The following is a 208439-nucleotide window of genomic DNA, read 5'->3' on the forward strand; positions in this document are numbered from 1 at the left end:
AAGTCCAATCATTGCGTCTGAACCTGGTGTGTTATCCCAAGGTAACTGCTCACTTTTAACACGATTTAAGACGTTAATTCACGTTTTAAGTAATACAGTGTACCCTTCAAACATGTTAAAGGAGAGATTCGGAAATAACATTCAAACCTATGCGCGAGTAAATACCATCCTAACTACTAACATCCAAAAAAAAAAGAAAAAAGAAAAAAAATAACAATTATATATATATATATATATATATATATATATATATATATATATATATATATATATATATATATATATATATATATATATAATTGCATTCCCCGCTAGCTACGATATGGACTCTTTCCATCCACCTCCGGTTACTTCTTTCCGGAGGTGCATGCAATATATATATATATATATTTGCAAGCCCCGGTAGCTAAAAGCTTAGTTACGGCTCTGGGCAAAACCAAAGCCCTTGGCCAGTATACAATATTTTTCTCTATGCATTCTTTTCTGTTGAGCACTCCTGACACCGTTGAAACGGTGAGTCTCAGGTCGCCTGCGGATACATAAATCCAATCATTGCGTCTGAACCTGGTGTGTAATCCCAAGGTAACTGCTCACTTTTAACACGATTTAAGACGTTAATTCACGTTTTAAGTTATACAGTGTCCCCTTCAAACATGTTAAAGGAGAGATTCGAAAATAACATTCAAACCTATGCGCGAGTAAATACCATCCTAACTCCTAACATCCAGAAAAAAAAGAAAAAAGAAAAAAAATAACAATTATATATATATATATATATATATATATATATATATATATATATATATATATATATATATATATAATTGCATGCCCCGGTAGCTCAGATATGGAGTCTTGCATGCCCCGCTAACTACGATATGGAGTCTTTCCATCCACCTCCGGTTGCTTCATTCCGGAGGTGCATGCAATATATATATATATATATATATATATATATATATATATATATATATATATATATATATATATATATATATATATATATATATATATATATATATATATATATATTTGCATGCCCCGGTAGCTAAAAGCTTAGTTACGGCTCTGGGCAAAACCAAAGCCCTTGGCCAGTATACAATATTTTTCTCTATGCATTTTTTTCTGTTGAGCACTCCTGACACCGTTGAAACGGTGAGTCTCAGGTCGCCTGCGGATACATAAGTCCAATCATTGCGTCTGAACCTGGTGTGTAATCCCAAGGTAACTGCTCACTTTTAACACGATTTAAGACGTTAATTCACGTTTTAAGTAATACAGTGTCCCCTTCAAACATGTTAAAGGAGAGATTCGAAAATAACATTCAAACCTATGCGCGAGTAAATACCATCCTAACTCCTAACATCCAGAAAAAAAAGAAAAAAGAAAAAAAATAACAATTATATATATATATATATATATATATATATATATATATATATAATTGCATGCCCCGGTAGCTCAGATATGGAGTCTTGCATGCCCCGCTAACTACGATATGGAGTCTTTCCATCCACCTCCGGTTGCTTCATTCCGGAGGTGCATGCAATATATATATATATATATATATATATATATATATATATATATATATATATATATATTTGCATTCCCCGGTAGCTAACAGCTTAGTTACGGCTCTGGGCAAAACCAAAGCCCTTGGCCAGTATACAATATTTTTCTCTATGCATTCTTTTCTGTTGAGCACTCCTGACACCGTTGAAACGGTGAGTCTCAGGTCGCCTGCGGATACATAAATCCAATCATTGCGTCTGAACCTGGTGTGTAATCCCAAGGTAACTGCTCACTTTTAACACGATTTAAGACGTTAATTCACGTTTTAAGTAATACAGTGTACCCTTCAAACATGTTAAAGGAGAGATTCGGAAATAACATTCAAACCTATGCGCGAGTAAATACCATCCGAACTCCTAACATCAAAAAAAAAAGAAAAAAGAAAAAAAATAACAATAATATATATATATATATATATATATATATATATATATATATATATATATATATATATATATATATATATAATTGCATGCCCCGGTAGCTCCGATATGGAGTCTTGCATGCCCCGCTAGCTACGATATGGAGTCTTTCCATCCACCTCCGGTTACTTCATTCCGGAGGTGCATGCAATATATATATATATATATATATATATATATATATATATATATATATATATATATATATATATATATATATATATATATATTTGCATGCCCCTGTAGCTAAAAGCTTAGTTACGGCTCTGGGCAAAACCAAAGCCCTTGGCCAGTATACAATATTTTTCTCTATGCATTCTTTTCTGTTGACCACTCCTGAAATCGTTGAAACGGTGAGTCTCAGGTCGCCTGCGGATACATAAGTCCAATCATTGCGTCTGAACCTGGTGTGTAATCCCAAGGTAACTGCTCACTTTTAACACGATTTAAGACGTTAAATCACGTTTAAAGTAATACAGTGTCCCCTTCAAACATGTTAAAGGAGAGATTTGGAAATAACATTCAAACCTATGCGCGAGTAAATACCATCCTAACTCCTAACATCCAGAAAAAAAAGAAAAAAGAAAAAAATATCAATAATATATATATATATATATATATATATATATATATATATATATATATATATATATATATATATATATAATTGCATGCCCCGGTAGCTCAGATATGGAGTCTTGCATGCCCCGCTAACTACGATATGGAGTCTTTCCATCCACCTCCGGTTGCTTCATTCCGGAGGTGCATGCTATATATATATATATATATATATATATATATATATATATATATATATATATATAATTGCATGCCCCGGTAGCTCCGATATGGAGTCTTGCATTCCCCGCTAGCTACGATATGGAGTTTTTCCATCCACCTCCGGTTACTTCATTCCGGAGGTGCATGCAATATATATATATATATATATATATATATATATATATATATATATATATATATATATATATATATATATATATATATTTTTTTTTTTTGCATTCCCCCGTAGCTAAAAGCTTAGTTACGGCTCTGGGCAAAACCAAAGCCCTTGGCCAGTATACAATATTTTTCTCTATGCATTCTTTTCTGTTGAGCACTCCAGACACCGTTGAAACGGTGAGTCTCAGGTCGCCTGCGGATACATAAGTCCAATCATTGCGTCTGAACCTGGTGTGTAATCCCAAGGTAACTGCTCACTTTTAACACGATTTAAGACGTTAATTCACGTTTTAAGTAATACAGTGTACCCTTCAAACATGTTAAAGGAGAGATTCGGAAATAACATCCAAACCTATGCGCGAGTAAATACCATCCTAACTCCTAACATCCAAAAAAAAAAGAAAAAAGAAAAAAATAACAATAATATATATATATATATATATATATATATATATATATATATATATATATATATATATATATATATATATATATATATAATTGCATGCCCCGGTAGCTCCGATATGGAGTCTTGCATGCCCCGCTAGCTACGATATGGAGTCTTTCCATCCACCTCCGGTTACTTCATTCCGTCTCAGGTCGCCTGCGGATACATAAGTCCAATAATTGCGTCTGAACCTGGTGTGTAATCCCAAGGTAACTGCTCACTTTTAACACGATTTAAGACGTTAATTCACGTTTTAAGTAATACAGTGCCCCCTTCAAACATGTTAAAGGAGAGATTCGGAAATAACATTCAAACCTATGCGCGAGTAAATACCATTCTAACTCCTAACATCCAAAAAAAAGAAAAAAGAAAAAAAAATAACAATAATATATATATATATATATATATATATATATATATATATATATATATATATATATATATATATATATATATATAATTGCATGCCCCGGTAGCTCCGATATGGAGTCTTGCATGCATATATATATATAATTGCATGCCTACGATAGCTACGATATAGAGTCTTTCCATCCACCTCCGGTTGCTTCATTCCGGAGGTGCATGCAATATATATATATATATATATATATATATATATATATATATATATATATATATATATATATTTGCATGCCCCGGCAGCTAAAAGCTTAGTTACCGCTCTGGGCAAAACCAACGCCCTTCGCCAGTATACATTATATAGTTATGAATGTTATTTCCGAATCTCTCCTTTAACATTTCTGAAGGGGACACTGTATTACTTAAAACGTGAATTAACGTCTTAAAACGTGTTAACACTGAGCAGTTAGCTTTGGATTACACATAATCCAAAACTAACTATATATATATTATTGTTATTTTATTTCTTTTTTTTTTTTTTGGATGTTAGGAGTTAGGATGGTATTTACTCGCGCATAGGTTTGAATGTTATTTCCGAATCTCTCCTTTAACATGTTTGAAGGGTACACTGTATTACTTAAAACGTGAATTAACGTCTTAAATCGTGTTAAAAGTGAGCAGTTACCTTGGGATTACACACCAGGTTCAGACGCATTGATTGGACTAATGTATCCGCAGGCGACCTAAGACTCACCGTTTCAACGGTGTCAGTAGTGCTCAACAGAAAAGAATGCATACAGAAAAATATTGTATACTGGCCATGGGCTTTGGTTTTGCTCAGAGCCGTAACTAAGCATTTAGCTACCGGGGCATGCAATATATAATTGCATGCCCCAGTCTCTACGATATGGAGTCTTGCATGCCCCGGTAGCTGCGATATGGAGTCGTTCCATCCACCTCATCTTGCTTCAACCGGAGGTGCATGCAAATATATATATATATATATATATATATATATATATATATATATATATATATATATATATATATATATAATTATTATTATTATTGTTATTTTTTATTTATTTATTTATTTATTTTGGATGTTAGGAGTTAGGATGGTATTTACTCGCGCATACACTCTAAAAAGTAAAGGTTCTAGTAAGAACCTTTTAGGGTTCCTGGGGTTGATACTGTGGAGGAACCTTTTAAGGTGCTTCGAAGAACCTTTTTACTAGGGTTCCATGAGGAACCTTACAAATAAGGATCTTTTAAGAACCTCAAGGTTCTACTTGGAACCTTTTATGTTTATTTACAAACTTACATGCATAATATTATATATATATATATATATATATATATATATATATATATATATATATATATATATATATATATATATATATAATATGCGTGTCTGCATAATTTGTCTGGTTAAATAATATGCTAGGAATTACTGGTTTGCAATATCAATAAAAACAAAGAAATACTTTTTATAGAAACCCTTTATTACAGGTAGAGCAATAAAATAAATAAATACAGTATAGGAGTTATACTTTTAATTATAACACATAAATAAATGCATACAAATAAAACAGTCTGTATATGTTTCGTTACTCTTAGAATAACAAATACGCAAATAAGTGAAAGGCTGACAACATTTCTTGACAGGTAGATATATAAATATATTAATTATAACTAATCATAATATATTATCCATAATGTAATTAATTTAATTACAAACAAAACAAGCAAAAACCTAACTTTAGTCACAAGTATTTTATAAAACAAGTATTATAAAAAATATTAACACATTTATTTTATTTATTTATTTATTGCATTTATATAGCGCTTTTTATACAAAAGTATTGCAAAGCACTGTATAGTACATAGGAGGAAAAAAAACACACTCCGTTTGTATAGCAGGTCACACATATAACTGCTACACTCAGCCCATTTAAATACAGATTTAAACAGTATACACAATACAAAAGCACCAATTTTAAAGTTACATTAAAACCCACTAAGATAAGCGAGCCATTTTATAAAAGTGTGTTTTTAGTCTTGACTTGAAAACTGTAGACCCAGATTTCCTGATAAACGAAGGCTGAGCATTCCAGAAAAAAGCCCTGCCTCCCGTGTTGTTTTGTTGACCCTAGGAATAACCAGCAGCCCCACATCTTGTGATTTCAGAGTGTGGTTTGGAAGATACGGTGTCAGTAACTCATGTAAATAATGAGGTGCTAATCCATTCAGAGCCTTATAAGTTAACAGCAAAATCACCATTTAAAAAAGTACATTACAATAATCAATTCTAGATGAAACAAAGACATGTATTATTCTCTCTGCATAAGATACAGAAATAATTAGAACATAAGAAAGTTGTTTGTTTGCTTGTTAGTAGCTTATTGATCCCAGAATCTCATCAAGCAGCTTCTTGAAGGATCCCAGGGTGTCAGCTTCAACAACATTACTGGGGAGTTGGTCTAAGTTTGGCTATATTTCTCAAATGGTAAAAATATACTTTAGTAACTTCCCTAGTATGAGTCTAAAATGATAGATCAGACTCAAAGATTACCCTCAAACTCTTAATTTCGAGTTTAAATTTTGATGAGAGACTGCAAGGGTCGTGCTCATGTAATCCTACATTTCCTTTTAGTTGGTTCTGTGAGCCCACTAGCATAACCTCTGTTTTATCTCAATTCAACATTAGGAGATTCTGTGACATCCAATGCTTGATGTCTGTAAGGCAAGTAGCTAATAACACCCAGGCAGAAGAATGTCCTTGCTTTAGGGACAGATAATAGCTGGTTATCATCAGCATAGCTGTATACAACTGTAAGTTGCCCTGGGTAAGGGTGTCTGCTAAAAAAAAAATAAAAAAATAAAAAAATAGTAATCCCTGGGCCTGTGGTTATTATAGCACAACCAACACCCTTATTGCTTTCCCGACCTGGCGCCTGACAAAAGAAAGTTTACTATTCCCACTATACTAGGTGGAGTTTTCTGATCTTTTTGAGTACCCAAAATACATTTCTCAATATAATATTAGGCTGTTTTTTCTCTGTGGGTATTTGATATTGTACACAAAATACAAGGAAAAAAGAAGCCCAAATCTCTGGGTGAGGGCCTCAGGTTATTATTATTTGTTTATTTAGCAGACACCTTTATCCAAGGCTTACAGAGACTAGGGAGTGTGAACTATGCATCAGCTGCAGAGTCACTTACAATTATGTCTCACCCGAAAGACGGAGCACAAGGAGGTTAAGTGGCTTGCTCAAGGTCACACAATGAGTCAGTTTGCTGAGGTGGGATTTGAACCGTGGACTTCCTGGTTACGAACCCTTTTCTTTAACCACTGGACCACACAGCCTCCTCAGCAAGTAGATGTTGTCCATTCATTCTCAGACCAATTTCTGTATCAAGATGGAAGGGGTTTCCCCGGATAATGACAGGTGTGGGAGTTGTAGGGTCCTTAAAAAAAAACCCCAAAAAACAGAAAAATAAATCACTTACACTGTACTTTAAAAATAAAATGCTGACGCAGCGTCTTACGTTATATTGTGATCATCTTTATTTGCATATTCCCATTCCCTTAATTCTTCAATTTCAACACCATCCCTCTCCCCTGATGTAATAATTCATAGCTGTTAGTTTTTAATACTTTTCATGTATTGTATTTGATGCCATGGGCTAGAAGAATTGGAGGTAATTCTATTTATAAATTCACTGTTTGGCAACAGCAGTTTAAAATGTATATATATATATATATATATATATATATATATATATATATATATATATATATATATTTCCGAATGTTTTCGTTAGAGACAAAAATCCAAAGTTTTTAATACAGGTGATTGATTGATTGATTGATTGATTGATTTATTTATTTATTTATTTATTAATCATTTTCAGCATCTTTAAACAGCTTGTTCAGTGGTAACCACGCACTGGATACTGAAGTAAACTGCAGCTACGTTCCAGCATGAATGAGACACGGACAGTGCGCCACGTTCAACCTTGACCTCTGTACACCAGAAGCAGTTTAAAGTAGATTTATGTACATTTAAAGCAACATTGTCTTTCTTCATGATTATATATGATAAGTGTATTAGTTTGGTTCTCAAACAAACAAACAAAAAAATCCTTGCATGTTTTTTGCCCCGCCCCAAGTGTAAAACCAAATATTCTCTGACAGCATATAGACAGTATGTATTTTCCGCAGCAAACAGATTCTTACGGTCTCTGTTCATGATGAGAAAGAGTTTAACTGAGTGCATTGTTTCGATATGTTTGATTGGTCTCACAGCAGTATGGGTAAAAATAGACTGAATGGCCTTGCCCTGCTAATATGTCCGGACATGTCCCAGGAGGAAGTGTTACAACGTTTCGATAGATCAGGCCATAGGAGGATTAGCAAACCCTGATTTAAAGTAAAGTCTTCTAAATCAGTTTTTAATTGTGGCATCATACAGTCTCAGCAGTCCGATCAGTCTTAGCATTAGTATCAGCAATCTTACCAGTCCCAGCAGTGTCAGCACCGGTCTTACCAGTTTCAGCACCAGTCTTACCAGTCCCAGCAGTAGCAGCACCAGTCCCAGCAGTGGCAGCACCAGTCTTACCAGTCCCAGCAGTGGCAGCACCAGTCTTACCAATTCCAGCAGTAGAAGCACCACTCTTACCAGTCCCAGCAGTAGCAGCACCAGTCTTACCAGTCCCAGCAGCACCAGTCTTACCAGTTTCAGCAGTAGCAGCACCAGTCTTACCAGTCCCAGCAGTAGCAGAACCACTTACCAGTCCCAGCAGCACCAGTCTTACCAGTACCAGCAGTAGCAGCACCAGTCTTACCAGTTCCAGCAGTAGCAGCACCAGTCTTACCAGCTCCAGCAGTAGCAGCACCAGTCTTACCAGCTCCAGCAGTGTCAGCATCAGTTCCAGAAGTAGCAGCACGAGTCTTACCAGTTCCAGTTGTAGCATCAGTGTCAGCATTAACTTCAATAGCAGTGAACCAAACGCATGTCTCTCAATGAAGGTATAAACCCATCTACGTGTTCATATCTATAACTTCTATTCTTCTTGTCCTTTTAATATCACATATTTCTAACAGTGTGAATAGGGTAATTTTAGGAATTTGTTGTATCGCTTTGCAGTTTGCAATAATAGTCTCCAGGCTTTAAAATATGATCAATTTCACCTTCGTAACATGAACAGGATATGCACAGGGTTTTGTTTTTTTTTTAGACAAAAATTTGATTTTTGCCTCAGTAAAAATCTATTCCTAGCTAAGCCCCTGGTAACATTAAACTGGTAAGATGGACCATGTCTAGGCAAAATGATCACATGCTTGACATGATAAAACAAGCCCCACCTTGCCCAGACTTAGAGCCAAAGGATTGTATGAACATGTGCCCATACTCACCTTGCCCAGTCAAGCAAAAGGATCAGCTGTTTAATATCATACAGCATAATGCATCTTGACCAAACAACATGGTCAATAAAGTCTGCTATGTGAGCCAATTAATATATATATATATATATATATATATATATATATATATATATATATATATATATATATATATGTTTCTCTACAGCAGTTGAATTGACAGTAGAAAGTTATGTAAAATAGTTTTTGAAAGAAAACCTTTTTTTCATGAAAGAATATTTGTCTGTTAGGTAAAAGGACGGCTTGAAATTGTGTTTAGTTTTTCCTGAAGCTTACAGTACTCCCGAAAACATTTGTGGATCACTCACTTTTTTCCTTTGCACTTTAAGATATATGCTGTTTGTTGGCAACTGAAACTGCCCCTCCTCTAAAGTGATCAGATTGATTAGAGGTACAGTACTTGTGTCTCCCAATACCAATGCATCAAATTAACTTCATATGCAGAATTACATTGATTTTTTCTATCATGTAATTGAAAAACCCTGTTAGAAATAATATGTAGTGCCTCTTTTTCTTATTAAATCTGTTTGTGTGTTTACGTCTTTGTCTACATGCCTGGTGACATACGAACAGAAAAATAGCTAAGCTTTTCTCGGCAGGCAAATGTTTATGTTTATAATGTTGTGTGCGAGCAGGAAGGCGTGGCCACTGGACTGTGTGTGTGTGTGTGTGTGCGCTTTGTGATTTGTGATTTGGTGTTTAATGTTATGTTAATGTTCTGTTGTTAGGCACACTGGACCTGCAAGGCGGTGTAGCCTACATCCTAGCCCGCGAAAGAACGCTTACACAACTGTTCAAGTGATGCGCACCATTTCAGACGCTGTCATAGATTGACACCGTAAACTACAATACTTAATGCTTTGTCACACAAATACAAGGAATTATTATTCAGTACTGTATTTTAACGTTGTTTTTTTTTTTGTACAGTAGTACTAAAATAAAATTGTTTTCAGTTTGCATGAGTGACAAATTATATTAAACACCATGGTTTTAAAAGAACGTCGTTAAAAAAAGTCTCATTTATTCAAGAGAAAAAGATACAGTAATTTGTGTTTTATTATTTTCGTACCAGAACCGCCCGAGAAATCGTAGCAGTGAAGCAAATCTTATATTTACCTCATACTTAATACTCATGTATCCTAGAAATCGTCATTAAACAATAGACTTAATGAAACATTATACGTCAGAAAGTTCCCAGAAGTATCATAAGTATTACCTTTTTTCCTCTCTCAGTTCAGGCCAATTGATTATCGTCATCAGGTTTAGTAAAAAAAAAAATAAATAAATAAAAATTACCTCAGAAATTCTATCATTGGCTGTCTGTACGTCTTTAGTTTATATTTTTTCATTCATTCACACAAATAAAGATAATTAGCGTTATTAAAAGGTTTTACTCACCTCTCAGTGAAGAAAGCTCTCCCGCCTGTGAAGAAACGTTGAACACCTGCCTCGCGCTGTGGGTTGCGGTGGCAGCTGATTGGTTGAGACGGCAACCGCTGTTGCTGGGGCATTTCTTCGTGGACGGCGCTTTTTCTACATTTAGTAGTTAAAACATTTCAAACAGCCTTTTGCCAGCGATAGCATAATGTATTTATTTATTTATTTATGTATTTATTTATTTATGTTGTATTGTGTTGTGCAGGGGCATATTGCCCTGGGGTTTTATTATTGTGTTGAACGTCGTATGGGTTTCTCCTACATATTTATCCAATTAAAGGTTCTGTTCAAGATGGATACAAATGGAAATAAACTACAATACACATGTTATACATACATATACTATTATAAATTCTAGTTAAATATTTGGCAAAATATTATCTGTTCTTTGATTTCCTCTCAATACCGTGTACAAAATTATAACCATTTATGGTGTTTACCTTTTTATGACAGACTTTTTCTCTCATCATGTATTGTGTATTAAAAATTGCGATTTGCACATCAATATTGTAGAGAACAATTTACAATGTATTGATATAAAGAGTTCTAAGATGAACCCTTTGCAATATTATATTAGACAGAGCAACCAGAGGTTCCCAAACGAACCCTTACTGAGAAAAAAAACTTGCAATAGAACCCTAAGGTTCCCTGAGGAACCCTCAAAGAGCCCTTACTTTTTAGAGTAAGGGCTCTTTGAGGGTTTGCATGCCCCGGTAGCTAAATGCTTAGTTACGGCTCTGGGCTTTGGTTTTGCCCAGAGCCGTAACTAAGCATTTAGCTACCGGGGCATGCAAATATATATATATATATATATATATATATATATATATATATATATATATATATATATATATATATATATATAAATTGCATGCACCTCCGGAATGAAGCAACCGGAGGTGGATGGAAAGACTCCATATCGTTGCTACCGGGGCATGCAAGGCTCCATATCGTAGATACCGGGGCATGCAATTATCTATCTATCTATATATATATATATATATATATATATATATATATATATATATATATATATATATATATATATATATATATATATAAATTATTGTTATTTTTTATTTATTTATTTATTTTTGGATAACAGCATGATCTACTCTCCCTTCCTGGCTAAACCAGTATCACTCAATACTGTCCTGGGAAAGGTATTGTAATCTTTTCCCAGGCCTGTCTACAGAGAGAGAACTGAAATGTTACAATACAATATGCTTTGTATGTTAAAAAAAAACAACCAAACAAAAAAAAAAAAAAAAAAAAAACATAATTGTCTGGTTTCACAGACCCCCGATTAGCACTAATTTTAATTAAGGTATAGTAGTCCAAGATTAGCGCTGATTGTTGGACAACACCTAAGAACCCTTAATTGTAATTATTATTGCTGTATTTCTATTTACACTAAACACATTGACATTTGTATGCATTTATGTATGGATTTATTAACAGCAGTTAATTAGTTACTTAGAGTTCAGTGTTTTAGTGGATATTATGTACCACAGAGGAATTATGGATTGCAGCATAATGTTCAAAAGAAAGTGGACGTGAGTTAATTAATTAATTATATGGAAAATTAGAAGACATTTGTCACTTTGTGGTGAGTTTCCTAGAAAACAGGTTTGCAACATGCTAGCAGGGCCAGTTTTATGTAGATTCTTAAAGTTTGAAGGAAAGTACTGTTTAAAAGTTTTCTGCAAGAAATATACCAATGACAAAATAAACATGTGCTTTGTAATGTGTTTGTTTGAAATAAAAAATGCATTAAAGTTGGAAACACTACATTAACTTTCTTGTTTTGTAATTCATATAGAATGTGATGCATCACCAAAACTAACAATAGCAAGATAATGATAATAATACACATTTCCTTGAATTTTTCTGTGGTTCTTCTTAATATAAAATAGAGCATTTCAAAGCATCTCGTGACGACCGACAAACTAATGTACAAAAATTGTTTTGTTTTCAAACTTGAACTGCCTTCATGTACAAAAGTTAACATTTCCATTTAATTAAACAAGAATAAAAAACTTAAATGCCCGCACACTAAATAAGCTCCAAAATAAATAATTTTATTTATCAAAACACCATGCCAACAGGTCAAAATTACTTTAAAAACTATTTTATTAACCAGACATTAATTTCTACCTGTATAAAACTATTTCTCATTGTAGATCTTACAGGACTAGCAAACTGAAGGATATAATATGCATGGTACCACAGCACCTGATATAAAATTGCTGCATGCTGTTACGATTGTCATACATGCCCAGGTTGTGCCATATAATTGCATTTATTACAATAATAATGGAACATCAGGGCTGACTTGTCACTAAGTACAGTAAAACTGCTTTGTAAACCACTATTTCTGTCATTCAGCAGTACTGTCGGTTCACAGCAGTTCACACAATGCTATGATTCTCCAGCAGCACTTAAGTTCTATGCTGGATGAGTAGAGCTCCCACTTTGGTTGCTTTATATGTAGCTAATGCTGCCTTATCTCAAACTATATTTGTATACATTGTTTGTCTCATGTTGCAGCTTCTTTCCCATTAGGAACTTTAATTATTAGTTGATTTTCAGTGTTCTGCTCCTCTATCCAAGCCCATACAAAAAACAAAAAAAGGATCATGCTTTGATCACACAAGATATGCAAGACCATAAAGTTTACAGCAGGTTATTGGAAAAGAAAGGATTTCATGCATGCACAAACACAAATCCAGGGTTATGCTTTGAAGATGCAATGCATGTACTGAGAAACTTGTAGCCCATTTTCAGAACACCTCAACTTTTTTATTTTAATGGCTCACGATCTTAGCAGTGAAATGGGGTCCATTTGTAAAAACGTGTTCATGGTTTCATTGTTATTTGACAAACTGTGGCAGGCCAATTAAAGAAGACATGAAATCCTGTGTCGCTCAATTATTCAAACTATTATAACTGATATTGGTTTATTCAATGCATGTTGTGTATATCGTCGCCCTCTTATCTTTTTCCCTATTGTACCGACAGTCAATATTACGTATTTACAAAGAATTGTGGACCTTGTAGTCCATTTTCATGACTGTGGCGCATAATTGCAAGGTTTAAAACTTCAACTACTATAAAACCTTGCTCAGGAACCGGTGTGATGGCGTCACTGCTGAATCCTACCAATCCTAATGCGCGTGATTACGCGCGTCGGCCAGGTTGACCTCAACTGGAGACCAACATTTTTTTTTCTGAAGCTGTAGGAGAAGGCGGCGCCATATTGAAAGATATACATTCTTTGAATAAAACTCTAAAAACATCAATTTGGTCAACATGCTGTACCTAGAAGACTACTTGGAGAGTGAGCATTACGTTTAGACATTTAATAGTGGCAAGTAGTGTGGGTTAGGCGGGGTATATTCGCCGTTTAGCTGTGCTTGTTGTTGACGGACTGACTATGTATTCTCTTTGTTTTTTTCTCTGTTTTGGCAGTGATCGAACAGCTTCCCATGGATCTGCGCGACAGGTTTACGGAAATGAGAGAAATGGACCTGCAAGTTCAGAGTACGCATTGCTGCAACGTGACCCTTTAAAAACATAGCCGTGGTTTATAATAATAATAATAATAATAATAATAATAATAATAATAATATTATGTTGCATTTCATTTTTTTACACTATCCATGCCTTAAAATGACAAATTACAAAATGACAAAGCCAATGTTTGAAAACAAGCCTTAGATAAAAGATGCAAACTTCTGGTAGGAAGTTTGTTAGTGTTACAAAATGTACAAAAATATTACAGCTCGAGTTGGCGAAAACACAAAATGCATTACCCAAGTGATGTCACTGATTTATTAGAATGATTGTTCTTGAGTGTTTACTACATTTAGAGAACATAGCAAAGAAAGGGATGACATTAAAAAGCATGTTATTGTGTGTCTCACATTACAGAACCAGCTCAAGGTGTTACTGTGTTCTCATTGTACCATTTTAAGGCATTTACATATTTAAGAAAAGTCATAACCCCAGACCCACTTATCCTTGGTTATAACACAAAGTGCTGTAACAGAATTATACTGTTTTCAATTTATATATATATATATATATATATATATATATATATATATATATATATATATATATATATATATAATGTCATCAAATAAGGGTAAAACTAGGGTGCTCATTTTGACTTGAACCCACAATGTCCAATACAAATGTAAACACTACAATATGATGAATGTGGTGTTATTTCATAATTTTATGTACACTCCCATTCCATTAGAAACAGTAGTTGTTGACTTTCAGGTTTTTTCCCCAAATGAAATATTTACAATATAGATTTAAGATTACATCTGTCTTAAAGTTACTTGTCACCCTCTGAAATATATACATACAGGAATGTCATATTCGGAGTGCTTATTAAAAAGGTTTGGCATGGTAAACAACTCATTTATGAAGTAGTAAGATCATGTTTCTGTTTGTTCTGCAGATGCCATGGATCAACTAGAACACAGAGTGAATGAATTTTTTATTAATGCAAAGAAGAACAAGCCTGAATGGAAAGAGGAGCAAATGGAAACAATTAAAAAGGTAACGTCTTTGTTCCCAAAACAGTTGTTTGGTAGGATTAAGCCTACCTGTTTTAACATTTTCAACATTATTATCTGTACAGAAAGATAAACATCAGTAATCTTGGTGACTCGTACTGAACAATACAATATGCCCGCCTATACGTCTGCACTGTTCAGTTTTAAAGATAAATTAGATTTTCCCCGATGAGCTGTCCACCTGCAGCATCCACTTTTAAATTTGAAGACCTGGCTACACAGACATGGCATCCCCTTGACTTCTATTGTAATTATTCAAAATTAAACAAAGATGGACATATATGTAACTGATAAAGCTGAAATCAGTAGTTATTCAATCAAAACTTGCCATATATATATATATATATATATATATATATATATATATATATATATATATATATATATATATATATATATATATTAGTGCCTTGCAAGAGTATTCAGACCCCTGACCAATTCTCTCATATTACTGAATTACAAATGGTACATTGACATTTCGTTCTGTTTGATATTTTATTTTAAAACACTGAAACTCAAAATCAATTATTGTAAGGTAACATTGGTTTTATGTTGGGAAATATTTTTAAGAAAAATAAAAAACTGAAATATCTTGCTTGCATAAATATTCAACCCCCATACATTAATATTTGGTAGAGCCACCTTTCGCTGCAATAACAGCTTTAAGTCTTTTGGGGTAAGTGTGTACCAGCTTTGCACACAGTGTCGTAGTGATTTTGGCCCATTCTTCTTGGCAGATTTGCTCCAGGTTATTCAGGTTGGTTGGACGACGCTTGTGGACCGTAATTTTCAAATAGTGCATCAGATTCTCAATGGGATTGAGATCAGGACTTTGACTGGGCCACTGTTGGACATTCACCTTTTTGTTCTTGAGCCACTCCAATGTTGCTTTGGCCTTGTGCTTGGGATCATTGTCCTGCTGAAAGGTGAATTTCCTCCCAAGCTTCAGTTTTTGAGCGGACTAAAGCAGGTTCTCTTGCAGTATTTCCCATTCTTCCTTCGATTTTAACAAGATGCCCAGTCCCTGCTGATGAGAAGCATCCCCACAGCATGATGCTGCCACCACCATACTTCACTGTAGGGATGGTGTGTCTTGAGGCATGGGCAGTGTTAGGTTTGCACCACACATAGCGCTTTGAGTTTTGGCCAAAAAGCTCTATCTTGGTCTCATCTGACCACAAAACCTTTTCCCACATCGCAGCTGGGTCACTCATGCTTTCTGGCAAATTTCAGACGTGCTTTCAGATGGTACTTTTTGAGTAACGGCTTCTTTCTTGCCACCCTCCCATACAGGCCAGTGTTATGCAGAGCTCTTGATATGGTTGACTGGTGCACCTTTACTCCACTCCCAGCCACTGAACTCTAGCTCCTACAAAGTGATTGTTGGCCTCTCTGTGGCTTCTCTCACAAGTCTCCTTGTTTGAGCGCTGAGTTTTGAGGGACGGCCTTTTCTTGGCAGTGCCTGGGTGGTGTGATGCAGCTTCCACTTCCTGATTATTGATCCAACTGTGCTCACTGGGATATCCAAACACTTGGATATTATTTTGTACCCTTTCCCTAATCTATGCATTTGTATTACTTTAACTTCTGTAGAATGCTCTTTGGTCTTCATTTTCCTTCAGATTCACAGCCTGACCAATGATCCTTCAACAGTGGGGTTTTTATCCAGAAAATGTGACAGCAACTTTAATGCTTCACAGGTGGAGGCCAATGGTAAGGTAATTGTGTCCTCGTTAGGGCAATTTCTTTCATCGGTGTAAACTGGGAGCTTCCACAGCACAGAGGTTGAATACTTATGCAAGCAAGATATTTCAGTTTTTTATTTTTCTTAAAAATATTTCCCAATATAAAACCAATGTCACCTTACAATAATTGATTTTGAGTTTCAGTGTTTTAAAATAAAATATCAAACAGAACGAAATTTCAATGTACCATTTGTAATTCAGTAATATGAGAGAATTGGTCAGGGGTCTGAATACTTTTGCAAGGCACTATATATATATATATATATATATATATATATATATATATATATATATATATATATATATATATATGAGAAACACGGCTAGGAAAAATAACAACCTCTGATTGGTTAAACAGCGTATTTGGGGATGAAACTCCACATACCTGGTACAACACCAACTTTCTGAGTGAAGACAGCAGTCCATCTGAAAAAAATACAAATAAAATAAGTGCACCAGCAAGAGTTGACACATAACAGTAGATGAGGAACAGCTAAATGAAATAGAAGAAAACAAAGATTGAAAAAAACACACACAAAAAATACAGCATGGGCTGGTTAATGTAATTAAAGAAAAAAATATGGACATTCATTTTATGGAAATAAGTCCAAAAATCTCAACAACATAAGGGAATTTTATGCCAGTGCAAGAAGTTCAACTGAGGACCAGTATTCAGTCTCCAGTTCCATAACACTGAGCTGGACTAAATACATATTTTAACAGTAGAAGTTTTAACATCTCTGCTGACAGTGAGTTTAAAACCAGCAATAATGTACTCCTGTCAGTCAGGAAAACTCTTAGAAAAGCAGGTAATGACAAGGCCAGACACCACCCACTGAATTACCGGCCTGGATTTTAAGCGTCTGCAGGAAACTGAGGTACTGTCCTCTGACACCGCGGTTGGATCGGTGCGTAAAGTCTGGTTCGATTGTCAACTTAATCTGACATGACTTAGACGCAAGGGTGACGACAACTAACAAAAACATATTTTGTGATCCAAAAGGATGAAAACGTACAGGAATATGTGTGAGTCGCATATAACGAGTTCACAAACTCGCTTCAAGATCTGGCTTCAGTCTCCATCGCAGCTACTCTCCTTACTTCCTTAGTGTCATTTGAAACTCTACCCATCATCACAGCTTGTATTCAGTCCACCAGTTTCTTGTGAGATGGTACTTTACAATAAACTGTAATTTATTTTTTAATAAGCAAACAATGAATTAAATTAAATTTGGGACTATATTACACTGCGGATGTCTACACAATAAAAGTTTCTGGTTTTGTCTTAATTTAAGTGTGTTTTAATTATTTTAATTATTTTTCTTCCCACAAATGACAGGTAGCTGTGTTATAAGCGGTATAAACCACTTCGGGCCGTACGGTTCCGATGATATATACCACTTCTGGGGTGGTTAAAGGCACCACCAATGATATACACCACCCCAGGCGTGGTATATATCATGGGAACTGCACGGCCCATCGTGGTTTATACCTTTTTATATATAGATAGATAGATAGATATTATAATATAATATATATTTTTTTAAATTTTAATATATATTTTTTTCATGTGACAAGTATCATATTTAGTTTTTTTTCAATATGACCAAATTATTTCATTGTTTCTTTTGAAGGATTATTATAAAGCTTTGGAAGATGCAGATGAAAAAGTTCAGTTAGCAAATCAGATATATGACTTGGTAAGTATTTACTTAAATAATCTTTAAATGTAGATTTGACATTTATTTTACCAAAACATATAATAGATTGAAAAACTGCAGTGTACAGATAGTACCACTAGATGTCAATCTAAAGCTCTGTTTTAATCTACCTAAATGATCCCAAGTCGTCAGAATAAAGTTTAAATGGAAAAAAAAAAAAAAATACGAATGCGTGCATTTCAGATCTGGAGAATACTATTAAACTCACTGTGTATAATTAGGTTTCATGCACGTCAGGGATCATTTTTTGGTGTGTTATTAGGTGATTCTTTTATAATGTTATCAAAACAGGTTGACCGACATCTAAGAAAGCTGGACCAAGAACTTGCAAAGTTCAAAATGGAACTGGAAGCAGATAATGCTGGAATTACAGAAATATTAGAAAGACGTGAGTTTATTATTCTTCATATAAACAGTATTCATAGTAACCTAATATTGTGGGGACTTAAAGTGTTTACAATTTGCATGCTGTAATACAAACCATAAACATTCTAGTATTTCTATAGAACACCTCAAACACTTACAGAAACATATTGAACTTGTTGTGTTATCCTTTCACCCTTCTCAAATGTGATACCACAGACCAAAGACATTAGCATTGTATACAATAGGGCAGGGGTAATCAATTATTTTAGTGAAGGTCCAAAATTCTCGATTACAGCACATTTTCAAACAAACACAGAGCTACAAAACTGTCCCATTTTTACTAGTCTGCCTACTTTACTGACTTGTTACTGCAAGAGTTATTTCTCTGCCATAACCATAGATGTGTATAACTACTGTATTCTCATGTGTCTGTGTTAGCAGAGCCAAACGTGTTTCACCATTGCAAAAACAAAGCAAATTGTAGCAACCAAAACTGAAAAGAAGAAAGAAAATGAACTGAAAAATTACTCTGCTTTCTCTTTCAAGTGAATTAATAAAAACACCTTACAAATAAGAAGTACAGTAATTTTACATTCAGTACATTTATAATCGGCTAATACTCGCAGCAAGTGGGAGAAGTAGCAGGTTCTTAAGGGCCTTGAGTTACAGGTGAGCTCAGCAAGAGCTATAGAGACATGCAAAGATTTGCATCAGTCAGAGTAGAACGCTGATGTTAATATTAATAATGTTCGTCTTGGAGAACGAATATCCGCACACACAGTGTGATCTGCAGATACTTAAGACAAGAGACATTTTAACTGCATGTGTTGTAAGACTTGGATCGCAGAATTGGGCAATTTTAATCGCCAATAAAAACAGCATACTCATTGCTAAGCTTTGCACACATAGCAAATTTTAGTGGATCATGGAATGATGCGATCTGTCATGGCCGGGGTTTTGTCCATTGCGCTACTATTGCTTGCAAAGTGACGTTTTGTAGACCCGAGTAGTACAGTACGGTAACATATTGTGTGCTTTCCCCGAGTCAGGAGTACCATCTGTAACACAAATACAAGTTGACTTTAAAACGAGCATTATATTGTATGTTTTACTGGTACCGGTAATATTTTTTAATCGGCTTGGAAAAGCTACTTAACAAAAATGGGCTTTGTAGCACCAGTACTTGTCATTATTTTCTTGGTCTCTGTGAAGTGTGATTTTCTGAGCTTGTATCATAAGGTATGAAAATTGTATCTTAATTGTGTATTTAAAAAAAAAAAAAAAAAATACTAATGACGGTTGTTTTTTTAGCCATGGAGAAGGGATATGTTTACGCTTATAAAACAGACCACAGCAGCCAGCGCACTGAGTTTCACTGCATTTGAGCTGCATACTGTTGACTTGTACATTTTGTTTCATTAATAGCTCGCACTGAGTATCTGCTTCTTACTGTGTAGGAGACTATGTGGTCCAGTGGTTAAAGAAAGGGGCTTGTAACCAGGAGGTCCCCGGTTCAAATCCCACCTCAGCCACTGACTCATTGTGTGACCCTGAGCAAGTCACTTAACCTCCTTGTGCTCTGTCTTTCGGGTGAGATGTAATTGTAAGTAACTTTGCAGCTGATGCATAGTTCACACACCCTAGTCTCTGTAAGTCGCCTTGGATAAAGGCATCTGCTAAATAAACAAATAATAATAATAATAATACTATCACAGCGACACATACTGTACCCTTGCGTACCACACTCTCATAAGAATTATGTTGTATGAAAAATTCACAGCATTTCCAATGTGAATGCAAGTAAAAACAGATTGGCATATGACTTGCGGTCCGGATTCGGACCAGAGTCCGTCTGCAATTGTATATAATTCAAAGATCAGTTAAGCCAAACTATTGTATAGCAGGTTACAGTCAAGGTCACTCAACAGTTCACCATTGGTAATTGTTATAAATTCCAAGTTTGAGTGATACTTAATCAGTTTCCCCACACCCTTTCAATCCCTCCAAGTCTCCTGTTTTTTCTTCTTCTTCTTCATGTTCTGTGTATTGTTACTGTGTAGGTTTGATATGCCTGAGCTGTTTTAAAAACTGGTGTACTTTATGAACTACAGTGCCTTGCGAAAGTATTCGGCCCCCTTGAACTTTGCGACCTTTTGCCACATTTCAGGCTTCAAACATAAAGATATGAAACTGTAATTTTTTGTGAAGAATCAGCAACAAGTGGGACACAATCATGAAGTGGAACGAAATTTATTGGATATTTCAAACTTTTTTAACAAATAAAAAACTGAAAAATTGGGTGTGCAAAATTATTCAGCCCCCTTAAGTTAATACTTTGTAGCGCCACCTTTTGCTGCGATTACAGGTGTAAGTCGCTTGGGGTATGTCTCTATCAGTTTTGCACATCGAGAGACTGAAATTTTTGCCCATTCCTCCTTGCAAAACAGCTCGAGCTCAGTGAGGTTGGATGGAGAGCATTTGTGAACAGCAGTTTTCAGTTCTTTCCACAGATTCTCTATTGGATTCAGGTCTGGACTTTGACTTGGCCATTCTAACACCTGGATATGTTTATTTGTGAACCATTCCATTGTAGATTTTGCTTTATGTTTTGGATCATTGTCTTGTTGGAAGACAAATCTCCGTCCCAGTCTCAGGTCTTTTGCAGACTCCATCAGGTTTTCTTCCAGAATGGTCCTGTATTTGGCTCCATCCATCTTCCCATCAATTTTAACCATCTTCCCTGTCCCTGCTGAAGAAAAGCAGGCCCAAACCATGATGCTGCCACCACCATGTTTGACAGTGGGGATGGTGTGTTCAGGGTGATGAGCTGTGTTGCTTTTACGCCAAACATAACGTTTTGCATTGTTGCCAAAAAGTTCGCTTTTGGTTTCATCTGACCAGAGCACCTTCTTCCACATGTTTGGTGTGTCTCCCAGGTGGCTTGTGGCAAACTGTAAACAACACTTTTTATGGATATCTTTAAGAAATGGCTTTCTTCTTGCCACTCTTCCATAAAGGCCAGATTTGTGCAGTATACGACTGATTGTTGTCCTATGGACAGAGTCTCCCACCTCAGCTGTAGATCTCTGCAGTTCATCCAGAGTGATCATGGGCCTCTTGGCTGCATCTCTGATCAGTCTTCTCCTTGTATGAGCTGATACTCCTTCCATTTCAATATTATCGCTTGCACAGTGCTCCTTGGGATGTTTAAAGCTTGGGAAATCTTTTTGTATCCAAATCCGGCTTTAAAATTCTCCACAACAGTATCTCGGACCTGCCTGGTGTGTTCCTTGTTCTTCGTGATGCTCTCTGCGCTTTAAACGGACCTCTGAGACTATCACAGTGCAGGTGCATTTATACGGAGACTTGATTACACACAGGTGGATTCTATTTATCATCATTAGTCATTTAGGTCAACATTGGATCATTCAGAGATCCTCACTGAACTTCTGGAGAGAGTTTGCTGCACTGAAAGTAAAGGGGCTGAATAATTTTGCACGCCCAATTTTTCAGTTTTTTATTTGTTAAAAAAGTTTGAAATATCCAATAAATTTCGTTCCACTTCATGATTGTGTCCCACTTGTTGATTCTTCACAAAAAATTACAGTTTCATATCTTTATGTTTGAAGCCTGAAATGTGGCAAAAGGTCGCAAAGTTCAAGGGGGCCGAATACTTTCGCAAGGCACTGTATATATCAGACATTATTTAAAGTATTTAATGCCAGTTATATTTCAAGTGAAGTTACTCTGGTGCAACCAGTCACGTTTTTAAACTTAAAACAAGTTCATTTACAGCAGTATTTAAGTTTTATTGTAAAAGTGAATTTTCCAACACACTCTGAGATTCTTCTCTTTCAAACAAACATTTTTTAAACTGACACAAGGTCTGTTACACAAGTTATTGACTTGATTAAAGAAGTGAATGATTGGCATTTTTGGACCTTTCATTATGGCTATGATGTACGTCAATCCCTGTGGCAAAGAGAGCTGTTAATGAAATTTATGTGGAGAACTTGGTAATGGTCATCACAGTATGCTTCTTCAGCTTTTCTTGCATGTCTTCTTAATGGCATTCTGTCACGCCATGGGGTCTAAACCTAAATGATCTAAAATTTAGTGCATCTTAATACTGTACTTTATCTTTAAAATGTATAAACTTAATGTTTTGTGGAGTCCATTCTGCTGTATTTATGTCTTTACTAATGTTAATAAGTGGGCCAATCAGTTACACCTTGGGGAATACCCGGTGGTATTTCGATCTGTCACTGTTCAGATCATAGACTGCTTCATAGTGTATTTCTTCCCTAATACATGTTTTTCACAAGAAATATAATAGCAACATTTCAGCTATGTGTATATCTTTGTTTTCTCACAGGCTCTCTAGAACTGGATAGTCCATCACAGCCGGTGAACAACCACCATGCCCACTCGCACACTTCTGTAGAAAGTAAGCAATTATTTCAGCTCACTACTGTTTTTTGAAAACTTGTAGTATGTTTGTTTCAGTGGTATTCTAAATGCAACTTTTTTGTTGGCAGAAAGAAAATATACTACTCCTACCCATCATACCACAGAGCATATTCCTGAAAAGAAATTTAAATCCGAAGCTCTTCTGTCTACACTCACTTCAGATGCTTCAAAAGAAAATACGCCGGGTAGTAGAGCTTTTTCTTTTCCTTATGATAACACCACAGAACATTTTATGTATTCAAATTGTTTCCTTACACAATAGAAGTATATTTTATGCAACCTTGATTATCTTAAAAATGTAATAAATCCTGTGTTGCTCACTTGGTAAAGCACAGCAGCATGGTGTGCAGGGTGAGTCATACAGCTAAGGTTTGCGTCCTGGCTGTGTGGAGTCGCTGGTCTTCCCTCATGAATCCCCAGAGAATGTCACTTTGGCTCTGGCGGTCCCATGGGTTTAATAGGCAAAACTGGCAGGGACTGCTTCTCCTCATTACGCTATAGTGAACCCTGTTGGCCAGGTGCCCTGTGAGCTCAGAGTGGGCACCTGCAGGGCTGGCCTTTGTCCTCAAGAGGCTGGTAGCTTGCTGACATCTGCTCTCGAGTTCCTGGATGTAAAAGAGGAAGCTGGCTTGGTCGTGGGATCGGAGGACGCCCACTGAACCTTCAGGTCTCCAGAGTTGTGTGGGGGAATTGCTGCAGTGAGGAGAAAAAATATTTGGAGAATTGGGGAGAAATTTGACGGTAAAATAATTGGCCACACTAAATAAATAATGAATGTGTTGTCATATCTTGCATTTTTTATATGTTATTAATGGGCCATAGAGTACACTTTCTTGTTTTAACAGTTTTTCTTCTTTTATAGGTTGTCGCATCAGTAGTTTATCATCCTCTTCAAACAACGTTTATAGTGTTAACTCATCTCAGCCCCTTACATCTTACAATCTCAGCTCATTACCTTCAGGAGCTGGAGCTGGTGCTGGTGCCATCACCATGGCAGCTGCCCAGGCAGTACAAGCAACAGCACAGGTAACAATACAATGTTTACTGTGCTCCTGTGGTGAGACTACATAACTGGCTTTATTACTGCTGTTGAAAGACAACATGGTATTCTAGGAGGGTGTGCGTGGTTTTGCTGAGTGAAATATAAATCTCTAATGCAAATTTTTTAGATGCAGTACCTCTTTACAATACTGTCCATTGGTTCAGTCAATGTAAATTGTCAAATTTGTTCTTTTTAGGTGTTGCATTTTTTTTCTTAGTCATGTTCAAACATAAGTTAGCCAAGTTAATTAGGTTGCCCATTGCATCACGATTAGCACTAGTCTTCAAAAATCCCACTTAACTATGTGTACTAATTTATTATTATTATTTCTTTCTTAGCAGACGCCCTTATCTAGGGCGACTTACAATTGTTACAAGATATCACATTATTTTTACATACAATTACATTATTTTTTAGACCATAGACCATTAGAGGTGAGAGCATAGATCAGTGTCCTCAGAACCCCGAGATGGAAACACATATCTTGTTTTACAGATTAAGCGTCTATTCCTTTAGTATATTACTTTACCGAGCTTCAGCATTTTATATAAGATTCTTATATCTTTCTCTGTAGGGACTCTTATCTACTGGGTAATAATTTTCAAAAAATAAAGTTTTAATCTAAACCACTGACGCATGTAGGAGTAAAACATTCTTGAAATATTGGAATAAAAATAAATTTGTGTTAAAATATAACATCCATGTATTTTTCAGATGAAGGAAGGCAGAAGAACATCTAGTTTAAAGGCTAGTTATGAAGCTATTAAAAATAATGACTTCCAACTTACAAGGGAGTTTTCTTTATCAAGAGAATCCACCGGGTATTCATCGTCGGCTTTGGCATCTACCCTGACTCAAACATTGACTTCATCCTCTTCTGACTCACGGAGTGGTCGTAAAACCAAGTAAGTTACTTTTCTTAGTTTATATATTTATTTTTATAACTTTTTGGTAAAAAGTAATATTGTGACTTTTTTGTTTGGGGATACATTTAAAGCAAAACAAAACATTTGTGCTTTGACTAATTAAAAATGATTGTTTTAATTCACAATAGTTATGCATCTTTGATTGTAATTGTGATAGTTTACACACCCATGTAAAAACAAGTGGTTTTACATTGTTTTACAGAAGCAATACCAAGTCTTCAAACCATCAGTCTTCATCCTCCTCTTCATCGTCATCCCTGTCTTCCTGTTCATCGTCATCGGCTCTGGCACAGGAACTTTCTCAGCAAGCCTCTGTACTTCCAGAATCAGACTCAAACAATCAGGTTGACTGGGCATATGATCCGAATGAGCCACGCTATTGTATTTGCAATCAGGTAGGTTTTGTGGTTTGTGTGGCTAAAACATCTACTGGAATTCTTCATTTTATTCTCTTGTGTAGATATGAATTAGAATATCACCATCTTATTAATCAGTCTGTTTCGCAAGCCCTCCATGGATCCCATTGAATAAACTAAATGCATTATGTTAGATAGTTAGGATTGGAGGGTTGGATTAAAAAGTAATGCATAAGATAAGTTATTTGGCTCTAAAGCTATCTGTATTTAACAGGCTGTACACCGATGGATGTGATAATCATTATTTTTTAAATACTGTTTGATTTAAATTGTATTTTTATGTATCCAGGTGTCTTATGGAGAAATGGTCGGCTGTGATAATCAAGATGTAAGTATATTATATTGTATTTACTCAACCCAATAATACACATTGTCAAGATTGTATTTGTGATAAACGTTATATCTCCATTTCTGAAACTCATATGTGTGGTGCATTACAAAGACTTCCATAGCTACAGGCCTACAATTTGGAACTTAATTTAATCCATTGTCTTTTTAAGGATATTGTTTCTCAGCTCTGTGTACAGTACCTTGCGGTGGATTACCTTGAAATTAAACACATTTTGTTACTGTAGACTGGATATCAAAACTTTGTTTTACTGGATGATAAAAAAATGTAACGATGCCTCTCACAGTAATTCAAGAACAGTGTAATTTATTGCATCGTAACTCTGAAGGCATCTGCTTGTTATATTATTCTTATTTAACCTACAGATTAATTAATAACAACACTACACATATGTTTTAATGGAGAAATATATTTGTTGCAGTGTCCCATAGAGTGGTTCCATTATGGATGTGTTGGATTAACAGAAGCTCCAAAAGGAAAGTGGTACTGCCCCCAGTGCACGGCTGCTATGAAAAGGAGAGGAAGCCGTCATAAATAGATCATGTTGGTCAGGTGACTGAGGAAGAAGAATCTTTGAAAAAAATACTTAACAAATGTAATTTCTCACTTTTTGTACATGCAACATTTCTTTAAAATGACTAGATGTAGATGTAATCAGTAATGTTCTAAAGTAAATATTTTCACTGCTGCAGATGTTTATTGTCCTCAAATGACATGCAACACATTCCATTTTAAGTTGTTCAACATAGTTCTATCAGTAAGACAAACACTTGGCAGCATGAAATGCTTGTTATAGTTATTATGCAAAGCTAAAAGTTCATTCTAAAGTGATTCAGAAATGTCTTGCAGGAAGTAAACTCCAACTGCAGTAATTTGTTGGTTGTGTTTTTTGTACTTTTGGAAGAATATTTATGGGGAATGCTGAAAAACATCCAAAATACATTCAGAGGATGCTTTTCTTGCAGAGAGCAAGTGCACACATCAGCAGGCTGAAGCAAAAAAACTTTCTCCAAAGGCTACCACTGTACAGTATATGAATACAGTTTACTGTTCTGTGGTATGTACATCAGTTAGTGCCACTAGTCTGTCGTTTTGCGCCAAATATGGTGCATGATGCTTGAGAAATGTAAAAAAAAAAAAAAATGATCAATCTTTTGATACTATCAAGTTTATTATATATGATGCTGTTTAACCAGTCAGGTTGTTATTTTTCCAAGCTGTGTTTATTTATATATATATATATATATATATATATATATATATATATATATATATATATATATATGAAAGCTCTCAGAATTTCTTGTTATTCCACCACTAAATTGTGAAACAGACACTCAAAAAGCAGATTGTTGGTGTGGCCACCTGTAATACTATTTGCTTGATTATGTATCACTGTATCACAGACAACCTAAATATTGTACAAGTGTAGTCTGTTATTAATGTCCCTGCATAAACAATTAATAACCATGACATGATCCACATTTCTTGTATGCTTTTACTATATTCAAATGCACTGTTTACGACGCAACTTACACATATTTAATAAATTAAAGTTGAAACTGAATTAGTTTATGGAGGATTTTTAAATTAAAAATAATAATAATAATTATAATTACAAAAAATGCTTACCTGTAGGGGGCATATGAGTATAAAAAAAATAAATAAAAAAAAACATATGCAACCAAATTCAAAGCCTACCAGAGTAAAGTATGTGTTTGTGTTAGTTTGGTATCTTATTCTTCATATTAAACACTAAAATATAACTAATATTATTTAATGCATATTGCTATGAATGCATATATTAAATATCAGTCCACTGGGAGAATATCTGGAGCATTATGCGTAAGTCACTCAAATGTTCAGACCTCCCAAACCCACTGTGGGTGTATTCCACCATATCACATACATCATCACAGAAGCCATTTGCATTGAATGGCAGACATACATTTCCTAATATTTAGTGGGACCTCTGGTTCTGTTTAGTCCCTTTTTTTCATAGGCTTCATGTTATGGAGGCCACATCTAGTTCAGCCTTCTGTACATTTCAGCCATCTGGTTACCCCTGTCACCCCAGTTGTTTCACATAGAGTTTACTGCATACCCATGCATCTCTTACTTCCTTCACAACCTGTTCTGGGTTCATCACCATGACACATTGTGATTGGGCAGATCTCTATGGAAACTTACTATGGTCCTTCCAGTAAGCCTACTATAGGCCTGCTTTGGAGTTATTGTGTATAAGCTATTCAGCATCAAGTCTGAAAAGACAAAGTCTGGTGTAGGCTAGTACTTACATCATATGCGTATTACCTATATAGTACCCAGTCGTGGCATTAATACACTTAAAAGTTAGAAAGGAGAGGATCAATGCTCACCAAGCTGCTACAATTATTAACTAATTATTCCATAATTGCATCCATTGAAGGAAGTGAATCAGCAACAACAACATGACTTGGCCATTCATTCTCCACTCATTTCATTTCATTTTCACCACTGTGTGAACAGTATCAATTTGTCCTAATTCTGTCCCCACTCTGGTCCTGATATTTGTGCTACGTTTGATATAATGTCTGGGGTCCCTCAACCTGTGCTTATTACTTTCAGAATATGGTACTCTGGCCTATTATTTCTGTATGGATGCACATACCAAATTCTTTTTTACCCTCACCCTCACCCTCACACTGACCTTAACCCTAACACTAAACCTGTCAGTATCTCTTATTTGTCCCATTATTTTTCTGCTGTTATTTTTCTACTGTCACATTTCCTATTTATATTCGATTAATTCAGTGCACCACACTCTGTTTGGGAAATTGTAATGTTAAACTTGGAAAATTAAACCCAAAAGTCAATTTGGCAGATTTTTTAAAAACATTTTTAGCCAATATAACAATAACATTGCACAAGCGAGTATAAAATAATGTGTGTTATGTTTTTTTTTTTTTTGTAATAATAATAATAATAATAACTTTCTCTACAGGATCATGTAGGCTAGTATATGTAAGTATTGACAGTATTTATAAAAAAGACATACATGACATACACGAACATGCATATAATTAAGACCAGTAATAATTGCGGCAGTGTTTCACAATTAGATTGTAGTTTACATTAAAATATAATCTCTTGTTCTATGTGTACACACCTTATCCAAAAATAGTTTCCTCTTGCCTGCCCATACATGTCACTCTGATATGCAAATGGCTATGTTCTTGATGCAATAGGTTATGCGTGGCATCAAGCCCTGTTCTCGCACAGACAGCAAGAAAAGTTTTTCTTAAACAAATACATTTTATAGAGAACACCTACAGAGCTGGTGATATCTTTAACAAGATCAAACCTATATATAACGTTGCCTTTCTAGAGCTGCACATATTATATCCACGAGTCAAAACTAAAACTACAGTTTAATAATTACACAGGATAAAAAAAGAACAACAGTAATTAACAATGTGCTATTTTTTTTTTTAAATACCAGCTATAAATCATTTTCTTAGTTGTGTTTTCTATAGTTAAAAAAAGACGTAGTTTTTAGAATTTCGAATCTCTGTGTGCTCAAACTATAGGTTCCCTTTCAATTCGAAGACAACCACTAACGACATTATGTATAAGACGGTATGGTAAGACCTCTGTTGAGCTGAGCATGTTGATAGAAAATAACTTCTCGAGTCGAATCGAGTCGATTGTATTTCCCTTACATTCGTGCTGAAAACTGGCTCACCGACTGACCGAGCCTTTCGCCTTTCTGTCTCAGCGGCCTCCTTGCTTGCGTGGTAGGCCGCTCTTTGTTATCTGTCTGTCATGTGTGAGCGACTGCCTGTGCAGTCTATTTCTTTCTTGAGAGTACACAGTTCCTCCACGGGGCTAGGCCTTGCCGCATCCTCGCTGTTGAGTGACTCTTCCAGCCGTGCTGTCCTCCACAGGGCTAGGCCTTGCCGCTTCCCCACTGTCGAGTAGACACACGGTGCTTGGTGCCCACTGCTACAGAGCTAGTGCAAGAGCGCACGGTGCTGCACGGTACTCGGTGCACGTAATGGTGCTCGGTGCACACAGTGATCGGCCGATTGCGACAGCGTCAGTGCACGAGCTCACGGAGCTGCACGGTACACGGTGCTGCACGGTACATGGTGCACATAGTGCTTACGGTAACTGGTGTGCACAGTGCTCGGTACGCACGGAACACACAGTGCTAGGTGCTGACCGCTACACTAGTGTACGGGCATACGGTGCTGCATGGTATGCGGTGCGCATGGTGCTCGGTGCGCACAGTATTCGGTGCCCTCCGCTACAGTGCTAGTGAATGAACGCACGGCGCCACACTATTACTCAGTGCTTGAGCACCGTTACAACCAGTGCAATCGGTGTTCGTTGCACAGTCGATGCAGAACACCAAACTCATGCCAGGCAAGTCGGGGTTCCACTCCTGCATGGCCTGCAATACAAATATCCCGCAGGAGGATAAGCATACCCTCTGTGCGCGGTGCTTGGGCATCCAACATGCCTTTGTTGGATGCCCCAGGTGAAGGAAAATAGGTTGGAGAGGGCCACAAAGGCGAGTTCTGCGTCCTCAGTGGCCGGACCGTCGGCGGCTCTTGGATCCCCAAAGCCCCTCCTCTGTGACCTGTCCCAGGATACCCTGCTGGACATCCCCGATGTGCAGGCCCCCCATAGTCGCTCCCCATCTCCGCAGGCGAGAAGGGTGAAGCGTTCGAGGCAGGCGAGGGACATTATGGACCACAAAGCCCAGATGGCCCAGGTCCTGGAGCTCTTGGCCAAACAGGCACCTGTGGCCCCGGCTGCAGTCCCAGCTCCGTTGCAGACCCAATTGCCATACCCCCCTCTTCCAGGGGAGATCAGGGTGGATGGGAAGAGGCATCCCAGCTGGGGCAAGAGGACGCGCTTTCTATAGCTCCTCTGACATGCAGGTAGGAGGGGAGCTCGAACCCCCTGCTGAGTAAGAACCTGGCTTCGAGGTTATCCTCGGAAGCCAGTGCTCCCCTGTTGTCTAGCTCAGTTTCGGCACTGATGGGACGCACTGCAGCTTTCCTGAAGGTCCCCTGGACACCAGCGGCAGAACCACACCAGTCCGTCTTCCGGACGCAGGTGATAGCTGCACGCCCTCAAAAGTTCCAGGCCTTCCCGGACTTCATGCTGCAAATCTCCGGTGTCCAAGCGCAAGCTCTTTGCCGGTGTTGATTGTGGCTCATAGGAAGCTGTGGCTGTCACAAGCCAGAGTTCCTGACATGGATAAGGCCATGCTGTTAGCCGCGCCTATATTCCTGGGACATACTTTGGGCCAGCCGTGGAGGAGATCTTGCAGAGATCCCACCGGGAACGCGAGGCATTCCAGCAGATGGCCGCGTTGCTCTCTCCCCTCACTCCCGCATGGGGCGGACTGTCATCAAGACACAGCGCCACTGGGTGACCTAAGGCATCGCCTACAGGGCACACCAGCAGCAAACAACCAGGCCCACCCAGTAGGCAGAGGGAATGCAGGACGTGGCCAGCCCACACACCAGCTTCCCAGGAGGCGTTTCCAGGGCCAATGCCCCAGACAGCCACCCCATACATTATCCTATACATAATATTGTTGATGGTCATCTTCGAATTGAAAGGGAACGTTAGGTTACTTACCGTAACCCTGGTTCCCTGAAAGAGAAGACGACCACCAACCGCGAGGTCGCATCGGTCGCCCTCTTGGGTTTGATGGAAAAAGAGAAATGGCTTCCTGAGGATGACGTTTTAATCCCTCGGTGGGCGGAACTGAGTGCATCATCCCAGGAAGTGGACTATCGGCAGCTCTGGGCAGGCATATCCCATACATAATGTCGTTGGTGGTCGTCTTCTCTTTCAGGGAACCCAGCAAACTTCTTAAGTGCATGTACTGCCAGTTTAGCAACATATACCGTAGAATCACTTTCTTGGAGCACAACAGCAGCGTTTTCCTCCTCATCAGACTCTGACTGTCACAGCACTGAGAGGAAGTAGCTGTTTACATTATAGGGATTAATTCAAACCAGGTGGATCGGCGGGTTTTGCACATTTAGAGTCTACACATTTGGATTTCACAAGACAGAGGGACACATTCATCGCCATCTATGAATAAAAAACTAAATATAAGCATATTATTCTGATAAAAGATACGTTTTTTTCTACTTTGTTGGACACTTAAAAGTAATGGATCCACGCAAACTGTTCCTGTCAAATCCACGTTGGGAAGGCGTGTGGTTAGCCGGAGTTATGAGGCAGGGTTGCTCAGGGTGGTTTTAATCAGCAACCCATCAGAGTCTCGTTACTCTGAAGTCGAAAAAAAAAAAAAAAAAAAAAAACTTTTTTTCCTGCTCAGCCAGGTTACAGACTGGTATGGTATAATTACTATTGTAATAAACTGTGTCGCAGATGGATACAACTGATTTCGCCAGTGGATTTATTTTGGCAAGCTGAACAGAGTTGAACAGAGTTATATATATATATATATATATATATATATATATATATATATATATATATATATATATATATATATATATATATATATATGATTTCTTAAAACAAAGAAATAAACCACGATCATATACGCTTGTACTACAAGGCGTATATTCAGAATTAAAATATTACAGTATGTCTGGCTACAAAAATACAACTGGTGTTTTGGCAGCTTAAGGTATTTCGTCTCTTCAAAGTTTATTTTCAAAATGCCAGTTCACAGAAAATAATAATGACTCCCTTTTGAATATTGGGTCTATACTGTATATTTTTAATTGGATACAGAAGTGGATGAATGTGTGTGTGTGTGTCTTATTTCCTGCTTCTGGAGTTTTGAAAGCGGTGGAAATGTTTTTTCTTCGGCTCCTGGTGTGTCGCCGTCGCTGTTCACGTCCCGTGCTACTTTTAGTGGTAGCAATCTGTCTTTATCAAACAAGGGGACGGTTTAAATCGACCACTGGTAACAGTAACGGGTCAGCGGAGACACCAGAGGGCCGATTGAACGAAATACTCCCAAGAAACCAACAGAGTCTATTTGCTTTGCTGGATGCTTTACAGAACGCAACAGACGTGAGTATGCAATGTCTGCCAATTTATACATATAGTATATATACTGGAACTTATTCTAGTGACTGCAGAGAAACGTATTCTAGTGACTACAGGCTACTTGACCACATCATAAGTTGAGCATTTTAAGGAATACAAAGTATAACCGTTTGTATTTTATTTAATTTCAAGCCCACACTATTTGGTCACATAGTTGTTTTGGAATGTGGTGAGGTGAGGGCATGAGAGAAATTAATTTGAACACAGTTGTTATTCCACAAATGCTGCAAAACGTTAATTAGCAAGATCCTGATTTTGCTGATTAATATGAACTTGAGCCAAATCACACAACTCATTACTTGACGTATGTTAAATGGTGCATGCTTTCAGAATACAGCTCCAGGGCTATTTCTGCACTAATACGCTTTAAAATAGGTTTATAAAACACATATTGCTTTGATGTTATCAGCTATGTTTTGAAACAACGAGTCACAGAAATGGTCAGACAGAGTTAAAAAAAAAAAAACAACGTGTTCAGGAAACGAGCATCAGTGTCTAATTAAGTGCCATTTATTGAGGAAGAAGTTAACCCTGGGCAATGCTACACCACTACTGTGCAAAATGTAATTGCTAGTCACTGGGTTCAAGAAACCATGTGCACTAAGTTACTTATTGTAACATCAACTGTTCTCACAGGTGATAATGGCTTTAAAAAAAGTGTTGTCAAGGTGCTGTCATACCACACAATGTCAATGTACCTGGCTGTACAGTTGGTTTGTAACAAACTTGAATGTGATGTGCAAGTGGGTGCCACTTGTCAATTAATGTGGAACTCATTACTTTGAGAATTAAGAAACGTTGGGACACTTGCCCTTTGAGGTCAAAATTTAAATTCATCAAGGTCAAGGTATTTATTTCATGTAACAAACCTAATATGATGACAGTATCCAAAAGTATGCTGTCCCTATCACAAGGAAACCTAAAAGGTAATTTTACTTCAATATGGCAGTCGTAGTGAGAGGTTAATGTCTAAGTTACTGATACATACATCCTGCAGTGTTTATTTATAACTATGCAAGTATATGAAATCGGTACCTCAGTGCCTATGAGGTTTCCCAGTGCTGGGGCTACAGCTTTGTAAAAATACTGCCATAAAAGAGTCCATTTTATTTGGACAATGATGCCCATAACCACACTTGACTGCACTACATCTGGAAACCAAAAAAGCTACACAACCGCAATATGGTCTCTCTGTTAGGTTACAGGTACTGCTTCATTTTGTCAGTGTCCATAACACTGAAAATATAAGTTGGTTTATGAAATGTGAACGGTTAAATACACAAAGGAAAGCATAAACTCATCTTTGATACGTAATAAAACATTCATGTCAAGTTTTAAGGATCGTGGTGAAGGTTATGAGGTTAAGCTCACAACAGCTATTTTACATGCATGGTACCAGCTGTTCACAGTATGGTCCAGGTATTCCCAATGGTCAGCAGTGACAGGAAAATCCTCAGAATTAATTTTTCATAGCACTGCTTGTACAGTGAATCCTTATAAAAGATATATATGCAGTCCATCGCTTTAAAAGCTTTGCTCTTCTTTTAATCCATCTGTTAATAAGGTTTACTGCAGCTGTCACTGACAAGTATATTCAGGAGGTTTCCCTAAAAAGTAGCATGTTTGAGGGCCATGCAGTAATCAGAGATTGCACTTCAGACAGGAATACATATCTGCTCACTGATGTTTTTTCCAAGATAAATTAGTGATAACAATGTTTTGAGTTGCAACCATCTGTGTGTTTTAGGGCATGATCACATTTATTCTCATAGCCATAGTGCAAGCACTATACTCTCTAAACTTTCTTTTATGCATATTGATTTTATTTTGGAATTTGAGGTTTAATTTGACCATACAATGTCATCATATGTTACCTACCGTACCCAGATTGCACCACTGGATGGCTATTTAATTCGGTAAGGTTTAAAGCTAGACAGTGCTGACATTACTAGCTCTTAAAGAGATAACCTAGTATAAAGTCAAATAACCCATAAAAATAATTACAAATGATTGGATTGTAACCATGTTCCCTAATTTATCTTAATATGTCACATTCCAAGCGCCTGCTTTTTTTTTCTCCACACAGTATAACATTATCCAGATTATTTATTGACTGTATGAAATGAACATTTCTTATATCATGAATTTGAAGTGATTCCCCCGGCTCACTACAATACAATAAAACATTTTGACCCCCGAGGGTTCCACAACCTGCCACTGTATCACTCTTTGTCAGTTCCTGCTCTTGCTATTTACTATCATAAATTTAAAGGGAATATTTATAACTCTTGTAAATTAATAAAAAAGAAGTTTACCATCAGTGCGTGATACATTACTCTGATGCATTGCACTGCTTTTTGGAAACAGTTTGAACATTAAAACAATAATACATTACAAAGGAAACATATTTCAGCCTCAGAACTTGGAAGACTGGGCAGGACCAACACAAATCAGCTCTGATGTATTACCCACACCATAGAGTTCAACATAAAACTAGTTGTAAGTAGTTGTACTACTAGTTGTAGTCTCTATAGCCTACATATTAAAAAGAAGTATAGTCTTATGAGTTTTTATATTCTTTAATACATTAAAATGCTTCCCGACCAAGTCAAAACTGCCGAGATGTGGCACTAAAACAATGTGAAACTTCTTGTAAACTATAGCACACTCAGTCTCTATAGTCTATATGATTTATCTGTATGATTTTCAATACTGCAAATAGTAATTTATTTTAAAAGAAAATATTCATAGAGTAAACCACTTGAAGAAACACGATATATAAGGTCCTAGACCACAATGTAGTTTACAAATAAATTGAGGAACAAAAAACGCTATAACCTAATATAATAAAAATAAAATCTACTTGCATGTCTAGCTAATAATCTGCATAATAATGACCTTAAAATGACACAATATATCAAATAAAAATTACTACATCAAAATTCAATTACAAATAAAAACTATTATATTACTGCTTGTATTTTTTTTATCAAACTGGATGTGTTCTTGCAGAGCTCTGCATGTCACTCTGGTCTGGACGAAACATGCTTTGCTCTGAGAAGAACAGCTTTTCAAGGGACCTTTTTTTGTGGACCAGGAAATTACATCAGAAGAAAAACTGCAGTTTACTGCAGTTTGTTATGCATGGTAAAGAAAACTAGGTTGTCTGTATGCAAGGGAGATATATAATGATTTTCATGTGCAAACGGCAAGCAAAAGACTAAGCATTACTTGCAAGAAAAGGTGAAACGTGCACAAAACATAGATAAGCACAACAAAAGTAAACTTTCATACCTATCAATATTAACTTTAATGTAAAATACTGAAAATTGCACAGCCCCCTAGGTCATTTTTATGTGCAGTATAGTTTGTGTAAAATATGTATCAATGACATTACTTTAATTTAAACATTTAAGTATTATTAAATAAGAATCTTCAAAGAGAGCACACAGTTCTACATTCTTTCTTCATGCTAGAAAACTAGTTAGGCTTCATCGATTTAGTGTGCTATACCTTTCTTCGTCAGTATTGTATAATAACATTAAGGTAATATTTAGTTACATTTTCTGCAACTACAGTTTATTTATTTAGCAGATGCCTTTATCCAAGGCGACTTACAGAGACTAGGATGTGTGAACTATGCATCAGCTGCAGAGTCACTTACAATTACGTCTCACCCGAAAGACAGAGCACAAGGAGGTTAAGTGACTTGCTCAGGGTCACACAATGAGTCAGTGGCTGAGGTGGGATTTGAACCGGGGACCTCCTGGTTACAAGCCCCTTTCTTAAACCACTGGACTACACAGTAAGTAGCAGATACTCAGTGCGAGCTATTAATGAAACAAAATGTACAAGTCAACAGTATGCAGCTCAATATGCAGCTCAAATGGCTGCTGTGGTCTGTTTTGTAAGCGTAAACATATCCCTTCTCCATGGCTAAAAAAACAACCATCATTAGTATTTTTTTTTTTAAATACACAATTAAGATACAATTTTCATACCTTATGATACGAGCTCAGAAAATCACACTTCACAGAGACCAAGAAAATAATGACAAGTACTGGTGCTACAAAGCCCATTTTTGTTAAGTAGCTTTTCCAAGCCGATTAAAAAATATTACCGGTACCAGTAAAACATACAATATAATGCTCTTTTTAAAGTCAACTTGTATTTGTGTTACAGATGGTACTCCTGACTCGGGGAAAGCACACAATATGTTACCGTACTGTACTACTCGGGTCTACAAAACTTCACTTTGCAAGCAATAGTAGCGCAATGGACAAAACCCTGGCAGTGAACTATGCATCAGCTGCAGAGTCACCTACAATTACGTCTCACCCGAAAGACGGAGCACAAGGAGGTTAAGTGACTTGCTCAGGGTCACACAATGAGTCAGTGGCTGAGGTGGGATTTGAACCAGGGACCTCCTGATTACAAGCCCTTTTCTTTAACCACTGGACCACACAGCCTCCTAAGTACAGTACAATCGATTCTTTGTCAGCTTATCTGTCCTTTGGCTTTCATGGATATTATCCCATAAAGTCACATGATAGAAGAGGAAATTATGTTTGCTCAGTCACAAATTCGACACTGTTTTCATTAAAAAAGTATTTACACAGCAGCTTTACTGCTTTTCTTTTCTGTGGGTTACAATTTAGAAAACAATCCTATATTGCATGTGCCACAAAAGCTAGACATGAGAGATATGTGTGCAAAATCTGCCTTCTTTATTGCCTTTTGGTTATTTCTGAAAATATATAAAACATCAGTGTGTTTTGCCAGTTTTATAGTATTAAGATGTTTTTTTGTCCCCCATTGCAGAAAAATCGGGAGCAATCTACGACGTGAACATACTTGTTTTTAGAAATGATTAAAGATTTTAAATTTAACAGTAACGTTTAGCAGAATTAGTATATTTAAAAATGATTAAGTCTTGATCCTTCTACAACCTTGGCTACAGTCAGGGCCGGATTAAAGGACATGGGGGCCCTACGCTAACTCATATTTTGGGAGCCTTATGCATTATTATGGTGAATGGTGTTATTGGCATATTGGTTAATCTGGTCCTGAGTTGGGGAAAGAGAGTGTGAGCGAGCCAATTGTATATAGAGCGGGGGAGCGGAATGGGGTAGTTGCTGGACCGGAGCGTGGAGCAGACATTTCCAGCCCACTCTTTCACAGCACAATTGTATTTTTCTTAAATACATTTTCGGCCATGGAGTTTGCACAAAAAATCAAAAAAAGAGGGGGACAAATACAGATACAGTCGCTGTACTGTATTTTCCGTCATGCATGTGCACGCACCATTCATTTTCCAGTTTCAAAACTAAATTAGGCACTTATATGTTTTGCAGACTTGAGAATTGCATTTTTTAAAAAAGGTTTTATATTCAATGTGATTGGAGTTGCACTTTATAATTCATTATGGAGGGAAAAATATATATTCTCCCCATTGTGGAGCTGCCATATAAAAATGTGAGAAACGTCATCAGTGTGGCCATCTGTCTGTGGTTTTTACATAGCCTGTATTGTTTTTATACAGTTCTACAGTTATGCACCAATACAGCACTGTGAAAACAGTTTATATTTTCTGCACTCTTAAGGATAGTTCATACACTACAGGGTGGTCCGTCAGCCCCGTTGAGACTCACTGATATGTGTTTGTGGGTTGCTTTGAGCTCCCTATGAGGTACTTGTATTTCAGAGTAAAAATACTTGTATTTGTTTGTGAACGTCTGTCTGAAAGGAAAAATACCAAAACAAGTGAACACCCTTATAAAAGGTTCCCATAGTAAAAGCATGGCAACAACATAAAGCAAATTGAAAGCCCAGAGCAGGGGTGCAGATTTGATTTTAAATTATTTATATATTTTTTTATTCCTTAGCAACCATAGATGATAGTTTCTCATTGTGTCTAGACTAGTCACATGACCCACCTACACATATACATACACAGGAGATAAGGTTTGTATCGTGTGGGATTGTGAGGTGGGCTTGATTAGGACAGGTTTGATCATTTAGCATCAGTAGGCTCTCTGGTGCTAAACTTTCAAAAGAGTTTAGCACCAATTTTCAAAACAAGTTGCACCCCTGTCAGAGAGGTATGGTAAAGCATATAAAAAAAACATGGCAACCCATTATAAATTATGTATGGTAAATGCATAGTATTGCCATGGGAAAAGTAGTTGTAATTGTTCCTGTTGTACCATTAAATGGTAGTGACATGCAAGAGCACTCTATGTGAAAATAAGATTTTCTCTCACAGGGAAATTCTGAACACATATTCGTTGTAGACTATAATAGGGATGTCCAGCACAGTTTTTGTCAAAGTTTGACTCCCAGTCCATTGAATTAAGTGTAAATAAAACAAAACTGTAAACAGCTATGCGAGTGTTAGAAATACTAGGAGGACAAGAAGAGTGTACTATAAGGTTATGTAACGTAATCCCTTTTGTTCAGATTGGATTGAGATTTATTCCTGTTGTATGATCCAGTTGAACACATTCCAGGATCTAACTCAGATAAGACCACAAGAAGCATATAGGAAACAGACTTTTTAAGTTTTTTTGACAGCCTAAGTTTGCAAAGTTTGTTCATTTTAACACTAGATACATTGTGATATTAATCAGGATTTACATATAACAACATTGCATACGAGAAGTTTCACAGAAGTCTATAATAATATATTCATATCTTGTACATGCAAGTCATTTTATTCTTGGATACAGCTTTAACAGAAAGCCACAACCTGTGACAGAGGAGGAAACTTCTGTGCATACTGCTGAGTTTAATTTGTCTCTGTCTTTCTACAACAACATTAAGAAAAATGTGCAGTGTGTTATTTTTAGAAAACATCGTCAGATCTCAATCCGTTAGGATGTATTTTGCAGGACTGAAATGCGAAACAGATTACCCCACACCCATGCCATGGATATAGTCCAGAAGTAAACAGTGCATATTAAGAGATAAATGACTGAGACAAAGTGTGTGCTACATTTAAAAAAAGTTTAGCTTTTTTGACAAGGTAAAGGAGAACAGGAAGATGAGCAGTAAAAAAATGTTATGCATAATAAAATCTGTTTTCCTTTGTTTAAAAAACTGCACAGGCTAAGAGCTTGTTTAAATACACTTCCTGTGGCAGGATGCATAGTGCAAGGAGAGACAGAGAGAAGAGATGTCTTTGAGATTGGAGGTTTATTTATAGCATACTAAATGGCTGAGAATTCGAGCCTCTTCAGGATTTAATAACATTTAATTGCCCAGATCATGTTAAGAGAATAACTATGCATAATTGCAATAGACTAATAGCACAAATGGACAAATATTTAATAAACTTTCTACTTTAAAATATGTATGCAGTAAAATAGCTCATTATTACGTGTTACACTTCAGTATGACCACAAATAAATAAATAAATAAATAAATACTATTACCACACGATACTGTGAAACACCCACACAGCACTAATTACTCCAAGTGCCACACTCTACTGAAGGTTGCTTGTTTATCAAATTGTTTTTCTTATTAATACTCTATTAGCAACCCTTACTTCTGAGCTACAAGTGAAATGAATACAATGAACACAGTGTGCAGGCCCAAAGGCAATAAACAAATATAAACAAATATCAACACATACCAAACTAATGTAAAGTAACAAATGTACACATAAAGCTTACTTTCAACTGACTGGACAGTCTTATTATAGAAATTCATAGCCTAAGCTCAAGTGCAATTTCCTTAGACACAATGTTTTTTTTTTCTTTCTATTAATTACCAAATCAGCTGCAAATTACCAATTGCAAAAGTTATCTAAACATATATTTAAATAAAACCACCACATTTACTGTATCACACCTCAGATCACAGATGCATACTTTATATTTGCAGGGTTATACCATCTAAACAAACACCTTGGGTGACTTTTCCCAATGATCTTGGTCATGACCTTCAATCTAAAATGGCTGTCATATTGGTCATGTGTTTGTTTAGATTTTTTGAAGATGGCTTAACATTTGGTACATGACTGTATCATATGATTCTCTCAGTCAAGTTACCATTATCACGACAGAATCCGCAGAGGCAGCCAAATCCCTGTGTAACAATAAATGTGTTCTTGTTCTTTTTTTTTTTTTTATACTAGAGAACATTTTACAGTGATTTGAAAAAAAAAAGCTTAAATAGTTAGCTTTATTAATATGTCCCTACATGGGCAGAAAAAAACAGTTGTATGTTCAACTTCAATCAATATACCCTCTTCAGTCTGAGTTATCCCAGCATTTATATTGAAAATGGTCCAAATTTGCCTTCTGTTTGGTGTAGTGAAAATTCCCCCATTCCTTCTGCAGTTTAATTGCACCTACATTACTTGCACCAAAGTTGTTTTCTTATTAGTTGTTTAACTTTTAGAACTTTTAATTCCTTTCTAAAAACAATTGATGGAAATGGGGCCCAAAAACATACAGCAGTCTCTTTATTGATCTTCATCCTGTCACCCTAAAACCAGCTCGATCTCACACCTCTTTTCATTGGGTTTTTATTGTTTCAAGTTATGTTTATAAAGCAATCAATGAATAATACCTGGTGTAAAACACCAAGATAAATTGAGTTACAGTAAATATGCTTGCTAATTACATATTCCATTTCCATGCAATCCTGTTTTTGTTTGGTAGAACTACCAGTGGGACTAGATTGCATTCCGCTTTTATTTTTTATAGAGATATCTTAGAATGTTTTTTTTTCTATTTACATATCATTATCACTGTAAGTAACATTATATAACCATGGCTGGTATTTATTTTTGATACAGTGCATTTTTCTTTCCGAGTCTCGAGTCTGAGAGCTGGAGCCAGAAGGAATTGTTGTTTTGGGATTTTGATGTGGTGTGTTACACACATGGCAACATTTATTTATACTTAGAAAATTGTACCAAGTCATACCAAGTACTGCAGTCATGCACAAACATGTGTTTTAGTTTTAATAAAGAAAATACAACAGTAGCAGGGAATATTATTAAAACAAGCAAAAAGTAAATGCAATTTTAAAGCAGAAAATGTCTTGTTTACTGCATTTCTTAAATGATTAACTTGTTACTAAAGTACTTCCTTTCAGGAAAACTGGCTTGGGCTTAATATACTGATACATTAGCAAGAATGCAGACTATAAAGTGCAGTAGTCTGTATGTTTTTATGGATCATGCTTGTGTTTTAGCTTTTGTATTGGCTTTAAATATCATTAAGTGAGAATAGAAAACATTTGGCTTAGATCAAACTTTGTTTCATACTTCTTCAAAGGAATTAACAGAAAGCCGTGTGCAAAGTTTGTGGGCGATGAAATAGAAATTAGGCCTAATGAAATTATGTTGAATGCTGATTTTTATTTAAGAACTGACTTTTCCTCGTCATTGGAATAATAATTGAAATGTTGTCTGTATGAAATTATTCCATATTGTGTTTGTTACCACTAAAATATAGTTTCAACAGCATTAGTCCTGTAGGGTGTTTTCTACAAGCTAAGCATATTTTGCTCACCAAAGTTATTGTCAATCCTGCCATTGGAGAGGTGAACTAGAATGTGATAATCACTGTTGCAGCAGTATTCCGTCAGCAGAAGATTCTCTGAACTGTGTCAGTATGCTCACTGAACTGCCAGGCTGGAGGGGTCATGACATGTTTTGTAAGCATCCGGATTTAGGAATGTCATAGTAGTAGTCACGGATATAGAAATATCTTAACTAACGCATTGTCTAAATTGCTGTTCTATAAATGTGAGCCATTGAAATATATAAATAACATAAAGTGTAAACAAATTAGCTGCCTTCACATGCCACAAGTACACAGGAATGATCACACAGCGCACGCATAGTTCAGGATGATATAGACTCTGTTATTCAAAAGAGTGAGATTACATAGAGGGTTGTGATTCCATTACTGTTCTGACATACTTAATATGCTTTCAATGTAATCTGGTTGCTTGCCTTTCTTTATATAAATTACTATCTAGAAAGTGTCAAGAATCATGAAATGAAATCCAGAATTTACTTATTGAGTACATTTGGAGTATTATATTTCAGCATATTGGTTATGTTACACATATCAATATTTAGAGTCTGGTTGGAATATACCATGAATGTGCACTGAGTGACAGAATCCAATAAAATGAAGTGTGCCATCCGTACACAGAGAAGAATGTTACATTAGTTCCTGAATTGCAACTTTTGTCGGCCGTTGATACGATATACTGCAGTACTTGAATGGTTCACTCACATAAAGTTTGCAATAGATGTACTCTGTTATCAACCCTCCTTCTTCCGCACAACCTCCCACAAGAAGGGGTTGTGCTGTAATGTTTGTTTAACCTTCAGAAACGGATCCAGAGAGAAATCAGCAATAAATGTTTCCAATTCCAGTTTGCTTTTTCAATGCTCCTGCCAGTGTGGATAGCAACAGACATCATGACCCCGTAAAACTTGTACAGGGAACATGAAAGGAAATTATTCTATGGTGGGAACAAGATATTGAGTTGCAAGTGGTTCATCTGAGGAAAGGGCAAATCACCTACCCCTTAAACAGCCAATGTGATGGCGTTTCAAGCAGACCAAATAGTATGACCTATTTAGTCATTCATATATCTCTGGCCATTGACTTTCATTGAGATTTCAACTTCTGTTATGCTGCAATAACGTATAGTTTTGATGAACAAACTTCACAGTGGGTCAGTCTATTGACAGCATAGCAACAGCAGCCTGTTGCCAAGCCAATTTGGTTGAAGTCAGTCTCAGAGTGGAAGCAGAACATAGCTGACTGTTTCTTTTAATACAATCCAGGACCTTTGACAAGGAAAGACAGCTAAGACGTGGATTATAAAAACATCCGACTTCCTAGATTCCATCCACTTAGAACACTCTCTTAACAATCTTGGTTTTTTTCTCCTCTACCAGGTTGAATATTTTCACAGTACGCAGGCTGGAGTCCTGAAGAAAGCAGTTCTGTTACCTGGGCAGCACTCGGCGAGTGAAACAGAGATCCAGCTCTATCGGCGTGTCTTTGCACAGCACGGGTATTTGGTCAGTGTGTCAAGATTTGCTGAGAAGGGCCACATCTTCAAACAAGAAACCAATGAGCAAAGTAAGAAAATAAAGGTTTTACTGGGTGTGGATTATAACTAGAATGGTATATCTTTGTATTGCAAATTAATATGAAAAAAACAAGCAAGCAGTCAACATACTTCCATTAAAATGAAAAGGAGACTGTTTATAAGGCTCTTTGCATTAATAAGAAAATCATAGTGTGTAAAGAATCTTCGAAATGGCTTGGTTTTCTGAATGGATTCCTATAATATAATGTACACTGACTGAAATCGATTTTCTATGGCAATCCACCACCACCACCACCACCACTGTACTAATAGAACAATACTGTTGTTATTGGGTATTTGATGCTCAGAACAGTAACTTAATACGAGTTCTAACTACTGATGTTAACTGGACCTTACCTCTGCTTGCCTAAAGCTATGTTGGTATAAATATATGTATGGCCTGTGACGTGAAACATCAGAGTTCACTGGATTTCTTGTATTGGAGAAATGTAACCTCTTTGCCACAAGTCACAATCTAAAAATGTAATAAAAGCATTTGCAATGTAACTTTTCAGATTCCAAAGTGATATGTGCTGCTGTATAGCATGTGTCTACACATACATAATTAGCACTGTGTTATGTTCACACATATGTTGATTTTTAGAAGGGGAATCAGCTTATTTTCAAACATGAGTTTAGAATTTAACAGACAGCTTGTGTTCTCGTCGTACAGGTAGTGATGTCATAGGCTCTGCCCTTCAGTTTTTCATAAATTAGCGTTCTTCTAATATCTGGCAGTGCCTAATATAATCAACTTTGCCAGAAGAGGATTTTCTAACAACACAAAGATTTATTTATTTATTTTATACCAATCTATGATTTTAGATCAAGAGAGACCTGAGAGTCCTGGTTAGGTTGTGAACGTTATATTTTTCTCATCAGGTACTGAACTCAAGAAAATGCATACTGTATATCTGATTCCTCCATGAATAGTAATTGAAATATTTGGTTCTCCAGCTGTGCTTCAATCAGTTACAATATACAATATTACTATTGCTGTTTACCAGGCCATATTTAGAAACAATTCCAGCGTCTTCAGAAATGATTTGTTCTCAGCTTTACCCACTTAGGCCAGACATTTATTCTCCAGATGTATTACCTTCTGACTATGGTTTATTATTTCGGCTCCTTGTTTGTCTTAATTAGCAGCATAGTTCTTGTAAGTCATGTTTACAGCTCTATAGAGAGAATTGCCCATTTATTTTATGGTTCATGTAAATTAACCAATTAGTGAAGTTGCAGATCTAGAAAAAATATATAACATTATCCTTCCTGAATTGTAACTATCTTAATAAAAAGTTAGTTCTACGTATTCATTTTCTTGACTAAATAGAATGATTAGTGTAATTTCTGGAAAGTAATCATTCACCAGTTTTGTAGGTTGGTATTGTGTACAGCAGTTCTTTTCCTGAAAAGCTACATGTTAAAAGGATGGCCTGGTAAACACGATGTCGCCAGACTTACTAGTGGCAGTCATATAAAAGTTGCATCTGTTAAATGGAATGGATAAGTATACCTGTCAAAGACTGTCCAATTAGTTTTGTAACCATATATCTGAGGCCCCTAACGAGTTTATCACTGACATGTGAATAAAAAATGTCTGACAATGCATTTTGTTTTATATTGCCAGCAGTATGTCTTTGTAAGCCCCTTTCAAACTCCCCCTTTCAATTTGCCTTTGAAAGGTATATTATCATATACCCTCCCTGAGGGAAAAGAAATATTTAAAAGTGTGCAACACATGTCCTTGTTTCAAAGGTATTCCATTCCCAGTATAAACAAAGCCCCCCACTTTAAGTTGGATGTGAATAGCCACATCATTTACTGTTGCAGTTATAGCCACAGTCATTTACCAGAATTGCGTGTTGTTTGTGTGTATTATTATTATTTATTTCTTAGCAGACACCCTTATCCAGGGCAACTTACAATTGTTACAAGATATCACATTATTGTTACATACAATTACATTATTTTTTACACATTATTGTTACATACAATTACCCATTTATACAGCTGAGTTTTTATTGGAGTAATCTAGGTAAAGTACCTTGCTCAAGGGTACAGCAGCAGTGTCCCCCACCTGGGATTGAACCCACAACCCTCTGGTCAAGAGTCCAGAGCTCTAACCACTACTCCACACTGCTGCCCTATTCCACCATTATGTCAGGTGACTCCATACTGATCTTTGTTTTATATCTTGGCAGTGCTAAAATCTTACACAAAAGTGGTTAATCTCAGAACTTCATAAGCACTGACAGCACAATATTTCAACAATGTTGTGTGGTACTCTGTTCATTAATGTATAGTATTTCTGAGGATTTTACATTATTTACAAACTGCATAAACCCCTCAAAGCATGGATAATTGCATTATTTTGCATTTCCTAGAGCAGCTGATTTATGTGCGCTTTATGCTTGAGTAATACAGCTTATATTAATTGGCACCATTGGGCTGCTGTCTAGTTCACATTTACTTCAAGAGCAATGGAAATGTTTGCATTGCTAGCAATGAGATGGATCTCAGTTCACTTTACCCTGCTTTTCTAATATGCCTAATAAGCAAATAACACTCACTGGTGAACCTTACATTCATTACACAACTGCACAAGAAGCCCAATGTCTGGTTTCTGTTCCAAAGAAACTAAAGTGTTTCCTTTGGTGGCTCTAGCAGAATAGCAACCAGATGTTTCATACAATTGGCTCACTGCCTTTGAGTGTAAGACTTACGGGATGAATGTAATCTTTCTTTTTCCAGGACCAGTTTTTAAAATGAAGAAATACATTTGGTGGTCCACTATGAAAGGTGCTATATAAAAATAAAGATATTATTATTGAAAGATCAGCATTTAATATATGTATTATTATAATAAATCCCTGCAATTGTGTATCTTTCTCCAAAATATTCAGAATTATCTTACAGTTTCTGAGAAAAAAATATAGATTTCCATGATTCTTAAGCTATGGAGAAAGCAATAATTATGTTTAATTTAGTCTGTTTCATTTGTATCTATTCTTGCTGCTTACTGAAAGATAGGAATGTGGGCTGGTAAAATATTTATCTCCAGCTCTCTCCAAGTTACGGCCATTGCGAAGGCAGTTTTCCATGGTCATTTTAGGAGTTCTTAGACAAGAATGGTTAAAGCAAAGCAAAACATGTTGAATGCATTGTATAAGCACAGTAAACAGGAACATTTACATTTAATAGAACTTAGTGGGCATTTAGGCATTTCAGCCATTCGAACCTGGATGAGAGAGATAGCCCTCAAACACTCTATCATGAAGCAGTCTTTTTTACGAAGATACACACAGACTTTTATTGTTATGTTTGCTGTATTTATTTACATTTTGAAAAATTGTAACATATCCTTAAATATGATCTTATCTCAGAGAGGAACTGGCAATATGACTTAATGTTATAAATAGTTTATTATATGTTTTATAGAACTTTATTAAGACTCATAAGCATTTGTTTGAATAAAAAATGTGTCATGCTGTATGTTTTAAATGTATGCTGACTCATTTTCATTTCTTTCCTCCTATAGATAACGTTATTACCTGGGATATCCTGATTTGTTTACAAAGTTCTGAAACAAACTGTCCTAAAAGTGAAGACTTTGACAAACTAAAACCTCATCAGAAGGTAAGAAAATGTATTCTAGAGCATTGGCATACACTAATCTCCCACAAACATAAATTCAGAATTTCAAATGCAATTTTTTGTACGGCAATATGACGACTATAATATGCCTCACACAAAGGTCTTATTTTATCTTAATATAAAGCACATTTTAGCTTAACATGAAGCACAAAAATATATATTTTTAAAAGTATAATTGTATTTTTATTCTTGAAAATCCTGCAATAAATCACCTTGTCACCTCCCAGTCCCTCTGAATTCAAACAGCTGTTTTTATTACACTGCCTTACAGAACATAACAAACCCTTCAGTGACGGAGATGATGAGATATTTGAGCAGTTGAACAGTGGTTGGATTTAAGCCCCATGTCACATTATTCTTAGTGACTTGAATATTGAGACACATGAATTGTTTGTGACCATTAAGATAGCTTTCTGCATTTCATTAATGACACCTTTCCTTTATATTAATTTTGAAAGGTCTTTATATGCAGAAATGCCCAGTTTTATGTCTTGGTGGATTGCAAATTGAAAACTACAGTGACATTTTAAATGTTGAATCTGTTAAACATAGATTCACAGCCATACATAAAAGAATAAAGCTTGACACAAACAAAACATGCATGTCTGTAAAGGACAGAACACAATGCTAATTGACACAAGAAACCTTAAATAGAATTGTGCCTGTAGCATTGGATTAGCACTGCAAGAAGTTCTATGTCTCTGACAGTGACATCCTCTGACACTTTTTCTGACCTCCAGTCACAAAGCGTTAGTTTTTTAAGAATATGCAGAATTGACTGATTTAAAAAAAAAAAGGTTTTTATTATTTGTATTGAATACACAGATTATTTCTCAAGGTTGTTCCATGCTTTCAGGTAAACCAATTCTGCTGGTTCATGAGGTGATTGCTAACTGACTTCTAAACATGGACATTTTGTTTTATACCTGATTTGTTTTTTTTTTTCTTTTACTAGCAGCATTTAAACCCAAACGCCCAAAATACTTCAAAAATATGTTATAGGCACAAGACACACATAAGGAACACACAAATGTGCATTCTGTTTTGTTAAATATGTATGACATGAGAGCCATGGCATGCTAAATAGGGGCATTTTTTAATCAGGCCAACAGATGGCCTCAGAGTAAATTAAACAGTAAAACAGCCTCAGCCCCCTGGTGTTCAGTCACTATAAAAACATCAAAGACACACATGCTAGATGGAAGCATGTTTGAAGCATCAGTACTACAGACTGGGATAAACTGCTGGGCGAAATATGTGAAAACAAAGAGCAGCTCATGACAGAGACCAGCTGTAGGCAGGGCGTTTTATCTTTCTGTTTTGAAATAAAATTCCTGACTATAACAGTGTTGTGCAATGTTTCTAATGTATTAAAGCTGCAGTACAATATCTGAGAACAAAATGACACAAATCATAAGATATATATATATACGATCTATCACTAGATCTGTGCAGTATAAAGTTATTTATTCAGTACATTTTGATATTTTAATTTCTTTAGAAATGAAAATAGGAACATTTCGTACCATGTTGCCGTATTAAATAAAACCTCTGGAATAATAAGCAGTGCACAGTATGATGTTGACTAAAAGGATATTCTCTTCATAGCAGGGGTGTGATATATATTTCTTTACTTTTTCCCATTTGTGCTGCGTGTTTTCTCTAGGTAAACACCATTCCTTGGATTAAACAAACATTCTTTGGTAATGATGGAGTATGTCACCTTCTTGACAGATTGGCAGGTAATTATGAACACTTCAAATATTGTACTGTAAATAGATGGTTCATAAATGGTGTTACTTTCTTACTTACTTAATTTGGTAACTAAAGGCAAACCTGCTTAACAACTTTATACAAATGTGTGTTAAATGTCTGATGTCTTTTCATATTTGACCTCAGTTTCTATGTGTAATGATCAGTGTTGTGTGACACACTGCCGGTACGCATTCTGTCCCCTGTGGGTGAGATGAGATGAGGTTAAAAGCTCTAAAACCATGAATGCAGATGAGCTCTTTTTTGCATTGTGGTTAAGGCACTCACTTGCAGTGCATAAGGACGCCAGGTCGCGCCCAGCCTCCACCCTGTTTCATATGCCAAGTGTTTTTTCATGCTATTTTAAAGTTCAAAAGGTTACATTATGCTGTCACTCATTTATTTGATAAGTTTCTTTTCAAAAACCTTGTAGGAGAGACAGCAACAGGAAAGCAGCACCCAGTACAAGAAAGGTTTTAAAGAAGGCTAGATTGAGATGAGATTGAAACTGGGAAGGTATAACAACCCCCAAAGGAAGATTTGTAGTGTGATCTTGACTTTGACCTATGCAATATGGCTGTTTGGAAAACATCTAGACGGTTTGCACAAAAAGAGCTGAATACATTTCGTTCAAATTATATTGAGCGATCACCCTTCTTATAAATGTGTACCGATTAGATTTTGGAGCTAAAAGGGGACTAACCTTACAGTAGGTAATAAAATGAAAGTAATGTAGTCTTGTCCATGAATGCACTGTAAATTAAAGTGAACATTTTTTTCAGAGATTTTAAGCTAAAGGAAGTTGAGTTTTCCTGATCCTCACTTAATTCTCTGGGATTTCGTGCTTGTACTGTTCATTTTGGATCTTATCCCCCAAAAATGTTTATTTTCACCTTCAATCCTGAACCCTTGGCTGAAAATCCAGTATTACATCCTGCTCCACCCATGCAGAACCTCTATTGTTTCTGAGTTCAAGTTAGACCCAGTTTTATTCTTAGAAGAAAAAAAAAACTGTTCTGTTTCAAAGTTAGATATTTTTGTTTTAGTTATTATTTTAACAGAGATATTAATTTAAAGCCCATGTAACTTAATGATTTTTTCTACATTATATTTACCTATATGATGCCAGTTTTAACAGAAATGCCCATCTCGTCTAGTTTCACACAGCTCAATAATTCACCTCTTCCGCTGCCTAAGCTCTCCCTAGGCGAGCTGCAGGAACTCACTTGTTCTATACAGCTCAGTAATCACATCCCCAGGCACCTCCCTGTCATGCTCAGAGCACTGCACACTGCAAGGGGCACATGCCATACAGGCAGTGCACTCAGCGTCAATATTCAGATTGCTCCCACCACAGGGAAGTGCTTTACAGTGGCTAACTGACTGACAAATTCTAAAATGTAAACAACCAGACATGCCAAACAAACATCCCTATTGCTGTTTGTAGAAATACAAAAAGTTTGCTGACAGCCCAAAATGCCTTTAATTAATTTAAATATACATGATTTAGAGTTCACCTTTGTTTGATAATTCATTTACTGTACAATTTTTTACATTTATGGTGTTTTTTTTGTGTGTTTGATGCATACTTCCTGTGGTGGTATAATCACTTTATTAATTAAACTAGTGCCTTTAATAATCTGGTTTACACTTATAATATAATAATATATAATAATAATCTCTATTTTATAAAGCGCCTAAATGCACGTATCTCAAAGTGCTTTACAAATACAAAAAAACACAGAGAACCATATATACATTCAGCATATTAAGAGTATATGTAATATAAAAAGAAATTACACAAATCAAAAACGAAATCATGATAAAACTGCCTGAACAAAAAAGTGTGTCTTTAACTGTTTTTTTAAAAACATCAACGGTCTTAGCATCCCTGATAGATTGAGGAAGGTCGTTCCAAAGTTAAAAATCAATTAAAGTTAAAAATCAATCCTGCTTTCAACCGGCAACCAGTGCAGAGAAGCAAGAACAGGTATAATATGAGCACCCAGTTTAATGCCAGCAGGGGAGTTCTGAATATAGTGTAGCCTGCTGATAGCAGCCTTGGAGACACCTGCAAACAACGCGTTGCAATAAAGGAGCAGGGAAGAAACAAAGGCATGAACTAGCCTTTCTGCAGGATACCTTGGTGACACTGTGGATATGTGACTCAAAAGTAAGACTAGGGTGAAAGACCATACCAAGATTCCTAACTACAGAGCTAGATTTAACTTATGTTTTACAGAAAAAATAAAACTCTGGGAGAGCACTAGAAAGCTTTACAGTACAGTTTTAATTATACCATTCTTGTGGGTTCAAGAATAAAAAAAAAGACCGGCATGGTTTACCTAACATTTTATATGCTATGAAGGCCTAGAAGGAGATGCCAAAGCCTGCTCAATGTTAAATGATAATTTCAGTATACAAGAATCTGTAATGCAAATTGAAAGCGCTGTGAATGTCATTTATTATTACTATGGCATTCTGAATGCATAATAAACTACAATGACAGTCAGTGGGCAAAAGCAGTTTACTTTGGTACTGTATTGCTTCGAAGTAAATCTAGGGTATGATGCTTTATCTTAGTTGGTGTGCTGGCAATGAGGAACCTCATGTGTGATGTGGTGCATCCAGGAAAATGGGGGACCTCCATTTTTTGCGTGACAAATATTGATTTATTTAGCATTCTGTTTCAGAGCTACAGATTCCAGTTGCTTCCTCTGCTTGTGGGGATCACAGAGTTCAGCCAACGGATACCAGCCGGACTGCCAAGGCTGGGAGGTCAGTGTTTACTAATGGCAGCAGCCTTTATTTTAAGGATCAACAATGAAATCGCCTCAGGCGTGCTCGGCTAAGAGAAAAAGAAATCCTATTATATCTGTTTACTACCACCTCAGTGGATTCACTTGTTTATGTAATGTAAACAAACACCATCAAAAGCCTGTATTAGCCTTAGACTACCGTAAAAATGTAATATGTTCATTCCTGTACAACTCCCCGCTGGGAATGTTGTCAAAATGTTTCCATATTTGGATATATCATAAGACAGTTTGTAATGAACTCTGGGTCGAAGACAATTACAGTACATACTTTAATTCTACTTCCTTTAATGGTTTACCCTTAAAACTGCATATTAGATGTATGAGTGTGTCACACAGATTGTAATGTTTAGAGGCAAAAATCTCCTTATCATACAGCACTTTTTACCTACATGTCATATCATATAACAAAACACACTATATCTGTACATTGGCAACACATTTCTATTTTGTCATAACCGTATAACCTTTCAACCTCACCTCTCACAAAGGAGACAGTTGGAACAGAGTGAGACCCCTAGGAGCTCCTAAAACCTCCCCTTCACACACCAGACATTACCCCATGCCCAGGAGTATACTAAATCTCCCTACCAAGTACCATATCTTTGTTGTTTTGATATATTGCTGTAACTGCGATGCAGGGTTTGTACTGATGTGTTACGCAAGGTTCATGAAAGCAGCTTGATTCAGAAATCATATTTTCTGGCCCAATGAAACACAACATGTTTTCTGTTCCACCAATAAAGTTATTTCATACTAGCAGTGGATAATGAGGGAAAGTTAAGCTGTCCCCATTTCACCTCCCAGCCCATGGTATGCTCCCCCATATATATATATATATATATATATATATATATATATATATATATATATATATATATATATATATATATATATATGGTGTTATATATATATATCTTAATACCATTGTACTGAAATATACTAACTTGCTCTTGCTCATATAACTCACAGACAAAACCCAGCTATTTTGTAAGTAAGCTAGAATTTTGTATTTCTTTGTTACTGGGTAGAATGTCAGCTTCTGTTCCAAGTGGCTTTGTCATTAATTGGGGTACCGCTATTGCAAAGTGTGCACAAAGGTTACATCTGTTATCCTTTTATAAGGTATTTAATGGCAGTGCTTTCATGATTCTGTATTTAATTAAGAACTCAGTTCTGCTCCCTCCTGGCACTTCACATACTTGTCACCATTTCATATGTTTTGAATTTGTCACTGCAGCCATTCATAATTTGTTTTGTATCTCACCATCCCAGGTTCCAGACAAATGCTCCTCAGAGACCTATAATGGGACACGGTGTTTTTGCCATTGTCAAAGTGTATGTGCTTGTTACATCTGTAACACCTCTGACAGCGTTCTTTCATTCAACTGGACTGGTTAAGAGTGGCCTTGTTAAAAACAGCTATGCAACAAAGGTAAATTAGCCTCATTAGCCAAGTCCTAACAAAAAGCAGATGGCGAGTAATATTTAACATATTTTAATACTTACAGCGTGTTTACTGTACCAATAGAATCCTATTGATAGATAGATAGATAGATAGATAGATAGATAGATAGATAGATATGTTCATTATTGTATCATTCCGCTGTTACTGTGTTTTATCTGAAATAGTTTTACTCAAGGTTACTGCCCCAACAGAACACTTTTCAGAGGCCTGAAGGGATCATGAACACTGCAGTGTTTATACATTTTATAAACACATTTTTATGATTGGAAAAAAAAAATACAATCAGGGTTCTGTTGAAAAATATATTGCTGTGACACATACAATTGAGTGTGTATTATTGCCCTGCTAATGTGGTGCTGCGGTGCAACATTATCAACAGAGCAAAAGCTCAGTAAGCGTGTACCAAGTTTGTTATCATTGCTAATGCATTGATTTTTTTCCATATACAGTATACCCTTGCACTTAATTTAGAGTGTAAAACTGTTCTCAAGTTCTACAAATCAGGTGTGTTGACCTCACAGGGATCAATAAACTGGTAGCATTTGGATGTCTGCATTTATGAACAAAAACTTATGTCAGATTTTTTTTTTTTTTTTACTCATTCATTATGGAGGTTAAAAGCAAAACAAAATGCAATGATTAACAAAAATGCATTGCAAAACATAATGACCAGTGTAGTGTACTTCCATTATAGCAGTCAGATAAAATGTCCATGCCAGGAGTTTGGTAGGTTAAATAAAACTATGTAATAATAAACAAAATAACTGGAATCCCTGACTGAAAGTTAGCGATATCCCTGAGTGTCATTTCAAAACCGTTAACTGGAGAATTGCTTTCAAGTCCAAGTGGCTGAGGTCACAAAGCCCCCTTGTGGCCTTCTTGAATAGTGCAGTACAGCACCTTGTTAATGTAGTGTTATCAACCAATAATGTGATGAGAGTTAACATAATTTCCTTTATATTAAGAACGGTCTTTATTTTGGTGTGTTAATCTCTGAGACTAACTGATAGGTTTCAAGTGAAGTAACTTTATTTCTGAAACTAACAAGGTGTGAAATCTGTAACAGCTGGATATGTTTTTTGAGAAATACCTTGGAACAGAAGCCTCACTGCAGGCTTTGGAAAACGTGAAGGAGAACTTAGGCAAGCTGTTAATGGCAGCAGATTTATCGAGTGAAACGTCAACCATGGGACCAAAGACATTGAAGAGGTTAGTGCTGGGACTTTGTTAGCATCAATCTTATTTACATAGGCAATGACATCCTTAACCGTCAGGTTATTGGAAACTCAGTTGGCAGCACGACTGCCTATGGGTCATCAGGTCAAAGGTTAATACCCTGCCTTTGTAAGCATATTTCATCTACTGGCATTGATTGTCTATAGCTGACAGAGGTGCTGTCTTTCAAAGTTGTATGTGGTCTTAGAACTGCTGCTGTAAACTATTGTTGTCAACTGTCAAGGATATCCTCCTAGCTGATTAGTAGTGTACACTGGAAAAGTTCCAAGAGGTATTCAACTCAAAATTAAGCAACACATTCCTGGGTTGTACTGCCTGGTAATCAGTTTAGCATTTACACTTGAGTTAACAGAAGTGCATGACATATGAGGATTTAGATTGGAAATTGTGGATAATTATGTTTGTAATAATATATTGTTTTGTAACTTTCTTTCCAGATGTAGATTATGTTTTCAGCTGCTGATCTTTACCCTTGGGTTTAATTATTCCTTAGTCCCCACATTTCTTAAGGTAAGTCTTTATAACTTTGTACATGTTTAACTCTGCCTCTATGATTATTTAATTGCTCAAATATTGAATGTTTGCTGTAATGTAATATTCCGATTTGACTTTTTACTCAGACTTTTTCTTTCAATTAAAGTTACAACATATGACCACAAGGTGGCAGGAGTTCTATTTTAGAGCCCTAAACAAACTCTTTAGTCCGGAGTAGAGAGAAAAAAAGGCAAAGCAATTGTTATTTTACAACAAAATGCATTTTGGGTGTGCTAAATTAATTCCCATTAAAATTAAAGAAAATATTTTAATTGTGAGGGAAACTAAGCCATATTAATAATATTGTAACAGACATTGTTGTACAATAGATACAGATTCTGTCCTATTCCCTGTTGGTGAGATGAGATGAGGTTAAAAGCTCTAAAACCACCAATGCAGACACGCCTGCCCAGCCTCCGCCCTGTTACAGTATTTGCAATTTATTATTATTATTTATTGAACACTCCAAAAGAAGGACTCCACGATCTAGTGAGAGAAGGTCACTGGGAGGTGGAAAGATGTTCTCTCCATAAGTTGATCAGAGGAATGTTTATGTTTCCTACTGTCTCTGTTATTACAGTATATCACATTTTGCTTGTCTAAATAAAATACCCATGGTAACCCCTACCTCTCTCTTGTTGGGATCCAGGGAGAGGTCATTTAGGAGGGGCATGCTTGTTATCAAGGTGAACATTAGCTATCATTTTAAACAATCATACACACTTCTAAACAATAAATTACTGTACAACACAGAACCCTTACCAAATCTAATATCTAGCAGATGGATTATAATGTAAGCATTTGTAAGACATTTGACCGGATCCCTCCCTAACATTCCTGACATATTTTTGATTGGTTACAGTGCTGGTCATTGCTTTGTTCTTTTTTACAAGTTTGCTCTTTCTGTGCTTTTATTGACAGGATTATTTTAAACTGGATATCATGGATATGGAGCACATTTATTATGTTTTTGTGCCACATATGTCTTCAGTATTTTTAAATGTACACAGATCTGATTAAACCTAGATTATTAATGTAGGGCTCATATTATCTTATTTTTCTATCAGAAAAAAAGGTATTGCAGACTTTGCACTGCAGAAACATCTCAGTAAACCTAGCTTCATATGTTGAAACAACTGACATCTACATGCTTTATTATTAAGAATGTATTACAGGCTATTTTAAGGAATGTGAGAAAACCCTTTATTAATGTCTATAATAACTGTGGATATGGTATATTCTCTATAGAAGATTGATAGTGCCCAGATCTTTTACTGAGATATGTGTCAGTGATAGCCCACAGTGCAGTTCTTTATAGTTGACCATTCAGAATGCCAGTATTAAACTGGTCTGGGCTTAGAACTTTCATGACTTTTTTTTTTTAGTATTGTCAGCTGATAGATGTAAAAGATTTGAAAAAATAGATTACATTGGTAATTCAATTTTTTTAGTGTGTGGTCAAAGGCAATTGCATAAGCTAATATAAATATGATGCTAACAAAACCAGTAGTTTTGATCTGTATCACCAGACACTAAAGAGAGTGGAATATGCAGTCAATTAGTAATTATATTATTTATATTAACATTTACATATTTTAGAGCCCCCCCCCCCCCCCCCCCGACTCATTAATTCTATTGCACTCAGTTAATGCAGATACCATATCTAACCACAGCATTTTTATTTATTTATTTATTTATTGCAAAAATGTTGTAAGATCATATATATTTTTGGAAAACTGAAGGCTGCCTAAGCTGTTTTTTGTAATTGTATACAGTATTTGAGATTATCCATGAAACATTGGTACCATATATATAAAGCATGTTCAAATTGCTGCACTTATAAAGTCATTTACCTTTTTCCTATGGTGCCAGTCATTAAAAAATATATTTTGTAACAAAACAAATATCTATTAAAAAACAGTCATTTGCATTACCGTTTTAAGTGTATTTATTGAAACATTCTAGAACAACAAAAAAATATATATATATTACAAAATATCATTAGTTTCATTACCACTAGAGGGCATCATATCATCACCTACCCTCTAGCATAGATTGATGGGAAGATGTAGTGTGGAATGATAGAATTAGAAAGGTATTACAGGTATACCTTTAGACATGGTATTGTTACTTTAAAGCTTTATCTTTTCAGGTACAGGATGAATTGGACTTTGAAGATCTAGAAGACCCAGGTTTTGATGGTCAAATCACAAAAGAATGTATCCTTGAAGATACATTAAACTTTGTATTACCCAGCTACAGTGAAATTGACAGACTACATGAAGCCTTCCAAAAGAGGAGCACAGAATTAGGGGGGAAGGTAAAGGCTTTTTGATTACACATGTTACTACCTCTATCTGCTTTTCACACCCTCCCTGGTTTAGTATGTACAGAATGCTGTAGTGTCCATTCATGTTCACTTTTATAGAAAAATATCTTTCCACCACTCCAATGAACCAATGAAGAAAATGGCATTTCCCTTTTTTAAATGGTGTTTTTGTTACAATGATTACATTTACTGAAAATGCCTATGGAGCAACTCGGGCGGTGATGAGAAATACCCCCAACCAATGTGTTCTTTGTGTTGATTAGAATCACTTTGCGTATCATTTTCTGTTTCAGTCATCCACACCCTGTTGAATTTTAAATCTCAGATCTCTTAAGAGCTCTCAAACGTGTCTTCTCTCTTAGTACAGCCAGTAAACTTGATTATAACAATTAATCTGCCCACCTGCAACTCTCTGCTCCCACTGGAAGCAAGAAATACCAGATGTGTTCCCTTTTAAAAGCTGGCCACAGTAAAAGCAAAGACAACTGTAATAAAGCATAGTGATGACATGGTAGATCCCACAGATGTATGGTAAAGCATATCAATAAATAAAAACATGGCAAACCTCTACATCTTATAACCATGGGAAAACTACAAAATGAACCTGCAAATTTACCATGGTAATCTTTTCTAAGGGGTTGTACATAGTATGTTAATTATATGTACAATTTAATGGTCATTTTTTCATCCAGTTGGGGCAGTGTTACAGGGGGACAGGTTAATGGTTACACTCTGGTATACCAGTTTGTACTTATACAGAAGACATGTATTAGGATTCTTTAAGTTTTATAAAGTCTCCAAGATGTGATGATTAAAACAGAAAATGATATACAATCAAATACTTGCAGTTTAGTTGCTCCTTAAGGGGGTCATATAGAGTAGACTATCTTTTAATAATTGCCTTTAAACTTCTGTAAATGGCCTGAATTTAGTTTCTGAATCCAGTTTAGAGACATTTGATATCCAGTCTAATACTGGCATATGAAGAATGTGGGCACACACATCCAAGTAGTTTGAAGTATTCTATAGTGTGCTGTGAAGCATCACTGACAGTGCTGTAACTCTAGTAGAAGTCTGGGTTCTTCAATCACCTTGTTGAAATGTACAACATGCAAGCTTTCCCAAAGTCATTCAGCTCTAGCCATTGCTTTTGTGTGAGGAAACAGCGCAATGAAATAAAATGATGTCTTGGAGAGCTGTTGTGCATGATATCAAAAAGCAAATGTGTCTTTTAAAACGAAATTCACATTGGATTTTTAAAATGCCTTTAATTCTTTTTTTTTCTTTTTTTTTTTTTTTTTTTAAAGGATGATGGATGCATCCAAATTCAAGGCCTGTGTCTTACTTCTGAGGACTTTGAGTTAATTATTCAGTATTTAAGGAAACTGAAAACCCCAGGAGCTTTTGAATTGGTATATGGTTTTTTTTTTTCATTTTTCTTTATAATAATTGCACGTTCATAATAATGTACTTCATATGCTACATAGCAGATACTGCATGGTTCAGTATGTGATAGCAACTTTTATCACACAAGTGTAAATGACCTACTAGTAATAATACCACACAAGTGGTAATAAACTGTAAGTTAAATACGAGACATTTTGTATATATTAGTTATAAGTGTGGTCATTCAGGTCAATTCAAATTGTGAACCGTTTAAACAAAACACAGAACAGTTTAAGATAGTCATCCTTACAAATGTACAAACTACATATACAATAGTTTAGACATATGGACATAGAAAACATAAATATGTTCATTATATCAGAAAAAAAAACAAATATCACAGCAATTATAGTTACACTTACATTAACTGGTTGCATTTTAGCACTGTTGTTTTTATTAATGTATTACCAATAAGTAAGTTATTTTCAAAAGGAACAATCCTTTAAGGTTGTCAGGGGTTTCTCCGTGCTCTTCTTTGTGTTAGATGTGTGTCAATTACAGCTGGCTGTAGGATAAAAATGCTGTTTATTATACATTATGTTTAGTACAATATTTCATATTGAATTTCAACATCTGCGTTTTTTATATCTGTGTTTTAACCATTCTTTATACAGACATGCTCAAATTTGTTGGTACCCCTCCACAAAAAATGAAGAATGCACAATTTTCTCTGAAATAACTTGAAACTAACAAAAGTAATTGGCATCCACCATTGTTTATTCCATATTTAATAGAAATCAGACTTTGCTTTTGATTTTTTATTCAACATAATATTGTAAATAAGAAAACAAATGAAAATGGCATGGACAAAAATGATGGGACCGCTAACCTAATATTTTGTTGTACAACCTTTAGAGGCAATCACTGCAATCAAACGTTTTCTGTAGCTCTCAATGAGACTTCTGCACCTGTTAACAGGTAGTATGACCCACTCTTCCTGAGCAAACTGCTCCATCTGTCTCAGGTTTGATGGGTGCCTTCTCCAGACTGCAAGTTTCAGCTCTTTCCATAGATGTTCGATAGGATTCAGATCAGGACTCATAGAAGGCCACTTCAGAATAGTCCAATGTTTTGTTCTTATCCATTCTTGGGTGCTTTTAGCTGTGTGTTTTGGGTCATTATCCTGTTGGAGGACCCATGACCTGCAACTGGGACAGAGCTTTCTGACACTGGGCAGTACGTTTCGCTCCAGAATGCCTTGATAGTCTTGAGATTTCATTGTGCCCTGCACAGATTCAAGGCACCCTGTGCCAGGCGCAGCAAAGCAGCCCCAAAACATAACCGAGCCTCCTCCATGTTTCACTGTAGGTATGGTGTTCTTTTCTTTGAAAGCTTTATTTTTTCGTCTGTGAACATAGAGCTGATGTGACTTGCCAAAAAGCTCCAGTTTTGACTCATCTGTCCAAAGGACATTCTCCCAGAAGGATTGTGGCTTGTCAATATGCATTTTAGCAAATTCCAGTCTGGCTTTTTTATGTTTTTCTGTCAAAAGTGGAGTCCTCCTGGGTCTTTTTCCATGGAGCCCACTTTCGCTCAAAAAGCGACGGATGGTGCAATCAGAAACTGACGTACATTCACCTTGGAGTTCAGCTTGTATCTCTTTGGCAGTTATCCTTGGTTCTTTTTCTACCATTCACACTATCCTTCTGTTCAATCTGGGGTCGATTTTCCTTTTGTGGCCGCGCCCAGGGAGGTTGGCTACAGTTCCATGGACCTTAAACTTCTTAATAATATTTGCAACTGTTATCATAGGAACATCAAGCTGTTTGGTGATGGTCTTGTAGCCTTTACCTTTACCATGCTTGTCTATTTTTGTCTTTCTGATCTCCTCAGACAACTCTCTCCTTTGCTTTCTCTGGTCCATGTTCAGTGTGGTGCACACAATGATACCAAACAGCACAGTGACTACTTTTCTCCATTTAAATAGGCTGAATGACTGATTACAAGTTTGGAGACATGTGTTTTACTAATTAAAGAAACTAATTAGTTTGAAATATCACTATAATCCAATTATTTATTATATTTTCTAAGGGGTACCAACAAATGTGTCTAGGCCATTTTAGAATATCTTTGTAGAATAAGCAATAATTCATCTCTTTTCACAGCTTCTTTGCTTTATTCTATGACATACCAAAGGCATGCAAGTATACATGATAAAATAGCTTTTAATTTCATCACTTTTCAGGAGGAATGAAGCATTATTTCAATGAGCTGTAAGGGTACCAACAAATTTGAGCATGTCTGTATATAGGAGTTCCTTAGCCTTTATGAAAAGAATGTTACACTATATTTTACTACTGGTTTTATGTAACAGTTTAGAATTTGTGCATATCGAATGTAGAATGTGGAGATATAAAGTATCCACTTTGTAATGCTGCTGTGAAAAATGAAACTTGGTAGGTTACCACAGTATTATCATGAGTGTATTGACAGTACTACTGCCTATTGGATTGATTGCCCAATATGTCACCATTTGTCTTAAAGAGGGGTTCTTAATGCAGCATTTTCACTGGAACACACAACTCCTTTTCATGCATGGTATCTTTCCAATCGGTAAAAATGTTTCCACAGCAGTGCTGTAAAGTGGCCAACTGACTTCATAATCACCTAGTAAAAGCAGTGCAGGGCAAGCCATGTAAATGCGGTTCCCTGCTTGTGGCAAGTTGACAATCCTGGCTGACAACCAACATGGAGCTCTGCTTTAGTCTTTACACTCCTGCAGGGTTAGGTAGGAACATCCGATGAGGCTAGGACCCCGTTAACACTACTGGCTGGCTTGCCTTAACTTGTTATTATTATTATTATTATTTATTTCTTAGCAGACGCCCTTATCCAGGGCAACTTACAATCGCAAGCAAATACAAATACATTCAAGTGTTACAATATAAGTCATACAATAAGAACAAGAAATACAATAATTCTCAAGTGTGACAAACCACAATTCAATAATACAGCAGATAATAGTGAAAGTTACATCCGGATATGATTAAATAGTGATAGTTACATCAGGATATGATTAAGTACAAAATACTACAGATTAAACACTTGGCAGATTACAATATTCTGAGGTACAGGATTAAATGCAGTAAAATAGGGGGCAGATAAGAGCAAAATAAAGCATATTTAAATGAAGGGTGATAGTGTCCCAGGATACAACAGAGGAGTTCTACAGGTGCTGTTTGAAGAGGTGAGTCTTAAGGAGGCGCCGGAATGTGGTCAGGGACTGGGCAGTCCTGACATCTGTAGGAAGGTCGTTCCACCACTGCGGAGCAAGGGTGGAGAAGGAGCGGGCTCGGGAGGCAGAGGAGCGTAGCGGAGGTAGAGCTAGTCTTCTAGTGCAGGCGGAGCGGAGAGGTCGAGTGGGGGTGTAGGGAGAGATGAGGGTCTGGAGGTAGCTGGGTGCAGTCTGGTCAAGGCATCTGTAGGCTAGTACAAGAGTCTTGAACTGGATGCGAGCGGTGATCGGGAGCCAGTGGAGCGAGCGGAGTAGTGGAGTAGCGTGGGCGAAGCGAGGTAGAGAGGTAGAACTTGTTACTGGTCAGCCACCTCTTCCCAGGCTCGGTATCTTGGTAACATCCAGTGGTTAGGTTTGGCAGGTGATAAGAGATCATTGACTTTACAGAGGGGCACGGAAGTACTGATCTGTAAGGGGGTTGCATCGATGATGCAATATTCAAATTGGGCATTTTAAATTGGGAAGAAAAAAACAGGGGTAAATGTTTTGTTCTCAAGATGTATTTAAGGCTGCTGGTGGCATACATAGCTTACTTTAAAACATTAACTAACAAATGCATTGGTGCAGAATGCATAACACTGAAATACCCATACCGGTATTTTAAATGGAGTCCCATGCATTCAGTGGTAGCCAGTTTTCAGACTATTTTGAGAATATTGCATTGGTCTCAGTGCTACGGGATATCTAATCCCCTAAAAGTGTTTACTGACAAAACAAGGTACTAGGTTGCAGTAAGTGAGACATGAAAAGGGTATAAAGTATCTGCAGATGGATTAAGAGAAACTGAAAGGGATAAAGAAGAAAACCTGTAGAACTAATTATGGGTGTCCGGTTTACAGCTTTATCCATCTGCTTCTCCCAAACTCCAAAGACTGCTGAAGGATATTTCCAAGAGATTTCACCAAAAAGGAGAAACGTCTGTCATTCAAACGAATTTCTTCCTCACAGAGTTACTACAAACACTCTACCCAGTCAACTTGCAAAGCAGTATTATAAACTCTATATGGTAAGACATCCTTAATTGCTTTAAGATACCAGGAATGTGGATTCAGTTAACTTTACTCCAAACAGCTTATGATTACATATGTAATGCATATAAGGTATTCAGTGCTGTGGAAATTGCTGATGTTGGTTTCTTGATTGGAGCTTTAGTTTTGGAGCCTCCTAATCCCTCGTCTGTCTGTCTGTGTGTATTTTTTTTCCTACACACTCTATCTTCTTGATCGATAGAGGCAGTCAATACCCTGAGTTAAACTCTTACCCAAATAGTTTAGCTTTTGAGTATCACAGACATTTTGCGGGAGTTAATTAAGAGTTTATTATTGTTCCATAACCGCCTTATTGGTTCTGTGTAGTTCAGTGTCCAACACTTACAGTGTATGTAGCTTTAAAATTGAAAGAACTATGGTTTATTATGTTATCTCCAAATTGTTCTATTTATTGTGTCATATGGCTTCATTTTTAAATAATGAACAATTACAATAGCTGCTTAATGGGATTATTGCTGATCTTAGTCTTTCATTTTTTCAGGACCACAGACCCTGATAATCTCAGAAAAGTGCCATTTGGTGTTTTTGAAAAGACCAAACAACAACTTGGTAAGAAACAGGCAATTGCTTTCTATTTTCAGTGGGGTGTCTTAGTTCAAATACAGTGTATCGGGCCGTGCTTCTCTGACCCTTGCTGGGGCCACATCATTTTCAATAATCAAGATTCCACCAGAGGCGTACCACTGGGGGGGGGGATAACCAAGACTGTAATATGCATTTTTGGGTGCGGTTAGGCCAGTAATAGCATAGTTAGAAACAGCTGACAAACTAAAGACAAGCCCAAAAAACTGTCAAAGCTGGGCTGTCCCAAAACATGTGTGCACTTATGCCCACTACTCCCTGGAAGAGTATGGGTCTGGTATTAATTTGATGGTGCAGTGACTTTATAACACACCCAAAGGGCTCCCACCAGTCCCAGATTAGCAGACCTGCAATCCCACTTGCTAGATATTACACTTTTGGGCCCAAAATGCACATTTGATACTTGTATTACTCTACACCAGAACGGCATTGATTTTAAATGAGAGTACCAAGTGCTGCCACCTGTTATCATACCCTTGGTTGCTAATCCTTCTAGAACGCACTCCAAAATAACATTGTTTTATTTTATAACATAAACAGCATTTACTCTTTGTTTTGCATGTGAATTCCAACACACAGATTTCCTGTATGGTAAGATGAATTCCTAAACTTTCCTTGAATAACAAAAGGGGGGTGCCTTGGAAAAACTTGATAACCCACAATTTATATTTTCATAATATAATGAAAACTGAAATAAATATTGGTTAAGGTTTTTTTTTTTACCACATCATTTTTTCATTTTGCAGAACATTGTTTTTGACGGTAATACTGTATTAAGCGAAATTAGTTGAATCTGAAACATTGTGGGATATCCAGTTCTTCCAGGAAACCCCTCTGTAACCCATTATTACTTCTCATCAAGCCTCATTTCAGCAGGAATCTTTGTTTGCTTTCATTAAACCCACATAAAAGGGTAATAATAATGAGAACAATAGGTTTGAATGTTTAGATGTTTATTATGTACTGTGATAAATTAAATAAAGTGCATTACTAGCAGCAAATGTGATGAGCAACCAGATGTCAGATGATTTTTTTTTTTTAACAGCATTATATAGAAACTGTTAACTAAAGAACGGGAAATGCCATGAATGTCTGTACATTCCAGATCCAGCTAGTCTTTGCCTCTGCGTTGATTTCCTGTCGAGCTGTGGAGGCTTCCTTGTAAAAGCTGAATTATAATGATCAATGGTTTTTCACATTCAGAAAACAAAAAGAACAAACCTCCCAGCGCAAAATCACCACATGAATGAATATGTGCGAGTTCTACTTGGCTGGGAGGAGACACAGATGTATAGGTCCTTATTTCTGAACCCTAATGAGGATTTCTCTTTTTACACTGAACAATTAGCAGGTGGGGCAATGTGCCAATATGCATTGCATGTGTTTCTTTGGATGGTTATTCACTTTTTTGTTCTGCTGTGGTCCACAGAGAAGTGTACGCTCCCCCACATCAGACAGATCTACACCTACCCCCCACTGGAGCTAACACCCCGGTTTAGTCCCAAGATTAAAGATTACTACTCCGAAGTGCCTTTCGATGTGGTGACAGTGAAGATAAGAGCAGAGCCTGTTGACTGTCGCTGCCAGGTGCACCTGGAAGATAGAAAGGGACCCAGGTAGACCAGACCTTCTTCACATGATCCCAAATACTCAACACACAACACGTACACACAAGCTAGCTTTCCCATGCCGGCTCCCTACAGAATTCACCAGCCAGATGACATAATATTTTTTTTTAAAACTCTGTAAATGCAAAGTGTGAAGGGAGGGCTAAGGTGCTCAACAGTAATTTCCCTGCTACCTACAACTTGTTTCCATAAACATCCCACATATAGACTTGGCAATTTACTACTTAATCCAGCTGTCCTATGTGTCAATGCTTACTAGAATATTACTACTACGAGTATTAATGCTAAGAATGCTATTCATCAAGAGTAAATAAAGCCTCTATCATACATCTACTGCCCATGTAATTCATTCAATTAAATCACTGTCCCATTTAAGTGCCATGTTAGACTTACACAGGTGTTTCAGAGGTTTATTAATTCACTGAAAATGGACACACCAGACGTTCAAGCTCCATTTCAATCTGTCCATATACTGTAAAGGTCCTATTGTAGTACAAAAGGACACAGCACCTTAATCAATGAAGCTGCTGCTGACATACTGCATGATACTTTATTTTTAAACACTGCAATTTAAAATAAACATGAAAGGCTATTTCTAAATGTTTTACAAGTTTTTCATATTGGCTCTTCAATTCTTGGTTGTGTTGTTTTGTTCACCACAGTAAAGTTTGAAACTGTGTGCAATATCAGAGGGAATGGGTTCCTTAAGTAAACCTTGTCAACAGATGATGGATTTGGGACCCCGGTTTTTGTTTCTGTCAAAACACACATAGAAAATTTCAACAATTGCTGGTTATTGTAAAACAATTCTTCAGTTCTATTCATCCTGCCAAAACCCTTTTCAGTTACCCAGCTGGAGAAAAAGATAATATTTACATGAAATGATGTACGACACAATTAAACTTTCTACCTATTTAGTTATTGAAGCGTGAACCAAAGAAAATGCTTGATTAATAGAGAATGCTGCCTATGAGCTATTGTACTAATTTGGCTTCAGAATCCAGTCATCCAAGTTCCAGGACTGCAACACATGCAAGGTTTAGCTAAGAAATTTTCAGCTGGGAATCAACTACAGTAGCATTAAAAGACTAAGAAATAATTCCAATTTACTACATAATATGATACATGTCTTAGATGTATTATGGGTAGTGCTTTTTTATGTTCTGTTAAAGTAGGTTTTCACTATATGAACCAACATATTTCATACAAATGTATTCGTTTTATATGAAATAAAACATAAACTGATAATATAGTCATCATATTTGAAACCTTGAAGCTGTAATCATATTGCCGTCTGTAGTTATGATGCAGTTTATTATGAATAAGTGAGGAGTGTATCATTTTTAATGTTTGGTTTATAAAAAAAAAACTTAGTTATCTATGGAACTTGTTTTCAATAATCAAATAGATTTAAATAAAAATAATAATTGGGGTTATGCTTTCCACAGAACGGCTAATTACCCAGTTGGCCTTGGCAGCAGCAGAATCAACATCTTGGTGGTTAACGAATCTCAGCCAGAGCCTGTTGTCATGACAATCTATACCCTCAACATTTACAGAGAAAACAGGCCCAGTCTGCCCATATTTGATGAATATATGATGTGCGGATTTCTACAGGTATTTTCAATTTTATGTGTCCAATTTACAACAAATGTGGAAGTTTTTATATGAACAGTTTTTCTTTGTTTCTTCAGTACATAAACATTTTTTTACTGTATATTTTACAATTTTTTCATGGCTTAAAAAATATGGTGTCTAATCTAGGTTTTTGAAATATCAGTGAAAGAAGTACAAGAAAATGTTTGCAGTATTTTGGTGTATTATCTATAGGGATTATTGTCAGTAAAATGTCCTGTGTTTTGTATCCAATGCTACGTTGGCTTAAAAAATCAGTTCCAGGACCTGGTCTTGTAACACCAGATCTCATCCTGTTTCAGTTATTTACTGTAGGTTTACAAGACTGGTGTAAGGCTGTGTTTTACAATCTCACAAATGTTAGTACTTAAACAAAAATGCTTTCTTGGTCTCTTTGATTTTCATTTAGCAGCTTTTTTATACTGCCAGTAGTAATTTAGGGGATTTTTTTATGTAGTGTTTTTGACAAGTCTAATTTCTTGATCCCTTCAGTATACAGAAACGCAAATGTTTGAAAAGGGTCGGTATATTTCTTTTTGACAGTTCTGTAATATCTATATTTAAACTCTAGCATCAATGTGAGGATTTTGCAGTGGACAGAGTACCCACGCAGCCAAATCTTTTCTGCCTGAACTCAAATATAATGTATTTCACCACATAGGAAAATCTTAGTTGGAGAGAGTCAGGTATTAGGATCTTGGTGTTAAATCACACAGGGAAAACCAGGCTGTGTACTGCTGGAAAGAGCTCTGAAGTGTGCGGGTAGTCAGTGATGTCCAAGGCCTTTGAAGTTTGTTTACATCTCTTGTATGACATTAAGTTTGGTTGCAAGATGGTTGGTTGCCATTGGTTTCTGGAAGAGCCGGTATGGGTTTTGGACATGAGGCAGTTTTGGTAATTTATTGTGGTCCCAAAGTACATGGTACTATATTGAACACTTAAAGTTAATGTCATATGTTGCATACTAGTTTGATAAGTCTGTAGCTGTGCTTTTATTATTAATATATATGTTATGGACAGATGCCAAAATCGGGCAGTTCGTGAAGAGCCCAGCTGCGGCAGGCAGATGCCGAATTTGCATCGAATTTTATGTCATTTCGGCATCTGCCCGGGCAGTTCGTCAGCTGCCCACAGCCATCTGGGCTGATGGTGAAGAAAGATTTTTAACTAATTGCATCTGTTCCTTTTGCATCTTTTACTGTACCACTATGTGCTAAAATTAATGTACTTGAGGGTTTTTATGGCTAATATTGTCCAATATTCATGCTAAAAATATGGTTGGATAAAACTTTGAATACCCCCTACAGCTGAATTCTACTTAGTATGTAGTATGCTTTGTTTCTCTGCTTTCTTAGTGTGAGTAGCACTTGTATCAAGATCCTGCCTTTTTAGGGCAGTAAAATATACAGGTAGTGGACAAAAAAATGGAAACACCTATGTAAAGTCACTTAATAGGGCGTTGGGCCACTATGGTATCTCGCTCTGTGGAGTTCTCGGTGGACCGTTTTTGATGAAACCGGCTGCTCGCGCCCCAGGTTGAAATTTGCAGTCAATTGATCTGCAGTTGCTCGCCTGTTTTGCCTTGCAATTCGAATTAATTCACAGATATCACGATCCTGGAGTATGCGCTTCCACCCACTGTTGCCCTTTGCTGATGATGTCTTTCCCTCGGAGTTCCATGCCAGCATCACCTTAGACACCGTTGCTCGTGAAACATCAGCAAGTTGAGCTGTCTTGATCACTGAAGCTCCTGCCAAACGTGCCCCAACAATCACCCCTCTTTCAAAGTCACTGAGGTCTCCTCTTGCAGCCATGCTAGCCATAATTATAGGCAATTTTATCAATACTAACTCTTGTAATATACAACTGTCTTTATATCATATATATCACTTACATACTTTGTTAACAATTTGCCACAATATACATCGCATGCAATAATATTACCAAGCTACTAACTCTGCATACCCACTGTTATATATCTGTTGTTTTAATACTTTAATGTATTTTTTTTATAAATCATTCTGATGAGAATTTCAAACAGAAATGTGCATTATTTTATACATTTTATAATTGCTTCCCATCAAACCATAAATAGGGGTTAATTTTCCAAAATCCCAGAATTGCAACAGAAAGAACACACTCATAGTTTGAAACAGAATCCCAAATATGAAACAGAAAATCTGGTTGTTATGAAAAATGTAATGTGTTTTTGGTCATTACACAAAGGGTACTAGAAAGCTGTATGTTCCATTGAAGTCTTTAGAAGTGTTTATCAAACACGTGTTTTACAGTTGCACATGTCTAAGTGAGTTTTATTATTAGTACTGATGTTCTGAAACCAACAAATGAGATGTTTGTGCGCACAAATGAGATCCACGCCCAATGTTCCTGCTGCAACATGCACGATTCTGAGTTCTGATCAACCGTACCCTCTTCTTTAAAAATACAGCAGTTTTCATTCTCCTGTCTGAAGGAATGCAGCAGAAGGAAGGTGCAGGGAATGGGAAGTGACCTGCAACTTTCACGCCTGTTCTGGCTCAAAGCGGCCACCTGTTTCAGTAGGAGCAAGATAAACACAGCCTGAAAGGAAACATGCTTCTCTGGACGCTTGACTAGGCACAACTGTTGACTTCCATGAGAGGACAAGCTCATTGACAGTGATGTGGCCTTCCCTCACAGTGGGCTCACTTTAGATTCTAATCCAGGGAATTTCTTTCCAACTATGGAACATGGCAGGTTACAATCCTGTTCTAAACAAAAAGAATACACTCCTAAACCACAATCCTCCATGCACGAAAATGTGCTCCTTTCCTCCGGGAATAGTGGTGAGTGCTGGTGCTGTGCTGTGCTGTGCTGTGAGGGACGTGCTTCGGGTTTGGTGCTGGCTCCATGGCTGCAGCTCCTGACTCTTACTCCTCCTCTACAAAACATAACAAAACACAAGCTCTGGCTGTATTAAGCTTTCAGCGCAAGGGCGAGTACTGACGTAGCTGCTTCCCCTTTGTACCCCAAAACTCCTCGCTGCAATCAACCCATCGACATGGTTTCTTCTGTGGAGAGCCGCCCCGCAGCTGATTGCAATGGAGTCGCCGTTGGCAGCATTTCCGCTGCAAGTGGTGCCGCGGGAGGAGGGATTGCCCAGGCTGGGCATTACCACCGGCAGCATTTTCACAACTAGTGGTACAGCAGGAGGAGGAACTCGCCCCGCTGTCATCATTTCTGCTGACAGCATTGCCAGTAGCAGCTTTTTCACTGCCAGTATTGCCCCAGTTGGAGAAACCAGCCTGTAAGCTATCAACATTGGTGCTGACAGCATTGCCACTGCTGGCATTGCCACTGACAACATTGCCGCCAGTGGGCCCCTGGAAGCCTCTGTTTTTGGCCCCAGACTGAGCTAGACTTTTGGGCTTTTAAGGGGTGAGGTGGCCTTTGAGTGCTTTTAAGGGGTGAGGTGGCCATGTGTGCCCCGCCCCTGTGTGTATTTTATGTTTATATGTTGCGTGTGGTGTATTAATGTTGGTGTATATGTATTGGTGCACGGGATATAAAATGTATATTTGTATTTAGATACAAGGATGGCACAATCACTTCACGTGCAGAGTAAAAGGAAGCACAGGAAGTGCACAAAGTAGATTCCAATTGAATGATTGATTAGTAATCCAATCTCGGTACAGCTGCATAAAAGGGTGAATGTTTCACTCACTCGGGTTTGGGTGCTCAGGGAGATAGAATGGGAGAGAGAGAAGTAAAATAACGATTGCTGTCCTGCTGGAGGGCCAGCACGATACTTGTTGTGTGTTTAGTGTTCGTCCCCTGGTTGTTAGTGTCTGTCTGTTTTGGCCAAAGTGACGTTTTGTTTTGTCTACAGTGTTTTTCGTTTGTTCAAACCTTTTATTTTGTTATTATTATTATTTGTTTATTTAGCAGACGCCTTTATCCAAGGCGACTTACAGAGACTAGTGTGTGTGAACTATGTATCAGCTGCAGAGTCACTTACAACAACATCTCACCCGAAAGACGGAGCACAAGGAAGTGACTTGCTCAGGGTCACACAATGAGTTAGTGGCTGAGGTGGGATTTGAACCGGGGACCTCCTGGTTACAAGCCCTTTTCTTTAACCACTGGACCACACACCATCCTTATTGTTCACGAGTTGTTTATTTAATAAAAGTGCCGCAGTGCATTCGTTCCCAATCTGCTGTGGATTTCCCTTCCTTTCACTCACCATATCACCTCGCAGTGCTGTGTTTCTTCCGGGTCACTGCACAGTCCAGCTTGCCACAGGTATACATGAGTAGTAGTATTCTATATAGTACAGTATGTTATTTTTGATAATGTAGTATACAAGAGGAGATCATTATATGAGGAATGTTAGCCAAGGCAGCACAGTCATACATGTTATACTCAGGGTGGGTGTTATACACACAGTACATGTTATATTCCCCAAATTTCTGTTGTAGTCGGAAGATATGTGCTGCAAAAGGAGCCTTTAAGTATTGTCATTGTTGTGGGAAGATCAGATGGAAATACCACAGACAGAAAAAAATGTGTGTCTCAAACTTTAAATCAGCGCAGCTGTTGAGTAATGCACTTGAGTTTATGGAGACCTAATTGGCACACCTGGATGCTCTAGTAACAGGCAATAAGATGCAAAGCCTTAACCAAAGGAGAGATCACAAACTTCAATGAAGCCTGGCTCCTAAAAAGAGCAGGAGAATGTATACCTGCTGTTAGTATAGGACTTCAATGTCCAGTGCTGTCAACTTTACATATTACTCATGGGCAAAACATATTGTTCTTACAAACAAGCTGGAGTAAATTATAGTTTTTCTTTATACAGTAAACAGAAAACAGCTCTATGATATGTGGAAAGAAATCTGATCTCCAGGCTCTTATTTGTCCTTCGCTGTGTAACCACAATACCAATATGCCTCATGCAAGTGAATTGGACTGTATGTGAACAATGTGACAGTAATGAAGTATGTGCATTACCATACAAATAGAGAAACATGTTCTTGTTCTCCAGATGGCACTTGCTCAATTGTTAATTAGGGAGTTGTATAATGTGTTGGAGTGGGAGCCGGAAGAAGATGTAATGCTAGTTCTGTACCGAGGGCTTAAATGTGAAATAACTCAATGAAATAAATACTGAGCATGTTCTTATTAAGTAATGGTGTTTGTGAACGTTTGGGCTGGTAATCCCCCTGAACATAGCTCTTTAGTGCAGTTGGTAAAGTGCTTGCCTGTGTGATTCCAGATCTACTTTTGTACCTCCACAACAACATACAAGTCTTTACAGCCTTTCCCACCCCTAGACTCTAAAACCAAAGATAGCTTAAGTGTCTAAAATACTTCATATTGTACATTTTAAGATATTAACTGTACAAGTTAAACATGTTTAACCGTTATATGTTGAATTATTTTACATTGCTTGTTTATAACTGTGCAATTTGATTGGCCTCTAAATTTGGAACAACTACTGTATTTGGGATCAAAAACAATCCTTACTTCCTTCATCTAAGCCTGTGTTATGAATGCTTGTCATATTGTTGAATAAGGAAACCGTCAGGTTGGGTCTTCAAAGAAATATGTTTTGAAAGACGCATACACATCTCATTTGATTAGTAAGAAAACATTTATATAACCCCAGGAAGTCTTTTCAAAATACATATTCATTAAAGAATGGGTCTTGCACATCTCTTAATCATAAGAGTATGTGCCCTTGGAGTCTATGGGGCAAACTTATAGATGGACTTGGGAGAAGTTATTGAGTGAGTCATTCATTTAAAGTTATAGTCCCTCATAAACAGGCCTCAAAAGGTAATGCAAAAATCTAACAAAAATAATTGGTATTCATTTGCAGTGTGTAAGACAGTGGTATTCATTTGCAGTGTGTAAGACCTCTTTTTTCTTCTTTGAAGCTGGAACTGTCTAATTATTGTACCTTGATCCAGCATTTTGAATATTATTATCCCTTATTTTAAATGTATACATATTTGCTGATTGTCTACAGTGGACATATTGAGGTTTTGTTTTTGGACTGATAACTATGGCAAAAGTTAAAGGGTTAGCAAATTAGCATCCTCTTTTTAATATCCTGACAAGCAAAGGATGAATTGGTTTTGATTGTTTTATGTTAACATAATGCAACCCTACTGCATATTGTCAATATGTTGATTTTCCTAGAGCAGCTTAAATTTCTTTAGCACTCTGTAGCGTACTCTGAACAGCAGACCAAAAAAAAAACAACAAAAAAACTCTGAATAAACACTGGACTTAAAGTGTAACGAAGGCCTAAGACGTATGCAAAGAAATACAGGGTGGTCCATGATGGGAAATTTGTGCAGTATAATCTTTTCCAACTGCACATTTCAGATCTGTTAATATGTATGCACCACAAGCACAGGCACTGTATAAGCATTAAAGTCCTTTCCAATAATAGTTTGTAGTCAGAGCACATCCCACCTAATGGAACAGCTCAGGTACAAAGAATAAACTAAAACACAGCAAGAGACAGTTAACACTAAATAAGTATTCAGCTTGGATATTATTAATGTGTTTTTAGGACACAATGCATTAAGGAATTCATTCATCCATCTTAAAAAAACAATTATAAGGTAAAATGTATTAAGTCAAGTAAGACAAATGTTTCACTTGAAGCCTTCATTAGTGTTTTACCTGATGCATCCCAGATAGTGCCTTGATTAGTACACTGTATCCAGTAAAACCTAAAATAATCATTTTTAAAGGCATTTGGGGACTGTTACTGATCTAAACAGGGTTGTATCTCAATACTGACATGCTGTTAATGCTCTAAAGCAGATCTCTCTACAAAGTCTTTCAGCACTGTAATCACCCCTGGGGGGAACATAATATTGAAACCTGCCATTGACATACTGCAGGACTAAGATATTATGTGGAGGCTATTATAATGTACATTTTTCTTCTTCTAAAGTAGGGGAAGGAAGGGAATCATGGAACCAGTAACTATGTATGTGCTTGTGACAGAGATCGAATGATTCTTGGTGTTAGATCTCCCTCTTGACCTGTGAGGGCACTGTGTAAAAGGAACAGAGTACCCTTGAGTACTGGCACGACAATTTATTCCTTAGGGTAGGTGGAAGTCGGTCATTTAGGAAAGGGACGGAGCTGCAGTACCCAAGCTCAATGACCCAGACGGTAAACGGCGTGGAGGATTGGAGTGGAGGATTGGAGGAGCGGATGCACTCGTTTACTTATGGGTCATGAGCGAGGGAATAAATAGGGGACATAGTGTAAGTGATCTGTTCCTTGGTAAATGGTTAGTGCTTTAAACCTTTAATAGACTATCAGTAGCAAGATCCGGGGCTGTAGCGAAAGCCAGCATAAACCCGGACATCACTTTCACCTCTGCATTTCACGGAGAACTGTAATACACCACTTGCACTCATTCACTATCACTAGGAACTGTGTTTGTGTTTTGTGTTTAGTGTTGGTGTGTAAAACTGGACTTTTGGTTATGGGTCAAACCCGAGGAATTACAAATACCGAGTGATACACGCCGCTGTATCACTCCAACATTATTATTTACAGGTGTTTTCCACAAGGCTCTGGACATTGTTAATTAAATCAATAAACACTTTTGCACCTGGAAATCATTGTCTGTCTGTTTTGTATCCAATCTGCACTGCACTCACCTGTATTCACTCACCACTTTGCCACAGTGCTGTAACAATATAAAGCGTAGAACACTCTGTGGTGTCTAATCTTGATCTGTGGTCTGTTACATTTCTTTTCTAAGTAATAAACCACTTTGGCAAACAATGGAAAAAAAAAGTTAAATTAGTACTAATTTGTCCCACAAAAGAAATAAAGCACATAAAAGAAGTGGACACTAAGCATAAATTCAGTGACCACGCACCCTTCTTTTAGGAAGTGGCAGAATCAATTAACCTGAACCCTATTGACAATGATCAGTTATTTATTCAAAACAAAAGATGTTCAGAAGAAAACACACCATTGTTTGATACGGTGGAACATTTTAACTTTTTGCAGTAAATTGTAAGGTTCCGATACTCTACTCAGTCTACTCCTCCAGCTCGCATTGACGGTTCTGAAAAAATACTCAGATTTGACCCTATACTAGTCCTCCACAGACTCTTTCTGCTGTCATTAGTGGTAGTGTGGGAGATGGGTTTAAAATGTTTCTTTACTTTATGTCTGTTTTGAAGTTGGTGCTTGAAAGTGTTTGACTTGCTTTTAAACTTTCAAAATCTCAGCTATCACATTTAAACATATACATTATCCCAAAGCAGACTCTAAACTCTAGACTCAATAAGCAATGACTCACCGATTACCTGAAAGAGGCATTAGAAGAATGTAGCCCCCACCCCTTTCAGAAATACATTAAAGGGTAAGGGGTTTTTATTGCCTTTATGTTTTAATAATGACAACAGAACTAAACAGAAAGTTGAGCAGTTCAAGCTGGCAAATATATTGCAGTGGTTTATGGTGTGGGAGTAGTGGTGGTGGTTGGCTTGTTCATTTCTAATACATTTTCTTTAAAAGTCTGTCGGTTACTGTAAACGGTACTATAGAGACTATGGTCCTTTACACATATGTTTTTTTTTTTGGGGGGGGGGGGGGATTAGTAACATGAGAGGTTAATTTGTGAACTCAAAAGTGTCATTTAGGATTTTGTTACCAGCTCTGTAATATACAGTTATTGTGTATTTTTGCAAAGAAATCATGAATGTTCAGACACTATGTTATATGTTTGCATCTATGTGTTTGCTTCTAAAGAGAGAATTGGGGAGAGAGAGCTGCTCTATATGTTTAAAAGTCACAAACTTAATAAATTGTTAATCTCTAGTAACCTTCCTGAGACTGCATCACCGTCAAGTGAAAATAAGAAACATTCGCAAAGACCATGTTCAATATTTAATTGATTTATGATCCAGTAACTTTATTACCAGAGCCCTCTTTGCCAGGTAGTGATTCTCAATTAAAAACTGATAAGGGGAGCAGTGAAATTGTGATGTTCTTATTTTTAATGTAGCAACTACACCATTTAAGCCTGTTCCGTGGGTATTCCATCATAGGAAATAATTAACCCCATTCAAACAGATCCAGGTGCTTACTTTTTTTAAAAGCAGATACTTAACAGCAACGTCCTTCACATCCGATTCATTATTTGGGTCTTGTTAAGTGTTTGTTTAAAGTATGTGGGCAGCTGAAAGCTCTCGATCGGGAATATTTTTTTTTTTTGCCTATCTGAAGGATGTGGTTTCCTTTTTATTGTCTTTATTACTGTCAGGGATTTGTGAAAAGCCTCAAACACTGAACTTTTAGTGTGAATGTGAGGAGGAAATCACTGAAAGAACTGACTAACTTTTTTGGGAGGTAATAAAGACTGACTTAGGATTGTGTATTCAGACTTTTGTAGTTGTACAATGTGCTTAGAAATACAACAATGCATTTTGTTTAATTAGCACATATGATTATTCTGTCCCCCCTGACAAGAACACTTCCTCTTACATTGTGAAAAGGTGCTACTTTAACATCTGTTTGTGTTTTGTTTTTTGTTTTTTTTGAAAAAAAAGGAGATATAAAGACAGGCCAATTATCTGAATCCATAGATGGGTTATTTTTCCTTTTCAAAGTTCAAAGACCACACTGATAATTTGACAGTAAAATCACTCGCTGTGGCATTCTGTCAGATATTAGGGTAGTCATTGTAAATAGGATTGGATGCAGGTACTTTTAGGACTTAGAAACTACTTCTTTTGCATGTATTTTGGATTACTGTAATTTATAAATGATGGCTGTAAGTCGATTTTTAAACACAGCATAGCTTCTTGTATTTTTATTTATACTCCAAACTAATTCTACTTCCCCACAATTAAAACTCTGCTGAAATGTATACATAGGCAAAAATGTTCCTATTCGTTCCTGTAATGGAATGTCAGTATCAAAAGGTACTTGGTTTATTTACTCCTGAGAGATTTATTTACTGTAATATAGCACTAATTAGCCTATATATTTTTTCAAAGTTAAAAATGAAAATACATTTGAATATTTGTTTACATTTTTAAAGATAATTTGAACATGAAAAAACTATTAATTTTTTTGCAGTTGTATGTATTGTGGCGACACAGGGTCTCTTTTGTTTTCTTTTAAACAGAATAAATAGACAGGGATTGCAGGTACAAATGGAATATCCGCTATTTATTCTCTTTAACACTCGGTCCATATGGGCTGAGACCACGCCAAAACAATAGACCCCCTTGCTTATATAATTTATCTCTATAGACTGTCAGTACCTGCTCACTCTATGTGCGTTCCTACTCCACTCGCTCTCACAGCCACTCCTTTTGGCTAACCCTCATAGTCTTATTTACTGCAATTGTACTTTTCTGTCTGCTCTCATTCGTTCTCATTCATCACTCCCCTGCTCTGACGTATTCCACTGGCTTATACCCACCCCCCCCAGCCTAAGCCCACCCCTGACCCACTCTCTCGCCAATCACTGCAGCACATCACTCTCCCCGGCTGCCTGGCAACCACAGGAGCTGCAACACCATTCCTCACTGGGGGGTGATCCGACTGGACTACTATAAACTTACGAACTTTCTTCACAGACACAGACACAGACACACACACACACACACACACACACACACACACACACACACACACACACACTCCCTTCACTAAACCTCACCTAGCTACTTCCTATCTCCCCCTATTCACCCCCCCCCCCCCCCCCCCCCCCGGCCCCTCCCGGACAATACATGCACCTATTCCATAACAAACAGATAAACATCAGAATAGTCCCTTCAGGGCACAGCACCCTCTATAGTCCCTCAGTGCGCTGCAGTATTTTTATTCTTTAACACAAACTTGATTCATTTAAGCCAAAAATGCATGCACTCATACAAAGTCACATATGTACAACTAAATTAAGAGCAATCTTTTAGAAAAACAAAAAAAACTAACTAAATACTGGATTCAATCCAGTATTATTTTCTCCTTAAATCTGTCAGTTGTACAAGTTTCAAAATACACCCAGCATATTAATTCCTTTAACCTTCCAACACAGGTCACAGTGGACCATTTTGTGGTTTTATGGATATAAACACAGTAATTTTAGTAAAATCACACAATCCAGTACACATAATAGAGCAAAAACAACTATTTTTTTGTATAGTTTTGTTTTGTAGAAATATATGTTTCGAATCATTTTCACAAAAAAGTTCAAGCTAGTTATTAACATTCTATACCTTACTTATCAGGTAAAGATTGTGATGATGATGATGCAATGGGAAGATAATCTGATATCTGACAACACTGCACACTAAATAAAAAAGGGCATACCCAGGGCTTACATAGGATTTTAGGGGCCAGAGCCACAAACACACCCCTCATAGTTGTAAGAATATAAAGCTTTTTCTCTACTCAAGTAACAGTACAATGGTCAATAAATGCCAGTGATTTTTACATTTGGTTTGATGGTGTTTTAAAGTGTACTCACAAGTTCTACCCCCTCTTTAAACAGTCTAAAGTTTTATGAATACCAAACCTAATTAACCAAAACAGGCTTTAAATAAATGGTCATATTATCTGGTAAAAGTTTCATGGATATTATCCGGTATTTAACTGATAATGTACCTTATAAAAACAGTTTAATATCTGGCAACATACTGTAGTTGTGCAGCATACTGAGATGTATGCAGTGGAAAGCACAAACATCCTGCAGAGAAATTGTTTGATTGTGTTAACTGTAGCAGAACAACTGGATATTTCTGAAGCTGACTGGCTATTCTCAGATCAGACATCAGACTAATGAATAACTTGCAGAAAGCATGCAAGAGTATTAACCCTGGGCTGGGGAGCTGTCTGGGGGCTCCTGTGCACTTGACTGTGTGAAGGCTGTTGCAATGAAGTATGTTAGTAGCATACATCTCTCACCACACCACAAGCTATCAGTATGATAATAAATATGATGACCCTGACATATATCAACAGTATAATAACCATGGCAACTGGATAAGTGGTTCTCCAGATATGTAAAATTAAAAGTGTAGCATACAGGGAGGATAACATTATTTTTTATCTTTCCTGACTTTGCATGTTTTCTTTTTGTTTTTAAAAAAAAATTTTTACCCACATTACCCACATTAAGTAATGCAATAAAGAAACACTAGTTTTTAATTCATGTTGATGAGAAGGGATGGGATGGTGGTTAAGTAACTAAGAACTTCCAGGGCCAGTGAGAGCCATGGTGGACTTTATTAAACATTATTAAATATGCTTCAAGGAATGAAGCGTACATAGCATTGACTTCTTCAACCACTGGTAACTTTTCACATTGGGCTGTGTAATGTTGTAGTAGTGATGGCATATGCAAGGTAAGCCTGAACAGTAGTCGACGTGGGTTTCCCAACACCTGGTGCCTGTCAGTGTCGTGTCTGGGTTTCTGGTTCAGCACATGCTTTCTTAGCCAACATGGGACATTGCTGAAGCGTGATCAGGATTTGGAAAATTCACAGTATTTTTATCACGAGTTGAAGGACCCTGCTGGGAGTCAATTTCAAAAAAGAAAATATTAGAGAATGCCAACATACTATGACATAAAGCTTCGGTTCACTGGTTCATTCATTTTCACCGTTTTGTTCTGAAAACACCTGTTGGTGAGAAACAAATTAAAAACGCCTAAATGGCCTTAAATTTACTGGGTATTGTGTTGTGTTTAGTAACTTTAATGGCTGTGTTTCTCCTTTCAGAATAAAAATGATATAAATTACTCTTTAAATAACTATTTTCATGTTCATCCTGGCTGTAACAACTTGACAATGAAATCTACTTGTATTTTAATAATTTGTATAGTGGCAGATCCTAATACCGCTTTGGTAACCGCTTTTGCCTCATGGGAGGAGCAGCCACTGCTACTAAGCAAGCATTTGGCAGCACGCTGGCTTTTTCTTAAGCGCTACTGTATATATCTGTTTTTACTCTTAGCTGTGTTTTCTTGTATAGCCTTGGTTCAAAGGCAACAGCCGATACCGCGGCACACAGACCCCTCTGATTAGCAGCGAAAGATGGTAAAATAACTCTTGTTGGCCTGTCTGGGACATCAGCCCCAAAAATGTAATTTAGATGATTATCTCCCTGACTGTTAAACCTTGTGACCCAGCAAAAACTGTTTGAAGTCTGCCTGCTTAGACTTGCTAATAGGCAGAATAGAAGGATTAACTTTGAGGTTATGAAATCAGAGAGGAGCGAGAGAAGATGGCAAAACAGCACTGGGACCATTTTCTCTCTGCCTGCGTTTTGATCAGCTCAAAGTCATGATAGGGAGACTGTGTTGATGGATACAGTTACGGGTGGAGGGGGGGATAGAGAAAGAGAAGCAAAAATAAAAGTAGACACACAAATGTTGCTCCTCATCCAGTTAGGTATGGACAGCAGCTGGATCCAATAGCCAGATAATAACACAATCACATGATATAGAGAGAGAGAGAGAGAGAGAGAGAGAGAGAGAGAGAGAGAGAGAGAGAGAGAGAGAGAGAGAGAGAGAGAGAGAGAGAGAGAGAGAGAGAGAGAGAGAGAGAGAGAGAGAGAGAGAGAGAGAGAGAGAGAGAGAGAGAGAGAGAGAGAGAGAGAGAGACAGTGTGGTCCAGTGGTTATAGAAAAGGGCTTGTAATCAGGAGGTCTCCGGTTCAAATCCCACCTCAGCCACTGACTCATTGTGTGACCCTGAGCAAGTCACTTAACCTCCTTATCCGTCTTTCAGGTGAGACGTATTTGTAAGTGACTCTGCAGCTGATGCATAGTTCACACACCCCAGTCTCTGTAAGTCGCCTTGGATAAAGGCGTCTGCTAAATAAACTAATAATAATAATAATACACATACAGTAGGCCAGCATGCCAAGGCATGATTAGCAGTTTAATTGTGGGTTACACAAAACAACAGGGCACTAACTTCAATATGCTCATTCTTGTTCCTTTTGGTGTCGTGTGGCTCTTTATAGTTGGCTAATGCAATTTGCAGGTTTAGTCCTTCAGGGCTTCAGTTGGCATATAACTTTAAGACATTATTATAATGTTGTTGGTCATGAACATGCATGATCCAGCACTTGGAATGTGAACTTTCATTACTATTTTAAATGTGTGCTTAATACATTACTATTTTAAAGGTCCTTTGGTAAGAAAGATGGGTGGATTAAGCCTCTAGACTAAGTTAGGAGTGGTTCATCCAAAAATACAGTGCTGAGTTATGCTTATTAAAGGAATACTTTAATATAATACTTCTTTATTATCCTACAATATTAATCATCATCCTTTATCACTGTTTCCTCACTAATATACAATTGATTTGTTTTTATATATTTTTCTTTGGGCAGTCTATAAGCAAGCCCCAGTAAGGTGAAAGATTTGCAATTGAAAACATTTCACAAACTCTCTGTTACAGGCGGGAAGAAATTAACAGTGTGCACCCCTAGTAGTGATTTCTATACTTTCCCCATTACAGAAATGACACCTTGCTTAGATTTTCTCAGAGACAGCCCCAAAGGTTAAATGTGCTGATAACTTTATTAAACATGCCGAATAGACCAAAACAGTAAAACATAATGATTAAGAGCACAGAAAATAAAGTACATAATACAAATACAGTGGCATGGGGATCCACTCCATTGCTGCTGTTTATACCATTGCAATAGAACCCTTACTGACCCCCCCCAGTCCACATAGGAAAACCAGGCCTATACTGGTGTTGACTACACTTACCAATGACGCATTTTAACTTTTTATCTACCAGTATGACTCTCATTAATCCAAGACACAGTGTGAATGTATGATTCACATTTGTTTTGTTCTAATTTTCTCAGAACAGGACACAGTAGAAAGAATCAGGGGAAGCTATAGCAGTATTAAATTTCCCCCCCCCCCCCATGCCTCCACACACACTTTTTTTTTCATAAATGGTTTGTATTAACCTTGTGAACCATAATGTTGTAATGGAACTATTAACCAGTTCAAACTCAATATGCAATGAAAGGATGGGATTCATTATGAAAAACGGTGATTGGAATGCATGAATAGATGTTTAAGCTCTGGCAGGGGGTCGGGCCTGGGTTTCAGAAGAAGGCTAGTCTGACCTTGCAGTCTAACTTATAGAGCCATTGACATACCTTTGCATAACTTACCTACAGTCAATCAGTCGTAGGACTTTTGTTGTCAGAATCTGATCCCTGCATGACCAGTTTGACTTTCACTTGGTGCGAAATACTATTCAGAAGTTGTGCTGAGCATGTAAGTTTACAGATGATATTTCACCTTTTCAACAAATGCTTTTGTGATCAATGATATAATGGTATTAGGTAAATCTGTAGGTTATCCTCGTTATTTTTCTTTTAGAAGCTTTGCCTGACTCTCAGCAGGTATACCATTCTTGAAGCGTAGAACTCTAGCAAAGAATCATAAACCTTCCATTTTTTATTCCAAAAATGTGTGGTAACAGGTACCATGTCTTTGACAATATTTATTGTAGATAAATTATTTTCTGCCCTTTGGTACTATGCTGTCCTGCCAAAACATCATAGTTTCTTTCCCAGAGAGACATCAGTCATGTTAATATCATAGTGCCTCCACTGGATTAAGATCCAGGTTTTGTGTTGTCTTAAATGTGTGAAATCTTGGCTTTGGCATCATGAAGGTATGGTTTCCACCCCCAACTAGAATGAGAAGTCAGCTTCTCAACATCTGTCCAAGTACTCTTCATATTTTTGCTGAATGTTTTCATCCTGTATTTATGGGAATATTTTCAAGAAAAAATAAATAAAAAAAATCTTCAGGTCAGATTTGAAAGGGACATAAGAAGTCATTTATTCTGTCTGTGAATATCATTTATAAAGAAGTAATTTTAAAGATAACCTGTTTGTGTGTTTTAGAGTCCTGGATTTGACATTTTAAGCCTTGGTTTACACACTGTGTACAGGATCCAAGGCACACTAGATATCTTATTTCAGGAGCTCGTACTGTACAGCTTTACACTATGGTGCCAACATTAGCTCCAAGTGTATTTAAAGTTGGCACCAGCATAGATTTGTAAGTTGGGTTCAGCGCCAGGTTCAATGTCTTCTGTCTGCAGCTTGGCCCCCTTCTCTGTGAGCAAGTAGAAACACATTGACAGGCCACACAGCATAGAAGTTTACTTCAAACTCAATAGATTCTGCATTGCATATGGACTAAAAGACTGTATATCAAGGTCTTTTACATGTTACTGGGATTATTGTTAATGATTAGTGTACTGTTAGGTGGATTTTATCAGACCATCCCTGACTACTTGGGTAAGATGGTGGTCTTGTGCTTTTTACCTTCTTGACCAATAATATGATGGTTGTCTTGGCCCTGTTTAAAATGTTACTTATGTATATATTGTAATCCTTTGTCATCTCCCAACAGGTTTATAGTCGAGGTATCTGTGTATTCGTCACTCTTAGATATATCTTGATAACCACTCATCCAATTGTAATGAAACCTAGTTTTATCCTTCGGTTGCACACATTTGAAATCTATCACAACAATCTGAGGGCTACTGATGCTTATGTTCTGTGGAAAAACAGCTCACGAAGATGGTCAAGCTGTGTCTGCATGGTGCACCCCGACAAAGCTGTACACAGCTGAATTCCTTAATAACGGCATAATTCTTTTACAGACCATGGCTAATGTTTCAATCCATTCAAACAAAATAACACAGTGTAGATACAAACACCTTACTATTTATTTACATTCGAAAATCTGCAGTAGGTTACTTGTATTTGTTTGGTGAAAAGAGACTTTAATGCTGGATACTGGACTAATCGAATCCCTTACTCACATCAAACACAAGGACTCATATGTTTTTTTGTTTTTGTTTTTTTCAGACAGATTATTTTAATTAACAATTTATTATAAAATGCAACATGCCCATAAGGTCTGTTTTGGACCATGATTGTGTATAAAATAATAATGTAAATTGACAGCTGATTGCATCCATCCCTCATATATAAAAATATTTGACGCTTGTTTGTCTCCAGCATTGAGGCACTTTCTTCCAAAATTTCATTACAAAAAAAGATTTGAATCAATAAAAAAATAAAAGTTAGTGACAATAGCAAAAGCCATTTTTTTAATACTGTAGCTATGGCCTAGAATTTTAGGATTGAGACATAATAATAATATAAAAAAATGAACATAATTTAATTTAACATTTTATTTAACATCATGTAATCAAAGAAGTTACAAAATGATATTGCAAAAGTCTATAGGAAGCCGTAATAGTAGTACAGTATTGCATGTTAGATTTCGAAATGTCACTTTTTTCAATTTTTGTAAGTTTTACGTTAAGTATATGGAAAACTACAAACACTATGTAATTCAATATGTTAACTTAACATTATTCATCAGGTTTCATTCGACTTTATGAAGCAAAATTAGTTCATTCTATAGGCTGATGCAAAACTTTTTGACTATAGCTGTACAAATAAATTCCAGCCTAATTGTTCCTGTTGAGCTCACGAGTGAACATCATATTGAATTGTAGCTGAAACAGCTGTTGCGTGTCAATGTTTAGAAATCCTGATTTGTCTCCGTTACAAAACGGCTGTTTAAAAGGAAAACACACGCTTGCCACCCTGCAAGCCTTAAGGCTGTGTAAAGAAAAACATTACTTACTGCCATCTCCATGCAAACCTAATTATAGCAGCAGATTATCTTTTCAATGGTTATTTTGTATTATTAATGTTTAATTCCGTTGCTGGATGCTTTGTCCTCTTGCTGTAAAAGTATTCCAGTATGTGTTTGAAACAAAACAGGTGTTGTGTCTTTATGGGCTATAGGTTTGATACCCAGCATGTGGTTTAGAGAAGTAAAGAGATGAAACAGAAAATTCTACATAGCATAATGTTGAGATAAGGCCATGTACAAGTCATTACCCTTTGATATGTGCATAGAGTCAATACTTTAAACTCTTAAAATAAAGTGAGCAATGATTTACTGACATACCATAATAGAATGTAACACAGGTGGTATTAGGAAGTGAGGTCTGGTATGTTTCAAAATGGCACCTAAATCATTATAATGATGCTTAGAAGGAGTCAAGAGAAGAATCTGTAGGGATTATATTTACTAGTGTGGCATAAGTAATGACAATTGAATTGACATTCGTTTACAATTTAAATCAAATTAGCAATACCATGTCTGACAGAATCCCAACTTTTCCCCCTGTGTTTTCTGCTTACTCTAAGCGCTAGTTTACAATGCGTTTACTCCGGGAGAATTTTTCCAAGCTATAACAGACAACAAACTTAACAGTAACTTTCTCTTTTAAAAATGTGAGTGAATTGAAGACTGGATTAAAAGCTTTGCAAATAAACTCTAGTAATTCAGTTAATGTCTGACTCCTGGAAGTTGATTTTCATAGAGCACATTAAGCTATACAGGATTTCTAATGAAGCAAAGTAATTAAGCTTGGTCATTTCTCAAAATAAACTACTTATTGTATTCAGTATGTCCTTTGTTACAGCCTAATTATAAGACTTAATGTGACCAAATACAAATATTTTGTGTGTGTTTGGGAGTGCAGAAACTATAGAGTAAAGATTTGACAAGCATCTTAGCTGATCGGATCCAGCAGGGACTGAGACAGTATCAACGCAGTACAGTTTTCATCATCAGAAATTCCAGGCGTCACAGTATCTGTCAAACGAGGAAATAAAATGCAAATTACTGTATGTCTTGTCCCACTGGTAAACTCTCCAGCACTCAAAGTCGACATGGGTTCAGTTTTATTGCAGAGCATGTCAAATTAATTTACAGTACATCAAACCCTTTTTTTAAGGACTAGGCATAGATTTTCCTCCCTAGTCCCTGCAGAAAGTTACCATAATTTGTGTGGCACTATACCTTTCTTTTTTTGCAATAAGTTCAGCCACAGCTGTGTGCCCATTTCCTGCTAGATAATGTTATAGGAAGTGGCTGGTATCCAGAGAGAGAAAGGGCAAAACATCTGTTTAAAACAAAATTGGGAAAGTATATTAAGTATTTTCTTTGTTAACCATCAGCTGTGTCACACATGTTTACTTCTTCGCCTTCAAAGGTAACAGCAACATAAAATGCATGAAATATATTTTCACAGCTTGTAAACCATTTCTGTTTCCTTAAACAGAAATCAGAAAAATAAAAGAAAAAGTCACTTTGCCATTGAACATTCACTCCAGAGTTAAAAGTGTCCTAGCTATGCCAAACACATAAATAAAAGAGCCTAGGCTCCTCCAGTTTTAATGATCCTACATTTCCTGCCACAAAAAGCAGACATTTGACTTCTATAGAGGCTTGAAACTGATACATCAGAAATCAAGAATGATGCCAAGGTGATGACTATTGTTTTATTAAAAACAGGCTTATCTTTTAACAGTAAACAACATATGCCACAACATTCAAACTTTTTGTGGGTTTAATTAGATGTGCACGTCATAAGTCACATTTCTTTATTCTTTTATTCCAATAAATGTGTGATTTTGATAGACCCACTGAAATGCAGTGTTTTAGTTCCTGAGTCATCTTCCCCAAATCTAGGACTTTTTAAAAATGTTTTTTTATTATTATTTGACAGGCTTAGGTGAAAAGCTCAACTGAGTTTTACATTTTTAAGCAATTATCAAAATGTTGCTCAAGGCTATTTTGATGGTGTTGCTTTACCTCTTAACACAGGGAAAGCTCATGTGTAAAACTATCCCCTACAACTATTCGATTAAAAACTGGCTAGAAAAAGTTGTAGGACAGAGACAAGAAAAGTACCTGTGTTACGTTTTCAGTACCATTTCACTTTACTTTGCAGTTTGTTGTGGAGCTTCCTGCCCATGTCAATATTATGATGCACTAATAGGTAAGCAGCTTGGCTTTGTGTGCTCTGACGTCAGACTTCATGTCTTGGCTGAATTCAGAAACCTTGGCCACAGATCAAACCCACTACAACCACTCAAACCGGAGGTAACTGAACAACACAATCACAGAATCTAAATTGTCATCTCTACTGGTAATAAGTAACTTAGGAGTTTCATGTAATTGTTGCTATGTACGTGCATTTACCTTTTTGGCCAATTTATATACCTTTTGTTTCTTTTTGTAAATCTATACGATTGCAAAGTTCCCATCATTCAATGTTTTTATAATAACAGATAAGTAGGTTACAAGGCTCTGGTGGATTTCCAGGTACTGCAGTAATCAACAAAAAAAAAAAAAATCCACGCTCAGCTTTTGATCAGGGGGGTAAACACCAATGTGTAGTTATGAATGTAACTATTTTATCTCTATGAAAGTGAGGTAGGACATTTGAATGAATCATAAGTGACTCTTTTCTTAAGTAACCAAATCATTTTTTAAAAAACATGGTTCAAATTAGAGGTGTGCTGATACTTGTACTCATACTCGTGATTGTCTTTAAGAAGTATTTATCGGCAGGTATTAAATAAATCAATTCATCATTTTCATTGTCAGTTTACGGCCTTGGTATGGCTGTATGGCAATAGAGATGTCAGCTTCCAACTGGCTTTTAAAACACACAATGCGGAAGTTAAGGTGAGGGAATATTTTCTTATTTTGAAATCAATACATTAATGAATGGATTTATTTAATACTTGCCGATAAATACTGAGTTATTGTCTACTTTTTGCATGTAGCCTTTATCAGTTTTAATTGCTATAAATGGCTGAATTTCCATTGAAAATAGAGGTAACATGCTATGATTGTCATGCTATTATTCCTGAATAACAAATAAAAAAATCCCTTGACCCTGTACTTTTTTATTCTGACACAGGTTTACAACAAACTTCTAAGGCCTGTGCCAGTGGGTGTCATTTTATAGTAATTAAGGAGGGGCTAGGCTAATATTTCATATAGTACGCATCATAAGAACATACCGATAATTAAACACACATTGCATTAAAAAGGGTATTTACAACGACTTTGTAAGATTTAGAATGATATTACAGAAATGTTCAAATTTTACTTACCTAGTGGCCATCAGGGTTTACAACAGATGTAACTGGAGCGTTCTACTGGTCATCTCTGTTTTGTTTTTTTTATATTTCCAAGGATGGTGAAATGTAATTATTTGTTAAATATTTCTATTATGGTTCCCTCAGCACAAAAGGGACTCCTTAATGTGCTCTGCTAAAGTTGTGTCACCATGCTACCGCTACTACTAATTCAATAAATACATTTTTTAATTATTTAAATTACTGTAATATATGCATTGTTTTTTGGTTAGTCAGCATACCCAATAGTTTTTCAATATACATTATGCAAATGCTCCCGAGTTGTTTTTTTTAGGCTACCTTACTATAGAGGATAATGTCATTTTGTAAAGTTAGTAAGCTTTTTTCAATCGCTAATAAAGCTTTTTACCTCTTTGGTGTGTTGTGTGTTAAATAAAGAGAGTAAAGTTTTAGAAAAGAAAATAATAAGTTTTTTGTCCCTTTCCACCTTATTGAAAGTCTCAAATATTTAAATAGCTGGTCTGCTAAGGGATATAAGCAAAACAAGGGTGGAACAGGTTAATCTGTGTTGCAATCTAGAAAAAAAACAGTGGTTTAGGTAACCCGAAATGTAATAACCAATAAAAAATGAAATAGAAAAAAAACCTCACACTTTATAAAGAAACATGAAAGAAATGTAATAATAAAACTGACCTTGAGGTAAATGATAAAAGACAGTTTGACAGTAGTGCAGAATTATAAGCGATAAGAAACAGGCCCCTTTATTTTTTTAGAGAACATAAATGCACAATAATGCTGCAGCACTTACCAGCAGCGGCACTGGACACATACTGCTCCCAGTGTGTGCATAATGCAGTTAAGATAAATAAGATAGGGTTCCCGAGTGGTGCATTCGGTAAAGGCACTCCGCATGGAGTGCAGAATGCGCCCTATAGCCTGGAGGTTGCCGGTTCGGGTCCAGGCTATTCCACTGCCGGCCATGGACGGGAGTTCCCAGGGGGCGGCGCAGAATTGGCCGAGAGGGTGGGGAGGGCTTAGGTTGGCCAAGGTGTCCTCGCCTCACCGTGCACGAGTGACCCCTGTAGACTAGACGGGCGCCTGCGGACCTGCCTGCAAGCGGCACAGAGATGTGTGGTCCTCCAATGCTGTAGCTCTGAGGTAGCTGCATGGCGGGCCTGCAGAGTGAAAAGAAGCGGACGGCTGACGACACACGTTTCGGAGGATGCATGTGTTCGTCTTTGTCTCTCCCGAGTTAGCGCGGGGGTTGAGCCAGGCTTAAAATTGGGCAAAAATGGGGTAAAAAACAATTGCTGATTCCAAATTTAAAAGTAAATAAATAAATAAATACATAAATGAGATGATCTCCTCCTCTTTGAAATGGAGTGGAGGGGGGTTGAGAAGAAGGATCTCATTTTCCTCGGCTGGCAAACAAAGATGTTCCCTGATACCTCCTGCATCAAAAACTAAAACCTCATTGCTTGAGCAAAAGATACAGTTCTACTTTGGTCATCTGATAATCTCTTAACATTACCCACTGTCTTTACAACCACCCTGACATAAATACAAAAGGGAAACATGGCTTCCTAATGTTCAAAGAATGATAGAGGGCCTGCAAAGATTTAAGCATATTTACCAAAGAAGAAATAAAAAGTAAATTCTGTTGCAAAAGGTTCACCAGCTAAGAAGGTTCTAATAAATTAGTAATTTTGAGTGTTAAGTGCTAAAGAATTAGCCATTGTGGCAAAGTGCCCCGCCCCTGTGTGCATTTGTGTGTTCTGTGTTGTGTATATGCGTGCGTGTGTTAATGTTGGTGTATAGTCATTGGTACACGGGATATAAACGGGTCTGTGTTTCACGTATATTTAAAAAGTGTAGATTTGTATTTAGGCACGAGGAGAGCACAAATCACTTCACGTGCTGGTTAAATGTAATATGTGAGCACGGGGTTGCACAGAATTAATTCACGTGCTGGGATTCAAGTGAATAATTAATTAGTAATTGAATCCCAGCACAACAGTATATATAGATGCACATTTTCACTCAGTCGTGGTTGGGTGTTCGGAAGAGGAGAACGGGAGAGAGAGAGAGGAGAGTTAAAATAAGTAAATCAGTAAAAACGTAAAGATAAGTTTGTTTGTACTCACCGTGTCTGTCTGTCTGTCCGTGCACCGTTTGTTTAGTGTTAGTCCGTTTTGTTTGTCTGTTTATTTTGGCGCAAGTGCCGTGTCCTGTTTTGTGTACTGTTTAAAACCTTTTATTTGTTATTAAACGCTGAGTGCAGCCATTGCACTCAGCTCATCACCATCACCGTCTCTGTGCATTCCTTTTCTGGTCTGACGCCACCCACTCTGGCCGTCTTTGTGACACGTGGTGTCATCGTGGGATAACAGCGCCTCCAAGCGTCAGACCAGGAGAGGGGGTTTTGTGTTTAAAAAAAAAAAAAAAAAAAAAAAAAAAAAAACCACAGGACTGGTTTCAAAAAAAAAAAAAAAGTGAAAATGGAAGGCTGGAGAGACGGCTGCCGGGACCTGGAGGACCTCCTCGGGGGCCTCGAGGACCAAGGCTGGTGCATGGCCTGTGGAGTCTACGGACACACGGTGGCGATCTGCCCCTTCCAAGGTGAGGAGGAGGAGGGACCGGATAAAGAGGTGAAGGACAGGGAGGAGGAGTGCCGCCTAAGGGCCAGGCATCCACGGCGATGTAACAAGCCATCGCCGGGGTGCCTCCTCTGCGACCAGGATCACCTGTTCGCCCACTGTCCCTTCCGCAGCTATGGGGAGGAGCCTGAGCGTCCACAGACCAAGCGGGAGGAGCCTGAGCGTCCACAGCCCAAATGGGAGGAGCCTGAACGTCCTACGCCTGAGTGGGAGGAGCCCGAACGTCCTACGCCTGAGTGGGAGGAGCCCGAACGTCCTACGCCTGAGTGGGAGGAGCCCGAACGTCCTACGCCTGAGTGGGAGGAGCCCGAACGTCCTACGCCTGAGTGGGGGGAGCCCGAACGTCCACAGCCCAAGAGGGGGGAGTCGGTGCGTCCACAGCCCGAAAGGGAGGAGTCGGTGCGTCCACAGCCCAAAAGGGAGGAGTCGGTGCGTCCACAGCCCAAAAGGGAGGAGTCGGTGCGTCCACAGCCCAAAGGGAGGCAAGTCGGGGCTTCCACAGCCCTGGGACCCAAGCCACCAGCAGAGGGAAAATGCCTGCTGGTTCAGCCCCAAGGGCCGGAAGGGGAGGAGTTACAGGCCCAACCCCCTGGAAATTTTTGGGGGGGAGAGGGGCAGGAGGCTGGTGTCCCCCAGCAGCCTCTATTCATGCTGCTGAAGGCAGCACGGCGCGCACCAGCCCAGCCGCCACAGCGGAGGGAGCCAGCGCCGCCAGGAGCAGAGGAGCTGCCTCTGCCTCCGCCACCTCCACCGCTTCCTTCACTAGGAGCAGAGGAGCAGGAGCTGCCTCTGCCTCCACCACCACCAGGAGCAGAGGAGCAGGAGCTGCCTCTGCCTCCGCCACCTCCACCGCTTCCTCCACTAGGAGCAGAGGAGCAGGAGCTGCCTCTGCCTCCACCACCGCCAGGAGCAGAGGAGCAGGAGCTGCCTCTGCCTCCACCACTTCCAGGAGCAGAGGAGCAGGAGCTGCCTCTGCCTCCACCACCTCCAGGAGCAGAGGAGCAGGAGCTGCCTCTGCCTCCACCACCTCCAGGAGCAGAGGAGCAGGAGCTGCCTCTGCCTCCACCACCTCCAGGAGCAGAGGAGCTGCCGCTGCCTCTGCCTCCACCACCGCCAGGAGCAGAGGAGCTGGAGCTGCCTCTGCCTCCACCACCGCCAGGAGCAGAGGAGCTGGAGCTGCCTCTGCCTCCGCCACCGCCCGGAGCAGAGGAGCAGGAGCTGCCTCTGCTGCCCGTACCTCCGCAGGGAGTACGGTGGCCGGAGCCCCAGAAAGGGGAGCTGCCGGCCACGAAGAAGGGGGACGAGGTCTGGAGACCACTTTCCCCAGCAGCAGTTTCGCTGCAGGAGTTCTTGTGGCCGGAGCCCCACAGGAGGGAGCTGCCGGCTACGAAGAAGGGGGAGGTCGGGGGACCACCTGCCCCCGCAGCTTTTTCGCTGCAGGATGGGACCAACAGGCTGATAGCCGTGCCACTACCGGCAGGGGTGCTGACAGCATTGCCAGCCAAGGGCCCACTGAAGCCTCCCTTCCCAGCCCGAGACTTTGTTCTGGACTGCTGGGTTTTTAAGGGGGGAGGTGGCCGTTGAGGCCATGTGTGCTGCGCACAAGGGGGGGTATATGTGGCAAAGTGCCCCGCCCCTGTGTGCATTTGTGTGTTCTGTGTTGTGTATATGCGTGCGTGTGTTAATGTTGGTGTATAGTCATTGGTACACGGGATATAAACGGGTCTGTGTTTCACGTATATTTAAAAAGTGTAGATTTGTATTTAGGCACGAGGAGAGCACAAATCACTTCACGTGCTGGTTAAATGTAATATGTGAGCACGGGGTTGCACAGAATTAATTCACGTGCTGGGATTCAAGTGAATAATTAATTAGTAATTGAATCCCAGCACAACAGTATATATAGATGCACATTTTCACTCAGTCGTGGTTGGGTGTTCGGAAGAGGAGAACGGGTGAGAGAGAGAGGAGAGTTAAAATAAGTAAATCAGTAAAAACGTAAAGATAAGTTTGTTTGTACTCACCGTGTCTGTCTGTCTGTCCGTGCACCGTTTGTTTAGTGTTAGTCCGTTTTGTTTGTCTGTTTATTTTGGCGCAAGTGCCGTGTCCTGTTTTGTGTACTGTTTAAAACCTTTTATTTGTTATTAAACGCTGAGTGCAGCCATTGCACTCAGCTCATCACCATCACCGTCTCTGTGCATTCCTTTTCTGGTCTGACGCCACCCACTCTGGCCGTCTTTGTGACAGCCATTTAATTAGTTTCCTTTTAAACTTTCTTTCATGTGGCAGATTGAAAATCATTGCAATGGTCCCATTGCCTTGGTTGGCACTACAGCCCTATACATTGTTAACGACTGCTGCACTACAGAAATTCGTCTCTTCTCCAATCCAGTTACTTTGGAACCTTAATCTCCCTGGCTGGTTTTCGGCCAGGATTCACTGCTTTTCTGTTCTGTCATTTTGGCAGTCTCTGTAAAAATAGTGTCCCCCTACACTATGCTTCCATGTGAATCGTCATTGTGGTGCCATGCCACCTCAAAACCAAGTACTTCAATCCAGTATCTCAAATCTGTTCATTTACTTTTTTGCTCACTTGTGTAAATCGACAGCCAACAGAACAAGAATGGTTACCTTTTACATGCCATCGAGTGAATTGCTTAGATTCCCTACTTTGGCACAGATATAGTACAAAACAGATCAGAAACTATCCTCTGTCAATTGCCAAAGAAGTTGCCTGTGATCCTTATTGCTCTGTGGTTTAGAAGGGGGTCATTTTCAACCTGCTTTGTGTTACTGAAATGGACAGCTCAGTGAATTAACTCATTTTGCTGTCAAGGGCCTAGCTTAGAACCTTCATTCACACCTACAAAAAATGCTAAGCATTCCAACTCCTGAGCAGCCCAGCAGAGGAAACGGAATTAAAGAAAGAGTGTCTCACCCAAAGATCACTGGTAATGTACCACTTGCTGTTTTAACATTAAAAATAGTATTTTATTGTATCAATTGGGTTGACTTGCTACCAAGACAACTGATTTAAATTAAGAAGTAAATCCTGTAAGAACAACAACAAAAAAAAGCAATGTCGTCTCATTATGATGTGTTAATGATGGGTCACATTCCCATTTATGTGCTGCTGTACTGAGATGCTCTATGTAAAGAGGTTGGTTGAGCTGAAAATATACCCTGATATAAACGGCTATTATGGAAACAAATTAATGAATGGTTTTGTGCAAAAGGCTTGTGTTTTAAAGGAATAGGGCTCTGCATGCTTGTCACAAAGACGGCCGGAGTGGGTGGCGTCAGACCAGAGCCAGGAAATAAATAAACAAAGACTTGGAGTTTTGGAGAAACTAATAATTAACAGACCAGAAAACAAAAGGTTGGAACACAAAAACACAGGACACGGCACTTGCGCCAAAATAAATAGACAAACAAAACGTACTAAACACTTAAACAGACAGACGAACAAACACGGTGAGTGAAAACACTTATTTACTCTTTCTTTCACTTTTACCTCCGTCTCCAATCCCGTTCTCCACTCACCGAACACCCAACCCTGAGTGAAAGAAACGTGCATCTATATATACTGTTGTGCTGGGATTCAATTACTAATTAATTATTCACTTGAATCCCAGCACGTGAATTAATTCTGTGCAACCCCCTGCTCACATATTATTACATACTTTAAATGCACGTGAAGTGATAGTGCAATCCCGTGCCTAAATATAATTATACAATTTTAAATCACACGTGAAACACAGACCCGTTTATATCCTGTGTACCAATCTATACACCAACATTAACACACGCACGCAACATACAACACATAATATGCACACAGGGACGGGGCACATTGCCACAATGCTGTACTTGTAGATTCTTGATCTTGCATGACGGATCAGATACATCACTTTACATGCAGTTGCTCACCCTTACCTTGTTTCTGTTGCTGTGAACATAGGCAGCCAGGCACTGAGTAGTGACATATATTTAAGTGAGACATATTCATTTTGGGGTAATAAATATTTTAATAATGCCATCTGGAAATCCTTTAACAGAAAATGTTCCTTGAATGTGTTGGCAAGATGTGTTGATTTTCTGTTTTTCTATTCTTTTTAATATATTTGTTTAGTGGTGTTTTCTTATTGCTTTGCAAGAGAAAGACTCTCTAAGCCCAATGATTTACACACATCTTTATTTCAAACAATACAGTGGTGATATTCAGGGTATCAGAAGCAGTTTCTACAAGCACACTGAAATAGGATCGAATGGTACTGTCTCTGGTAAAACAGTTTCTTTCAACAATCACATTAGTCAGATTTCAAGAACAATTTGTCTGCTTTGTGATGTTGAAATGGTGCAGCTATTTGCTCCTCAAGTACTTTGTGTGAGAACTGAAAATGCTAAGGGAGCATGGTCTTTGTGCTGACTGACACAGTGTTGGTGGTGGTGGTGGGTGGGGGGTTGCTTGTCCTAGCTTTAGTCTGTTCTCTTGGCACTGTCTACTTGCAAGCTGCTGTTTCTGTCCAAGTGTTGAGGCAGCCTGCAGTCTGCTCCACTGTATGCCATCAAGCTGGAAAACGGCTGTTCTTAGTCTGCCCTGGGCTCTTAAGCAAACCTTTAATCAGTACCTTTTGAAAGGAATCACGATTAATCATTTTCAGATGATATCATCCCCCCCCAACAGCCTTTCAAATGTGCGACAAATGTGTTTACATTTATATACACATGTGTGGAAAACAAATTTATAAGGATTTGATCCACTTACTTATTTATTTATTTATAAAGGAATGATTTCCAGTTGTCTCAGAGTTTCCGGTAGTTTTGTCTGGTTTGCTGTGTACTGTTGTCAAGGATATCTTCCCTGTGCTATTTTTATGCTGCCGATTTAGAAGAAATGATACATGAGAAACTAAAATTAAGTCCAGTTTCATGTTCCACATTCAAAACCTCAAGGTCCTGCTATAATCAAATTGAGTAAATTAGTTTGACGATAAAAGGTTTCATGCAAGACTACCATGCACTGAGCAGGAACAACTGTTCTTATGTATCTAAAGGAATAACCGCAGTAATGATTGGTGTACCGTTTGATGTAGTCAAAATAAATTAAACATAACATTTTGTAATTCATACCATTCCATGGGTATCTTTGACCAAGCAAGGTCCTACAGTAGCAATCATCTGTGCAGTACTGTAATTCTGACTGCTGTGATTGCTTTAGAAAATGCCTATTAAAAAACACAGGGTGTTCTAATATCTTTTGACATAACCATGACAACACAAATGTTTTGCTCAAGCTGTTGTACTTTATTTAACAGACGTGTGCTTCTGACTTTTGTGACACAGCCTGTACTGCTATCAATAATCCCCCTACTTATAACCCTACTTGTTGCAGTACTTACTGTATAGGGAAGTGAATATATCTATTCTTTACCATCCTCGTCAAGCTTTTAAACTGTTGTAATAAATATGGTAAATTCATAAAACAAAGATTATGGTACAATTTAGATTATTGAAGGGTTGAGTTTAATGAAAGTTAATGAAAGTCCCTAAAAATAAAGAATATTAATGTAACTAATTTGGGATCAAATTAAAGCAGTTTAGTGTTATTATTATACACATTTTATATAATGAAACATATTTAGTATTACACTTACCAGGTAACCTGGCGTGGAGCAACCTCCACACCTCACCCTCTCTTAACTGGAGTCCCCCAAGGGTCAGTCTTGGGTCCTCTCCTGTTCTCTCTCTACACCCGCTCCCTGGGCCCCCTCATCGCATCCTATGGTTTCTCATACCATTTCTATGCTGATGATGCTCACATTTTCCTCTCCTTCCCCACCTCTGACTCCACCATCTCCTCCCGTATCTCTACCTGTCTGTCTGCTATTTCCTCCTGGATGCACTCGCATCACCTCAAACTCAACCTCTCTAAATCTGACCTCCTTTTCTTTCCCTCCTCCTCCCCCTCCTCTGATCTCTCTATCTCTGTTCCTCTGGAATCTACCACACTCTCTCCCTCTTCCTCAGCTAAGAACCTTGGAGTCACCCTGGACCCCTGCCTCTCTTATTCCCAGCACATCTCCACTCTGGCACGCACTTGCCGATTCTTCCTGAGCAACATCCGAAGAATCCGACCCTTCCTCACCAACTATGCTACCCAGCTCCTGGTCCAGGCCCTGGTACTCTCCCGCCTAGACTACTGCAACTCCCTCCTGGCTGGCCTCCCTGCGTCCGCCACCCGTCCGCTCCAGCTCATCCAGAACTCTGCTGCCCGCCTGGTGTTCTCTCTGCCTCGCTTCGCCCACGCTACTCCACTACTCCGCTCGCTCCACTGGCTCCCGATCACCGCTCGCATCCAGTTCAAGACTCTTGTACTAGCCTACAGATGCCTTGACCAGACTGCACCCAGCTACCTCCAGACCCTCATCTCTCCCTACACCCCCACTCGACCTCTCCGCTCCGCCTGCACTAGAGGACTAGCTCTACCTCCGCTACGCTCCCCTGCCTCCCGAGCCCGCTCCTTCTCCACCCTTGCTCCGCAGTGGTGGAATGACCTTCCTACAGATGTCAGGACTGCCCAGTCCCTGACCACATTCCGGCACCTCCTTAAGACTCACCTCTTCAAACAGCACCTGTAGAACTCCTCTGTTTGTATCCTGGGACACTATCACCCTTCATTTAAATGTGCTTTATTTTGCTCTTATCTGCCCCCTATCTTACTGCACTTAATCCTGTACTTCAGAATAGTTTGGTTCTCTTCCATTTCTTTTCAGCAGATCGCAGTGTGATTCTTGCCGAGCGGAGAGCAGAGGAGAGCCAGGGATGGGGAGGGGAGGGGCGAGCAGGTCGGGAGGTGAGGGGAGGAGGTGAGTGAGGAGAAGAGGGTGGAGGTAGCAGAGTCTACGGAGAGTTGTGAAAAGGAGTCGATAGGAGGGAGGTGAGAGAGAGCAGTGGAGGCAAGGACAGAGGGGGAGAGAGAGCGGAGGTTACGGCGAGAGGTGACAGTGGGGGTAGGAGGAGCAGGGAGAGACAGAGAAAAAGAGATGAAGTAGTGATCAGAGAGGTCTGCTGTATTATTGAATTGTGGTTTGTCACACTTGAACAAAAGTTATTGTATTTCTTGCTCTTATTGTATTGCTTGTATTGTAACACTTGAAATGTATTTGCTGACGATTGTAAGTCGCCCTGGATAAGGGCGTCTGCTAAGAAATAAATAATAATAATTAATCATGAGGGTTTTCTTCTTTTTTTTTCCTTTTCAACATCATCTTTCTATGTTTGTCTTATACTGATACAACCTCCATTGCATGAAGTCTTGTTCACAACCATTAATAAAATAAAGCAGGCTCAAATATGGCTCCCAGGCCCTCATGCTATTGTATATAATCTCCAGCAGTGGAATGGGGTAATGTGATCGCTATCACTCTCTGAATCCTACGTTTTAGGCCTTGTTCATCCCTAGTGGCAGATCTACAAAAGAACAGTGTGCATGTATCTTTACCAGGCATCGTTCCAATTAAAAAATGTTTAACTTTCATTTGTGGGTACATTATGTTATATTGTACTAAATTAGGGCTTTAAGTCTGGACGCTTACATTTCAAGACACTGGTTGAGATCCTGTTCATAAAACATGAACTATCTGGCCACTTCTTACTGATATATTTTTAAGCATTTTCACGTTATGGAGAAGAATAAGACATCAGAACATAATTACCTTAAATTGTATGCAAGCTGAATTTAATGAAAGCCTGTTACTTGTTATGCCAAGGAGCAGTTATTCTTTAAATAAACTAAATATTAATTACATTTTCGAGTTGTCCCTACCATATGACAAAGTGAATGGTACAGTGCACTGTTTATGAAGCCAAAACAGCCTGGAACCCCCCTTCTTGGGGTGACACATAGTGCACAATGGAAAGAAAGCGCACTGTTCTGGTTTGCTAAAAGGTGTAAACATGTGATTTGTGGTTACATATAAAATGCCTACACTAATATAATCATGTTTTACATTTAAATCAATACTAAGTAAAGCACTACAGTAGGACTGATTTAGACAACTCAGCTTGAGCGTTTGCTTATAATTCATCAACTTGTAGACTGCTGCACCCTTTATCCTTGGCCAAACAGGTTTAAAACACTGCTGAATTATAATTCCTATTTTCATAATCATTTTAGTTTTCCTGCCAGATTTCAATTTGATTTCTGCAACACATGGCTACAAAAATACATATATTATTCAATTAAATTAATGTGTATATTATACAAAACTACCATTCCCAAGAGGCATTGCAAAATACTCTGATGTACAGTACTGTGCTTTCTGTGGTCTGTTGGAAAGTATATTTATATTCATGCATATACATTTTTGGTGCTGATAGCATTCATTTTGGTCTGTGAACTTTAGATCCAATAATTTAACAGGATAATGAGTAAAAGGATTATGAGTTTCAGTCATTCGTGCTTTCCATTGCCACATGGAGTGTTGCCAAAGTAAATCTATAAAGTAGCAAGTCCTTAATTGAACTATTCACGATACTGTAGCAAGTTGAGGAAAGGGTACGTCATGGAGCATTCTTGACAGAACAGTATCATAAATTCACAGCACAATAAAACAGGCTAAAGACTCTGTTTGGTGCATGTGAGAAACTTAAAAACGGTTAAATCAGGTGTACAGTAAGTTGGTGTTTTAAAATAAAAGGACTGGGACGATATTAGGAAAGTAAAAGGAGAAGGGAAGACACAAGGCATTTGTTGTAAAGTTTGTCTTTCAGTTTTAGTTACTTTATGGATAAAGTTGTTCCATTACTACTTTCTGGCCTTGTGAACAAATGCTTTATGATGCATTCAAATTGATTTGAAGTTAAGGGCTGAGCTGTTAAGGTAAGAGATTGTTCTGGTCAGTTAGTCTGGCATGCGTAGGTTTCCTGGCACTAAGCATTTCATCATTCCGAAAGGCATCCTCTGTATTTACACGGTATACTCCTGCTTTGAGTTTTGAGTATGTATTGTGTTAGCAGCCAGGTTCACCCAGTCTAGTGCACATTCCGTGTTTCCTCCTGTTGACGTATGGTTAAAATATTTCACTCTGCTTGTTCGAGAATTAAGCCATGCAATTACATTTCTGAAAAATATGTATTTTTTAAATATTAAAAAACATCAGCCTTCATGTTGCCGGAGGGGAACATATCCCATACATTAAATGTTATGGTTACACTAAAATAATATACCCATGTGATCAACATCTCATACCTGCCAACATTTTGGAAACAAAATGCCATAAATTTTGATGACAATCAAGAAACATTCCTCCAGCAGTATCTTAAATAATTTATACAGTGAAACAAAATGGCTCTCCAAAACATGTTGTAATTGAAATACAATGTAATGCTGTATACAGCAGTCCAGAATACAGTTTAAACCAAAAAAAACATATAGAACTAAAATGAAACCAATAAATAATGAGATAGAGTAGATTACCTAAATCAGAGACACTTACTTGGGACAGAAGCCCAATGGAAAGAAAGTGATAATGTCATAGTCTATGACTTAAAGCTGTAAAGTTGGCAGGTATTCCATCTTGCAGTTGTGTCATCAGTATTTTTTTATGAACTTGTGTGCTGGCTTAGCACACAAGTTAATTTATTATATACAGTATAAATGTATAATATTTGTATAAATAAGTGTGTTTGATCAGTCACTGAGGAGGATAATGATTACATCAGTTTACTTGGCCTCTAATGTCCAAAGTCACTGATAGTTTGTAAACATACAGTATTTAGGAAAGCTAAGGCCAGGCAACTTAGCTCCTTTACAGGACTTGATAAATCTATGAGCAGCTAACAAAACCCACAATGTATGTCTGTGGAACTGTAAATGAGGCTCCCTGACCTTTCTCAATAGCTTTTTCAGTTAGGCTTTTTATCAGGATAAGTTAGTGTTCTCTTTGATCAAAAAAGATTATAACTGTGTTAATATAAGATGGATAAATCTGGAAGCAGCACATGTGGACACCAATGTTTGTATAAAAACAGTTTTTTTTTTTTTTTTAATTTTATTGGAATAAAACAAATACATTGCTGTAAATGTTGTTTTAATCCAGAGAACCTGGCTTCACATTTGGTCTTGGTTACCTTCCAAATTAATTATTTTATGAATAAATAGCTTGATCTCTGTACCAGTAGTTAATAAATCTTTTTTTTCCATGCATTAAAAGATATTTTCATTTCATACCATTACCATTTCATCAACGACAAAAAGGATTATTAAAAAAAAAAAAAAAAAGTTTATTATAAAGTGATTATACTTATGCTGATGTGTTTTTAAAATCTCATTTTGAAGCCAGGTTTATATAGATGTACAATAAACAGTCATCCAAAACATTTCCATTTGGTTAGAGCTAATTTATATATATTATCAAAATCAAAAGTGATGCTGTGTTTATACACATACACTGTGCACAAGTATGAACAAGAAAATCCCTGTTAAGTTGTCTTGTTGCACTTTGTTGACAGCAGTCGCGTATCATTCAGGAATTTGGTGCTGCTGCGTGAAGCCCTGTGCAAATTGTTGTGCTGCAAGGCAGGGGCTTTCTGATCTTGGTGTTAGTTTCAGTAATGCCGCCAAATAGTTACACAGTATGTCCAGACCCTAAGGCTCCAAGTGGACATTGCAGTTTGACACTATAGATTCCCAATGTCATTCATCTTGTTGTATTTGTCTGACCTGTACATCTAACGCTATGCCGAGAGGGCCTGGTGCCAGGGAGACACTTTGATACCTGTTAAACACATATGAATCAGTGGAAGTCTTTGGAGAAACAGCCGAGAGAGTTTGCAGTTCAATGGTTTTCTGATTCAGTACGACATAGTCTGAAGAACCATGGAAAAGGAATGTGATAATTCTATTTGTGTATGTACATTGTTGGCAATTTTATAATGACTAAGGTAAAGCATTCCTCAATACCCTCAACTCCTGTTAAAAAGTACTGTCGGAGAGTTTGGAAGCTGTGGGAAACACCAACTGTGTAGTGCTTCGGAACCACATTGACAGGCCATTCCTGGTGAATAGGTTTTCAAAAGCTGTTGTTCTGGTTTACCATGTAAAAAAAACACTCTACAATGAAAGTTTTGAATACATAACAAAACACTGTTAAATGGGTAGGTTTTTTTTATTGTTTTCTTTTTAAACAGCCCCAGTCTTTGTGCCACATTTTAAATGGCTGGTTTTAATTTTGTACACACTTTTTTTAAGGTTAAAGCTTTCTATCATTTTTTTTTTGCCTGCAGATCCATCATGTGTTCATTTAGAGTTCCACATGTCCATTTTGAATATTCCTACACATTACAGCAAAGCCCCAAGTGTAAAAAAGTAGGACTCAATTAAATGATCTTGAAGTATGAAACAATTCTAACTTTTCAGATGTCAGTCTGGGTTAGGACATCACATTAAAGCTGACTATGATTTTATTTTTACCCTGTACCAGTTCTGTTGGTAAATGTAAGCATAATTTAAGCATAAAGGACTTTATAACCTGGAGAGGTGACTTTATCAAACCATGAAACACCCACATTGCAGAGCAGCTTCCATAAATAAGTGCTGACAGCTAAAGAGAGCTTCAGAGTTGCCATAATTCAGATGGAATTAATAATACTATAACTTACAGTTCTTTTCGGAATCCTATAGTGTTGGCACACAAGCATTGTGTTCTGTATTTATTTAAAATAATAATAACAACCTTTATATTGGATTCGGTTATGGGATTAAAAGAAATCTTGGGCTCGGTTTTGTAAAGTGTTTTGACATATCATCTATCATCTATCATCCTGTGTTGAACTTTCATTTCATTATTCATTTTTTTGTGTGTGTGTTCGTGCAGGACTGCGGTTTGGTAATCCAGCCTGAGGAGCCATGTGGCTTGGAGACTCTCCCCAGCAGCTACCTCTCTCTGGGTTCCCAGGGTCAGGTACAGGCCTGCAACTCTGGAGATGCCAAAGGTTAGTCCTTTACACACACTTACAGCTACGGTGCAGTCAAGTGTTTCCTAATGTTCCTCTGTGTGTTGTCTCTGAAACAGTTGGTATCCCATAGGAATGGCCTTGATGTATGATGGTAACGCAATAACTGTCAGGTTAACTAAGATCATTTCCAGTATAAGAAGACAGATAAGTCCATTTCTGGTGATTTTATCACAGTTTGACAGTACTTTAATATTGCTACTGGGTCCGCAGAATTTTTTTCCTAGCAGGGGTATAAATACTACAGAGAAATCTACACAACATTGTTCATATCCTGAGGAAGGAAGGAGCAATTGCAGTGTCTTACAGACATTATAAATGTTGCAACACAAATGGAAAGCATTAGTGGATTGCTGGTACAGTGCAATCTCAGCTTCATTCTTCTAGTGTAAAACATACTGTTTTAATTGAAACTGAAAAAAGTCAGCTGACAGAGATGATTGCTTAAAATCAGTAATCTATACTCTTATGTTCCCTGATAACTATACTTCTTTTTAACTCCTTCCATAGCAGTAGGCAATTTCTGTCCCAGTCTAATCCAGAACTATTAATGGGTTTTCCTGTGGTAAAGCAGCACCATAATGACACTTTCATTGTCTAAGGTTAACAAACTGAAATGTCTTGCACAAGAGAAGTTTGGAATATAATTGATTCATTTCAGTTATAATATATACATAATTGTTAATACAAGGGGGTCAGACTGTTGATAATACTGTCTCACCAATCATAACCTATATTTAGTGAAGAAAAGTGCTTACAATGAAAAAAATGTAGCACCCTAGTTGAGAAAAGGTCCCACAGGTCTAGGCTATTATGGTACCAATTTACAGCCAAAATAGCAGACAGTACAATAATCGACAGCAGATCCAGTCTTAATTTCAATATCTTAAATCCAACCTTTTTTTTCATCTTTAGGTGTAGGCTGTTGCTGGTGAGGTATAGCATTGAATACAATACTATCAGTAAAGCTGTCTCCAAAGACCTACTAATGCCTACATTATATTTTCTTTGCATAAAAACAATAAGTGTTGTCTTTTCACTTATGGTAAATGCACAGTAATTTACCATCCTTTCTCAATACGTATGCTATACCTTTACCCTTGTTTTTCATTTTTTGTTTTTTCCAAAGGCCGTTGGATTGTTCCATGTCTGAGCTGCGCTGATAACAGAACCTGTGACTGGAGAGAGGTATCTTGGCAACCAGAAAACTGTTACCATCCCGTGTTAAACAAGTCTCAGCTCCAAACATGCATGGAAGGAAAAAAGGTAACCATTGTGTGTAACATTCCACCATGAAGTAAGTCATTTCTGTTGCACATGCCTTTTTTAAAATGTGATATTATTAAAGCCAGCTAAGGTATATACTGTATACCAGGAACTGAGACCACTCGCGCTACTGCGTCTGTCTTTTATTCTGTGTCAAACCAATCAAACAATAAGATACACCAGTAATGAGTGCAAATCCTAAAGGCAAAGTGCATATACATACATTGTTTGACCAAGTTTCTCTTCCTTCCAGAATGGACTATGATTTGATCTTTTATGTGCTTGTGCACATTAAGGGAAACCAAGCGTATCATCCTGAACAAGATTTGCTTTCAATTTAGTATTGTTGTTAATTTGGAAGGCCAGTTCTTTTAAATTAACAGCAACACTAAACAGTCAATAGGCTATCAAGTTATAAGTATTGTATGAGATACAGTCAGTTCAGTAAGTATGAGGTACTGTACAGGAAGTATGAAGAAAAAAGTGTGGGAAAGATGCAATACAAATTACATTCGTGCTGAAGGCATTTAACTTTACATTTTGGAATATCTAACAACCACAAAGCTACAGTACATGTATGTACATGAGGGTTCAACCTCCAATGTTCCTGGTTTAAAGTATAAAGTAAAATTCAAGTAACAGCTAACTAAACGCAGAAGCCATTAACGCCTGTTCTGTTTACTGTGGATTTCTTGGTAGAATGAATACCAATTTTTTAAAAATCACTGAAGCAACTTTATTTATTTATTTATTTATTAAAACTCTTTAATAAATAAACAAGCTGCTTGAATTTAAAGAGCAATTTGGTATGGGTAGGGGATATCTTAGTTATCTTAATCAATGTATTGTTCTTGTTTTTTTAATTTACTTTATGTCACTATCTGTTTCAGTCACAAAATTCTAGTGACTTTTTAAAACTCAGAAGTTTAAGCACCCCTGCAGCATCAGTTTAGCTCTCAGAATCCTAACCAGTTACCCCAGAGTTTAACCATTAACCTGTCCCTTTGCAACCACAGAAGCGTATTCCGTATATCTGACTTTAAAATCAATAAAGTGTGAAGTGGAGACCATTTCGTTTTAGGCATTATCAAGATCTCTGTGACTTCATAGAATAAGGCAATACAAATCCAGGCCAGGTAACATTTGAATGAGAGTTGACTTGACCTGAATCGACTACTGAGTTCATAAATGGCAAGGTTGGCAGTTGTGAATCGAATCAAGGCTTTCTTTTTATTCCTAAGTGGAGTTCTCTATACCTCAACTTAAGGGTTAAGGAGGAAGACATTCATTTTATTTAGCGTATTCTTCGGTCCCATATTAACCGAAAAAAATAACATCTGTTATATTAAGAAGGTGGAATAAGTTGGTGATGTTTATATCTGGTCCCTTGTTCCTAATGTAAGCTTAATGTATGTATAGGCTGTGAAACAACTGAAATGTTCAATTTGGTCTCAAATCATTTACACAGTTGGACATTGCCGTCCATGTACACTGCTCCTTTTTCTGTTTCAGTATTATCAGCAAAACAACAATGAAAAAACAAATTGGCCTCAAGTCAAAGCAATATTCTATTTTATAATTTATATGAAAATAGTTAAATTGTCCAGGGTTTCAAATGCTCAGCATAAGAAAGATAAATATGCATCCCAATTCAGTTATGAGTATTGGCATTTCAAAGCATTGGATTACATTCAATGTAATGTATTTTATATGGAAATTTAATGGCAATATAACTCTGATTAGAATGTATTACCGTCTGGTATTTGACAGTGTTCAGTTCAGTTTCCAAATAGGGTCTGCTTCCAGAATAATGTCCGATAAGTTTTACTGTGGTTGAATAAACTATGACTTTTTTTTAAAAGACATTGAAAAAGACTTTTAGTCAAAATATTTGTCATAGAAATGGATATGTTTCTTTTAGTTTTACTGCAGTTCGGATAAAAGCATATGAGGTGAGCACTGAGCTCTTCCCAAACAAAGTCTTGATGCTTGCTTTTTTCTAAATGTCCTACTGTATCTGCAGTTGGGTTGTATTTGTTAGTATTGATGTCAGTAGTTACGGATGGTAACTACTTAAAAAACACACTCAGGTGTTTTTCAGTTATTTTAACTGAAGGAAAAGATTCCGACTGAATGTTCCAGAATTCCGCTACCACGTGAGAAAGGGCCTGCAAATGAAGCTTCCTGGTTAGTGGAGGAAGTTTATAATTTAACTATAGAAAAGAGTAATCTAATACAAAGATACATCATCTGAACTCAAATTTGTAAGTACAGTTTTGGTAGATTTTGTTCCTGATACCCTAAGGGTTTCAGACAGTGTATTAGGACTGGGAGCCAGCAAGCCAGAAACTTTTAATTGCCTTACAAGACATCTCTTCTGAGTAAAGGTAGCCAAGCATCCAGTTTGTGGCATTTAGGATTTAAACATAAACTCAATAAAGTGTGACTGTCTGTCACTGAGAATTGTGGATTTGGTTGGCCTAAAATGCAATAAAATATCATAGCTCAGATAAAAGTAAAAAATGTATATAAATAAGCTTTCTTTAAAAAAAAAAACTCATTGAAAGCAATTGTAAAACTGTAATTGCTGTGTATAAAACTTGATTTGCATGTATAGGGTTTTATTTATTATGTGGCTCAGGAGAATAGTCTTAAGCGTGGCAGATTCAGTGTGGTGGCTATTGACTAGGCACAGCATTTTAACATAATGTTTTGATCTAGTAACTTGTAGACCCTTTGTGTAGTTCGGGGGCTGGAGCTGGGGCTTCTCCCTTAGTGTCATCCAGCTAAAATTACCTGTCAGTCACCCTATTTAAACTCTATCCAACTCCCTAATTCTTGTCTTGCTTTTCAGTTTCCTCCATCCTCCCTTCCTCCTACACTTTGCTGCATCACCTCTGCAACAGTCCCCCTCACTTCTCTCACTTAAATCTATTCATTTGCACCCGTGCCAGTCCCCCCCTCTGGAGAGCAAAGCTTGCTCCCAGCTTTTGAGCTAGTCATTGACTCAACTTATCGAAAGTGGCTCTTACAGCTGGGGCTCTTTATTCTCTTTTCCAAAACTTTTGTTCTCCCTGAAAAGATTGTGAGGCTCTCCATGCGGTCTCGGAGCGTCTGATCTCTCTCAATTTAGATGTCTCAAGTAAGCCAGGGAGACCTTCGTTCATCCTCTATCCTTCCTTAGTTTCCCCTTGGGGGAAGTTACCTTGCTTCCCGGCCTTGGAGGTCAGTGAGGGCGGTCCTCCGAGTAGTCAAGGGGAAACCCCTATTCTGTTGCTAAAGTCACAAGCACTTAGTCTCTTTATTCTAGTACTCCCTTTGTGCAGGCCTGGCTCCTGCCTCGTGAAAATTACTTTCCCAGATTTATAAGGCAGACGGAGAAGTCATGAACAAAATAGACACGGTGCAATTATTGAGAAACACTGAAAAAAAAACTAAAATGCTGAACAATTATTAGTTAAGCAAGTTAATTATTATTATTTATTTCTTAGCAGATGCCCTTATCCAGGGCGACTTACAGTTGTTACAAAATATCACAATGCAAAGTATCACATTACAAAATAGCACATTACCGATAAGAGCAGTTATAAAATACAATACAATCAGTAGAAAATGAGAGCAAATTAAAATAAGAGCAAAACAAAGCATACACTAAATTACGTTTAAGAGCGAATTCGACTAAGAGCAGTTTAACTTGTATTTGCTTGTAAGAGTAAATTCCATTAAGAGCAAGTAGTTTGTACAATAAATGGATAAGAACGATTTAAAATAAGAGCAATTACAAAAAAACGTGAATACGGTTACCTTTAAGAGTAAAAGGTGGTGGATCAAGAGGAATAGAGTGGGGGAGGAAGAGGGGGGGTAAGAAAATTAGGATTGATTTGGAGCGGTTGAGGAGGAGATGCCCGAGAGACAGGTAGAGATACAGGAGGAGATGTGGGAGTCAGGGGGGAAGGAGAGGAAGATCTGGGCATTATCAGCATAGAAATGGCACAGGATGCCATGCTAGGTGATGAAGGGACGCAGGGAGCAGGTGTAGAGAGAAAACAGGAGGGGTCCCAGGACTGAGCCTTGAGGGACGCCTGCAGAAAGAGAACAGGAGGCAGAGAGTGAGCCACTTTCATTGTGATACAAAAGCTAAGGTAGAGAAGTTATGCAGAGTAAATTTACATTTTGAAAAATGTTCAAATTCTTCTAACATCTGTGTGTCAAGTAGCGTAAAGAGCTATCGTCCACTGTTTAATGCTGAGCCGCTTAATCAATCAACTAGTGGGAGAAACTAAAGGCAGTGCTGGAAAAAAAGACTTTCTTTCCTTACATGCTTGGGCGTCCTACTGAGGCAATAATGTAAAAAAGGTGTCTTTATTACTTTAATGTAGTGCACTTGAACTCTAACCCAGTGTTCCTCTCCAACACCTGAGGCAACGGTGACCCTCTTGGATTGGATTGGCTTTTTTGTGCAAGGTCTGTCTGCTGAGCAGCTTTTTGATAGTTAGAAACAAAAGGTTTATTCAAGGTATTGTACAGCAGTTAGATTCATCAAAGTGTATTTACATGCCAAAGTGCTACAAAGGTACCTGTGTGTGTGTGTATGTGTGTGTGTGTGTGTGTCTGTGTGTGTGTGTGTGTGTGTGTCTGTGTGTGTGTGTGTGTGTGTCTGTGTGTGTGTGTGTGTGTGTCTGTGTGTGTGTGTGTGTCTGTGTGTTTTATTGTATCTCTTTAAATCAAAGTCTAAAAAATGTAAGATTTTTAAAGATAGCGTTTTTTTGTCATAATTAACTGGGAGCCATCTACAAGGTACTGTAATGATTATTGCAGTTTTTCAGCAGCTGTGTTAGAAAAATAATAGGAAGAAATTATGCTATGTGTTACTTATGTACAATGTATTGTTTTCTTCTCATTGATAAGGTTATTTTTATCGGTGATTCAACAAACAGAGGGATGATGTACTACCTCATGGAACGTGTGAATGAGACTCTTGAGGAATGGGACAAGGCTCATGACACTAAACTCTATCACAATGTCAACGGTGAAAACACTTTCCTCAGCTATTCCTATTACCCTCAGTTCTGGCTCAGCAAAGACCAAAGACCAACATTTGAAAAGGCTTTAGAGCAGCTTATACAAAGGTAACTTTTCTAGTAACTTTTTTTTTTTCCTGTAATAGGCACACTTAAATGGATGTCCATTTGCTCTTGAAAGACACTTATTATTTTTTGCTCTTGTGGTTAAAATGGTTTTATGCAATGTTTTAAAGATTTAACAAGTTCATGTTTCTAATTACAATAAACAGTATCTGAAGCCACAAAGACAGATACATGTGGCAAGACAAGAGTAGAAAATGGAAAACAGTTTCTCTGAACATTGTGCCAGAAGTGATAGACTGGGATTAAATGTACAGCAAATAGAAATGTTAGCCATCTGTTCTCCCCCAGAATTACATGTGTTCCTCCCGCTGTCTCTTAGATCCCGACCTCTAGAAAACACAGACCAAACCGTGCTCGTTGTAGGAGGTGTTCAGTGGCTTAATACCAATCACCTGCAAATTATACAGAAGGTCCTGAAAAGGTAACTGAGAAAAGGAGAATAATAACTGTCCTAACACTGAGTTATTACATATGGGAACTATAAAAACACACACACGCACGCACGCACACATCTATCTATCTATCTAGCTATCTATCTATCTATCTATCCACCAGATTTAGAAGGTGTAGTATATGTAAGGCTTTTTTGTTTACTACTATAACATTAGGTTAAAGATCTTACCCTTTGTATTTCAGGCGTGTACAAATTATTATTTTAGTTATTTGCCTGCAGTGGATGTTTTGTCTATGTTTTCTCTACATCTGCCTATGCCTTTATAAAATAAATATTTTTTAAGATGACTTCAAATTGAATTGATGTTTCTTCCTCAGAGAGAATCTTTCAAGCATCCTTGTTGTGATGAAGTCATTAGGAATGGGATTTCATTTCCCAGCAGATGGGATCCGATCTCTTTCTCTGGTGGGTTCACTTTGTTCACTTTGTTTACTCGGGGTTTATTTCCACATTTATTGGGAACAGTTTAGCTTACGGATCCTTTAAGAACAATCAATAATGCATCTAGTGATTGAGTGTGATAAAGTATGTTATAAACATTATTAGAGTTGAAAATAATAATGAGCTATATAGCAATCCTTTGTTATAACATTCAACTGAGGCATTTGTTAGCAAATGGGTAACTACATGAAATGGCATGATTTACCAGCAACTACTGCAACAAAAAAATGATAAAAAGCAGCTGTTTGCAATTTCTGTAAAAATATAGTAAACTGTGGTTCACTATTAATTTGTATTGACTTAACTCATCTTTGATGTCATGCTTATTGAGTCATAATAATAATAATAATAATAATAATAATAATAATAATAATAATAATAATAATAATAATAATAATGCTCGACATTTACTCCATTTATTGTACAAACATATAATTTCCCAATATTCTTGGACTCTGAAAAACTAGTGTCTGAAGGTGTTATTGCTGAATATGAAAAGAACAACAATGAAAGAAGAAACCAAAATAAATTGGTAAAATAACATATAACGGATAATGATTAAACAGAAAGAAATAACTAGTTTGTCCACATGAATGTGTTAAATGCTTTAAGCTTTAGAGAACAATGATGCAAAAAAATATGTCCTTTAATGCACATAAATAAAAATCTGCCTTCCAGATCATGTTTGACCTTTAGCACCAGATTTAATAGAATTTACAACTGGACAATGTAAAGCTAAGCCTGTGCTTAAAAAAAAAAAAAAAGAAAAGAAAATATATCAAACAAAAAACATATAACAGGTAATAAATTCTGAACTGTATCTCCGGTGGAGCGAATGGTTTTGCTATGTGCACATATGTGGGTTTGTTCTCGTGTCATAACATAAGTTGATGATATTTTATATTTAATTCAATATAAAGCTTGCAGATGTGTTTTAGGTTTAATACCATATAATACATAAAGGCTTTAATATTATATACACATCTGTGTATGCATTTGATACATTTCATTAGTGGCATTTGTTAACTTAATGTTTTTTTGTATGTTGCACCTTCTATATATATGGTTGCACTAGTGTCTTGGGTCAATATATGTCTTGCCATATTGTAGTCTATGCTGTATGTTTATCCCTGGACTGTAAATATAATGCTTTTTTATAGCTGTTTCTATTATGAAAATCCCTATGCAATGTGCTTACATTAAAAAAGTAAACCTACTTACAGCTTTCTTTTTCTGCTATAATAATTTTAAATTGATTATACTATCCTAATAAAGTATTAATGAAATGATATGAATAACAATTGTATTAGATACTCCTGCTTATGTTTTGAAAAAAAAATTCTGAAAATATCTTTTTTTTTAAGCACTACTTTATATAAACAAATAGCACTGACAATCTGATCTGTTTTGATTTCAGAATGGTGTTAAAGATCTTTATAGTGAAAATACCAGAATCCTCATTGCTGCAAAGAAGTGTGGCTATGAAGTCATTGATACCTTCAGTATTACAATGGGTCGCTACAAGGAGTTCCTTCAGGGGAGGTGTGCCTGCCACTTTCACGAGGTAAGCAACACTCTCTTCATGAGATAGATTAAAACCTGTGTTCACGATTGCTTTTAAAGTGAGATACTATACAAGATAACCAGTATTAATCTCACTCTGACTGCATCTGGAATGTCTTGCTGATATTCAGCTGCACTGACAAACCTGGAGGATCTTTTGTCCAATTTGTATATTTCTACCAGCGCTGGACTTCAAATGCTCTTCCATAATTATAAAACACTCAACAGCGATTTATGTAGTAATAAAGTGACAAATATTTTGAATGTTCAACATAATCTAAATGTTTGTCATTTAACTTTATTCTTTTCTTTAAGCATTACTAGTATTTTTAAATGTAAAAAATAATACAACCCACTACTGGGCTCAGTCTCTTAGAGATGTATAAAAATACAAGTAAATCAGGAGGCCTTGTAATTCTGCCAGTCTTACTTAATCAGTAATTAGCAAGGATTAGTACACTGATTCTGCTTTACATTATGAGGAAACTGCATGTTGGTAGCAGATGTTTACTCTGAAGTGATATCATTTCTATGCGTACAGTGATTTGATCTCAGAAACATTAAACTATAATAATTGGTTAGATACCAAGGTGATATATGGTGAGGTAAATCCAGTCAGAACTTTGAAAAATAATCACAATCAGAATAATCATTTTACTAACCTTTATTTTACAAAGACAGGAAGCAAATTAACAGTGAAACAATTGTATATGTGCTGTCTTGCACTGCATAATTCAACATTGTTAATAATAATAATAATAATAATAATAATAATAATAATAATAATAATAAGTCCTCTGAGTTTTGTTTTTTTAAATATGTATATCGATTTCAGTATACTTGGATAGTAATTTAAATATAGGAACTGTATCCATCACGTTTCAATTCGTTGTACAGCAGGTTAAATGCAAGCTGCTGCCTGCTACTACTGCTGCTGCTAATAACTATAACAATAATAATAATAATAATAATAATAATAATGATAATGAAAATGACTTCTAGTCGAAACGTGTGTCATTTATTACGTTTCTTTTAGGGTTAAGTTCATCACAATTGAGTACTTAAGAGTTATGTAAGAAATAACCCACGACAGGGTGTGCGGTAAGACAATTCTCACTGCATGCCAAGGGTGTGTTGTAAGTCAGTTTTATAAGGCGATATTGAGTTTAATAAGTAGATGCCGCTGCTGCATATATATATATATATATATATATATATATATATATATATATATATATATATATAAAATGGCTTGTATAAATTGACTAAACAAGATCACATGACCTCGTTGTAAGAATTGTCTTACCGCACGGCTATGACATCATAGACCAACTTACTTACTTGATCTATTAATATTACTACACCTTAATAGTAACAATTATCTAAACAGTGTTTCTATAGGTAAAAATGTCAACATACTACTGCAACAGCATTTAAATCACCCAACAGTCTGTTTTTTTCATCTCTGTCACTAAGAATTACAGAAAAATTGACAAATATACTCTGTATTTAGAGAACAGAACAAAGAAAACTCTGAGGTAAGCAGTAGCAGTAACACTTTATTCAAAAGCCACCTGAGAAATCACCACGCAAGTCTCACTCAGCATGTAATATATATATATATATATATACAATTAAACGAAATATCGCCTTATAAAACTGACTAGTGAGTATGTAATGTTTAAATTAGACACAATAGATATATCTCACCACTACCCTCCGATTTCATAAACATATTTAAAACAAAATTAAAACACGGAAGTCGTTTAGTCCACATGTCATCTAATGCTGCTTTCAATCTAGGGAAATTATGCCGGTTACCGGCCTTCGATGTGAAAACAGCCTCTGAAATTATCGGTCAGCTTCCTTTGAAGACCGCAAAACCTAAGTAGGATAATTTCCTACACCCACACCCACACCCACACACACACACACACACACACACACACCCACACCCACACCCACACCCACACACACACACACACACACACACACACACACACACACCCACACCCACACACACACACACACACACACACCCACACCCAAACCCCCCCCCACACACACACACACACACACACACACACACACACACACACACACACAAACACACACACACCCACACCCACACACACCCACACACACCCACACACACATACACACACACACCCACACCCACCCACACCCACACACACCCACACACACATACACACACACACACACACACACACACACACACACACACACACCCACACACACACACACACACACACACCCACACCCACACCCACACACACACACACACATACACCCACACACACACACACACACCCACACCCAAACCCACACCCACACACACACACACACACACCCACACCCAAACCCACACCCACACACACACACACACACACACACACACACACACCCACACCCACACCCACACACACACACACACACACACACACACCCAAACCCACACCCACACACACACACACACACACAAAAACGCACTCGGAAGCTCCTCCCTTGATGTCAAGTGCCAGTGCAGTGTTTGGCTGCTCCGTGAATCCTCCCTCAGATGTGGCAAATCAGTCTGCTTTCAATTCCCACATGCCTATTTTTTTCAGTGGAAGGATACATAATACATTTCTAATTTTTCCTTAAAAAAGCTAGTTTGTGTAATTATTAAAAAAAAAAAAGTAGCCATTTTATAAGCAAAATAACCCTCTCCAGGGTGTGCAGGTAGACAATTCTTACCACGCACCCTGTCATGGCTTATTTCTTACACACACACACACACACACACACACACACACACACATATATTACATGCTGAGTGAGACTGGTGTGGTGATTTCTCAGCTGGCTTTTGAATAAAGTGTTACTGCTACTGCTACCTCAGATTTTTCTTTGTTCTGTTCTCTGACTAAATACCACACCAATTTTTCTCTAATTCTTAGTGACACAAATAAAAAAATCAGATTGTTGGGTGATTTTAAATGCTGTTTCAGTAGTATGTTGACATTTTTACCTACAGATACACTATTTAGATCATTGTTACTATTAAGGTGTAGTAATATTAATAGATCAGGTAAGTAAGTTGGTCTATGATGTCATAGTCGTGCGGTAAGACAATTCTTACCGCACGGTCATGTGATCTTGTTAAGCCAATCACAGCACTTAATTTATCCAAGCCATTTTATAAGGATAAATAACATATACAGTATGTATGGTAAAAACATAAAGACATAACTAACCATAGTAAAGAACTGTGAAAACTTGGTAACAGTTTTTTATGCCTTTTTTTGAGTTTTTGGCATGCATATGCAGTATTTTACACATAATCTGTAAAACCTAACACTACATTTCTTGTCCAAGTCTATGATGCATTTTTTTTTAAAGTCCAAATCTATTAATGTTCACTGACCAAAGCACATTTCATATCATTATTAGTATTATTATTATTATTTTTTTGCAGGTAGGGAAGCTTACATTTTCTAAAACGACTATTCACAGAAAAATGAAGCTCTCCACACACTCTGGGAAAGGTTTCAGAAGTAACAGCAAGCTACCAGGACTGCAAGACTTTTTGTCCATTTCTAACTCGCCTTATCATGTCAAAGGTCCAATAAATCAAGTTTATTCTGAAATCCTTCTCAGCAGGATCTGCATGAATAAAAGGAGACGTACAAGCACATAACCCCAGTAAGATAAAGTCTACTGCAAAGACTAAGACTCCCTGCTTCCCTCGAGATCAGTCCAAGAACCACATTGACTCTGTTCCATTCGACTGTGATTGGCTGCAAGCAGTACAACCAAAGACATGTGACACATTTTTTGGCTTTATGAGATCAAGATGTGCCCCTCTAGATCTGTGGTTTGAGAATGGCAGATGGAGAGAGACAGAAAACCAATGTGACTTGATGTCTTGCCAAAACTGAATAAAACAGCTGTAGACAAAGCAAAATATTTCACACAAAGTGATGTAGACAGTGATAGATTTGATGACCCATATCAAGCTGCTATGAGAACCTTTTTTTAGGTGGTTATAAAAAGAGTTGTATTTTCTATTTAAGAGCCCCATGAATAACTTGATATGCCTTGTAAAGTCGTTATGGGTTTTTATGACGTCTAAGGACTGTTACAGCTTTCAGTAATCAGGGTGATGACATCCTGCTAAGCTAATCTATTGATGGTTTAAAAGGTGCAGCAAAAGAGATAACATTTCTGCTAATGTTTCTATACTGTACGAGTTTATACATTTTCTTTCTATTTTCAAGCCAAATTATTATGTCAAAAGCCTAATGTATTTTTTAATCCACCCATCTTATTTGGTAAGTGTGTAACAGACGTGTTATATTTTTATACAGATTTTTTCTTGTGAGATGAGATATTTCAAAGCGCATACATTTTTGAGCCACTGAAGTATGTATTTTGTATGTTGTTAAAATTCAATTTTTGGTAATTTAAAAAATGCATTTAATGCCAAGGTTTTGCAAGATTTCTACACTTCTTGCTAAAGTTAGATAAGAAACTAGAGACCAACTGAAAAGTTGCTGATAAGCTAAAGACCATTTTGTAAACTTCAAGTATGTGCCCTGTTTTTATATTTTTGTGACATTATATTGAGAGAGAAATTGTTGTTTAATTTAGAATTTAAATCATCATTTTATTTAAAATTTCAAGTATTTCTGATACATTGTAACTAGAATTAAGATTTATATCTGAGGGCTCCCGAGTGGCGCATCCAGTAAAGGCGCTCTGCGCGGAGTGCAGGATGTGCCCTATAGCCTGGAGATCGCAGGTTCGAATCCAGGCTATGTCACAGCCGACCGTGACCGGGAGTTCCTAGGGGGCGGCGCACAATTGGTTGAGCACTGCCCGGGTAGGGAGGGTTTAGGTCGGCAGGGGAATCCACGGCTCACCGCGCATCAGCGACCCCTGTGGCAGATAGGGCACCTGTGGTTCTGCAGTGGAGCCGCCAGATCTCTGTTGTCCTCTGGCACTATAGGTCTGGTGGCATTGCTGTGGATCTGCAGTGCGAAAAATGACGGCTTGGCAGGAGCACGTTTCGGAGGACGCGTGTTTCAGCCGGGGGGGTTTGCGAGCGGTGAGCCGAGGATACAGATAATAATTGGGCATAAAACTAAATAAGACTAAATTTTAACAAAAAAAAAAAAAGAAAAAAAAAAAAAAGATTTATATCTGAAGCAATAATATGTATCACATTCTTGCATTGAAACAGACTTGAAAAGCCTTAATTTCTAAATTGAAGTTTGTCACCCATTCGTGCTTGTTCAATATTGTATTTTTATATTGCTACACCATTTCTTTGAGAAAATGAATGTGCTATATGAAATACATTTTATTATTTAGGATCTGCACTCAAAAGTAATTGTTTTGAAATAAAGTACTTTATAAGTAGTCAAAGGTTTTTCTTCTAAATACACTCAAAGTCAAAACAGTGTAGTCTATTCAATTGATCAATACTACAGTGGTGGATCTAATTGTCATTAAAATTACATATTGTTACAGACAGAAATAGACTAAATACACTAATAAGCACTGTTAGATGTTTAATTTCCTGTTGCTTAGTTCAATTGAATATACTCCTCTGAATCTGTTTAAGGATAACACAGTTTTTGATTTTAAAAAAGTGTAACAAACTGTGCTGTTCTTCCTCACAGATTTAACACATGTATTTTCTTTGATCACACACTCAGGGACATGTTATTTTAAGCTTTTTTACCCTTTAAAAGTTTGCTGTAGTTTTTTTCAAAGTGGAATAAAATACTGTTAACTTTGAAAAACTTGCATGATACAAATTGAAAACACCCAGGCTTTCTAGTTTTTATTTCATTTTGCTCTTGCAAATGCATTGTATAACCGGTTTAGTAATATTGTTCATTTTCCTTCTCAAGCATTATATAGCATAGCTTTAAACAATCTTTTTTTAAAGTGACATGTGATGATCAGATTAATGTAGATTATAGTCAAACATGCTTAACCTCCTAAAGAAGAATATTCATAGTAGCTGTGATCTCCTCTATCCGTGAGAGAGGCCACATCAAGAGACATACAAGATAAGAAAACTTGTCTATTGTTACATAAAGGAAAGAGGACATACTGGAATATCCTTTTTTCACTTGCTGACCACTTATGGGCATAGTCATAGTCACAATAATTTGGCAGTTTATTTGCGTTTCCCATTTCCTACACTTTGAACTCATGCACTTCTTAAATACTACAGTGCATATTTTAGTATCTCAGTTACATGAACGAAGATACAATGTTTTGATCTCTACTGAGCTTTGTTAGGACAATTAAATACTATTCTTACACCTTGTATATAAGCTTAAGTATCTAGTAATGCTAACTTATTTCATTGAAGACATTGAGAAGCACTAGTTGAAATGCTTGGCAAATAATTGTACTAAATTGCTTTGAGTTTAAATATTCTAGAATTGACTACTTTATAGTTATGGAGGAATCACGTGGCTTAACTACGGACAATAAATACATCATACCATATGCCCCAAGTATAGCTTTAGAATGCAGACAATTATACAAACACACATTTTAATACAGACACAAAACATATGTGAAGATAGTTTACAAACATTAAAAATATTTAACTAAAACGTTTATACATTTAAACGACTTAATCCTCTCAGCATAAAATACATACCCTCCCACACACAGTACACTATAAACACCAACCCTTCTCATTTTATATTGCAACCAAAAAAAGTATATATATATATATATATATATATATATATATATAGTGCCTTGCATAAGTATTCACCCCCCTTGGACTTTTCCACATTTTGTAGTGTTACAACCTGGAATTAAAATGGATTAGGATTTTTTGTCACTGAGCTGCACAAAATAGTCCATAATGTCGAAATGGGGGAAAAAATCTACATATTTTTCAAAATTATTTACAAATAAAAAACTGAAAAGTCTTGATTGCATAAGTATTCACCCCCTTTGCTGTGACACCCCTAAATAAGCTCTGGTGCAACCAATTGCCTTCAGAAGTCACATAATTTGTTGAATGGAGTCCACCTGTGTGAAATTAAAGTGTCACATGATCTCAGATTAAATACACCTGTTTCTGGAAGTCCCCAGAGTTTGTTAGAGAGCATATCTAAACAAACAGCATCTTGAAGGATAAAGTTCTGGAGAATCACCAAGCAGGGTTGGGTTATAAAAAAATATCCCAAACTTTGAACATCCCCCGGAGCACCGTTAAATCCATTATTAAAAAATGGAAAGAATATGGCACAACCGCGACTCTGCCTAGAGAAGGCCGTCCACCAAAACTCAGTGACCACGTAAGAAGGGCATTAGTCAGGGAAGCAACCAAGAGGCCAATGGTAACTCTGAAGGAGCTGGGGAGATCCACAGCTGAGATGGGAGAAAACGTCCATGGGACAACTATAACCCGGACGCTCCACAAAGCTGGGCTTTATGGAAGAGTGGCGAGAAGAAAGCCATTGCTGAAAAAACCCCATATCAAATCTCGTTTGGATTTTGCCAAAAGGCATGTGGGAGACACAGCAAACGTGGAAAAGGGTTCTCTGGTCTGATGAGACCAAAATTGAACTTTTTGGCCTTAGTGCAAAACGCTATGTGTGGCGCAAAGCCAACACTGCTCATCACCCTGAGAACACCATCCCCACGGTGAAGCATGATGGTGGCAGCATCATGTTATGGGGATGCTTTTCATCGGCAGGGACTAGGAAACTGGTCAGGATTGAGGGCAAGATGGATGGAGCCAAATACAGGGAAATTCTAGAGGAAAACCTGTTTCAGTCTGCAAGATACCTGGGACTGGGGCGGAGGTTCACCTTCCAGCAGGACAATGACCCTAAACACACAGCCAAAGCTACACTGGAGTGGTTTAAAAACAAGAGCCTGAATGTCTTAGAATGGCCCAGTCAAAGCCTAGACCTCAATCCGATTGAGAATCTGTGGCAAGACTTGAAAATTGCTGTTCACCAACAGTCCCCATCCAACTTGACAGAGCTTGAGCAATTTTGCCAAGAAGAATGGGCAAAACTTGCAGGATCCAGATGTGCAAAGCTGGTAGAGACTTACCCAAAAAGACTCACAGCTGTAATTGCTGCCAAAGGTGCTTCTACCAAGTATTGACTCAGGGGGCTGAATACTTATGCAACCAACAAATGTCTTTATTTTTGTTTAATTAACTTTTGTGTCACAATAAAAAAATATTTTGCACCTTCAAAGTGTTAAGTATGTTGTGTAAATCAAATGGTAAAAATTTCAATTAAATCCATTTTAATTCCAGGTTGTAACACTACAAAATGTGGAAAAGTCCAAGGGGGGTGAATACTTACGCAAGGCACAGTATATATATTTTCAAAAATAGTGTCATCAACAATAGCAATAAAACATAATACACAGTCATCAATTCATTTAGGGGATAATAATATCACGCTATAGACATTAGGGTTATACTTCAAAGTACCAGCACATTAACTACACTGTGTTATACCTTTAACTTAAAGTAAATGTGTATAAGATCATTCAGCTATCATGTGAATCAGGATAAGATTGTCAATCAGACTCAATATAATCCCAGCAAAAAGTTTTAAATGTTTTGGAGCAAGCTACGGTCCATTTATAAGCCCCTTTATTTAATTTTTTTACTTTGGCAGATTACTAACTTTGAACTAATCCTGCTGCATGTTATTATTATAACAACGTAATACATCAAATACCTCGTGTCTGAAAAATAAAGAAATGTATTTGGCTTTAACCAAAGGCAACCTTGATGTGATCCTTTGCTGACCTGAATAAGAGTTGCATGTCTATTAAAATTATTATAATCTACTTGGACTAGCTTTTAATAAGTAGTTTATCAAACTGAAACAGACAACAAAACTGAATGAGTTATTGTGTCTGCTTCCTGGTAAGATTGAATTACTATGAATTCTAAAATATATTTTTTTTAAAAATGACTGGCTTGTCCACATTGTTTTTATACATTAAAGGTTCTACTAACTGGAAAGAAAGTAACTTTTTTTTTTCTTACAGCATAATGATAAAGAATTGCCTGATCTACACTGGGCTTTTTGTGTGGCAGGGCTACATATTGGGTGGTGTTCTGTGTTGCAATAGTTCCATCATCATGAAAGAATATCTAGAGCTTGCTACTGTTTTGCTCAAGCGAGCCAGCTTCCAGTTTGATGCAGATACAATTTTATAATGTTCCTCTTGGAGGGATTTTCTCAAAACAGAACCAGACCTGAGCTTGTCCTCAACGAAAAAGCTGAACAAAGCACAGCCCTCACTGGACTTGGAACAGCCCTGAAAATGCATATCAAGTATATACAGCATTGTGGATACATAGTAAAAGGGTAAAGTGCACATTTGCTATACATTTGATGGTTTAACTGCTCAACAAAGAGTATGATCATTTCCCGACAGACCAATAAGTATTACAGGTATGTATACATTCACAACTGCAGTACTACACTACATGTTGCTGTGATTTTAAACGGATGGGAACGTTTTCTAGAATGCATTTCAAATTGAACACTACTATAATATCGGAAGCATAACAAATAGGTCTTATCAAAAGATTTCAGAAAAAAAAATGAATAGAATGCATTCTCCTCCAACCTCCTGAAACACCTGTAACAAAATAATTATTGGCAGTTTTTCAAATTGCTGCTAAATGGTGCTCTTGAGATGCAGCATGTATCTGAGGGAGCTTATGTAATGCTATCCTTAATATCCGCAAACTACCTAAATATTGAATTTTTTATTCTCTTTTTTACGTTGCTTGGCATATGCAGTATGCTCAGTTTGATCAAATGTTTATAAAAAGAAACACTAGTTATATCCACAATTTAAAGTGGAGTTTTAATTTTCAGGATTCATATGCAGTCCGAAAAACAGACAATATTAAACGTGTCTTTCATGTTTTTTTTTTTTTTTAAACACTATTAGTATATTTCTGTTAACAGTATATCAGAGGGCAATGATGTCATTAAACATCCCAACTTTATCTCAGTCACAATTTGTGTCATCCCATGGATTAATATAACCTGCTCCCCAACTCCAATGACTGGTCTCAAACTCAGCAGCATTTCAAAGTGGGAGATTGTCTTCTGTGTTTCATCTCCACCAATTATCAGATGTGTTCTTCTGTCTACTGTAGAGGTCTTATCCTGAATTTCCATTAGAGAGGCGGGCGGAGGGAAAGAAAGCTCTCAACACACACACACACGGCTAGATCTGCGCTTTCAAAGTATCCTCATAACATCTAAAAACTTTAACCAAAATTGATCCAGACTCATCATATAAAATCACAGTGTGCAAAAATGTTTGTTATTTTTCTGAGTGGGTGCGGACGATTTTTCCTTTTATAATTATTTTTAGGAAAGGTGACGTTTTTTCCAAAGAAAACAAATAAATCGGTATATTCCTTTTGTGAAAACTACACTTTTCTGTGTTTACATTACAAGAGACAGTAATTCAATAACAATATTCTTAAATATATATTTTTTTAAAGTGTGAATATGCATATTCATGAGTTATAACAAACAGAATGACTTTATTCAGAAAACTTTACAAAAAAAAAGACCAGAACTCTGTTGTCCATTGAGAAATCCAAATAGTCCTAAAATTGTTCCTACGCAACAGGGCGAATTAGAAAAGCTGTTTTCGAAACACGATTGCTGGTGTGTTTAAAATGTTTACATATAGTTAGACTGTGTAAAGGGAACTGACTTTTTTGTTGTTTAATTTGTAATTCTTTTTGAATTTTCTACGAAATGACATACAAGCATAGTAGCCAATACAGATTAGCAAAAATGAATAATCTATTCTTTCATTAGCATCAAAAAAAGTATGATGTAATATGTAGAGTCCATTATATATATATATATATATATATATATATATATATATATATATATATATATATATATATATATATATATATATATATATGTATAAAATCTTTGTAAACCTGCTATGTTGTTTAATTTTAGTACGGTACTGATGCTCTGAGATTACATGTTTTCTGTAAAATGTTGGTGAATAATAATAAGTAAGAATGCACAATTTAATCTGCTAAATATCTTGTACCAGTTAGGCTATTGTTTGTGTAACAGTGACAGTGGTATTCCCCACGTCCACTGCTGTGCCACCTTTAAAACAAAGCCCTGAGCTCCTAGCCAATTCCTTTTCAATTGTATAATATCTATTGCATATTACCCGTGCGCCTGACCAATCAGAAGCTGGGTGTGGTATAGCCTATTGTAGGAAAGCTCTCTCAGACACTGGAAGGTGAAGATCAAACTGAATGTTTCTAATCTAGAGGATATCAATAAAAAACGATTCGTATTGCTCATCTCTTCCTGCAGTTTTGAAATCTATCAGCGCTCACTGATCTTATTTGCGTTCCAAGGGGTATTCACAAGACGCCTGTCACGTTTTTGGACTAAAGTAGCCTCAGGCTCCTATTTGTAATCTGTAACAGGTTTTAGACTCGGTACAATCTAAACTTTGATGCTGAATCATAAATGTTTTGGCCATGGAGAAAAAAACTGCCTTTGGATTACATCGACTTTGCGTTCTCTCGATTTTGATTCTGTCTGCTTTTCCCTATTCCAAAGGAAGCTGGACGTAAGTACAGTATGCTTCATTTTTACCAGAAGTTTGAACATAATACTTAGACATTTAACATAATACATAATAGAAAATATAGGCTTTTTTAAAGTGCTATTGTTTTTTTTTTGTTTTTTTTTTGTGAAATACATTTTAAAAAAATCCTTTATATTTCAAACATGCGTTTAAACGTTAACTGTATGTGCACATATACTACAGGTGGCTGGGCATTACATCCTTAGGAATCCCTGAAAAGATGGGATGTGCAAATCTACCTCTGACAAATAAACAGAAAGATCTTTGCAAAAGAAAACCGTACCTTTTGCCCAGCATCAAAGAGGGAGCTCGGCTGGGGATACACGAGTGCCAGAGTCAGTTCAAAAACGAGCGGTGGAACTGCTCCACGACATCAGAACGATCGGTATTTGGATACGAGCTTACCAGCGGTAAGTAATTATACATTTCAACGTGTAAATTAAGAGAGTGTGGGAAATAAGAGTGCGACTTTCAATACGTCAACTGCCTCAAAGTAACTGTGATGGATTGGCAAATCTGAGAAACGTGTTTACTAAATCCTCAGGATGTAAATGTGTGTTTTAAACAAACCCATATAGTTTTGATTTGCGTTATATTAATTTTAGTCCATGAGCGTCACTGAATGTAACACTCAAGAGAGACAGTGCATTTAGGTGCAGTTGCCTATACATCTATGCAGCAAATAGTGTTTTGAAAACATTTCACATTTTAGTAAATCATTAGGCTACTGTATCCCAAGGATTACTTCTCTGAGTTCAGTAACTGAACTACATTTTCTCTTTAGGAGTTATATTGATTTTAAATTTAGAGAACAGCTGTGGAATCCTTATTGTGTTGTCTATTGAGAATGTTCACATCTGCTTTGATTTTACTACCACTGCAAACCAGCTTGCTATGGTCAAGTATCTGCTTTGAAGAAGGGACTCGTCTGCTATCATATTTTAAATTTAGGATTATAGTCGTTATGATATGTATTTACAGCCCCTATAGTGTTAGCATACAATGTCGTTTTTATTGCAAAATTCAACATTTTTGCATTGTGATCCAAGGCATAAATAACCTGATAGAGCGTGTCTGCAGTCTGTTCTTGTTACACCATTTACCGGTGTAGCGTCAATTTTTGCTACTTTGTCAAAATTTACCTGTACAAAAATGTCATCTGTAGTTATAAAGGTTCTGTTTGTTTGTTTGTTTGTTTGTTTGTTTGGTCAAGTTAAAACAATAACAACGATTCACGTTGGTGGTTATATGAAGTAGTTTGAAAAGACTCTAAAAATGATATGGCGAAACAAAAATAATGTAATATAATTAACATAACTTATTTGTAAACTAATGTCAACAAGATGATCGGAATTCACACCAGGAAATATCTCTAATAATAATAATAATAATAATAATAATAATAATAATAATAATAATACCTTCGCAAAACAATTTTACAAAGGTGTATTTAAGGGTTAGGCTACTTATAGTGTCAAGTAAACACTGCGCTTCAATGTACAACATTTACAGTTAGGGTATAGTTGCGTATATATGTAGGCTAATTATCTATACTACACTTTACCACCAGCTGTCTATATTTAATATTAAAATTATTATTATACGTGGAGTCAAATGTAACTTTACAAAACACGTACTTTCACATACAAAAAAAAAAATAGGTAGCAGTTTTTGATGAGCGTCCTCGGTCTTCAGGAAAAAATCAAACTGGGCATGCACAGTGCAGGGTGACAATAGTCTGGGCATGCGCAGTAGTAAGGTAGGAACATTTGATAGGTAGCATGAATTGACGTGGCTGTTGTCATTGTTTTATCAATGGTCCAAATCTCAAACTTTTATATTTCTTTCATTGTTTGCATTTTGGCTAAATCAATGCCCTTGACTTCTCACGTTAAACGCAGAATGAATTATGATATATATATATATATATATATATATATATATATATATATATATATATATGTGTGTGTGTGTGTGTGTGTGTGTGTGTGTGTGTGTGTGTGTGTGTGTGTGTGTGTGTGTGTGTGTGTTTTAATACAAATAAGGAGCAATTTACTGTAAATAAACATGGTGTTCACTTAAATTGCGTTTCATGTACTGTAGTTAACTATATGAGTTATCTTCTAGAAATAAAAAAAAAAGATAAATAGTAGATGTATTTTTTGCGAAAGTAAGATATTCAAATAACAAATACTTTGTGGAACATTGCACTTTGTATTATAGCGTGATACATCAAATATACCTACTGTAGATGTATAAATAACAGTACCTTTCATGTCCTGCATAAGTTTTTTTTTAATGAAATGTAAAGATTTTTTTGTACACCCCCATTTACTAATTTGATTTATTATTTTAGTTTAATTGAATACTAGCTACATTATACAATTTAAAGCATACAATGCTAGAGTAATAATAGATATCAATAAAAGTATGAAAAAAAATAAAACAAATTAAAGGCTGAGAGAGAAGACCATTTTTGGTATAGATCCGAAAGATAAGAATTGAGCCAAAGTTCACAGAGAATAGTTTATTTTGCTGTATTCTGTCATTTAAAATATGGTTTAATTTTTCTAGTATGCTATAGCAGTGGATCCCAACCTTTTTACAGGATGTGGACCACCTACAGTAGGTGTTTCTGGACTTGCCTTGGATCATTACACTAGCAAGGCAATGAAGCAGGTGTATTCATCCTCCTAACAATACCAGTGCCTGTGCTTTAGATATTACAGGGTTTACAGATTAAGTAGGTTCACTTTTCTGGGACCACTTGGGGTGTATTCGCAGACCACAGTTTGGAACTACTCAATTCAACACTTCAAAACAAAACTTAATTCAGACATAGTCACAGAAACGGAATGACAATTATATATTTTTTGGAATCTGTATGGAAATAAGTGTAATCCATGATGAATTGTTGCCAGCATATTTTAAGCCAATAGTTCAAATACATAATGGTTCATTTTACATTCACGCTGGTGCACAATCAGTCACTAAAATGAAATGATAGCTATAATGATTAAAAGAAAGAAATGCCATTTGAGATTATACAAACTGTATACAATTCACAGTTTTGGCATGAAACCGTGGGGCTCTATTTTCCACTGTGCTGTAGATATAAAACATGATTTATTTGTCGTGTTAAAATCCCACTTTCTTGTAATTATCTTTGTTTCATATTTCTGTTTTACTCATAAATTCATTTTATTGTCCCTTAACTTGAGATATTTATAAAACTATATATATACACAGTTGACTTCGTTTTAAGGGTTAATGTTGATAGATCTTTTATGAGCGTAACTAATTTAGAAATGTTGTTAAACAAAATAAAAGTAATGCACTTTTTATAGTGTTTCCCAATACTGATTTATATCAACCAGTCTCAATAAAATACTGGCTGTGAAAGCTGGTTTGCATACACTGGTGAAATAAAAAGCTGAACTGTCTGAAAGCAGACAAAGCTGTGTGAGGTGGGGGGGGAGGGGGTGCATCTGTCGCTGACTTACTGTCAGTGGAGACAGATACAGTCACCAATGCATGCGATTATTAAAAACCCTTCTCTTTGAATAATTTCCAGGAACAAAGGAGTCTGCATTTATTTACGCAGTGACTGCAGCAGGCCTGGTGCATGCGGTGACCCGCTCATGCAGCGCAGGAAATATGACCGAGTGCTCGTGTGATACCAGCCTGCAAGGAGGGGGCTCACCCAGTGAGGGCTGGCACTGGGGGGGCTGCTCCGATCACATCCAGTATGGAATGGGGTTTAGTAGGAAGTTTATTGACAATTCGGTGAAGAACATCTCTGTCAAAGGGGGAGATGCCCTTTTAACCATGAATCAACACAACAGCGAGGCTGGCAGGCAGGTAAGAAGAGTTATGTTATTTAATACATCCTGTAATAGTAATGAGAAATAATGTAAGTAGAGTGAAGTACAGCAACCAGTATATGTTATACACAGCAATAAGAAAAAAAAACACAGATAAGAAATTCCTAGGATTTAATTGAAATCCATGCTAATTTGTTTAAATGTAAATGTAATACCTTTTTACATAGATCTTAATCCAGGAACTCTGTAACTGGTTTGTATGTGTCACAGAAAAACCACAAATAGACTATAACATATTCTGTGAATTGTGTACTGTGTTTTACATTTGCTAAGGTATAGATTCAAGTTATTGGAATATTGAAAAATAAGATACTAGAAAGGAGCACCTTAACTCATTTTAAATGTTTAACTTTTCTTATACTTCACAGTTTGTCAATGTATAGAAACAGTTTCCATATCACACTGGTAGACAGAGTAGTTTCACTAAGGCTATTATCTTCTTATAACACACCATGTAACTTAGTGTGCTGCAGGCAAATTTGACCTTTCTGTTTGTTTTAAAATATTGTGTTAAAAACAGGTGTTTTGTGGCTCTCAAAGATGCTCATGACCTGGGATATTATAGGAATAGCTATTTTATGAAGTAGCGCTCAGTGAACACTCAGTGAACAGTCAGTGTTCGATCAGTATCTGTCAAATAATCAGATTTAAAATAAGTTCTCTCGTCATGGCTTAGGTCAAATATTTCTTAAAAGTTTGTAATATAATGGTTTAACCAGCAGATGCACCGTGTTGCACTATTATCATGCAGTCTTAAAATAACCCTCTAATTTTAAGGTAAGTTTTGTGAAAAGAGCCCCCACAGTCTAAGTCTAATAACTTCTGTGGAAAATACACACGGCATCTTTGACACAAAGTGACACTAATGTGACAGAAACTCCAATAGGTCTTCCTAAAGCAAATTTCACGTCTGAGTCAGAGGAGGGTGAACTCTGGGTTTAGTTTACAATACAGTTAAAACCTAACAAGATAACAGCAGCGGGGCAAGAAAAAAAGAAGTCAGTTTTAGTGTCTATCAGTGTTCATGCACTATTGCACAGACATACTAGTTTTCCACATTGGACTTACATAGCATGCATTGTATGGGAGCTTTCTTGCTTAGTGGGGTACACACTGTTTTTTGCAGTCACTGGAATAAACATTAACTTCCTTTAAAGCTGTATCTTGTAATAGAAAACAAAATACAACACAAACATCAAAACATATTGATTCTGACAAAGTCCTCAAAACATTGCTGCATTTGCAGTCACTGATTAATAATAATAATAATAATAATAATAATAATAATAATAATAATAATAAGAATAATAATAATAATACTAATACTTTTATGAAGTTACTCATTATTGGAGAAATTGGCTTTTGTTGTGATTTTGATATGCACAAGCATTTATCTTGTTATGTAGAATTCCCCCGAGTAAAAGACTTCTCTCCTTCCTCAGGCCATTGGGAAGATGATGTCTACTGACTGTCGCTGCCATGGAGTGTCTGGGTCTTGTGCAGTGAAGACCTGTTGGAAAACCATGTCCTCTTTTGAGAGGGTTGGTCGTTTCCTGAAGGACAGATATGAAAACAGCATTCAGGTCCTTGACAGGTCAAAAAAGAAGATGCGGAGGAAAGAGAAGGACCACCGCAGAATACCCGTCAGCAAGGAAGAGCTGATCTATGTGAACAAGTCCCCGAACTACTGTCTTGAAGACAAGAAACTAGGGATTGCTGGGACTCGTGGCAGAGAGTGTAACCGCACCTCCACTGGGCCAGGTGGGTGTAACCTGCTGTGCTGTGGCCAGGGCTATAATACTCACGTGGTCAGACACGTGGAGAGGTGTGAGTGCAAATTTGTGTGGTGTTGCTATGTGCGCTGCAGACGGTGCGAAAGCATAACTGACATGCACACCTGCAAATAGCAGCCTGACACCCAGGCACAGTTATTACACTATGTAACACAATTTTTGTTCCTGGGTAGTAAGAGTTATTTCCTAATTGCTTATGCCTCAAAAGTATAGAAAATGGCTATTATTCCCCACAAACTTTGCTTTTGTGACCAGGACAGTGATATTTTGAAATTTACCTATTTCCAATGAGAAAACGAGCAAATTTGTGTCTTTTCGTTCACATAAAGTCAGAAAAAAACAACATATGAATCCAAATTAACATGTATTTATACTAAAGTAATACAAAAATGACTACAAAAGATTTAGAAGTGAGTAGTTTTTCGAGATTTACGATTATACTGTAAATCACTTTCACGAATCAGCCCCCAAATGTAGTCTCCCATCATTATACTGTCCTTGGTAGCGGCGTTCAAAGTTCAGTATATCCTGGTGGAAGCGGTCGCCTTGCTCCTCCGAGTACGCTCCCATGTTCTCCTTGAATTTATCAAGATGAGCATCAAGGATATGGACTATGAGGGACATCCTACAGCCCATTGTGCCGTAGTTCTTCACCAGAGTCTCAACCAGCTCCACATAGTTTTCGGCCTTGTGATTGCCCAGGAAGCCCCGAACCACTGCGACAAAGCTGTTCCAAGCCGCTTTCTCCTTACTAGTGAGCTTCTTGGGGAATTCATTGCACTCCAGGATCTTCTTTATCTGTGGTCTGACGAAGACATCGGCTTTGACCTTTGCCTCAGACAGCTTAGGGAAGAAGTCTTGAAGGTACTTGAAGGCTGCCGACTCCTTACCTAGAGCTCTGACAAATTGTTTCATAAGGCCCAATTTGATGTGCAGTGGTGGCATCAGCACCTTCCGGGGGTCCACCAGTGGCTCCCACTTGACGTTGTTCCTCCCCACAGAGAACTCGGTCCGCTGTGGCCAGTCCTGCCTGTGGTAGTGCGCCTTGGTGTCCCTGCTGTCCCAAAGGCAAAGATAGCAGGGAAACTTGGTAAAAACACCTTGGAGACCCATCAGGAATGCCACCATTTTGAAGTCTCCTATGACCTTGATGCCATCTCATAAAAATGCAGATATGTATCCACTTAGGCAGCTGGAACTAAACTGAACTGGTGGGCTTAAGGTCCCTGTATTTATACTACTATTTATATTACTGGAAAGTTCTAGGAAGTTCTAGAAGTTACTCCAAGTTTACTCAGCACTGAATCTATCTGGAATGTTCTGGAAAATAGGTAAATTTCAAAATGTCACTGTCCTGGTCACAAAAGCAAAGTTTGTGGGGAATAATAGCCATTTTCTATACTTTTGAGGCATAAGCAATTAGGAAATAACACTTACTACCCAGGAACCAACAAAAAAAAAAAAATTGTTACACAGTGTTATCTATTAGAAAAGAACCAAACATGAGAACAGAATAAAAAGGGTAAAAAGAAGGTCATGAGGCTTTCTGATGTAAACTCAGGAAAATTAGCAACTGTTTGCAAAAGATGCAGAGAGGCATAAAACAAGGAAACAGTCCTAAATAAAACAGCACTATGGTCTGGAGAGTTAACACTCCACCACAAGCACAAGAGGTATCCAAAGCAAAGAACGGTTACATAAAACAACCCGCAAGGAATCAAGACTGAGTTTGTTGAAAACAAAATGGCTGACTACATATGCCTCCTGCAAACATCACCCCAGCCTCCAAAATACTTACACCAATATAAAAAAAGTAATTTCAACATGCATTGAGTATTATTATTCAGTTACACAGAGGGGATGCAAAGGGAATGTGGACCCACAGCCGAGCAAAGAGATACAAAGAAAAGTTTTTGTAAAAGAAAACCAACCATTGGGCAAAAGCAAGAATATCCAAATAGAAAGAAGACCAATGTAGTTTGTTTAAAAGAGTATGAAAATCCATATTACAATACTTCACTATATTATAAAAAATGTCTTAATTATATTTAAAAAGTATTTGTTTTTAATTGTCACTCAGAGTATATATTTTAAAAATGATATAAATAGAATGTATTGCCATAAGAAATGTAGTTAGATGTTCAGTATTAAAAGAAAACGAATGCCAATTTATACAAGACTTTCAGAAAATTCAAACTGCATGATAATAGAATTAAATAGCCAAACAGACACAATTTATGATAGGGATTTTTTAAAGATAATACAATAAATTACATTGTCACACCCTGATAAAACATGTATATGGAACAAGGAAAATGTAATTTTTAACCGTAAATGGTTACATTTTTACATAACGAGACAGGTTTTGTTTAAATAATAAACATTTTAACTTCTGTCTGGAACTATTCAGAAAGAAGGTTCATCAGGGTTTGACTTTATTGCTTCAAAAAACATAAATAAGAATGGTTCTATATGTAAAAATTGAAGTAGTATTTTATAAGTACACATTGTTTATATTTTGTAAATATTTAAATTATGCAACATTTGTAAAAAGGTTTGCAGTTGTTATGGGCATTGTGTACAATTTAAATCCCGGGGAGTATCCCGTTTCTGTTTTTCTGTATCGTTTCTATTACAGAGCTCTCAGTTCTTTTTTTAAATACTGAATGACAGTGGAACTGTCTTTCTTTACACAGTGTATGTATGTGAGAATTGTTTCTTTTATTTGATTTGTTTATAATTGTGTTTTTTTTCGTGATTGTACAAACCTTTTTTTCAGAAGTGAAAAAAAAACCTTCAAGCAGTCTATGCCATGGGGACAAAAAAAAATAGATATTTTATAGTATAACTAACCTTTAAAAGTATGTTTGTTTAAAAAAAAAAAAAAATTAAAACAGAAGCACTTCCTTAGTCACGTTGCACAAATCTGTATCTTCTCTGTGAGTGTGGAGCAGTGATGTGTGAAATGTGACAAACCTGTGAAAAATACCACAAGTCCAGTCTTTAAAATAGTGTTTAAGGTTAACTTTGACCCTAAGTTTCAAAGACACTGGGGCTTTAAAGCAGGAAATGATTTATTAGGTTTAAGAGTAGACAAACATGAAGAAAGAAAAAAAAAACAGTATCATTAAACAGAATGATAAAAGTTTGGTTACAAAAATTTGAAAAAAGTCTCCTTTCTAAGACCTGGAAAAAGGTTAGAAAACATTTTTTTACAACGCCCAAGAGTTCTAAATCATGCAATACTACAACACAAATGAAACTGAAGGCTGTTTTTGTTTAGTTTGCTGTCAAATGAAAAAAGGGGCATAAAAATAGTTGTTTTCTTTGCTGCAAATCATTATTAGATAATAGCTGCTAATGGCATACAACATATTTAGAGGTAAAGACTTGTTTGTTTTCTGTTACTTTTAATAGTAAATTCCAAATATAGTGGCAATTATATATTACTATGCATAGCATTACTGTTTTTTCCCCATTAAATCAAGCGAAAATCAGTAATGCTTAAGTTTTATAGTTACATAGTTTGTAAATAATTAAAATGTGTTAAACTTATTAATACATAAATATATTGCATAGAAATCAATTAGATTTTATTGATGAAACATCTACAAATATTACAATCTCATGTACTGATTGAAAAAGTATCATTTATAAAAAGCAAAAAGGCTGGGGAATGTGCACACCAAGAAATTACACAGCAACAAGGTTTTTTTCTTTTTGCAGAATCAAAGGAAGCCAGCCAAAGCTCATAAAGGATTCAGAAGTAGATTCTCGTCTAATTAGAATGTTCTAATACTAAATTGCTGAAACAAGCTTCTTCAGGTATTGATTCATTTAGTTAAAATCACAACCAGTCAGTATTAAACTTTCGTTGATGCAAGATGGAAAAGGAAAAGGTTTGTAAATGACCTGTTTATACACAAGGAGATATGTGTTTGTCTTAACTGCAAACCTTCAAGTGTGTTATTGTTCTTATAAAATGGCATATATAAATGCACTTGATCCTTTTATATGGGACCAATTACTATTATTTGATAGTCAATTAAAATAATAATTTAGTAATATAAAAGGATGTAACTTAGTAATAAGGATGCTGGAATCCCAGTATTTACATTTGTTTTAAAGGGAATCCATTCTATCAATGGCAAGGCAATGATAATCCATCTGTAAAATACAGATGAAATCCCATTTCATCTCATTCATAACTCCCTACCTGTTGAAATGCCTACAGTGCTATTTTTCCATATTAGACACTGAATAGTATGGATTATCCTTTTGCAAAGTTACTTATTAAATCAAATTATGAAAATCAAAAACATTTTTAAAACTAATTTTATAGGTACTCTTCACTACTGGAAGTATGGGAAAAGCATTACTGTGCAAATTTACTCTCCTTTCGATGTCTCACTTAAACTTTGGCGCTCTCTTCCCAGAGACATCAGGAGTGTCCCCACAATTTCTTTGTTTAAAATTAGACTGAAGACTTTTTTGTTCGACCAGGCTAATAATTGGATATTTTCTTGTTTTTAAGTAGATTTTGTGAAGCGCCTTGAGACATTTTATTATGTATATGGGGCGCTACAGAAACAAATATATGACTGATTGATGTTGCCTCAGAAACTATGTCTCCATAGCTACAAACAAGCATGGGCCAGCTAAAATAAATACATAAAAATGTAATATCGACATCATACTATTTACAAAAACTAATACTGCCAATAAACTGGTGCTTAGAAATTTAATTTTTCCATCATTCAGCTGCCTCTAAATTCAGAGATGAGTTGGGCTCAGTCTGTAAGGGTTAAAGTTGCTTTTCTTTACAATAAAAGTGTTTTGGGGTCTCTAGTCAACCAGTGGTCTTGTGGTCTTAAATCAATTATGAGCAGCAGTGGATGTGGTTTAGATTTACTCTCCACAAGGCTGGTGGTTTGTTACATTATCTGGAAAGGCAGCGAAACACACCAGGGCACAACAATGCATTCTATTGCATTTAGTGACTAATGTATAATTTCCTTGCTCTGGAAAGCAATATGGTACTTGTCTTTGTAGCTTGCTAAATTGTATGCAGTCAAGCAGCACATACTCAAAATGCATTTAAACAAACATAAATACATTTTGACTTAATATATTTAGAATGTGAAGTACCAATACTAGTCTACGTACAGGAAAATATTACCCGTAGGAGTTGTAAAGGAAATGGAATGGCGTGTTATTGGAATCACTTTGTGTGTTGGCAATAAATATTAGCAACAGTTCCAAACCATAAACTTTAAAAAGCCTGGGAAATCTGGCAACGCTGTTGACAATGTGAAGGGGAAGAAAACACAATTCACATTTTTCTTAATATAAATTCTAGTATACTATATAATATAGGCTGACGAAGCATTTCTTGGTATATACAGAAAATGTACCTTCAGTTGTGGCATATTTAATAAGAAGTGAGTATGAATTATTAAAACATTCCACTGAATGCTAAAGACATATAGTAATGCTTGAATGTCAATTACATGTTTGACATAATTTCTGATATATTATTAAAGACCAGTATTCACTAGATAATAAACAAGTTAATGAAGAAAAACATAATGCAGTATAAAACAGAAACTCCACAAGAAGCACTACACCATATAAAACACTCACCTAGACACCATATTCCCAGAACTAGGCAGTAACATACTGTAGTACACTGTGATAGTTTGGTATTTTACTGTAAGTTAAGTAAGTGGGGACAAAAGGAGCAGTAATTAAGCTTTATTTTCCTTTTATCAGACTTTGATATTAATGTATTTTTAATCTCATTACAACCAAAAGTATTCTTTAAATCATTTGTCATTAGTGCAAACAAGAGTCTAAAAACAATGCCCATTATAAATTGTGTTTGTTTCTGCAACAACCTGGAGGTCTAGCTGCCAAGACTTCTCCATCTGGTAAAATACAAGACTAACTTGTGTTAGTCATAATCAGTAGATGCAGATTCCCTTTACCATGTCTCTTAAAAAGAAAGAAAGAAAAAAATCCACAAATGTATACTTCAACATGAACTTAATTAGCATTCTACTATGTACCACTATAAATTGATCCCAACAACCTGCAAATCAACTCACATAATTCACAACATAAATCAACGGTTACAGCAGAGCGGGAATTACAGGGTAAAGGGATTGCCAGGCATTAAACATATGTATTCATAACTATGTCAATGATTGTCCTGTGTACCAAGCGCAAGGAAGCATGCATATATATATATATATATATATATATATATATATATATATATATATATAGGACACACACACACACTAAAATATCTTTAATAGTATACCGTGTTCGCCTATTCTCACAACCTGATTTATTAAGATCAGTTTTGTACTGATAAAACTGCTCCAGGCTGCAGTTAAATCTAAAAGTATTCTGGAACATTCATCCAACAGAATATCACTGCATTTTATTCATAAAAACAAATTTGGTGAATAGGGCCCTGTAGCTTATATTTGGTCATGTTCTTTATTTAGGCAATACAACGTACCACAAATAAATATAACAAACATGGCAATGGGAAGCATTCATTCTTGTTTGTAGAATTGGAAATACTGTAGAGGAAATGCCTAGTTATATTGTAGAGCAATATTGATTTGAGCTTCTGGTATCAGTTACCAAGGAATGGACTTGTTTTTAGCTAATTCATAAGGTTTCATGGCAATTGATACATGAAAGGAACTGAAAAGAGAGCCACATATATAATTTACAATGGTGACGCCTGCCTCCTTTGTCCCATCGTCGCTGCTGAGCTGACGGACGGATATCCAGAAGCATCCAGTCCCACCTGAAACCAGGTAATACTAGAATACATATACATAATAATATTTTGGTGGAACTTCATCTGTAACTTTAAATAAAAAATGACTATATTCAGCAAACTAAATGATCGCATTTTTCCCTATTCATAAAGTATAAAGGGAGTTGTAAAGAAAACAAAATCACCAAGTCCAAATAAATTAAAAATGCCATTATTAACTTAGCTTTATTCCAGTAAATTCTAATTCACACGCTATCTGTTTTAATAAACAATACAATTATGATAAGGTTAAATATTTGGAAAAAAATAAAGTAACTTTCATGAATATTACTGACAAAAACCATGTCAAAATAATGTGCTTTTCTTGCAGCACCTCAAGAAACCTCCCTTACAGGTTTTCCCCAATACAAGCCTAACCAGACAATCAACTTGTAGGTGGCTAATGCAACTGCCATGCAAGAAGAGACTTATTCCTTTCCCAGTGCAGTATCAGTGGATGACATGGAGGGAAATATAGCAAACAATTACAAATATTTTACAGATTGGGCTATCATGATTGTCCTAAAGTGTTAAACAAACAATACAAACACACAGTATAACAAATAGAAGATGGAAGAGGGAACATATTAAGGGTGTTAATTTTGCTCCATCTTTAACATAACTGATAAACATTGTGAAATGTTAACATCAAAACCCCCACCTCAATGCACAAATGCTTTAACCCATTTGGCTCAGAGTCTTTGTCATTGCTGCTGAAGTGAATTGCTATTTAGCAGATATGTCTTTAGCTGTTTAGCTAGGGGAACACAGGTACAATAGCAACTAGGAAATCACACTCTGTCTGGCCAATTCCTAGCTTGGCATTTTACCTGTATTTGTGTTCGAAATGGTACATCAACCCTATATCTATAGTTATGTTATATTTATACATTGCTTTAAAGTTATATATTTAATTTAAAACAAAAACGTAGCTAAAAGTAAGACTGCTTCACACTTTCACAAAGTTTATCATTTTTGGTCGCAGATTAAAAGGGGAGCTATAAAGAGAATTAAATAAAAACAAAAACACAATTAAAAAAAGTTAGATACAAAGACATGCAGTGGGACTGGATTAAGGTCTTGATTATTTTGGGTCCTACATAGAAAGACACTCAGTATTATCACAGCAACTTTCATGTGTTTGGTTAGAACCTTTGCAGTAAAGACTATCGTCTATATAAATATACAAATGTACAACAAAAAGATATAATCTTATATTCTTAATTTAATCAGATTTCTCGGGGATGCATCCTTCCATTTCCAAGACCTCAGGCCAGCCTTCATATTTATTGGTATCCTTGTTATTCTTGATGTGCTGCAAATGACAAGAATCATAAACATAACATTAGCAGGAAAAAACAGAGTCGCCTCTACATTAGGTACCGGTAATGACAATTGAATAATAACAATGCTTCAAGAGTAAGCACATTATCTATCTATCTACCTACCTATTCAGATCATACCAAAAATGTTGAAAGACCCTACATTGAATAAGTTTGATATATAATGGTATCTCTACAGTATGAAGCAGTGGTGGGCAACAATATGAAAAATTGTATATCGATATCGTGCACGTATTTCGAAAGATGATATTGAAATCTTCCAAAACACAGAAAAATATAACAATTGCAATACGAAAAATATATATTATATATATATATTGAACAGATATTTATATATGAAAAGCAGTAACTTACGTTAACTTAGTAGTGCTTTATTTCACAATATCCATGGAGAGAAACAAGGTCTGGTTATAGTGTTACTTTTCCCATCATCAGCCACCTCAAACTATTTCTATACTTCACTGTGCACAGACTTTCTAGCCAATCCGGAATTAATTGAATCTTCAGCTGCTCTACAATTATTAGTGTTAGCGTATATTTTGTATGTTTCAAACACATTCTACCATAGCACTTCTCTAACTTTTGTTTAAGTAATATGCATTATACAAATCAAAAGATCAAATTTTGCATGCGAGTGACATTTAATGTGTGATTTATACAGTGCACCAAAGCTGGGAGAGGAGTTCCAAAGATAATAGAGCAAGTAAATCACACTGACAAAATGCAAGGAATGTGCATCTCTCAAAATAATGCAAAAAGGATGGCCAATAATGCTTAATGCAGCATGCAAATAGCATTGGGTATCTAAACACCAATCAATGAAATAAATTGGTTAAATACTATAGTGTGTGGTGTTTTCCTACAAGACTGACAATGATTGACAAGTGACACTGTTTTTCAATTAACAGCTTTTTCTGAGTTTAATTAGGAAACAGAAATTGGCTCAAAATAAGTTTAAAAGGCACGTCACAAAATCAAAACTAAAACCTGAAAACCTCAAACCCTAAGTATATATAGGGTGTAATGTAACACTGCAGATATACATCCAGATTTTATAGCCATATGTGATTCTGCTTTCAACTAAAACTTAAGCAGCACAATATTGATTACATGTTCTATTGTGGGCCAAGGCAAGTCAATATTCTAAATGCAAGGCATCCAAGGAAGGCATTTAAACATATTGTACCTGTTCAAATGGGCTCTTTGTTTTAATTCCTTTTCCTCCAACAAAAATCCAGTTATCCCGAAAGCCCAGGGTGGCAATACTTGTACTTCCTAATTCACCGAGAAGTTTCCGTGCTTCATCATTAAGTCTGCCAAACAAAAACCCAAAAGTATTAAAAAGTAGCACAAGTTCATGTGGTCAAAGATTAAAACAAGGTAATACACCACCATATTCCTTATCAACATGCGCATAGAACAGCATTATATTTATAACAATAGCAAAACTAAAAATTAGAGCATTACTGATTTAATAACCAAAGGCAAATGTCATTCCAGATGCAATGGTTTATAAACAAGTAAAACTGACATATGAAAAATGTGTCATATTTCCAGAGGTTAAAAAAAAATGTGGCAGTGAAATGGTTAATTCTTCTGGACACCACCTGCAATAGAACACTAGAAATGTGTACAAAACATTAGACATAACTTAGTGTACTATCTCTATACAATACAAACTGAAAAAGGTTGCATGTTCTCAATAGGACAGCCATAGAAGGCCAGGCATCAAGGTCATGGTGTTCAATACATTTAGCACTATATGAAGTCCCTACCATCTTCTTGACCATAAGAATCTCAGAATACAGCAGTCTACCAAGTACAAAGCCAATATATCAATGTTTTTTTTCAATCTGAAAAGTCATATGACCCAATATAGCAGCCATCTTAGGTAAAAGGTCTAATTTAAGGGTGCCGTTAAGAGTTTACTTAACACGGTAAATATGGTCACAAAAGGAAGGAACACACAACATCAACTTACTTAGTTGCACCATCATCAAAGGTGGCAATTAACACAACTGTCCCATCCTGGATGGTCTTGAGAAACTCAATTAAAGGCTTCACATCTGGAAAGCACAGCAGTCAACATTAAATATGGCACACATAAAATAAAAAGACAAGCTTTATTTGGGGGGGAAAAAAATATTAAAAGCAACCAGTCAAGAACTTACCTCCCCCCCACATGTCATAAAACTTTGTATCCATTAATTCTCCAGTTCTACCTGTGCATAAACAAAACAGTGCTTAATTAATGAAAAACTACTGTCCAAAACATATCTAATCTTTCCACTGTGATTTGTAAGTATTTTAAATTGGATCAGTAAAGCATTCTGTCTTTGTTCAACTAAAACTACTCTTGTATTATCACCTATGCCCACAAAAGGAAGCAATTGGGCAATCACTTTTTTTTTTTAAATAATGGATTAATTACATTGTTCACAAACAAATACATTTTCCCAAAATGAGAACTTTACACTGATATGAAGTTTGCAATGATACTTTATACAGTAACTCAAACCATTTTGTTATGGTGCTTTGACGAGTTCATGGTGTATTGCCATTTTAATAAATAAATAAATACATACAATAGTTGTTCAGTAGATGGTCCTGGTTCTTACAATTCTATTGCATATACACTTTGGATAATCCAGTCTGTGCTACATTTGGTAAAACAAACCCAATATTCGAGTAAAGAATGGTTGTAAACATCAAAATGTTAAGGACAGTAATGAGATCCATGAAAGTGTGCAGCTATGTTAAAATGATATCCCCAATCACAGAAACTAATTTACCATTTACTAAAGCTAAATTCAATCCTCTTCCAACATTGTTCTTAACACCACTCATCAACCTGCAAAAGAAAAGAATAGTTACACAATGTGACTTACAACAGGCCATTACATTTCATGATATAATTATAAATGAACCTTTAGTATTTTCACAAAGATACAATTGAGGCACTTCAAGCAACTCTAGTATAATTATTACAATGTCAACACTGAATCGTTATAAAATAAGGGATCATTTGAAACCCACGATACACTTCCACTAGTCTACAACAAAAATAGTTTATTACATGCTGTATCCGATTGTTATTTTACTTTAGAAATCACTAAACCAGCTTACAATTGTGGATAGAAATGTGGTTTGTTGCATGTGTTGACTGAATTATAATCTTTTTGTTTATCACGATTTCCATTACATGAGAGTAGATGTTAAAACTTCATGCTGATTTTAGACTCGGCTCTCGCCAAGATAAGCACCAACTAGAGGTAGCTTTACAGTAAACTAATGTGATTCATCTGCGTTTCCATCCATCTGATGATGCAGATATCCTTCTGCCTGGTGTTGATGGCTAAAGTGTAATGCTGGCTCCAGGGATCAGCTTATTTTGCCTCCCTGGTGCATCAGCGCACTAAACACTTGCGATGCTGGCTCCAGGGATGAACCACAGTGCGGTCTCCCTGGCTCCTCAGCATGACAACTGTCTGGATTGAGCCGAGTAGGCTACATATCTAGGGTCTTAAAGTAGGCACAATCCATCCTTGGTTTCGTCGACTAGAGGGCTTGACGGTTACTCTGGCGTCCCAGCATCACCCCCCTCCATCCCCCACTCAGCTCAGCCCTGCTGACTTACCAGTGCATCAACATTGCTTTCTTTCTATTGTGCTTGAAATCCCCAACCAGAACCTTTCCGTCTCAATCACTGCCAGTGGCTGCTCCTCTCTTCTGCTTCAGATAAGTTCTTCACTGCGCGGTGCAACTCTTGACCACTGAATCCGATGTCTCTGAGAAGCCGGGTTGTAGAGTGTGCCATAAATCCTTGACAACCCACCTCCACTGGGTAAACCCGGACTCTCCATCCTTGCTGTTCCGCTTCAGCAGCTAGTTGAGCATACAGAAGTTTCTTCCTCTCATAAGCCTCATCCACAGCATCCTCCCATGGCACTGTTAACTCTACCAGGTGAACAAGGCATGCTGATCCAGACCACAAGACAATATCTGGTTGAAGGTTAGTGGTGGCAATCTTGGGTGGAAAAATAACCCGTGGACCAACATTTGCCAGCATTTTCCAGTCTCTAGCAGCTTCCAGTTGTCTTGGACAAGGCTTGGTTTTAATACCTATTCTTGGTGGTTGTTCCCCTGGATGGAGGAATGTTGTCCATTGTGTGTAATGTTTTGATGGAACTCTAATGCCAAGGCCAAACAACGTAGCACCTGGTCATGACACCAAATAAACCCTCCTTGGCTAAGACCCACCTTATATCTTGTCAAAATGTGCCTTAAATGTTGCTGGTGATGCACAAAGGACATGACGGATCCTCTCCTACCCAGAGGTTTAGGTTCTCTGGTGATGGAAGAACATCATATGTTGACCTGATGAGGAAACTAATCCTGCTATATTCCACCCTACTCTGTTCCATTGACCATAGGTCTTGCCAGCCAATCATGTGTTGTTCCACACTCATCCATTCTCCCTGCTTGGCCTGGGAAATGGCTTTTATACATCTCATCCTCTCCTCCTGCTTTTGCACCTCATTGACTACCAGCTTCCTCCATTGAACTGGGGCTGCCTTGTGCCATGTAGAAGGAGCTGAACGGAGATCAAGACCTTCTCTTGACTGTTGTACAGTCAGTGGCCACAGCAGCCCCATCATACCATCTCCCAAGACATCTCAGTGGCTTCTCAGACACTGTTGGTATTGCCTCACCATTAATGTAGAATCTTTTATCCACTACTTTACTTTGAACTATAGAGAACCTCCTTGATTTAGCTGGCTTGAATTTCATTCATGCCCATTCAGTGCAGACTACTGTTGTAGTCATGGTTGTCATGTCATCCATGTATGCTCAAATTGGTGGTAGTCGCATTCCAGAAGCCAAGTGCTCTCCTCCCACTAACCATTTTGATTTACTTCAATTGCCATGGTAAAAGCCAGTGAAGAAATGGTGCATCCTGCCATTATTCCAACTGCTAAGCATTGCCATGTAGTGCTGAATTCTTAAGTTGAAAAACAAAACTGCAAATCTCCAGAGTAGGCTTTCACTAAATTTGTTATTGTCATTGGTACACTGAAAAAAAATCAAATGCTGCCCAAATAAGTTCAGGTGGCACTGAACCATATGCATTAGCCAAATCCAGGAATGTAATATGGAGCGCCTTCCTCTCCTTTTTAGCTGATTGAATTTGTTGCCAGATCACACCGATGTGTTCTAAGCATCCCGGAAAACATGGAATGCCAGTCTTTTATACTGAAGTGTCAAAGAAGCAGTTTTTAAATAGGTAAGTTGACAATCTCTGACCAATAATGCAGAACAAAATCTTGCCTTCCACATTTAATAGGGAAATAGGGAAATAAGGCAAAACTTACCGATGCTTGTAGAATCTTTTTCTTTTGGTATAAACACCCCACCTGCTCGGCGCCATGCTCTTCGTACATCCTGTTTTTCTCATGTTACTTTCATCAATTTCCACAGGATTCATAGAACTCCAGAAGCACTTGTCCCTTCTCCCTCAATGAATCTTTAAACCCCTGACCATTGTCACCTTGCTCCAGCCACAGACACAAACCTGGAGTTCCATGTCTTTGCTAATTGCAGACCTTGAGCTAGTCCTTTGTGAAGTACTCTCCATTCTCATATCAGTTTCCTTTCCAAAGTCGTTAACCGTGTTGTCTAACATTGAGTCATCTTCCGCCCCGCTCTCACAGACTCTAGGGGTGTTTTTCTCTTAATTTCTTAGAAGCCTTGGGAAGGTGTCTCCAGCATGTTGTTCCCCTTGAAAACACAGAGCTGGATACTGCCGACAAGGGTAGCTAACCCCTGCCAGCCCCATATAACAAATGAAGGCATCTGGATAACAGACATCAAAATATAGCCAGAAATGATACAGCCATTATATCCCCTTTGATTCAATTTCATGTTGAGCAAGGACATCTACTGTACTGATGGAGTGTGTTTTCTTGATGCCATCTAGATGAAAAAGACCCAATCTACAACGATTTAACACATACACAAGGCAACAGTAGCCGTTCTATGGTTAGCCCTGTATTTCTGTATAACTGGAAAGCTGAAAAATATATACTTACACATGATCTTCCAAGCACATCTTTGGCCCAACAACACTTGCTGCCCCACTTGCCATTTTGAATGCAAAATGCTTCTCCGGACAGGGTTTTGAAAGTCCACATTTATACCTTGGAGGTTTTGTAGCTGTATAAAAAAGGCAACTGAATTCAAATGGCATTCAAATAGAAAATGTTATCCTCAAAGACTTTTCAGGTTAAAGGGAAATGCAAGTCAAGTACTCTCCAGTCAAATTGTCAAAATGTTTGTTTTATATTTGATTCAAGCAGACACTTAATAAAATGGTGCAATTTTCCAGTACCACTCAGCATACTGTATGTCATGATTGGTCAAGTTGACATGTCCCCAGCTGCTAGAAGTTCAACCTGCTAGAAGTGTTTTGAAAGACAATACTCTTCAATAAGACACAAATACATTACAAACCTACAATATAAAAGTATAGTCTAAATGAAATGAGCAATATATGAAATTTGTATCTCAAATGTGATCAAGATTTTACTATAACATATAGTGCTAAGCAAAATAAATTAAATAACTTACAATGTGAATGAGACACAGCTGACCTTGCTGTTAAAAAAAAAAAAAAGATATTATCAGAAAAGTTAAGCAATGCTTTTAAATGGTCCGAGCCTCACTTCAGAAATACATGTCTGCTTTTCGTAGAGTGCTAGGATACAGCAGTTAGTTTTGTTAATGCAAAGTCTCCCTGTCTTTTCTTTCTGTGACTATTTGAAGTCCCTAATAAATGACTTGGTTATTGAAGATCTAGTTATCCCAGTACAAGTGTGAACACAAAGCAAGACTAGGAAAAAGAAAGGCAGGGAAAACCTAAGAAACAGATTTTATGCAAATGAGAAAAATTTCTCTTGCAAATATTTTAGATTTGTCGATGAAGCTGCATAGGTCTTTTACTCTCGGTAAGGACGATGCATCTGTCACTTTCTTTACCACCTGGCTTAACATGTTAATTTGTTGTATATGTCAAGGTTCTCCTAAGACTCCAGGTCAAGAAGGCATAGTGCTCCATATGTGCTTTCACAATATCCACAACCTATTCATGGCTAACACTGCAAGCTAATCAGACTTCAGTAGTGAATGAGCATACCTTCGATTACAACTGGTATGGGGCTGGAAGAAACTCTCAAGTGGGAGCGCTCTGCTGCATATTATATGAGCCTGGCTTTTGTTGGTCTACAGTAAGATATAAATATACTGTATAGACTAAATTTCACAGAAATCATTTGCTCTTAATTAGCATTTTATGATTCAGTAAAACAAAACGATTTTATTTTTTGCTTTTTTGTTCATGCTGAATAAAAAGTATTGAAATAGCTTAAGTTTCAGTAAAACCTATTTTATGGTATGAAATAACACACACAATGCTTGAAACTTTGCTGCAGTTTTGGAAGCCTCTTTACTAAATTGTCAAAAAAAATAGAATCTGTTCTCAACTGACTTACCTAATTAAATAAAAAAGACAATGAAAACTTACCAAAGATATTTCCTAAACTGGCATCCATTTTGAATTCAAAAACTTGAGAAACAACATACAAAGCCAATACAAATCCTACAACCACCACAGAAAGCTTTACAAACCCTGTAAAAGAAACAAGGATCAGTTTCTACAGAACAAATTAAATTGCAACCAGTAACTGGGAAGTAAGTGTCCAAGGAATTCTGTAAATACAAGTACAGTAGAGAGTCAATTATCCAAACTAATTGGGACCGATACTAGTTTGCAGAATCGATTTGTACGGAAAATCGAACAGCTACTAATAACTGTACCTTTAATAATGTAAAGAATAAAGTTAACACACAAGTACTTAGTACACGAGTACCTACTGATGATAAATAGCTAGTAACCTATTCTATCACATTAGAATAGGTTCTCTAACTTTAAGTTAGAGATTTGTTTTGTTACAACTGTTTTGTTGGGGTTCTGTGAGCTGTGTTTTTTGTCTGCCTTTTTTATTTATTTTTTGTTTAATAAATACGCGCACTAGCGCATCAACCCGCATCCTGTGTCTGTATCAACTTCCTGGTCTGGGTACGTCACCACTAAGCCGTCCTGCCACAAGCCCTTACTGACGAAAAAGAAGAAAAATCAAGAACAAGGTGACGGTTTTCATTTGCTTAACTGCAACAAGTTAAAAGCACAAAATGCTCCCTCTAAGGTTTTGGTGGTCTAAATAAGCATGGAACTTTAATTTGCCTCAGTCTGCTGGAGATTTTATGTGCAATACACCACACGTAATTCATCATGCGATTACAGGTGCGTTCGGTTGATTAGACAGTACGGTTGATCAAAGATCGAATAATTGACTCTACTGTAAACCTGCTAATATGTATGGATTTTTTTTTGTATGTGAAATTATGTATGGAAATAATAATACTAGCAATAAAAACTTCACAAAAATAAATCTTCCCATGGTGATAAGGCGAATTAAAAGAAATCTCCCTTTCAGTAATGCTGGATTAATAACCAAGACATACATAATTGCATTTGCTGAATCCAAGAAGAACAATACTGTTGTACAATACTTTCATGACGTCTGGCTTACCGGCTACTCTCATTCTTTCAGCTTGTTTCTTTGTTGCTCCAGTGAAGGGATTCTGGATACCTTGTAAGACAAAGAAACACTTATGAAAAACCTCTTAAACCCAATATGTACACTGTACACAGCTATTAAAGTATTGATTTGTGTTCAATAATATTAGATCAATCAAGAAACCGGACATTCAAAAATAGGCAATTTCAATAGACCAGGTTTTCAAATGGGAAAGTACTTAATTCAACTCAGCAAGAAATGCAAGCAGCTCATAAAGATATACAGTTCTACAGAATACATGGTGTATCTTTGTGAAACTAACATGTAGCCTACATGTCTTGCCATTTACCTTTTTTATAGGTTACATCATTATTATACTTAAAGTACATGTATAGTACATTTAGAATTGTTCATTTAAGTTACTTACACCCTTCTTTAATATTATTATACCATTTTGTTCAGTTTCAGTTGCATACAAACCTATAAAACACTTAAAAATGGCTAATTTAGAAATACTAAATGATACTTTGTAAATTCAATGACAAACCACAAACCATACTTCTCTCAACCAAAAGTAACATATCATGAACTTTGACAGACATGACATCTCTGGGGGCTATAGGCATGTGAATATTTCAAGCTATATAAGCTTTCATTTTTTGATCAAAAAACATCTACTACCACCTGTGACCAGGATGGCAGGTGGTTACGTCAGTCCAGGAAGTTACAGACAACAGCACTGGGGTTGAATGCACTGGTGCTCGAGTCAATTATAAATCCAAAGATTTAACAAAACAAAAACACAGAACAAACAAAATAAATAGACAAACAAAACAGTGGACAACCCCAAACAAGTATCGTGCTGGTCATTCCAGCACAAGTAGCAATTGTTAGGTATTTTATAATCTATTTCTCCTCTCCCCCTCTCTTGTTCTCCACGTCTGAACACACTAACCCTGTGTGCGAAAAACTGACTACGCAGCTATGTCGGGACTCATTTGCTTAACCAATCATTCATTTGAATCCCGGCACAGTCTGCACATGAACTAATTTGTGGAATCCCCATGCCCAAATACAATACATTTTAAATCACCCGTGCTACACAACCCAAGCTATACCCCAGGCACCAATACAAAACAACAATAGACAATACAAAATAAACTAAATACACCCAAGGGCAGGGGGTACCCTGTCACACCCCCGCATTGTAAGTTTCAAAAAGTTTTAGTACTGTATTTCTATAGTTCAGATACAGTATGTCAACCTCAACTCCATACACAAACAAGAGTTTAATCATTAATCTTTCAAGGCATATCTTACAAAGCTACAGTACTAGAGTATGAATGAAAAGTGAAGCCATTCAGCAGCAAAAAGTAAAAATGAGGTGGGAGTTGCCACATGCACTATTGCCAATAATCGAACAGGAATTTGTGCAATAGGCTAGAACTGGGACCTTGGGTTATTGGCAAGGGTGATAAAGTATATTAAAGTTATTGTCATGTAGTTTTCACAAGTTTCATGTTGTTCAGACTGCGATTGTTTATTGGCCACCCATTAAAAAAAACAAAAAAAAAACAAAACCACAAGGGTGGGGTCAAGGAAGATGGACAAGGTCAGGGGTTCACAACCTTTTTGAATCACGCCCCACCTTAGCAATTTCTTTTTCTTCGGAGCACGGCTACACTTTCGTTTTGAATCGTCTGTCATTAGCCAGTGCTTCACCACAGACAACACACGGAGGACAAGGTTCATCTGCAGTGCCAACAAAGCTAAATCCAATTTCCAAGTAACTTTCTTCATATTTCCGAACCGTTTGTGCTTTAGACACAATTGCTTTTTTCATATACCACAAACCGATCCATTTCACGTACTAAACAAGGGTACGATGCCGTGGTAACTGAACGGTCATGGATTGCTAAACACAAAATCATAGGGTTAAGAAAAAAACACACTTGCGAGTTTGTAAAATCCACATTTAGATTTTATCACTGTATTATCAGAACACCCCCCCCCCCCCCCGGATAATTACCAAGAACCAGAATGCTGATGTAACTTGAACATGTTATTGCGACATGCATTCTCTTGGCACAGTTTTGAATACAATTTAAGAACATAAGAAAGTTTACAAAGGAGAGGAGGCCTATCTTGCTCGTTTGGTTGTTAGTAGCTTATTGATCCCAGAATCTCATCAAGCAGCTTCTTGAAGGATCCCAGGGTGTCAGCTTCAATAACATTACTGGGGAATTGGTTCCAGACCCTCACAATTCTCTGTGTAAAAAAGTGCCTCCTATTTTCTGTTCTGAATGCCCCTTTATCTAATCTCCATTTGTGACCCCTGGTCCTTGTTTCTTTTTTCAGGTAAAAAAAAAGTCCCCTGGGTTGACATTGTCAATACCTTTTAGAATTCTGAATGCTTGAATCAGAGCACTGCGTAGTTGTCTTTGTTCAAGAATGAATAGATTCAATTCTTTTAGCCTGTCTGTATACAACATGCCTTTTAAACCCAGGATAATTCTGGTTGCTCTTCTTTGCACTCTTTCTAGAGCAGCAATATCCTTTTTGGAACGAGGTGACCAGAACTGAACACTATATTCTAGATGAGGTCTTACTAATGCATTGTAAAGTTTTAACATTACTTCCCTTGATTTAAATTCAACACTTTTCACAATATTTCCGAGCATCTTGTTGGCTTTTTTTTTTTTTATACCTTCCCCACATTGTCTAGATGAAGACATTTCTGAGTCAACATAAACTCCTAGGTCTTTTTCATAGATTCCTTCTTCAATTCAGTATCTCCCATATGATATTTATTTGGGTCAGAATGCTCACTTACATGGAAGTGCATTTTTTCACTTCCAATATTTATAGATATTAAGCAAATATCATTTCCTGACCAAACGACATCTTGCAAACAAATAATTATACAAATCTCACTTGAAACAAAATTGCACCTTACTGCGGTTCGTTGCCCCTTTAAAACAGACCCAGGAAATTGATGTTTTCAGCGCTTACGCGCTATTTTTAATAAACCAAATGAACAAAAACAAAATAAACAAAAACAAACACTAGCTCTTTCTTGCGTACTAATAAAACACAAAAACAGGATCCTAAACTATATAACAGGACAGCTAAGCTCTTTATCTGCAAAAACCACAATCAAATAAAAACAAAACCAGTTTTTAAACAAACAAACCTTCACTCTCTTGGTACGCCTACACACACTCGCAAGCAGGCTCTACACACAGCAGCCCTGTGCAGCCTGACTGCACCTCTTATATACCCTACACCTAGTCCTAATTTACAATTACTACCCAGGTGCAGGGGATAATTAACAATAAAACCATTAAACAAAACAATTAAACTATTAACAAAAATGTGCCTGCGCACATGCAGAAAGGATTTTAACCCCCTCCCTGCTGTGTTACACACTGTAATGCTATTAAAACAGCATGTTATTAATTTTAATTTTATTAAAACTAGAAAATGTTCTGACAATTAATGCGCAGCAAGCACTCAAGTTAAGTAACGAAAGCTCTTATGTTGTATAAGCATCTTACTAAGTGCCTGATTAAAAGTGTAGCACAGTGTCTAAATATGCATGTTCTAGCTCCAGTGTGCTTAAAAGTAAATGAAAAGTTTCTAATTTAAATACATGGCATGACAGTAAACAGAGGGGAAAATAAACTTGAGTGCATATCCACCGTGCCGTCTTTGAGAGGCATGCCGCAGGTGCATTTCTTACTGTTAAATAAAATAAAATAAATAAATGTTGCCAAACAGGTTTTTTAAGCCTAAATAAAAGGTCTTACTGGTGGCCGCATTGCTAATTTTCCTAACAATACTTATATACGCAAAATATAGGAAATATAGACATATGCACTTAAGTTTTTTCATGTACAGTGCTGTGAAAAAGAAGTATTTGCCTGATTTTCAGCATTTTTGCATATTTTTGACACTGAATGTTATCAGATCTTCAACCAAAACCTAGTATTAGATAAAAGGGACCCTGAGTAAACAAATAAGACAAAAATTGGATACATATTTCATTTATTTATTAAAGAAAGTTATGCAACACCCAATGCCCCCGTGTGAAAATGTAATCGCCCCCTTAGACTCTGACTGGTTACGCCACCTTTAGCAGCAATAACTGCAACCAAACGCTTCCTGTAGTTACTAATTAATCTCTCACAGCGCTGTGGAGGAATTTTGGCCCACTCCTCCATGCAGAACTGCTTCAACTCAGTGACATTTGTGGGTTTTTGAGCATGAACTGCTCGTTTCAAGTCCTGCCACAACATCTCAGTGGGGTTTAGGTCTGGACTTTGACTGGGCCATTCCAAAACTTTAAATTTCTTGTTCTTCAACCATTCTGATGTAGACTTGCTTGTGTGTTTCGGATCATTGTCTTGCTGCATGACCCAGCTGCGCTTCAGCTTCAGCTCACGGACGGATGGCCTGACATTCTCCTGTAAAATTCAGAACTCTGCTCATCCAGAACTCTGCTGCCCACCTGGTGTTCTCTCTGCCTCGCTTCTCCACTACTCCGCTCGCTCCACTGGCTCCCGATCACCGCTCGCATCCAGTTCAAGACTCTTGCACTAGCCTACAGATGCCTTGACCAGACTCCACCCAGCTACCTCCAGACCCTCATCTCTTCCTACACCCCCACTCGACCTCTCCACTCCGCCTGCACTAGAAGACTAGCTCTACCTCCGCTACGCTCCCCTGCCTCCAGAGCCCGCTCCTTCTCCACCCTTGCTCCGCAGTGGTGGAATGACCTTCCTACAGATGTCAGGACTGCCCAGTCCCTGACCACATTCCGGCGCCTGCTTAAGACTCACCTCTTCAAACAGCACCTGTAGAACTCCTCTGTTTGTATCCTGGGACACTATCACCCTTCATGTAAATGTGCTTTATTTTGCTCTTATCTGCCCCCAATTTTACTGCATTTAATCCTGTACTTCAGAATACTGTAATCTGCCAAGTGTTTAACCTGTAGTACTTTGTATTTAATCACATCCTGATGTAACTATCACTATTTAATCATATCCTGATGTAACTATCACTATTATCTGCTGTATTATTGAATTGTGGTTTGTCACACTTGAACAAAAGTTATTGTATTTCTTGCTCTCATTGTATTACTTGTATTGTAACACTTGAAATGTATTTGCTTACGATTGTAAGTAGCCCTGGATAAGGGCGTCTGCTAAGAAATAAATAATAATAATAATAATAATAATAAAATTCTCCGATACAGAGCAGAATTCATGGTTCCTTCAATGATGGCAAGGCGTCTAGGTCCTGATGCAGCAAAGCATCCCCAAACCATGACACTACCACCACCATGCTTGACCGTTGGTATGAGGTTCTTACTGTGGAATGCAGTGTTTGGTTTTCGCCAGACATAATGGGGCTCATGTCGGCCAAAAAGTTCCACTTTTGACTCATCTGTCCATAGACCATTGTTCCAGAACTCTTGAAGATCATCCAGGTGCTTTTTGGCAAACTTGAGACGAGCATTCATGTTCTTCTTAGTGAGCAATGGTTTCCGCCTTGCTACTCTGCCATGAATCCCATTTTTGCCCAGTGTCTTTCTGATGGTGGAGTCATGAACGCTGACCTTAGCCGAGGCAAGAGAGGCCTGCAGATCCCTGGATGTTGTTCTAGGGTTCTTTGTGACTTCCTGGACGATTTTACGCCTTGCTCTTGGAGAGATTTTGGCAGGACAGCCACTCCTGAGAAGATTCACTACTGACCCAAACTTTCTCCATTTGGACAATATGGCTCTGACTGTGGTTCGGTGGAGCCCCAGAGCCTTAGAAATGGCTTTGTAACCCTTTCCAGACTGATAGGCATCAACAACTTTTTTTCCGGAGGTCTTCAGGAATTTATTTTGTTCGTGGCATGATGTGCCTCACCTGTGTTCTGACAATTTCACTCTGATGGTAAGGGCCAAAGTTAGTCAGATTTATATTGGGCAGGGCTGGCCCAAATCAGGCCTGGTTGTTAACCAAAATACTCAAACAGCTGACCCTAATTAACCCTTTAATTGGGTTGAGTTAACGGGATGGCACGCAATAACTTTTTCACACCTGAAGATTGCATGTTTCATTACCTTGCACACCAAACAAATGAAAGAAGCACCAAACTTTGGTGTAATTTTCTCTCTCAGACTTCCTCTATATACTACTACAACCCACAAAAAAATCTGACAAAATACAATTTGGAAAATGTGCAAAAATGCAGAAAATCAGACAGCGGGCAAATACTTTTTCACAGCACTGTATTTCTATAATAAAACCAAACTGTTTCTCATTTTAAAACATACAGCAGCCCCGCTCAAATTCCCAAGACTTTCTACAATAAACTGGAAACAAACATCTGGTGTTTTGGAAGATTAAAAAAAAAAAATGTTATTGCTCTGGACAACAGGTCAAACGTAACAGGTAATCAATCATATAACTTGATACAATACCTAAGCCAAAGTACATTACTAACATATTTAAGTTAAATTAATACAACAACTACTTTCACTTTCCTGTTCCAATCACATGCTGCACAATTCCCAGCTAAATCTTACAAAATTAAAGCAATTTCCAGTACTACTTATCCTAAAATAATATGTAAAACTGTACTGTTCCATAATAGGTTGTGAAGGCTTTACTTTGCTCCACTGAATTAACTATAAAGCAGAGGATGTCAAATTTATAATTATACTGTGTGACTACAGTAATTGTTACAGTTGTGTATAATGGTATTTAAAACAAGATTAATTCATCCGACTTCTTACATATTCGCCTTTACTCTGGTCCCACCACAGTCGGTATGCGACGGATTACTTTTACTTTGGGAAATTTAATGGGGTTTTGTTCTGTCATCTGCCCTCCCGCTTTCATAAAACTATAATCCATAAACACAGCTAAAACTAATGCCTGTAAACACTGTACTACAATCCTATGAAATTAGAAGTTGAAACGTGTGTTAAAACTGAAAAATTGCTATCATGTCATTGTTGCTATAAGTAAAAAAAAAAAAATTCACAGTAGTGACTGATTTTATTATCAACATCACAGATTACAACGTGTGTTGTGTTGTTTATTTAGGTTAACTTAGACTCTATTCCTTACACTCTGGTGTAAAACTAACCATACTGCAGAGTTATAAAATTGTATACATTTTTTTTAACTACGTTTTCTATATAGTATAGTCTAGTGAGTGAGTAAATGTTATACTATAGCATTGTAAAATGTCTTATGCATTGACTTAGAATAAATCTGAAACCTAGCATATACAAAATGACTCAGGAAACGATATTCGCATCGCACAATTCATTTAATATGACAGTTAAATTGAATACTATAAAGTGAGTGGTTGTTTTTTGTTTTTGTTTTTTTTAATTATTATTATTACAATTGTATTTTAACCGGGAAAAGGAATTGACGATTCGGTATAGACTCACTGCTGAGTCAAAAAAAAAAAAAGCTAAGTGCTGGTGTGTCCAGCTGGCCTCTTAGGCTGCACCTGGCCTCTAAATTCAGTACGAAGCCTGGGGCAGAGGAAGGAGCGCCATGGGTTGATTTGACTAGTTTTAAATGCATTTGTTTTGTTAAGAGCATTACTATTTCGACAGCTAGTGATTAACTGTTTTTTGTTTGTTTGTTTGTTTGTTTTTACCTGACCACTTGTACCGAAGCCTTACAGTTACAATGAAAACAATTATGCCTAAGAAGGTAAACACAGCGTGCAAGTTGTACCTGCTATATGGATTGTATAATAACCCCTCCTTGTGTCTCAATATTTGTACTGTTGTAATTGTAACATACGTTTTCTTTTTAGAACAAGCAGTGGCGGTAGCATTAAAATAGATCATTAAAATAGATCGCCAAATACAGCCTGGCAGTAGACCAGTGCTACAACGTACTCACAGCACAGACATCGGTGTTCCATAATTAGAAACACAAGTTACTAAACTACCGTATCGCACCGAGTCACCAATCATCACACTGGCCTGGTTTATGAAGAAAATACAGTACATTTTTACTTTAAGTCGTTATTTTTAAAATCACAATATCGTGTTTTTTTGTTTTTTTTAGGAAATCCAAAATTAAATATCAAATGTATGTATAAATAAATTCACACGTGATGTAATGCCTTGTTTATCGGATGACATAGGCTAGGCTAAATCGCGTAGACCATCATTTTGCAAGTACATTCAAAACAATACGGTTATTTGTTGTTGTTTTAAAACATCTAATCTGACATTTTCTTGTTCCAAAAAAAAAAAATGAATATGCAAAAGTCCAGCTCACTTTACCTGGTCAGTGCCACGGCGACAGGTACTACGTTACTTAATGTTAATTAAAGTGTTTCTCCAGAAAACCAGGAAATGTATCAAACGGCCAATCTAAACTGTTCTTTTGAAAATAGAGGCTCCCTTAATCCAACCCAAGAGCAGATTAGATTCAACTGCAAAATCTACCCTGGCTCTTTTCCCAACACTGCTGCCCCCTGTCTTGGAGGACTCAGTGCATTGTCAGAAAAAAACACCATACAGTCATGATGTTGGAAATCCAGGCAGTACTGAACTACACACACTGCATTTCAAGTCCCTTTAGTGTAAATTTGTTAACTTATTGTTGTCATTATAAATGGGAGTTTTTGTGAACAAAAGCAAAGCATCCCAGGGCCCTAAAAAAGGGAAAATTGAATATCTGATCTAAAGGTTTGTGAACATGAATTACTTATGAAAATAGGAGGCTGTGTGGTCCAGTGGTTAAAGAAAAAGGCTTGTAACCAGGAGGTCCCCGGTTCAAATCCCACCTCAGCCACTGACTCATTGTGTGACCCTGAGCAAGTCACTTAACCTCCTTGTGCTCCGTCTTTCGGGTGAGACCCTAGTCTCTGTAAGTCGCCTTGGATAAAGGCGTCTGCTAAATAAACAAATAATAATAATAATGAAAATGGTTGTATCATTACTATGGGTCAGAGGCTAAAAAAAATGTCAGTAAAACAGTTCTTGCTGCACAGTGCCAGCAATGGAATTTACATGAATTCAGAAAATCAGAGCAGCTGTGTACCAAATATTAAACAAAGTAATCTGTCTCCTTACCCCTTTTAAGACTAAACCTAAAAGCCACCTGACCTCAATATGCCTGCTATATAGGAGCTGAGGTCTATGTCATGATCACAAACACAATTGACATTCATTGTGTAGATAACCCAGCAATATGAAGTCATTACCTCAAATGTTCTTTGAGAGGCAAGGCACTGGCACTAGCTCAAAGCAGTCTTTAGCATCCAGAAACCAAAAAGTCAAATGACCACAGTATAACAGCCATCTTAGGGGTTTCTGTGACACTGAAAATATAAAGGCAGCATCTTAAGGGGTGAGACAGAACCAGGTGAAGTGACTACACAGGCAAACACAATTAGTCAATTTCAATGAACTAGAAGTAGCATACTAAATGGGGATGATCCTGTGGTTAGTACAGAGGACAGTACAAATGATAGTCTGCATGCTAGTTTAAATTGCAATCAGACCGGGACTCATGCAGCAAAGGAAAGGCTTTTCGATACTAGTGGAGAAATCAAATGTGTTCAGCACTAGCAAGGAATTCCAAAGCTGCTGGATAGAACAGTAGAAAAGGGCCCAGTTGAACCCAGGGCTCTGGAAAATGACATTGTAGAATCAAAATGACATAAAGAGCTTTGTAAGCAAAAGTAAGTCTATCTAGTATATGTGTTAATTCTGTTTGTGCTGTTTTTTTTCAGTAACTTGTCCACAGTGTGTTCATAAAGTTTATTCAAAGCCTCTTCCTAGCTTTGTTAGAGAAGAGAGCACCGTACTTGTGTTATCATTGTGAGATGCTGAAATAAAGTTTCTGAAAGTAATCAGACTGCATCCAGTTGTCTGATTTCTTCTACTTGTCATTCAAACCACAGACTAATTGCTATATTGTGGCTAATGTATCGCCGCTAACACTGTTTTTTTTTTTTTTTTTTTTACTTTATTTGCTATACTAAATTTAAATAAATAGATTGAGCATATAGGACAGCGAGGAGGCTGACTTAGTCTAGATTCACAGTCAACATTTAGAGGGCATGTACAAGAACCAATATTTTCTTTCATCAAGCAGAAAAAAGATAAACTACACAAATACTGTATGTACACATTTTCTGGCAGTTTGATGCAGTACAGTGATTAAACATAATTTGAAAAATAACATTCAAGGTCATTACTAGCGATTAAGGCCCTCGTATTGACCAATCAGATTAAAGGAAATCTCCAATCCATTTTCTAATCTAAATTGTGACTGACTGGGCCTTTGACAAAATATTCCAAAAACATACAGTACAATGCTGTGTTGATGTTTTATTTGTGAATCAATTAACATAATTTCCTGTGGATTAAGGAACATGCATCTTACAGCTGTTACATGATACTATCTTTACGAAAAATTCAAAGTACATCCAAAATGCAACTCATTTCACACTAAAAAAATAAGATTTGCCCCTGTATTTTGCAAAGATATTTCAATATTCATTTGCCAACAATGGTTTTATCAACATTGTACAGCATTACAAAAAAGTGCAAATATTGTGAAAAGTAAGACTATGTGCAATAAGTCTTAGTGCTTAATAAAGTAAACATCACCTGCCAAGTATGATGCGTACTTCCAATTCTGTTGCTTATATGCACATTATTCACCACATTTTACATTTAAGTACATATTAAAATAAACAAAAAATGCTACCAAATGCACTGCAATATACCATGAGAATTTACTTGAGGAACCAGCTTCACTGTGTTACCAGTGATGACTTTAAAACAGTTTTGGTTTATATAATTCAGTTGCTGCTTTGCATTAAGCACATTTTCATATAAAATACATAAAAAAAAAAAAAATAGTAATGCACTTCAACGTCTTTGTAAGTAATAAGTACTTCATAAAAGGCACAGCAAAACCTAGTTTAAATCATAAGCAAAGGTCAACTTTTTTGGGGAAAATAAACTAAATTGCAACTGTATAAAAACTAAACTCAGGAAGGAGAACTTGAAACATTATTCTGACTAGTTTATGCTATGCATATATGTACTGTTAAAGGTCACTTTTTCCTTTCTAGAAATGGACTTTGCCTTTGCACCAACTTACAAATAGGGACCATTGTTTTCTTTTTAAACATCAATAAATATCACAGCTTCAACTACAAACTACAAATATAAGCCTTTTAGCAAAAAATCATCTTCATTATTTATCTGAGCAGCAAAAAAGTTTCAAAAACTTCACCCCTTTGCCTGTTTTTATATTATATTAAGCATTAAAAAAAAACAAATATGCTGTAAATAAAAGCAACAATCACATATAAAATAAGTCACATTACAAAGTACAGCCTGAGACAGAAAACTTTTAGGCACTGTCTTAGAAGAAAATCTATGTTTTGCTTCAGCTTAAAGTCTCTGGAGAACTTCTTCAGACTCTTTACTCCATGGTTTTTGATAGTCATTCAATGAGATCCTACATACAAACAAACAGAAAAAGATTTGTTACAAACACATTAAGTCTGGCACTCAATGTGGTATGTTTCAGAATAATTTATAGGGTTGACTGGAAATGTGGGTCCTAAGTACAAAAGCCTTGAGTCTTAGTTTCTTTAAATTATCAAGCTACTTGCTTCAAGAACCATGAGCTAACATGGCTGAAGAAACCTAAATGTCTGACTGATAGGCCTAGTGTATTCTTATACAGACAAAACAGAGACTTATTATAAGAACAATGTGTTAAAAAAAAATTCTGTCCTAAGAAATTGAGGAAATTAATAATAAAATAGATCAAAGCTCTCACTTCATCAGAGTCATCATGAAACCCTCTTCCAGCATTTGTTTCATTAGCCACCAGTTCACCGTCAATACAGCGATCATCATCTTCTCGTAGAGAAGAATAGCAATATGCTAGGGTCCTAAAAAAAATATGAGAACTAATTGCAGAATCATATTTGTACAATTCACACTAATGTATAAAATGCAACACTAGAGTGCTAGCTTTATTTCTAAAAATAAAGGCTTGTATTACTTGTACAGGTTTTATTACACCACCCATGTTGTGTATAAAACAAAAGCAAATTAAAATGCAACATGAGAACCTATATGTGCTTAACATAATCTTAACATAACTTTCAAGCAGCAGGGTTGAGCTCACATTTGGCTCAGTCCATATGCACAAGCTGGAAGAGCTTGAAGACTGCCCAGGACAAGTAATCAGGATAAGCGAGAGAGGGTAATATTATATAATGCTACAGAGGGAACAATACAAGCAGAAAAGTGCACTGTGGAATACTGTGGAATGTAAGAATTAACCAGACAATAATGAAAAAAAATACAATCATTGTAATAAGGCAGACGTGAATTAAGAACAGCATTTAAAAAAAAAAGAAAATAATCTAAAGTACTTTGCACTTGATATTTCAGATCATTTACTTGCCTTCCTCCACACACATACTTTCTGATGATTAGAAATGCACCTGTGACTAATGCTATCATCATAATCACAGCACTGACAGCAAACACAATGGTTATCTCTTTCTGAAAAGATAAACAGGAGTCACTTTATTACATTTCCAGTACAGTAGAAAAAAATAAGTCACTTGATTGATCACTGTGTGAGTTTACTCACAGATTTTGAAGTTTGAATTTGTTCTGCTGTTCCACATCTTTTATTCACCTGCTCCTCAGTCCTCTTAGGTGTAAACCCACCGGCACATTTATCACCAGGAATCTTTCGATACCTGCAGCATTAATAAAACCAAAACATGTCAGTATTAACAATACATTAGAATCTATTAGTAGACACATCCTTGTCTTGTTCACAAAGACAATTATACAATTATACCCATATAATTCCAAAACGAACAGGTAATAGATGACTCCAAATGACAAGCCATAGATTTTTTAACATTTTTTATTCAGTGTCAGAGACCTCAATAAAAAGTATGCAGGACACAAACTCAGTTTTGTGGTGGTATGTTATCAGAATTTATGGTGGAAACTGCAGTTTATATGCACCGCAGAAACCTGTGCATTATTGAATAAATCAATCAAAAATGCACAATATCATGGATTAAAGTAGCATATTATTGATTATTATAGCTTAGAAATAATACTGAAGAAATTTGATAGTTTGATAGTTAAGTTTCTGATCCCAGCTATGTCCAAAGACAACCCTTGTCTGCCCTCCACGTTAATAAATGTAGTTGGTGAACTGGACATCATGAGCCAGCTCGATCACCCAAAACAGCGCAACAACATCCAACAAGTTGTTGATGCCCTCTCAGAACTGACCAAATAAAATTGCAAATGAACGTATTAATTGTGTTTTATTTGTCTGCATCATTAATATTTAACACAACAGCAAATCCAACACAATTTAAAAGAAAAGAGAGAATCTCTGACAGCACGAGCCTCCTCAGATCGCTGCTGTGCAATTGAAACTGGAGGCTTAGGTAACCTTCACAATTGCCAAGTCCGCTTATAATAAGCAGGCATGGGCTTGTTTTTTGAGAGTCGCAGGTTTATATTTGCATAAACACCCTGTGGAAGGGTTGGGGAAATCACTGACACAGGAGACAGAAAATTAGATTTTTCTAAACACCACTTGGGTGCACGATTTATTTGCCGTCACAAGGGGGCACTGTGACACTGTTGTTACCAACGATGGTAGAAGTATTCCACAGCTCACCTATGGCACACACGCAGGTGCATTAAATAACAGTCAAAACAGAAGACACAAAGAAAAAATGAAAATAAACACTATTAATCAAAAACTACAAAATAAAGGTGCTGCACTCCGCAGCATATACCCCAACCGTCGCTACCAGCACGGCCCGGGTCTCTGTCGTACACTCAGACGTTCCCTCACTGCCCTATACAATCACTGGGGTCTGCCCATTTATTTCCCTGCTACACAATATTCCTTTATCTCCTTTCAGAGTGTTTAATTATCTGGTGGCTCTTCCAACCCTGCTCAGTCTGTCCGTAGCGCTTCCGCTGGTTCATCTAGAGAGGGCAGAGCTGAGGAAACAACAAGGTATTCGTTTATAGGCCCAGCAATTCCCCAAAGCCCGCCTCCCAGCCACTCAGAGAGAGGGAAAGCCCACACACCCTCTTCCCCACCTCTCTGTGTCACTGCCATGACTGGCAGGCGGATTCCACGGGACTGCCACCCTCTTCCTGCAGCATCGTGCATACGACAGACAGCCAGTCCAGGTCTCCCCTGTTACACACCCATACTCTAACATGGGTTCGCTTGTTTTGGGCTTGTTTTGAAAGGCAGTGTCGCTTTTTTTTTTCTCTCATGAGACTTGGCAACACTGGTAACCTTCCCCGTCTGTCTCACAGGCAGCAAATGATTCATCCGATTTTGCTGTTGACAAGAGTTTGTGCAGGATACAGCAGGCAGTGGCAATTTTGGGAACTAATTAATGCTGTACTTCAGTCCATTTCATCAGTATCCACCACCTTCCTTTCAAGTGCCCACTAGCCGTCCGGATGGGTAGGGTTTCTAAGCCATATATATATATATATATATATATATATATATATATATATATATATATATATATATATATATATATATATATATATATATATATATTTAAGCATTTAAAAATAATACAGTACCTGTTAATTATATGAAACTAGAACCAAACAACTGAATAATATAATTCGGGTTCTTGGTTGTTTATTTTGCAGCTAACATTAACATTAATTAAACAATTTTAATTAAAGACTACAATAAATTCTTAGAATATTTATAGGATTTGTTAAGGAAATTAAGTATCGAGTATCTAGATACTGGGGTCTATTTAATTGATCTAAATACCGCCATTGATTAAATCCTTATAAGACTGATAATTTGTGTGTCTGAGTCTCTTTATTGTATTTTGTCTTAAATATAAGAAACGCCAGGTTTGTTCTTTTTTTAAATATGTATGGTGATAGTTAGCCTTACTGTCCCCACAGTATAGGTGGGGCTTTAAGAATACATCTATTGCACCCTGGACATCCAGTAAACATATCTTTGCACCACTGTTTAATGTCCTCATAAAGATTCTCGGTTTTATTTCTTTTTTTTTTTCTTTAGTGGCAATGACTATAGCAGTTTGGGTGTTATGTGACAGGCTAAGCATGACAATGTTTGAAGATTTGCATTGCTCTTGTGTAAAGCATGTTATAATAAAGGCACTGCTGCAGTTGTTTGTTCACTTTTAGTTTTTCCCCTAATTACATTACCCTGTTGTCATAAGCAGCTCTTCGTTTCCTAGTAAACAGAATTCAAGTTGACGGTCCTTAAAATCTGGTTGTTCAACACACTCTGAACTGTTCTCTTGACGATAGTATCCATAATCACTGGGAGGAAAAAAATACAAATTATTGAGATTTATAGAATATAAGGGTTTACTATTTGATAAGCCAATGCTGCATAAGAAACATTCCCCCAGATATACTGGCAAAAGTGTGTCATACCGTGTGTACACATAACAAACTTCCCCTAACAAAAGTAACTATGATACAGCATCATTACACACGAGCAGAATAAGTACAGTGGTTTCACAATTACAGAAATTTGGGACTACTGTAATTCTATTTACTTTTTCACAAACAAGCCTGTTAAAATAGATGGATACCCTGGTTGCTTATTCCATGTCTCCACAGCAAACTATAAATCTATCAGCCCTAAAAACCAGAGATCCATGTTTAGTTTATGAGCTGATAAATTGTTTCTTTAAAGCAGTAGGCCAATGACAGTAAGTATGAGAGAAACATGGTTATTATGCATTATCAGCATATCTTTGTTTAGAACTTACCACATGTAATCTAGTTTGGTGCACAGACAGGGGTTCTGCTCTTTCTCTACAATGTAATCCCTTCCATTTATGCAGACAGATTTTTTCTTGAGCCTCCTGAAAGTTTCTTTGTACCCAAGAACACACCCATCATTTGCTATATCTCCCTCATCTGTGGAGTGGGCTAACCAATTTACATAGTCATCATCTTCACCTGGGCAAAGCAAAATAGTAAAAATGCATGAAATAACATCTAGGAATAATCATACATATGGGGCTTTCCTTTTACCATCTCATAGTATAGCAACACTATACATAAAGACCCCTGTCACAATAGTTTGCTACAAGTTCAAGCCTGACGTTTGTGGATTATGTAGCCAGTGCAGGAAAACACATGATCTGTTTAGTATCGTAAGGGAAGACCTGGACATGGAATCACTGGGGGTCTGTATCACAGCTTTTGCCCAGAGAATACCCTTCAAACCCTGCAGGATGTGGCCTTCAATATACTCTCTATGGTGTTTATTTCTAGGCTTGTGGATGACACGGCAGACAAGTTTCCTTATTCATCATACACTACAGTTTTTGGTGTATCACATAAAGGGTAATACAAAAGACACTGAGTAGCTAAGAACCAACCCCTCTCTTACATTGTCATATAAAACAGCTGCCCTCACCAGCCATCCCATTGTCTTAATGAGTGCAGCATCAGTCATGTGAGAGCTAAACCTGCGAAATGGAGTCTGTACAGAACAGGCTTGTTTACAACTTGGGAGTCTAGTGGTAAAAAAAAAACAGCAAAAATTGCTGACAAAGTATTTTTCGTACGTATATTTTAGAAGTTTTACCCTAATGGTATTGCTTTGTTCTTGAGCTCAGACTTACAGTCTCTTGTCAGGAGCTGCTCAAAGTCGATGGTGACTGAAACCCATGTGGCTTTGTAACCAGCCTCTGGCATGTAACCCCAGATGCTGATGTTCATTGTCTTGGTCCCTGGTTCTGATGCCAGACCAGCAAAGATAATTGGTTTATCTGTGAAATTATACAACTGCCAACACTGTCCTTCGTCAGTTGAAAACCTGAATATATACCAATGAGAAGAAAAAATAAAGTTGCATTCAGTTGCATAAAGTTTTATTCTGACAGGAGTGTGTCTACTAGTTATTAACATCACTAAAAGCAATACAAATGCAAAGGAATGAGTTCCACCAAAGAACAGGTTTAAACATTTTAGGGCAACATTATTAATATCCTCCACTGTTCATATCATTTAAATAGACCCCGACATTTGTTTCTAGCATTGTAAGAGAATGTTACATATTATCCTAGTTGCAACCCCTGGTAAGGTATATTTAGAGAATTTCAAAAGGCAATAAAACAAATCTAAAACATCTTACTTGACTGTTTTGATAGGTATGTCTGTGTAATATTCCACTGCTACAATGAGTCCTCCAGAATCTAGAAGGGTGTAATGGTGAGGGCCCTCCAGAGTCTTCATCCAGCTATACCCTCCATCATCAGAGATGTAAACATCGGATTTTACTGCTGTGATGGAGTCTCCAACGCTACCTACACAAGCAAAAACCTTACAAATGTAAGAGCTTCGAAGATATGCATGAAGTCCTTCTAAACTTGTTTAAATTCATTATTAACTGTCACTATAACTCACCATGTGCAATTATCAAACCAACAGCGCTTGGATCAGAAAGCGGAAGCATAGGAGCCAACTGATTAGATATGCTGTACTCCCCATGTATGTGAAGGCTGCACTAAAGTGAAAAATGAATAATATTCATATTTATCAGTTGCAGTTTTAAGTAATTGTTTTTATCTTATTAAAGATTTTTTCCATCTACAGTATTAGAACTTAAGAAAGGTTAGGGAACGAGAAGAGGTCATTCAGCCCATCAAGGCTCTTCTCTTGTTAGTACACCATTTGCTTCTACTAGGTGGATATCATTTAATAGGACCGAATCTAGATGTTTTTTTTTTTTTTTAATGTTCTCAGTGTTTTACATTCTACTACTTCACCTGGTAGACTAATCCATGCATTTATAATTCTTATTTAAATAATTAATTTCTTATCTATTCATTTTGTAGACTTTAAATGACAAAAACATATCTGTATCTTTGAGAAATCCCCTAGATACAGTGATAATCTTAAACATGCACAATCCTATATTTTATTTAACTGAGCCAACCATAACCAAGTATTAAGTTACAGTAAAGCTTACACACCACCCACTGGCATTTATTTGGACACTGTCCCAAATCTGTTGCAGTATTCTAAAAATGACTACTAATTGTATTACTGTTTGGATTGTGTTCGGTCATGTTGTGCTATTCTGTATAAGGTGTAAGTGTGTAAGGCAGAAAAATAAACAATTCAGTCATCAAAACAGTCTTCAAAGTGATGGCTTTGCTCACAGGTCAACAACCACAAGGATAGTGTGAGAAACCACTTTGATCATGATTAGATGTGGCCGCAGAGCACTTTATATGAACTAGTTATTGCGTAACATCTCAATATACTACTAACCCTCTTGCTATCTGATGCACATTTAACATCAGCTGGCTTGTTTAAGGGATTCCACTCTCCTCCCCTGTTGTAGGTTATAACAGACCGAATGCTGCCATCTGGAACAATAGGACAAATACATGTTTGTTTTATCTAGCATTTCATGATTTTTTTTTCAAAGTCAAGTCACTTAGCTTGAGATTTGCCCTTGTACTTCCTGACAACACAAACTTTATATTATACTAAACAAGTAGAACCTAAAAGCAGTACTTAATTCAGTACACATACAAATATAAAAACAAAAATGATGTTGTTCATAAAAGGTAGCTATGTAGTTTTGGGGTCATTATTGTGTTCAAAAATCTTGGCAGCTGGAAAACAGAAATATCTTCTAAATAAAATGACTATACCCTTGGGGTGGTGGCTAAGATATTTAAAAATAGATCATTGTATGTCACTGTAGCTTTCTTTTTAGTTGAGTGGCCTGTCAAATGATCCATCTAAAGTCATACAGTCTATCAAGGACAGGAAGTAATATTTATTTTATTCAACAATTTATTTTAAATCAACAAACTACTGGAGACTTTCTGTGTTGCATTGCGTGTGCCAGTCACAATCTGGCCTAAAACACAGAGAAACTAGTTAGCTGTGTTTATTTTACACAACGCAGAACAACTGGAAAAACAGGTAGTACTGCCCTGCAGGTGAGAACTGCTGCTTGTCAGCAGTTTATACATTAATGCACAGGCATGCAGACCATGGAGCTTCTAAAGCAACAACTAACAGACAATCTTATATCACCAAGTGCTTATAGCTAATATAATAATTGTTGTACAAATCTTTTTGCTATGTAGATCTAATACAGTACGGGCAGTTTTGAAAGAAGCAAACATGTACAGTATAAGACTACTTGAAAGCAAAGCATGCACAAGGAGGTTTGTTTTACCAGTTTGTATGGTAAAATACATGTTTGCTGTGACATGTGCTTCTTTCAAAACTACACACAAGACCTAGATAGTAAATGGTAGTTATTAAACCACATACTATTAACTGAAATCAAGAGGTAGAAAAGAAAGATACTCAACAGTGGATATTTTTGGTGAAATGCGATCATACAAATGTTACAATTTCACAAATAATCACAATTTCACACATCACCTGCATATATTATTATGTGACACATAGCATACGAATGGAAACAACTGACATTGCATATTTAAATCAATAAATCATATGAATTACATTCCGAATGTTGTGAAAAGCTCAGAGTTCCATACCTTGATCGAGGACGTTGGTAAGATAAACTCCACGAAGTGAGGTTACGTTGGTAAAGTCACTCTTTCCACTGGCTGCAAACAAGTGACGCTCCAGTGATTTTGAGTAAAGGACACCACGGTCATCAGATGTGTAAACCATGCCAAAGTCAGTGTCTACAATTAAAAAACAAATAAAGACAGTTTATGAGAAGAATAGCTTTTTGTTTGCAAATTAATAAGAGAATATTTTTTAGAAAAAAGAAAAAGCTGTCAGCTTCATGGGACGTTATGGGATGCTATAGTATATTTACTTTTTGAACATGTTTTTGAACAATCTGTATATAAATTAGAGGCATTCATCAGTAAATCATTCACCATTCATCAGTCTCAAAATCTACTTTCTCTTCACACTAACGCCCATCTTATAGCTACATTTTGGTATTCAAAATAACAATTCTCTGAAGCAATAGCACCAATTAACACCATCTTGGTTGCATTTAGAAAATAAAATCCTTAAACTTTAATCAGTGCAAGCAATACCTACCTCCTGGTTCATCCACATGCATAAAAATCATATCATCATCTGCTTCAAGCACTGAATAAAACTAGAAAAGAAGGAAAAACATCCATTTATGTTTTAATTATTTTACTGTTGGAGATAGTAATCTATATACAAGTTTACTGTGGTAGTTTAGCACTTAAACAGAATGTTTTACCATGTTTTCCAATGCATTATTAATGATATGCTCTAAAATATAATAATATTTTTATAGGGCAACTTTTTCTAAAGGTCACTTAGATTGGTGCATTCAGTTAACTTCCAGTTCTGACCTTGACTGCCATATGGGAGCTGTAATAAGGTGCATCACATCAGTTGAGTGTGAGCTGTAAAACAGTGAGTACATGTTTTACTGAATTTTTTTACTGTTAAGTGAATAAGTATGGTGTTAAACATCAAGCAACATGTTTTTTTTTCTGTTTGAAACACACTGAAACAAAATCATACAAAATGTGCAGAGAACTATTTAAAGAAAAATATCCCATTGAGGAATATGGGGAGCCACCATCAAAGCCGGACACTTTTTGTGCAAAACCTCAGCAGCAACTGCAAGCTGTGTACTTGAACTTGATTCAACAATGTCAGCAGTGTTTAAATGCCAATGGTGAACATTTTCAACACCTACTGTAGATGTGTTTACGTATTTAAAGGTGTATTTTCCTTAATTTCGGAATTATACTTAAGCTTTTAATTTTCTAATTTCATTTTTATAATTTATTATTGGGTAAACTTTTAAATAAAACACCCTGTATATATCCCACCACGAGGGTGGGTTGGGCATTACATTCTCATTTATCACACACTACTCCATGCAGTACTTTTTATAATCTCTGGTGAGCAATTTTTTTTCCCCGGCTGAGAAGCAACAGCAGCCATGTGAGGTAGGGATGGAATTCCTTTCAGTTTGACAGCTCGTTCCGGCTGGTGTCGCGCTCTGTCGCTGGTGTTAATGAACCTGTGTTTCCTGTATCACACTGCTGTGTATTACAGGAAATATCAACGGGATGAGCCCATTGAAAAAATTGCTCACCAGTTATTATATCCCATTATTATACCCCTAGAATGCAATGATGGTGATTTGTGGTACATGTTTTAACACCATGGTGGATACATCAAGCCTCTTGTTCTATATCCCATTTCTAAATATTACTGGATGAAGCTGCAGAGACTGGTAAAAAGAAGACAATCAAGCTTGTGCAGTACCTACTATAAAAAAAGCTGTCCAGAAGCTGTGATAAATACAGACAAGTTCTTATCACATTGTATTATTTGGACTAACAATAATAGGATTTCAAATTAAACTTATGTCGTTGAAAGTAATGTATGCATTTAAACAGCTGGTGATTGAGTTGATACATTTGGGCACCACTGGATGTGGGAAATAAATACCAGCAGAGAGAAAAAATGCAAGTCCTTCCAATTTGCACAACTGTTTTGGTAAACAAATTAGTTCAGTGGAAAACAGTGTTTTTTAGTTATGTTTTTTTTTTTAGGTTATAGTTATAGCTATGATTTTTTTTATTTTAGTTACAGTTAGTTATAGTTATTAGTTTAGTTTTAGTTATAGTTATTATTACAGTTAACTAAACACAATTTTAGTTATTATTTAGTTATTATTACAGTTAAGAGTGGTGATGACCTTGAAATCTGTCGAGGTAAAAATAACTTGGGTAATGCCAGGCTCTACACCTCTTTACAGTACACTCCTTAGCATAGCCAACCATAAAAATGTATTGATCAGAGATTACCATTTACTAGCCAAGTCTTGCTGTACAGCCCTCCAGACACTTTAATACTAGTCAAATAGATTATGTATGTTAGTAAAAGGCAGGCTGTTTATTTCAGCTTGATTTTTACTTAACAATTTACAAAAGCTATATTTAATTTTTTTACCTTTAACTAACTTGAGGAAAAATAATTAAACCATTTCATTTGCAGTTGTAAATGTTTAAGTAGAACCTCAATGCCTGATGAAAACAAGGCATATATAAGGGTTAGATATATAAGCAACTTGCCTGAATCAATGGTACCCATGAACAAAAAAAAACTGAATAAAAATTGAAAATAAAACATTTTCCTTTTCTGTACAATACAAAATGTCCCTGACTCACAGGCTTTCCACGAAATCTGGAGAAAACATACTGTAGGGCCATATTTATAAAGCATTTACCTTTTTTCCCTTATTAGAACAACACAAAGAAGTTGTAGTGTCAGATAAATCTTTCAAATGTTAATTTAACAGTCCCTATAGGCAGTTCAGATGTTTATTTTTTATTTTGGTTGAAAATGCTTTATGAATATGGACCATATTGAAACAAAAACTCATATTAAATTGTACATTTTATATAGGTTTACATTACCATTCCACATTCAGATAACAGCTTTGTCGCAAGATACATTTTCATTCCATACATGTAATAACGCGCTCGTTTTGTTAGATTAACTAATTAAATAATTTACCAGGTTTTTTCGATCTTTATTTTCCATTCAAGCAGAGAATGGGCGAGTGACCTTTCTGCTTTAAAAAAAAACAGACTTTTTATGCCATTGAGAAACGTTTCATTTAGCGAAACCCCTTTATGATATTCAACAAGCAACAAAACCATGGTTACCAACATTCTAATTGAAATAGCGTTTGGTCACAGCAGAGCTATACGTATAGATAAAGATCCTACACACATTTAAAAATGGTCTCAAATAAGCCTCAGAAACCGCAGCATATAAAAGTGTATTACACAGACTTTTATAGCATAAATTTACAGGTAAAAATAATATGCACAGAACAAAACTAGAGATAGTTGAACAGAACTAACTTGCAGTTATTATTTGAAGTCTGAGGTCTGCCCCTCTCCTGTTTCAGCACAGTTGGACTCAGAGTCACTGGAAGGTAAGGCAGACGGGCCCACTTCGTCCTGCCGCAGAGACTTCAGCCATTGGTCAGGGTATTGTGAACAATATTCATTAAGTGCTTTCCTCTTGCCCCCCATTTTAATATCAAATTAGTAACTGTCACCGTATACCTATAGCAAAAGCTTACGTACACCTAACCCGCTAATTTCAAAGTAGGCACTTTGAATGACAGGCACTGTAGCTGAAAAATGAAAGTGCACAGGTGCAGGTCTTGATGATTGACAGTCATTTAAACGAATGAGAGCATTCTAGCGCTGCTTCAGTCAACGAGATCTGTCAAAACAGGATGAAATGACAGTAGCCTATTAAGGGACCACTGAGCTGACAGACAGCGACCTCTAGCCATTCAGAGCAGAACGGAGACGGGACAGACAGCAAGTATAAAAACTACACAAACTAGAGATGATTTCTAAATGATTATTTTTGGTAAGAAAATAAAAAATAGCAAGTGCTTTTACAGATATCTATCCTATATAAATTGATTTTAGTCAAACTTATATTTTTGGGGAATTCGACGTTTAACAAGCTTTACCGATTACAATCGAAAAGTAGCGAGCCTAACTAATGAAATGTTTTTTTTTTGTTTGTTTTTTTTTAGTTACTATTTCGTTTTCGTTTTACACTATTTTTTAGTTATATTTATAGTTGCTACTAACGGATATGATTTATGTTCGGTGGCACTGGTGGAAAACACTTCACAAGGCCAATAGAAAGTGTGCACTGTTGAATGATTAGAACACAAGAACATAAGAAAGTTTACAAACGAGAAGATTAAGAGTAACAAGACATGTCTGGAAGCAGCTAATAGTCCAATTTAATATCAGTCCATAAAAACAACTTTGTTTCTTTCTTTGTTTGTACAGCAGTATTAAGCACATGCTTATTGCACCTGTAAACTTATTAAGCACATGCTTATTGCACCTGTAACCTTATGCTAACCTGCCTGGTAGGTGGGCTTATGCAAATTAACCAACTGTTTGCATCCATAATTACTCACTCATGGGGTTATGAATAGAAAAGGTTTGCTTGAACAAAATAACATGCTGAAAATAGAAATATTATTTAGGTATTTCAAGACAAATCTTTATCCCATTTTTTTTTTAAATGTGCTAACACCCAACAATTGCAAACAAATGTAAAGTAAACAACCTTCCTGAAAAAGAAAACTGCTGCTGTGTTTTGGTCAATTCGTAAAACCGACAACACTAGGCTGCTAAGTTTGGTTTTTGTTGATGTACAGAAGGAGAAAGGGAAACGGAAAGGCAAAAGTTTGATTTTTTAAAATGGAAGCAGAAACTTAAGATTACACTGAGAAACCATTTTCGGGAGTGTACAATATAATACCTGTTCTTTTGTAGCCGAGGGTAACTGTGCTTGATTGAAGGTGTCTCCCTGGTCTGAAGAAATATATAAAGCTCTGGGTTCACCCTTAAAAAAAACAGAACTCTTTAAATACATGGCATCATACAATGTTCCTGTCTGTACCAGATGAAGCTTTAAAGGAGCTCTTCATCAGTCAATAATAATACTCAGTGATTGGGTGATGAAGGGATCATAGTTCTTGTTGTTTACAGCTTCTTTCTGACAGGAACACTGAATGATACCTTTATAGTGAGTTACATGCACTGTTGCAGGGAGCCTCTTCTTGGTGTGGACATCATATTTAGTGTTGACATCATATTTAGTAGACAACATATTTAGTGTGAAACAAAGATGCAGGTATCACTGTATGAAATAGACCAACTTGTAAAACATGTAAACACCTATAACAGCTGAAAATAGAATGCTGAAAGGATAAACCATAGGTAAAAAAAAAATATATATATATATATATTATTAAAACAGTATATTTTTATACATGTCAGACTTTTTACACATATAGAATTTGTTTAATAAATTCCAGATTGAGCTGACAATATTTTCTGTTTTGTGTTTTATAATATAATACTTTTGCTGCTTTAATTAGTGTTGCCTACCTGTTTTTTCACAATCGACGTAATGAGAAAGCGCCCAATATATCCAAATGAGAACATGTTGTTGGAGACAGTACTAAATGTTCTGCCCAAGTCTTCTGTTCTTTTCAAGAGCAACTCTCCCCTTTGATCAGCATCCACTGCAGAGGAAAGAGTAAATACATATGAACCGTGTCATGGATCCTTTATTAAGGTATGTCCCTTTAAGAAAGAAGCATGTGGAAAATGTACCACTTACGTGTATCATTGGGATGTGTGCTGAAAAAAATTGTGATGCCAGGCCCCCTGCAAAAATAAAATAAAAAGATCTTAACACCAGGTTTTGACTCAGATAATACAACACTTATAGTACAAGCAGGTACAAGGAAAAATAAATTTTGAGAAACAAGAACAAAGCCAGATGTACTTTATAATATTACAGTATGAAGCAGTAAATAAAAGGTCTCAACATTGAAAAACAGAAAACGAAACTCTGTTGACCTTATTGTAATGATCTGAACTTGAGCAAATACTGCATCATCTTATGCATTAGTTCATTAAAATAGGACTCTTTCGGTTACAAGGTACTGTTATCAGACAACACCTAAATGTCTGTGGTGATTCCTGAAACCTTTAGTCATTCACAGAGCCTATGGTGGTGTTTGAATGCTATGGCTTCAACTACTTAGCTACAATGTGCAGCAAAACCCACATGTATCCATGAGCCAATATAATTACTGCAATTAAAAAAATATATTCTAGCTGGATTGTCTGTTTTACAAGTTTGTTAGTTCAATAAAAACAGAGCATTTGCAGTGGCTTATTAAAAAAGGGTACCATTGTATTCTTGTCAGCTATGCTGACGTATAACAATATTGTTTACATATTTTCTTACCAAGAAAAAGCCTGCACATTTTCATGTATTTTAGTCCAGTGTTTCCCAAAATCCACTGATAGCCACAAAATGTTCTAAAATTTTAAAACAGAATTTAGATAGTTAGAATACATATTTTGTAGTGGAAAAGTAGTACATTGTAAATCAATTTGCCCCGAAGTTAATGATTGTGCCATGAAATGAGTTAGGAACATCTGGCTGCACTCAAATGGACAACAGGTTTTTTCTAAAACATGTTCTTACTTCTCAGCAGCAACAGTATAAAAACCCTCTTGCATGTCCCTTATCATTCTTCTGCAGATTGTTTAGTTTTCTCAACCTCTTTATTTTCACTCTGGTGAAGTCCATTCCATCTGTTAAGACACTGTAGATACAATCCATGTGCAACAGGTATTTGGAAACTCCCCTGAAACACTACACATCGGACTGATGTCAGCTGCACAGGGAGTGAAAATACAGTGTTGAGGCAGGATAAATGAACCACCCAGTTCAAAGTGAACTAGACATTTCTGTAACTGAGATAGCAATCTTTACTAAATGTGCCAACATTGTCACCTTCCTCAGATTTCTGTCATTCAGTAGTTAAGGTAAAAAAAAAGGTGCACATTCTACAAAATACAAAATTGTGATGAGCCATCAAGTATGGTATATACAATTGTACACTATTCCAATTCCTACACACAAATCTGTCCAAGATTAATCCTTACCGACATATACATCAGAGAGCAAACTGACATGGTGTGGCAAAGTGCCCTGCCCCTGTGCGTATTTTTGTGTTATATGTTGCGTGTGGTGTGTTAATGTTGGTGTATAGGGATTAGTGCACGGGATATAAACGGGTCTGTGTAGCACGAGTGATTGAAAATTTAGAATGTTGGATAACAGCGCTTCCACAGTCGCAGGCCAGGAAAAGTACTGCGGGTGAATATTTTTGAAGAACTTTTTTTTTGTTTTTGTTGTGTGTGGATTTTTGGAGGGAAAAAAAAATGGCAATGGCACAAGACACCATCAGGCTGCGGGACTGAATTATGGACAATGCTGGGCTGGAGGCCCAGTCCATGCCCATAGCTATCCGGGCCCTGTCGCTGATGGACAGGGAGCGATGGGAGGACTATGAGAGAGAACACACCCCAAACACCCTGGGGGAAGGTGTGGAATTGGTCCTCTGCTACCTGGAGGCAGCAATAAAGAGAAAAGCAGCCCAGGTAGCAGCCTTTCCACTGCTGGAGTGTGCCACATCGCTGTCAGCATGTCCGCTGACAGAATTGCCACTGGCAGTTTTTTCGCTGCCAGTGGTGCAGCGGGAGGAAGGATTGCCCAGGTTGGAGGAGCCAACATTGGCGCTGTCAGCACGTCTGCTGACAGCATTACCACCAGTAGCATCCTGGCTACTGGCAACATTGCCACCCATGAACCCCTTGAAGTCCCTGTTCTTGGCCGGGACTTTGAGCGAGACTTTGGGGATTTTAGGGGGGGAGGTGGCCGTTGAAGCCATGTGTGATGCGCACAAGGGGCAACATTGCCACCCATGAACCCCTTGAAGTCCCTGTTCTTGGCCGGGACTTTGAGCGAGACTTTGGGGATTTTAGGGGGGGAGGTGGCCGTTGAAGCCATGTGTGATGCGCACAAGGGGGAAGGTATGTGGCAAAGTGTCCCACCCATGTGCGTATTTTTGTGTTATATGTTGCGTGTGGTGTGTTAATGTTGGTATATAGGTATTGGTGCATGGGATATAAATGGGTCAGAGTGATTTAAAATTTATAGTTGCATTTAGGCACGACGATTGCACAATCACATCACGTGCTGATAAAGTATGTAATAGGATGTGAGCACGGGGAATGCACAAATTAGTTCACGTGCTGGGATTCAAGTGAATAATTCATTAGTAATTGAATCCTGGCACAACTGTATATACAGAGGCATGAAGCACTCACTCGGGGTTGTGTGTTCGGTGAGTGGAGAACGGGTGTGGAGAGGAGAAATAAAAAGTAAGAGAAATAATAGCAATTGCTACTTTGTGCTGGAGGACCAGCACTGTACTTGTTTGTCTGTTCATCCACTGTTTTGTCTGTCTGTTCGTTTGGCCATTGCACCGTTTATTTTGAGTGTTTTGTTTTGTTTAAACTTTTCATTTTACAATAAACCAGCGCCAATGCGCATTCACATTTCACTCGCAGTGCTGTGTGTGTTTCTTCTTGGTCTGACGTCACCGCTCAGGCCAGCCACTCATGGGTATGAAATATCAGAGTTAATTTAACTACTACAATCTTGTTTTCAAACTTGTACATCATATTAACCCTTTCATGCTTGCCAACGGTTACAAAAACTCTCCTAGTTTTTATATGGGGATGCATGGAAGACGCAAGTGCATGATGACCTCAAATGAGGATGTCATTTTTTTTCCCCATATAAAAGGAAAAACATTTTAAACAAAAAATAAATTAAAAAAATATTTATTATGTGCCCATTTTCCATGCATGAAAGGGTTATCCCATTACCACATCCACCCCCTGCAACACTCTGCCTCTATAGATGCAAGTACAAAATACATCAGTAAGAAATACTGAGGCCACTGGGGTGTTTTAAACTATGTTTTGACAAGTGACCAGGATGTAATGACTGAAAAAATATATACACAGAGTGAATCTATACAATGAGAAGTATATATTAGTTAAGAGAACTGATAATTCCTACCCGTACCAACTTGCTCTTAAATGCAAAATCTAACATTTCACTGTATTTTCCCACTCACGTCTATGCTGGACACAAGCAGGTAGTCTGGGTTTGAAGAGTGGTAGACAATTGGCTGGCCAGGGTGGAAAGGAAGATCTACAAAATCAAATGATTTCCCAGAATCAAGCGATGTAAATATTCTGCCTCCTTGCTCACGAGTCAATGCCACATCAGCAGTGAGAATTACCTGCAGGATTACAAAACAGCATCAAGGGTGTGTGAACACCAACAATACAACAGGTGATTCAAAGATTCCAAATGGACTCTGAGGTCATGCGCTTGGTCCGAGTGAATTCACAGTGATTGAGGGTTACCATATTGTTAAAGATATGAAAGCTTAGAACATTGTTAGTTGTTTGACTTAAATCACACAAACCTCATTGGCATATGATTTGAAAAGAATAAACTATTTTAGCTCCAACTCGTTTTATATCATTCAGAAAATGTTCCTTTTGCACTTGTGCATGTTGCTAAATACTGGCCATTGTTTGTATAAATATGTACAAAGCCCTTTAATCTCAGTTTTTACAGATTTTTACCGGAACTAATCTGGGTATTACAAAAGCTTTAGGTCAGTAGATTTTCACCCAAAATGTAGTCCACTCAAGCATGTGAAAATACAGATTTATACTAGAGAATCCATGACTTTATTTTAAATTAACACTGATAAATTCCCAGAAAATAAAAAAATATAAAATAAAAATAAAGCCCTCCACACCCCCCAGCACCACCACCACATCCACACCACACACTCTGAGAAGAGCTGAAGTGTTTTTTTGTGGTTGTAAAGAGAATTGTGACATTTATATGTGTGTGTGTGTGTGTGTGTGTATGTGTGTGTGTATGTGGGTGTGTGATCAATTCTCTATAAAGTTCTGCCACAAGCATTTCAGTGAAATATAAAAACAAGTTGTACCTTTGTGATTGGCTAACCAGTGTCACTGGTGATTTCTCATGTATCCTCAGCATAACTGTGTCTGTCGTCAGGCTATGAGAGAGCTGGGCCTCCACGGCCAACACATATGTAAATAATAAATATAACAGCAAAAACAGTACAGGAAGAGCTTTTATTTTTCTCAATTACCTATCATGCACAAACTGCTGTTGTCTAACGTATCCTGCCTCTGGTGTTGGCACTGCATACTTACATGTATGTATTCGATCAATCGGAGGTGCACGCATATGTTCGGAGGTGCACGCACATGTTCTTATGTTCTTACGCAGCATAGTAAGAACATAAGACTAATCCAATTCTATCCGGGCAACACGTCACATTAATTGAGCTTGTGCTAAAGTATGTGCAGACCAAGTTTCATCAGTACTGAATATGCACTTCTCTAGATATAGTGTATGTAGAAATGTAAGTGTGACATCCAGTGATGCACATAGGTATTAGAGGAGGAGGAAGAAGAAGAACTTCTTTACCCTTTGTGAATTACTTGGCCCCACATTGATTCCAAATTCTTTCCGTATGTAGGTGTTCTTGATGACATTGGAGATATCTTCAAAGGTTTTCCCAGAGTCCTCACTGCAGTGGAAAATTGACAATGAACTACCAGTACTTGTGGGCAATTACATTTTGTATCATCCCTAAGAGCTGTTAAATACCCATAACAAAGAGAATGGTGTTGAGCTTAAAAAAAAAAAAACACACCCCAATCCCACTAAAGACTCATCAGTGGTCTGAATCTGTGGATCCTTTTATAACCGTATAGCATGGGGCATGGCTTGTCCTTCATATGGAATGCACTAGACGAGCCAAGGTTGCCTAACCCTGGGTATGCTCTTTAAAGAAATATGTAGTATTCTTGTACGCTACCAAAAAATGATGACTACTATAGTATTAATGTTAGGACTGTACATATTTCAGTCATCTGACTTTGTATAATAACAAAACAAAAAAATATGCTGACTTTCTCACCTTCTATACAGTCGTGAAGAACCCTGGTCAAAAAACCAAGTAACTGGTACATTGAAGATAGTCATGACCAGAATGATCTGAAAACAAGCAGACAGTGTACGTTTAATGCGCAGTTACACTGTTTTTTTGTTTTGTTTTGTTTTTTAATATGAGCTGTCGATACCATGGAATGCAAATCTAGTCCAACTGTATTCCACAACTTACTTCATATTTGCTTTCAAATGTAAATGTTTTCTGCTGAATTGGGGTATAAAAGATCTGAGTAGTTTCGCAACTTCTTGTTTTATCTAGAATTTGTTCATCAAAAAAAACTGCCATATAACCAGTAATGCCTCTTAGAAGGAGAAACTAAGTATGCCTATAGCTGATACCGGCGGTGGGGTTGTCAGTAAACAGGAAATTTACACAAGAACAGAACGGTTTGGCCACAATGCTTCTCCACAGGCCCCTGCTCAGATAACAAAACCTGTTCCTCTCATTACTTAAGTGTGTTTGATAAAAAAAAATTGCAAACTACAAATGAATACGTTTCACTCGTTATTTTATTGCATTTTTTTGCTTCTCTGAAACATTTAGTCTAAAATATATTTCTATACATACTATCTTATGAGGTTTCGTTTTGTAAACTAACAGCCTTGCTGTCATTGTGAAAAGCTTCCAACAAGAAGTGGCAAACCAAAGAAAGCTGAGAAACCAAATAAAAGAAGAAATTGATGATCAGCAGAAACCGCAGTTCATCTCACATTTACTGAAGTTGATCTTCAAGCCTGCATCTTGGAAAGCCAATACAAAGAGGCTGTCATTTCTGTACAATAAAATATGTAAAGGATATGTAAAGTATGATAAAAAAAATTTGCTGATTCCAGATTGTGTGTGGTGTAAAGAAAAATAATATTATTAAAATATATAAACAGCTGGATCTCAGCATTCTTTTTTAAATCAGTGTGTGCAACCTTATAAATGGTCCCCATTTCACTGTGATGAAAATATTTATAGACTTTTCCAATATAATTTAAAAACTGTCTTCCAGGAACCTAATCTATTCTTTACAGTGCAGGAAGCGATAGTCACTTCTAATTGGTGTACCTGAAATATCTGTGTATCCCTGATCAAAGAATAAAAATCTGTCAAAAAATCTATAGGGCTTATATTATGCTTCATTTACCCTTAGGAATATTACAAAGTGTCTTCCCTTGTACAAGGTGTGATCACCTTTTTCGAGTGAAAGGTGTATGCGGCAGAGACAGATGTCTCTTTGATAGAAACAGTTTAATTTATTTTAAGTCTTCCCATTGATGATGGGAATGGGAATGTAGAGATGGAAGCCCTGCTTACAAGATTTAAGTTTTTGCAGGTATCAGGCTTTTAAAGACACACCTGTGGTGGCTTTGACAAACTGCAAATTGAACATCTGCATGCATGTTAAAACGTTGTAATAATTGTACTGTGTTTTCAAGAATATAAAGACAGCAGAAATACTAAACAAATTGTTAAAACACACTGTTCATACAAGAAGTTATAATATGCTCTGTATTAACCCATAGTTATGTTAGCGCATTCTATATTCCTGTTTATTCTGTCATAACAGTAAGAATATTATTGTATCTTTGTAAGTCTGAGTAAAAAGGGAGCTAGGTTGGGGTCACGCTGACCAAAACACAGCTGTGAAATGAGCTAAGCTTGTCTTTGTCTGAGCTACTGGTGCCAAGGTTTATAACCTTGAGGAGAAAAGCAGAAATGAGAATCTAATTTAATTAACTTATATGTTCACAGTCAAGTTTCTTATTTAGCTTGATCTGAAAGTAGTCTTTAAGCTAAACACAGGTATTCTAGAATAATTCAAACAGAATATAAGTATAAATGTTTTATTTTAACAGAATAACTGTTAAGTTTGAAAATAAGAGAATGTAGTGCAGAAATTTACTTAAAATAAAAACTTCAGTCAAAACATAACGATACCAGTCTGTGTCAAGCCAAAGAGAAGGAAATTAATCTTGGTAACCTTTGCTTGCTTGCTTGCAGTACCAGACGGGGGTAATTAAAGGAAATAACTTTTCGGCAACTATTGCAAGTTTTATTGTTTGCGGGGTTTGGAATCCGAGGTTTCTATAATGCGTGATCTATTACATATAAGAAATACCTCTTGGTACAGGAAAGGGGAGTCAGTGGTGAACTATAGATGGCTTCATTAAATCATAGAAATTAATGAAGACCTGGTAAAAACAAGTGAGGGGGAGCAATAGCATAGGACCATGTTATGCCATACGTCTGAGAAAATGCTTACAAAAGAGTCTTCTATTAATGATGGATGACCTCGACAGAGAAGCAGGTGGTTCAGAACTTGCCTGATCAGGATTTGTGTAAAAAAACAGAGAGAGGTCAAGTTTAGTTTAAAGCATTGATAGCTAAAATGGGACTGTTATATTTTGACTCTGTTCCTGATAGACTGGATTTAAGTGAAAATAATTGGATATATAGTTGCATGCTTAGAGGTTTGTTATGGATCTTCTACCAGCCCCTATCCAATATATTTTAGTTAATTGTTAAACCACATCTATACATGTAATAAAGCCAACACTGCAGAGGATGATTTTAATGTTGAAAGAGAAATATATTTTTTAACCCAGGTTGGAATAATTAAACCAAAGTAGGTGTTATATATTAAACAAATATTTCTATGTATTCTTCATATCATTTCACTGTATACACATGCATGCTGTGTTCAGGAACTCCCTGGTACCAAAAAAGAAAAACATCAGTTCAAAAGTTCTCCTTACATATTTTGGAGATGTGGGAGAGGTGGACTAGGGGATGATGGCTAATTAATCTTATAGAAGGAGTTACTGGGGGTTTTGAAAATGTTATTAACTTGAAGGACAGGAGCTGTTAAGGCGGATTAATGTTTGAGATTTAATTATGACTTCTGACGTAAAACGCGAAGCAAAAACTCTATAAAAACCAAGGTAAAATCCTAGTCAAGTATCACTCAATTTGCTAACTACAAGCTGATGTGATCCATGCTCTGAAGATCTCTGATCGAGCTCATTGCTGTTGGTGTCGTATTTAGAAGTCTTTGCCTTTGAAGACAGTTTCCGTCCTTGCATTATATTCTACACTTCCATATACTGGAAGGTAAGCATATATTTTGAATCTATATCTCTTTTATATTGATGCATTGCTATAAGGTATATGACTTATGTTTTAGTCTAAGAGAGTGATATATATTGAATGTTCTCGGGTTTAGCTGTGGGCATTTTTAGCTTTATGCATGCATAGCTTAAGGGCAAAACATGTTGTAACCATAAATGTATTGAAGTATTAATGCTATTATACCTGTTAAGGCACTGGACCTCCCAGGTTGCCTGTCAGCTGGGATTTGACGTAGTCTGTAACTACTCAATCCAATTGTAAGCATTTAATAAACCGAAGCGGTACTAATACTACTCTGATTCGTTAAAACTTCAAATCGAATGAGTCTGTTTGAATTTCTTGATTATTAAAAGTCATCTGGATACGTTGCAAGCCCAGTGCACGAACTTACAGGAGTCTGAAACATCTTTATGTCCTCCTAAACATCTTCCCTGAGTTTAAGAGTGTGCTTAGAGTATATATATATATATATATATATATATGTGTATATATATATATATATATATATATATATATATATATATATGTATATATATATATATATATATATATATACACACATATATATATATATATATATATATATATATATATATATACAAATCTGACAAAAGATAACTTACTCCTGTTCCATCACCAACCCAGGACAGCACAACGCTGGACCCATCATCATCAATAAAGGCATGCTGCAAATTAAAGAAGAAATGCAGATTATGAAACCTCGATTAATATGCTTGCATACAGAAACCACCTACACCAGGGATTTGTACAATAAAAAGTAATCCGATATACTAACACGTAAATACATACACAAACAGATTTAGATATTATTTTTGGAGCAGTCTATTAATAAAAAGTCAAATTCTTAATTTAAAAAAAAAAAAAAACCTGTATTTATCTTCCGTATGTACTGTATTGTGTTTGCTGGTCAGGTTTTAAAATAATAAATTTGGGTCAACCTTAGCACCCGTTGTAATCTAAAGGCAAATCCATCTCACTCTGTTTTAAACCAAATACAGTTACCGTAATTATTTGAGGGTATGTCTTGTTCTCTTTTCCCCCACAGTTAACCGTTTACAATACAATAGTCACTATACTGTATGTAAACCGTATGAGCACACGCTGTAAACAGAATTAGGCGATCTCCTACTACTGTACTTTCATAACTGTATCATAACTATTCTTAGGAAATACCTGTGGAGCTGACATTTTTACTACAGGCAAGTATTTATAATACAGTAGTACGTTTAACAAATACGTCATTGTTTTGAGGATGTAGTTAAGAATGGAACTTATTTAAGTATTTATTTATTTTTAAAAAATATTTAAAAAAAAGAAAAGAAAGAAATACTTCAGTACTAAGCTGGATTTGTCTCGTCCTCGTCAATTATATACCGCATAGAAATATGTAAATCGTAAAGTATAGCAACTGCTTTGCATATTATGACCTTCCCAAGCAAATATGGCTCGTCTGGCAGTTTTTCATAGGCATAATATGCACTGTGAAACGTCAGAACACATATTTAAAACAAGGGATACAAGATGCTTACCTGGTGGGTGTTTTGTTTCAATTTATTGAAGTCTTGTATTGAAACAGGTGAGACGCAAGGGGAAAACTCTGCTGACGAACTGGTAGAGCCGACATCTCTTTTCACTCTGGGGTTAAATGGTTGTTTTACCTCTTTCCTGACAAATGTTCTACTTCTGTCTGTGACGGAGCCTGTGGATTCTACAGCAAGACATGCAATGATCTTTAAGCAAAAAGTTAGGATCAACAAGTTAGAATTCATTTTGGACTTGCTCTGAGGAGGAAGTAAAAGCAGCTTTCCAAACCTGCGCGGTAGTGGCTGTCACTAACCAGCGAGCGTCGCAGTTTCTGCCTGGGAGGAGGGCAGAGGCGAATTGACTACCAGAGTGTTTTACAGTCTTTCTGCAGGTGTTTTAGAATGTCTATACAAAAAACAGAATATGTTATTAGTATAGTAATATAATATAATTATTAAGTTATTATCATGGGTGTCATGGGAGTGCTTTACTTAAATTTAGGTGGAAGGTGAGTCGGGGGGGGGGCGGGGGCGGGCTCAGCTTTGAGCTTTGACAGAATTGTTTGGATTTACGGTATCTGTGGGTGAACACTCCTGCTCTTCTTCAAAATATTACAATGTCCATAGAGACGCGATCTCTGTTAAATGTCTCTTCCTATATCTTTCAGGACAGCACACCTGGTACACCCTCTAGCACTATGCCCTGGCATTGTTTAATCTAAAACTACCCATCAGCATCACTGTCTGTAACACTTGATTTTCCATGGAGGCCCCCCATCCATGTACTAACTATGCCCAACCCTGCTTCGTTTCTGACTGTGACGACACCATGTTCTGAAGCAGCCGCACCCACCTACTGCACTACAGCAGCTAGTTGTAGGTGTGTCGAGGTGTTCTGGAATAAAATGTGAATGTGGGAGGAATCATGCTTGTTTCCTTGCAGCCCTACCTTTGGGGAAAGCAAACAAACGATTTTTTTTTTTTTTTTTTTTATAAGGTTTCATGTTTACTGCAACTGGGTTTTTCTTTAGGATTTCACCTGGGGAAAACTTTAGGAAATTTGTTTAATCTTATATTATTTACAGATATAGGTGTGTTTGTTTGTTTTTTTGTTTTGTAATTGTTATTAATAACATTTTACAGTTTTGTAACAAGCTAATTCATATTCTCATGATTTACATCTGATTATTATTTTCCAATCCTAGAAAGTTCCAAACAGGAGAGTCGAGAGAGTTTAGGGTAGAGATATCAGAAAGATATTTTCTACTAAAAATGCCACAGTATTTATAATTTATAATACTATTGGAATGACATATTCACAAACATTTAGAAAAATAATATATAAATAATAAATAATAATAAATAATAATAAATAATAATACGGCACTGTTGGCTTCAGTGTTCCAGGTTCTAGGGTCTATGTTCAAATTTCTTTTTATTATTATTATTATTATTATTATTATTATTATTATTATTATTATTATTGGTAGTTCTGCTGATTAATTTAGTCACTATACTACTGAAAAAGAGAAACAACCTTTCAGACTGAATCTGTGTGCTACTTGAAGGCACAGTCACAGGGGAAATATGTTTTGTAACAACTGTATGTGTACCATCTCTCCTATGGTGCAGGTCTGATTTCAAGATAAAAGTGCACATTCCAGAAAGTGAAACCAATGTTGATGTAAGTGTTCAACACCAATGCATATCAGGAAATACAGTACAGATATTGCAGTGAATTTCAATAATCTAAACACTGGTGGTTTTAAATACAACTGGCCTATTTCACCACAAAGAAGATTTTTTTGTGCCCCTTGTTGTACAGTCATGTAAAAAATTCAATAATAAACAACATGAAAAAGAGCAGGTATATAGAGCTGCCACTGTAATCATCAAAATACACCCAAACATCAAAAATGGATTTAAAGGGTGAAGAAGGAGTACACTTATGATATACAAACATATACTTTAATATTAAAAAAAGAACACTGTAAGAAAAATACCGTACAGCATGTACTGGAGTAGTGGTTAGGGCTCTGGTCTCTTGACCAGAGGGTTGTGGGTTCAATCCCAGGTGGGGGACACTGCTGCTGTACCCTTGAGCAAGGTACTTTACCAAGATTGCTCCAGTAAAAACCCAACTGTATAAATGGGTAATTGTATGTAAAAATAATCTGATATCTTGTAACAATTGTAAGTCGCCCTGGATAAGGGCATCTAACAAATAAATAATAATAATAATAATAATAATAATAAATGTACTACTAAGTCTATCCACTAGATGGCATCTTTGGGTAGTGAATACATTATTCACTGGATATCCTCAACTTTGTACTATTAAACCAGGTGTATCGGTTATATTGGAAATAAGTAGCCCCCACAATAACTTTGGCTATGAATTTATGGTGATGATGCGATTGTTCTCTGCAATAATGAAACACATAATGCACATTAAAGAAACAGGCTTGTAACCAGGAGGTCCCCGGTTCAAATCCCACCTCAGTCACTGACTCATTGTGTGACCCTGAGCATGTCACTTAACCTCCTTGTGCTCTGTCTTTCGGGTGAGACGTAGTTGTAAGTGACTCTGCAGCTGATGCATAGTTCACACACCCTAGTCTCTGTAAATCGCCTTGGATAAAGGCATCTGCTAAATAAACTAATAATAATAACTGAAAGTGGTTAAGACTGGTTCTGGTTTAAAAGAGGCCTTAACTACTGTCAAATTAAATGATGTCAAAGACATTTGAAATCTAAAACTTGGCAATCTATTGAGATTTGTCAAAATCCCAGCCAGTGTGATAAGCACATACGGATACACAGAGAGCTGAAATGTGAGTGACAGGCCTGTTCAAATAGAGGCCATGTAAATATAATTTTTTGGTGAACCAGACACTGTAATCAGCATTGCACCTCCAGCCTAATTGGGCCAGCCATATCTGACAGCCTGAGAACATAATTATATTTTAAACTACATTTTTTATTTCAAATAAAAACACACATTTTCTATTCCTGTTGAAATTTATTAAGATTTACAAAAATCTAATTTATAGGTGTAAGAAAAAATATTGTGACCGATCTACCTTTTTACTGATCTTTTGTGTAAAAAAAAAAAACACTTTCTACTGCAACAGACCCTGTTCATGAGGACATTCTCACAAAACCTGTTTCATTGTCCCTCTGCAAGCAGGTTCATTCAGCTGGGAGTGAGAATGGAGGATACATACATACATTGGCAAAGCACTACTCTGTGATTATTTAATACTTTATACTGTATGTCAATAAAAATGTAGCTAAACTATTAAAAGCATTTCTTTATACAGGTAAAAGGGTATTGAAAGACTTTGTACTAACACCTATTGTGTAGATTTAGGATTACAAACTTCAGGAACACCATAACAGTTGAGGGTTCACTGTTGTGTAGACCAATTTCCTGTGTACAGACACACACACACACACACACACACACACACGTGTGTCATATATATATATATATATATATATATATATATATATATATATATATATATATATATATATATATACAGTGCATTATAAAAATTAAGCTACATTAAAATGAGCTATCTAACTTTACTTTGTTCTCTTTGTCCTGATGTGCTTGCTTTATTATTATGTTATATTAAATGTATCTTCTCTTCTTTCTCCATTTCTCCTGAAACATGTCTGTTTTTTTTTTTCTCTGTCTTTACTACCTTTCAATCCCACATGTCCATTGACTGAAATCCTGAAATTACCTAAAAACTGAATTTGTGTCATTAACATATAGGTTTGTGTGGTGGGGTGCCCCGCTCCTGTGCGTATGTTGTGTTTTATGTGGTGTGTTATTCAATGTACCATTTGTAATTCAGTAATATGAGAGAATTTGTCAGGGGTCTGAATACTTTTGCAAGGCACTGTATATATATATATATATATATATATATATATATATATATATATATATATATATATATATATATATATATATATATATATATACAGACGTGCTCAAATTTGTTTGTACCCTTACAGCTCATTGAAATAATGCTTCATTCCTCCTGAAAAGTGATGAAATTAAAAGCTATTTTATCATGTATACTTGCATGCCTTTGGTATGTCATAGAATAAAGCAAAGAACCTGTGAAAAGAGATGAATTATTGCTTATTCTACAAAGATATTCTAAAATGGCCTGGACACATTTGTTGGTACCCCTTAGAAAAGATAATAAATAATTGGATTATAGTGATATTTCAAACTAATTAGTTTCTTTAATTAGTATCACACATGTCTCCAATCTTGTAATCAGTCATTCAGCCTATTTAAATGGAGAAAAGTAGTCACTGTGCTGTTTGGTATCATTGTGTGCACCACACTGAACATGGACCAGAGAAAGCAAAGGAGAGAGTTGTCTGTGGAGATCAGAAAGAAAATAATAGACAAGCATGGTAAAGGTAAAGGCTACAAGACCATCTCCAAGCAGCTTGATGTTCCTGTGACAACAGTTGCAAATATTATTAAGAAGTTTAAGGTCCATGGAACTGTAGCTAACCTCCCTGGGCGCGGCCGCAAGAGGAAAATCGACCCCAGAGTGAACAGAAGGATAGTGCGAATGGTAGAAAAAGAACCAAGGATAACTGCCAAAGAGATACAAGCTGAACTCCAAGGTGAAGGTACGTCAGTTTCTGATCGCACCATCCGTCGCTTTTTGAGCGAAAGTAGGCTTCATGGAAGAAGACCCAGGAGGACTCCACTTTTGAAAGAAACACATAAAAAAAGCCAGACTGGAATTTGCTAAAATGCACATTGACAAGCCACAATCCTTCTGGGAGAATGTCCTTTGGACAGATGAGTCAAAACTGGAGCTTTTTGGCAAGTCACATCAGCTCTATGTTCACAGACGAAAAAATGAAGCTTTCAAAGAAAAGAACACCATACCTACAGTGAACATTCAGGGTGTCACTGTACTTTTGCCATATCTTGCTTCATAAAATCTTATACCTATTTTTGAAGAGGGGACAACTACCTATTCAGGGATACCAAGATATTGAGTAAATAACATCTTCTAAATACGAATTGTCTATTTAAAATACCACTAAAGATTTTAATGAGAAGCCCAGCTCACAAATGGGAATGGCTGCAGTTGTGACATGGCCTTCTCATTCAAATATTTTGATGACTATCTATTCAGTCATCCCAAAATATTTAGTAAGAGGTATGAGCGAGGGAAAAGGTGGCAATATGAAGTCAATCTTTCATGCCTTTGGTAAAACCCAACATGATGTTAAGAGTTAACTGCATCATAAGTAGTCCTTGTCTCGCAATAACTATTGCTCAGGACATGGTTACTCAAACTATTATTAATTAAGAGAATAGTTAACACTCACCGTAACCTTTGATTCATGTCCAAGGACACCTGCATGAAAAACAAATTATATACGAATAATCCTACTGACAGTCAGCATTTGCCATCAAAGATCTAGATGACTGTCAATCGGGTTAAAGACCACCATGGGCACTGAGGATGGCATTTATTTGTGTCTTCAAGGTGATTCAGTTGGTTTAGTTGACCATTCCATGATTACTGTCAGGGAGCACTACACTGGACTTTGTGCTAACACAGGTTTGGGGGGAAAATCTGATAGCTAGCCTCATCACATTACCCCTTCTTGCCTCTCACCGTACAAGTCACCCTAAGAGGTAACTGGCTTGAACTGTGGAACAGAGGATACACATTGATTTTCATTCCTCTGGATCTTTCTGAGTTTCGTTGCTACAATATAGAACATCTATAATATTAATCCATGTGTCGTTATCTGAGCACGTAAAATCCTAACTGATAGCACCTTTTAAATACATCACAATTATAAAAAATAAATAATTGTCGTTTGAATTAAATCAGTCATAAGCAGGAGTCGCAAAGGGCTTTGCGAGAAGAAACGAACCTGCCCCTATTGCAGGTTCAAAATGCATTGGCGACGTCTATTTCTCTATTAAAATGCCCCTTCTGAAACTCAGGCCCATAGTGTCGTAAGTGCCTAAATAATCTGTCTATGAAATTATTACTGATTACAGTACGATCAAACAGAACTGTGATGTCTATTTATTAGACACAACGATGTAAAACAAATTCAAGAAACACATATACATAACATGACAGAATTACATAATCATAGGTTGGCTCTTAAATTATCTTACAAAATTAGAAATTAGAGAAAAGTCCGTTTCTTCTGCTGCCTGTCTAATGCTTTGTATTACCCGCCACATCTGAGTGGGCTCCAACAATGGCACCTGTAGTGATTACACGCACTGAATCGTGGGATAGCACGATTGCTTGTATCATCTTTAACAGACACACACACACACACATATGTATTCCTATCCCTGCTCTGCAGGCTACACAGACGCCTGTTGATGCAGTATATTTTGTTAACCCATGTGATTGTTGTACTCTTCCTGTGATAGCCCTACCTAAATCCCTCACTTCCGCTCCCAAAGTGCAGTGCTCCAAGTCATGGACCAGAATGGTAAGGAGGGAGACTTTCTCCTCTTTTAACATATGTTTATTGTCAAAATAATACATATTAACAAAACAAAGGAATACACATCGTATTTGTGTAGAACCGAGATACATTGAACAATATCGAATCTAGACGCAACGCTGCATAAATGTTACATTGAACTGTTGCGGCCTTGTGTATAGTCTCCCTCAACGCATCCTCATATTGAATTCGAAAAGGAGGAAGGGCATATTTACTTGTTGTAAAGTGCATGTGTTCTGCTGTGTTTTTGCTGCTCTAATACGAGCATACACAAGTCATGGCGATATTATTTACAACTATGCTCAGAAGGCTGTAGAACTTGTTGATTTATAGAGAATGCGGCAGTCATTATTGTGTTTTGCAGTCGTAACAGCATTATTGTTATGGGTGGGAAAGTACAAGTCACTTGTTCTTTGGTTTAATTTGCCACGTTCTTATCACAGCGTTTTTTTTAATGATCTGGATTTGCATTTATGATGAGAATAATTGACTCATTCTGACTTTTTTTATGATTCGAATGCAGTTTACACAGGCTAAGAATGTATCTGTTACTGTTCTATTTCTACCCTTAACCCATTAAGTACCAAATTACAGTCTTTAAAACACAAGCTGTATTTATGTAATTTGATACGTGATTTTAATTAATGCAATTGGAGTAAGTTATCATAACAATATAGTTAGAGAATTAAAATAACAGGTAGATGTCGATTAAAAACACTTCAGAAACTCTCAAAAGAATGAGAACAATGGCACTTACTGGGCTAAGAACATTACTTTTTGGTATTTTATAATGTCTTGCATTTTTGGAAAGTTATTTAATACATGTCAGTTACTGAAAGCTGTAAATAAAGCTTTTGATTTTTAAAATAAGCCGCAGTACTGTGGATTTCTTTAACTCTTTTTTTCATTGACAAGCTGTGATTTGGTGTTTGTACTGTTACTTGATATTGGTGATGCATTTGCCTTTTTAAAATTAATTTATTTCATGAGACTAGTCCTGACAAGCTTTTTTGTTTGTTTATTTTTGCAGACAATGATTTGCAAGGTACAGATGGGTCTGGATCTTTGGGTGGCCCTGATGTTCGCAGGCGAATTCCTTTAAAGCTGATCAACAAGCAAGTCATCAGAAACAAACCCACCGCCCGGCCTCCAAGAATCATGAACCGAATACCTTCCAAACCACAGAATGTGGATGAAGGTAAGAGAACTGCTCTTGGGCAGATAACACTGATAAGAAAACATTTAAACAGCAAAATTATAACATGGAAGTCACTGGGACAGAATTAATGCTGAAAAGGTGTTTTTGCTGATGAATTTATAGCTAACATCACTATATACACTTTACTAGATAGTTAGTTTTATAACATTATTAGCCTGTGTTGCCTAGCTGCACAGATTAGTGTTGCTTACCCAACATTCTGGACCCACCCTCAGATTGTTGGGTGTCTTATCGGTTCAGAATTCTTTGAATTAAGTCAATCTAGAGATTTAGTAAATAGTGATACATTTTTGATAAAAATTTTTTTATCAGAGAACATTTTTTGTTATCGGAGAATTTCGTGGTTTTTTTTTTTTCTTGTGGAAAAATATAAGAAAGCGTAACATAGCTGAGGTAAGGGTCCCCAATAATTTACTTGATATGGATGCAATGTATGTAGCCGGAGCGCTTTATTGAAATCGATCTTATGTGATGTATTTAATTTTTTAAAAATCATACGTTTTTTTCTTGTAATTTTTTTTTTTTACCTTTTAATACCTTGCCTGTTATGAAATGGAAGTTCATCGCTTTGTGTCTTGTAATTTTTTTTTCTGACTACTTGCACAGAAGATCAGATTACTTAGCTTTACATACAGGTTTACAGGGTAAACGGAAATTGACCAGTTTTACAAACAAATGTCTGCGATTAATTGTTAGTCCTATTATAAATTATTTTATTTAACAGATCTTGCAAGACTCGCAAAGATCACTAAAGCATAAATGACAGTGCAGCGAAGGATAGCGTAGAAGACAGTACTGAATCAGAATCATTTCCTCCAGCAGGGTGTAGTGTAGGTGTAGAATAGTGGTACTCAATTCCATTCTCTGGCGGGCCAGATAAGGAAATGTCCAAACCATAGGGGGCCATTGGTGGGGGGTTGTTTAAATGGTCAGAAAATCTTACTATCCAATCACACTTTACATACAGTAACGAAAACGTTGCAACACTGCACTTGCACCAATCAACTAATACATCTCAGAAATAACTACTTAATATGATACAACGTTTGATTGCCATTAATAATAAAAATAGAAAGCAAATATCATTTCCTGACCAGTATTCAAACATCTTGCAAACAAATAATTATACAAATCTCACTGTAATGCTATTAAAACAGCATGTTATTAATTTTAATTTTATTAAAACTAGAAAATGTTCTGACAATTACTGCGCAGCAAGCACTCAAGTTAAGTAACGAAAGCTCTTATGTTGTATAAGCATCTTACTAAGCGCCTGATTAAAAGTGTAGCACAGTGTTTAAATATGCATGTTCTAGCTCCAATGTGTTTAAAAGTAAATGAAAAGTTTCTAATTTAAATACATGGCATGACAGTAAACAGAGGGGAAAATAAACAAGTGCATATCCACCGTGCCATCTTTGAGAGGCGTGCCGCAGGTGCATTTCTTACTGTTGCCAAACAGGTTTTTTTAAGCCTAAATAAAAGTCTTTGACAGGCTCGGTTTCTTCTGCCAATTTCCTGTGCCTGAACACTTACTGGTGGCCGCATTGCTAATTTTCCTAACAATATTTGGTTTATCATATGCAAAATATAGGAAATAGCACTTAAGTTTTTTTCATGTATTTCTATAATAAAATCAAACTGTTTCTCATTTTAAAACATACAGCAGCCCTGCTCAACTGCCCAAGACTGTCTACAATAAACTGGAGTCAAACATCTGGTGTTTTGGAAGATTAAAAAAATAAAAATGTTATTGCTCTGACAACAGGTCAAACGTAATAGGTTAATCAATCATCTAATAAGTGTGATGTGATTTTCGAGTGATGTGCATTACCTGCAGCTGTATCCCTCACTTGCCAAATCTGAAGCATCACTTTGTTGTTGGTTTTTATGTTAATCCCACACATCACTTGCCATTTTATTATTATTATTATTATGATTATTTTTATTTATTATTATTATTATTTATTTCTTAGCGCCCTTATCCAGGGCGACTTACAATTGTTACAAGATATCACATTATTCCCATGTGTTGCTACGACTGTTTATGTAAGGTGTGTGTGTTTTAATTATTATTTTTTTTTTTTTTTTACATTTTGACCACTTTTTTAAAACTTTTAAATTGCATTCCCTGCCTCGATGGCGTCACATGTACCGGCATGGACCTCTCAGAACTACATTTCCCAGCATCCTCCTGCTCACAGATGGATTTACCAGTGAAAGGTTTTACCTGATTAAAAAAAAAAAAACTGATTGTTCAAAATTTAAAATTACATAACATGGCTAGGCAAAGGTCTGAATGCAACTACCAACAATTACTAGGCACGAAACCCCAGACCCACAAGCAGATAAGAACTTGAAGCATATGTGGAAGCAAAATCACGGTCAGCACATACTAGGATAGAAACAAAAATGATATCCCTCTTCCCACAGTATATAATGAGTAAAAGTTAAATACATTAATATTCTTTTATTTTTTTTACATTTGCTTTTGTAATTTCTATATATTGTGTATAGAAATCAGTGGTCACGAACCCAAAATAAATATAACTTTTCTTAACTTTAATATAGTGTTTCAAACATATATTAACTAAATAAAAGGTCTCATGAAATTATATAACAAACATGCACATCAGTGGCGTGCCGTGACAAAATGGACTGGGGTAGCAGAGTCGTCGAACCTCACATCCCCTTCAGGATACTCCTAGACTCTTAAAAAACCTCTAGTAAACCCTGTAAGTCATCTTGGATAAAGGCGTCAGGCAAATGAACAAATAATAATTAGAGTAGTATGTTTCATAGTATAAGCAAGGCTTTTTGTTGGTGACAGAAAAGTAGGACAGTATCCCACTACGCTTTTTATCAGACATTACTATCAGTGGTGTCGTGGTAAATAAGTTTGGAGTTTAACAGATAGATTGAACAAATAAACATGAACAGATTGATTGTTATTGTCTTTTCCAATGAGCACGCAGAGAGACTGACATATTGACCCCCTCACTGAAGAAAATGTCCCCCTAAAATGTTTCCCCCTCAATCTGCAAGTCCTGAAGCAAACACTGTATATATTCACACACACACACATACGGTACATTCTGTATTGCTGTTTTACACTGTTTGCATTTATTTTATTTTTCACCTCTCTTAGTCCTTAATTTCTTATTTTCTTACAGAAGGTTTTGGTTACAATGAGGAAGAGCGGTATGAGTGCAAAGGTGGAGAAATGTTTGGAGGAAAAAGAAGATTTCCAATTAAAATATTCTGGGATTGTAAGGTACATTTTATTGACTGCCCATAATAATTCATTTCTTACAAAGCTTTAATACAAAACTGTTTGAGACCTGCAACACTATTAGTAGGACTACAGTATGTTGTGTGCTTTAATTAAACTTGAATTCATTTTGTTCTTGTAGATAAATTTGATTGGAGAAAAAGATGACACACCTGTTCATTTCTGTGACAAATGCGGTCTTCCTATAAAGATATACGGACGCATGGTAAGTCAATTATTACACCCAAACTCCTGTGATGAATGGGATGTACTATATATTGTAAGGACTTAAGCCTTTGTCAGCGGCAAACATTGAGCTCACACGGAAGGCAGAATGGGGCACAAATGCACTTAAATTTTAAAGAAAAACCATCTAGTTTTTATAAATATATATTTTTTATTTACCAAACACAATTTCGAACTTCAGGAATTATTTTAAAATTAACATTTTGTTAAACACTTTCTATTCTGCATATTTTGTAGTAAGTGCCACTTGCTCGCTATTGTAAACCCTACAAAAATGAGAAATTAACTATATATAAATAACAAAATTGACAGTAATGTGTGCCTGAATATGAAGGCGCCTTGCAGCGGACAAAAAACATGTCTACCCTCTTACCTGGTCCCTAGCAGACTAGCAGTCGCCACTCGTCCCACTGTCCTAAAAAGCTAAAATAAAGATAGCCCTCCTATCTTACTCGTCTCTCTCTCCTATCGCACACAGTCCTTGAAATTTTTTATGTACAAACGTAGACACGCGGTTTGATGCTTTTATCATTGTGAAATTGTAATATTGGTTTTGTCTGCCAGCACTAGCTTGCGTTGGTACTGTGTTATTGCGAATATGAAAGACATATAATTTTCGCCACCCTCTAAAGGTGGAAAGGGGTTCAAATGCACCCAAAAAAAAATACCACATGCACTTTAAAGAAGGATTTCTCCTGTTTCCCGAAAAGGATGTTCTTGATATCCAAATAAAAGTAAGGGATTAAAGTTTACTCGCATATAAGGAAATTCCATGATCTTCAAAGAGTCATGAGATGTTCATTTTAAAATTGTTTGTTGCTGACGAAGGTTTAAGTAGAAATCTGAGTTCTTTTGCCTGTTTGTATTCACAGATTCCATGTAAACACGTTTTCTGTTATGAATGTGCTGTTATCTACGAGAAGAAGTGTGATAAAATGTGCCCTGGGTGAGTGACTTCATTTATTTATGTTCATTGGAAGGGGTCAATTTATACCATACAGTAACATTTACAGTAAAAAAAATTAATAAAGTGTTTTAGTAGTAAAAGAAACCTGGTACATAATCAGGTGTGTGTTATTTACTCCAGATGTAATTTATTTGTTGGTTAATTCTGTTTTTAATAAGTATTTATAAAAACAAATGTTTTCGTTGGTGTTATCAAATTGTCAATTAAAACTGAAGACCATCTATAACATAGATGAAATTGGTGTTTGCAGCAACAGACAAAGATCAATATCTCTTAAACCAGGTGTGTAGCTAAACCAGTAAGTTAAAGACAATGTAATAATTTGGATGTTGTTAATATCCCTCACTAAATCCTAAGGACAGTTTATCTCTTTACAGCTGCAATGACCCAGTCCAGCGTATTGAGCAGTGCCTGCGAGGATCTCTCTTCATGTGCAGCATCGTGCAAGGCTGCAAACGAACCTACCTGTCTCAGAGGGACCTGCAGGCACACATCAACCACCGGCACATGAGAGGAGGGAAGCCAGTGGCAGGACGCCCCCAGGGGGACCCCCTGCACCTCCCAGCCTTAGCAGGGCCTCCGCCCTCAGAGCTGAGTGAGCGCTTCCTGCTGCCACCAGACAAGCATCACCTCACCCACCTGGGGGGCCCCAAGCCGCATGTCCTGATCCCACCACCCCCGATGCAGCATGTGAGTCATGAGCACTACAGCCAGCCTCACGAGGACCTTCGAGGGGCGCAACCTCCTCCCTCTTCCTCGGACATGACTGCCCTGGGGCCCCCGCGCTCCGTGGGCCAGGAGACCTTCCGCATCTCCACCGTCACCACGCGTAAGCACAGCAACCTCATCACCGTCCCCATTCAGGATGACTCTGCAGGTTCTGGTGGCCGTGAGCCCCCACCCCCCGGCCCAGGCCCAGCTCAGCATCACCACCCCAATGAGTATCAGGGCCAGCCTGTTGTGTCACACCCTCATCACATGATAGCCCCGCAGCAGCACTATGGCCCACCCCCACCTCCTCCTCCACCCATCAACCACCCCATGCAGCACCCACCCCAGGCCTCGGGGACTCCTCACATGGTCTACAGCCAAGCTCCACCACCACCCATGTCATCTGCGCCACCACCCATCACCCCTCCCCCAGGACACATAATCAACCAGATGCCACCATACATGAACCACCCCCCGCCCGGCCCACCCCCTCCCCAGCATGGCGGCCCACCTGTCAACGCGCCTCCCCCACGTCATTACAACCCCAGCTCCATGCAGCAGTTCTCTGAAGATCAAGGAACTCTAAGCCCTCCTTTCACCCAACCAGGAGGACTGAGTCCAGGCATATGGCCTGCTCCCCGGGGACCTCCCCCTCCTAGAATGCAGGGCCCGCCTCCTCAGGGTCAAATACCTGGACAACACCACCCAGATCAGTCAAGATACCGGCCATACTACCAGTAATATATGAATAAATAGAAGAATGTAGGTGGCTGTGTGTGGGTGGCTAAGTCATAATTGATTGAACATTGTTTAAGAACAGCTTTTAATTATTATTATTTTTTTATATTGGAAGTCTAAAAAAAGGTTAATTAGCTGTTACGGACTACCATAACTCTTGAAAGTGCTGTGTCTGACTTCATGCATAATGCCTAAAACATTTGGTCTCATTTTGATAAATACCCTTTTCACCAGGCAGATTGTATCCCAGACTTCACATTATCAATATTACCTCCTAGAATAACAACGTATACTGTACTGAATTTTCTTACAAATGGTGTTAATCTGAAGATTTTGTTTTGTTATCCTGTATTAATAAATTTGAAAATGTGAAAATATGGTGCTGATGCTGTTTTTTTGTTTTTTTTTTCAATATACAGGGTGATTAAAAAGTACCACATCAATGATATGGTGCGTTTATGTGGTAAACTTACTTTCTAATCGCCCTTTGTGTGTGTGTGTGTGTGTGTATGTATATATGTTTGCGTACGTGTATTGACCTTTATATGAATACTTCCACTCAAGTACTTAAATGTGGATTTCAAAGTTATAACCAAACAATGTAAATGTTTGTTAATAAAATAATCATTTATTTTTATTGAGGGTTGGGCATTTGTGTTGAATGTTGCTGTTGAAATTTAACAAGGTTTTCATTGTCACATTCCATTATGACCACTCTCTTGAGTTTAATTGTACAATGTAGCTAACATGGCTAGTAAAAATCTGGAATGACTCAAAGTAATATGCAAAGCTTGTATTCTCTCCATCCTTGAGGTATGTCTGATTTCTGGCCTTCAGTTCTTATTAAGATGCTGGATAAAAGCCACATTTATGGACTTCCTAATGTACTGCATTTGAAGCATGACTAAATTGTTTAATAATAATAACTAATATGGATCTATCTGGTTACAAGATGGTGTCGTTCTGATTTAGTAATGTGTCGGGTTTCACAAACAAGTATTTAAATGATCGAATCAAGACTGCAGTTTCTTTGCTATTTATAATGAAGACATTGAAATACTTCCAGTTGAAACATTTAGCTTTTTAGTATTAATTCAGCAGCAATGAGTGTTTAATAGTTGTGGATGCTATTTATAATACAGGCTATACCTTCAGAATTGCAATGTCTTTTTAAGAAAGTATATGTTGTGTTTATGCTGACTGCAGCAGGATTGTATGAACAAAACTTAAGACCATTCATTTTCCATTTCAGAGGAAAATGAATAGGAGAAAGTGTAATTTGGTTTGTGAAAGCAAATCCATGTTTCAATGATATGGATGTGTATGTGTGGAATATTTTACATTTCTAAATTGCATCTCAATTAATAGAACATGTGCAATTTTCCTTAAAAGCATTCTCTGATCCCTTTAAACCTGCTAGAGAGCTCCACACCAAAAGTAATATCTTTAAACTCCTCAAAGAACAAAAGAATAAAAAGCATACTTTTTAAGGAAATAATCAAAAACGGTTTAAAAAAAAAAAAAAAAAAAAAAGCTTAAGTAAAATACACATTCTATGTCTTTATTGACAAACAGGTGTTCAGTTTTCCGCTGCTCTAGATATATTGTAAAACATTGTGGCTGGTACTTTCCGTAGCTGGGACCTTCACACTGAAGTTGAAGTGATATCGAAATTGTTGAAGGAAAATGCCAGCATTTAATAAAACGGTTTGTGTTTATAGGCTAATGAAACACATGTAAAGTCAATATACATCCGCGTGAGGGGATCTTGTATGTACTTGGCAATGTACTGCACTTTCTAGTGCTAGTGTCTCCTAATCATTTCAAATGCTGACCATGATTTTTATTGTTATGGAAACTCCTCAGGCAAAAATCTAACAACTACATTTTTCCCTTCTGTTTAGTTACCTCTGACCAGATCATCACAATATGGGAGTATAGGGAGGCAGTCAGTACAATGTCAACATGTTTGCATGTGAATAGTTGTCATTGTCATGTACTAGAACGGAAGTCATTGTATTTTATCTTGCTCTTAATTGTATTAATACTTGTACTTGAAATGTATTTTTGTTTCCGAGTGTAAGTCGCCCTGGATAAGGGCGTCTGCTAAGAAATAAATAATAATAATATAATAATAATAATAGGGTGGGTGTAGGTCCAGATGGATGGAGGGTTGCACTGACATATTTGTGAATTCAGCTTTTAAGCATGATCACCCTTTTATATACTGTATCCATTGTTTGCCTTTTTAAAAAAAAAATTTCCAATAAAATCAAACTTTTAGGCCAATGTGTTGGTTTCAAGTCATTGATCGAGGAAGGAATTTAAAGTATTTGATTAGAAAGTCAGCAGTCAGAGTCAAGATTAGTTAAGTTTAATATTAACATCAGCAGATATCGCTGACAAACCTAGATATTTGCTTTTCTGTTTTAGACAGGCCAATTCTATCTATCTATCTATCTTTCTATCTACACACATTTATTGAAACTTTTACCAATATTTTAGCAAACTTACTTAATTTACTCAAATGAAACAAAAATGGTTTTGCATTATTATTATTATTATTATTATTTAGTAGATGCTTTTGTCCAAAGTGACTTACAGAGACTAGGAGGTGAACTATGCATCAATAACTGCTGCTGCAGAGTCACAATAGGAGCTCCTTTTACATTTCATCTGAAGGACATTTAATCAACAAATGAAAGCATGCTGTAGCTTGAGCTAGGAGTCAAAATAGTTACACAACATGGCTAACCCTGTTACCATTATTTTTTTTTTGTTTTTGTTTTGTCTCTGATAAATACCTAGTCATTGTTTTCTACCTGATAACAAGCAGCTGTTCTTGTGGATATATTCAAATTATCACATCCATTTGAAAGTACAAATGGAATAGCATTCATTTTCAGGTTGATGAACACCCCAGATTTCCTTCAGACGTTTACATTTTTTTCTCAGAATTTGGACCCTGTAAATGCAACCAAAATGTCATCAGTAACTGAAGCAAAAAATGATCAGGTCTCAAAACTGTAGTGGGCCACTTGAATAACTCACCACATTCTCCCTGTTTCTCAAATTTCCACCCCCAGCATGTTGAACCGTGTGGTCATCAACCTGCATTGAAACGTTTGCTGTTTATTCAGTTTCTACAACAGTTACTGTATGACAGGGTTTCATAAATTGTTCTGACATCTAGGGAGTTACAAAGGCAATACAATTATTTATATTAAATGACTAAAGCAAACAAATAAATAGCACATGAGTGAATGCTTTGTTAATATGGTACAGATACACCTAAACAAAATCACATTGCGATGATTCAGCAAGAGGTATCCATAATATAATGTTGACCTCTTTTTAACACCTTTGTGTTATCTCCACTTCAGTCTCCACTATTCATTGCTTATATTAGACAACAAAGAGTTAAACTTTCCCATATTATCTTTTTCAGATTCGATTTTGTGTTCTGTGTCTAAAAGCAGAGTGTACTGTAACCAGATGTAGTTGGTGAAGGTACACACCTTTGCTGGATTTAACTCCTCGTGGCAGTCAGGGTGCTACTGTAAAATGTGCAGCATGGCATCATGATGGGTCAGGTAAAAGATGGAGCTCTTTATTTCATCATCAAAGAATGAACATTGTTCTAGTTTTTCAAGAACATTACCTGCAATAATGAAGAGTCTTTTAAATGCCTATACATTTCACCAGTTCACTTCTATTGCATAGATCACCTACACTCCCTCATAAAAAACTAACCTGAATGATCTGAATGTATGCTAACAAGTTATTATTATTATTATTTATTTATTAGCAGACGCCCTTATCCAGGACGACTTACAATTGTTACAAGATATCACATTATTTTAGATACAATTACCCATATATACAGGTGGGTTTTTACTGGAGCAATCTATGTAAAGTACCTTGCTCAAGGGTACAACAGCAGTGTCCTCCACTGGGGATTGAACCCACGACCCTCCGGTCCAGAGCCCTAACCACTACTCCACACTGCTGTATTTATAGTTCTACACCTTTTTGGTGAGCAAATGTGTGTGTGTGTGTGTATATATATATATATATATATATATATATATATATATATATATATATATATATCAATGTAAGTGTTCTGAATAAGACTCTTAGCTTCTTTTATGGATTGCTGTATAACTCAAAGTAATGGTACTTACAGTCACACCCAACAATGTAGACCTCCACGTCGATCCTGATTAATTCTTTCAATGACTATAAAAAATTTACAGGTTTTAGTCAATATACTATAGAAACTATGTTATATTTGTAACAACAAAGTACTCTTGACTAATTATAGAATGAAACTGTACTTTGACAAGCAGTGTTGACAAGCATTAATATGGACAGTTGCCATAACATACAGGCAGCATGGTTTCCCCTAAACCTCTGAAAAAAAACAAAAAAAAGAGAAACATTTTTTCCTAAATTACAAAGCGGTCATTCTAAACCAATCATTAATTGGAAATCAAAATGGAAATGTATATTACCGCTTTGAGCCCCTTCAAGGCTGAGATATCCACGAACGATACAGCTCCGAAGTCAAGGATGATGCTATGCAAATCAATCTTGGGGACCTGAATGGTGACTGGGAGTTCAGCATTCCAATTGATCTGAACAGGCAAATCCTCAAAGTTAGTGGGCTGGTCAAGTTCCTCAGTGTTCCACTCATCTTCTGAAACATCACCAGCTCCAGGACCTACGCAAAAGAAACCGTTCTGTACAGGAAGAAACACAATTCAAGTAAACAGACTATCTTCACTTGTCATTGTACAGTGCCTTTACCACTACTCTCTATGTGACACTATTTATTCAATTACTTAACGTACACCAAGTAGTTCAAAAATGGATGTATCAAGGTCAACACGGGAAACAATGTTATCCATTGTGGTCTTTTACTGTCAAAAAATATATAGCTATCAAAGTTTAGAAAATTCATCATCGGGGAACTATAAATTACTAACCATTTGCTTAGTCTAGATTTAACATACTGTCATTGCCACTTTAGTTCATACAGGAGAATAAAATCTAAATGACCTCACTTCTAGCTGTTTTATAATTTAATGTCCTCGTCACCAAATGGCATCGATAAGAACTTTTGTTTTAAGTACCTTTTACAGCTACTTTACTAGAGTTCAAAGTTGAGATCATAAGAAGTGCAATGTAGAACTTACTGATGTTATCTGCAGCTCTCCTTTCTTTAAAAGCGTCTTGATTTTCCTTAAGGCCTTGTTACGCTTTCGTAAGATTCTCAGTGGATTAAATCCCACCTGAACAGATATAAAAGAAAACCTTTTGTCTTTTGGAAAATGCTACGGTGCAGTGCATCGCTTTACCAGGCCAATGAGTGTGAACATTGTTTCACACTTAATCAAATCCCATGCTATCTGTTTCTATTCTGGTTCTTGATAAGTTAAGCTTTAGTGTATTTGATATGCAAGTACATATGGCAATCCAAATTATCATTTAGAGATATCTCTAATTGCATTGAAATATTTAGAGATATCTGTAAAACATTTCAAGATATCTCAAATTGAATTCCAGATATCTTTAATTGTGCAGTTTTTAAGATATCTAAAATTAATTTAAAGATATCTCTATATCAATTTGAGATCTAAAAATGAAATAAAGTTATCTCAAATTGATTTACAGATATCTTTAAATACTATGGAAACCATATGGATTGTGCTAGCATGGTAAGCCAAACTGTCATTTAGAGATATCATAAAATGAGGGTTTTAAAGATATCTCTAAATAACTTCCTGTTCATTTAAATATATCTGTAAATCATTTGAAGATATCTTCAAATAACTTCCTGTTCATTTAGAGATATCTCTAAATCATTTGAAGATATCTTCAAATAACTTCCTGTTCATTTGAAGATATCTTTAAATGGACAGGAAGTCAATTGAAAACATAGAGCATTTTCACAGGAAGTCATTTTGAGATATCTTGAAATAGCTTCCTGTTCATTTGAAGATATCTTTAAATGATTTAGAGATATCTCTAAATGAACAGGAAGTTATTTTGAGATATCTGTAAATGATTTAGAGATATCTCTAAATAAACTGGAAGTTATTTGAAGATATTTTCAAATGATTTACAGATATCTTTAAACGATTTAGAGATATCTTAAAATGAATAGGACGTTATTTAGAGATACCTCTACATTATTTAAAGATATCTGAAAAGTATTTAAAGATATTTCAAAAACATTTAGAGATATCTTTAAATTATTTAAGGATATCTAAAAATGCATTTTAGATATCTCATTTAAAGCTCCATTTAAAGATATCTGTAAATCATTTTGAGATATCTCTAAATGTATTTTAGATATCTTAAAATGATTTAGAGATATCTTCAAATATTTACAGATATCTGGAAATGATTTAGAGATATCTTCAAATATTTAGAGATATCTCTAAATGATAATTTGGCTTGCCATAAGTACAAACTTGCTACTTCCAAGCCAGCAATAAATAACTTGATTTTAATCTTAAATAGTTCTCTACATACAAAAGCAGTACCCAACTTTACCAGCAGGTGTCACTGTAGGTAACACTGTACAAGCAATCATTACTGTTTTAAAGATGGAGGCTTTATTATGGCAAAACTGGTGTGGCTAGTAGCTTTTAAAAAAGAGAAATGGTAAAAAACATGAATAAATAAAGCACCCCAATAAGGAAAGTAGCTTACGGCAGCAATTAGCTTTTCTCTGAAGAATTCAATGTTGGCAAAGAAAATTGGTGATGGGCATCTAAAGATCTTTACTCCTTCAGGCTCATAGATCTAGGAGAGAAATAAAGAAGTTATATATATATATATATATTATAACTTATTCAGACTTATATTAATTAGAAATATCTGTATATACAAAATATATGAATGCAAGTCTGAATAAGTTATATTAGTACTTTAAGGAAGAATAGATATATATTAGAGGGTTGTGTTAAAAATACTTCACAGACCAGATGCGCTTACTCATTGTCCATCAAGCTATTGTTCTTTGAAATACTTAGTGTGCTGTTTATTACTTTATTTTCCCTTTCTCCTTGGAGATTCTAAGCTCCATAAATACCATGTATGTGCCAAATAACTTATTTTAAAGGTAAAGTAGGCCAGTGATTTGGACAACACACAGGATTGGTCTTGTGGCATAGTAATTTTGTACTTTGGTTATTTCTACACTGTACACATTACCCTGACTGTACAACAGCTCAGGTTGTTGGGGAGTTCCAATTCCAGCAAAAACAAAGCAGCTGTAATTTTGATATCAAATTGGCCTTTGAGTACACATGTCTTAGAGCATATCCTGCGTATATGCAGGAAACAAAACAAGCCAAAAATATAAAGGTATTTTTTGTGAAAGATAGATAGTTAGATTACTTACACTAATGTAATCTTTTCTGTCCCTGTAAACATCCGTCCCCTTGATGTTGGCCAGAACAGAACAGCGTGGGCTGAAAACATTCAATTAGCAGATTTTACTGCAAGATTCTTTTACAGTATGAATCAGACTTTATCACTTACCACAAACATAGGGTTAACCTAACTTCTCAACAAAATTGTCATCTGTGTTCTTATATTATCTTAAAACAGACACATCAATAATCCCCAGTTTAAATTTTTACTTACAATTACGTTCTAAATATAACTGTCACAAGTTCAATTCCTAAACCAACTGCCAATCCCAGGTCAAGTCCAAGAAACACTGAAGCAATGAAAGTCACCAACCAGACCACCTGTGAGAAAGAAACACTTTTTGGATTTTTGATTGTTTCCATTTTGTGTTGTAGTGCAGAAAACATAGGTACAAAGCCCATAATACCTTACTGACGGTAATATCTAGTCAAAAATCTATTGTAGTACCACTCATATAAGTATATAACACTCCCAGAAATGTAATAAATGTCACCTACTGATTACTAAAAAAGGTTGTAGAAAACATGTTTGCACATAATTGCATTACAGTACATCGTATTCCCCACATTTAAGTGAACATTTGTATTACATACAATATGATATAGCAATACTTGAGTTACTCTACATTTATTCAGTAAAAACTCTTTAAATTATTTAATGACAACTCTACCAGCTTTGGATAGTGGGTCATTTGTTAAACTGTGGTGTACCCATCTACTCTATATAAATATTATTTAAAACGTGTTCTTAAATAGAGCAATTTGTAAATTTATGAGTGTATCTGGGTTGCAGAAGGTACCAGTTTCATGTTACCACTAGCACCCTACTTACACAATCAGGTCTGTCCTTTCTCCAAAGATATGGGATCTCCCTCATTTGCATCAACATCCCCTTCAAATTTACCACCACCAAAGCACTCAGAACAGACTGCAAAAAGATAATTTAGAGTCATTATACAGAGCTAGAATCGTAGGATTTAAATAATAAAATGAATGCTTGACAACCAGCAATAAAGCTGGTCTTTTAGGAAGTACTGTCATTTTCAGAATATATTGTGTACAATTTTACAAATTGCTTCCTACTCAAAGTGTGCAGTTTTCTATAGAGTAGTATATAAGCAGGATGTAACATGAAGCAGCAATGTCATGCATTATACCTTTCATTTTTAACATGCTAATTCTCACATTATTCTACTTGAACAATTCAAAGCTAATCAGGGATATAATGGTGAGATACCTGATCAATTTCAACATTGTAACTTTCTTAAAATATAACACATTTCCTGGACCAAAAAGCCAGTAAGTAAACAAATCAAAATACTGTAACTTTACCTTTTGAAGTGGTTCTAAAAGGAATCCAATTGCCACTGTGGTTATCATTGCCAATAAAGCTGAAATCAGACCAGCAATCTGCAAAAACATGACTTTGGTTCACTGTACTGTATATATTTGTATTATTTGGCATATAGCATGTGAAGGTGATCTTGGCTGTTATTTTAGTCAAAACCAGACATCTTTTCTTATTGTACAGAAACGTTTAACTAAGACACATTCTACTGGTCAGATTATAGTCATAGTTACTGTATTAACAACTTCCCTATTGGTTTAATCTCTGTCAACACTGCAAAAATAACTCCATCTGGCTGACTGCTACCACAGTCTATGAAAGAAAACTCAATACAGCAGAGCTCATATCCCACTTTTAAGACTTAGTATTGGGTACTGAAGCTATGTAATTGTTGAAAGTAGGGTTTTGTTTATGTATAGTTGATGTTTATATTTGTGAAACATGTAAAAACAAAAAACAAAAAAAAAACTATTTAGGTTACCTGTGTTTTCCCCCCTGTGCATTCCTGCACAGTGCTCCCCTGCACAGTGCTCCTTGAAAGGGAAGTACTAATTGTAAATCCTTTGAAAGATGAACAAAATATATTGCTGACACCAAAAGCTATTAACTCCTGTATCAAAAAACAAACATGTGGTTGATGTGTCAGTCAGATTATAGTATAAAAACACAATTGTTTGAGGCATACAACTGCCCTTTTACACCATTTCCAAACTATATATAACACTTGATTTACCATTATTTCATACTTTGTAATGATGTGAAACCATGATAATCATGGTGTCTGTTTACTGTTTTATTTAGTTTTGTTTCAACTTGCACATCAAATATAAATGCAGAAAACTTGGCTCTAGCATGTTTTGTTGTACAAAAGCTTACCAGTATAGGGCAGCAGTGTGGAGTAGTGGTTAGGGCTCTGGACTCTGGACCGGAGGGTTGTGGGTTCAATCCCCAGTGGGGGATACTGCTGTTGTACCCTTGAGCAAGGTACTTTACCTAGATTGCTCCAGTAAAAACCCACCTGTATATATGGGTAATTGTATGTAAAATAATGTGATATCTTGTAACAATTGTAAGTCGCCCTGGATAAGGGTGTCTGCTAAGAAATTAATAATACTAATTTTTTTATGACAGATTAACTCTGAACCACTAAAATAATTAGTTTAGCCCTTGCAAAGCAATGGCCTGATATATTGACTCAAAGTATATTGCCTAATATACTAGTTTAATGGCTTAAACAGGCAATAATGAGATCAGTCAATCACATTAGGTATACTGAATGTAAATCACACTATAATAGAATAGCACATATTTCAAAGCTTACCTGATTGCCATCAATAACATAGTCATGCTTAACAGAATATACTTTGGCAACAGAAAAGGCTACAGCAAATCCAACAATCGCCATGGAAAAGGCATCCATCGCACTGCTCTGGAAAACTTCTGAACTAGGTGCCAGTGGCATCTGATATCTGAAAAAAAGGAAATGCACCATAAAACATAACTGAATAACGTTCGGGGGCCCAGCAAGGTAATTATTTGTACAGAATATGATTCATATCTGAAATATTTATAATAGTTATTTGAATGTAACTGCTTACCCCTTTGTTATTTCTCCAACAACATCTACTTTATACAGTGTTTTGAAATCAAACGCATAGGATACTCCACATGCTATGATGGTCTGTTATATAAAAGTGATAGAAATATACATTCTTTTTTCCTCCTCCAAAACAAACCTCTAGCATATGCATTATTATATCAGCAAAGGCATTGCATGCAAATATCAATCGTGATAAATTAATAATGTGCATTTGAGGAACAGATGGCTCATCTTTTGCGTGTATATAAAGTTCTAATAATTCAGGGATACTGAGACATTTAGAGTGTTAGTTGGTGATTTCTTCTTCTGAAATGCCTCTGTAGCGAACGCTCTGCTATTAAAAAATATAGCCAGTTAAGGATACTGTACTACAAGAAGACATAAGAAAAGTCTCTTTAGTATGACAAGTATAGAAAAACCCTGAATCTCAGAACTACATTTAAAATAGTTTTTTCACTGATTTCAGAACATGTTGCACAGCAATATACTTTATTTTAAGGATTTAAATTATTTTGGTTCAATTCTGGTCCTACATATTATTATCCTATGTATTGTGTGTAAGAATCATCACTTATGACCCAGGTAAAAAAGCTTCATGCAGGCTCCAAGGTTAACAATACATGGGTGATTGTGGCAATGTGCCCCGCCCCTGTGTGCATTTGTGTGTTATGTGTTGTATGTTGCGTGCATGTGTTAATGTTGGTATATAGAGATTGGTACACGGGATATAAACGGGTCTGTGTTTCACGTATATTTAAAAAGTGTAGATTTGTATTTAGGCACGAGGAGAGCACAAATCACTTCACGTGCTGGTTAAATGTAATATGTGAGCACGGGGTTGCACAGAATTAATTCACGTGCTGGGATTCAAGTGAATAATTAATTAGTAATTGAATCCCAGCACAACAGTATATATAGAGACACGTAGCATGCAGTCGGGGTTGGGTGTTCGGAAGAGGAGAACGGGTGAGAGAGAGAGAGGAGAGTTAAAATAAGAAAAAGCGTGCAAGAGAAGTGTTTTGTTTGTACTCACCGTGTCTGTTTGTCTGTCCGTGCACCGTTTGTTTAGTGTTAGTCGTTTTGTATGTCTGTTTATTTTGGCGCAAGTGCCGTGTCCTGTTTTGTGTTCAAACCTTTTATTTTCTGTTTAATTATTAAATGCTGAGCGCAATCACGCGCCCAGCTTATACCAAACCACATCTCTCTGTTTATTTATTTCCTGGCTCTGGTCTGACACCACCCACTCCGGCCGTCTTTGTGACAGTGATGCAAAGATAAATGAGCTTGAATAATAGATTAAATAGGCTGTTGCTATCAAACTAACACAATAGTCATTTACATTATTTACAAACCTAAAGAGTGCTGGCAGTAAAGTGTGAAAAATCAATTTGGGAAAGATGAACTTGAAAACAAACTCAACTTATTTTTGTAACAGTTCCTGTTTTGTTTGTTATCAAAACTGCACAATGCATAAAACTACTGGATACACTGTCAACATGGACAGCTCATTCAAAGATAAAATACACAATATGTGTTGTTCCCTACATTATAAGAAGTGCTATACAGTAGTATACAGTATGTTAGTGGTCTACCAAAACACATGTATATTATAATATAATTGGCAATGCTATGGGACCCACAATTAATATAATCACATTTCAAAGATTTAGCAATTCTTTAACAATTCAGTTCCATCCCATCTGTCCTGTGCTTCAGTACTTGAATACATTTCAATACACCAAGCGTGTCTCCTTTATCCTGTGTTATTTCTTTTTTTGATCAAGAAATAATTTAAAATCTATGTGTACATTACATCTATCACCAAGACTGTCTTCTTTAAAATCGTTTCATAATGTCAAAATATTTTAGTAAAATTAAATTCCATGACCACTGTCTATGGCAGAAATAAATATGAAAACATTTATATAACAAATTTAGTTTAGCAATATAATTGTACAAATATAATCTATATAACACCTCAAGTAGCAAGCGAGCATGTATAGATCTGTGAAACAATCCTCACCTGTGACTGTAACGAACAAAACAACTTCCAGAGTCCTGAAGTGATTTCCCTTTCAGGTATACCCCAAAGAAAACCCAAGGGAAATCTGAGTCCCTTATGATTGCACCCATCTATAAATGCCTTTGTGTGCCCTATCTCATCTTTAATAATTAACAGCAATGTTTTTTTTACAAGAATCTTGTAATTTCTCTTTATCCTTGACCATTGCTCTTATAGATAAAGGTTTGGCTAGGTATAACATCTTGCAGAAGAACTTTTCATTAAACATTAAAGACCAGAGGATACAGTGGAAAAAAGTTTGCCTGTTACACTGTATCAAGGCAGCCACAATGAGTTACATATTCAAATTACAGCTCCATATGCATGTACTGAATACTTCAGAAATATAAAATCTCAATCCCATGTCCCAATAAAGCAAGGCTTTAT

The 208439-nt window shown here is 36.7% G+C and overlaps 6 protein-coding genes and 1 pseudogene across 11 annotated transcripts; 4 read left to right on the top strand and 3 right to left on the bottom strand.

Annotated features, from left to right (window-relative positions):
- Nucleotides 1-13825: 13825 nt before the first annotated feature.
- LOC117414829 (inhibitor of growth protein 3-like) lies at nt 13826-27754 on the top strand. The gene is made up of 12 exons (XM_059027201.1): nt 13826-13994; nt 14126-14197; nt 15129-15229; nt 18626-18691; nt 19004-19100; nt 23454-23525; nt 23617-23733; nt 24411-24574; nt 25305-25495; nt 25719-25911; nt 26222-26260; nt 26703-27754. Exons 1-12 carry the CDS (start codon nt 13967-13969, stop codon nt 26817-26819), a joined length of 1257 nt encoding a protein of 418 aa, XP_058883184.1. The 5' UTR covers nt 13826-13966; the 3' UTR covers nt 26820-27754.
- A 5065-nt stretch (nt 27755-32819) lies between these two features.
- Nucleotides 32820-118276, top strand: LOC117414993 (cadherin-like and PC-esterase domain-containing protein 1). 2 transcript variants are annotated; one of them, XM_059027202.1, is made up of 22 exons: nt 32820-33340; nt 44313-44499; nt 47264-47311; nt 48051-48148; nt 49833-49908; nt 52612-52696; nt 54010-54169; nt 55269-55411; nt 55876-55948; nt 58125-58292; nt 59609-59713; nt 63822-63988; nt 64513-64580; nt 66043-66229; nt 67690-67858; nt 103433-103550; nt 104701-104837; nt 109746-109966; nt 110304-110405; nt 110756-110843; nt 112297-112443; nt 115921-118276. In XM_059027202.1, the coding sequence occupies exons 1-22, from the start codon at nt 33062-33064 to the stop codon at nt 116140-116142; spliced, it is 3048 nt and encodes a 1015-aa protein (XP_058883185.1). In that variant the 5' UTR covers nt 32820-33061; the 3' UTR covers nt 116143-118276. The 2 variants fall into 2 exon arrangements, with proteins under 2 accessions (XP_058883185.1, XP_033880784.3); XM_034024893.3 differs by lacking the exon at nt 47264-47311 and having other exon boundaries at nt 32821-33340.
- A 5465-nt stretch (nt 118277-123741) lies between these two features.
- On the top strand, nt 123742-132714 carry LOC117414657 (protein Wnt-16-like). The gene is made up of 4 exons (XM_034024423.2): nt 123742-124109; nt 124311-124537; nt 127702-127988; nt 129454-132714. The coding sequence occupies exons 1-4, from the start codon at nt 124018-124020 to the stop codon at nt 129916-129918; spliced, it is 1071 nt and encodes a 356-aa protein (XP_033880314.1). The 5' UTR covers nt 123742-124017; the 3' UTR covers nt 129919-132714.
- A 4084-nt stretch (nt 132715-136798) lies between these two features.
- Nucleotides 136799-155088, bottom strand: LOC117415433 (protein FAM3C-like). Of its 4 annotated transcripts, none has more exons than XM_034025766.2 (10): nt 154939-155088; nt 146634-146693; nt 145565-145669; nt 144613-144639; nt 144075-144198; nt 140778-140836; nt 140157-140207; nt 139967-140051; nt 139172-139298; nt 136799-137957 (listed from the first exon to the last, which is right to left on the bottom strand). In XM_034025766.2, exons 2-10 carry the CDS (start codon nt 146644-146646, stop codon nt 137868-137870), a joined length of 681 nt encoding a protein of 226 aa, XP_033881657.1. In that variant the 5' UTR covers nt 146647-146693; nt 154939-155088; the 3' UTR covers nt 136799-137867. The 4 variants fall into 4 exon arrangements, with proteins under 4 accessions (XP_033881657.1, XP_058883187.1, XP_058883189.1 ...); XM_059027204.1 differs by lacking the exon at nt 154939-155088 and adding an exon at nt 149815-149865; XM_059027206.1 differs by lacking the exon at nt 145565-145669.
- Nucleotides 155089-156983: 1895 nt separating this feature from the next.
- Nucleotides 156984-182305, bottom strand: LOC117414801 (sortilin-like). Its single transcript, XM_059027207.1, has 21 exons — nt 181909-182305; nt 180982-181044; nt 177209-177285; nt 176713-176815; nt 175307-175474; nt 172555-172628; nt 171919-171965; nt 171684-171820; nt 171052-171135; nt 166783-166843; nt 166260-166412; nt 165004-165101; nt 164134-164233; nt 163862-164033; nt 163350-163543; nt 162486-162678; nt 161911-162027; nt 159296-159407; nt 159104-159204; nt 158468-158582; nt 156984-158140 (listed from the first exon to the last, which is right to left on the bottom strand). Exons 1-21 carry the CDS (start codon nt 182146-182148, stop codon nt 158126-158128), a joined length of 2424 nt encoding a protein of 807 aa, XP_058883190.1. The 5' UTR covers nt 182149-182305; the 3' UTR covers nt 156984-158125.
- A 5958-nt stretch (nt 182306-188263) lies between these two features.
- Nucleotides 188264-195971, top strand: LOC117415032 (E3 ubiquitin-protein ligase Hakai-like). Of its 2 annotated transcripts, none has more exons than XM_034024941.2 (6): nt 188264-188427; nt 189473-189640; nt 192835-192935; nt 193075-193158; nt 194051-194124; nt 194508-195971. In XM_034024941.2, the coding sequence occupies exons 1-6, from the start codon at nt 188415-188417 to the stop codon at nt 195595-195597; spliced, it is 1530 nt and encodes a 509-aa protein (XP_033880832.1). In that variant the 5' UTR covers nt 188264-188414; the 3' UTR covers nt 195598-195971. The 2 variants fall into 2 exon arrangements, with proteins under 2 accessions (XP_033880832.1, XP_033880833.1); XM_034024942.2 differs by having other exon boundaries at nt 194523-195971.
- A 2162-nt stretch (nt 195972-198133) lies between these two features.
- LOC131737612 (chloride anion exchanger-like) lies at nt 198134-208123 on the bottom strand (annotated as a pseudogene).
- Between the last annotated feature and the right edge of the window lie 316 nt (nt 208124-208439).

Source organism: Acipenser ruthenus, chromosome 7 (genome assembly GCF_902713425.1).
Source record: "Acipenser ruthenus chromosome 7, fAciRut3.2 maternal haplotype, whole genome shotgun sequence".
In the NCBI taxonomy this organism is placed as follows: Eukaryota; Metazoa; Chordata; class Actinopteri; order Acipenseriformes; family Acipenseridae; genus Acipenser; species Acipenser ruthenus.

Bases quoted from the DNA above. Each gene is read 5' to 3' on its own strand.
- LOC117414829 (XM_059027201.1), top strand. From the start codon at position 13,967: ATGCTGTACCTAGAAGACTACTTGGAGA. The intron at 19,101-23,453 runs GTGAGTTTATTA...GTTTTCTCACAG, and splicing joins TACAGAAATATTAGAAAGAC to GCTCTCTAGAACTGGATAGT. The intron at 23,734-24,410 runs GTAGTAGAGCTT...CTTCTTTTATAG, and splicing joins TTCAAAAGAAAATACGCCGG to GTTGTCGCATCAGTAGTTTA.
- LOC117414993 (XM_059027202.1), top strand. From the start codon at position 33,062: ATGAATGTGTGTGTGTGTGTCTTATTTCCTGCTTCTGGAGTTTTGAAA. The intron at 49,909-52,611 runs GTAATTATGAAC...ATTCTGTTTCAG, and splicing joins CCTTCTTGACAGATTGGCAG to AGCTACAGATTCCAGTTGCT. The intron at 59,714-63,821 runs GTATATGGTTTT...TCCGGTTTACAG, and splicing joins CCCCAGGAGCTTTTGAATTG to CTTTATCCATCTGCTTCTCC.
- LOC117414657 (XM_034024423.2), top strand. From the start codon at position 124,018: ATGGAGAAAAAAACTGCCTTTGGATTACATCGACTTTGCGTTCTCTCG. The intron at 124,538-127,701 runs GTAAGTAATTAT...AATAATTTCCAG, and splicing joins TGGATACGAGCTTACCAGCG to GAACAAAGGAGTCTGCATTT. The intron at 127,989-129,453 runs GTAAGAAGAGTT...CTCCTTCCTCAG, and splicing joins ACAGCGAGGCTGGCAGGCAG to GCCATTGGGAAGATGATGTC.
- LOC117415433 (XM_034025766.2), bottom strand. The intron at 144,199-144,612 runs GTAAGTTATTTA...TTTTTTATACAG, and splicing joins AGCTGTGTCTCATTCACATT to CTACAAAACCTCCAAGGTAT. The intron at 137,958-139,171 runs GTACAATATGTT...TGTCATTTGCAG, and splicing joins CAAAGAGCCCATTTGAACAG to CACATCAAGAATAACAAGGA.
- LOC117414801 (XM_059027207.1), bottom strand. From the start codon at position 182,148: ATGAATTCTAACTTGTTGATCCTAACTTTTTGCTTAAAGATCATTGCA. The intron at 171,821-171,918 runs GTAAGTGGTACA...TTTCCTCTGCAG, and splicing joins CACACATCCCAATGATACAC to TGGATGCTGATCAAAGGGGA. The intron at 166,413-166,782 runs GTAGGTATTGCT...TTTTAATTGTAG, and splicing joins GCATGTGGATGAACCAGGAG to ACACTGACTTTGGCATGGTT.
- LOC117415032 (XM_034024941.2), top strand. The intron at 193,159-194,050 runs GTAAGTCAATTA...TTGTATTCACAG, and splicing joins TAAAGATATACGGACGCATG to ATTCCATGTAAACACGTTTT. The intron at 194,125-194,507 runs GTGAGTGACTTC...TCCTAAGGACAG, and splicing joins TGTGATAAAATGTGCCCTGG to TTTATCTCTTTACAGCTGCA.